General features: G+C 37.9%; 8 protein-coding genes and 1 long non-coding RNA gene across 33 annotated transcripts in view; 5 read left to right on the top strand and 4 right to left on the bottom strand.

The window, feature by feature from the left end:
• Nucleotides 1-30,210, top strand: part of NMT2 (N-myristoyltransferase 2) — a 35,955-nt gene extending 5,745 nt beyond the window's left edge. Inside the window, exons 2-12 of the mRNA XM_064678704.1 lie at nt 2,778-2,913; nt 7,741-7,885; nt 12,720-12,838; nt 12,935-13,026; nt 13,133-13,249; nt 13,937-14,107; nt 15,236-15,344; nt 18,816-18,986; nt 21,347-21,514; nt 25,615-25,752; nt 25,954-30,210. Coding sequence (XP_064534774.1) covers nt 2,778-2,913; nt 7,741-7,885; nt 12,720-12,838; nt 12,935-13,026; nt 13,133-13,249; nt 13,937-14,107; nt 15,236-15,344; nt 18,816-18,986; nt 21,347-21,514; nt 25,615-25,752; nt 25,954-25,974 — 1,387 coding nt within the window. The 3' untranslated portion in view covers nt 25,975-30,210. The remainder of the gene's footprint in view (nt 1-2,777; nt 2,914-7,740; nt 7,886-12,719; nt 12,839-12,934; nt 13,027-13,132; nt 13,250-13,936; nt 14,108-15,235; nt 15,345-18,815; nt 18,987-21,346; nt 21,515-25,614; nt 25,753-25,953) is intronic.
• A 208-nt stretch (nt 30,211-30,418) lies between these two features.
• On the bottom strand, nt 30,419-33,214 carry RPP38 (ribonuclease P/MRP subunit p38). Of its 3 annotated transcripts, none has more exons than XM_064678802.1 (2): nt 32,995-33,214; nt 30,419-31,466 (listed from the first exon to the last, which is right to left on the bottom strand). In XM_064678802.1, exon 2 carries the CDS (start codon nt 31,437-31,439, stop codon nt 30,588-30,590), a length of 852 nt encoding a protein of 283 aa, XP_064534872.1. In that variant the 5' UTR covers nt 31,440-31,466; nt 32,995-33,214; the 3' UTR covers nt 30,419-30,587. The 3 variants fall into 3 exon arrangements, with proteins under 3 accessions (XP_064534872.1, XP_064534861.1, XP_064534880.1); XM_064678791.1 differs by having other exon boundaries at nt 30,419-31,460; nt 32,985-33,075; XM_064678810.1 differs by lacking the exon at nt 32,995-33,214 and adding an exon at nt 32,592-32,859.
• A 1,109-nt stretch (nt 33,215-34,323) lies between these two features.
• On the top strand, nt 34,324-41,523 carry ACBD7 (acyl-CoA binding domain containing 7). Its single transcript, XM_064678819.1, has 4 exons — nt 34,324-34,681; nt 40,881-40,998; nt 41,102-41,164; nt 41,249-41,523. The coding sequence occupies exons 1-4, from the start codon at nt 34,670-34,672 to the stop codon at nt 41,320-41,322; spliced, it is 267 nt and encodes an 88-aa protein (XP_064534889.1). The 5' UTR covers nt 34,324-34,669; the 3' UTR covers nt 41,323-41,523.
• OLAH (oleoyl-ACP hydrolase) lies at nt 39,201-65,843 on the bottom strand. Of its 8 annotated transcripts, none has more exons than XM_064678726.1 (8): nt 65,728-65,843; nt 53,648-53,807; nt 46,852-46,990; nt 45,084-45,222; nt 44,392-44,491; nt 43,222-43,397; nt 42,227-42,312; nt 39,201-42,014 (listed from the first exon to the last, which is right to left on the bottom strand). In XM_064678726.1, the coding sequence occupies exons 1-8, from the start codon at nt 65,742-65,744 to the stop codon at nt 41,881-41,883; spliced, it is 951 nt and encodes a 316-aa protein (XP_064534796.1). In that variant the 5' UTR covers nt 65,745-65,843; the 3' UTR covers nt 39,201-41,880. The 8 variants fall into 8 exon arrangements, 7 of the variants coding, with proteins under 7 accessions (XP_064534796.1, XP_064534786.1, XP_064534838.1 ...); XM_064678716.1 differs by lacking the exon at nt 65,728-65,843 and adding an exon at nt 53,929-54,039; XM_064678768.1 differs by lacking the exons at nt 53,648-53,807; nt 65,728-65,843 and adding exons at nt 48,690-48,884; nt 49,049-49,124.
• On the top strand, nt 56,420-86,437 carry CROT (carnitine O-octanoyltransferase). Of its 7 annotated transcripts, none has more exons than XM_064678661.1 (17): nt 56,420-56,501; nt 66,682-66,805; nt 71,730-71,854; nt 72,788-72,969; nt 73,137-73,261; nt 75,695-75,803; nt 77,743-77,836; nt 77,939-78,064; nt 78,497-78,598; nt 79,208-79,291; nt 79,394-79,501; nt 79,738-79,868; nt 81,152-81,275; nt 83,192-83,270; nt 84,049-84,142; nt 84,318-84,437; nt 85,501-86,437. In XM_064678661.1, the coding sequence occupies exons 1-17, from the start codon at nt 56,499-56,501 to the stop codon at nt 85,619-85,621; spliced, it is 1,851 nt and encodes a 616-aa protein (XP_064534731.1). In that variant the 5' UTR covers nt 56,420-56,498; the 3' UTR covers nt 85,622-86,437. The 7 variants fall into 7 exon arrangements, 6 of the variants coding, with proteins under 6 accessions (XP_064534731.1, XP_064534740.1, XP_064534722.1 ...); XM_064678670.1 differs by lacking the exon at nt 56,420-56,501 and adding an exon at nt 62,027-62,620; XM_064678652.1 differs by lacking the exon at nt 56,420-56,501 and adding an exon at nt 65,772-66,089.
• Nucleotides 86,438-106,513: 20,076 nt separating this feature from the next.
• LOC135425843 (ATP-dependent translocase ABCB1-like) lies at nt 106,514-163,744 on the bottom strand. 6 transcript variants are annotated; one of them, XM_064678544.1, is made up of 32 exons: nt 161,047-161,210; nt 159,196-159,354; nt 155,177-155,308; nt 147,371-147,487; nt 143,731-143,893; nt 142,777-142,886; nt 141,988-142,048; nt 140,532-140,679; nt 139,124-139,190; nt 135,277-135,468; nt 134,440-134,611; nt 133,192-133,316; nt 132,312-132,483; nt 130,666-130,779; nt 129,595-129,705; nt 128,401-128,526; nt 128,007-128,210; nt 127,481-127,651; nt 125,166-125,327; nt 124,141-124,323; nt 123,181-123,327; nt 122,751-122,855; nt 121,510-121,587; nt 120,152-120,235; nt 118,968-119,171; nt 115,920-116,020; nt 114,780-114,920; nt 113,499-113,655; nt 112,534-112,731; nt 110,759-110,965; nt 109,210-109,356; nt 106,514-107,818 (listed from the first exon to the last, which is right to left on the bottom strand). In XM_064678544.1, the coding sequence occupies exons 6-32, from the start codon at nt 142,860-142,862 to the stop codon at nt 107,624-107,626; spliced, it is 3,858 nt and encodes a 1,285-aa protein (XP_064534614.1). In that variant the 5' UTR covers nt 142,863-142,886; nt 143,731-143,893; nt 147,371-147,487; nt 155,177-155,308; nt 159,196-159,354; nt 161,047-161,210; the 3' UTR covers nt 106,514-107,623. The 6 variants fall into 6 exon arrangements, with proteins under 6 accessions (XP_064534614.1, XP_064534621.1, XP_064534632.1 ...); XM_064678551.1 differs by lacking the exons at nt 159,196-159,354; nt 161,047-161,210 and adding an exon at nt 163,533-163,744; XM_064678562.1 differs by lacking the exons at nt 159,196-159,354; nt 161,047-161,210 and adding an exon at nt 158,319-158,359.
• LOC135425969 (uncharacterized) lies at nt 122,427-189,354 on the top strand. The gene is made up of 2 exons (XR_010435809.1): nt 122,427-122,564; nt 189,100-189,354. It is a non-coding gene; the product is annotated as an uncharacterized LOC135425969 (long non-coding RNA).
• Nucleotides 173,261-224,817, bottom strand: ABCB1 (ATP binding cassette subfamily B member 1). 3 transcript variants are annotated; one of them, XM_064678602.1, is made up of 30 exons: nt 224,608-224,817; nt 216,145-216,257; nt 211,000-211,162; nt 210,046-210,155; nt 209,263-209,323; nt 207,804-207,951; nt 206,402-206,468; nt 202,579-202,770; nt 201,738-201,909; nt 200,506-200,630; nt 199,633-199,804; nt 197,937-198,050; nt 196,853-196,963; nt 195,638-195,763; nt 195,244-195,447; nt 194,718-194,888; nt 192,400-192,561; nt 190,667-190,849; nt 189,697-189,843; nt 189,267-189,371; nt 188,027-188,104; nt 186,672-186,755; nt 185,488-185,691; nt 182,428-182,528; nt 181,290-181,430; nt 180,009-180,165; nt 179,038-179,235; nt 177,256-177,462; nt 175,708-175,854; nt 173,261-174,558 (listed from the first exon to the last, which is right to left on the bottom strand). In XM_064678602.1, exons 4-30 carry the CDS (start codon nt 210,129-210,131, stop codon nt 174,364-174,366), a joined length of 3,858 nt encoding a protein of 1,285 aa, XP_064534672.1. In that variant the 5' UTR covers nt 210,132-210,155; nt 211,000-211,162; nt 216,145-216,257; nt 224,608-224,817; the 3' UTR covers nt 173,261-174,363. The 3 variants fall into 3 exon arrangements, with proteins under 3 accessions (XP_064534672.1, XP_064534663.1, XP_064534680.1); XM_064678593.1 differs by lacking the exons at nt 211,000-211,162; nt 216,145-216,257; nt 224,608-224,817 and adding an exon at nt 210,631-210,725; XM_064678610.1 differs by lacking the exons at nt 173,261-174,558; nt 175,708-175,854; nt 177,256-177,462; ... (3 more) ...; nt 216,145-216,257; nt 224,608-224,817 and adding an exon at nt 210,631-210,725 and having other exon boundaries at nt 180,025-180,165.
• Nucleotides 224,818-237,173: 12,356 nt separating this feature from the next.
• RUNDC3B (RUN domain containing 3B) lies at nt 237,174-287,531 on the top strand. 3 transcript variants are annotated; one of them, XM_064678378.1, is made up of 11 exons: nt 237,174-237,471; nt 243,291-243,406; nt 249,851-249,984; nt 253,341-253,426; nt 256,929-257,018; nt 260,309-260,389; nt 261,779-261,947; nt 265,977-266,134; nt 282,617-282,763; nt 283,150-283,265; nt 285,137-287,531. In XM_064678378.1, exons 1-11 carry the CDS (start codon nt 237,368-237,370, stop codon nt 285,280-285,282), a joined length of 1,347 nt encoding a protein of 448 aa, XP_064534448.1. In that variant the 5' UTR covers nt 237,174-237,367; the 3' UTR covers nt 285,283-287,531. The 3 variants fall into 3 exon arrangements, with proteins under 3 accessions (XP_064534448.1, XP_064534466.1, XP_064534457.1); XM_064678396.1 differs by lacking the exon at nt 237,174-237,471 and adding an exon at nt 237,553-237,572; XM_064678387.1 differs by lacking the exon at nt 237,174-237,471 and adding an exon at nt 240,517-240,660.
• The last annotated feature ends 827 nt before the right edge of the window (nt 287,532-288,358 follow it).

Here is a 288,358-nt window from a genome sequence, read left to right as displayed (position 1 = left end):
AAAAGTGCAGTTTGACTGGGGATAATATTAGTAAAGCTTGACAAAACTCATTTTTCTTCATAGCTGCCAACCTTTTTTTTCTAGTACAATTGTTCATTATTTCACCAAACTAAATAAAACATTGACCCTCAGGTAATCCTAGTGAGCAAAATTCCCCTGTGATGTAAGTGGCCCAACTCCTTCTGAAAGACAAGAGAAGTGAGCTGCACTGGTGCAACTCAGGGAGCAGTGCCTGCTGAGAGCGTCTGTTCAACAGTGTTTGCCGAAACTCCTGGTGTTCAACACAAAAGCCCTCGGGAGTCAGCTCAAGGACACAGTAGCATCATTTGTTTCCTATATGTGAGATTTTAGGGGGAAGGATGAAAGTTTGTGGATAGTTCCAGAAAGTAGAAAAATACATCATTAAATGAATCTTAGCGAGGATAAAATCACTTTCCCTCATATTTTTATCTCAGTTTTACCACATAGAGGTGGTGAAGTCCTAGGTCTTATACCTGTGTGGATTTTTAACTGTTTTGTATTTATAAACTCTTGCTAGGCTTCTGGGTCTGTTCTTGTTTAAATTCTGAAGAAAATGTCAGCTTGGTATACAGGCATTTAGATAGATTTAAATTTTATTGTTTTAAACCGAAAGCCAGCAGCGTGCCCACGTGGCCAAGAAAATCAGTGGCATCCTGGCTTGTATCAGACATAGTGTGGCCAGTAGGACTAGGACAGTGGTCGTCCCTCTGTACTGGGTTCAGTTTTGAGCCCTTCACTGGGCTCAAAACTGGTTCTGGAACAGGTGTAGAGAAGGACAGTGAAGCTGGTGAAGGGTCTGGAGCACAAGTCCTGTGAGGATCAGCCGAGGGAGCAGGAGTTGTTCAGCCTGGAGAAGAGGAGGTTTGGGGCATCTTATCGCTCCCTACAGCTACCTGAAAGGAAGTTGTAGGCAGGTGGGGGTCAGTCTCTTCTCTGAGGTAACAAATGACAAGAGAAAATGGCCAAAGTTGCACTGGGGGAGGTTTAGATTGGATAGCAGGAAAAACTTTTTCACTGAAGCGATTGTTGAGCACTGGAACAGGCTCCTCAGGGAGTCACCATCCCTGGGAGTATTTAAAAGATACATAGATGTGGCACTGAGGAACGTGGTTTAGCAGTGGGTAATGGTGGGTTAATGTTGGACTTAATGATCTTAAAGGACTTTTCCAACCTAAGCAATTCTGTGTTCCTCTGAAATTGTTAACAAATCATGTAGGTGATATGGCAGTATCTTCATTCTGCAACAAAAGATTTTCTCCCTGTGTCACTTATGCAAGTCCATCTTTTTTTTTTCTGAAGCCTTCCAGTAAATACTACAAACTCTTTTATCCTGTGTGTTTGGTCTGCTGTACTGTTTTCCATTGAGTAACTCCTTGGTCCTGTCCCAGAGGCTGCTGTATTTACAACTCTCTCTTTCCAGGAGCATAACTTAACCCAGTGTAACTTTGAATGTTAAGGACTTCTTGGGATTGATCTTTAGCTACAGTCTGTTCTAAAGTACAGTAATGATCATGCAAAAACGAGTCTTTGTGTAGTTGTATTGTTTGATTAATTGTAGGCTTTTGGCCTCTCTACTGGAGGGAGGGTGTTTTCTTTCCAGTTTCAGCTCTGACAAAGTAGAGATGCTACAACTGGGCATCATAATCTTGAAAGTGAGCGTGTTCCATGGCCCTTGCAAATGTATGGATCTTAATGTCTTTAGTTATTCTTTTATTTCTGTTTGTTTGTCAGCATGATATCTGGGGGGTTTCCCTCTCCAGGATTAAAATGAACAGTTATTTTTTTCTTTTTCAGTGAAAAACATCCAACCCCCTCAAACTCCAATATCTCTCTTGAGTTCCATTATGTACATGTGGTTTTGCTGAGAGATTAACCTCTTGAAGGGGATTTGGTGTTAACTGACTCATTGCCTCCTTATTTTCGTTCTGTCTGATAGTTGCCAACACATCCCACACTTTGCAAATCTAATCTTGATTCTATATCTTGATTATTTGTCAAATTAGAATCTTAAAGAAAAAAGAACTTGTATTATTAATAGGCAAAGTATGTCAGAATCTACAAGTGCAATGTTTACTTTGTTGTTGGGTTTTTTTAATTAAAGTTTACTGCACTGTGTTTATTGTTTGAAATCACAAATGTTTGATTAGTTTTGTGTTGTTTCTTACTGAGATTTCAGCAAGACTTTCATCGCTACTTATGTTAGGAACATAAGTTTCCTGAAAACAGAATGTTTTCATCTCGTCTGGATTCATGTCAAATTTAGATGTGCCTGATGGTTGAGTATGAAAGGGGAAAAGTTTTGGGCCACTAATGTGCCTGATGGTTGAGTATGAAAGGGGAAAAGTATTGGGCCCACTAATAGTTACTGAATTTCCAAGGAAGTTACTTTCCTCAGTTCCCACACTTTCCTGTGTTCCTCCGAACTCTGTTGACTTCAGTCATTTCATGTTTGTGTTGGGTAATAGCCTGGAGAAGAGCACTGGCAGATATACAGTGTCACGGTTTGACATTAGTATGTCAAAATACCTGGTTGTGCTGGTGTCTGAGTATAAAACAAACTAGACAGCACTTGCAGGAAGTTTTTCATCACTGCTTTCAGTTCCCCCCTTCCTTCCTTTCTCCTACCTTTTCTTCACATTGGAACTGCTGTTAGATTTTTCATATTAAAATGCTGGGTTTTCCATATTTAACTATTTTAAAATTTAGGCTCAGTGGTACTGATTTTTCTCACTGCGCATTCTCTGAATCTCTGGCAGAAGTCCTGGAGGGGATTTGGGAGCGAAGAAGAAGAAAAAGAAGCAGAAGAGAAAAAAGGAGAAACCAAATTCTGGAGGCACCAAATCAGATTCTGCATCTGACTCCCAGGAGATTAAAATTCAACAGCCTTCAAAAGTGAGAGCCTGGTTCTGTTTTAATTTGTGCTTGCTTCCTAATTTAATTTTAATTCGCACATTGCTTGTTCTAAAAGCAAGGTGATAGTTCTGCCTTAACACATCAGAATTGAGCAAATGGTTCCTGTCCTGAGCAGAAACAGAAGCTGGACAAGACCTGGTGTTTGCAGACTGTATGAAGTGAGCTGGAGAGCTGTCATCACCACCATGGTGGTGAGCTGTGAGAAAGGCAGAGGAGGAGATGTTTTGTCTTTCTTTTCCAGCAGTTAGAACTCAGGCTAGTGACAGCCTCATTGCATGCAGTCTTAATCTGCAGTAGTAGTGCTTTTAAATTTCGTGTTTGATGAATAGCCTTTACTTTAGCCACCATGGCTATACTTTAGACCTGGCTTAGTGAAATTTCGGTAACTTGTACGGCACAGTGCTGTCTCAGCAGCAGCAGCAGCAGCAGCAGGAGGAAGGTGGACCTGCTGTGCCAGCCAGAGTCTTATTTGGGCAAGTAAGCAGCATGTCAGTATATATAAAATGTGGTAATCTCAAACATGCAGATACAGGCTGAAGAAACGTTTTGCCATCTGAAAGGCCTCTGCTATAAATAAGAATGCAAAATTATCTGAGAGGATGCACAGTCCTTGTGGACTTTGTGGTAAAATAGCATTGTCTATGTGCTTTTGTCTACCGTGTTCTGAATGAGCAGTGAATGACATGATTTGGTGTCTTTTTAGCATACAGCTTTTATCTCAAGAGAAATCTGAGTTTGAGAACTGAAGTTTGTAAGACTAAAAAAGTTTATGGACCACTGAGCATGTTGAAATAGTTCTATTTGCTTTATCAAGTTAATGTGTAGAGTGTTACACCATAGTACCAGTAGCAATCTTCATCCTGTAAGATTTGTCGGTTACATTGGGGCTACCAGCTAATTTTAGGGGGAAAAAGTTGTGTGGCTCATTAACATCCTGGAAGATTCTTGTGTTGTCTCTAGATCTTCTCTGTGTCCCCCTGATTACTTTGAATAGACACATTTGGCACAGGGGACACTTTAAATATGTATAGATCTTAAGTACTTTCTGATTTCGCTGCATGTTTTGGACAACTATCCTGCTTTAGATTTTTTTGAAAGAATCATAGACTGCTGATCTGGCTCAGTGTGGAAAAGTATATTTTTTTTCTCTGCTACTCAAGTAATATTTAGATTTTGTATTCCTTCTGCTATGTGAAATATAGGGAAAAAAGGCTTGTAGCATTTGCTTGCTCTTGGTTGAAAAGAGCTTTAGAAAATATTTCAGAGAAAAGTGACATTGTACACCTACCTCTAAGAGAATATATACAGGATCATCATGTAATACTCAGTGGGGCTCCTGAACTCATTGAAAATGATTTTGAAAAAAGATTTTGAGGTCATGTGAGTTTGTAAACGGGTGTATCAGTTTGGACATTAGGAAAACAGAACAGTGAGTCTCCTTGGCTTCTCCCTTTCTTATGTGTGATATTAGACATTTTGAGCACTGATGTGAGTGTAACCACAGCAATAAATGCTTGTTGTTAGCACTGTATGTTTACAGTGACTTTGAGGACACTTCACTGCCCATCTCAAAAGATTTTGATCACTCTCTATTTATTACAAGTGCCAGTGATGTGGATTCTCCACACTGACACGAAGGAAGCTTGCCATATCTGCAGTATTATCAATCATTATTTTAGTCACCAGTGGCCTAAACAACATAGTCCTGAAATAACAGGTTGGAAGGGACATATGGAGGTCTTTCAACTGACCTCCTGCTTAGAGCAGATCCAACTAGATGAGGTTGTTCAGGCCTAGATCAGTCAGTTTAGTCTCCAAGGATACTCAACAACCTTTTTTGGAAACCTGTTCCAGTGTTTGACTACACTTTTGGTTGAAAAAAATAGTAATTCCTTGTATCTAAATGGATTTTGCATTTTTGCAACTTGTCTCCATTATTTCTTGTCCTATCATTATGCTCCTCTGAAAAGATTTGGCTCAGCTTTCTTTACATCCTTCCATTAGGCAGTAATAAGATTTCTCTTACTTCCTCAATCTTCTCTTCTTAAGGTTAAACAAACCAAGGTCTCTTGTCTTCTTGTGTGTCATGTGCTTCAGCCCCCCATTAATCTTGGTAGCCCTCAAATGAACACTCTACACTCTGTCAATGTTTTCCTTGTAATGGAGAACATTTCCTTTTAATGGAAACTGTAAGATGAGACCTAAGGGGTGCCAATAAAGGGGAAAACTTGCTGCCCAGTCTTACAGGTACAACTCACTATTCAGCTGTCCTTTCCTGGCCAGCAGATTGCTGGCTCATGTTCAGCCCTTTGCCCACCAGGACCTCCAGGTTCTTTTCTGCAAAGCTGCTACCTAGCCAATCCTCTGCCATTGCATGAGCTTTTTCTATCCCAGATGGAGGACTTTGCATTTGCCTTTGTCAAAATTAATTAAGTTTCTGTTTCCAGCCTGTCAAGAGTAACTTTGAATAGCAGCTCTGTGGTCCAGCATATCAACATTCTTGCCAAGCAGGTATCATCTATGTACTTGCAGAGAAAGCGCTCTTTGTCATGTCATTAGATAGTATTGACCTCTACATCCTCAAAATCCTTCCCCTTGCCTTCTTGAAAATGGGTGTTTCCTTTTTTCCATTTGTAGGAAACCTCCACCACTTGCTATAACCTTTAACTCTTGACACGTGTTAGTTGCACTAACATCAGACAGCTCCCTCAGCACCCTCACGTGCATCTGGCCTGTTTTGGGGGACCTGCACATGATTTGTTTGCTAAATGGTCCCTGACTTTCTCTCCTGCTGTGGTTAATGGAAGTCTCACAGACTGTGCTACAGAGCTTGGGGGACATCAAAGGCCTGAGGTCACATCTTGCCACCAAAACTGAGGCAAAAACGTCATTGTGTACCTCAGCCGTGCTGCACAACAGTGCCGTTTTGTGCTATGAGGAGATATTTGTCCTAAACTGAAATTACACAAAATAGCTCTTTTCTTTGCTAATTCATGTCAAGTTCTGTGTAGGTTTTTCTTGCCTTCCATTAAAGGAAAACAAAAAGGGTTGAAAGTAAACTTCTTAGCCAGGCTGATCCCTGAACGTTTTAAACAAAAAGGGGATTCCTCCTGATGTCCCTAACAGTGTTGTATTTAGTACCAGAACATGAACTTCTTACTTTACTATTATGCTAGTGCAATCTTTCTTAGAACCTAATATTTTAATATTTTTTTAGATTTCCTGTTTTTTTAATGTAGAAAAAACAAATCAATTACAGTGTGTCAACATTATCTGTGATTTCATAAGGTATTAAGAAGATTTCAGAATTTATCTAGTGGCATTAGAAGTATTTGTGTCAGGTCAGTGTATAACAGACAAATTGATTTTTAATTGGGAAAAGTGACTTATGTCTCTGTAGTCTGGATATAGAAATACAGTAGGCTTTTCATGCTGCAGCAGTGTTGTTCTAAACTATGTTAGTATGTTAATTCACAAATACTCAGGTGACAGGTGTTTAAAGCATGCTTACAGGTAAAATTTTGCAATACTTAAACATTATGCATTTTCTTTCATTACTTTAAGTAAATTAAGATTTTATTATAAATAGTAAATGATGGACTGCTTGAGCTCCAGGCACAGACTGCTTTTGTGACAAAGGATACTAGAGGCAGATGTCCACCCAAATGAAGCTTTATTGTCATTATTACATTTAATTTATGGTGGTTTTTCAACACATGAATACTAGAAAGAAATATGGAAATAGTGATCCATTGCTATTCGGTAAAAAAAAATCTGGCTTGAAATCTCTATGCAGAATTGCTTAGAATTTCCCAATGGACTTGAGACTATTCCTTCAAATGCATTGTTGCTCTGCACTGTTGGGAAACTGAGCACAAGCATTCTGTTAGTATACCTCAGAATAGGACTTACCATTTGGCAGATAACAAAACACAACAAGTAAATAGCTTTTAAAAGAGGGGAGAAAATCCCTGTAGATTTAAATGTCTGTTACCATTATTCTTCTGTACTTTCTTATGCAGGTAAAATTCTCATTCCAGTTGCAGTTAGTCAGAGTGATCAAAAGTGAGGATTTAACAGCTTAGTTTACAAACACTTAGTCTTAGGTTTATGCTTTTCAGATAACTTTTCTATAAAGATTTTTCAACTTCTAAGTGGAAAGTTGGTTTATTTTATGTTTGTCAGTTAAAATGGGAGTGATTGGGAGTGTTGGCACACTTGACATTAGTGGCAAGATGGTTAACTCCTACACATATGATGCGGAAAGGTATCTAATAATTGCAAGGTAATAAAGGCAGATGCAATATAACTAGGGTTAAAACGTGGCACTCCAGTGTACTCGGGTACTACTGAGCCATAGTGAATTTAAATATTATTTTATATTGTATGTGTAAACTACAACTTCAAACAGCTCCATGTGTTCCAATGGTATCTTTAGATTTTTATATGTCTAAGCTGACCTGCTTCTTTTTGTTTTATTGTATTTTACTAGAGGGAACAGGGACTATAAGAAGCTCTTACTATTGTGATACTGTATCCTGTCTTGATGCTGCAGTATTTGTGTTAAAAATGTTGAAGTTCCATGGTTAAATGCAAGTGCTACTCAAGACTATTAACTATTTTGTGAAGTTGCTTGCTATTGCCCACCTTTTTTCCACCCTTCTGTCTCCGAAGGTTATATCCAAACTAAGCATGATGAGAATACATGAAAGAATACATAACAGTAAAAAAAATGAACAACTTTTTACAGTGATTCAAAGTAAACATACTCAGTAATCTTCCTCTTCTGTTTGTCTATGTGTGCAGAATCCAGCCATTCCAATGCAGAAGCTTCAAGACATCCAGAGGGCAATGGAGCTGCTCTCTGCATGCCAAGGCCCAGCAAAGAATATTGATGAGGCTACCAAACGTAAATACCAGTTTTGGGATACACAACCTGTACCTAAACTTAGTAAGTTTAATGGGATCTGGGCAAAAGATCTGTCTTATGACCACTGAGGGAATGTGTGTGCCAGCTCTGTGGCATGTTCTCTAAAATGGGTGTTAAGTTGGACTGTGTGTGGTAGAGATCCTTAATCTTTTGTATAGTTTATGTGGAATTCTTGATGTTTTCTAGGAAAGTGCTTGCCTCCCCTCCAGATAATTTACAACAAGATACAGTGTTAATAAATCTCATTCTGATGTTCTCTATAAAAATGGGAAATGCTATTGATATAGCATTTCTTTGTGTATTTTAGGTCTGAACTCTTGAACAATAGAACGTAGAGGTCTTTTCCACTTAAAGGGAAGTAAGAACTCTTTAAGTGGTGACTAAGTGTAAATTTAGATTTTTTTTTAATTTATTTGTTTGTTTATATTCCCTTAAATTCTTTTCAACAGATAGATTTGCTGTCAGAGAAATAATGACTCTCCTGCTGTAGGTTACCCTGTTTTCATACAGCTTTAAGTGGATAATGGCACTTTTCTCGTGTGCAAACTCTTTCACTGCTGTGTGTTCATGTTCTCCACAATGTACACTGCCTCAAGGACGTGCTTTCTCAGAGTCTGTTCTCTGTTCTTGATACCAGGTGAAATGGTGAGGTGACCTCTCCTTGCCTTTACATTTCTAATGAATTTGGAAAGTTACTTTTTATACTGATCTGATCCCTGATAACACAGTTGCTATATCTTAGTCTTTGTTGAAAAAAGATAGTTGCTCTAGTTGCTGACTGTCTTGTTTTTTCTGCATTGCTTTCTGACTCTTCTTTTTCTGCTTTCGTTATCTTCAAATTAAGCAGTTGTAGCTTTTCAGTGCCCACAAAACGTGGGGGCCTCAGAAGTAAAACATTCTCAGCACAGTAGCTGTCATTGTTTGTCCTTCAGGTTTCTCTCCATCGCATTGGAGACTGGTACAGAATAAGCAGAAGTAGGGTAGAGTGTAAAGCATGGTAGCATGCTGCTCTCTCTCTCCGCAGGACAGAATTTCACATTAATCCATGTCTATAGCTTAATCCACAGTGATCTCATTTCTTCACAACTTTGATGTGTAGAGAAGTCCAGAGCAGAGTCCCTGCATACTGTATTTTCCCCTGGATTGAACTGACCTGCCATGGCTTTTTTCCATACAAACTATCCAGATACCTTTGTAAACTGATGGTAGTAATTGTCACCAGCAATCCTGCCAAAGTAGAGAAGACCTTAGCTGAAATAAGTTGATGTGTAAATCAAAAAATACTCTGGCCATAATGAAGCTTTTTGAGGCTAGCTCAGGTGTCTGCACAGTACTTCCAAGAGTTCAGTTCAGGTTAATCAATATATCTTACAGCACTTACATAGAGATGAGAGTCTGCCAATTGCCAGCCTAAAAACGTCAATACATTGGCTTAGAAAATGATTTGTTAGTGTTGTTCAGGAGAAATATGCTTTGTAAAATTTGGTTAGCAAGGTTTTGTCCAACAGTGCCTATGAATTTCTTCTTAATCCCATAGATTTTTTTTTTAAGCTTTTCCTTTATCTGCTGAATGAACAGATGGGGAATTCATCGCTATTTGATGTGCTCTGTGTGTTTAGGTGGAAAAAATAATCTGTCAATTCAAGAAATAGTTGTAGGGATCTTTGCATTAAATTAACTTCGGAATCCTTCTGTCTTAAAGCTGAGATTGTTAGCAATGGGTCCTTTAGTTAGGCCAAGCCTGCCATGTAGTGGCAGTAACATTGGGGCTGTTGGTACTTTTCAGAGTTTGCTTAAAGGTGCTAATAATGGTGACCTTCCGAGCTGGATGGCAAGCCATAACTACTTGTCAGGAATGTGCATCATTTGGGAAAAATTCGTACTACTAAGGAATATTTTGACTCTCAAGAGCCTGATGATTGTTATGATAGGATTGAGTGTTTATGGGTGAGAATCAGGGGGAAGGCCAACAGGGCAGATACCATGATGGGAGTCTGTTATAGAGCTCCTAACCAGGATGAAGAGGCAGATGAAATATTCTGTAAGCAGCTGGGAGAAGTCTCACAATTGCTGGCCCTTGTTCTCATGGGTGACTTCAACTTACCAGGTGTCTTCTAGAAATACAATACAGTGGAGAGGAGACAGTCTAGGAGGTTCCTGGAGTGTGTGGAAGATAACTTTTGACACAGTTGGTGAGTGAGCCAACTAGGGAAGGTGCTCTGCTGGACCTGTTGTTCATGAAAAGACAGGACTTTTGGGTGATGTGATGGTTGGAGGCTGTCTTGGGCACAGTGACTGTGAAATCAGAGAGTTTCCGATTCTTGCAGAAGTAAGGAGGGGGTCAGGAGAACTGCCACGTTGGACTTCTGGAGGGCAGACTTTGTCCTGTTTAGGAGCCTGGTTGGCGGAGTCCCTTGGTAGGCAGTCCTGAAGGGTGAAGATGTCCAGGAAAGCTGGATGTGCTTTAGAAGGAAAACTTAAAGATGCAGGAATAGGCTGTCTCCATGTGTCAAAAGATGAGCTGAAGGGGAGGAAGACGGGCCTGGCTGAATAGAGAACTTTAGCTGGAACTGAAGTTGTGAATCAGTAATTTGGGCCACTTAAAGAATCACCATCAAAGATATCAGCAAAAAGCAGGTTTTAATATAAATTTGTGGAAGTGCAATTTAACAGAAAGTTCAATGGCAACATTCACTCTATTACTTACTACATAGATGAAGCATACATAGGAAAATGGAACTAGAAGCAATTTAGAATGATTTACGTGGAGGCTGGGGATGCAGAAGGGTCAGGGTGCCAAGGATATGGGTGCAAAAAGATAAGGGTGCAAAGGAGTTTAGCAGTACTCTAATCATTGACTAATTTAACATTTATGAAGTGATTCAGTAGGATACTACTATTATAACAGTGACTTAAATTATAGATTCTACATAACAACATTGATACTATACTCAATTCACGCACATTGCATGCAGGCACAGAGATGTAGACGTGTTTAGGTATGCAGAGGTATCTGTTAAAAATTCCCCTGCAGTTCAGTGGCATACTCACATCAAGTCTGTTTCCATTTCTCAGCAGGAAGGGTTGAGCCTCGAGGAGTGGGGGTGTCAGCTTGAGGTGGTGTTGAGGCCTTGACCTCAGCAACAGTTCTTTGGAATATCACAGACTTGGGGTTTACAAGCTCTGAGAGGCTTCCCACTCAGAGGGAGGTGCTGGTGCAGCCCACTGTGGTCCAGGACAGCTTAAAGGGCCTCACTTAGGGCCCCTCTTCATGGGGTTGCAAGGTGACTGGCTTTAGTCATCAGTAAGTTTCCATCCTGGCCATAACCCACATTGGTAACTGCTTTTTTTGGGAAAAAAAAAAAGGTCCAGTAGCAGTGGTACCATTTCACTTTGGCTACAGTTCAGGTAAATAGTGTTCCAAGGCTGTCAGGGGGTGACTGATTATCTGGGGATAAATGATTATCCTTTGTTCCCCACCTTGTTCAGTCGGTGGATGATCCTGATACAGTCAGCGTCGCTCCCACCTTTACTATGCCGGAGCTTCTGTTATGGCCCAACTTTGGTAGTTTGGTCAAGGCTTATCAGGAACTCCTGAGATTGTAGAGCAGGCCCAAGGAGGGATGGGGCGCACGCACCACCAGAGGAATTCAGGAAAGAGAATGATGGTTTATGGCCTTTGGAGGAGGGGCTGACAACTCACGAGGCCTGTAGGGATACTGTGAGGTAATGCAGGGAGAAAATCAGAAGGTCCAAAGCCCTTAGAACATAATCTGGCTACTGCCATATTATGCCACAGTGCTACAAGAAAGATATTGAGTTGCTGGAGTGTGGCCAGAGAAAGGCAACGAAGCTTTTGAAGGGTCTGGAGCACAAGTCTTATGAGGAGCAATTGAGGTTGTTTAGCCTGGAGAAAAAGAGGCTTGGGGGGACCTTATTGCTCTCTACAAGTACCTGAAAGAGATTGTAGCAAGGTGGGGGTCAGCCTCTTCTCCCAGATAACAAGCGATAGAACAGGAAACGGCCTTGGGTTGTGCCAGGGGAGATTTAGATTGGATGTTAGGAAAAATGTCTTTACTGAAGGGGTTGCAGAGCATTGGAAAATGCTCCCCAGGGAAGTGGTAGAGTCACCAGCCTGGAGGTTTTGAAAAGATATGTAGATATGATGGTTTAGTGGCAGGCTTGGCAGTGTAAGGTTAGTGGTTAGATTATGATCTTAAAAGTCTTTTCCAGCCTAAATAATTCTATGGTTTAGCATGTGCTGCTCCACAGAAGAAGAACAGCAGCTGTTAATAGCTGTACACTGAGGGACGGGAGTTGTAAAGTAAGGGAGGAGAAGAAATCATGCCTTCATGTAGGATTTTAGGAACACTTCTCACGTATCAGCAGTATCTTTTAAACGCCCTGGCTTTGCTGTGCCACTGCTCCTGAGTAATCCTGTTGAGATCAGGTCTGTTCAAGTCGGTGGTAAACAAGATCTGAGCTTGTTAGATGTGAGTACAACATGTCTCTCATAATGAGACTGTGGATCTCGTGGCTTGCTAAATGCTGTGCATGTGCTGATAAGTTGTCCTGTGTTATGAAATAGTGGGTATCAGTTGAGGTAGAGTGGTTCTGTGCATATCTATAAATATTCTGACAAGACAGTCATTGGTCTGAATGTGATCTGTGAGAATGAAAAGTAGTGTAAACTAATAATACTAATTTTTTCACCATTTTTTAAAAGCTTCATGTTCCTATCACATAATTATGAGACAATACATGATGTGAATTAAATGCAGTTTAGAAAACTGTCAGGAAAGCTAGCAATATAACAGTTTTTTGGGTTTTTTTTTCCCCCCTCCTCCATCAAAAGATGAAGTTATAACTTCACATGGTGCAATTGAACCAGATAAGGACAATGTCCGCCTAGAGCCATATTCTTTGCCACAAGGTTTTATGTGGGACACATTGGATCTTAGCAATGCCGAAGTTGTAAGTAAAACAATTTTTATATGTATCTAAAATAATTCAAGTTTATTCTCATTGATGCATGGATAAATCTTTGTATTTTTTTGTGTGTGTTTTCAGCTGAAGGAGTTATACACACTGTTAAATGAGAATTACGTAGAAGATGATGATAATATGTTTAGGTTTGATTATTCTCCTGAATTTCTTCTGTGGTGAGTAGCAAGTTCCACATTCTGTTCTGCCTGAAGTGCAAAGAAAGGTGTTTTTATTACATCTTCTTAGGCAGTAATTTGTAATTATTTCTGTCATCAATTCTAGGGCGTTACGTCCTCCAGGCTGGTTACCCCAGTGGCACTGTGGGGTTAGAGTGTCTTCAAACAAAAAACTGGTAGGATTCATAAGTGCCATCCCTGCAAGTATTCGTATATATGACAGGTAAAATGCACCATTAGTTTTGTGTTTGTAAAAGAATAATGCCACAAAACAAATCTTCAACTGGTGTCCATTGCTATAGAAAACTTAAAAAGAGAGAAGGAGGCTCACTGATCATAAAGAGTCAGAAGAATCCTGTGTATGTAGCAGACTTTTTTTTTTTACTCTTCTCACCACTTCCCCTTCTTCCTCCCTTAAAAAAAAAAAACAAACTTGTGAGCTCATTGCATGAAGACTATTAATAAATATATAAGGAATTTTCTTACTGATGAATGATACAGATAATGGCATACAATTTTCTGACCATACTGGAAAGTATTTAAAGGATAGTCAGCTAGTCTTCTTGGACAGGTGTTTGTACACTGACGAACATAAAGCATAATGGTACCATGTAACATGTGCTTGGATGCCCTTCTGCATCCTAAAGTAAGGCAATTGGTTGAGTCTTGATAGAATAGAGCTTCGAAAAGGGACTATAGCAAACACATTAGACATAGCTTGCATATTGCACAATTTGCCATTACAGTCACAGTATCATAGAGTAGTATTTGTTGCAGATCTACTTTGTCACAGGCCAATTTATTCTTACTTCAAATTCTTCTGTCAAAATGTGGGAAACTGTAATTATGCAAATGAAAACATGCACTGTGTAACTTTCTTTAATTTTTCCTCTATTTATTGTCCTTTTAGTGTGAAGAAAATGGTAGAAATCAATTTTCTGTGTGTCCATAAGAAACTGAGATCTAAACGGGTAGCACCTGTACTAATTCGGGAAATAACCAGAAGAGTAAACCTGGAAGGAATTTTTCAAGCTGTTTACACTGCTGGAGTGGTACTTCCCAAACCTGTGGCCACTTGCAGGTAACCTAGGTGATGCTCATAATAACATTGGTTCCTACAGCAGTCATTTTAAAGAAAATTTAATGTAATTGCCTAGAAACAATAAAAGCATAAAATTCAAAGTTGTTAAATGTTGTGGCCTTGACTAACCTGAAGACCTGAATGTTTGTCAGGGTTGGTTTTTTTGATTTCCAACCCCCCCCTTGCCTTGGATCAAACAGCTTCTCAGACTAAAATTTAATTTTGGGTTTGTTAGCATACCTTAAATAGGCTGATCAGTATTTCTGTTGACCTTGTGGTGAAAGCCACGCTAACATTGACAATGTTGTATACCTATGTTTTTTCAAGTGGCCTGTTTCCCTGCTGGGACACTTCCCTGTTGACCTGGTTGCTTGCCAGAGATGGCAGAGCATTTCTGGGAATTGTATGATTTGCTTTTTTGAGATACTTCCATCTTTCCTGGAGAAAGGAGGTCTTGATCGGCATTTGATAAAGATGGGACAACTGCCATGTGGGAAGAGTTACAACCAAGTATAATTTCGTTTGCTTGGAGTGGATTATATTTCTACTAGGAAAGGTTCAGTTCCTGCAGTTTTAGTCCAGCTGTCGAGCATTCTGGAGGACAGAGTAGTTTTTGATTTGAAATTGTTTTGTACCTACCAACAGCAAAGATCTGTAAGTTTCTGTAAGGAAGGATGGGGGGAAAAAAAGCCATGCTGTGTTAGTAACAGAGTAACAGTGATCTGTTGCTCAATGATCTCCTAGGAAGGGGAGATCTTCAACAAAAGGCTTAGACATGAGCAGAGTGTCCTGTCTGCACAAGAAAATAAATGTTATCCATGTAAGTATGATGAGTTTTTCAGAGCTATGATAAGTACTAAAATGTTTAACTCTGTGCTCACTCATTCTGTATCAAAAAGCATTTTCTTAAATTCAAGATACTGTGATAGCAGGCCTGTTTAAAAGCTATTGCTTGGATATAGCTTTTCCTTAATTTTTTTGTTGCTTAAGCTTCTTACAGACATAGTACAGGCTTGCTTAGAAACAAATTTGGAGAGGAAAGGAACAATGCAGTAAAGCAGGGAAATGGATGCCAGTAAAGCTGACACTTAAAATAGTGTTTAAAGTCATTATTAATTTTATTTCCAGGTATTGGCATCGATCACTAAATCCCAGAAAATTGGTGGAGGTGAAATTTTCACATTTGAGTAGAAACATGACTCTACAAAGAACAATGAAGCTCTACAGACTTCCTGATGTAAGCAGTATGACTTCTAGAGAATCCCCACAGTTATTGTGAAGCCTAAAATAACCTTCCATCTGTCTCTGACAGCACAGGCTTTTCTGTGTAAAGGCAGTGTGTGCAGGACATTAAAAAAAATAATCTCTGGTTGATGAAAAAGACATTAAGGGCTATACTAAACAGAGGAGGCTATTGCTGGAAATCTTGATCTCTGTATGGAGAAAACATAAATTTTGACCTAAAATCCTTGAACAAAGGAAAAAAACCCAGAAACCTTGACTTCATAAACATGTGGGATTGAGTTGAAGATGCATAAGACTATTCTCAGTATGTTTAATCTGTTAAGAGATTACTGGTACAGAAAATCAACAGTTCATGTCTTAAAATTCTCAGAGAAGTCCATCAGCAACTTGGCTGAGTACAGTCATATTCTTGATTCCACTCTAATTCACATCCTTTTCTGTTCAGTCAGAGAATGTTGTTCTTTGCAATGAGCAGGCTCAGCAAAAGCCACCTCAGTATGTTGTGTACTGTTTGTTTGCACGGTCTAGTAAAAAACAAGTGTTCTAGCATAGCCAGGTTAGTTAAAAATATTTTTTCTCATGTTTGCAGCTAATAGTTTAGCTTGCAAAAAGCCTTAGGGTGCAATTTCCATGACAGGGCAAGTCAGTATAAGTACTATGTACTATTAAAAAATCTCATTGCTGTCATTAATAGCCTATAGAAGTCAGTCTGAGCTTTATGGTGAAAATAATTTCTTTGCTTGTAAAAGCCACCTTTCAATTCTAAAGGATTGCAGAGTATACTTTACCTGTACCTTATCAGTAGACCTTTTTTTATTAAAACAAACCTATTCTTTTGGTTAAAAATACGCGTTTTTCCTCACTCATAGTACTTTGTAATAATTTATCTAAATTTTGGAGAATTGTGTCTGGTTAGCTTGATGCTGCAGATTCTCCTACTGCTGAAATATTTGAGTGGTACACTGAGCACTCCTTGGAATAAAGCACGTGCCATGGCTTGATCTGTGCTCCTGCTGCTGTCGGAGAGACTCGTTTCCTGCACTGCCTGCGTGCCAACTGTGCTGCACACGCAGCTTCTCCCTTGCGTGCAGGGCAGCAGTTTTCAGAGCTTAAGAATTAATAACCAAATTAATTAGGTTTTAATCTTGGAAAGCTAAATATAGCTTCCATCAAATCTTGAAGACATTTTTAAAAGTCTGAAAAAGTGCAGTATACAATTTCAAATACAGGTTTTGGTGGCAACTCTAGTAACATTTCTCTTGGAAACAATTCAGGAAGCGAATAGTTTAAAGAATAAGTATCTTACTTACAGTACCAAAACTACAGAGAGTCATTAGAAACAGCATTTATACCCTGATCATCTTCCTTTAGCATAAAACCCAGTTTCAACAGAAAAGTGAATTATGGAAAACAAATAATATATTGTATCTCATTACTGTAGGTAAGGCAAACATATACTGTACACAGAAGTGCAAATAGAAAATGGGTGCTTTCAAAATCAGCTTTTAAAACTAAATGATGTAGGAATCCATATACCTCATTTATTTTTAGACTGGATTTGGGAACTTCTCCCATAGAAAATGAAGATTTAATCTTTGTGCTAATATTTTTTCTCTAAGTCTTGTGCTTTGGGTTTATTTGGATGTTGTTTTTTTCCCTGAGAAAGGGTTTAAGTGCTGTTGAGAATCTTTTTTCTGAGTCTCAGGCTGTTATCATAAACAGGACTGTCACACAAATTTGACAATTCAGGCCATGCTATCCTGTCCCTCAGCACCAAACACTGTTTCTTGCATTTTAACCTCTTTTCTTAGCGTCCTTGGAATATCATTGCCACTGGGAGCTCATCTCCCTTTAAGAGAATTAATCATTCCTAATCACTTGAACAGCCTGAATTAAAAAGGTTTTCAGATATAATAAGTACTGTAATTAATAAATACTACCCTCGCTAAAGGCTGTGCACATACCTTTAGATATGAAAAGTAAAAGTTTTTTTTTTTCTAAGTGTTTAATCTCTTGAGAAAGGAGTTTTCTGAAAGAGGTAGATTTTGTCTGTATTTAGAGTAAGGAGAGGAGCATGTTTGTATGTCTTTTCCTGACTGACTGAGATCCTGACACTGGATAGTCACATGAATGTGTGGCCAGTACAGCTTGATATGTGAAGCAGAGAAACAAATTTTAGCCCAGGTCTGTACACTTTCCCTCATTTCTGGGGTTGCAAATGATCATTTACTGGTGGACATTCTGAGCATTGCTGGGAGAAAAAGATGTTTCAGCCCAGCTCTTTTTCCTCCATCCTTTCTGTTAGTCAGGTGTACACCCTTATGGAATAAAGGCATTTTAAAATATAGTGATGTGCTGTTGTGGAGTCAAACCATAGTCCCAGGCTGCTCAGAAAAGCAGGAAGACTAAACACAGTCCAGAGCTGCAGCAAAATGTGCCTTGATTTCTCATCTGGCTGCTGACTCCTGGAGTGCATCAATAATACCTCCCCCAGAATAATGCCTTTTGGCCAAAGCCTAATCAGCTACACTAATTTCAGGCTTCCAGTAATCAAGTCTCTACCTGGCTGCTCTTGCAATTGACTTTGCTATGATTAATGTGATACGTGCCCAAGTATGTAGCTCAGGCAGACGAAGCAGGATAAATGAGCTCTGAAGAGAACAAGTGTTAGCCTCCCTAAAAGGAAATAGTCAGGAAAGCTAACAAAAGCTTGCAAGAAATTTTTAATCACCTTCACTTGTTTAAATTAATTGCATAGTACTAGAAGGCAATTTTTTTCTCTTCTGATGTTTAAAGTAAAAACAACCTGTTTAAGTACTGTAGGTTTTTAATTTCAGGCAGCTGTAAGTTCTGAGAAGCTTTCTTGTTAACAGAATAGCAGTTGTGCCTGTATAGAAACTTGGGTTAGCAAGGGAGTTTGCAAATGCTAAGAATAGGTAGTAGTACACTAAGCAGTCCTTGGGATCTTTTTTGTTAAATAATTTCTAATTAAACTTTATCAGTTGATTTTGATGTATAGTTTGACTGTAAATTTGAATTGCTTGTGTTCTTGTCTTCAGATTAACTTCTGATACACAAGTTACATTGTTTTGTTTCTGTGTCTGGGCCCTAGGCAGTTTAGAAGAAAGTAAGAAATAAACTGACCTAAAAAAAAACAAACACAAACTGCACAAAGTCTAAGCTGTTGGCAATGGTATGTCTTTCTCTGGAGAAATGAAGCTCTTTCAATAATGAAATATAAAGATTGAAGTGCCCCAGACTGTTTCAATAATTAGAAGAGAGGGAATTCTGATTGAAACCCATTTGTAAAATAGCATAATGAATTAGGTGGCTGGGATGAAGTAGACTAATAATGAATGCATTATAGCAAGTGTAGTGACTCTGCAACCTACTTTCAGCCTTTGCTGTGTTTGCAGTTTTCATTTCAACATCTTAACATGTATTTTTCTTTTGTTACAATAAGGCCACAAAGACTTCAGGTTTGAGACCAATGGAACAAAAAGATACTAAAGCAGTACAAGAATTAATCAACACTTACTTGAAACAGTTTAATCTTGCTCCTGTGATGGATGAAGAAGAAGTAGCCCACTGGTTCCTGCCTCGGGATCATATTATTGACACTTACGTGGTGGAGGTAAAATACGCCCTAACGGATATGAATGTATATGTGAATGCCAACTTACAATAGTTCATATCAGCATCAAGTTTTTGAAATGTGGGCAGTGTGAAAAATGTGTGTTATAGGTAGAATTTGATATCATGATTACAGGTTTTGTTCTTTTTATTGCATTCTGTTAACAAAAAAAAGTTTGGTTGTGACAAACTGCAGTGCTCTTATAATAGGATATCTTAAAGAATTCTGAAATATCACTATCTTGGCAAGATTAAACAAAGAACTTTACATACTTTAAGGTCAACTCTTCCACCTGCATTTCTTGATTCTTTTTTTGCAGAGATATGACATGATAATAAGCAGTGATTTTCAAACCTCCTTTTCTAGAAAAAAAGGAAGAATGATGCAGTGACTGGGATAAGGATTTGGTTTGAATTGACTGTCATTCTCTCAGGTGTAAATGTTTCTGCCACACACCAGTAAAAAATTCTTTATTTTTAAACCAAATTTTAAATGCACCTGCTGGGAAAATTATGGTTTTTGATGATCTGCTTCAGTAAAATGTGGGGTTTTTTCAATAAATGTATGTATATATATATGTTTGAATTTCTGTATATATATATAGTATATATCTACATATAATATATATATACACCTACCACCTCCACCTTCCAAACGGTTGGTGCTAATGCTCCTCTCAAAATAAGCAAATGCAGGAAAAGATGAGCATTTGGAATGGGTGCAATAAAGCTAGTGGAGAAAGATATGCTCTTCCCTTTGAGTCCATACAAAATCAGTTATAGACATCATATTTAGATAGTGTATTACTTTGTTTAAAGTAATAATGTTATTTAAAAATGATCAGCAGTAACATCCTTAAACCTACCAGCTCCTCATAGAAGCTGCAGGTTGTGAAGCTCAGTGTTCCCACACTGCAGCCTGAATTTGTGCAGGAGCCTCAGCTGAGTTAGGAAACTTAGTGCTGCTGGAGATGAGTGGTCCTGCTCATCAGTTGTCATTGTCCAAGCTTAGCTTTCTACTTACTTTTTAGTGGGTCTAGTGCTCATTGGGCTTTTCCATTTTCTCATTTATAGTCCCTCCTTCTTTTTCCACACCTTCTCCCTGCCCTCCGCCCTGCTCCCTGGGTTGGCTTTTGGCTTTGTTTGTGACTTGAAACCTGCAGGAGAGCCCAGAAGCACCAGGATCAGCATGAATGTCACACTGGCAGTGCCATTCTAACTGAACAGCAGAGTCTTTAATTGCTTGTTTTACACTATCTCCTGAACTAGTTTTTCACTATAAAAAATGGAAGTTTGTTAATGCTGGAGATTGTAACCTGGAGATGTTAGTGTCAGACTTTTAAATCATCTTTGTAATGTGCAGAGCTAAAACCTTAAAATACTCTGTATAATTTCTGAGTTAACATTTTCATCATCCTTACTGAATTCAGTGAGTGACTTAATAACTTTTCTGTTACTCTCTACTACAGGATCCGTACCTGCTCTAAGACAAATAGCTTTTCTGCATGTGATAGGTTCAACTGTTTTACTTTTTACTGTAGCAGTACAGTTAATTTAAGGATCCATGTGATGTCCTTCAGTGAGCACTAAATAGTGAGCACTAGTCATGCAAAAATAAAGCAAACAAGCAATAAGGAGCATTTGTGTGTCTCCTTTGCCTTATCTTCTTGGAAATACCAGGAGAGAAAATCTGGGTAGTTTTTTTACCCATGTTATAATTATTTCCCATTTCCTGCTAATCTACGCTCTTGGAGATGGTTAAATTTCCTTAGGTGCGTGAAATATTAAGAAGTTTTATGTAGTATATTTTAAATTTCTGTACAAGCACCTTTTTTTGATGACTGTTGGTTTTATTAAAATTTCAATGTAATTTAGCACTGTTATCCAGATAGTTGCTTGTGTTTGGTGATTAATAATCATAAGCTGATTTAAATATGCTTTGTACACCAGCACAGTATATTTTTTCTCTATTTTTAGAAAGATGAGAAAATTATTCCTCAACATTAACATCATCAGATTTTTAAAAATATCCTTAATATTTTGTTAAATATCAGTTGGAAAAACACCTACATACTTTTTTTTGGAAGTGTGCTTTGTTAGCTCTCTCTATAGCAGAGAAACAAACTGAACTGCTTTGACAACTGCTTGTCAAAGTGTTAGTGGTATAATAGACTAGAAAAATCTAAATGTTTGTTTCCTCAAATCTTAGCCAAGATTAGTTGTTATACCATAATACTTACAGTGCATAAACCTTGCTGGATTTATTACTTACCTTGTGTAGAACTGCCATGTTAGCCTAACCAATAACTGAGCTGTTACTTCTTATTAATTAACTTGTTTGGGCTTGGGTTTTTCTTGTAGGGCTCAAATGGTATTTTAACAGACTTCCTGAGCTTCTACACATTACCTTCAACAGTGATGCATCATCCTGTTCATAAAAGCCTCAAAGCTGCCTATTCCTTTTACAATATTCATACAGAGACTCCCCTCTTGGACTTAATGAATGATGCACTCATTATAGCCAAATTGGTAAGTTATGGGTTGTTTGGGTTTTTTTATGCTTCATTCACGAAAGTATTCTTAGGAGTGGTGGCAAGGTAAGAACTGGCAGCAATTTATCCATGCCATTGCATTCAGTTTTACTGTCCACAGCACAGAGTGCAGTTGATGAGACATATACAATATGTATATCAAAGTACAAAGCACAGTGCTTGTTTTTCCTTTTTACTTTGAGTGATGCAAGGGAGTGACAAGTGCATAAAGATCAAGCACTTGCAGTAGCTTGAACTGTATAAACACCCAGGAGTACATCGATGACCATAGTCACTAAGTATCAGAAGAATGGAAAGTATCACTAAAATAATTTCCCTTGGAGATTAATTAATAACTTCTATCAAACACATTTTTAGTTTTTAAATTATTTTTTATTTCTAAAAAATATAAAAGTTTATTTATGTAAGCTTTATCATTTTATTGTGTTACTAATTGCTACCTCTACAGCTTTGTAGGTGGTGTCATGTTGTAGCTTTTACGCATACCTTCATGCATGGAATTACACTGACAGATGGTTTGATTGAATGGAGGGGAAAAGACTATAAATGAAGTTCTTAAGCAGAAGAGAATTTTTAAGAGTTTAGTACTGTCTGATGACAAACTAATGCTCAGCTCTTAGTCATCAGGGTTTCATGGGAGTGCAGTGTCAATACCAATGGTCACGTATTCTGTGGCCCAGACCTGTTTAGCCTGGGCAATTCACAGCACTGCACAGGCTCCATCCAGTCCATGGCATCTGTTCTAGCAACCATTCCCAACATGCTGCAGAGCACAGGCATGTTTTCTGCTTTTCATGCTTGACACTTGCCTCTCCAACTGAAGCTGCCACACTGCTTGTGGTGTCACACCTGCCAGGTGAGTGCTCAACGCAGGTCAGTCTGTGCTCCGAATGACCATGCTCAGAGCCATGGCATGTGGCACAAGGATTTTTTTGTTGGTCCTATAGGAAGCCAGTGATGGTCTGCAAAGGCTGCATCTGTTCAGACTTCAGGCTGCATGATAGCAGCCATGGTCTTCAACTTCTCTGTCTCAGCCATGATCGTTCAGCCCTGCAGCTGAGCTGCCATCTATGACAGGAACTGCTTGCTGAGGCTGTTGACCTATAAGTAGTTCAGTAATTATTTGTCAGGGAAAACTCCTGAATAGTCATGGGGAATACAGAACCCTGTTACTCAGACTCCAGAATGATACAAAGGGAAGTTCAGAAACAGACTTTAAAAGGCAAGTGTAATTTTCAGAAGTGGCTAAAAATATTGGTACCGATTCTTAAAAATCAAGGTGGAAAAAGGGATAATGGTTGGTCTCCATTTGAAGTGTGACACAGAGAGCCAAGTGTCTGGCCATTTAAAGGCCATAGATGGAACAGGTTTGGAGGCAGTTACGTGGTGTAACTGCAAGGATGTATACCTTCCCCTGTGTACATTTCTCTCTGAATGTGACGTGATTCTTTTCTTTTGAGTGGATCATAATATAGCTACAATATATATAAATCCCATTAAATAATGGGATTTACACACCTGTGGATTTCAGAAGTACCTGCTGGGCCTGTCTGCATCATTAGATGCCTAATTACATTTGTAGATCTGGCACTTGAGTTTTACATGGTGAGAGCTGAGGCAAGGAAAGAGAACTGATAAATGCAGTCCTGTTCGCAGCTTTCTGTTTACAAACATACTGAGTCTGGCTGGGATGGAGTTAACTTTCTTCCTAGCAGCCCATATGGTGCTGCTTTTTGTAACTAAAGCAGGGCTGATAACACACCAGTGTTTTGGCTGTTACTGAAAGGTCTTGCTCAGCCTCAAGGCTTTCTTTCTTTCCCCCAGCACGAGTAGGCTGAGGGTGGGCAAGAAGCTGGGACACAGCCAGGAGAGCTGATGCCAGCTGACCAAAGGGATATTGCATACCGTATGATGTTCTGCTCCATAATAAAGGCTGAAGCGAGGGAGGAGGAAGGGGGGATACTCCCAGGGATAGCATTTATCTTCCCTGACAATCATGCATGCTGAGATCTTGCTTTCCAGGAAGGAGCTTGACATCTGCCTGCTGATGGGAAGTAGTGAATGAATTTTTCTTTTTGCTTTGCTTCTGCCTGCACTTTTGCTTTCTCTATCGAACTGTCATTATTTCGATTCACAGGACATCTTGCCTTCCTTCTATCTTCTCCCCATCCTATGGGAGAGAAGCAAGCCACAGGCTGTGAGGGAGTTTGGCTCTTGGCTGGGGACAACACACCACGGTCCCTTCTGCACTTTCACTCCAGATAATAGGGTTTGGAGGTACAAATTTAACTCAGCAAATTGCTTTCAGGGTTTGCGTGCCCGTTTAATGTTTATTTTTATCTTCATAACATACTATATAAAATTAGCTTAGAACTAAGTCTAGTAAAATCTTGGCAGTTACAGGATAAAACACATGACCCTCAAAGTAAAACTCAGAATTTAGAGTTATTCACTTAGGTTCCATGCATTCTGCATGCAGAAAGTGGGATTTTGCATCAGAATAATCCCTCCAAAACCCTATGTATTTTATTGTGGAAGATGATACTCAGTTTCTAGATCTAGAAAAGGAGAGAGCCTAGAAACAAGGAAGAAATTCACTTCTGAGTCTGCTTCAATAGTCTGTGAAGAGCTGTGAAGAAACTACCTTTGAACAGGAACCTTTTTATACCTCATAAGATACTAACCTCAATCTAATCTGCTAATGTTTAGATACTGGACTAAAACTACATCCGTAGAGTTCATAATTTATTTGAATTTTGAGTGCTTAATTGCAGAGTTTAATGTGTCTGTACCTAGAGTGCTTCTCTATTCTCCCCTGCTTCCCTTCCTGCCTTCTGAGATTTCTGTTACTATCTATTACTAACTTGGAATATTCCAAAATCTGCTTTCAGTGCTAAGTGTCAAATCCTCACCACCTTATTTGTCTTGTTTCTATGTGGTTTTTCACAGCACATTTAACTTAGCAAAGCTTCATCTGCACACAGAGTGATCTTTTTGCAAGGTAGTGGGAAACCTTACTAAACTCACTGTCTGTGCTTGTGACTTTATTTTTAATAGTCCTGATGTGGAGCTTAAAATGCTCATTTTCCTCAACCCCCTTTTTTCCTAATATGGGATGCTCATTTAAAAGAAAAAAAAACCACCTGATTTTTATACTGAGTAAAGAATGTTCCTTACCCTATCTTCTTGTACTTAAGTAATTGAGCAGTATTGTTTTGTAACTTACTTTTGTCTTCAAAGTAAGGACCATCATGTCCTGCTGGTGCACTACCTTGGTGCTGTTAAGACTGCAAGATCTTAGTTCAGAACCCCTTGCAGTTAGTTGCACTTAAATGGACTTCTGTATCCACACCCCAAGCAAATTCAGCTATCCATACATGCTGGTTGTCACTTTGATGGCTTAACTGACCTTGGGTTTATGCTGCTTGTTAAGAGTTCACAGTAAGTTAGGATTTGGGTGTGTTTGTATTGCTGCACAAAACTCTTGAGACTGATTTGGCCATGTGGCTCTTCTGAGAGAAAAAATGACTCTCTGAGTGGTGATTTGGGAGATTTATGAAAAGAGGAGTTGGTAGAGGGTGCATGAGTAGAGGAGGGATTATCACCTGGAAGATTTGAGTTCTGAAGACAATGGCATTTCAGAAAAGGACTGAATCACAGAAATATTTTTATTGTTAACAGAATGATAAATTGAAAAACACCATAGGCTGTATTTATGCAGCTTCAGCTGGAATAGGCCATGTGTGTCAAAACACTGTATGTGATTTTAAAAAATGTGTATCTGTAAGGATAAAATTACAGAAAATGCTTTAGGGACTCTTCAGACCTTAGACCCTGAAAGTGGCTATAAAATTTGTACCCTCTTGGAGATAACCTTCAAGAAAAGCTGTGCTTTATACTTCAGTTTTTATTGGGAATAGACTTGTGTGTGTACCTAATTAAAAGACAAGATTTATTTCATTGTCTTCTTTTCCTTTTAATTAGCCTAGTCTCTTGGATACTGTATGCCACTGTGTAAAGTGTCATTTGAAACTTTAAAAAGTAAAATTTTTTTAAAAAATGTTTTGCTGTTGCCAGAAAGGATTTGATGTATTCAATGCACTAGACTTAATGGAAAACAAAACATTCCTGGAAAAACTCAAGTTCGGGATTGGAGATGGAAATTTGCAGTATTATTTGTACAACTGGAGGTGTCCGGGCATGGAATCTGAAAAGGTAAAGGAGAAAAAAGAGTTTCTGAATTCTATTAGATGTAATTGTACATTAATCTACACTGGCCAAAAATGGGCAGAAGTTTTAAAATAACTTTTTTAATTGGCCCTTTTTATGATCCATAATTGAGGTGCAGGAAACTACTGATTTTAAGATTTATTGCTATACTTGAACTAAAATACTATTTTTTTCTTCTTTCTTTAGGTTGGTCTTGTATTACAATGAGGACATTCACATTTCTAGAACTCTGAGGTCATCGTTTTGAGTTAATTTGATCTCCATAACTCTTGGAATGGTATTGTTCAAGAGGAGTAAAAGCACAACGTCGGTGATACTGAAATAGTCCATTAAATCTGAACAATGAAAACATCCACATGTGACCAAATTTATGCATTTTCAGATAGATCAGAAGGCCCATGAAACTCTTCTATTGTCCATGAAAAGAATAAAAAGCACATTCATTTAAGTTTCAAAGCTTAGCTTGCACCTTGATGAGAAGAAGGTATTTTTTTCCACTCTGTAGAAAAGACTGTTTTGTACAAACTGAACTTCAGTGGTGGATTAGGGTACAAAAATATTTGCTATTATGTGGATGAACTGCTGCATTTCTATTTATTAAGTGGTGGTGTATGTTTGTCAGTGTAACCGAATGAAGGATACAACTTCGAGTATCTTTGCTTATTTACTTCACGTGGATGTCATCATTTGGGGGAAAATCAAGAAGTACGATACGTTTGTAGCTCTGTGAAAGTCCTGGATGCTTTTGTAACTGGAGCAGTATGACAATGTACTGGTTTAACTAGTGCATTTGTTTCTCCATAAGCAACGCTGCCAAATCAATAAAAAATACAGATTTGTACTTTGATCTTCAATAGATCAGTGGATTGATTTAACAGTATCGCACTGTTCAGTGCAGGTGTTATCTATGTTGCCGGAATGATAATACATTACTGTACTTAATTTACAGTTGTGGCACAAAACCTTAGTTTTTCCTCAGTAGAATAACATCAGCCTGTGTGTAAAACTAAGAATTTTAGTAGTGCTATCAGGATGTTTATAGTTTGAATGTTTTCAACGCTTCTGCGAAATTGCACATATTCCTTTGTCTACTTTGATTTCCTATGAAGTCTGTAATTCTAATGAAAAGTATCTTGTGTAAATATGTATTCATAAATTGTTCCTGGTAGTGTTTTTATCCTGAATTTGGAACAAGAAGTTTTGCTATATATATGTGGCTGGTAAGCAGAAGAGAAATGCTCTGCCCTCAGTCCTTGGAAGTCTCTGTAACTGCACTTCCTGAAATGTAGGAGGGCTGATCTTTATTGTTGGGTGGAGCTGTTTTAATTCCCTCATGAATGCTCAGCAACGGGAGTGGCTTCTGAAGCACTTTATATGCATTCCAGCGTAGTGTCATAGCTAGATATGACAGCAGTTCTTTCAGCTCATGGATGCTGCAGTAATGGGAGCACTGAGAAAATCTGCATTAAGAAACTGTTCTAGCTGAAAGTGCCAAATTGTGGTAGTGAAGCCTCTGTGCTGTGAGCATCTTTTGAATGTGACTTGAATATCTCATGAAATGCAAATGTCTAACTTTCCTTTTAAACATGCCTGTAATTCTGACAGCAGATTTTGCTGAAAGTTTAATTCTGTACATGAAGATAAATTTGTCTGTTCTTCATAACTGATAGCCCTACCCACCTCCTTGTAGCAGTGGGGTTTTTCTTTCTTCCTGCTCCTTTTCCAATGTGTGAATGGTTTGTGTTTTGGTTTATTTTTCTTGTTGAATTGTGGCGAGAGGATTCTGCCCTAGAAACAGTGATACTTTCCCTTACTGCATTATAGCTCTGTGATTAAAGCATCCGACCTCCTTCAAACAAAGGAAGGGACTGAATGTGGTTTGTCTGACTCCTGGGTGTGCACCAGCTTGGGACCTCATGAATTTAAAAGGACTTCAAAGGAGATCTAATGGTGCAGTTGGGCTTTATGTCTGGCCACTCTGATACCTGTCTGCTAGTAGCAGTTACAACAGATGGTGCAGAGGAAGTTTGGACTCTCTATGTGAGGCCTGAGGAGAATTAAGTGCCTGAAAATATTGATGGTAGTGGTATCTGAGATAACAAGAAGGATTTAATCTCAACTCCATCAAAGACTTAAATTTTTAACTCCCAAAAGGCATGAAGGTGCCCCCCTGGCAGGGCATTCTCACTGGAGCCCTCTGGGATAAGGAGGAAGTTCAGCAAGGGGCTCAGTGTGGGCTGCTTAGGTTCTAAGGGCAGAGCCTTGTCAATCCTTGCTCGGGGCTGCCTAATGTGAGGTGGGACAGCAGAGCACAGCTCTGTCCTCATGTATAAGGTACTTCCTTGCTAAGAAACAGTCACAACCCAGCTCTTCCTAATCTGGATGGGTGGTGTTGAATGCCAGGTGGAAGATACACTCATGTTCTCTGCCTTCCTTCCCCTCAAAAAAATGCACATGGAAGAAATGTTAGGCAGGTGTTTTCTCATCTCTTCTCTGAAATCGGAAGGCAAATCCTCCCAAGTACTGTTGTTTGTAAAATTGAGGCCATGATGTGACCAATTATGCCCTGGTAGAAGACAGACTTGAACCTGGGTTTCCTGCAGCCTGGCTTTCTGCCCAAATCTACAGGTTAGGGCACATGAAGAAAGGAGTGTGGCCACTCTTTTGCTCTGTTCTGGTAAAACAGTGCCATTTGCTTCTGAATCCAAGGGGTAAACTTCTGTCTCATTTTCCAGCTCACTTTCCATGTTAACTGAGGGTAGGGAGGGCAGTTATGCTCCTGTAGAAGCTGTGCAGCACTATAACTGGGAGCAAATTTATCGGTCAGAGCATGAGGGAAGTGGGCAGCTGAGCCTGAGTGCTGGGGCAGTTCCTGGAGAGTTCTGTTCATGAACCTGTGTGTTACCTAACAGCTGTGCAATCCAGCATGGTCTCTTCTGTCCCTGTTGAGTGCTCTTCACCTCGAAGAAGTACTGCTTTGCTGAAGTATCACAGCGTCAAGAGGACATGAATCTTGAAGGTGTCCCAGCCCACACGCACACAGTAAGACAGTTACTCGGGAGGTGAAAATTGTGGCAACTCACTTTCACTTTCTAAGCAGGTATTTAACAATAGATGAATATCTGTGTGAGTGTCACTGTCAGCAGCTCAATAAGAGAGGCTCTTCTGTTGTTTCCAAACTTGAACCTGTGCATTACGCTTGCTATAAAGATAAGACTCCTCAAAACCCAATAGGTGTTTGTACAAAAATTGGCAAATGTAAGGCTTGCTCCACCACCTTTCCCACCCGCCTTTTTAAATATCTTTTGATGTTGAAGAAAGAACATCATTTCTTTCCCAAAGTAACTTCCTATCTTCAGAGGGGACACAAATCCCTGAAGACAGATCCCTGCAGGCAGGCAGCAAAGTGCTTGAAAGATGATTGCTGTGCTTATGTTCTTTACCAAAGCTAATCCTTGTGCTCTGTGTAAATGCTAAGACTTCTATGTTATGGTTAGCCAGCCTGGGAATGAAATACACTAGTCCTAGCATGCCTTCAAAGTTTTATTCATCCAGAAAACCAGAACAAAGGACATGTATGAAGGACTACGAAGCAAGGGAAAAAACCCTTGCCTCTTCTTGCCACCCTCAGACAAGGAAAAAATTTTAGCATTGAATGTTTTGTTTAAACTTCAAGGAGCATCATGACTACAGAATCATTGCTATTGTCTGCCTTTGTAGTTGGTATCATGGACTTAAGCAATTTCTAAATAAATCCAAGAGACAGATGAGCTATCGGATGGCACTGGAAGTTTGGATCAACAGATCTCTGAAAACTATGTGTAAATTCCACCTTTAAGGAACTACAAAGTAACTCAGTTATTTTAAGCTTTCTTTTACAAGTAAATTCCTAGGCTGTTGATTGTCTGAATTGCAGCAATATTCCCCTTCCTTACTATAATACAACTGTCTCATTAGGAAACTGTTCATAGTCCCCAGTAAAACTAAAGGAAAATCAAAAGTTACGTGGTATGTTTTCAGTCTTGTAGCACTTATAGCTCTCATCTACTTTATATACAACAGTATATGGCTTATCTCAATTTCCTGGGAAATAATTTTAGACTTCCTTTAGAAATCTAATTGAGTTTAGATTTACATTTTCTTACAGGAATTGTGTTAATAATGGAAGTATTTTTTTTCATACTGCAGCAGTAGTAATTTGGTTGTGTTTTGTATTTGAAAATAAAGCTTTTCCTCCAGCATACCCTACACCAGGTATCAGGTGAAACCCAAGTCTGCATACATTTGTGACCAAAACAAGTTTATTGTTCAGCAGAAAAAACTATAATAGAGTTCAAAAGGGAAGTCTGCCTGTGCTGTTACAGCTGTTTACTTGAAACCAGCTTTAAAAGACTTATACTGGCATGGACCTTTGTTTAAATAAACTTTCACTTTTGGTATTGATTTGTTTGAGTAATTATACTTAAATCTGTTTTGCTTAAAGCATGCTCATCTGTGTAAAGATACAAAGTTGATTTAATGCTTTGCATTAATTCCAGAGATGTATTAATTATCTCTTAAAATTACTTTGCTATGTTCATTGCCAACTTTAACTCTCTGATCTCCAACTACAAATGAAATACTTACCTCCAGGTACAGACTGACACTTAAGTCTGAGCAATATTCTTTATTAAAGCAGAAAGTACCTCAACCGAATGGAACATAAAATTCACCTTGTATTGAAAAGCTTTACACTGTAAAGCCTAAAAAGATTGTTCAGTTAGGACTGTGCTCCATTCTGCATGTAAAAAATCAGTTTAATAGAACCAAACTACAATCAGTTATGCTGAAAAAGCTTTTTTCTTTTTGCGAGGTGGTTTCTTTATCTTATTGGGATTTGGGACAAGTTTCTTGATTTTCAAAGGCTGCAAAATTACATTTGAAAGATCAGGCTGATTGCTTTCTGTACGCTTCCGCTTCTGGCTTGTGAGCTCATCCCCCAGTGCCTCTGCAAGCTCATCGGGTTCCTCATTTTCTGAAGAATCTGTATCTGCACAAGCCACAGATTCTTCAGTTCTGTACTGAAACCACGGCACTTCCAGTGCTGGTATCTTTGGAATTATTGCTTCTATTGTTTCAGTAAATTTATCAGACTGCTTTTTGAAGCCTAGTGCTAAAATGGATGTTAAGCCAAGAAGTGGCGCGACTGTTTCACTGAGCCGGGGCACTTGGCCTGCGGGTGTGGCTCGACTTGCGCTCAGCTCAATGAGATGCGATGTGATCATGGCAGGCTTTGCAGACTTGCACACCAGCAAGAGAAGCAGTTCATTTCTTTCCAATGCTTTTGTAACTTCATTAACTCCAATAGCAAGCTGTCTTCTGATACTTATGTCAGTCCACCCTGGTTTTTGTTGATGGCTTTCTGTTTCCTCCTCTTTAGGGAGTTCGTTGGTGCTAGCATCGCACTTTCTTTCCATTTGTTTTTTTGTAAGGGAACGTTTTTTCCTTCTTGGACTCTCAATCTTTTTAAGTCCAACATGTTTAATCCTTTCTTCTAAGGTCTGTAGTATAAAATGCATATCTTTTCCATCTATAGTTTTCCACTGAAAAACAAAGGGGTTATCTAGACATGTTTTTACAGTGATTTTCTTTGCTTTACGAAGTGTTGCCGTCCCTTGCTGAATTACAGACATCCTGAGGTTCTTCTGTGTTTTGTCACCCTAGGGAAGAAAGAAACATTAGTCGACGTACTGTACTGTTTGCTGAGAACATCACTACCACAAGCCTCTTTTGGGAATGCAGAAAAGAAATGTCAAATATCCTATGTCAAAGTGATATTGGCAACTATCACCTTCTTCACAGTGCTCAGTGCTAATCCTTCCCACAACTTCCAGAAGGCAGATGCTGTGTTGCTTTTTTTTGTTTATAAATAATAAAAAAACTAGACTGGACAGCAAGGCAACAGCAGTGATGAAACCCTTCAGAAGCTGAACAAAAGCAGCTGGAGGTATTACAGATGTAAAAAAAACACAAAAAACCCACAATCAAACAACCCCACCCCAGAGTCATGGGTTGAAAGACCACGACATTTTTGCTGTTGCACAGCTGCATTGTCCCCCATGCATGTGAGAAAAAAAAAAAGCTGAATCACAACATGACACAAGCTCCAAGTCCCTAAATTTATTTAAGATTTTTAGAAATTTGTCTTTTCAGTCTTTACTCCATGCCTTTGTGTTTTTCTGCATTTGGAAGGCATGATAGAGATCTGCCTCAGACTCTTATTAATTTATGCTGTGAACCCTATGAAATGCCCTGGGCCACCCCAGCAAAGGCCCATCCAGCCCTGCTGTGTCTCCAGCAGCAGGAACAACAGAAACTGTTAGGGAAGGACAGGCTGCCATTCTCCTCAGCTCCCAAACACACAGAATGGTTGCATCTGGGATGTAAGAAGATCTGACAGCTTACCCTATTAGTCCTTTATGGAGCCATCATTCATGCAGTTATCTAATGCCTTTTGCTAATCATCATAGTGGCAACAACCAAAAAGTGGAAACAACTAAAGAATGGAAACGACCACTAGAAACCTAAAATGCGACCGAGTTAGAAAGGGAAGCTTATGGCAACTTAAAAAAATTAGCTCTAGGTTATATCTTCTAAAAGCTTTTAATTGGGGATGCTCCAATGACTTTTTACAGGGGATATCAAGCAAAGTAAGCAACAGTCTCGTGTATGAGAAAGAAGCAAGACATGAGGGATTTCCCAGCTGAAAGATTACAGTTTTCTTTCCAAAATGGGTACTGCTGAGGAAAACAAGCGTGCAGGGATAAGATAAAAACTACAAACACCGGGCTTCTCCTCCTCGCGCCGCTCTCACGACCTCCTCGCTTCCTGCGGAAGGGAGAACAGGAGAAGCGCCGCCCACGTTCACCTCCGCCAGGAACCCCCTCCAGCCCCTTCCGCTCCGCGGGCGCCGCCTGCTCCCTACAGAGAGAAGCGCGGGTCAGAGCACGGCCCGGTAGGACGCGCTGCAGGCGGCGGCGAGTCCCTGGGGCGGGGGCTCCCGCCGCCCCCTCGGCCCCGCCGCCGGGACCGAGCACCCGCTCCCCGGGCCGCCGCCCGCCCGCCGAGCGCCTGCGGGCCGGGCCGGGCCCCGCGCAAACGCTGCGGCCGCGGGAAGGTGCGTCCGCTGCCCGCCCGCGGGGCCCGGCCCGCAATGCCCCGCGCCCGCCCGCGCGGAGCCCGCCCTACCTCGGCCGCTCCGCCCGGGCCCGCTCCGCGCACACCCCGCCACCGCCGCCGCCGCAGCTCGGCCCCGCTCCGCCCGTGTCCCCGCCCCCGCGCCGCCTCCTCCCGCCCCGGGGCCTCAGCCGGAGCGAGCTGAGGAGGAGCAGCGCGGCAGCCGCAGAGAGGGGGGGCGCTCGAGCGGCCGAAAAATGCCCCGCGGGAGGCGGGTGCAGCGCGGAGGCGCCGGGTCCCGGTCCCGGCGGGGGCGGCTGAGCGGGCGGGCAACGGAGACCGCTGGATAGCACCGCATCTAACGGTGCCGGTGCCCGGGCTGCGGTCGGTGCCACATGGAGAAACAGCGCGTTGCGTTGGTGGAAGGCAGCACTGAATCGCTGGTGCCGGGAACCTGCGCCTGGCGGGTCTCACCCCAGGTTTAGCGCTGGCGCTCCCGCGTTTTGAACGCTCCCGATAATGGGCGCATAGGCGATAGCAGATTTGCTATCATATGTGAGCTGGCGGCATCGTGGCCAAGTCACCGGGTACTTCGTAGGGACTTCACAGCAACCTCGCTGCAGTGCAATAATGCAACATACTGCGCACGTACATTACATTCTGTAACTAAGATGACAGGTAAGGACTGGTTACGTTCAATGTTTCTCACAGTCTGCCCCGAGCCATTAACAAATCTTGACACACACATTCAGTTTCTACATTCACCTTACTGCACGGTCTGGTTACACGCAGCCTCTGGGCCTGAAAGAGCAGAGCTTCCCCAGCAGGAATAAGGGCTTCGGCGCTTCAGAGTTGTTTTCAAATTTATTTAAAATCTTGTATTTACTGAAATTTACGTGTTTTTTTCTCTTGTTAAATCCTGGCTTAATTTAACGTGGACTTGCTCTGAGAGAAAACACTCATTTTCACGGTTTTATGGAAGTTAGTGGGTTAAAAACACGCAGAAACACAGTATTGTGATCAAACTATGCTCAGGGAATGATGAACATAAATGTAAAGAGGTGTGAATATAAATAATTTATTAATGGATGGGATAAGCAGGGATGGAATTTTTTTTCCTTCAGTGGTTACAGTGGTAGGCTAGTTTATCAATTAATATTCTTTTTATTCTGTATTTAGTAGAACAAATTAAAACCCAGCGTTCACAAGGTACCTTCTGTGTGTAGCTGCTTGTGTGAGGTATCTATCCCCGGGATGACCTGCAGGTTTTCCAGAGTTGCAGCTGGACAATGCGAGGTTCCAGGCCGGGCTGGGCGTGGGCACGGGCAGGGGCTGCACCAGAGGGACCAGCAGCAATAACCGGGCTGGCTGCCGTTCAAGTCACTCAAGAAATTTCTTCTTCAAACAAATGGCTTGAGAATCCTGCTGTATCGCTGCTCTCCAAGCCTGGTGACCTAATCCTCAGTGGTATGGAAACGAGCTCAGGCTTTCTGAGGAAACGACTGTGGGCTTAGTGCTCACTGCCCCCACCGCCCCTTCCCTGGGGTTCGCAGCCGCTCAGCTGTGCCGGCAGGGCCCGGGAGGCGCATTGGGAGCGAGCCCGTGTCGTGCCTCAGCCGGGAGCTGAGGTCACTGGGACCATCCCAGCGCCACCGCGCCCGCGCCGCGGGAGCCCTCAGGCAGAGGCGCCGCGTCCCCGCCGCGGAAGGAACGAGGCCGCTCCCTGGGCATCCATCCTCGCAGCATCATGACTCTCCAGGTAAGCAGTTCTGCATCTGGTGACACAGAGACGCGAGGAGAGGAGAGGCAAGGGATGCACTGTCTATCTGTGCAATGCCGTGTCGGAGACTGCGGTATTTCTGCAGCATAAGGATTAGTACTGCAAAATCGAGGTTACCTTGCAGCGAGGGAAATTTGCCTAAACCCTTGGAGTTAAATAATGCATTACTTTCCTACAAGTGGAAGTGGAGGGTGAGAAACATGCTGGTTATTTTGTACAATTCATAGGTCATATAATTTTTAGGAGCCTTACCTGTTTAGAGAATGCGTGAATTATTTTTCTTGGCGTCTGCATTTGAGTTTGCCAGGACTGAGTTAGGCATTGAAAGGCAGGTAAATACTTATGTTTTTAGGATCTAGCTAGTTACTTAGAGCTCTAAAATGAGGAGGGAAACTTCTAACACTGAGGCAGTGGTATATGTGCATTTGGGAAGCATGAATAATTTTTAAGTGAGTTATGTGTATTTTTTTTAGATTGTGTGCATCTTTGTTACATTTTGATGGGCTTGTGTTGTTGTAGGAAAGCTTCTACTTCCTACCTTCTGGCTAGAGAGAGCTTCCTTCTTTCTTCTCTCTGAGTAGGGCTTTAAATAGTTCTTGGGGAAATTATCTTCATTGCTGGCGTTTAGCCTCCTACATTTTCGAGAAACTATGAATACTTCCCTTGTCTTACCCATGCCGTGATGGATTAGGCTGTTTTTCTTTGTTAGGCTTTCCTATTATCCCTTTCACTTTAAGATTTGCAAGCCCTTTTATCCCGGTCTCATAATAATGTCTCTCTCAGATTGGTTAGTTTGCAAAGAGTGGACAACACAATGCTCTGACCTAGATGCAGGGAGTGCATTGCCAGTAGCTCAGCAATTTTCTTCTGAGCTGCAATTATGTTGAATAGAACAGAGGTTTCATTGTGGTGTGTTACAGCTAAGAAGAAGAAAACTATTTCTTCAGTGGGTCAGAACTGCCAAATCCCAAACATAACACCACCTTTGTTTAATTAACGATTACCAAAATTATATTTGTTTTATTCTGCCTTGAGTTTACTCTATAAAATGAATTTATTATCCTTACGATTAAGCAATGAGCCATAAATCACAGTTAGAAAGAGCTGAGTGCAGTATGATACGCTGTTCCATTGTGGTATGCAGTTACACTTTCACATAAAAATCAATGGTTGAAATACTGCAATGTCTTTACGTATTCTGTATGAGACATAGAGGTTTTCTGTCCACATTGGTTTGGTTGACAGCCAGCATCCATATTGATAAAAATTTATTGAATCAAGCTATATGGGAATGAGGACAACAATAATGTTTCATTAGGGAGGCTTAAAATATTTATAAGTTTTGCAGACTGTTAAAATATTCTGCATGAAGAATGAAGAATGTTTTTTCCTTTGCAAAAAGGGAGTATGTGATAATAATCTGATAATTTGTGCATTTATCCCTAGTACATGTGTGTATGTTTTTCTGTAGATATTTTTATGCTTTTAATTTGAGGAGTGAAAGGGAATTTCATTGGCACATGATTAAAAGGAAATTATATTTTTATAGGCTGCTCATAAGCATGTTGTGTATGCAGGCAAATTCTAAGCAACAGTCTGTGCACAACAATTGGTTAGAGGGGGATGAAAAAAGAAATGTTTAGTATTTATATTTCATTTCTGCATTTTTCTTGCTCTGCAAGATATGCGTTTGCATATTTTTAAACAGTATCTTGTCATACTTGCCTATTGATGCATATAGAATAAACCTATGTGAAGATAAGGTTATTAACTTGATGGGTTCCTTAATTTATTTTTTTTTTATCTTTTGTCTTGTATAATCTAACAGTGCTTCTGGTTCATTCTTACTCTGAAGTTGTGGTTTAACTCCAGCTAGCAAATAAGGACCATGCAGCCACTTGCTACCCTTTCCCCCACCATGGGATGGGGAGGAGAATCAGGGGGAAAAAAAAAGTAGGAACTCGTGGGTTGAGATAAGAATAGTTCAGCAATTAAAGCTAATTTATATATAACATATAAAATTCGTTAATAGTAATAAGAGAGAGAGCATGCACAATAAAACCCAAGAGAAACAAGGGATGCACAACACAATTGCTCACCACCCGCTGATCAGTGCCAAGCCCATCTCTGAGCTGCAGTCAGCCCCTCCTGGCCAATGCCCCCAGTTTATATACTGGCCATGATGTTCTGTGGTTTGGAATATCCCTTTGGCCAGTTTGGGTCAGCTGTCCTGACTCTGCTCCTCCCCAGCTTCTTGTGCCCCTCCTCACTGTCAGAGCATGAGACACTGAAAGTCCTCGGCTCAGTGTAAGCACTGCCCAGCAACAACCAAAACATCAGTGTGTTATCAGCACTATTCTCGTACCAAATCCAAAACACAGCACTGTACCAGCTACTAGGAAGAAAAATGAACTCTATCCCAGCCAAAGCCAGGATGGAAGTTTGGATCAGAAAACAATTCAAGACATGTGGAAGATTTCCACTGACTTGAATGGTCCTTGTATGTCAATGTTGCCAGAGGCTCCCGTGCAGTAGTAACTTATTTAAACTTTAAATAACGTGTGGCAACCCAGTTATGTTTTATTACTGATACCACTTCTTAATCTTACAGTTAAAGACCATGAATGCTGCTTTTGTTTGCATGTGTCTGGATAATATTAAGAGATGTCTGCGATGAGGAGTCAGTGATAGGTACAGCCAAGAATGTCACATTACTGGTATTTGACTTAAGATGAAATATTCAATCTGAAGTGTGGTGAGTCGTCACATTTATTGTCATACTGTTGTTAGTGCATAGAAGGACGTATTTTTCTGTAATTAGACTACAGTCTTGCTACCTGAGTACAGAACTCCTTCATATCCTAATGCTGCAGTGTCTGAAACACTGTGCAGCAGCGTGGCATGACCGGAGTGACTCAGGGGGAGGCTGGGATGTAAATTCAGAGCATGTGAGTTCCTCTGCAGTATGTGCCTATGTCCTTGCTTCTGCCCTGAGATAAACACAAAGTGGAACAGGCTTATTTCCATGGAGGGATAAGCCACCTGTTTGTCACGGAACATAGTGAAATAAAGAGTCATACGAGCAATCTCACAGGTATGGAGTTCAGACTCCTATTCTGTTTATAGAGATGTCCCATCCCTGCTCCCAGGCTGAAGGCACCCACACTGTGCCTAAGGCACAGGGCAGGGCACTTTTGCCCCAAACCCCAAATTCTCTCCCTGTGTTGTTGTGACTTGCTGGCCTCAAACATGTGGGGTCACATTTCTGATTTTGCTTTTGAGAGGAAGGAAAGTGTAACTTACTTTCTATGGCCCTTGTCAATTTTTGGTGAAAAATTAAAAATGAGCTTAACATCTGAGCTTGCTGAAGTATTTCAGGTAGTTGTAGGAATTCCAGGTACAGTTACTCTGCAGAAGGAGAACAAGAGACAATACAGCATAAGATGAAAAATAAAGATTGCAAGGCTTTCATGAAAGCAAATATTAATATTACAAAAAAAAAAAAAGCTGAGAAGCGAATGCTGTAAGGTCATTTCAACATTATTGATTCAGCTTTTATATGTAGTCTAGGGCACACGATTTTTGTTTATCTAAATTATATATAACATATGTACAAAACATAAAAACGTATCCTGAGCCTTTTGGTAATTGTCTTGCAGTGCTCCCAAATACTCAGTTGGTTAAAAAAAAAAAATCCAGTGTTTACTTCTTGAAAGAAATCAGCCACAAAAAGTTGGACTTAAAGCTTCATGTTTTTCAGTGATTCTGTGGTATAGTTGCATTCTAGTAATATTGAGAATTATTTTTATTAAAACAGGAACAAACTGCATAACTAGTTACATGTTTTCAGTCTACAAAATTTTAGATTTAAGAATATAATTTGGAAGTAATTTGGTGTAGAATTTATTCCAGAAGCTCTGCCAAATAGTATACTGTATAGAATGACCAAGTTTCAGAGTTTTCAACAGACAAATTGCACTTGGAATCTTGCTAATTCTCAGAAGGATTGTTGCATTCAAAATAGAACAGCAGCATTTCTTAAAACAGTCTTTATCAGTTCTAACACACCAGCTGTTCTCTGTATTCCTGCCTCCACTACTGGGCATTTGGTTCTGGGAGGCCTTGGTGGGAATCTCCCAGAGGCTCCTGCTTGTCAGTTATGCAAACACTGGTTCTCACTGAGTTGGAAGATTATTTGTTAAAAAGCATCCTCATTGCTGCAGGATTTTTGTCCTTTCCTTCCACCGCATTTTTAAGGGTGCTACAAACTGACAGCTAGAGATATGTATTATCATCATGAACCCTTCCCGTGTAATGTTCTGTGAATTCATAGCTGCAGTTTAAAGAAGATTCAAGATTTATTTTTAATTGCTGTTTTGCAGGGAGCATTCCTTTGCTAGAACACCTTTTTAATCATACATCATGATTTTTCAAAAACATCCCTTTTAAATGTACCTCTCTGCCTGCTGCTCCTTGTCATAACTCTGGTGTTAGGAGACTTAGGAGACTTGTGCTTTCCCTTGGTGGGTTTCAAATGGCAGTTGAAAATTTTGCAAAAAAATTAGAAATTCCTCAGAAGTTTGTGTCTGGGGAACCTCACTAGCCAAACTAAATTTCCATACCAAAATTTAAAAAAAAAATAAGTGAATTCCATCTCAGGAGACAGAGGTGACTCATTTAGTAGGAGAGTGGCCAGTTTTCTGTGCAGGAAGCTGCAGTGCACTCAGCTACCTGCCCTTACCCTATTTTACCTGCTACTCCTGCCTTAATGCAGCCACCAGCTGATGTCTCCTTACATCAATGAATACATAGTTTCATGATTCCATGAAGGGGCCTTTCCGTGAAGAAAGATCCATGAGCATCACTCTCTAATTAAATTATTTCCAATTTTTTATTCTTAGATTTAAAACCAGAAATAGCCTTTCTCTTGTACTTTTTCTCTGTTTAAATAAAGAATGCTATAGTGAGTCCAGCTCTCATTCATACTTGCTTATTTCTATCACCTGGTCCACGCAGCAGTCGGTTGCCAAGGAGAAAGGCATCAGTTAAGGAGACAAACGTGCATTAGGTTTTCTTATTTAAAAAAAAAAAAAAAAGTCTTTCCTATAACTAAGGGAAAAGGTGGTCTAAAGAAGCACAGTACAGACTTCTGAGGTAATGCTAGGATCTCAGTGATTTAAACAGAGCCACAGCATACATGCTGAAACCAATGTTGAATATGTTGCTGATTTTAAGACCCAAGTTTTAAGATTTTTTTTTACATTTTATATATATGTGTGTGTGTGTGTGTGTGTGTGTGTGTGTGCCATAGCACATCTTGCAGGATATAGTGTGCTTCTGCAAATGCAGATCCAACTTAAAAGCTAAACTAATTATTGAAACCAGCATATAGCATATGAAAGTACCTATACCTTTTTGTGTTGGAGTAGTGCAGTGACCTGATGGGTCAGTGGTCACTGTATGAAATCTATCTCTCTGAAATGTCCTGAGCATGAGACAGAATGCCAAAGTCTAGCCCAAGACTTACTATATGGCCTCAAGTTGATGTGAATGTGTGATGCATGATGATGAAAGGAGTACATTTACAGTGCACTCTTGTGCTCCACTGTGTTTGAGAGCTGGGTGTGGAAGGTGGTCCTGGCAGTAGCACTGCTCATCCCCATGAGGTGTCTCTGTGCCAGCTGTTGATCACCTACTCTGCTGTCAGCAGAGCTGTGGAAATGAAGGGTGAAGTGGGCAGTGCCCCTCAGAGGGTTTTCAAGCTCCACCACTCGAATCAACACTATGGAAGCAGAGATTACTGCTGGGGTGTAAAGTTCAATGAACACCTTCATACCCACAGTGTGACTGTGAAAGACACGCACTACATAAAATGTGGAGGCTGCCTGCATGAATATATCTGTAGCTATTCTGACACTACACAGTCTGTAATGGTTCCAAGTGTTTAGATGTAAAACTATTTATATTAGAAGTACAGACCCTATCAGCTATGTAATCCTAGTTCCTCTTCTAATGATGTACAGTTTCATTAAGCTTCTTTCATGGATAAACACCTCGACTTACCACTAAACCCAAGCGAGTGATTGAGAATATGTAATGATACTACTGTGTGCCCTGTGCCTCATGTTTTAAGCACGCCCCTTGAGAGGAAAGCCAACACTTTCTGTTCTTTCATCAGGCTGACTTTGATGGTGCTGCAGAAGATGTAAAAAAATTAAAAACAAGACCAACTGATGAAGAACTGAAGGAACTATATGGATTCTACAAACAGGCTACCGTTGGAGATATTAATATTGGTATTCCTACATATGCTTCACATTTACTCCCATACCTTGATGAAATCAAGCTGATGTTATGTAAATTGGCATGATAATCAAATGTATGCATTTATTTTGGCAGAATGTCCAGGAATGCTAGATTTGAAAGGCAAAGCCAAATGGGAGGCATGGAACCTGAAAAAAGGTGTTTAACCAATTAAATTTACATCATGTAGTCATGTTTAGAGGACAAATGAGGAAAGATAATGATTCCTACTTTCCTTTACAGGTTTATCAAAGGAGGATGCCATGAATGCCTATATCTCTAAAGCAAAAGCAATGGTAGAAAAATATGGGATCTAGAATATTCAAGTAATTCCCACTAATAATTAACTCTTCAGTAGCTAATGAACTAACTCTGTTGAGAACACTGCAATACTAACTCCTTACTGTGTAGTCTGACTAATATCTTTTAAGCATAAGCTGACTGTAAAGGGTATTTATATACATACTCTATTTTTAGATTGTATCTTATTCTAAATAAATTTGAACCTAATAAATTAAGCTTTCTGTAAGAATTGTGGATTTTTGTGGGTATTAAATTATATTTAGCATTTTTACAGAAGCAGGCAAACAGAAGCTCTAGAAGTAAAATAACATAGCTGTCGTTTTTTTCAAATGAGGTTATGGAATGAAGTGAAGAGTTTGTGCACATGCAAGATGAGAAGAGGGAAAAGATGAAACCTGTTTTTTTAAGACAAAGCCAATGTTTATTTTCAGAAAAACCCAGGAAACTCCCCCTTTTAAAGGATTACAGAGGACGAACAGAACAACTCAGGCATAACTGCATGCAGAAATAATGACTTATGAAGTGCTGTGGACTAATATTACACCTTCTGCTATTAAAATTGAGGGAAATAGTCATAGACCAGCATTTTCTATGCATCTTGTTATGTGTTTTGTCAAGAAAATTTCATTAGAGGGTTCTAGCAGATAAAAGTGACCTCCAGGAAGCTCATAAAAGGATGTATCTCCACTTGTTAGTTCTTGCCAACCTGAAAAAGATATGTCAGAAAAATGTCAACGATTGTGACAATTGTACATAACTATTTCAAAATTATTATTTAACAATTATTTTAAATCTTATATCAACATTGAGACTGCTCTGTTGGTTTGTTTCATTTAAGAAGGAGATAAAAGACTCTAGAAGATGCAGTTCAACAGGAAAATGTGTAAGTATAAGAGGAAAACCATTTAAGAAAAGTACCTTGTAAATCATATGGTTTATCATCACCCCCATTAAAGCAGGTAATATCACAAGAGAAGGGGATATCCATTTCTGCCTTCTCAAAACTGTGAACATAAAAAGTAGTCCTAAAACATTCAATATGATACCCATATTTGGAATTTGCTTCCACATACAAAATAACTTTTTCATTCTCGTCCAAAATCTAACAAACTTCAGGAATTAGATTATGCAGAACATCAGAAGAAATTACCACATCTGGAAGGTTCTTAGCTCCTTGCCCTACTGCAATTAGGTCTAAAATTGTAAAGAAAGAATGACCTGATAGTTAGGGGAGAGAAAGAGCTTCAGCCTGCAATAAAAATTCTCACCTACCATAAACAATCATGTTACCTGCTTATATTCAAGTTCTAATGTTTCAGGGCCTTTCAGTGTCAGGTTCCTAAGACCAAAATGGGTCCCACATCCAAGAGTATCGTTGTCTTTGCCAAGGTGAGAAACCTTAACAACTCAGCCACGTTGGCTGTTGTGTAACATCCAGTGGGGACAGCAGTTAGGACAGAAGAAGCTGGTTGCTCTCAAGGTGCCAAGAACACAGGGACTCTTTGCTTCTGGTTAGATTAGGGGATCTTGGATCAGCAGGCTGAATGCAGTGATCCTGAAGCATGATCAGCTGAGATTAGTAGCCTCAGAAAACAATAAAAGATGAGAGAATATTCCCTTTTAGTGGCTGTTAACTGTGGATCCTCAGTATAACTGTAATTCTACCATGACACGTTCACTACTGCAGTAACAGTTTGCTGCTGCAGTGATTGATACAGTAAGCAGTGTTTTCATCTAGGGCTTAAATACTAGAAAACAAATAGAAAAACACACAAAGGAGAGAACTGTTTACTGTTTCATAATCTTTTTATAACAGAAATGAGAACAAAATATGAAGAAAGAAAAAAACCTGACATGATCAGACAGAAGTAAAAATGTAAAATACAAATGTAATACAAAATTGTAAAACTTACGAAAATGTCTGTAACACTCTAAAGTCTTCTTTAAAAGTAAGCAGCAGATTTTTCCTGACGTCTTCGTTATGCAGAAGCGCAGAAGGAGTTCCTCCTACAGTTTGTAGATATTCAATAACGTCTTCATCTTTTGCATCAGATACAGAAATGCTTTTGAATGGAAGAATTGCTTCAGACTGTCAGTACCAGATAAAACAAATGAGGTGTTGTATATAATATACTTTAACTTATCTTTTCATTAAAAATCATTTTAGTAAAAAGTACAATAATTCTTCATCTCCAAAATACAATGGCTGATTAATTTAACATCCAAAGAGAACACTTCTTGAAAAGGGTTAGTAAATTATGACTGAGCCAAGTATCTTCCAGGTCTGAAACTTCCACAGACAAATAACCATTAATTCAATTTTGTTCAAGTTTGACTCTTACTATTGAAATGCACCTAATAAAATAATCTGTTTAAGAGAAAGAAAAGCCTAGCAGTGGACATAAACCTGACTAATGTAGGACTGAAGAGACCAACTGACTATGGAAATTTGCAGGAATAACAATTGCTTCCATGAATCACTAGCTCATACTAAGGATTGCTAAGAAGCCCCAGAAAGAGAAGAACGGAAATAGCAAATGCTGACTAAGGACAGGAGGACTGGGAAAAAGCCACTTCACTGCTGTTTTCCTGAGAAAGACTAGCAGAAACAGCAGAACCTGAGAAGAAACTGATTCAAAATCCAACAAAGAATGAGGGAAAGAAATAAATGGACAAATGTACTGAAGGCTGATGCAGGCGGTTTATGAAAGACTAGGTTAAGACAGTTATTTCACATGTTACAGAGAAGAGAGAGCCACTTAGTATTTTGGTTTGATTACTTTTTTAATTTTAAGCCAAAGGCCATAGTAAATAACACAGTATTCAAAAAAGGTATCATTAGCTCAAGGAGATTGTTCTCCTGAGGCTAAGGTCAGCTAGCAGCAGTGAATATCGTGTAGTGCAAAGTTCTGCATCCACCTCATATTTAATTTCCTCTAAGAAAAAACTTTTCTCCATAGATTCTGAAGCAATGCTCATTTTGTATTAAAAGTAATTCTCATGCCATACTGTCAAAAGTTATTTTTACTCTTGATAGCTAATGTACTGTTTTGTTTCATATTGTTAATGATTCTGCAACTTACATTTGGGGCATGTGCCCCTGACACGAAAAGATGGACCGGCTCTAGTCCATACTTTTCTTTCAAATGTAGTGCCACTGCAAAACTCAGGTAAGCTCCAAAACTGTAGTGAAAAGAGAAATTAAAGCAAAGTAAGCAAAAACATACATAGAACCTGGAAAATTTAAACATAGTTCGAATTTCAGTGCTAACTGGATATCTTGAACAGTTACTGAAGCCATATATGACATATAAATTATAATGATATTCATTAATTGACATGAAGTGTATTCCTACACAGTCTAGTTTTACAAATCAAACCTTTTCTTAATCTTTCTTTTAGTAGTCTCCTTAATTTGCAATAAGAACAGTTATTTTGAATATTTTGGACTAAGCAATCTTCAAAATCTGTGTTTCACGAATGGTTCACCCCCTGCATTCATATAGATCAAGAACTGACACAAATATTAAAAATAAATGCCATAATAAATTATAATTTATCAGAAACACAGTATATTCAGATGTTGTGCCTGAAGCAATAAATAAATAACCAGTCTTTTAGAGCAACAGCATGTTTTAGGATGACTTGACAAAAGATCTTTGCACAAGCGTATTTTCCTAAAATTTTTGCATATAAAAACAAGTAACTGTCTACTCAATGAGTTCAGAGATAGAAGCTCCTTCACCAAGGTATCTAAAAATGTATATATTTTTACCTGTGACCAAAAAAAGCAAATGGTTTTTCTTGAAGGTCTTTTAACAAAACACTTGTAACTTCATTAACCATGCTTGTCATGTCTTTTGCAAAAGGCTCATTAAGACGAGTTTCTCTTCCAGGATACCTTACACAGAACACTGCAGAAGAGGTGGAGAAAGTGAGAGAAAAGGATTATAGTTATTTCAAACAGATAGAGTAAAATAATTTTAATTCAGTTTTTTAATTATTATGCAGAATATACAGATTATTTAAATTAATCCTTCTTACAGTTGATACCATGTATTTGTTATTGCTACTACTCTGTTTTAATCATATGAGAGATTAGGTTTCCATTCCTTCCTTTACTCACAAATTGATCTGATTTATTCTCCAGTTGATCTGATTGTTAAGTGCCTTGGCTCAGAATCCACAAGGTCTTGATTACAGCTGAGGTTTGAAAGCAACTTTATTACTATTAGCTTAATAACAACCACAAATTCACTCATTTCAATAATAGTAAGTTAAGGGGTGTGTGAAATACACCCTTCCAAGGGCAGCATTATAAAGTTTAACTATATTAGCATTGCACAATCCCTGTTTTCTTCTTTGTTGGCTCTTGAGCATTACACATAGTAAAATGTGTAATCATAGTACAAATTGATTGACATTTATATTTACTTATATTTATCTGGAAGGACATTTTACATACTTTTATTATATTCCTTTCAAAATTGGGGATTTTCCTCTCGCTGTTTAGTGAAAGTAAGGAATCAATAGATCAGAAAAAAATGTCGATTTTCTGAACTCTCCTTGATATAATGCATACTGCTGAACTCATGTGGAAGTAATGGGTCAGACACAAAGTATTTTAGAATAGACAGAATAAACCACTACCTAATATGATACTAGCAGTACAGAAATGTCTGCATCTTCTGTACTTTCTTTCTGCAGAAACCATCTCTGAGAAACCATGCTACACCCTGATTTTATTAATCTGTGTCTGCAGTTGCTCCTAGGCTGTTTTCTTAGTAACTTTGTTGGAAGTAATTCCAGCGGAAAAAACCTCTTTTATTTCTTTCTTTCTTTTTTTTTTTTTTTCCATTTCAAGGAAAATTTAAAAATTTAATGTGACTTGTGCAACTGCTTACCAGAAAGCATATGAGCATTTAGAGGACTGGTACAACTGCAATGGCAATGCTCGTAAATATAAAATTATTTTTTCTTTGTGGAAGGTCTGTAAAATGGCCTTTGTTCCTCTTCAAATAGTTCAAGCAATGGATCTTTTTTAGCGCTGATACAGCTTGAGAGCAATGAGAAATACTTTGTAGTTTAACTTAATGTCATTTCACTGTTATAAATTCATAGTTTGAACTTCAGTTTGGAAACAAGAAGTGCAAACAATGGATAACAGATTCTCCGTGCAGCCTCTCAACATTAAAAATGGTTCTCGTATCTTCACCGTTACCCTGGCATATTAGCAGTATGCAGTGTATTGTGTTTGTGAATCATACCAATAGTTTCTGAAGCAGTCAACCATACTATAGTCTTGTGGAACTTAGCTCTGAGGATATATAACCTTTAAACCTAGTCAAATATAATTTCATGCAAGGTGGTACAGAAAATGCACCCTGATGGAAATGCTAGTTCCTAATGAATGCTAGTTCCATCCTTTCCAGAGAAGACCCATTGGATAAAGATTCCAGTTATCTCAAGAATATTATATTCCATTCAGAAAATTGGGTTACTGTGTATTTCAGACTTGTGCTTTAACTACAAAAATGACAAACCTTCAATTGAGTTGCTTAACTGTTTGCCCCACTGAGCAAGAAGAGAAGTTCCACCTCCAGCCCACGGAAAGCAAATCAGCCTACAGAGAGCATTTTGCCTTTTGTGCACACAAACCATCAGTTTCTCCATTCCTAAAAACTAAAACAAACAAGGAAATAACATTTCATTCTAGAACAAGACTCTTCAGGTATAGGAAAATTAGATTGAATTAAATCTAAATTGAAACAACGGCCTGCAATATTTTCTGTCATCAGAACTGCTTGTGTTACAACAATTTGTTAGATATGAGGTAATCTTCCTGCAACAGTGTAAACCAGTTCTGCTTTTACAAACGATGGTGGAATAGTATTGAGCAATACCCTTGGTTAATTTTTTCTCAGTCACTAACCACAACAAACATTACAAGCAGCAAAACAGATTGATACGATATTTCAGGATGACCATTTAAAAAAATAGGCTTTTAGAATATACACAAAAATATAAGGTCTATATAAAGACCTATAAAATATAAGGACCACCTAGTTCAATATTCTCTCTACCACAGTGGTAAAATAGATGTCTAGGGAACAGCAGGATGTAGTTTCTTTATATACAGGAAACATCTATGAATGTTTCCCGTGTTCTGGTGTTGGATCAAGGGTTGGACTTGATGATCTCAGAGGTCTTTTCCAACCTGATTGATTCTATGATTCTATAAATACTCTTTCATGTATTTTTCCAGTTTCCCCTTAAATTCCTGTGAACATCTACAACATCCTCTTGCAATGAGTTGCACAGCTCTACTATCTGATGCATAAAGAGTGATGTCCTTTTTTGTTTTTAATCTGACTTCTACAAATTCATTTGATGGACACAGGGTAGAATAGTAAAGAGAGTGAATAGTGCATCCCTCAGGGTTTGCCACTGAGCAGTTTTAAGGTTTTCTGTCATACCATCTCTGCCCTCCATCAGCTCTTCTTCCTGAATGAAAAGACCTGGCTTGCTTAGGTATTCCTCATATGGCACTAATGACCATCATCACTGCCCATCTCTGGACTACTAGTTTTGTTATTTTCTTTTAAGATGGTAGAGTGACCAGAGCCACATTCAGCTTTATCACAGCAGCTTTAGTATTTTCATTTAGTGACTCATAAAAGTAACAGCTGAAGCAAGATTTATAAGTACTCCTTCCTTCTTCCCAAGAAGGAAGAATAGCATTGAAGATGCCAAGTTCATTGTCTCTAACATCAGATACTGTCTTTACTGTCTGAAGAAAAAAGCAATTCTCAACCATTTCTATACTTCTTTCCCAATTTTCATGTTCTGTTGAAAGAACCTGGGAACAGCATGTGCGACAGAAATACCTGGTGGAGATAAATTCATTAGAAATATACTGATAAATAATTTTTATAAAATGTAACCATTAGGATAAACTCCCATGTTCTTCTTAAAAAGATTGAAAAAAATAGTAATTAGGGGATAACAAGTAGCAAAATTCCATTTCTGGAATGCTGCAAATCATTAAGGGTGTTATCTCTTGCCTTGAAGGCAGCTTAGTATGTGCAAAGGCTGATTCACCATAAAATACACATGTGCCTACACGGTCTTTTTTCTCTCTACAGAAAGTTTCAGAAATGCAACCAGATCAGAATAAGCAGCAATTCAGACCTTAAAACTACATAACATAAGCAAGGCAGAAGAAAATGGATGCAAATGTTGCTGTGGCAGTTGCTTGATTTCCATGTGTTTAAACTGAAAAGTTTGTCAACATTTGTTGAGAATCTCTTCAAAGAAACAATAAGAGGAGCAAGCAAAAGAAAAAAAAGTGTATCAAAAATCACGGGACAGACAATGTGACCTTAAAAGTAGCTGAAGGATAGTGGAACCAGTGCTGCAGAAGACATAATTCCTCTGAAGGATTCATTGAGCTTCAGTACAGTTAGTTCCATTTACACAGTCACTTCTTCCACAAAAAGGCACAAAACCTCAAACATTTCTGAAGCCATTGTTTTAACTTGACAGTCAAATAGCAAAAGAAGAATCTCTTCTCAAACTATTCCAAAGGCAATATAAAAATGTCAAGCATGATAAAGAAGCACAGTTAGTCAAAGTCCTTAGATTATTAAAAGATACATCCCCAGTCACTGAGAAACTTTCCCACTTTATACTCATACAGATTTACCCCATCACCATCCAGCTTATTTTAGATACAAATACCTGAACAGTTGGGAAGACCACCAGTGCCAGGAAATGACAGCCCGAGGGTGGATCCCCTTCTCTGCCGTGCACAGCAAGAAGCTGCACAACCATCTGCTTTTAAGTCTTTTCGAGATTCCAGGGGAGGAGCTTGCACCCAAAAAGGGCAGGACCGAGGCACACAGCATGCCGGAAGGCAGAAACATCACGTGTTAGATGTGACACACACAATTTGGCAGAAAAATAAGGAAGGCACACCTCATTAATCCCAGTGATTTAAAACACACAGGTTGGCATGCCCGTGACAGAAGTTGTAGCACTTTCAATACATGGAGGCCCACAACCTCGCTGACAGAAAAGCCTGCCTTTTTTAAGAACTGTATCCAGAAGTACAGCACTCACACCTCGGCTGCAGAGTTTTATAGGGTTCTGAAAATGCTCATGTAGGAGACCATCACCTGCAATGTTTTAACATTGCATTTGGTTATTAGGCCAGTTGCAATTTCTGCAAGCTGAAAGACATAGCATTTCATGAACTACACACTGTGGTTACATATCCTGATTTCATGTGAGCTACCACGTTATGCTCCTGGTGACCAGATGCTATCAGTAACCTAAAAACATTTTGTAACTGCATTTGTAATACTAAGAAGATTGGCTTCCTCCCCACCTTTTTCTTTTTAATGTTACTCTACCAAGAGTATCAGTGACAATAAAATAAAAATATTCACAAACAGTGATAAAAACTAAGGAACCTGAGTGCCAAAATGGGTTCTGATGCTTAACTTGGACATGTAGGCTGGACTACTTTGTGGCTTCACACTATTCTTAAACATTTCTCTTCATCATATCTAGGAAACTGAAAAATCTACGGCGTTAAGAGAAAAGCCTACCTTTTGACCAGCCAGTCAGTAAGCCCTGCTCCTTTCCCAAACAAGGGCTGCAGTCTTCTACTCATTTCTGATTTCTGCTTTCCTGGAGAACCTTTCCTGCAACCCTTGTGGCTGCAGGCTCTGCAGTGAGGTCTGGTCTCATGCTTTGCAGCTGCCACTTCTAAAAGGCTAAAGTACAAACTCACAGTACTTTTACATTGTAACTCACAGGTTTTATAGTATATTCTGCGTTGCAAGGGACCCACATGGATCAAGTCCAACTCTTTAAGTGAATGGCCCATATGGGGATCAAACCCACAACCTTGGTGTTGTTAGCACCGTGCTCTAACCAACTGAGCTATGGAGTGCCATGAGGGACACCTATGCTTTGAAGGTGCACGATTTAAAGCATCTTATATTGGCTAGTCCTGACCTGTGCTGCTGTGCTCAATACTGCTTCTCCATATGATATATCTAGTAGCAGAGGTATTTGATTATAAGTTACAATTTGTAATAAAGCACCTAATACACTTTATTTACTCCTACCTCAAATTGTGCTAACAAAATAATCTGACACTCAATGTTAATGTTACAAAAGCCAGCTGTTATAGACATCAGGCTCACTAATAATATTCCTAAAAGTAATAACACACTACTGGAAACAATTATTTCCTAACTAAGGCTGAAAATAAAAGAGGTTAAGAATAAGATTTTGAAAGTATAGCATTAATCAAATAGCAGGCTATTTCCTTAAAAATAATGAAATGAAGAATTGTATGTGTTACTTGGTTTTGTTTGCCTTCTAATTCTTTGTGTCAAAGGACTAGAAAATTTATTGGGTTTCATATAAAAAATGAAATTTTTTACAAATTAAGTAGTTCCAGGAGATGCCACTTTCATCCAAATTATGCTTGGCCTTTCCAAGGCTGAAGGTAAAAAAGGGCTTCACAGAACTGATCTGTCAACTCAGCACTAGTATACAGAGTAGAGTAGACTAGACTGTTTCAGTTGGAAGGGACTTAAAATGGTCACCTCATCCAACTGCCTGACCAATTCAGAGCTGACCAAGTTAAAGCACGTTATTAGGGATTGTCCCAAACCCTCTTAAACACTGACAGGCTGGGGGCATCAACCATCCTTCTAGGAAGCCTGTACAATCTAAACCTCCCCTGGCACAGCTTTGAACCATTCCCAAACGTCCTGTCACTGGATACCAGAGACCAGAGCTCAGCACCTCCCTCTCTGCTTCCCCTCCTCAGGAAGCTGTAGAAAGTAATGAGGCCTCTTAGCCTCCTTTTCTCCAAAGTAGACAAGCCCAAAGTCCTCAGCCGCTCCTCAGAGGACATTCCTTCCAGCACTTTCACCAGCTTTGTTGCCTTCGGTGGTGTTGTGTTTGATGCACAAACCCCAGGATGCAGTCTGCTTTCCTGGCTGCCTGGGCACACTGCTGACTCACAGTGAGCCTGCTGGCACCCCCAGATTGCTTTCTGCAGGGGTGATCTCCAACCACTCCTTTCTTAATTTAGACTTGTGCCTGGCATTACTACGCCATGCTAGGTGCAGAATCCATCAATGTGACTTGTTAAATTTCATCCTGGTAATCATAGCTCAATGCTTCAATCTATCTAGATTCCTCTACAAGGCCTCTTTTACCTCTAGGGCGTCAACAGCACCTATCATCAGCAAACCTGCTAGTGGTACATTCCACTCCTGCATCCCGATCATTGATAAATATATTGAACAGTGTAGGGGCGGGCCAAAGGTGGCACAGAGGATGTGCCAGGTACAGAGCCCAAGGAGCATGCCCCAGAGTTAGTAAACTGGTTGGTTAAGAAAGTCACATGATCTGTAAGGATAAAAGGGCGCGCGAGTTCGAATAAAATCTCTTTGTCTCACCACCGCACGAGGAGCATCACTTATTCCTTGTTATACAAGGGTCACATGCTACATATGGCGCCCGAACAGGGACATGAACCCTGGACCCTCAGAATTGAACTCTGCGGAACAGCCCTGGTGATCGCCTGCAGCCATTCAGTACAGCCCTTTGAGCTCTGCCCTTCAGCCGGTTCTTCAGCCAGGGCACTGTGAACCCATGTCAAAAGCCTTACTATAATCCAGAAAAGATACGTCCATGGCCTTCCCTTAATCCACTAGGTGAACGATCTGCCTGATGATTGCATTATTCTTTAAATGCTTTCAGGAGTACGCAGTATAATGTTCTCCATAATTTTTTTAAGAACTGATGTTAGACTAACAGGTCTGTAGTTCCCTGGGCCTTCTCTCAGGCCCTTTTTATGGAAATAACATCAGCTGGGTTCCAGTCAAACTCCCCAGACTCTCAAGACTTTTGGCAGACCAAGAGGGGTCTTGCTATAACATCCATTAGCTCCTTCAGTACTCCAGGATGAATCTTTTCAGACTCTATGGAATTCATGGTTAGAAGGCCATGGTTAGTAAGCTGATACATCTGGTCCCCTACAATTTCAGTGTCCACAAATGGAAAGTCACTGATTCCATACTCACAGAACTCATGCTCCTCTAACTCAGGCAGCCCAAGGTCTATCAGTATTCTTAAATACCAAGGAAAAAAGGCATTGAATGCCTCTGCTTTTTCTTCATCCCTATTAATCAGATGACAATCTTCAACAAGCATTAGTCCAACGTTTTCTTTAGACCTCCTCTTGTAATCAACGTACTTGAAAAAGCTTTTCTGGTTATCTGAACTGGCCATTTTCAACTCTAAGTGAGTTTTGGCCTTTTGTGTCTTCTCCCTGCTTACACAGATCACAGTCCTATACTGTTCCTGCAAAGCCTGACCCCACTTTCAGGATCACACAATTTCTTTTTCCTTTTTTCTTTTTCTTTTTCCTGTGTTTCCAAAATGTGGTTCTTAAAGACTGACCATTACTTGTGGGCTCCTAAGCCCTGAAAACAAGATTTCCAGGGTATTCCCATGGACTGTTTCCACTAGCATTGCCATCCTCAGATGATGCCATGCCAACCTTCAGCTTCCCTGCTGTAATCCCGTTGTTATTTCCTTCCCCCCATCAATTCTACTTTAAAGCTCTCTTGATCCATCCCCCCAGCTTATGCCCAAAGACACATTTCCCCATCAGGACAGGTGGATCCCAACAGGCCCCAGCATACCTTGCCTCTTGAATGTTCTTCCATGGTTTAAAACCCAAAGTTATGGTGAAGGCCGTAGTCCTGGAGTCAGGTATTGATATTCTGGGCTCACCTGTTTCTTCCAAAGTCTCCTTCCATTACTGGGAGGACTGAGGAAAACATTACCTGTGCTCTGGAATTTTTTAGCATTCTTTCCAGGGCTCTTTTTATCATGACACCATTTGTATGCATGTGAAAGAGCAGGAATAAATAATAGTATGAAGGTTGTATTAGGCTGTTCAGTTTTGCGGTGATATCCCTAATTTGGGCCCCAGGGAAGCAGCAAACTTCTCTGAAAAGAGGGCTTGGTCTGCAAATGAGTGCTTCCATTCCATACAGAGGGAGTCACCAGTGCCCATAACTCACCATTGTTTCTTCCTGACGCACGTCTTAATGCAAGTTTTGTTGCAAGAGGTTAATCTCTCTGACCTTGGCAAGACTTTGTACAAGGGCCTTGTACCTGTTCTGTCAGGGTATCTTAGAGGGCAACTTGAAGGGTAAGGAGGGGTTTCTTTTAACACTCTGTCCTGTAACATTGTTCCACCCCTCCTTCCTTCTGGTACAAAGCAGATCCAGAACCTACCTCCGTAGTGGCCATGCCGACTTGGCTTCCACGTGTCACAGATGGCAGACTATGGCTCCACTGATCAATCTCCCTCTCAGACTCTTGAATGCTCCTCAGAAGTTCCTCATTTAAAGCTTTCTTAGCTGTTGTTTTATGGCAATTTTCAGTCTCTTTTGGACTACAATAGAAATACAAATGGATGTAATGGTAAGTCAGGAAAGTATAACTCTTTCAGAAATCATAAAGAAAGAGTGCAAGAGTAGATTTTTATCCAGTAGTTATTAATGCCGAAAACTCACCACAGTAATTCTTGTTTAAGAACAGAAACATTGCTTGGGGAGTTGCAATTCGCCAGTAGTGATTTAATGAGACTCATTTTGAGCACATATAGATCCCTGAAGTAAAATAACAAAGAAGCATGTGTTTCTCAGTTGCACACCTAGGATTTAAAGAACCATGTTGTGTATGTTGCTTAATAAAAGTTGACATCTATTACTGACAGTTGTGAAATACATTGGATTATATGTACTGTGAGCAATGTAATTTGTTTTCTCCTCAGTGATTATTTATTGTCTTTCATTATTTATTATTTTAACAAATCTGCACAACTTTAGCACCTTTACTGCAACTATACTTCATTTTCTAGTCAATCAACTTCAAAGGATAAAAGTAAGGATGCACTTAGATCTTTCTCTTAAAAATTACCATTAGCTGCTTATATGAAGAGACATGAAATTAAGCAGTTCTCAGGCCATCCAAAGGAAAGCAGGAGTAACCCTCATCTCTATGAAAGTCTTGAGACAGAGACAGTCAAATGAATCCCAACTTATTATTACTTTTAAGTATGACCTCAGAGGATTATACACAAGCAATAGAAGCCATGCAGATGAAATATGGAGGGAACAGTGGATTTTGCAGAAGAGAAGACTCAATTTAGAGATGCATTAATAGGATCTCCTGGAGATATTTGGAAACATGAGTGACACTCGAGTATTGAAGAGATCTCACTTGGAATTCTGCCTATAGTGTTAAGTTTCTTCAAGAAAGGTGAGTTCAAACCAGATCTGATACAAGGTGTGGCTAGAAAAGAGAACTTATGAAAGAGAATACATTACCTTTTACAAATACACTGGAAGATGAGGCTGAGGGAAGCGAGGACATTCCAAAAAATGGTTATTGTTCATGTTCTAGCCATGGCTAGAAATAGGATTTTTAACCATTGTACCCATCAGACTCTGGAACAGCTCCAGAAAAGCTGCCTGCTTTAAGGTAGACATTCAGGTTATTACAGTGGTTCTAGAACATGTATATGTCATGGCTTGGTGAATACTTCCAGCGTCATGCACCTATTAGTTTGATGCAGGACTGAGTCTGTATGTGTGTGAAGAAAGCCAGCTAGTTGCAATGCTGCAAAATAGTCTTGCTAATAGAGAATTCATTTAATTTAACAAATACAGAGGCCTTTGTATTATTGTATGCAATACACAGAACATGCACTGAGGTCAGTCTGCTAAGGTCTGCTGACCAAGAAAGAAAATAAAATTCAAAGGTAGTCAGAGAAAACAGGAAGCCTGGAGGGACTAGAATACAGTAGAAAATCTGACTTTCAGTCTTGCAAAGAGAAATAAAGTGTGAAAGTTACATAAAAATAGTCAGTTTATATACAGGCCTGGCCATAGGAAATAACAGAAAACAGAGTGGAAATCTCTGTTGCTGTCTCAGTAGAATGTGCTGACCTACTATGTGCATCATAGTAACTGACAGAACTGCTTCAATGGTACAACCAAAAAAATTGCTTCTTAGAAAGAACAAAACTCTACCAAGCCCAATTTGCCCCTGTTCCTGCCATGTGGTCAATTGCAGACACAGAAATGCACCATGGCAGGATCCCAGCTTCCTAGAGGAGAACTGCCTAGTCTTTCTCCTTGCAGCAAACTCTATAACCAGGGGAATGTCTGAGTTCAAAAAGTCAGATTTTATAAGAATCAAAATGCTAACAATGAACCTTCAAATAAATTTGGGCAGGAAACAGACTCTCTCATACTCTCAGCTGCTCAGCCCACATTGCAGTCTTTAAACTTCTACCTAAGGGGGCTCAGATGCTCCCTGTCTAGGCACTCTGCAGAAGTCACCAGTGTTAGCAATGCAAACTGCTGGTCAATCACAACTTCCCATAGGAACAGGGTCAGGCATATAAAATGATAAAAACCAAAAAACTCCATATACTATTGGCTCAGATACATCACACAGCTTAAAACCCAAATTTTACTCTCTAATTTTGGAGACTCATTTACAGCTTTAGGACAAAGCTCACTCTACAGAGATTCTTTCAGTCAGAAAAGACACCTAAAACACTCAAGGCAGGGATGCAAATTTCAGTACCTAGAACAAGAGCACGTGACATGGTCAGTTGTACAAACACTCCCTCTTTCTCTCTCTGTCTGTCTGTAAAACAGTCACATAAGCTGTCAACACTCAGTTAGCCACTGAAAGTGAATAACAGTACTAATTCGATGAGAACGTGTGTGTCATTCAGAGTTTGACCCACTCTATCTGCCACATAAATTAGGGCAAAAAAATGGGTTTATCCCATTTACTTCCACCACCATGCACAAAAGTATGTCCTGGAAAAAAGGGGAGGATGACCATAAGCAACTCAACAGTGCATTGTATCTTTGCATGCTCTAAACCAGACAAGGCTTGTTTTCCTTTCCTTCACAGGTGTAGATGTTGTCCCTGTCAGCAACTCTTGATGCCAAACTGACAAGAATCTGGAGAACTTGCAGAACTGCTACTCTGGAGAAACAGCAGCTTCAGCAGGAAATCCCTCCATCTCCCACCAGTGCTGCTCTTGGCTCCCGGACTGCAAATGGTGGGTGACCAGTCAAAATTAAAAGAGCGGGAGGGAAAGTGAAAGGACACAGCAGTTTACAAAAGAGAGAGTTTTGCTTTCCTAAAAGTAATGGTAAGTGAGGTAGTATCAGGACTTACAAGAATAAAATATGCAAACATTAGGAAACCTAGTAGGGTACAGAGAGAACCTGCTTAGATAGAAAGGCATAAAGGCCACAGATAATGGGAATCTGCTCCTTTCATATCCTGTGCATAGAAGGTACATGTAGCACAGAGAACGCTGACACTACACTTTTACCACAGCAATCCAGATCTTGCAGTGGGATGATAACATGCACACTCCACTTCCACTCTACAAGAAATAAGGACATGACTAAAATAGGCATGAGGTTTATAGATATCAAGGTTTAGCCTCATAATGCAGTGGTACAGGAAGTATTCAGTGGACTTGGCCATTTCAAGTTGATTACCCACTGACAAGCAGTAGCTGCAAGGCTTCACAGGGCCACTCCCACTCTTTTAAACACAAATATTTTTGTGAGATGATAGTGCAATCCTCATGCCTTCTCACAACTAACTCTATCACTTTCAATCTGAAAGTTCTGCATTCATTACTGGCTATCCAGTATCCTATGGGTGATATTGCCCCATCAGCTGGAACTCAATTCCTGTGTCCACACCTATTGGCTCCCCACAGAAGAGGAAATTCAGAAGCAAGGACTCCAGGAAAACCATTCCAAGTGTTTTTTAATCTCACACAAGCAGAAATATGCTAATAAGGAATGGAAACAAATAAAAGAATCCTGTCAAAAATCAGTAACGGGGCCAGATTTCTTAGTCATAGCATGACCTACAGGAGTATTTGATGACAACAGGAGTAAAACCATATTCCAAATCGATTATTGCCTTTGCTGCAAAGAAAGCTGTTGTGGGGAAGGCAAGTATGGGGTGCGGAGAAATTCTGCAGTTCAGACAGAACTTAGACAAAAACGTAATTTAGATGCAGATTTGTTATCAGCTTTGTCTAATCTTGCTGATAATGAAGGAGATAATCTCTCCCTTCCCAGCTTCTCAGAGCATAGCATTCTTACCCCCATGTTTTTATTAGCACTAGCAACTACATATCTCTGTAGTAAGAGCACATTGTTTATCAAGCTGAAAACTAATACTTATCCTGTAGTTTGGTTTTCACCAACATCAGTCAGCTGACCCTATACAGTCTCACCATCCTCCTGCTAAAAAGGAAAGGAGCCTTTTAAGACCTTTTTGCAAGCTTTGACCCGCTTAATCCAGATGGACAGGTGCATGCTGATATTACATATACAGCCCCAAGGTTTGGATGTAAAAGACATTACTGTGCCAACCTAATGGAGTAATTTGCCCTTAAGAATTATTTTACAACTCCTCCTGAAACAAAGAACCTGTCTTACTGGCTTAAAGATACATTCATCGGATCTAATCTTCATTCAGGAAAAAAAAAAAAGGCTGTACAGAAGAAAGAATTACTACATGAATAAACTTCTTGGGAACTAGGTGAACTACCATCAGACCGTCGTGATGCAATCATCATCACCTTGTATAAGAAGAAAGGAGATAAATCAGACTGTTCGAATTACAGAGGTATTACTCTGCTCTCCATTGATAGCAAAATCCTGGCAAGAATACTTTTAAACAGACTAATACCCGCCATAGCAGAAGAACTTCTACCTGAAAGCCATTGTGGTTTCAGAGCCAACAGGAGTACCACAGACATGGTATTTGTTCTCAGACAAGTGCAAGAGAAGTGTAGGGAACAGAACAAAGGTCTCTACGTAACCTTTGTTGACCTCACCAAGGCTTTTGATACTGTGAACAGAAAAGGTCTGTGGCAGATTTTGGAACATTTAGGATGTCCCCCCAAGTTCCTTAAAATAATCATCTCACTTCATGAGGATCAGCGCAGCCAGGTCAGATATGGCAATGCACTTTCTGAGCCCTTTGTAATAATCAGTGGTGTGAAACAAGGCTGCGTTCTGGCACCAACCCTATTCACAATCTTTTTCAGCATGATGCTCCAAAGGGCCACGGCAGACCTCAATGATCAGGATGGTATCTACATTTGATACTGTACTGATGGAAGCCTTTTCAACCTAAGGTGACTGAAGGCCCACACTAAGACCTTAAATCATCTTGTCCAGGAGCTGCTTTACACTGATGATGCTGCCCTCATCACCCACACAGAAGCAGCTCTGCAGCGTTTAACATCCTGCTTTGCAGACACTGCTCAGCTTTTTGGGCTGGAAGTCAGTTTTCTATCAACCTGCACCTTGGGACGTCTTCCATCATCCCCATATCACCATTGGCCAATCAGAGCTCAAATCAGTCCAGCAATTTAATTACCTAGGATGGTAAGATTGACGGAGAGATAGACAACAGGTTAGCAAAGGCATATAGAGCTTTTGGAAAACTCCATAAGAGTTTGGCGGAATAAACAACTGAAGAAAAGTACAAAGATCAGTGTTTACAGAGCCATAGTGCTGTCTACTCTTTTATATGGGTCTGAATCATGGGTCATCTACCGCCACTACCTGCGACTCTTAGAATGCTTCCATCAATGCTGCCTCCATACAATCCTAAACATGCACTGGTCAGATTAATATGTCTGTTCTAGAACAAGCAGCAGCCACAAGTATTGAGGCCATGTTGCTGAGAACACAGCTGTGTTGGGCAGGACATGTCTCCAGGATGAAGGACCACCGCCTCCCTAAGATCCTGCTCTATGGTGAACTTGCCACCGGCTGCCGCAAGAGAGGGGCCCCGAAGAGGAGATACAAGGACTCCCTGAAACAACATCTCAGCCTTGGCCATATTGATCAACATAACTGGTCTACTCTGGCCTCCAATCGGGAGGTCTGGAGACACACCATCTATAACGCTGCTGCTTCCTTTGAGAACACACGCAGGATCACTCTCGAGGAGAAAAGACAACGCAGAAAGAACCATGTCCTGTCGATACCACCTAAGGAGTCTTTCTGCTGTGCCTTTTCCATCTGGACTTGTCTATCTCGTATTGGCCTTTTTAGCCACCAGTGCGCTTGTAGCAAGTGTGGATAGAGTCCTTCCCAAATCTTCATTCGTGAAGCCTAGCCATGATGAATCTTCTTTGGAGTACATTCAGCTGAATCTGGATTTATTTGAAATAACATATCTGGTTAGGAAAATGTCTATTTTTATTTCTCTCATTTTTTACAAGGTAACAGTTTAAAAAAAATGGATTATTTCTAAATTGTCTTTATATTTTCCTCTACTTCCACCTATTGGCCTTACACCTAAGATCTACCTCTGACCCTATTACAGTGAGGACAGGATACATAAGAATTCTTCTGCATAAACAAGCTTTTATTTTATTAACTATAAATTTTAAGTTAGATGTGTGATCTGATGAATTAATGGCTGACAAATTTGCTTTAGAGTGTTCACAGTCAAAAAGAATGTTTCTTTCTAGAACTATTGGCAAAGAAGTGGTTCAGTGTGAGAAAAAAAATTGCCAACCTGTATTTTAAGAAAGTATTTCCTGGTTTTTATTCTCTTTACATTTAAAATATAATGAAAATAAAATTCTAGTTCTATAAAGAGCTGTATAAAAGATTAAGAACTACCAGTTAAATCACAGAGTAATTTAGGTTGAAAGGGACCTCTAAAGATCATATAGTCCAAGACCTGTCTCGTTAGGTGTTGAGTATCTCCAAGGATGGAGACTCCATAACCTCCCTAGGTAACTATGTTCCACTGTTCAATCACACTCATAGTGGGGATATTTTTCTTTCTAATTCCTTGTTGTGACTTGTATCTGCAAGTCGTTTGTCTTTTTGCTGAGTACATCCAAGAAGAGTCTGGCTCTGTCCATCCTCTGCATACCGTTTCATTAGGTAGGTGAAGACATCCTCATTTAGCACTCCCCTCTTAAGACAAAACCCTTTATCTCAGACTCTCCTTGTGCACCACCCACCCCAGTCATAATTGCAGGGAACCCTGCCGCACTTACTTCAGTATCTCAACATCCTTCTAATACGGCGGAATTAAACATGGACACAGATGTGGCATACCAAAGAAATTTCTGATTATTTTTCAAACATGCTTTGGAGACATGGGCTTTCAGGGCATGATGAGCTTTTACATTAGCTTTATTCATTGCCATGGCATCACTTTATAGTAGGTGGACAAGTACTAATTGAGAAGTAAAATTGAAAACACAAGCGACAACAAAACTACTTTTGCACTGACCAGATGCTAAGACAAATGGACCAATAGCCCCATCCTGCAGGGAACATAAAGCCAAAGGTAAAGAAACACTAAGTGCTTGCAGCACAGGGATGTTTTGATATTTTCCTAAGGAAAATATATTGTATAGCATACAGTCTAGAAATCTGTAGAATGAGTCTTTGTGAATGGCAAGAGAGTGGTATTTGCCAGTGGGGCAGTCCAGGACCAGAGAAGCTTCTCAGTATCTATGCACTTGTAAATCCTACATCCTAGACCCATCCCATTCAGGCATACATTGTCTGCAGACTCTGGAAGCCAGGCAAAAAGCAATCATATCCCCAGATGGCAAGTAGAACCAAGTCTACTTACAGAATTTAGATTTAAGGTATTTGTTCACCTCCCACCAAAAACTGCATAAGTGGAATAGTGAGCTGAGAGTCAAATGATCCACTTCACTGGTAGGTACAGAGTCTGCTGTCAAAGCCACTGGATTGCCTACAGCTAGGCAGGCATCTGAGAAGCCTTAACAAGTCAGGGCATCGACAACTTGGTATCTGCAATCCTGCAATAACAGAGCTGGCAGACTGTAGGACAGTTAGGCAATGTCATTCTCTACCGATTTTATCTTCACAAGAGGAATGCAGTTTGTGCAGCTGAGGGATACCAGTATATCTCAGTGTCCTAAACATTGTGAATTTCTGTTGAAATTTTTTTTAAGCACTGGAAATGTTTTATTTCTGCAGCTTTATCAGTACCTTGCACATTACTATATCATACATGTTTTGTTACATTCATTACTCACACAATCATTAAAAAAAGTTAAAAAATATGTATTTTCGGGGTATATACTTAGGCTTTCTGGAAAATTACAGGTTCATGAAAAGAAGTGTCCGGTTAGAGAGAAAACACATCTGTTACATACATCATAATATTTATTACAGGTTTTTAAGGATTATGTACTTATATCCCTAGAAATTTTTCTACTCAGCGAGAAGCAATGGTGTGATTTCCCACTTATAAGACAGCAAAATTAATAAACCACAGGAAAAAATTCTGTGGGAAACCATATCTCAGTAGCCCCTGAGTTCAAGAAAATACTGGTCTTTGCTTTTTGAAAAATAAAGACAAAGGCAATCTTTTGTCATTATATCTAGACAATATAAATTAATGGAAAAAGTAAAAGTAAGGAGCATACTCAACTTTTTTCTCCACTGGTCATATTTTTCCCAGCAACATATAACTCATGGCTACATTTTTAGCAGATTATATTCCAAATAGGTGAATGTCATTGCTAACATCTAAAAGCTGCTGCTGGAAAAAAAAAGTCATTACCAAATGAAATTCTGTCCTCCAGAAAGCTGTCTACTCATCCTTTATTTAAGCTTGAAAAAAACGTGGAAAATTATTACAGAGAAACTTACTTGTGGGAGACTTGCAGCTGATATGCTCACACCATCAATAATACAAAACTGTTGAAATAAATGATTAAAATAAAACACAACACGCATTCCCCATTTTACTAACCGGACCTTCCAGGATGTTGAAACTGCAAACATACAGACTATGTAGATGCTTCAAAAGTGAGTTTGACAATATAATCCCCTCCTTTCCTACTGTCTCTGCTGTCAGCCTGGTTCTGCTATGGCACAATTGCATAACCTTTGCTCAGATTTTTTAGGAAATCATTAAATTGAGAGAAAGCTCTATGAAGAAGTCCACAGAGTCGAGCCATGAAATATAAGATAAAATTGGAGATAAAGGATGCTGAGATTGGGCCAGGCAAGAAGCTCAAGAGGAAGAACATCAATGTGGAAAGATGATTAACATCTCAAGGGAAAAAATTAGGTGGAAGACAATCTGGATGAGGGGATCGAATGCACCCTCAGTAATTTCACAGTTGAGTGGGACTGTCAATCTGCTGGAGGGTGGGATCTGGACAGGCTGGATCAATGGGTCGAGGCCAATGGTGTGAAGTTCAATACGGCAAAGTGCTGAGTCCCACCCTTGGGTCACAACAACCCCATGCACCGCTACAGGCTTTGGGAAGAGTGGCTGGAAAGCTGCCCAATGGAAAAGGACCTGGGGTTGCTCATCAACAGCCAGCTGAATACGAGCCAGCAGTGTGCCCAAGTGTCCAAAAGGGCCAATGGCAACCTGGCTTGTATCAGACATAGTGTGGCCAGCAGGACTAGGGAAGGGATCATAGCTCTGTTCTCAGTACTTGTGAGGCCACAACTCAAATACTGGGTTCAGTTTTGGGCCCCTCACTAGAGGAAAGATATTGAGGTGCTGGAGTGAGTCCAGAGAAAGGCAATGAAGCTGGTGAAGGATCTGGAACATAAGTCCTATGAGGAGCATCTGATGGTACTGAGGTTGTTTAGCTTGGAAAAAAGAAGGCTCGGGAGGGACCTTATCACTTTCTACAACTACCTGAAAGGAGGTTGTAGCAAGGTGGGGGTCAGTCTCTTCTCCCAAGTAACAAGCAATAGGACAAGAGGACATTGCCTCAAGTTGCACAAGGGAGGTTCAGGTTGGACATTAGGAAAAATTTCTTCACTGAAAGGGTGGTTAAGCATTGGAAGAGGCTCCCAGGGAAGTGGTGGAGTCACCATCCCTGGAAGTCTTCAAAAAATGAGCAGATGTGGCACTTTATGATACAGTCTAGTGGGCATAGTGGTATTCGGTCAAAGGCTGGACTTGATTATCTTGGAGGTCTTTTCCAATTTTAATGATTCTATGACTCCGTGATCAAGCATGTGCCACAGGGAGCAGTGAAAGCTTACTCTTTTCCATCCAACTAGCAAAGACTCCATAGGTGGTTAACATACTAATACTCCTTTAGTAGGGCATTAATCTTGACTATCTGTTGTGTGTATTAACCACAAAGTAACTCCTTTACATATAACTGCACATAGCAAGAGATGACAGAACAAAGTGGCCCAGAAAAGGAGAGTGAGGTAGGTGTGCTGGTTTTGGCTGGGGTAGAGTTAATTTTCTTCACAGTGGCGAGTATAGGGCTGTGGTTTGGATTTGTGCTGACCACCAGGCTGATAATATAGAAATGCTTTTGTTATTGCTAAGCAGAAAAGCCAAGGCCTTTTCTGCTTTTTGTACTGCCACACTGGTAAGGAAGCTGAGAGTGCGTGGGAAGCTGGGAGGAGGCACAGCCAGGACAGGTGACACCACTTGATCAAAGGGATATTTCATACCATATGACATCATGCTCAGTACCTAAAGTGGGAGGGAAGAAGATGGAAGGGGGGGGCATTTTGAGTGATGGCATTTGTTTTCCCAAGTAAATGTTATGGGTGACAGAGCCCTGCTTTCCTGGGGATGGCTGAACACCTGCCTGCCCATGGGAAGCAGTGAATTAATTCCTTGTTTTGCTTTGCTTGTGTGTGCAGCTTTTGCTTTCCTTATTAAACTGTCTTTATCTCATCTGATTCTCTCCCTGATCCCACTGGTGGGAAATTGAATGAGCAGCTGTGTGGTGCTTGGCTGCTGGCTAGGGTTAAGCCACAACAGTAGGCAATGGGAAGTCATTTTGGCAGCAAAGGTATGTAGTAACAGAAGCAAACTGAAGGTGCCACTGCTGCAGATGGAAAGAGGAAAGAAGTCAAGCAACAAAGCCTTGTGCACATTAGCTCTGAGTGACAATAATGACTTTTGTTCTAAGCATGGCAGGTTATGTCACAGAAAATATTTAATTTATGAATCTAGGCTGAGCCATAGCTTTTCAGCACAAACCACCCATGTACACATGCAAGTGTCAGAGACCCCTTCAGTGAGCCCAAGAGCAGTACTGGGCAGGCGTCTCTGAAAGCAGACGCCTCATTAACCATGGGAAGTAGGACTTTGTGGGCCTCACATGTCTTTCCCAGCATAAGTGGTGCTTCACCATGTGGTGAAATATTTGCTCCATGATGTGACAACTGCTCCAAATGCCACCCACTCTCACTGCTGGTGGTTTCTGCTTAATCCTGCTCCCATGAAGCTGCAAGTCACACCCCACAAGCCTCTCTCCCACACACCATTTTAAAAGGTGGCACAGAAACCCATCAGTCTAGCCCAGACCTGCTCCACAGAAACACCCTTGCAGATTCCTGAGCTACTGCCCACCCACAAAGCAGTTGGGCCACCTACCCTGGGCAAGGAGCCCCCCAGGGCCAGCCAGAGCTTGCAGCTGGGCTTAGTCCAGCTAAGGATGCCACTGGACTTCAGAGCAGAGCCCATGAGGGACAGCAGCTGGGAAGAGCCCATGCACTCAGCACAGCCCCAGCTGTGCTTTCCCCACGTCACAGAATCAGAATATCCTGAGTTGGAAGGGACCCACAAGGATCATTGAAGTCCAACTCTTGGCCCTACACAAGACCATCCCAAGAATCATACCATGTGCCTGAGGGCATTGTCTAAGTGCTTCTTGAACTCTGTCAGGCTTGGTGCTGTGACCACTTCCCTGGGGAACCTGTTCCAGTGCCCAACCACCCTCTGGGTGAAGAACCTCTTTCTAAGATCCAACCTAAACCTCCCCTGACACAATTTCAGGCCATTCCCTCAGGTCCTGTGACTGGTCAACACACAGAAGAGATCAGTGCCTGCTCCTCCTCTTCGCCTCACAAGGGAGTTGTAACTGCAATGAGGTCTCCCCTCAGTCTCCTCTTCTCCAGGCTGAACAAACCAAGTGACCTCAGCTGCTCCTCATACAGCTTCCCCTCAAGGTCCTTCACCATCTTCATTGCCCTCCTTTGGACACTCTCTAACAGCTTAATATCTTTTTGATATTGTCGTGCCCAAAACTGCACACACAGTATTCAAGGTGAGGCCGCACCAGTGCAGAGCAGAGCAGGACAATCCCCTCCCTTGACCGGCTGGTGATGCTTTACCTGATGCCCTCAGGACACGGCTGACCCTCCTGGCTGCCAGGGCACTGCTGACTCACGTTCAACTTGCCATCGACCAGGATCCCCAGGTCTCCAGCCTCTCGTTCCCCAGTCTATACTCACAACCAGGGTTTCCTCATCCCAGGGGCAGAATCCGGCACTTGCCCATGTTAAGCTTCACACGGTTGCTGACTGCCCAACCCTCCGATTTGTCGAGGTCTCTCTGCAGGGCCTCCCTTCCTTCGAGGAAGTCAACAGCTCCTGCCAACTTAAAATTGTTCTTTTATTCACACCCCACCCCAGGGCCCCCGGAGCGCAGGAGGCGGTCGGGCCGCTCTCTGCTCCCACCCCTGCGCCCGCCCCGCCCCACGCGGCTTCCGGACGCGCTGGGAAGTGGGGCAGAGGCGAGGGCGGCGGCGAGAGCGGCGGGCTGGGCTGGGCTGGGCGGGCCGGGCTGGCAGCGAGCCGGGCGTGTCCGGGCCGGGGTGAGTGGTGGCCTCAGCGGGCCTCTTTCCTCGGAGGTGTGCGGCCGCGGGGCAGAGGGGTGGGCTCGGCTCGGATCTCTCCTTACTCCCGCCCCGTCCGCCCGGGGCTCTCCGGGGCAGCTCCCGGGATCGGGCCCTGAGCTGCTGTAAGCGGCACAGCGGTGCCGCGAGCCCCGCGCCCTGCTCGGCCCGCCCCGGGGAGCGCGGGGTCGGGGGGCACGGCCGGGGGCCTCGGGGAGGGTCTGCGGGGGCGGCGAGCTGGGGCCGCCAGCCGGGCCGGGAGAGCGATTCCACCTTCCCCAGTTCTCCTCCGGTCTCGGGCGGGTGTCCCAGGGCTGACTGGCTTCTCCTCGGGAAAGAAAGCGACAGTCCTCGAGCTGGTTAATCGCGACATGCTGAGCATCAATAGCCGCCTGGGCATCGTTTCCCCCCGTTATGTGTGTGCCTCTCGTGGCTGCAAGCCAACAAGAAGTCCTCAGTCCAGGCTTTGTCGAGGGGTGTTTCCTGATATGTCTTTTATCGTCTAAATGGCGGGAGGCCGGAGCGGGAGAGATTTGTCATCGAGCTTTGATTCTGTTTGGTTTTGCCGCAGATCTGCATCATGGAAAAGCAAGTGCTTGAATCTACAGAGGAGCGGACGTTTCAGTACCAAGATTCTCTCCCATCCTTGCCAGTACCTCCTCTTGATGAATCTTTAAGTAAATACCTCGATGCAGGTAATGATTTAGTGTGGTAATGGTAGCGTGGCATGTGCTGTTTTAACCAGGCTGATCTGAAGATGTTTGCGAAGTGATTGTAGAGACAGCTTGTATCAGCTGGTGTAATTGGGGTGTGGGATACACACAAGCTGAGAGTGCCAAAGGTCTTTTTCAGGTTCAAACCTTAATTGTCCAGAGCAACCTGAGTAAAAGTTTTCATTTTATTCCTAATTACCTTTCTTCAAGGGAATTGGGCATGTGGGAAGGTTAACTTTTTGGTTTGAGGGTGGATTTTTTGATTGTTTTTTCCAGCCGTATCAGCTGGTCTAATAAAAGATATTTCTCCATCAACAAATTTTGTTTTGCATAACTGCTCATTTATGACTGTGTTTGGCCAGGATCTTTGTAAAAAAACAGTTGTTTCAAACTTTTCATACTTAACATCAGTGAGAAAGGACATTTACTAAGTCTGCAGTAGTAGGAAAAGGCAGTGGTGAGCATTTATTTGATAATTTAATTTGAATAATTTCTTCCTTGAAATGTTGACTAGTCTAATGACGATCACATAAAAGTTTTGAAAAATATGTGAATGCACTTGTGTCTAGCTTTGTTTACAAAACAGAGATGACTAGTTGGTTCTTTATTATCAGGTCTTCATATATTTGGATTGACAAAGATACATTATCTTGATACAGTATCTTGAGATTACCTTCTTATGTTTCTTCAATAATTTTCAGAATTCTGAGACATTGAGTTTTTTTCTGGAACATTTGCTTTGTGTCTTTACCATCTTACATGTATTGAAGGAATACTAACAGCGTAAGACTTGGAGTTCTCTCCTTAGCAGGAACAGACTACACTAAAACTTCCCTTTCCCAAAATAGAAATCCTGATGTTGACTCTGAGTTCCCATTTATTCTGAGTGTAGTGGAAGTGACCCACTTCTTTAATGTTCATTACATCATTGCTTTTCAATGCAGAATGTTGAAATGGTGGTTTTAGAGCAAAAGAACTGCGTATGTATTCATGTCTGAAAAATACATTTTAATTTTGTTGTAGTACAGTTGTAGTGAAGTTGTGCTGTAATAGTAGTGAACCTGCAATAACAAAATTCCTGTTTAGTTTTGTTAGCCGAGCTGGCTCTCCAAGTTAATATACAACTCTCTCATAGAGTGATAAAGTCTTGACAGTGATTTGTTTGCTCTTGTTTTCTGATTATGATCTGTGTTTTCATAAATAACTTATCACATGTCCTTTTATTTTCATGCTGAAGTTAGTTGCTACTTACTATTGCTTGTACATAAATCATGCTATAACTTGAATCATTGTTGCTCTCCTTTAGGCTCACTGGCAGTAGGAGAAAAGTTAATCCAGTATTTGCTGTTCTGCCACAGTCTTCCCTTGTAGAAATCACTTAAAACCAATGTGTGCAGTGCACAGTTCTAGACACTAGCTGTGTGGTTCTCATCGCTTAAGCTTGTTATTTGTTTTAGTCTTTGAAGGTGAGCGAAGGAACGGAGGTGCTTCTGAAGAACAATTCAAAACCTCCAAATGACTTTTGACAGAGGCTCTAAATCATTCCAGGGAAACTGTCTTTCGTTGGAGGAGGACTCCAGGCACTTGTCTTTTTAAAGTCAGTCAACTGGAAAAGCTGTCTCAAAATATGCCTTATTTAAGGCTTTACAAGTAGCTACCTCTTCTTTAATGAGTTAACCTTGTTTTGAAAGTAAGCCTTGAGAAGAGAGGGTGGCCATAGCCACGTTATTTAGCTTTCCAGTTCACCTCAGAGGTCAAGATTCATAAACTTGGACTCAACATGAGAGTATGAAAACCCAAAGTTCCAGCTTTCCAGAGGTTCCTTAACTATGCAACTGAAGGTGTCTTTCATGGGATACTTCTTGTTCATGGACAGAGCGGATGTCCTGTTCAGAAAGGAAGACAAGATCTGTGGGCTGGAGAAAGTGGCAAGAGAAGTTTGACTGAACTCTAGTGAGAAAGGGACTGAGTTCTGTTCCTTCCTAATAGTGCTGCTTCTGCATCTCATTAAATAGTTTTTCAAAGGAAAGAGGCCCTGTAGTCATAGAGGGGGAAGAGTTCATCTGGACTAGATTCCTGTTCAGAGCTTTTCCAACTACAGCAGGTTGCTCTGGACTTGCAAGATGGAAATTCCACAGCCCCTGTTATGTAACCTGCTCTGGTGTTTGATCACCCTCACTATTCAGAGGAGGAGGGAGACACAAAAAAACAAAACAGAAACTTCACATTTTCCTTGTCAGAAATTTCCCATATTCCAACTGTATTCCGTTTTCTGTTATCCTATTTCTCTGCATCTCTGAGAGGAGCTATGCTTTATCTTCACTATGCCTTTATGTTCAGTTGAAGAGTGCTGCAAGGTCTTCCCTTTGCATTCTCTTCATAAGCTGAACAAACTCAGTTCTCAGACCCATCTCATTGTGTTCCAATCTAAGGATTCTATGAATAGAGACCAGAACCTAGTGATTTTGCTTTTTTTTTTTCATTTTCTACGTGCATATTACTCTGTAATGACTTTATAACTTGAATAACAGAGGATAATCACTCTCGAATTGTATGTGTTAATAAGGTTACTTGCTGTGAAACCTGAGTGTTGGACTTCCCTCAGTCTGGGAAGGCTTTCAACTTCAGGTTTCCTGGGTGACAACTATAATCTGCTATATGGTATAGGTGAATGGCTCTCTCACTTATTATTTCTTTCTTCATCTGTCTTCACAACTGGTGGTGTGCAATTCAAGCTGCCTCTCGGTGAGGTCTAGATGTGTTAAGTCTGCGTGAGTGTTCCCAGCTGATCATCTGTGGTGAAGGTGTAAGGGGAATGCTGGTACCTTTCCAATCAGGATGGTCTTACAGTGGAACTTAAAGAGGTCCCAGTGCAATTTAAACACAATCACTGTATGCTAATATTTGACAATGGATGTTCTGTCTTGCTGCCTAGGGTTGCAATCCCTGGCAAATAATCATGGATACTATTTCTGATCATATGAAGGACAAGAAGGTGGCTGGGAGTGGGCATCACTGGTTTGTAAAGAGGAAATTGTGCTTGACCAACTTGATAGCTTTTTATGATGAGGTGACTGTCTCGCTGGATGAAGGAAGAAGAGTGGATATTATTTATATTGATCTTAGCAAGGCTTTTGGCACATCAAAAGCTTTTTTAAAAAATTCCTCATAGATGAACTAATAAAACATGAACTGGGTAGTGGACAGTCAGTTGGGCTGAAAACTGTCTCAGCTGCTGGGCTCAAAGGTTTGTGATCAGCAGCGCATATTCCAGTGTAGGCCAGTCTCTGATGATGTACCCCAGGGGTCCAGTAATTTTTAATATGTTCATTAATGACCCGTGTTAATTAGTGTCCCGTGCATGACGGGACAGAGTGCACTCTGCATTTGGAGAAGATACAAAGCTGGAAGGAGTGGCTGATATGATGGTTGTACTGCCATTCAAGGGACCTTGACAGGTTGGAGGAACAGGCTGACAGGAGCCTCATGACATTCAACAAACAGGGAAATGCCAAGTCATTCACCCAAGGGGGAATAACTTGACACACCAGCACAAACTGGAACCGAGTGCATGGAAAGCAGCTTTGCAGAAAAGCCCCTGGGATCCTGGTAGGCCTAAAGATGAACATGAGCCAGCATGTGGCCTTGCAGCAAGGCATACCAGTAGTCTTCAGGGCTCTATTAGGAAGAACATTGCCAGCAGGTACAGAGAAGTGATCCTTTCCCTCTGTTTGGTGCTGGGGAGGACACATCTGGAGTTCTATGTCCATTTCTGGATTCCCCAGTACAAGCAAGATATGGGTGTACTAAAAGGAGCCCAGAGAGGGGCCATGAGGGTGATTAAGGTCTTGGATTATCTGACATATAAGAAGAGACTGAGAAAGCTCAGATTGTTCAGATCTTTGTAATATATGTGATTACTTATGGAGGAGTAAAGAAAGTGGAACCAAACATCATAGTAAGAGATGATGGGCACAAACTGAAATACAAAAGATTCCTTTTAAACATAAGAAAACTCTTTTTATTGCAAGAGTGGTCAAGCAGTGGAACAGGTTGCTACTAGGGCAGTTGTAGAGTCTCTGTCCTTGGAGATATTTGAACCCAGCACAGCCATGAGCAACCTGCTGTAGCTCTGAGATGAAGTGTTTGACTAGATGAACAGAAGATACTTTATACACCAGGTGAGTATAAGAAAAAAATGAGGTGTGCCTGTATGGAAGCTGACATCAGCAGTGCCTGTTACTGATTTCACGGTAAAAAGGCTTTAAAGGGGGTTTAGATTAAAATAATGACTAGTTTTGCAGATGTTTATGGAGAACTTTGGCCTATGTGGCACACGATCTGAGAGAAATCCAAAAGGATTTAAAAATAAAAAAACTGGCTAGCAGTAACTGCATTTGATATCATTCAAAGGTGGGCATAACCCAGGGACAGTGAATGAGAATTAAGTTGCAAGGGCAAGTTGCTTTGTAGGCCATGGACTTGAAAATAAAGGCAAGCAGCTTATAGTTGGTGCAGTAGGGTGGCAGACATATGTGACATAATGTGTTAATTTACAAAATTCCTACAAATTTAATTACTTGGTGAGTTCTGTCACAGATGATGAGGTTGCAGAATTCTGTAGTATTTCCAGCTTATAAATATATTTGATTTAGTTATCTGTTAGGTATTTCAGGTTTTCAGCAATTGCTTTCATGTGCTAGCTTCTGTATTTATTTAAAAGTATATATTTATGTTTTATTAGAACACATTGATTTATTTAAATATTTTTAAAAGGTGTTCTCTCTTCAAGTACTTGTTTTAGAAAAATAAATTTTCATCCACTCCCTTGCCTGTGGATATCTGAATCTTGGAGTAAATCTCAGGATACAGTTGTCTTTAAAATAAAACTGTTTTCTTTTTGCAGTGAAGCCATTTCTAAATCAAGAGGAATATCAAAGAACTGAGGATATAGTTAAAAAATTTGAAAATGGCATTGGGAAAGAGTTGCATCAGAAATTACTGGAAAGAGCTAAAATGAGAAGGAATTGGGTATGTGTTTAGATATATAAGAAATCTTAATTCAACTTATGGAAAGTTGGTTATTCAGGATATAATTCAAAGAGTCATTTCACTTTTTTAAATCTTAGGATCTTCCTTGTATCTGCCACTTGGCCTGTGGACATGAAAGCATTTATTTTCACGTGTGACTTGGGTTTTTTCAAAGCTGAGTAGCTAAGAGAGCTCACCAGCTGAAATTATAGTTACTTACCAGCTTTTGAATGCTTTGTCTATCAATCTCTCCTTCTATGACATCTGTCCCTGCTCTCTCCACCTTAGCAAAAAAAAGAAAAGGCAAACAAAAAACAAAAGAGAAGCCCAACAAAACAAAAGCCTGGAATCTAGAGTTTGGTCTCTCTCTTTCACTTCCCAGAAGGAGGCTATGTGGTAGCATTTTAAAGTTGTGTTTCAACAGAGAAAGGAATATGAGGAAGGTCACTACCAAGTGGAACTCATGAGAACTTTGTAAATCTTAACATGACACATTCCAGGGTGGGGATTTTCAGATGATGACAAAAGCTATACATTATAAACTCTGTCTCAGATCCCCTCTCAACACAAGTCTACTTTCCTTCCATTCTCCATGGAGTAATCTCTCTGATATTTGCAGCAGCCACAGCTGACATCTGCAAGACTTTAAGATGATGAATATCAGGGAAGAAATGTTCATGATAATTTACAGTTTAATATTCTTAAACAGTATTGAATTTTATTTCAAGCTTGAAAATAGAAGAGCTAAATGTGTCGTTACCTTCAGCAGTTAGTTTTGAACCACTGTCCTGCCTTGTGTTATATAGGAACTACTATTCAAAGTACTAAAAAAAAAAAAAGGAAAAAGTGCAGGCCATTGAACACTTAGGTGATTATTAAAGAATTAATGACTAATAATTAATTAGTTCTGATGCTAAACATTTTTCATTTCAGCTGGAGGACTGGTGGCTGAATGTGGCTTATCTTGATCTTCGCATCTCAACACAAATACACTGTAATATGGGAGGCCCTGGTCCCTATATTGAGCACTGCTGGCCACCAAAAGAGGGCACTCAGATAGAAAGAGCATGTGTAAATATATGGCACACCCTGAAATACTGGGATCTGTTACGAGCGTAAGACTTCACGAAAAAATAATTAATCCTAAATATTAATTAGTTCAAATATATGTTTATGTTCATTGATATGCATTCTTTGGAGTAAAAGAAAGGTTTGTCTAACCTTCATTTAGTTCCATCATTATAATTTCTCATATTTAATTTTGGTGTATTTGTTACTACAGAGAGAAGGTGACCATAGAGAGATCTGGGAATACAGTTCTGGACATGAACCAATTTCGAATGCTCTTCTGCACTTGCAAAATTCCTGGGGTTACCAGAGACTCGATCGGCACTTATTTTAAAACTGGTAAACAAATGAAAATTGGGGGTTAATACAAGCAAATGATTTTTATTAATGGGCCAATGGAGTGCTCACTTGAACCATAAAATAACTTGCTTCCTCAAGCACTAGGTCAGATACTAGTTGTTGAGTGCTTATATAAGAAAGCAAAGAAGACATCTCACCTCCAAGTGCCCTTTTCGGTCCAATATTTAGTCCTTACTAAATAAAGAGTAAAAAAAAGCTCTACTTCAAATTGTATGTTACCAGTCTGATACCTATAATAAGTGTGCCAGCATTAAGAACTGAAAAAAGACAAATTCTGTGTGTTATAACTGTGTGTGGATTCCATGTATTATATGGACAGAATTTCAACATCATTAATAATTGCATGTTTTTGCACATTTGAGAAGATATTTCTCAAGTGTATTCCCATATATTCTGTTGGGATATTTTTTATCATTGTGCTCTTTCTTGGCTTGGTCAGCTGCTTCTACTATCAGTCTTGAAAGTACTTCATAGAGCTCCATAAAGGCATTCTCTTAAACTCCTGACAGTTTTCTAGGGTTCAGGATCAAGAACAGCCCTTCCACACACATTCTGATGCATCCAGGGTTGTTTAGCAGTGTCACTCTAGATATCATGGACTCAGGAATTCAAGAAGAAGGTATTGCCTTGCTCCATAGAAAATATCCAAGTAAATCTCCATACCACATGAGATGATGGGAAAATGCAAAGTTGAAGTCAGTTTTCAAGGGTTTTTTTTTTGTTTTTCTTTTTTTTTTTAGCATTACAGTTGAAGAGTCAATTCAAGTACTAAAACTTAGAAGAAACATTCAAATGGTGGGAAGTCAGTGTTCTGTTATGATCACACTTAATAAACAAAGGTGGAGAGGCAATTTATGTAATTCCTCTCCCTATTCTGCCTTAAAATATTGCAAAGAACATCATTAAACAACAATTTGCTTATGTAATTTTTCATGTCATACACAGCAAGTGATATCCATTTCCATGTAGATTGTCTGCCTCCAGGTGAAATATTTGGTCCAGTTAGTTGTCTTGTTTCTCTGTGATTCATGGAGAAATACGAATACCTTCAGTGAAGGATTTGGGCCATTAAAATACACAAGTATGTAAGATAGGTACTGTCTAAGGTAGAAGGAATTGCCATCTGGAAAGGGGTCTGTTTTTCTCCATTGGCCATAGGGGGAACTGACATGGTCTAAACACTTGAAGTAGTATTTAGATTGCAGAGTAGAGCACCTAAAATTTGTCAGGTAATGTCACCTTGGAGCTAAAAACTGTACTAAGAGCCGAGGGAGCTGTTTGGTTCAGCCTGCAGCAGACATCTCCATGAGAACAGGTGAGGAGCTCATTAAATGTTGTTGAGTGTATTGGGTAGATCTCGACCACTGTGTGACACTGTAGTGACGTATCAGACACATAATTCTAGGTATGGTAACTTCCAAACTTAATTCTGCCCTTTCCTGTAGACAGCTAAGGTTAGGAGAATGCTACCTAAAGTAATTGAATTGGATGTCATCTCTTCTGATTTTTGCTATGTTACAAATTAATTTCATGATCTATAAAGATGAGGTCTAAATGAAATGACAGATTCCTCACTCTAGAATGTCTTTAACCAGGTATATGTTAAATTGTGTTATTTGATTTAGAAAGTAGGACCGTAAAGGTAGATATAACAGCCATATAGATAAGGTTAGGATTTCTTTGGATGCTCATTCAGTTCCATACTTGTGGGTAAAGTATACATTTCTTCTTTTTCCCAGAGAAGAGTACTTGGCTAGTTTGAGGAAAAATACAACAATGTTTCTTGGAATTTTAGCACCTAGGTCGTGTCTTCAGCTTTAGTCTAATTTCCGGGTAGATGGGTTTGGTAGGGCAATGCTGGATAAATATACCTGGCCTGGAGCAGGCCAGTACCATCTGTGTTTATGTATAGTGGCCACATTGGTGTGTCAGTGCTCCCTTCTTACAGATATGCCTGTGCTGGTCAGGTGTGATTGACATGGCAGTGCATCACGAGGTGCATAACCAAAACTAGCAGCAGACTTGTTCAACAAACAACACTCATTCAAGCGAGAAATATTGCTAGATCAGCTTTTCAGCAGGGAACACTCATTTCAGCAGAGGAGGTTCCTGCAAGATAGCCAAATAAATGACACTTACTACTAGGTAATGGCAATGACTTGAAGTAGTTTATAACAATGAAAGTTATGTATGACTTCTGTTGTTTTTTAAAATGTCATCAAATTTGCAGTAAGATCAGGCAGTTGGACTTAAAAAGTTACTCTTTTTTTAATCTTTCCTGTTTTTAACTGTATGAAGTCTGCCACATTTTGAACAAAAAAGGGTTTGTAGGACTTGCTGAGTTTTTCCTGTATCTGTCACTCACTTTATCCCCAAGGTTGGATTTTTATTTATTCTTATTTTTCATTTCAGAGGCTGAAGGTGAATGCCCATCTCACTTAATAGTTCTGTGTCGAGGTCGAGTGTTTGCATTTGATGCTATGCATGAAGGCAGTATGGTGACTCCTCCAGAGATATTCAGGTTTTCAAAATACCTTGTCTTAAATGAGCTGTCCTATTTAGGCTACGTACTAAGGAGGCTTTCTTTTTTCTATGTCCAGAGAATTAGGTTTGAGAGAGGCTGCAGCTTCTCCTCTAGCTGAAGGTTCAGATTTGACTAAATTCTTGTTTATTGAATGGCAACTTCTTTCTGTAGAACATAATTATTATGTACTGCTGTACTACACCCATACAGCATCATACAAAAGGCTGAAAGAAGATACTTTAGTAGAAAATATCCGTTATATATGAAGCTTCTTTACATGGAAATATTAGGATTATAAGTATCATCATTCCTTTCAGGAATGATCCGTATAGATAATTGTCTCATTGCTACTTAATCATTATCAAAGATGAAACACCACTGTCATGTTGATTTAAAACTAATACACTTGTGGTCAATTTTCTCAAGAGTAGAGAGGCTGGAATTTCTGTTGGTGAGAGCAGCAGAGTCCAAACCTGTAGCATGCACTGATTGGCTTCCCGCAGCTACAGGGCAGTACAGCAGCATTTCACTTGCTGTTCTTTTCTTTGCCCCAGGCCTGTGACAACCAGCCATGTTTGTGGCTCTTCATGTTCCTGAGCTGCTGCAAAGGAACAGAGAGAAAGAATTTGGTTCTTCAAATACTAAATTTCAACAGTAGTGTAACAGGCAACGTTTAAAGCTTTTCTGTGCTGTATCTCCTATGTCCCGGTAGCATGTTCAGGTGCTGGCTTTTGAATTGTCAGTGCAGTTGTGGCCACAAAGTTTCCCACTCTGTTGGTCTAACTCTGATGTCACATGCAGAAGTAGTTTCATCATAAGTCTCTTGTGATCAATTTGGAATCTATATACATGTACTTACTAAGAAAGGGTTGTTAATCTTATCTAGGAATAACTTACTGCATTTGTCAAAGTGCTGCTTATAGAGCACAACAGAAGGCTTGTAATTAAAACTGGCAAAAAATGTACAGCCAAATTCCTCAGGCAAGACAAAAATCAGTTAAACTAAAAATCACTTTTTAAAAAAGTCTGGTACTTTAATATGTAATATTTTAATGTACATATTTCTGGTTTTTGTAGCTGTACCTGTTAAGCAAGTAACAAATAAATGAACACCTGGAATACAGACAAAACCCCCAGTAGCATTAGCTACTGTCTATAGGAAGACCAGGTTGGGTTGGGTTTGGTTTGGTTTGGTGGGGGGGTTTTTTGGGTTTTCTTTTATAACCTCATAATGGGTGTCTTACATTTTTGATAACTATGTAACTAATGATCAGTAGTGAAGTTTAATGGGCAAGAGTGCCAGAACAAAGCAGAAGCCAGGATTGAGTGTCTGTAATTTGTGGAGTTTCTTTAACACTAGAACAGCATGTGAAAAACTGAATTTGCAAACTTAAAATTACCTCTCTGCTAATAGTTCTTCTAAAGGAAAATGCAAGGAAAAGGTAGGAGGAGAATTACTCTCATGTAATTCAGACTCTACATTTAGGATATACTAAAGCTAGTGTTCTGCTTTAAATTTCAGGGTTTATCTTGAGTGGAATGTTTGTCCTGTACTGATTCATTGCTATAAATCTGCAAAGCCTGCAGTATTTCAGATGTCTGCACTCCACAAAGTCTGATCTACACCGTTGAAGTCTTAAGTCTAGTTTTAAATGAAGTGCATAATAATGCTTTAGAATCATGATTGTTTATATATAAGTTTGTACTGGGCTCGTAGCTGCAGTTTGAATTAACCATTAGTGTCTAAAAACAGAGCAGTTCTTCAGTTGTCCTTAGAGTTTGAGGGAAATGATTCATGCTTCCTGAAAATTCACATTGGCTCGTGAACGTGGAACCAAAACTCCAGCTTTGCAAAAAAAAGAGAGGAAAAAACGGTGACTTTTGTTTTCTCTCTGTCTGTTCTTTGTTAACTTCAGTTTTTGAAATCTTCTTACAGGCAACTTACATATATTCAGAAAAGATGCCATAGTGAGCCAGATGGACCGGGACTGGCAGCCCTAACAAGCAATGAAAGGACAAAATGGGCAGAGGTAGGAATACTTCAATAGTTGGTTCCTGAGGTATCAGGAAAAAGCCTTGTGGTCACTGGAAATACATTATTTGACTTAGCTTTGTCTTTTTATGCTTTCTAGTTACGGGAATATTTGATTGATCTTGATCCAAAGAACTTAACTCTTCTGGAAAAAATTCAGAAAAGTTTGTTTGTGGTCTGCCTTGATGATTCTAGTCCCCATGCAACTCCTGAGGACTACACTGAGGTAGATAAGGATTTTTGATAATTTATAACTGGTCATCTTCTCATAAAAATTTCTTCTGCATATATACAGTAGATTTTTGCTCTTTTATAACAGAAAATGAAGCAGATAAATATGCAAATAGTACTTCTTTTTGAGCCATAGGAAAACTTAATAGTTTGAATTCTTAGGACATTCTTAGGGGGAATGGCTGAAATCTACCTTCATAAGCTTTTAACCGTCTGTCCTTCAGGGTTTTCAGAAACATAGTCATCAACTTTTGATCACACTTCTAATTAAAACTTGGGCTTATAATCATATTTCACTTGAACTGGATGAAAATGTCTTATCTGTCAGGGAGATCTCACCCTCTTAATGTTGACTAAGTTTAGCTGACAGAGGTTGGCAGTGAACTCAGTGTTTTTTAAAACTCGCAGCATGTAACCTTTGCTTTAGCTTACAAGGCTGGGACTAACAGGTGATCCGACTGTACGCTGGGGAGATAAATCCTACAATAGCATATTCTTTTCCAATGGAACCTGCAGCGCGTTCTGTGATGTAAGTTGAAATTTTTTCCATCTTATAAACCCTTTGAGTATTTGTTTACTGAATTTCCCCTTTTAGAGTATTATTTTAAATGCTTAATGTGTTCCTCTCTAGTATAGCCTTGTTTACCAGGCACCTTGTCTGACGACTTTCTAAAAGCAGTCTCAGTGTTTGATATTATACCATACTTGAATTACGAGCATGAGATCTGAAATAATTTCTTAGAGTATTTAATGAGGGAGTTCCAAAATAAAAAAAAACACAGTGCACAAGAAGGCTTAAAATTAACTCTTCGTATGATGCATCTATTTGAACAGCTGTGTTTTTTAAACTCCTGGTTTTTCGGACTCATTATTGCATGACCAGAAGGGCTTACATCTTGCCTGAAATCTGCCTTTCCGCAGCAGCAGTACATTGTGCCTCCCTGTCCAGCTGCAGAGCAGTCAAAACAGTGGGTGGACTTAAAGCAGTTTTCTGTTTATTGTAGAACTAGGAAAACAAGTGCAACCCTGTGCAGTAAAGCTGTTGATCTGAAGGTAAAAGAGTGGGGTAGGTAAAACCACAATTTGATCATCTTGCAGTCATGCAAATAATGTGATATCTTGTCTTCTCTGATTTTAGCATTCTCCTTTTGATGCCATGGCTTTAATTACCATGTTAGCTTATGCCGAAAAGAAGATTATTGAAAATGAGGGAAAATGGAAGGTATCTATCCTTTATAAACTTTCAAGTTTATAGTTAACATGTATTTTCTTATGGATAATATATTCTGTTTTCCCTTTTTTCTCTCTGTCTTCATCTTCCCAGGGATCAGATAATGTGAGGGATATTCCATGGCCAGAGGAACTTGTATTCACAGTGGATCCAAAAATTATAAATGAAATTGGACGTACTAAAGAACTGTACTACAAGCAGGTGGAATTTCTTGATGCTTCTATTAGCTGGTTTTTTTCATTCTATTTACATGTTTTTAGTTGGTCTTTCTCCATGCTGGAGAAGAGGAATAAATACGTTATTGATGAATTGATGAATCGGGGAACTTAACAGGTGGTTAAATTTGTTGCATTGTTGGTTTATGCGACTGTCTTTTGAAGTGGATCAAGTTGTGATATTTCTTGACTTCTGTGGTTTTTTTTCCTTTGGTATGACAGGTATCTGACTTGCAACTGGTGTCTTATGCCTTCACATCCTTTGGCAAAGCATTGCTTAGGAAGAAGAAACTTCATCCTGATACATTTGTGCAGCTTGCCCTTCAGCTTGCTTATTACAAATGCCACGGACGGTAAGAAAACATCAGATTAGGAATAAAAAACCTAGTTTCTTGAGTAAAGAGGTGCAGTGGCTCTGCAATGTTAGTGTGTAATTTGCTATGGTGATGTAAGAATGAAGAACTAAGGGTTTTTTGAAGTAACAGTTGCATAAGACCATACTTGCTTCAGAATTTTGCCCTTGTGACCATAGGGATAACGTGTGTACATATTGTGGAATGGATGGCAGAACACAGTCCACAAAAAGGTGAATTTTAGCTGTACAGGGGAAATATTTGGGCAAACACCAAATGCTTAATGGGTCAGGATTCTTTATCTGTAAAAGCTTTATCTGTAGCAAGTGACAGCCATCAGTAAAATGTTTAGTCTTCCAAGCCTGTAAAAGGCCTCACAAACCTCAGTGTCTCACTGTCTTTAGCAGCATTGGATGTTAAGCTTTGAGCAGAATCATAGAGATAGAGAGCCTCCAAATGCCTGCCTCTACATTTTTGGATGTGGCATTTTATTTTGTATTATTGATCAGAGGCATCATTCTTCCTGGTATTGGTGTTCCCGAATTTCTGTTTACTAACTAGCACCTATTATGGCTTGTACAAGTCATTACTGACCTGGCGAGTATTGCGTGCTTCAGAAGGAAAGTTTCATCATAGGAGTGTGATGCTTAGTCACTGGTGATGTGATCACATTGTAACAAAGGCTGGTAGATCTCTGTTTACTGAACATTAGGATAAATTGTCTGACTGAAATAGCCTGTTTGGTCTGTTGTAAACACACAAGTATGTTTCACGGAAGTTGTATTTTAAATGGTAGACTGTCACAAACCTCGACATGCTCCAGGTAAAAGCTGGATGGCTGTCAGTATGCAGCAGATAAGGTTTTGAGCCTTTTCCCTCTAAATACATTGAGACACATGGCTTATTTTAAATGTGTCACTTAATTTTTGAGGGTTTGGGTGATGTAGGTGGTTTCTTCAATGGAAATATATGGTGAAACAGAAGTTTGGGTAATTTCAGCCTGTTTTTGCTAGAGCCTGGTAGATCTGTAGTCTGCAGAAAACACAGTCTTTTCAAGGTATGATTGTAGTACTGGCACTTTTTTCAGTCATCTGTCTCATAAGAGTGCATAGAGTTCCTTTGTGGCTCTTTTTTGGACGCATAACTTAAAGAAAATTAGTGGGTTTCTGGTACTTGTAACTGAGCTAAATGTGTAAGATCTTTGGCAGGACTTTTTGAGTCCTTGAGAGAGCGAATAGTTTTGTTAAGGTAATGAGATACTCTTCCCTAATTTTTGTTCTTAGTCCGGGCTGCTGTTACGAAACTGCCATGACCAGGCGTTTCTATCATGGCCGCACAGAGACCATAAGACCGTGTACTATGGAAGCAGTGGAATGGTGCAAGTCCATGCTGGATCCTTCTGACAGTGTAAATACTGAAATCCTGCTTTAATCATCATGTATTTAGAAGGCCTGTCATTTGAACTGCTTAAAACTTGCTCTTGTGTTGTCTCATTGATGGGAGTTGGCATCTTTCCAGTGAGACAGATTTCAAATGTTGAGTTGCTTAAACTCTAGTTCTGAGGTGTGCTGTCATGTATGAGCTTGTTTGTTTTTCTATCCTATTTGACTTTTGGTTTCAAGAATGTAACTGTCTTGAGTTATGTTTACACTGATATTTTTTCACACCTCAAAAAGTTACTGGGTTGGATCTGAAGTATTCTGCTGTGGTTATGTTTTTTTAATTTCCAAGTGAAATCAGGAAATGTTTATCTAATATTTCCATCAGAGAGCAAAATTGAAATCTGTTTGTGTCCTAGTGGCAACAGGAATGTATTCCAGTGTCTCTGAATAGCTGAACCAGAGACCTTTTCTTTTCCCAGCAACTGCTTGGCTGGCAAAGCATGACATGCATTTCTTTCCCAGTGAGAGCTGTACTAAAGCTCTTTTTGTTCTCCTCCCTGCACATTTCTCAGAGCCTGAGAAATTAAGCAAGGAGAAGATTTTTGAGACAAAGGTCTATGTGTCTTTAGAAAATTCAAAGGGTGTATATTATTAATGCATCTGAAAAACATACAGGAATATGGCTGTCAGAAAGTATGTGTGATTGATAATTCTAGCCTTCAAGAGAACTTTTTCCTGGTCTTCACTGGCTTCTTTTGGCATGTGCTGCAGCTTTAAAACTCAGTTTTCTTTCCAAATCTGCTTTCCTGTTATTTCCCTGCTCTTCATTTACCTTCTAACCATTTATCAGGCTTCCAACACTAATGGTAGCCTTTTTCTCTTTGTAATATTAAATAGCATCTCCAAATATCACCCTGTTGTTTTTTTTAATGCTGAACTCCTGGGGCTTAAAAACTGTGTTCAGTAGTATTGAAATTAACATGCTTAAAAGTCTACCTTTAGGTACATTTTAGTACCTTAAAGTTACATACTTTGGAAAAAACACTTTTATCTCAAATTTTCTTTTGCTCCTTGTGAGCTTAGTAGCTTGATTTTTATTCAAATTGAGTGGCTGCTGCTCTTATTTCACATTCTGTGTTGCAACCTCTTGTGTAATGAATAAAAGGACAGAGAGTGCTTAAGTAGTTAAAGAACTAGCAAGATCTAAGATCTTGAGTGTCCAGAACTGTTTCTCCTTTATAAAAAATATGCTATTTATATTCTCTCTGATTCTAACACATAAGTTTCAATATAAAACTGAAAAAAAATAACGTTAGGCAGAACTGACAATTAGCAGAGAAAATTTGGGAATGCAGTTGGCATCTGTATATATTAGTCAGAGTCTTGTTTTGTTTTCTACTTTTGTGTTTTTCATTTTTTTCTTTCCTTTTTTTGTCATGAAAAGTAATAGAATACAATATTTCTGTTGGAAGGGGCCTACAATAATCATTTAGTCCAACTGCTTTGTCTGATTCAAGGCATGATGATCATGTAAGTGCAACCACACCTGGTAAAAGCTAGTGTCCTTCTGACTAAAGGGCATTATAGAAAATTTTGGAGTTTGATTACTCTAGTTCACAGTGGTTACTTTTCATTATTTCAGATTTTTGGGAAAGGAGCATGAGGTTTAGAATATTGTTCAGTGCACAGGTGATCTGAGTAACAGAACAGAGATACAGGAAGCAAATGAGCACATTCTTCTGAAAAAGGAATTTGGATTTAGGAGAAGGAGTTTGAGAGAGCTTCTAATGTACCTTTAAAGTTCCTCCATTTTCTTCTATCTAAAATTGTTAGAAACTGTGAAAGGGAAAACTTGCTGATCTGTGATTCCTAATGTGTTACTCATTTGCATTTTTTTTCTTTTTTCTTAATTTTTGTTCTCTCTCCCCCTACTTTACACAGACTTATCAACGACTACAGCTGATGCATAAGGCATTTGCAAAGCACAATAAAATGAGGAAAGAATGTGAGAATGGAAGAGGTACTCTGGCATCAAAACTTTTTTTTGGTTTTTTTCCTTGTGGTGAAAAGGGAATATATGTATGCTAATACATTTTCTCTGTCTTATTTTCCACCTGAATAAAAACTATCCCTTAACATTTTACACTTTAATTTTGAGGAGAAGAACTAAAATCTAGTCCTCGGGCCTTTCCTTGTACCCCAAAGATATGTTCACTTTGAAAGTTTTTCTACCTAGCTAAACATTATTTTGGAATACCTTCCAGTCAAATATATGCCTGTCTGGAAAATGAAAAATGTGCTCTTCTAAGGCAGAGGAGAGATTTGGGTGAGGTTCTAACCCATCTGTGATAGTGCAGTACATTATTTTATGAATGAGTATCTGGGAAATAATCACCTGGTGAACTTCATACTCTCTCCATTCTACATGGTGTGTTCTCTAGGCAGTTCTGGCCCTGAAAGCCTTTTTGCCTTGTTCACATAATTGCTAGTGGGCCACTTTCACTCCTTGTCTCAAGTGGGAGTTTTCTTGTGTTTTGTTTTCCACAGGAACTGTGCTGGGTTTCTATTACTTAGATAATTTGCTTTTGTGCTCAGTGCTGCAAGCTGAAAGTGATGACGGTCTCTTAGATCAAACATGTGGGAAATGTTTTTGGATGCTACAATACTACTTTGTTAGCAGACTGTGTTGTTTATCTGTCCTTCAGCTGTTACTTGAGCTCCTAGCTATGCAGACCAGAAGAAGCGGAAAAACAGGAAACGCTGCTGTTAATGATTTTGTATTTGCATTTATTTGACAGGCTTTGATCGTCATCTTCTGGGTCTCCTGCTCATAGCACAGGAGCAAGGACTGCCAGTGCCAGAACTGTATGGGGATAAGGCCTTCACAGCTAGGTAATTCATATTCTTGTCCTGTGGGGAGTTGTATCCCTTGATACCAAGGCCTTTGTTGCATGGGCCTTATATGTGCTGATTTCTTAATCTCTAGGATAAAATAACTATTCTATTAAACTCACTTTGTTTTAAATTACCTTTAAAAGTGCTGCTTTTGTTTTGTGTTGTTTTACAGTGGAGGAGGTGGGAATTTTGTCCTTTCAACTAGTCTGACTGGCTACACTAGGTTTAGTGGATCTGCACTCCCTATGGTACAACATGGCTATGGCTTTTTTTATTCAATCAGAGATGACAGGTAAGGTTATAATTTCATTTTAGGTATGGCTCTGCCTTTACCACAGAGGGAGAGGTGGCTAACAATTAGAATGAGAAAAGGAAAAGACAGAAGAAATATGGCTGAACGTGTCAGGAGAGGTTGAGAAGTGAGGTACATGAAATAGAGACACTGATGTTCTGGGAAAGCATATGTGTGAGGCAGGATGAATGGTTGAGGTGAAGTGAGCACCAAGATACTGACAATGAACAGAAGTAAAGGGTGGGGAAGGTGAAAGAAGGGAGTAACAAAAAAAGTTAACTTACTTTAAAATAGGCTGTCATTTTAGAGATAATTTGTAACATGGAGAGGTGTTTTTCGAAAAGTTTTTTAACTGAGCTAGAGCAGATAAAAGTACAGATGAGCACACTGCCCATCGTTCATGGAGTGACACACACAACTCAAACCAGACCTTTTGTGAGTAACAATAAGAGGCTAAAACATTTGGTTTCACTTCTGAAGTCATGAGATTTGAAAAGATTCAACTTTGGCTTATTGGTCTTACAGACAAAAATTACTGCTTTTGTATGAAATCTAAAAATACTTCAACTAGAATGTGTAGAGATAAGTTGCTGGTTTATGACTTAGGTGTAATTCAAATGACTTCTTCCTAAAGCTAAATATAGATTGCATGCACATTTGAATCAGTTTGAGTATACAAACCATTTATACTTTGATCTATGGCTCTCTTAAAATAATTGGAACTAGATAAAGATTTACTTTTCATTAGGTAAATAGAAAAAAAAGTACTTAAAACCTTAAACTAGTTGCAGAAGAAGAATTATAATTTACAGCATTTTCAAATATAAGCAGAAAAGTAGTGTCACTGCATATGTAGTAATGGGTATTTAAATCAAAGTACCTGGTTTCAAGATCTGTCAGCATTATTGCTTACTAAAGGCACTAGTGATCTGAGTCTTTTATTAATGTTGAGACAGTATGTTCATGTGACAATTTTTACTTCAGAATTTGTGTTCCTTTGTGTGACTTCATCCTAGACCATGACAATTAAGTGTGGTAACCTCATTGTTTTCTATATTGATAGGATCGTTGCAACCTGTTCTTCTTGGAAATCATGTCCAGAGACTGATGCAGAAGTGCTGTGTAGAACTATGTTCCAGTGTTTTCATGACATGCTACAGTTAACAGTTACAGCTCAACTGTAAGCTTGATAATGATGTAAAAGGCTTTACAAGGTCACGAGTTATAGGTAGTAATTAAAAATGAAATGCTACTCAAGAGTACTGTTGCATTCAAGACATTTAATGATCTATGTGAAGTCTACGTACTTTTATGTGATTTACTGTGGTAACAGTACCCCTTGAAGAGTAATGTAGCCATTTGCAGCAGCAATGCAAGCAGTAGTACCTTATCTGTGTAGAACTATGCAATATTAAAATATGCCTCAACAATGCAAATGTACTTCGAGACAAGATGTTGGAGTGGAGAACTGATGGGAGACTTGTATTTATGATCTCAGTAGTAGCATGTAGAAATGTAGAATAGTTTGTAGTCTACTGATACTGTTTATGCCAGTGGAGCACTTAACTGTGTACTTAAAAGTAACCACACTACCCTCTTAGGTGATTATGCTTCCTGTTCACAGTGGTTTGTGAAACAGAAGGGCTGCCTCTATTAGGTTATATGGTATAAGTTATCTTTCATTTTTGCTATCAGGATTATACCAAATAAATCTTGTATCCATTAATGGGGATGTTCCCACTACATTTGTAGTATGAGAACACTACAATCTGAAGTATTTTGAAAAAGAATTAGTCAATAAAGACAGAAAGCAGCATGGGTTTCAAATTTCTTAGTTTTCATCTTGAAGTGAACTGTGAATATCTGCTGCTTTACACTAATAGTACACAATAAAAATAAGCACTGAATTGTTTGATATGGTTCTCAGGATTTTAATACTTGATTCCTCTGAGCAGCTTTGTATTTTCCTATCATAGAAATAAAATTCTTCTAAAAATCAACTTTGTATTAATTGATTTATGGCTGGACTGTTTATGTGTAGCAACACTGTGTGAGAGAGATGATCTTGGGAACAGGTGAACTTGAAATTAGGATTCCAAAGTACCCATTGTTTTTTCTCTAGCTTGTAGAGTTTGAGAGAGATCTTATTATTTGTTTTACAGAAACAGCTTCATTCTTAACTAACATGGAGCCAGTTTCTGTGCCCTCTGAAAGCACTGTTGCATATTTATTGTCCACAGTAGCGAGAACAGTTTCCCTTTTTATTTCCTCCCTCAAAGCCTGATACTCCTCTACAAGCCACAGTGTTACACTGTATCTTGTTACCTCAAAAAAACGGTGTCCTCATTTCAGCCTTTGTCTTCCCTGCCTTTACTGGGCTACTTGTATGTTCTCTCTCAGTTAAATCTGACAACCATTCATTGTTTAATGTTTTATTTGAGATCTTCCAAAACTCATGCAGAAAAAGAATCCATTCCTGTTCAGCAGTGCTTATAATAACTCACCCTCTTTCTTGGACATAAATGACTTTCTGAAATCTCTCAATTAGTGAAGCCTGTGTCTTCATGATGCTGTGACTTCTGTGAGATAGATTAGGATTTTGGATCAAGCCAGGCCTGCTGATTTTTATTCTCTATTTTAATAAGTTCTGTTGACAGTTTACCTTTTACCCCTCAGCTGCGTTAGTAAACCTGGTTGCAACTGCAATAAGGACAGTTTGCTTTGAACAGAGACTTCAGGGGAAAACAGATAATTTAGAACATTACCTTAGAACAATATTTAAAATGTCAAGAACATTAGCTTGAAGGGAAAGATAATCTATATTTTTTATGTCAAAGCTGAGTTTAGAATGGAAGATTTTATTGTGCACTGACAGAGATAATTTGTCACTCAGTTTATTGGTGTTAATTTATGTTCATTTTTAAAAAGAATGTTTCAATATATATATTTTTAAGAAGCATTCTTAAACCTCTGTCATGCTTGCAAACTTTGTCCATACCTAAGCTCATTTTTTCCCCCTGAGTCAAAGTAACAACAATTCAAATATTTTCTATTTGAAAATAGAAAAATTTTCCAAATTTGCTTCCAAAGCAATCTGTGTCTAGGAGCAGATATTAATCAGCAGAAAAAATTATATGGATATTTCTAGACATGATTAATAACTGCCATAGAAGTATGTCTACATACTGTTGAAAGCATAGCTGCAACATTTTTAGATATGCTGCTGTTCGATATGTCCAATTAGAATGAATTATAACAGTGAAGTAGAGGCAGCATACATTCCAGCACAGGCCAGCAATGAGAGTTTATTTTCCATTGATCTTGTGCAACCTGTCATGAGGATAATGTCAGCAGCTGTCATCACTGCAGGAGCACAGTCAGGATAAACTGAACAAGCCCACATCACCTGCAAATACATTTGGAACTGCATGTGTCCACATTTTCAAAAGCAGCTAGTGATTTTGAGCTCACCCATAAAGAAATTATCTTTCACAGGGTATGTTCTCAGCGTTTTTTTGAAAATCGGGAGTTTTTCAAAACTCCTAAAGGAGAAATTCCAAACTCCTGGCCATTTAAAACTCCTGAAGGAGAAACTTGGAACCACTAGCCATTCCTAAAAATGAATCGTGTGCTTATGGATTGTACCAGGAGCTACTTGACTCATTAGATAAGTGTATGACAAATTTTGCTGCTCATAAGGAAGGCATGAAATACATTTACTCTCTTTTAGCTATGTCATTTTTTCACTGCCTTTTAATGAGAGTAGTTTATTTTTACTTATGGTGTATGAAGATGGCATTTCTCCATAGGTAGTTCTCCAGGAAGAACCTCTCTTCTAAAAAAGTAGATTTCTACCTAGAGTTAAAATAGATGCTTGATGCTTGTTTTCCTTCAGGTTTGCTTGATATGTTGTGAGTGAAACATTTTGCTGAATTGCATATGTTTTAAATTTTGCCAGAAACTGGGGATCTGCAAAAAATTGTTTTGGTTAATATAGTCTGCCAAAACCAGATATTCAGGTCATCGTCTAACAGTCATGTAACTCATCTTACAAATGGTCTCCAAGGAAGTTGGCATGAGATGATAATCAGCAATGTGACTATGAGATAACTTTGTGCATTAGAATGCACTCAAAAAGGTTACTTGTTTGGCAAAACTTTACGAATAATTAGTGACAGTATTACGATTTTTTTCTTGGTTACCCTATCATGTAAAGAACATGTTTCTTTTTTTTCAACACATATATTCTTTTAAAAATAAATCTCTTCTAACTTCTTATTTAGGCTTGTGAATCATCAGCTTTTACTGTAAATGTAGAAAACAGCTTGGAAGCAAATGTGACTTACCCTCCAACTCAAGAAGCCTTGAAGCGCTAAATTCAAGAGCTAACCTCCAAAAACTTAACTATACCCATACATTTAGCAGATCCTTCTCTCTACGTAACGAGTAGAATAAATGCTTAGACAATCTACAAACACAAAACACAACAGATTAAGTAACATCATAGAATCATGAAGGTTGGAAAGACCTCTAAGATCGAGTCCAACCATTTAATCCAGCATTTAATCCAAGCCCACCGCTAAACCATGTCTGCCAGTGCCACATCTACATGTTTTGTGAACACTTTCAGGGATGGTGACTCAACCACTGCCCTGGGCAGCCTGTTCCAATGCTCAATAGCCCTCTCAGTGAAGAAATCTTTCCTAATATTTAATCTAGTGGCCTCCTAGGACAAAGTGACTGCATCAGGTTACACAGATGTCATTTATCTGGGCTTTGGTAAAGCCTTTGACACAATCCCCCACAACATCCTTCTCTCTAAACTGGAGAGAGGTGGATTTAATGAGTGGACTGTTACATAGATAAGAAATTGGTTGGCTGGTTGCATCTAGAGGGTAGTGGTCAAGAGCTCAGAGTCCTGATGGAAATAAGTGACAATTGGTGTCCCTCAGGGGTCCATATTTGGACAAGTGTTATTTAATATTTTCATTAATGACACAGACGAAGGGACCAAGTGCAATTTGCAGATGACACCAAGCCAAGTGGTAGGGCTGACACACCTGAGGGATGGGATGCCATCCAGAGGGACCTGGACAAGCTCAGGAAGTGGGCTTATGGGAATCTCATAAGGTTTATTAAGACCAAGTGCAAGGTGCTCCACCTGGGTTGGGGCAACCCCTGTGCATGTTTGGAAACCTCTTTGATCCCAGACTTACGGATATATCAGATTATCATCCCAGTGGCTGAGATAAACCACTGTCTGTAGTGAGTGAATAACAAGGGAGTGATGTGTCTAGTCTCACATTGCTCTGCTTTCTACTACTTCAGGGAACACGTGCATGCCTACGGCTGGGTCAAGTGAGAGTAAAATTTAATAGAAACTCAGGGAAGGATTGAATTTACACTGTGGTTTGAAAATAAGACACTGAACACCAATATTTCCCTAAAATACCTGATGAATTAAAAAAGATACTTGGTAGGATATCAACTGATAAGGGTAGGAGTGGCAACAAAAGAGAGAAAAAAATACCCGAATTAGTTCTAGCTGTGCTAAAATACAAACTGGTAATGCTGTCAAGCCTTCAGGGCAGGTATCAGTGCAGGCTGTTCCTCCCAGGTAGAGTTTACCAGTTTTCACTGATACCTTTCACACACTGTAGCTGAGTAGGGATGCTGAGCAGCTCACCACTGCACCAGCTCCAGGAAGCAGTAAGGGTAATTCTCAATTGATGTTGATAAGGCTGATTAGAAGCCTTGCTGTCCGACTCATTGCTTAGCAACTAGAGACTGCTGTGCTTGGATCTCAGGCTGATTACTTTTAAAAATGATATAATTTGTTGCTGAATCTACTTCAGAGCCCTGCTCCTAGACCTGATCCCTACTGTGGCTGTCTTTGGCACTGTGCTAGCTGCAGAGGAGCAAGCACGAGTTTAGTGAGTGCAGTTAGTCAAATATCCAGGTCCTAGTAATTGTGTGTGGATCCTAGTCCATACATGGAGTTAGCTGTCCATGGAGACTGATCTGAATTTCAGATTCAGTCTCTTAGAGCACAGCCTGCTTTCTCTGGTCCTCAGTCCAAAGGTGCTTTGATTTTATTAAAAAAGCTAAACAAACACTGCCATTACCTTTGAGCTCTCCTACACTTGATCTATAGTTACATCAATAACAAGGCTGTAAAGCCATTTAAAATATCTACCTGGGCCTGTAATGAAGATTTAGTATAGTCAGCTTCTAAACTGAGCTTAAGAAATCGATGTGTCATCTTATGGATATGATTGTAGCGTATCTGCTTAAATAAACACAATTTATGGGATATTACAAAACAAACATTTCTAAAGCACCATGGAACTAAATATAATGCTTTTACCTGTCTCATAGGTGCTTTAAATACTATGGATGGAAGCCTCATTGGAAGGATTTTTTCAGTTTTGACTAATGTGAAATCTTGTTTGAGGAAAAAAGAAAAAGCTTTTTTAGCACCTAATCACATTTTCTGTCTTTTTCAGATAAATAAAGTAACTATCTGCATACAATATTAAAAATATTATTATCAAGTAAAAAATATTCTAGCTGTAATTGAGGTAATCCAAGCTTTTAAAACCTAAATTTAGCACCTATAAGGTAGAAGAAAGAACAAGACGTTTTTTAAGAAACAAGTGTATATCCTGTAGCAGTCTTCAGGCCCCACCAGTGTTTCAATTACAAGAATTTTTTTTTATCCAACCTCAATCAGAAACTAGTTAGTTCAGAGTAACAGGCTTGGTGCTATCACAAATCATAGAATCATAGAATGTGCTGAGTTGGAAGGGACCCACAAGGATCATCGAGTCCAACCCTTAGCCCTGCACAGGACCATCCCCAAGAGTCACACCAGGTGCCTGAGAGTATTGTCCAAATGCTTCTTGAACTCTGTCAGGCTTGGTGCTGTGACCACTTCCCTGGGGAACCTGTTCCAGTGCCCAACCACCCTCTGGGTGAAGAACCGCTTTCTAAGATCCAACCTAAACCTCCCCTGACACAATTTCAGGCCATGCCCTCAGGACCTGTCACTGGTCACCACAGAGAAGAAAGAGATCAGTGTCTGTCCCTCCTCTTCCCCTCACAAGGAAGTTGTAACAGCAGTGAGGTCTCCCCTCAGTCTCCTCTTCTCCAGGCTGAACAGAACAAGTGACCTCAGCTGCTCCTCATACGGCTTCCCCTCAAGGCCCTTCACCATCTTTGTTGCCCTCCTTTGAACACACTTTAATAGCTTAATACCTTTCTTATATTGCAGTGACCAAAACTGCACACAATATTCAAGGTGAGGTCACACAAGTGCAGAGCAGAGTGGGACAATCCCCTCCTTCACCCAGCTGGGTTTACCTGATGCCCCCAGGACACGGCTGGCCCTCCTGGCACTGCTGACTCATATTCAACTTGCCATTGACCACGACCCCCAGACCCCTTTCAGTGGCACTGCTTTCCAACATTTCATTCCCTAGTTTATACAAACAACCAGGGTTGCCTCATCTCAGAGGCAGAATCCGGCACTTTCCCTTGTTGAACTTCCTATGGTTGGTGATTGCCCAGTCCTCTAATCTGTCGAGGTCTCTCTGCAGGGCCTCCCTGCCTTCAAGGGAGTCAACAGCTCCTCTGAGTTTTGTGTCATCTGCAAACTTGCTTAGTATTCCTTCCAGTGCTGCATCCAAGTCATTTATGAAGATGTTGTAAGACCCTGTATTTGTTTCAGGCACTGTACAAATACCAGGGATTTCCCGCTCTCTAAGAGCTTACAGTCAAAAAACTGTAGTGCTGCTGGTTATTTTCTAGAGGAAGCCTCTGAACCTGCACAGATATTCACTGACTACAGCACAACTCAGTGTGCACAAAGACATATTGTTGAATCTCTCACTCCTGGGCCAGGGCCATGCAAGGTCAGACTACGCAGGAATGGGATCAAGGGCAGAGGCACAGAGAAAATTCTAAACCTCTTCCTGTATTTTGTGCCTATCTGATAGTGCAAGTTCTTCATAGTTTTTCTTGTGTACTGCTTAAGACTTAGCTGCTGAGAACTGCACAGTTGAGATATAGTGCCTCAAATACCATGAAAAATTGCAGTAACAAAAACTTACTTGTAGAAAAAACACAGCATTCAAAGGTGAGGCCGCCCCAGCGCAGAGCAGAGCGGGACAATCCCCTCCCTCGACCGGCTGGCAATGCTTTGCCTGATGCCCCCCAGGACACGGTTGGCCCTCCTGGCTGCCAGGGCACTGCTGACTCATATTCAACTTGCCATCAACCAGGACCCCCAGATCCCTTCCAGCAGCACTGCTTTCCAGCATCTCATTCCCCACTCTATACACACAACCAGGGTTGCCCTGTCCCAGGTGCAGAATCCAGTACTTCTTTGGAAGGTAACACCTCATGTATGAGTATAAAAAATTTAAGACAGGCTATTTCGATGTCTTTCATGTCATATGCTATGACTTGACTGGTTGTAAAAAATGCTCCAGTAAATGCAGATGTTGCTCTGTTTTCATTTTTTCTTTTTCCTTATTTTGTGGCATAAGTGTGAAAAACATGAGTAAACAAGACTGAGAACCTCATCCTAAAACAGTTAAAACATGAATCTGAGGTTCAGCTTCCAGGGCTGTATTTGTTACTAAACTGATTCAGGTTCCTGCAGCAGGTAGATAAGATGATTAACTTCTACCATTCATGCAAATAACATGGCCCTGTGTTTTTTCTTGGTATGGCATGTAAGTGACATACGGCATATGGATACATAAGGCCACAAAGGCATATATACACTATCACATTCAGGTTTTCTGTCTTCTGCACTGTCAAAACCTTAATAATATCCCACACTGTATAAATGTTATTACCTTTTCAACAAAGTATTGTGTGCTGACTGAAAATGTTACAAAATTCTCACCAGTATATATAAAATATCACTCTCTTGAGAAGGCAACTTCTTTTTCTTACACCATAAATTAAGGTTTACAGAAATTCTGTCTATAATGAAGAATCTACTCAGAAGTGTTTTCTCACATAGCTTTCATCTTATTGCTTTTGCATTGCCTTGTGTCATTTTATATCTTCTGAAAGGCTATGGCTGAGCCTATGTGGGCAAGACAGAGCAAGGCTCATCTTCAGGTTCACACACCTTTTGGGGGAACAAGAGAAGGCTCTTGGGTGGTCACTGCTCCTGCTGACATAGTGCCTGCTCTAAAGGGGTAAGGTCGAAGCAGATTCAGGGAGTTCAAGGGAGAACCTCTCCTCAATCAGCATGTGTGAGCTGATCTGGCTGAGGATGTGCAATTTGCATCACTGCTCTGTGGGACGCTGAGCAGACATTTTGCATTCTCCATAGCAAGGAGCTCTGCCCGATCCTCAATTTTGCAGCGCATATTTAAAAATAAATATAATTTTATTGGTTCATCATAAAGGTCATTGGGAAACAATCATAAAAAGTAAAGCATACAATTGCTTCTTTGTTTTATACCCATCCCTATAATGTCTGCAATGATGACTGAAAATATGGATTGTAAGGCCCTATCAATAATCATATAAAAATATCCAATAACAAACTACAGCCATTCAGTTTCATCCAATTTCATAATTTTGAAAAATTAAACTGGAAGCACAATTTTATTCTAAAATAAAAGGATTGCATCAAGATACATTCAATACATTAATAAAGGGAAATGAGGGACGTGTATATTCTTTATAATGTGCTCCTTATCCCATATTCCATGTTGGAAAACCTCAATGTACCTGATCTTTAAAAACCATACTAATTAACTGCAGAAATTCTTACTATTACTCAGTACCCAGTATAAATACCATAAAAGAAGAAGGACAAGACCAATGAATGCTATATAAACATCCCATTACTTCCAATAATAACAGTTTCTGCCTTTCCCTGAAAGGATTAGTCACAAATCCCACTTACCCTTCATGGGACTATCCAGAAAAAGAAGTTGAGACTTTAGACCACCTTTTGCATTTGATGATATTGAATGTTAAAAGAACAATTCATTACTTGTTGCTGAATATGATCTCTTCCAAGTTTAAGTCCTTAGAGAGCTTGATAATTATATCTTAAGTTTCAGGAATCTATTTGCTAACACAGACATTTTAGACAATAGATATCAAAACATTAGACAAAAATAGTTATTATTCTCTACTAATGGTGTGTTATTTGAGTTGTATGACTAATTACATGGTTTTAGTTTTGTTCTATAATTAAATGAATTAACTTGCTATTAGGCTATTGCCACATGCAAGTAATTTTGTTTCATAATATTACTCAAACTATTTTAAATATTGCAACAAACAATTAATTTTAGCTTCAGAGGAAAAGGTGTTTCCACAGAACTCTTGTGGGATGTTATCAATGTATGAGTCCTTAACCAGACATATAGGATGCCTTCCCACAATTTATTTAAAAGTTACTCCCTCTCAAGTGAGACTGTGTTCCTTTCTTATCCCATTCTTTTCTTATCCCGTTCCTTTCTTATCCCATTAGATATGGAAAGCACATGCAGGTAAGAATATAGAGACGCTCACAAGCTCAACAGATTTTATATTAAGTTCATGGCGATGTATTCTGAACCTTTTTTTGCTTTTCTAAATAGACTGTGGGTTTTGTCCAGTCAGTGTTGATTCCTTCTGTGCTTCCCCTGGAACAGATGATGTATTTACCCTCTTCCTGTGACCAATCCCCAATTCCTGATACCTGAAGAGAAACGCAGTATGATGCTAAAAGTTGTTTACAGCCATCCAGAGGGACCTTGACTGGCTTGAGAAGCGAGCCCATGCAAACCTCATGAAACTCAACAAGGCCAAATTCAAGGTCCTGCACCTGCACTGAGGTAATCCAGCACAAATAAGGGCTGAGCAGAGAATGGATTGAGAGCAGCCTTTCAGAGAAGGACGTGGGAGTATTGGTTGATAAGAAACTTAACATGATCCAGCAATGTGTGCTTGCAGCCCAGAAAGCCAACCGTGACAAGAAGCGTGTCCAGCAGATTGAGGGAGGTGATTTTCCCCCTCTACTCCATTCTCCTGAGACCCCACCTGGAGTACTGCATCCAGCTCTGGGGCCCCAGAGAAGGATGCAGACCTGTTGGAGGGAGTCCAGAGGAGAACCATGAAGATGATCAGAGGGCTGGAGCACCTCTCCTATGAAGACAGACTGAGAGAGTTGGGGCTGTTAAGCCTGGAGAAGAGAAGGCTCCAGGAAGACCTTATTGCAGCCTTCCAGTACCTAAAGGGGGTACAAGAAAGATGGGGAGGGAATTAACTAAGTTAACTGAAGAGACCTACCAGAAAGTGTCTTTAAAATCAAAAATTAAATAAAAGAACCTTAAAGTAAAGGAGAATCAGAAAGCCAATGAGAGGGACTTTCAATGTGTGGAGGGAGCCAAGAAAATCAGGTGTAAAACTTCCAGCTGTTTCAAAGTTAAGACCTGAGAGAAACTGCTTGAGAAATTCAGGAGAGAGTGTGAGAGATAATAAAAATATTCAAGGTAAACCGTGTCTGAATGACAGAACTTCAGGAGTCTGACTCACTGAGAGGCTGTTGATTTGCAAAAGTACTTGCATAAAAGAGTTTGAGTTTTCACAATGAGGGTGGGAGGCAATGGAGCAGATGACTTGAGGGTGTGGAGTCTCCATCTTTGGAGGTATTCCAAACCCAACAGGACACAGCCTCAAGCACCCTGCACTGACCTCAGAGTTCATCCTGCATTCAGTGGGGGTTGGACTAGATGGTCACCTGCAATCTGAGTGATTTTATAGTCCTGTGATCTGGAAAAGTGGTCTGAAAAGCAGTGAGCTCCAGAACATTTTTGCCACAATGTTTATACCTTCTAATTAGACTTCATTTTAATTTCCTACTTTTAAAGAAAGTTTTTTTGTTCAGAATTGCTGTAATTCACAACTTTGAATTAAACTTGAACATTAAACTTGAACATTTTACTTGATATGAATTTTTATTAAGCTGAAGTTTAGCACTCTTTGGGGAAGCTTTTTCCTACTGAAATTTTTTCACAGAGAAAACACTGCAAAGCTGGAAGTACCTTTTGGATCAATTCATTCCAGTTAGACTAATAGTACACAGTACGGTAGACTGAAAACTTCACTATGTCTGAAATTATATTAAAAATTTAAAATCACATCAAAAAGTAGAAGAAAATCAAGTTAAGGTCCTTCATTATAAAAAGCAGAATGCCCCATTCACACAAACAGTATACAGAGGTTCATCAGAGGTTGGTAAACCCTGTAGGGAAAAGTGGTCTAATCTACACTGGATGTAAACCTTCTATGGAGGAACACGCTCAGCACAGCTGGGAAAAGAAAAATTAGGCAAGAGGAGGATAAACAAATGCTTGGCACACAACAGCTTAGCTTTGTCTTGCTTAACATCAGCAATCAGGGATAGTCTAGTCTGAGCAAGTCTTTCTGGCATGGTCTGCCAGAAGTGTCAACAGGAAGATTCATCTCACCATATGACATATTTAAAAGCTATGTGGGGGAGGTGAGAAGCTAATAACTTGTTTAAACTAGCTGTATATGTTTTATATTGCAGCACTTAGTTGGGAATCCCACCAAATATGTCTCAATAAGCAGCTCTCTGTCCTGCTGTCTCTGGGATTCACTTGATGGGTCATGGGTTGGGAGAAAGGTCCCTGTGTGTGATAACTAGCATAGTTATTCTATTCTATTCTATTCTATTCTATTCTATTCTATTCTATTCTATTCTATTCTATTCTATTCACAGAGTACTGTGAATTATCTGGAGTTAGAACTAGTGGACAGGTAGTCTAGCTCTTCTTGAAATTAGTGGCAATTGGGTGTCCAAGTAAATATTAGGGACTAAAAGATCTTTGACGATGAGAAGGTAGATTAGATACTTCTTCTGGGATAGAATAGCACCTGCCAGAAAAATGTCTTCTGTAGATATTGTCCATAAAGAAACTGTGATCTTTGCTGCAAATGTTTTTGCAATGGTGGGAATTTGTCTTCATCCAGAGCATAAGTATAGAGGCATAGTAAGAGAAAGAAACAGGGGTGGGGAAAAAAAACAACACTGAATATGATTGATTCAGACTGAGGAATAGGTGAAACTGTTTGGTAAGTGGTTTGTAAACTTGCTTAGAGTGGACAACAAGGAATACAGGATTAGCTACTATTTTCAGTTGTCTGTGTGGTTTATAAATTATGTCTAGACAGCAGTCAACATGCAACAGCTGCTCTTGAAGACACCCTCGAGTTGTTTTTTCATTACTTTGCTGGGTGATAATAAGAGCATAGCACACAGGCTTGGGAATATTTAGCTTTTAGCACAGGCTGAGCTCTCCAGTGCTCCGAAGACTAAAGCTTGTTTGGAGAAGTCTGGTACTGTTCAGTCCTAGCCCATAAGATCATTAACTGAATTCCATGAGCACTTACAAAAGCACTTCAACACTGATCAATACTGACCTTGTCCAGTGCTGCCTTCACAACTGAGTCACTGTCACTATCCAAAGCCAATGTTACCTCATCAATCACAAGAATTTTAGGATTGTGAAATGTATAAAAGTTGGAAACCATCAAAGAAGGCCAAGGCATATGATGCATATTCCAAAAAAGAAAGCAATACCCATAGAAATGTTGGTTGAAATAGCCTGTTTGATAGAAATGTGTTTGACATTTTCTTGATTTTTCAGTATCTGAAAGGAAAAAAATCCAAACACAAAAAAAAATCAGAACATACTGGAAATTACCTTTTCTTTCATTGTGTATATGCATAAATTTCCCGTGAAAAATATTGAAGATGTACAAAATATTTTTGTACACAATAGTCCAAGCCCAAGAAAGATCTTGCTAAGAGTAGAAGAAAATATAATGACTACCTTTCATCTTGTGATATACTGAGCAATTTTATGTTAATGTAATTACAGATGAACATACACAGAAAAGGACTGCAACAATGGTTTTTCATTTCCTGGGTCTTAGAAATTAAAAAGCATCGTGATGGTAATTGCACCAGGGATGGCTTTGAAACTCTAGTTCAGCCTCAACTTTCAGTAAAAAAAAAAAAAACACAGAAGTGCATGGTGCCAAAAGCAAGGTGGTCAAAATAAATTAGGGTATTTTAATTACCGCATCTGACCTAAAATGGAAAACGGTAAGGAAGGAATGTGCTTTTCATGGTGATCATGAACTCTTTATTCCAGAGTATTGAATAAACTGGCAAACATAACACTGGTTCAGTAACAAAGAGGTTTAGTGATTATTTCAAATTGTGGCTAGAGCCACAGGACTGAAGAGTTATTACGGAAACAGCAATCTGAGAAATTGCAAACTTTTATCTTGACAAAAACAGCACGGGAAGCTTACAAACAAATCCTGAAGAAAACAATAAAATCTGAAATAAATGGTGGTAAATTTAATCATGAAAAAACATTATCATGAAAAATTATATCATGAGCTATGAAAGTGAAGAATAAACCCAATTACTTTTCTTTAGTACTGTTTTTTCTAGAGAGGATAGACCCAGCAAAGTTAATCCACTGGGACTTCATTAATGACAAGTAATGCCAATTTATCCTAAAGCCACGAGATAAATTATTAAACACTAGTTGTGAAGTAATAAAAGAACAGTAAGGTAAAAAACAGTTTGAAGGAAGACAGCAGTGTTCAGCAGGGAGATGTACCCAAGGGAGTTGACAACATTAATTCTTCAGTCAGTCTGGGGATTTATTGTTTTTACTTATATTACTGACTTGGGCATGCAAACAATACTCATGATAATGAAATTTTCTAGATACGAAACTGAGAGGATCAGTACAGAGAACTAGTGAGAGGACTAGGGCAAAGGAATACAGGATATCTTACTGAATTAGATATGTAATACTGGGCAGTAGTAGTAAGAGAAGCAGATGAACTATAATTATGTGAAATACAATATAACAAAATTAAAGAAAAATACGACCAGTGAAATGGCAAACTTATACTGTGTGAGAAAACTAAAATAACTTGTTAGGCCTAGCAAAATGTCCTCTGAGAGAGAGTATGATTTATTTCTATAAAAAAAATTATCACAGTATTCAAATGACTGTTTGATATGTGAATTCTCTAACATGGATTTTTAAGATAAAAGATGTAATGACTTACTCTATATAATGGTAAATGGATAAAAACTATATTCAGATGCCTAAAATATGTAACCTCAATCTGTTGGCTGGCATCCAAGTAAGTGGACGTAAGTTATTTATCATTTTGTCAGTTATTTATCATTTCTGAAACTGAAGTCAGCAAGCGAAAACACTTGAAGACATTGAAATGATTCCCCCTGAATCAGGTGTAATATTTCTTACTGTGTGAACCTTAATGTTTGCAATATGCTTTGAGAATTTACAGAATCACAGAATATGCTGAGTTGGAAGGGACCCACAAGGATCATTGAGTCCAACCCTTAGCCCTGCAAAGGACCATCCCCAAGAGTCACACCAGGTGCCTGAGAGTATCGTCCAAACTCTTCTTGAACTCTGTCAGGCTTGGTGCTGTGACCACTTCCCTGGGGAACCTGTTCCAGTGCCCAACCACTCTCTGGGTGAAGAACCGCTTTCTAAGATCCAACTGAAACCTCCCCTGACACAACTTCAGGCCATTCCCTCAGGACCTGTCACTGGTCACCACACAGAAGAAATCAGTGTCTGTCCCTCCTCTTCGCCTCACAAGGGAGTTGTAACTGCAATGAGGTCTCCCCTCAGTCTCCTCCAGGCTGAACAGACAAAATGCCCTCAGCCACTCCTCACATGGCTTCCCCTCAAGGTCTTTCACTGTCTTCGTTGCCCTCCTTTGGACACTCTCTAGCAGCTTACTGTCTTTCTTATATTGTCGTGCCTAAACCTGCACACAATATTCAAGGTGAGGCCGCACCAGTATTTAGAAACAAAAGGTGTGGATAAAAACAATAGTTGAAAAATTTTTGTTCATGTAGTGTGATCCAGAAGTTCCTTTTAGTGGCATGAATACTGTGATGCTTTGGTTTTGGACACGATATGGGAATCTTGAGGCAAAAAATTCTGAAAATGATTTGCCCTGTCCACAAGAAGGAGACAGGTAGGAAGTTATGGACACGTGTACTGCAGCTGCTCTCCTGATATTTCAGAGTGATAGCACAAGAATCCTACCATGACCAGTGCTCAACTGCATGAGCAGCAACACAACAAAAACTCCTAAACCTGGATGTGGAGGAGCAGCCAGAGAAGGCTGTGTTAGTGCTCCATGAGGCTTCTCAGAAATGTCAACTCTGTTTTCTTGTCTCAAACACAAAACTATTTACTAACTGAACTGATGTACATTTCCACTCAGCTGGGAGCTGAAGTTTTAAATTGTGTAGTTCTATTAATTTTTTTTTCTTGGATAAGAGCATATTCTCAGAACAATTTTTCTTTGTGATACCTGTGATTATACTCAAGAAAACAATCTCATCCTAGAAAAAGACTTTTCCTCAGTGTAAAGCGATAAACCATCTCTGTGTCCTCATTGCAGCCAGTTTAACCAACTAGAGAATTAAATTATTTTTAAAGTATTATTTTAATTTAGGTAATATGAAAGTGTGTTTTATATCTGTGACTGTGGTATATTAAATTGAATGAAACATTGAATTTCCTGTCCATAATGGCAAAATCAAGAAATTATGTAATGCTCTTATCTTTTATTAACAGGAAATACTATATTCACCTAGTATAAAATACTGATACTGGTGGTAAGATGCCTGTTGTCTCACAGGTAAAGAGTTTCACTTTAACATCATTGTAGCACTTTAATACCCTATTTTGTAAATTTCTATATCTGGTTAAAATTTATGGGGCAATGTAGAATGATAGTGGTGTTGAATTTAACATCTCTTAAAGGAGTAACTCACTTAGAAAAATAGCACTCAAACTCTGTATCTGGAATCAAATTACCCAAAATAAATGAAAACCTCGTTGCTCTTTTAATATTATGAAATATTTTTAATACATGGGAAGATTCTTCTACTTTAACAGATTTTGTGACAAATATGATTAAATAGGGAAGAAATAAATGAAAGGTCTTTGATTCAAATGCAAAGATAGACATTATCTACCATCATTTGTTGCCTCCAGTAGGACTGCTTGACATAGCACAAGCTGGGATGAGCAGTTGTTATCTACTGCCTTGGTCTAGGTCTGAAGAACTCTGACTTCAGAAGACATGGTAGCGATGCTGTCAGGTGTGACTGTATCATGCTGATCCCTTAGGCAGGAAAGAGAGTGGGTATCTTGGACAGTAACCAGCAGCTCATAAGAGTATTGCTCTTTGGATTAGACAGGGTACTGCATATACTGAATTGAACAAGATATACATGAAGGAGTAAAAAAAAAAAAAAAAGACAAAGCAGATCAATGAAGCCATTTTCTGAACAGATGAGGCCATCATGTGGCAAATTACAGACACGGCCACAGAAAGAAAAATTTTTGATTTACAGTACTGGGTAATAAAGAAGAAAATACACAACCTTCACCACGAACTCGAAGGAAACTGGTGTTAAAACTCAGACACAGAAATTCCTCTTAGCTTTTAATTTTTTTCATGAGCAATTCTCGAGAAATTTTAAAGGATATTTTGAAATTTTTTCAGTGCAAGATTCTTAGATGGAAATCGCATTTATTTTTTCTGTCATTAAAGTCTCATAGGCAATAATAGGAAAACGAGAGTCAGAAGGAATAATCATGTCTTCAGAGAAAAGATTTCAAATGTCTCAAAATAACAGCCAAGTGAGAAATGAAGTTTCTGATTATTTATCAAGCTCCTCAGGAAATTGCAGGAAAGAAAATTATGAACATCTGCAAAACTAGACTGTTGTATGTTTCCTTGAATGTACCCTTAACAAGCTGAACAGGGAAATATTAGCATCCTGAACTGTAATTCTCAACTCTAGCATGCATGAAGAGTAATGTCTGAGTTGTTTCTGATTTAGTAGATATGTCAATAACTCTCATCTTTAATAACTCACCTTCTTTTACATTGAAGAATAGACAGATGTGTGGAGATAAATCTTCTGTAGAAAATATCAAGAAAACTTACTTAAGATTAGGAATTCCCTTTATGAATGGAGAAGCATGTCATAATTCCATAGTGCTGCCTTCTACCCATCCCTTGGAATGTGTGTATATATTTTGTTTGGTTGGTTTTTTGTTGCACAACATAGAAATTTTGTATTGTTTTCCAATTCTATGAAATATGTACATATCAAGGAATGACTGAAGAGTTTGTACAACAAGAAGGCACATTGATTAATCCAAAATGAAATCAGTACAAAATGTGATACATGTAAAAGTGGAGGCAAGAAGAAATTAACCTTGGGGGAAGACTAGAGTACCTAGAAAGAAAAAACTGTGATGCCAGCATTAACTGAACAGCTCATTGGAGCCTCAATGGTAAAGAGAGAAGACAGTATTAGTCATCTCACACCTATAGTAGCTCCATTCTTTCTAAGTTCTGCCCTGACTTCTTTTATATATTGCTGTAAATAAAGCTGACCTCATTAAGGACACTTTAAAAGCAAGTGGGAACCAAGAGCTACTGTGTTACCTAGATATACATTCCTTCTTCCTCAACATGTCTTCATTTTTAACATCTTACATAGCATGAACTGAATTTTTTTCTTAGATTAATCAAATTATTCTTGGACCTATTTTTTCATCAGTAATTTGAGAACCAAAACAGAATTAACATAGGAATAAAATTATACCTGATTGTTAAATGATATAAGAACCGTGCTATTCCCTCTTGAAACAATTGCTTGCAGTATTCAAAAAATTTCTTAACATATATGTCTCCTTTACTTAGCAAATGAATTATACCATTTCTATCCATAAACACTTCAATCAAATCCAGTAAGACAAGATAATATACACATATATAGAGAGATGCAGTATTTATCTTTCAAGTTATCTGAAATATCAATGACTTTAAATGTTGGGGCATTTTAAATTAGTCCCATACAATTTCTAGTATGTCTGTAAAAAATGTCTCTGTCTTGGTGAATATAAGGCTGCAGGCAGCGTTTATGGATCTACTTTTATAAAACATTATGTAGTGCAGGATCTAAGATGCTTTTTTTAGTAGAGCAGTCATTTACAAGGTGTGACTCATTTCTCTACACAAAGGCATTAACAATATAAGTATTTATGATAATCATGCTTATATCCTCTTATGAAGAGACACAATACAAGGTTGTTGCTAATCTGACCTACTAGTGACAGCAATTCTAGAATGGGATGAACTATGCCCTGGCCAGACCTTTGTTAACCCTGCAGAAGACAGACTTGCTTAGAGAAATGACTTAGGTGTGAATGCTCACTTTGACTTACATGCAGTCCTGTCCTAGATCTCTACAACAACGGCGTTATGATGCTGATCTCCCTAGTTAACAGAGTACAGCTAGAATGAAATGTATGCAGGAATAAGCACACAAAAGGAATGTACTCACCCTTCAAAAACAAAGATTGCTAAAGATTGCTGTCCTTGTGTGTTCTGCACCTTTCCTTCCTCTCTACTTCAGATATCTCTCCAGTCTGTGAAATTCACAGCAAAGGATTTGAAGTTGCTGCTGGTCCTGTTTCTTACTTTCTGCTTTCATTTTCCTGCATTAAAGTAATTAGAATAAAAGATACAGTCCTCTCTTAGAAATACAGAATGAATGAATGACTACACTACGTTGTTCTAGACGATTTGTCTAGAAGACCGGGTGCTCGACAATAACAGTTATTTAGATTGTCTATAGATACATTTACAATGTGGCTTTTTCTGCACAAGAATTGCTAGTTGAGTGTTTTCACCCTGTATTCATAGGCACTCTGCCATGTTTTGAGGGAGAGGAGTAGGAGGAAGTGTTACAAATGTACAAATAAACGATACACCTTGACAAAGAGATTAACTTGATTCTATTTGTACTATGAACGATCACAAGGATTACTCTTTAACAAATGCTTCAATGAGATCTTTAGCGTCTTACAGAAATTAATGCTACCAGGAAGATTGTTTTCACAGACCAGTATAGCAGCAAGAAAGAGACAACAGGTTCAAAAGATTTACTTGAAAGAAAGAAGATTGATGGGAAGTCCGTGTCAGGGGGAAGACTGTTGAACTTCTCCCAACATGTGGGATAGTTCAAGAAGAACTTTGAGGGAATGCCTGAAGAAGAGACCAGCAGAGATCCAGAACTGATGTACAGTCTTCCTTTGCAGATAGTACATGGCACTGGTGAGAAATACTGCTTCAGACACTCTTGAGGTGAGGGAGAATGATGGAGTATATTTATGTTCTCGCACTATGTCAGAAATTATAGAAGGGTTTACTAGTAAGGTACTTGTTTTATATGGAACAGCAAATTGTCCCTGTAGGGGTAAGTATGCTGGAGAACACTGGGCAATAGCAACACCCTGATAAGAATCTGTGGTAAGAAAGACTTCCTAGACCTAAACACTTTTTCTTCTGAGAACTCTATTTTGATCAGTCATTTCAGCAGGAGGGCTGTCAGACTGTTGGATTTAAGTCCTTCTTAATTCCTGTCTCTCCATGGTCAGTGGCATACGTTTGCAAAGTGGTTAGGATTGCCAAGGTGGTGTCAATGCTGACATCTCTCTAAAGACTTGTTCCAAAGGTAACGGGTCAAGAGGCACAAGAAATGTGTGGAAAAGCTGCTAGAGTACCTTCCCTCAAAACAGTAAGTTCTGCTTGAAACTGCTGCAGGCCCTCAAAAGAAGAACAGGCCAGAGGAGAAAAGGCCTATTACTTCAGAATAACAACACATACCTATCATCAAGAGTTTAGGGTACTTATGGTCAGAGAGAAGAGCTGACTATGCCAACAAGGAGGGCTTAGAGCTCAGACAAGTATCTTATGACATTAAGGGGAACCCAAATATCTCAGAGCCTAGCTGAAAAGGCTGAGCTTTGGAGTAAGGCCTCTTATGCCCTTTGGAAAGATGTGGTAGAATAATGGTCCTTAAAGTAGAATTGTCCTAGTTCAGTCAACCCTTCCTTTGGGTAAAGCATTGCAATTAGAAGGTGCATGAATAGAATGTGGTGAAGAATGCAATTTTGGAGGTGTTCTTCTCTGTCCTTTGGCTTTGTGACTGTAAATTACATGATGAGTTATCTAGTGGTAGCTCAGTTGCAGTAATATGGCTGTTGTAGTCTTCTGAAAGAGTATTCTGAAAAGAAAGTAATTGTGAGCAGAGAGTTTCTGAAGCATTTATAGTGGATTTGTAATTATTATGAAAACTTTTGCATAGATCTCGACAACGGGAAAATACTTCTTTAGAAATGTAGAAGAAAAGGATAGGGAAAAATAAATTGTTTTAGAAAGTTTCTATATTTGATGTGAATTTCTGAAATATATTTTAAACTATATGGCCAGGATTTAAAAAACTGATTTGCAGATGTCTGTGGTAAAATATTTACAGTGCAATCTTGATTTTCATAAAGAGTTAGATTTGTCTGGTAAATCAAGAGTCTTCAAAATGACACAAGTTGGGGAAAGAATCTAATAATTACTAATCCAATCATTAGAAATTGTTCCATCAAAAATTAAAAATCCTAGTTTAAAAACAAAATACTAACATCCAGAATTTAGTGGAAAAAAAGTCAGTCTATGTATGTTCTCACTTGAATCTTCAGAGTATAATGTTAAAGAGTATCTATTCAATTCTTGCAATTGCAAGTATAACTTCTTTATATTATTATGCAGAATAATAGCCTTACTCATGGACAAGAATCTTATTGTATCAAGTAATGTATAAATAGGAAACAAACAAATTTGCTAGTCAAATTGGTTTTCCATCTAAGATAGAAACAAAAGAAAATAGGTATGTGATTCCAATGAGACTGCATCAATCAACATTCTGAAGAGTGTTATTAGTACATTGATGAGCCTAGTTAAGGTGTGTATAAATGTCTAGATCTGTGTGTACAAATATCTAGAGATATGTAAGACAGACCATATGTATAAATCTCAGGGAATCAGAAGTTGCTAGGATGGAATTGTGGAAGATTGATTAATCAGGCCAGTTTTAAACTTAAAACCAAAACTTTACTGAATAAATATGCATTAACAATATACATTGCTTCATGCTTAGTTATTAAGGATTACAAATCAATATTACTACATAGTCAAAGCAGCTAGTGCTTAACAGTCATCCTAAATAAGCAAATAATATCCAATGTCACAGAGCTGATGTCAAGGATTTAGCACCAATAATTACAGTCCTTGGGAGTCTCAGTCATGGTGATCAGGTTCAAGAGCTCTTCAGCAAAGCATGCTAACAATGAAAAAGATGCCTTCCTTCCCCCTCCTCCACGTCCAAATCCAGGATTTTCACCTTTTATAAAATATTGCAGTCTTCAGAATTCTTAGACTTTGACCTCTGACCCCTAGGACTTCGGGACACTTGCAGATAGTTCTTTCCCAGGCTGCAGCAGGTGCTTTGTCTTGCCCATCAGTTATGGGATTTTTTCTGATCTGCTGTTTCTTTCCTGCGTTATGTCTTTTTCCATCTCTTAAGATTGCAACTCTTTGGGGATCAGTAACCAACCACCACTGAGGTACTTGCAGTTTTGAGACCCTTGTTTTCAGACTTTGCCCATGTTTTCAAGACATTTACTGTCATCCCATGCTTAAACTCCACAAGAGACATCTGGAATCAAATTTCAGCTGACCAGCAAGTTCTCATAACAGGTTGGTAACAAGCCCAATAGGCCCAGACTGACTTGTGTCTTATACAGGCACAGTGAGGATAAGGCTTGAGGTTTCTTTCTGACAATAGCAAAGCTACTTTTACTGAGCATGAAAATGTTTCCAAGTTGCTTACAGACAAGCCTGTTTAATGTGACTTTTGACAGAGTTCAAAGCAAGCTAATATTAATTACATTTGGCTTAGCATGCTTCTACTTTCATGAGGACAATAGGCCATTGTTTTGGCCACATAATAAAGCTGTTTGAATAATGAAAGCTAATACAGAGAAACTGGTACATATTTTCTTAGTTTTGTATGATTTATCAAAGGAAGGAAGAAAACCAAAAGTATCAAGACTGACTGCTGATATTGAAATAATTCCAGTGGCAGAAGTAGCTCCAGTGGGAATTCAGAGATAAGTACTGCCTTTATTCTACATGTTGCATTACACACTTTGAACATTGACCAGAGAATAGTAGATGCCTTTTTCAGCCAGAAGCTGCTGATGGGTGCCTTGCTCTACGACCTTGCCGTTCTGTATGACAGCAATCTTGTCAGCATTTTGGACGGTGGAGAGCCGGTGAGCTATCACGATGCAGGTACGGCCTTCTCTGGCTTTATCCAGCGCTTCCTGAACAATCTGCACAGTGAACAAACCAAAAGGTGAACTATTCTGACAGCTGCGAAGTAAACTGCAATATGAGAGTGAGGGAAAGGGAATATCTTGCTCAAGCTTCCTGATTTAGAATTAGCCTGTGTTGGCAAAGAGTCAAAACTGTTATAGTAGGTGTGATTGTCAAGAGGATTAGATGGAACCAGGCTCATTACTGAGGTGCATGGCAGGAGAATAAGAGAAAGTGGTCATAAATTGTAACAGGAGATGTTCTGACTGGATATAAAAAAAAGTGTTCACTGCAAGGACAATTAAGCATTGGAACAGGGACAAAAGAATGTCTGCTGAATCTCCTTAGAGATTTTCAAAGACTCTTCCAGACACAGCATTAAGCAATTTAAGTTTGAATTCAGTATTGGCCCTTGTGTGAAGAAGATGTTTAATTGGGGACCTCCACAGGTCTCTTTCATGACAGATTAATTATACATGGGAGTCAAGTCAGTATTCTTGGGTCAACTGCTATCAGACTAGTTCTCCTGATTTTGCAGGGAGTCTCGTGAATCATCTTTTTCTTAGAGCTAGCAGTGGCAGAAAAATACTAAAAAGAATCTCTGCTTTCTTTTATTTATTCCTTATGTTTATTAATGAGGAATAAAAAGAGAGATGAAATTTCAATTATGTGCCTAACTGGCACATAATTAAGAAAACAGTGAATCATGGCATTATTTAATGGCATTTTCCCTTCAAACCTCATTTTTATGCCGACAGTTGATAACAACTTGGTCCAAAGGTTTTAACTTTTCAGACTATAATATCTGATATAACATTTGCCCCATTAATAGTAAGTTTTTTGTGGACTCTGTGTTGATTTTTTACAGCTAGATTGTATTTCTGTTGTACCAAGATTGCAGCTTTGGGCTTAAAAAAGAAGTAAGTGTTCTAAAAATTTTCACATAACATATTGTGTTAACCATGAACATGCAGCAAGGACTGGAGAGCATTAGGAGAAGAAGAAAACTTATGAAACAAGATTTGTCAGGTTTACAAAAAAAAAAAGTTCTCTGCCAGCATCCTCAGTCTTTTTGGCTTTGCAGTTTGTGTGTCCTGATTCAAGTTTGACAGCACTTTTTCAGTTGAAGCCTGAAGAATCCTAGGCTGAGGAATGCATTCTTCATTGCAATTTCAGTCTGTCTGCTGCCATACAGATGCAAAAATTACTTTTTTTGGGGTTTTTTTTGCAAGAAGGAGTAAGACTTTTATATTTGTCTATTATTAGCATAAATGTGTAGTTTGCATAAGACACCATATTTCCAGCTTTTGGCTTCAGTCTGGGAGAATAAAAACAATAATCATGATGTAAGAAAAAAAAAGGGAGGGTGGAATTTAGATTCCAGACTCCTGGCTTAAACTTAAGTTACCTTTTCACTTTCTGTGTCTAAGGCAGAAGTAGCTTCATCCAGCAGCAGAATTTGGGGCCGACGCACAAGAGCTCGGGCAATAGCGATACGTTGTTTCTGACCACCAGAAAGCTGCGTTCCCTTGTCTCCTACACGGGTATTGTATTTCTGGAAATAATAGATTAAGTTCAGGCTATGAATGCAAATCAATTCTGAAGTATACTGAAGCATATCAGCCCTGACACCAGCCACCCATAAACTGCATATTCCATGCCAGTAGCTCTCTGAAAACAACTGGCCAGAACTGCCAGCTGACACAGATCTATAGATCTTTCACCAGGAGACTTCTTTGTAACATCAAGTATTTCCTAAATTCCAAGCAATAGCACTCCCTAGGGTTGGATGGCAATGTTATTCTCAATCAGGAGACAGAGCACCAAAGATCAGTGGAAGTCCCTGACAATACTGAGGATCAAACCCTGACTTAAGACACTCCAAGCTAGTGTCCAAATAAATTAGTTATTCTAACCAACTTTTATTCATCCTGAAAAAAAAAGCAATGTGTAAGATGTATGAGATTCAGGCCAAATTATATATCTATATATGGGCAAAGACATTTTTAGACTTTATCTATATCTGTCTGGACAGTTATGCTTCTTATTGAGTTAGGAAAGTTAAGGCAGACCAGCAGATCTTGATAAGTCATTAGAAAGTAAACATGGTCTGCAAAAATCATGGGCCTCGGCTTTTGTATTTTTTTAAGCCGTTTATCAGCCTGAAATCAGTCTGAATGTGTACAACATGCAACTAAGCTGGCAACCTCCCAACTTCAGAAAGTTTTGAAAGCAAGTTGGCACAGGTTAGAAACTGATTTGTCAAACACACAGAAGAAAAATCCATACAAAACTAAATAATAAAAAACATTTTCTATCTTAGGAAGTTCCCAAGTCACAAATTACGCAAAGTAAGATGAGAATTCAGGGGAAATGGGATTAAATGTTTAGCCTTTCTGAATACTTATTTGTAAATATGTCTTGGTGGTCACTGCCTGGGACAAGATTATGTGCATGGCAGACCTTTTGTCTGACCAAGATGCTCATTCTTACATTATTGTGTGGTGGTCAGATATATATATGTGAAAAACTGTATTTTCGGACCACAGGAATACTAGAAATTTAAATTCTGACTAGATAAACTAGAAGAAATGTATACCCTTGTCAGTCTAGCAGAGTCTTTTACATGTGCTTGAGATGGACAAGAGCTTAAAAAGAAAGGTTCCATTTACTTAAAAACCTCCACCCCTCACTTCCAGTTCTCAATTAGTTACAGTTGTGTCCTTTCTTCCCAAAGATCTTGAATGTTCAGCTCTCTACCCGACACTGGAATCTCCCACAAAAACAATAATTATGGTGAACACAATTAAGAAAGGAAAAATGTTTCAAAAATTGTTTCAGATCTTTTTTCATCTCAGGGAATTATTGTACCCCGGGTATTTACAAGCAGACACAATTATTCCCTGCCACTTTAGGTCACTTCCAGTTCCAAGTGGGAGAGAAAAGGAATAACTTACATCTGGCAGAGAGTCAATGAAGGTATGAATATTGGCTTCTTTTGCTGCATTAACAATTTCCTCAAATGGCACCTGACGACTGTTATCTCCATACGCGATGTTTTCAGCGATAGTGCAATCAAACAGGATTGGCTCTTGTGAGACGATACCAATCTGGGCTCTCAGCCACTTGATATTTAGTGCCTTGGCACCTTTGCCATCAAAAAGCTGAGAAAGCAAACATTTTAAATTTTAGTCACATGGCTATATATGTATTTGAGACTTACTGTAAATTCATACACAGAAGTTGTGCAATTGCAGCTCTTTCCTTAGAGAGATCAATTGAAAGCTCACATAATCCCTTGCCCTGCTTCTGCCCTATATCCCAACATTTTCTGAGGGCTATTTTATAAAAGTATTGCCTTAGTCCCTATCTTTTTGTTTCAAGGTTTAATTAGGATTTTGAAGACAATGGAAGATAGGGTATGCTGAGGCAATTTCAAAGAACCTTGGGTAATGTTCTTTCATTTTTTATTCAGCAGGAAAAATAAGCTTGAAAGGAGAAATGGTTTTTGACTATATAGGTATTTACCATCTTTTTTCCTCAAAATTCCAATGGATTTGTGGCCTGCTAAGATCTGCTTCCTGTCCCTTATCTGATGTGAAAAATCATTGGAGAAACTAGAGAATACAGTTATTAGGCATTTTTGGATCTACCATACCAAACATCATGACTTTTAGGCATGGTTACTCTCCTTATCAGACCAGCATGATTGCTCACTTTTGTGTACAGCTGCTCAGACAGTTACTGCTTTTAAAAATACACCCCTCTCACCTGAATTCACAGGGCAACTCAGCCTCTGAATTAGCCCACCGCTTTTGTGGTTTCTATGCCAGAGGTCTGTGCTTTCATGAAACTGTATTTGGTTATTCATGAATACAAGGTCAAAAAAATTGGTAAGGAAGACAGATTTGGTTAAACATACTTTTGGAGTACTTGTGCTGCTACTTTCTACAAATCATTTTGCTACACTGGACATGTTTGGGCATTTCAACTCTCAAAAAAATCTTGTCCATTGCATCTAGGTCTCATTTAAGTATTGCTTCCCCTCTGCAGAGACAAGTTCTGAAATCCTTCTTATTCTCATCTCATCCAGCCCAAAATGTGTGCCCTGTTTTTCAAACACAGTCTCTGAATACATTTACATCAAAGAGCAATGGCAATAAACAATACTGTTATGTGAAAAAAAAATATGTAAAGTTGCTGAATAAGTAATGTAGGAAACTTTACATGTATTTTAGACCAAAATTACTGAAAGTATTTACAGTCTACCACTTGGTATGTGGACACACTCTGAAAGATGTTTCTGACAAGTAAAAATTACCATAAAAATTATTTTTGGCAATGTTCTCTGGTTTTGGTTTTTCTGAAAGAACATAGACAGCAAATTCTGTTACTACACTCTACAGAAGTAGATATGTATATGTATGTTTCACAAATTTTAAAGTGTTCATAATATAAAAAACTCAGGAAATTTGCTCTGAATTCAAAACCACCATTAGGCCATGGGTCAGGCATATTTTTACCACACAGATCTTGTTTCATTAATTCCATATAACGTGGGAAACTGGGACTCATTCAATTAAGGAGCCCTAATGAGCCAGTGCTGATTTTTAACATTAAAAATACTTGAAAAAGAAAACTAGAAATATCTAGTATACTTTATCACATCACATAAAACCAGTAAGCACACCCTCACTTAAATCTATTGACATGTTCTTGAAAAAATACTTACCATTTCTCCATCAAGTGGGTCATAAAATCTCTCGAGCAGCTGAACCACAGTACTCTTTCCACAGCCACTGCTACCAACAAGAGCCAGAGTTTGTCCCTTTTCTACTTTTAGATTCAAACCCTGGAGGATTTTGACCTCTGGTCGGTTTGGATAGTTAAATGCCACATCTTTGATGGTTATGTTTCCCTCAAATGTTTCCTGGAATTAAAAGAGCATCACTGTTACATGTGAAGGAACAAGATTCAGGATGGGAGCTGTTCCAGGCGTGGAGAAAGACATACAGCAATTGACAGGACTTTAGTATATGGACTTTACTGTTATTATGTGGTTTCATTGTATCCACACTACACAGTGCAGAGCCTGGGCATACCCGGGCTTGCCACGAGTTTGCCTGCTCCCTGCTTTCCCGCTCCCCTCTCTGATAGGCTGCAGAAGCTGCAGAGAGGAGACAGTTACCATTCGCCCTCTCCTTCCCCGGTTCCTCCCATGGTCCTCCTCCTTTGCCTGTGTCCCTACCCCGTTTGTCTGTCTCATGCTCCACCCCGTGTTCTAGCCCTTTCCCCCCTGAACCCATAAAACCTCAGGACACCTCAATAAAGTCTTCCATTTGCAGCTCTGCCTTGTCTCCGGACCCGTCCGTGCTGTGTCACGGCCCCGTCCCCCCTCGGACCGTGGCAGTTACATCTTTAAGACAATTTCACAGATGATTCTAATAGAATTGCAGAAGTATTTACTCCCCTCCCTGAAATCAATAGGGGTTTTCAAAACAAATGACCTTTTGCCATTATGAGCAAAAGCTGGACTCACAATAGAGGACTTGGTCCATGTTGTGTTCAGATAAAGTGTCAAGAATGCGTTGGGAAAAAGATGTAATCAGGAGAGGAAAAATCAGTTTGAGGGAAGTGAGAAGAGTGCTGTTCATATTACTGACAGAAAATATCACCCGTTACACATGGCTTACTTACGGGCTTCTCTCCTTCCTCACTGTAACTATCTATTGAGGGCACTCTTTCAAACAGCTGAAACAGGTGGGCTGCTGATATCTTGGCTTTAGCATAGTCTGGAGCAAAAGAGCTGGTTTCTCCTAAGGCCATTGCACCAAATACAACAGCTGAAAACACTCTACAAAAGAAATCAGGAAAAAAAATAATCAATAGACAATGGAGAAAAGGACAATGGAAATGGGGCTGCAGCCAACTTTTTCTTTCACTCAGAGAAAAAAGAGGGCTAAATTTAGAAAGAGTAAAGTAGTAACCAACTATTATTGGTTCAATTACTCATTTAGCTCCAGAAATTCCTTTTTCACCCTCTTTCAATGATGTGAAATAAACATGTCTGCATTCTAAATTCAGTATTTGCATTACTTATTATCACTAATTTCTTTAGTTATTGATACTGATTAAGTATATTACATCTCAGCTGAGGCTATAAGGAAAGGGTCAATGGATGGCAGAATTGTTACTCTAATCCTGCTATTGCTATGGTTTCCTCTCTATGGTTCCATGATTTTTGGGAGTCAGTGATCAATTTTTAAGGCATCAACAAAAATAAGAAATCAAGCCTGTAACAAGGTGACAATAAAGATTTAATTTTCTATCACAGCTCTGATGGAAAAAATAGCATGATTTACAGTACTGAAAAGGGTTGAAAACTATGCTATTATTGCTTTGTGGTGATTTTTATGTAATTTTATGAAATTTTATGTAATTTTACAGGCTACATTAGAATAGTTTAAGAACCTGCTGTCTTCAGCTATTAATTACTGCCACACAACTGAGAAGTGGTATTTCACATATGAGATCTATGAGACCTCTTTTAAAGTAAAGTAAAATAGATTCATTTATTTTAAATTTTGTCTTTTCAGAGCTCATAAAGTCATCTGTTTTATTCTGCATTTAAACGGCCTAGAAGAGCTCACACAATTTTAGGTCAAACAATCCCTTTCAAGTCTGACTGAGCCACTGCAAGTCCACTCACTCAGCTGACTAGAGACATTCAGCTAGCAGATGGGATGCAGGCACTTTCCAACATCTTCCAGTCAAAATGAGCTGTGTTTACCACAATTAGGTTGCCAACAAAAAATTGGTATGATTGACCTTCTTGGGTATTGAGGTCACTGATATCTATACTGGTAGAACCTCAGTCTTTTAGAACTTGTTTACACAGCCCTGTATTGAGTTATTGTCTCTTAAATAATAAAGGATTTTTCTGGATAGACAGAAAAATATTGCAAATGTGATACTTACAAAAACACGCTTTTATACTCCATGTGTCCATTTGCCACTAGATAGGCACCAAACCGGAAACAGGCAGCATAGGTAAAGAACATCATTGCTTGTGTAAAGGCAAAAGTAAAGCCAAATATATGTGCCTTCTTCACAGAATTTCTGTAAGAAAGAATGCACATTTTCATCAAAGTGTGCAATCATACTTAAGTTCTAATATGCAAATACCAACTGACTTCAGTTGATACTGTTATGAATGGAAAGTGTACATACACTGAAACATTAACTAAAAAACATATCTCTGTCTCTTCCAGACAAACTGACCCATAGAGCAATAACTTCCTTTTTATACTAGAACAACAGTAAGATGGAAGTCTCGGAGCAATCCCATCAGTGTCAACCCTGAGAATGGTTAGGCACTGTTCTGAAAGTTGTGAGATGTGAACTCAAAACCCAGCAGCCTGAGGAAAAAGCTAAGCAATATCTTTTATGTCCTGCACTGTGCTCTAATCACTCAATTATTATGGTTGATGTGTTAGTGGCATCCTCACAAGTCTCTTGTTATATCTGTGTACAGATGCTGTCATTTCCTTTACTTTTCTCATGAATATCTGAAAATGAAACATTCCCTTCTAGAACAAATAAAACTTTCTTTGACAGAATCTTTTTAGTTTTTCACTTTAAAACTTTTAAATTTTTTTTTAGTCCAGGCAGATTTATATTACTTTTTTTCAGCTACAAACCAATAAGCAATTACTCAAATATTTTCAGTCCCTCTAATACTTTAAACAATGGCAGAAGGTAATATTCAATTTACATTAAAAAGCTTCTAATTAAATATCAAAAACACTTCAGGTGGAAATTCAGATTAGATCACTTCCAAAGCTCACTTAAAACTAACATTTTTCCAAACCAAGTGACATTGTAATAGAAAATACCAATATTATAAAGAAAATTAATTAAATCAAGTTTAAAAAAAGGTCAGCTGGTGGTGGTTGTGTTTGTTAATAAAAAAATATGCAAAATATTTACATTAATTTTGAGGTAATTAAATTATACATTAAATCATACACACTATCAAAAAAAAATCTATTTTTGTTGAAGTAAATATGTGCAATTTATTACAGATTTTTTTTTTTAGCTTAGTTATTTTTATTATACCTGTATGGTACAATCAAATATTCTCCATACATCAACTCAAATTTTCTTTCTCGGGTCAAGCTAACAACAGTTCTAATATTTTCTATTGCTTCTGTGGCAATCTGCAATAGAAACATAAATGTTTTAATCAAAAATTAAGATAAATTTCTTATCCTAAACTAATAAAACAATTCTGTTGGAATGTAATTTTATATTTTTTATATTGGTTATTAAAATCATGGATGTTTGATATCAAAAATAATCATTTTACATTTTTCTTTCTATGACAATGAGATTTTCTTACGATGCTCAGAATTTTCTGATAAGACCTCTTTAATGTCCTACAAATAAATGGTGAGAAAGCATTAGGCAGCAATGACAAGTATGGAGAAGCTATTCAACAAGAAAAATGGAGTATGAGCATTCAAATTCCAGTCCACTGAGTTTGGGCTACAATCAAAATGTCCAGGTTGCTTACGTGCCTTAGAGCCTAACTTAGATCTCAGCAGTAAATGTTTGATCTGAACAATAATACATTCTTTAATCTTGCAGATATGTAGACTCGAGTCATTTGTATGCACAAGGGTACCTAGCAACATTTGAAGCCAATAAATGTGTGTCTATTATGGGAGTAACAGATTCAAAGCTTTTACATAATCTGTTAAGACTATGGAGGTGCCCACAAAGTCTTCCTCAGTGACCACACAGTGAGGCTAGGAACCTGTATGGTCTATTTAGTCCATATTAATGTAGAATGGATGATGCTTAGAAGTGACCAACAGATGACACCTGGAATAACCACATCTCTTCAGACACTGGAACAATGCTGCATCCCTCTATTCACCTCTGGATGAAACATCAGGCTTGAGTGCACAACCTACATAGCCTCCCATGAAATATGTGCTAGACTGAGTATTCCAGTTGTCCTGAAATCCTGTTGCTCTGGGAGGGCACATGTACTGTATTGTAGTTGACAGTCCCACAGGGATGGATATTTTCAATTTCCTAATGCATCTCAAATGTTATTAAACAGCTATATCTAAGCTCTATTCAGCTGCCAATCAGTCTCATTTCTAAGGATGGGTATTAAGCAGGACAGCTCATTTATGAGCATAGATACAGTACAAATGCAAAGTAATGTCTTTTTTTACCTCAGAACTGTACATACAGCAGGAAAGGAATATGGGCAATACCAACAATTTAGCTAGACTTTTGCAGACATTGTATAAAAAATCATTGTCCTGCTGTATTCAGCACTGGTGAGGCTGCACTTTGAGTACTCAGTTCAGTTTTGGGCCCCTGACTTCAAGAAGGACATTGAAGTGCTGGACCATATCCAGAGAAAGGCAACAAAGATGATGAAGACCTTGAGGGCTTTAACATATTTTGCTGAAATATACATTTAATGCATCATGGTTTGAGTCTAATAAAGACCATAAAGTAAGGTTTTCAGTAACTTAAGTCCTTTGCAGAATGCAAATTTCCAGGTAAAACACCATTGTTTCTCCAAAAAATCCTGATTTTTTAAAAAAATGAAAATTTAATAAAATTCCGGTAGTCCAGTCCTTGCTTAGGTGGTCTTGAGAGGGGAAACTCATACATTTCTATGAAAAGTAAATATTTTTTTAAGTTTTGTAAAAATGTCATAAATATTTGTAACACCTGTGGTAATTCTTCGCAATCTGCGGCATTAAAAAAGTCTTTAGTGCCTATTCCAAGAATTGTCAATTTTTTTCTGCCATATCTTACAACAAAACTACATGAAATAAATATTCAGCCATTAGAGAGGGGGAACAGAAGAAATGTAGTCAGTGGGAAGGAAAGGAATTGCATTCTTTGGCTTGTATGAAAAAGCCCGTGGAAAGATCATTCTGCACAATTTCCTGTGGCCTTGGAGGGACAAAAATGTTTTTCAGCAACTTTATCTACAGACATGATGGAAGGAAGGAAATAAACCTCATTTAGTCAACAGGAGTTACTGGGAGGGTCAGTGGATACCTATTCAACATAACCAGAAAGCAATTCATCTGTCTATGCACGGTGTGCCTACTTAGTCTGCTTCTCCAAAATCATTGATTGGAGTGGGAAGGACTCTAATCTAATTGCCTACATGCAGGTGACTTGTGCCCTTGGAGATGGTCTAGGATACTCAAAACATTTGGGTAAGGCATGGCAGATACAACATAGAGCACAGAGTAGACCCAGACCCTTCTGAAATGGCAACTGGAGGCCACCCAACTCTATGGCACCTCAAGTAACTACAAGACGACATTACACTGCTAGAACACATGCAGACACATATATTTAAATACCAAATCTGAATATTAGTACTATTCCTTATGTGCATGGTCTTAGATAAATGATTTTCCTCTCAGTTTAAGTAGGACATAGGAAGAGATTTTAGAAAAGTTTTGCCTTGAAGAAAGCAATTATCTGGGAAGTGATGAAATAGTTGTTCTGTCCCAAAAGAATTTTTGGAATGAAGTGACATTAAATGCCTTCATTTAATTTGTTAAAGAGTCTAGCCTTCTTACTTTTCAGTTCTCATCTTTCTCTTCCACTCAAACAAGAAAGGAAGGAATGGCAAACAGACTCAGAAACCAGTTGGTATATACATATTATCCCTTGAAACACCAATAAGACGAAGGAGGGGGGAAAAAAAAGAGCAATGTAATAAACATAAGACAGATGACATGCCAAAAAGGGATGACAGGGAAAAAAAAAAACAAACGAAAAAGAATGTCAAAATGAAGAGTGTTGCAAAATAAAGGAAAACAAAGATGATCAGAATAGGAATGAGAAAGGAATGTGCCTGAATAGCATTTAGCACATTCAGGGATTTATCAGCTATAAATATATATATTGGTTAATAACATAATTCTTCAATTATTATTGAAGAGGTGTGATGCTCTGTAGGTCTACTAGTGTAACTACATGGAGTTTAGGCTGTCTCTGGAAGTTATATATTATGAATTGTTCTGTATTTGGAAGTAATACATCCAGTAACAATACTTTGGTAAACATGACTGTATATATTATACAGAAATAGATAAATTTCTCTAAACCCACCTTTCCTGCAGCTTCCAGCTCTTTTTTGTCTTTCTTAGCATGCCCAGCCAACATCCTCACTTCAAGGATTCCTGCCACTGCAATGATTGGCACAACAGCTAAAAGTAGCAGGGTCAACTGCCAGCCATATATTAATGATATAATAATTCCAGTCCCCAGGTTGGCTATGTTTTGGGCAATTAATGCTAGTCTGACACCAGTTGCCTGGAAGAAGAAAAAAGGCATTTCTTACTAAAGTAACTGTGATTTAAATAAGAAAAGCATTTTCACCCACAATATTCCTGATTCTCAAGGCACTATTTAAAAAATCTTAACTCAGCTTTTTCAAAATAGGAGTTTCTTAAATGCTTTTGTATAAAAATACCTAGATCACATTTATTTCTTCTTTTCCCATGTGCTGATTACTTAAATGTACACCACAATTTCTAAATTCTGCTCTTCAAGCTGAACAAACTTTAACCTCCATACATATTCACATGTACATCTTCACATTAAAATCAGTCCTATTTTGTAGATCATACACTTACTTTATAAGTCATCACACAAAGCCCAATGAAAAAGAAAATTAAATGTTTAACTTCTCCAATAGAAATAAAGCCAAAGATACTTCAGAATTCTTCAGTTCAGAAAAAAAACCACCTCGTAACTTCTTGGAGAAGTAAAAATTTACTTAAGCATATACTAATAATTCCATTCAGTGTACTTTGGCTTGGTATTACAGACCCCTGAAAATCCACAATTTATTTTTAAAGAAACTCCAAAAAGTAACAGAGGAAAAAAAGCCTATTGCTTGCATATTTTTTTTTTTTAATTAAGGAATCTATGTCATCAGAAAAGTAGCAGGAGGTCCTAAGCAGAACAAATTTAGATGCACGTCTTTAGGTGAATAAGACCTCTTTAAACAGATTTCTTAGATAAGAGATTCCCAATAGATTTGTTTAATAATGAAGATCACAATACAGCACAATAGTAAACTTTAGAAAAGGTTTACTTGGAAATTTTTTTGTAAACATATATTATCATTACTGTTATAATGCATTCTCTGTGCATTCTCTACCAACTATTGTATTATAGTAAATTTTAGTTGTCAAAGTTGAGACTATTATCAACCAGTCACACCCAAGCTGCAACTTTGCTATATGCTAAACCAAATATGAAAAATACCAAACCAAAATTTTACTTACTCCTTTCACTTGTGAGGCATCATTAGCAAGTCTTGTAGTTAGTGCTCCAGTGCTATTTTTTGGATTATCAAACCAGCCCATATCCTACAATAAGAAACATTATTTTTAAGAGCCATGTTTGGACATTTCATGTAAACTGCAAAGTAAATCCAGGGTCTGCCTGATAGAACTGGGTTCAGTGTCAGAAGACTGTGTATGTGGCCTCAGCTCTGCATGTTTAATTATGTTTAATTCCTTCATTAATTGTTGGGGTCAGGTACACGTTTATAATTTATTCACCATGTGACCCAGTATCTGATTTAAAATTTCATGTGTAGTATGCATTGAATTAAGTCCTGGTAAAGTATTACTGGCATTCTGACCTCAAGGCTCAATTGAAAGATTGCTTTTTCATTAGATTTGGAGTATGGCTGACCTATAAGTCATAGTTTTGCAGACTACAAGAGTTTTCTGTCGCATTGCAAATAGTCATATTGACATGAATCAAATTCTGTGTCTACATGTAGCTTTATGAGCAAGAATAAAACCCCATAACTATTCTATTGCATATTTCAAAGTCTAAAATACTGATCCTGAAATCATGCAAAATTAAGGCTGTCTTAGATACCTACATGAATTACTTTAAAACATTATGAAATATTTATATTTTAATTCTCTGAAAGTGGCTTTAGATTTCAATATGCAATCTTATTATTGTGTTAACAAACAAAAATTATGGATTTGGGGGCTCCTTGACAGAGACTTCCAATTTATAAACAAAACCATGTCTATACATATCCCAGTTTAAATCAGACATTATGAAATAAGAGTTACAATGTAAGCTGTGTTGCATTTCTTTACAGGAGAAAGGGCACCAAGAAAACAAAGCAGGTAAACGAACAGGCAATGGGATACTGCTGGTGCACATCAACCTGTGGAGCTGTAGTAGCTTGGCTGTAAATCTTAGTCCTTGCAAGGAGCACTTAAAAAGCTCTTGTATTGACTTAAGACCCTTCTTCTAAGGATACTTTGCTTAACCACATGTAACTAACCAAATTGATTTAAAAACTGATTTAAACAATTATCTCTGTAGACAAGTCCTAATATGGTAGAGTGATACAGTTATTTGTACAAATACAATCAACAATTATACCAATTATATAATTCTATCAATTATTATTATTATTATACCAACACAATTAATTATTTTGTTATTATTATAATTATTTAATTATTACATTTTTAATTATTAAGTGATAAATGGTAATTTAATTGTTAATTATTAAATTACCATTATTACATTATTATAAAAATAATTGCATTTAATTACAATGAATTGTTTTTAAAACCCCGAAGTTCAAAATATTTATTATCTTTACCTGTCTAAGCATTGCTTTAAATGCCATGAATCGAAGCCTCATTGTAAGAATTTCTCCAGATTTGCCAAATGTGAAACCCTATTTGAGAAAAGATACAATGCTTAGCATACTATTACAGTGTTTGTGTTTATTCAATAAATATTTTAGATACATCGTCTCTACAACATTGAAGCACAAAATCTTGCAGTCCTGTTTGCACAAAGCAAATACAAAACCACGTTTAATATGCATAAATTCTAGCAGGCTCACAGTACAGACATTCAAATATTCTTTCTGAAAATAATATAGGCAGCATAGCAATATTTCACCACCATGCTTCAAGGAAAATCAACCCTTTGACTTCATTTGTATGAGCTGACCTATGTCAGATTTAAAGAAGTAGCATTTAGGCCATTCATTTTAAGTCAACAATAGTAGGGCAATCTGGATTCACTGAAGTCAAATGCATTACTCGTATTTAAAACATTGTCTGAACATTTATAAACTGAGCAAACTTATCACAGCCATATACAACTCAGTCTTCTGTACTCAAGGCCTTCTTGCAAGACAATCCCATAAATATATCAGAAGGTTTTTGCAAGGCTGTTTATACTGCTGTCCCAAGCGCACCTTCTTATTTCACTGTGTAGGTTCATTTAACAGATAAAACTATACAAACATATTCAGACATTATAAACCAGACTATACATGAAATTATGATTACTTTTTTTTTAAATTTTTTATGTGGCACTGCTGTAGCAGTTAAAACCACTAGTATTTCGGCAGAAGGAGCTGAATATCAGCACAATAAGTGTTGCCTGATGAATTGGGCCTGGGAATCTTTTGGAGACTCCCATAAGGTAAGGCTTGAACAGGAAAAGGCTTAGGGAGCTAAAAAATTGGAGAACTAAGGCAAGAGATTGGTAGATTTTCAATCACTAACAGATTCAAGCAGGAAGGCTTGAAGGTGAGAAGGGAGTGGTAATGGCTGGAGGGGTTGGTTCTTAGGTGAGATGTGTTTGGCTGGTAATTAAGAGGGCAAGTTCTGAAGTTCAGAGGTCTGAATAGGTTGGAAGGTCTCTAACACATGAGAAGCTCTAGGTCAAAAAGGTTTCAGCACAAGACTCATCTAGAACCATAAATACAGGTTCTGGTTTGAGTTGGAGACGTGTATTATGAAGATGCAAATTTTTAGTATATTTCAGAACTGATTTCTAAAAGATGATGAACAATTATAATAAAGTAAAAATAATAAAACATACCTGAAAAGAGAAAGTAAAAAAGTAAAGTATCCCAAGTACTAAAAACAGCAGTGAATATAAGTTGCTCTGTTCTCTTAAAATGTCCTTGTCCGTTTCTGAAAAAACCTATAAGAACAATATTTAAAACAACATTTTTTAAAATCAACTAACAATCTAAAATACTCCCATTTTCTCAATAACTAAGTTTGGTAGCCATTTGCGTTCATATAAAATTTGAGCATATGTTACATATGATTACAAGTATAGCAAGCAAAATTCAGGTGATAGCAAGATTTTTAGGATTTTGTAAATTTCATATAATTTTTCAGATATTTGCAATGGTGCTTCATCCACTCTTCAACTTCATTATGCAGTGATTGCTTTAAATCTAATTCTATTAGAAACAAATTTTGTGTGAATATAGTTTTTGGCATATTTTACTCCAACTTACCCCTATAATTTCAGAAAATATGATCGCAAATCCAGGTTGTAAAGCTCCATTGATAAGTGCACATAAGGTTCCAGTTACAAAGTATGGCCATTCAGTTTTGTTCAACTTCATAACTTTCAAAAATGAAGCTGGAGGTAATTGTTCCTCCTAAAAAATGGAAATTCTGTTAGGACAAGCATGAACGTATTTGGAGAAATAGGGAGAAAAAGAGAGATTAATAATCAATTTCCTCCTCTCAGAATCTACTCAGAGGAAGTAAAAATGTATACTTTTTAATAACGTGGATAAACGTACAAAAAGCTGATTGTACATTTCTTTTTATTATTCTAATACAAGGAAGAAAGAGCTGTTACACTACATCTACAGCTCTTGTCATTGTACATTAGTTTATTTATATAATTTTTGTTGGTGAATATTCTTGGTATTGGTCAATGATGACTGAACTATTAATTCTGGGCATATTGCTGTGTGTAATCCATGACTAGATTAATTGAAGTAATTGTTTACTAAGCATTTATAACAGCAAAGTAATCACTGTAAATATGAATGCAATCATATTTGGGGGGGGGGTTTGCAATTTTTATTGTAAGAGTTGTATGTTGGGCCAAATGCTCTGTTGCTGACCCAGAAATGAATGTTTAACCCGTATAGACTATGTCAGTATATTATGCAAATATACATATTTCTTTTAAACTTAATTGATTTTCAATAATAAACCCATCAACCTTGTTATAGACTTTTAAAGTCCCATTTTATTTGTATTATCATTCATGTTGAGAATAAAACAACAAGCTATGAATATTAACAGTTGAAGGCTATTTAGAATTTAAAAATTCTCATGGTTTTTTCACCCCTATCAAATGCCTCCTTCTTCCTGTATCTTTCTTGACCAGGAGAATGAATTAAACATACATCTTTCAAAGGAATCAAATTGACTAACATCTCTGCAAAGATACTTACAGGTGAACTTTTTTTCTCATCAGGACCATCATCTTGCTCTCCTGGCTTTTTCATGCTTCTCCGAGTTGATCGTCTTCTCAATCCTCTTGATAGGGATTCTTCAGATTCTGGTTCAGATTCACGTTTTTGGACACTTAGTGCATTCTCATCTTTTTCTGATGAGGGAACTTCAGCTTCTATTGCCTAAAAGTGGGAAGAATGTGATGCTAAGATTAATTATGCATATATTACTTTCAAAATTATAAGGTAATCAAAGTAAAAGTAACTTTGTTTCAGTTGAAAGAGATATGGGGGAAACAACATATAATGCTTTAAAGGAGATATGAAAATCTGTATTATATTTTAGTAGATCTCTGAGGAGGCAGTTTCAGTTTCTTTATTGGACATGGTGGTTATGCAGTAAAACAAAGTGAAGCTCTGCTATAATCTAATGGTCACATGGGATATTGGGATGTAAATATCAAAGTATTTTGGTCTTCACTTAATAATGAATACATTTCTGATATTTATTATAATATCTAATCTCTTTTTTCTGTGTACATAATTTCAAAACATATTTTCACACTTGGCATAGCTGGATTATTTTTCTTTTTCCTCTATTCCTCCACATTTTTTTCTTTAGAAAGAAATTCAATATGAAGGAATATAAACAAACAGCTTAAAATATGCCTGCTCTATTCCTTGAGTATCAGCCACTCTATTTTACCTTTTATCATAGACTAAGAACAAGAAATGGAATAGCAACCTACTGTAGTCTGCTCTACTTTATCTGCATAAAAGGAAAATATAAAATAATCTTTCAGGTTTAAATACTTAGAGGATTAAAAATGTACTATCCTGGGTTTAATAGGTATTGTATCAAGACTAGTGGTCTCCTCTCTCAAATTACTGTTCTCCTGTCAAAGTACTTTTTTTTTTGGCTGCTAACAAATTCTGCAGAATTCCTCATACTTCTGATAGCATACAATGACTGTGGGTGAGGAAAACAAAAACCAAAATGAGGCAACAGCTAGCAAGAAAAGTACCTGCATGTTAACAAGTTTGTAGTAGATTCCCTTCCTCTCAAGCAGTTTAACGTGATTTCCTTGCTCTGCGACAACTCCACCTTCAAACACAGCTATATGATCTGCATTTCGGACTGTTGACAGCCGATGAGCCACTACAACCGTGGTGCGTCCTTCCCTTGCCTACAAATAGCAAAGTTTAATATGAGTGCTTCTAAGTAAATTCAAAAAGTGTTCCTCTGCATACTAGAGTTGAATAAGACCTAAAGGAAACACTAAAAGAGTTCACAGAAAATATAACTTGCCAGAATAATTTAAAAGCATATTTCAATGAGTACCTTAAAGCAGAAATATAATCTTTACCCTGAAAATGAAGCAGAGGCAATCTTTCACCGCGGCACATGTACATCCTACATTATTGATCACAAATATCTAAACAAAATTCTCAATATTTAAAATTTTAGAATGTTACAAACCTTAAAATTTTTAAAATGCTAGAAGGTTTTATACTTAAGCCCATAGTTCTCAATTTAAACCTTAAAATTCATGGAAAATTTATACACAGAAGCATTAGAGAATACTTCACACTCATATTTTAAAAAATTCAGAGTTTTAAGCTCTAAGCCATTGTTAACTCAAGTAGCTACAATGAAAATAAAACCTCCTACTATTTCATGTAAAATTAGTTCAACTATCTACCTATCTTTGGATATTTATAAACATATTACACCTAATGCTTCAAATGTCAGAGCTTGCCATTTTAATCATGAGGCTGTATGAAAGTGATAAAGCAAATTTTAGCTTAACTAATCAAAGTAATGATCCCAAGCAGTGGAATTTTGTTGGAAAACAGATGGAGTTCATCCTCAGTGACATCTCTCAGGAATCCATACTGGCACCCATACTATTTAATATCTTCCTCATTGGCATAGATAAATGGGATTGAGTGCACACAGTAAATTTACAAATGACATCAAGCTGAGAGGTGCACCTTATTCACGTGAGGGAGGGGATAGCATGCAGGTCTCCAGCAAGCTTGAGGAGTGAAGCCACGTGAACCCCATGAAGTTCAACAAGGCCAGGTGAAAGGCCCTGCACCTGGGTCAAGGCAATCCTCAACATCAATACAGATGGATTGAGAGCAGCTCTGCAGAGAAAGGCTTTGGAATAGTAGTGGATGAAAAACTGGACACGAGCTGACAATGTGTGCTTGCAGTCCAGAAAGCCAACTGTAACTTGGGCTGCATCTAAAGAGGCGTGGCCAGCAGATTGAGGGAGGAGATTCTCCCTCTTTACTCTCCTCTGTTGAGATCCCACCTGGAGTACTGCGAGTTCTGAGGAAGACCACAAAAACTACGAGAGAGCTAACAGACCTCTCCTATGCAGACAGGCTAAGAGAGCTGGGGTTCAACCTGGAGAAAAGAAGGCTCCCGGGAGACCTCATTGAAGCCTTTCAGCACCTAAAGGGTGACCACCATTATGACCACCAGGTGAGAGATTTTTACCAAGGCCTGTAGTAACAGGACAAAGGACAATGATTTTAAACTGAAAGAGAGTAGAATTAGATCAGATATAAGGAAAAAAATTTTTACGATGAGGGTGGTGAGACAGTGGAACAGGTTGCCCAGCGTCGTGGATGCCCCACCACTGGAAGTGTTCAAGACCAGCTTGGATGGGGCTCTGAGCAACCTGATCTAGTGGCCGTGTCCTTGTTCCATGTGGAGACTAGATAATCTTTAAAGATCCTTTCCAACCCAAACCACTCTATGATTCTATGAGTCCCTAGGTCTTCTGCAAAGGTTCACAAGGATACAAATTTGTAAGGTAAATATAATATTGAGACTCCTGAGTTGCACGATGGATGAGCTGTCCATTATCAAGACAGTTCTACACTAAGAACAAAAGAAGCACCTAGAAGAATTCATGTTAACTGAAGCAAGTGTTTCCTTGGAGTATTTCAAGCCAAGTCACTGCTACAAACAATTATGACATGCTGGTAATGCTTATTTTTTCTGTTAGGCTTCATAAGTTAATTAAGCAGGTGACTGACAACAATACGCATGTCAGTAAGACAGATAATAACAGAGGATGGTATTTACACCAAGAAAATGTTGATTTAAGCTTAATAATGCAGAAAATATGATTCCATCTTCTTGCTTGAAATAAGATTCCTCTCTGTAGTACTTGCAGGATCTCAAAAATTCTCCTTACAAAGAACATTTGCCAAATCAAAGTTTACCTTTCTTGTTTGATGCTTCTCTATTTTCAACAAAAGTCAGGGAAAAAAGTAAATATTAGGCTCCTGCTTACCTGCTTCATTTTAAAACACTACTGACCTTGTCCAGTGCTGCCTGCACAACTGATTCACTCTCAGTATCCAAAGCTGATGTTGCCTCATCAAGCAGAAGAATTTTAGGATTGCGAACCAGAGCTCGGGCAATTGCTATTCTTTGTTTCTGGCCTCCACTCAGCTGTGCCCCTCTTTCTCCAACCACGGTTTCAAACTTCTACAAGACAACCACACGCATTCAAAACACTCAGTGGTACAGTACTGCCAGCAAAGACAGGCAGTGTAAATAAAAGAATCACCCCTTCCTTTACAGGAATAAACGCGTACTTGGATAAACCCGCCTAATCATTTGTGTTCCTGGAATTCTAATAGTTCTTCAAATACCTGCCAAATCATGACCTGAAGATATAAAATTAACATTTTTCTCAAAAGTTACGAGAATCTCTGCATAGCTTTGCATATTCACAGCTCCAAGGATAGCTTCCTCTCTTAACAAGCGTTCCTCCTAAGGAACTATTTGGCACAGGAGGGTTTAGAAGAAATTGGTTCAGCAGGAGAACTGGTCTGCTTACATTGGGCAGCTTCATGATGAAGTCATAAGCATTGGCTTCCTTGGTAGCTTTTTCAATCTCTTCCATGGTGACGTCCTCACGGCCATAACGAATATTTTCTGCAATAGTGGTAGCAAAGAGCACGGGCTCCTGATTCACCACACCGATAATCTCCCGCAGATATCTTACATTCAAGGTCTTAATATCCTGCCCATCAATGGTAACCTAATCATAAGGAAGCAGACAAAAATTGTTTACTGAGCGTTTTGACCAAGGAACCTCTCTTTCCATGCTGGCACATGCCTTTTTAGGCAAGACTTCACCATAGCATTGGAACAAGGTGAGTGAGGCCAGAACTAGGCTTTCAACAAGTGTGACATACAGAGCAGTCAGCTCACTTGAGGTAGTATCCTACCGTGCCTTCCTTGGGATCATAAAATCTCTGGATGAGCTGAACAGTTGTACTTTTCCCACAGCCACTGCTGCCAACCAGGGCCACTGTCTGGCCAGAACTAATCTTGAGATTCAAGCCCTTCAGTATCTGTGCATATAGGAAAGGGAATCAAAAACATAACAGTATGTAGAAATATCAGTGTAAATTTGATGAAAATATAAAGACTACAATAAAATACCCTTTGTATTTGTAGCAGAATCTGGTACAAAATAAAATTTGTAAACGTGGGTTTAAATTTTGGATAACATGATTTCAGCTTAATTTCCTTACATTTACATCACGATTGGTCCAATATCAAGGTGTTATACAACACACTTCACAATTACCTCTCTCATGAACCAGTTCATATGACAAAATAATAATAACATTACTACCAAAACTAAAATATAGTATAGAAATGCAATATGATGTGATATTCCTGTATTCTGTTGCCTCACATTCTTTCTAATGCACCATGCAAACTACAGGGAAGCTATGTAAAAGTCATCATTAAAAGCTCTGTGTCTTTTCTTCCTGCCTATCAAAAGTAAGAAAGATTGTTTTATCATGGCCAGTGATTTTCCTTCAAGGTAAGGAAGGAAATAATTACATAGTGCAAAGACACTGCCCATGAAAACATTTTCAGAAATCATTGAAATGTCTTCCATCTCCATTGAATCAAACTATGGATTTATGACAGTGCTTCAAAAAGCAAACTTATTCTCTGGCTAGACAGACAAATACAGATTCTGATCTCTATTCCATGTATAGCAAGTCCTTGCTGGATCTGCTTTCTCACACACAGTCACCAGAGAGCTGCATTGCAAGTACTCTGAAACCCACGATCTCATTATTATTACAATACACAAACAGTTGGGTTAGGGTGTAAGTTTAGGTTCTGACAGAAATACATATTTATGGTTTTTTGCATAGCCACGCTTACTATAGCTTCAGACAGAAAGTTACTCAGAAAACTTAACATGTTTGGCTAAGGTGTAAATATATCTAGCTAAAATCACTGTGATGGCAAGGTAGTTTTATATACATTAGAGAATCAACTTGGAATTGTTATATTTTCAATATAACATAATTTATGTCACTTCTTAATGATTTTTTTTTTCCCAACAAATCATCTATATGTTTAACTCTAATATATATAAAGTGTCATTTACATACCTCAACATCTGGTCTGGATGGATAATTGAAGTAAACATTTTCGAATTCCAAGTTTCCTTTAATGTAGTCCGGTTTGTAACCCGCCTCTGAGTAACTGTCAATTTGAGGTTCCTGTGTGAAATAAAATACAACACCCCCCCCCATTTTTTTTCATAAAGAAGTCCTGGAGTGCACCATTACTCTTCAGAGACATTAAATGTGGGTTTTAAGTAATTTAGTTGAGATTTCTGAAAGAAATATATTGCATGATGTTTTGCTCCCTCGTTGCTGCATCGATGATAGGTTTATGCAAGAATACTTTTATAATTTTTCCATTAAGCTTTTGTGTGAATTTAGCAAATGTCCTTAAGACTGTACCCACAGCTAGCCATAATCTGAGATTCATTTCACTGCCTGATGATTAACCTGAGTACATCATCTCTAACGAGCTGTTCATTTATAGCTTTGGCCTTTCTGCTGAAACAATTTGTCTGAGAAACAATTGATCTGCTGATCATTACTCAGAAGCAGATTTCTTAATTATCAGTGAGTTTGTTTCCATCTAGAGTGGGTCTAGAACTTGAAGTATACCTTAACAATAATCCAAAACATGCAATTGCATTTCATAGAGCTTCATTAGCCAGCAAAATCACAGCTTCTCTGATTTTAGAATCTCTTGGCAGTTGAGGTACATATCCAGTTTACCAGGTTGTGTTTTATTGATTTGCTGGCACTCACACTACCATTGGTGTCACTGATACCATGAAAACTATGCTCATATACCTACACTGTCTATAATCATGTGATTACAGCACCACAGACATGTCCTTCATGATAAAAACATTAGAGGATACCCTTTGAAACCAAGTGATTCAGAGACCTTTGAAGCAAGGACTGATAATTCTAAAAGACAAAGAGGAACTGACTAATAATTACACATTCTGTCTGGTTTTATCTATTTATTTCTGCTTATTTTACACAGTTATTTAATCTGATTGATTTCATTTCCATAAATAGTGCCTGTCTTTAAAAAGAAAGGTCTCTTATCTTCAAAAGAAGTTTTGAAATGATAAGAAGGGCAAGGATACTCACATTGTCTATTATATTAAAGATCACATAGGCAGCTCCTCTTGCACTAGCAAATGCCTCTATGCTTGGAGCAGTCTGTCCAATACTGAAAGCTCCAATCAATACAGAGAAAAAGACCTGAAAGAAATATTTACAGTGACATATATTCGTTCTTATTAACCAGAGGATTACATTTATTTATTTACTTTAAATATTTTTGCGTCAGGAGGCTCCATGCCTGTTAACAGAAGTTTAAGGAATCTAGAATTACAGAAAAACTGAAAACAGAGAATAACGTTAAGAAAAGGGCTTTTTAAGAGTCAGCTGAGAACTGAGCTCATGCACAATGTTAATGCTGCAAACATATTGAGAAGAAGTGAAAAGGTGATTGAGACTTGTAAAATCTATGCCAAAAAATGTAGACTTTCACTTGATGTCTCGGAATTGTATTGTATTAATTCATTCTTAGGCCAAAGACATTCCAAAGACTGGAAAGTATATTACATATCTTCCAGGGACACAAAGACAGATATGCAAAGCACTATCACTCTGCTTTCAAAGTTACAGTGAAATAGAGGGCTACAAATCCAGCTTCTCCATCACAAAGTAATAAAGGATCCCTCTGCTTCAATGAGAGGGAGTGCAAGCAAACAAGAAAGAGAAAAAGAACAAATAAACTGTTTTCTCAGAGTAGCATAGTTTATTGCTTTCAGCTAGTATTAAAAAAAAAGAAGGCAATTAAATGATGCTGCTCAGAGCTTGTAACAGCCACAGTAAGTCAGAGCAAAGTCTATGACACCCATTGTCTTGAATAGGAGCTATTCACAAATTTAACACATGATAAGGCCACACCCTCCCATCCCTGTTGTAAAACCACCATTCAATGAACTACAACATAGACAACTGAAATTGCAAAGACTTTGAACAGAATAAATTACACACAAGTTCATGAACCTCATTGAGTGTTCTATATGCCAACCTCCATAAAAGTTTCCAAAAAGCCAAAACCATATCAGAGACATTTTTCATGAACTTCAGTGATTCATAAACAAAACAAAACAGATAGTTTAAAAAATAAATAAATATATGCATATGGTCACCTGTCTGGGCTTTTATTATGGTTAACAAAGTTATTCTTCTTACCATATTTATTTGATATCTCATAGAAAATTAGAATGGTTGCCACGTCAAGAGAAGAATTTAAGTTATGACTTATGAATAATGGGTTTTTTACATATTCCCTAGTCACAAATATATTTTTATCCCCCTCAATTTCTAAAAATACTGAGAAGTGATTCCAAGCTCTCATAGTGCAAAACATAAAAAAAATTATCTATTTAGACCACACAACAGTTAAAAAAAAGTATTTGTTTCTGCATGCTGAAAATATATTCAGACCCATAAATCTGAAAGCAAATAGCAACTAGGAAGGGTATTGTACTTCAGGTTTGGACTGAATTGTTTCTATATCAGTCTGATCTTATGAAAGTCAGAAAATACGTAAGAACAGTGGAAACATGTAGACTTCTGTGGTGAGAATCTTTTTGTTCAGAAGGGATTCTACTTTGCCAGTTTTGGCCCATAACTCTCATTAAAATCAAATAAGTTCTCATTATATAATGTAACATGCTTTTCTCACTATTATTGAGAATTTACTCCTTAATACTTACCGTCAAAACTTGGCCAATAGTGTAATCATCAGTTAAGACCAAAGTAGTTCCATACCAAAAGGCCAGTGCATAGGATGCATATACCAGTAAGTAAGCAGCACCCATAGAAATATTAGCTATAATCGCCTTTCTTATTCCAATCCTTTTAGCATCTTCTAAATTTTTATGGTATCTGGAAGAAAGAAAGAAGTTCAAAATAGACTTACACTTGTAGCATGGCACACGGCACTAAAAACTGTGTGGATGAGTTAGGACAAGAATGCTCACAAAGTACATCAGGATATATAAAATACCTAACCCAAAGACTGTACAAAGGTAATCCTGGAACAGGGTAACCTAAGGTGTAACTCCTAAAAAGGCCAACATCAGTCAACCTGGTATGTAGAAATAAAAGGGCATTGCAGGTCAGGGATTGGCATTCAAGTTCTTTAAATAAACCAAAGGTCAGTGAATTTTGATAGTGAACCACTTAAGAGAAAAGGTTAAAACATATCACAAGAATTATGTTTTACAGTAGTGGAAATAGAGATATTGTTTGTTAGCACATTCACAGCTACTGAGTAATCAGAGTACCAAGGATATTGTTATCTCTTCTCCTGAGAGGGATCTTTTCTTTGTCTAAAGCTCTCGCTGTGTGATGTGTGAAGTAGTTTGTATACCCTCTAAAGCAGAGACAACAAATCAACTTATTTTGACTTTTCTAAAAAAATAACTAATTGTCTTTCAACGTAGTGAACCTTGTAATAGTCTCTAACAGACAATCTTCCATTACCTAAAAATGCAGAAAACAAGACTTTCAACAACAAAGATACTAGAAAACTTCAAACTATCTGAAACAAGGACTTTAAAATCCACTGATGAAAGCAAATATTGCTCTTACCTTTTAATTTCTTTTTCCTGTCCTCCAAAAGCTATTACAGTACGGATTGCTGCCAGAACTTCCTCTGCAACAGCACCTGCTTTTGCATATGCTGCTTGTTCTTTGTCAGTGAAAGCAGAGAGAACCTAATACAAGATCAAATATTTTGACATAGGAAAAATAGAATGAGCTTGAGCACTTCATAATGACTTTTATCATAGCTACTTTATTCCAATAGGAAGCCTTTTGATTATATTATGTATGAGTGCAGAATGTCCAATATCCAAATTTTAAGTATATTGTGAATTCAATCAAATAATTAAATGTTACCCTTTGTAAACAGCTAAGGGCTGGATTTTCCACTCTGCTTTCACCCAGTGCAGGATATTAGATGACTACTCATAGTGAGCTGGTGTGGTTCTCCCCAGGCAGATCTTCTCAGCTCATTCTCATCTCTGACTACGTTAGCCAGAGGGCCCTATAACTTACATTAGTTGGCCACAGTCTGTGAAGACTCAGCCAGTAGACATGCATGGCACATGCTTCTCTAACCTTTTCTGCACTATACTCACTCAAGATAGAGAAAGCTTTCATGATCTTTAAAATGTAGGGAAAATAAAATAATATAAAAATGGGAAGACTTTCAAACTACAAATGTAAGTCATTCTAATCCCATGGTAATTTGGTCCTTCTCTCATCTAAGTCTGCCTAAAATTTCTTGCCAAAGTTGTTAGCAGCTCTGAAAGAAACTCTGTGTCTGAGACCAAGTTTTTTTCTAATTTATTCCCTTATTTTTCAGGAGGTGCAATTACTCCTTTCAACAGAAGAAGTACGTATGTGGATGTGGTTAAACAGTTACAAATGCAGATTCTACTTCTCTGTATGGAAATGTGCTATATGGGCAGAAACAGCTTCAAATCAAATAAGGCTGCCCAATCTATAAGAATGATATTATTGAAACTACATAGAATCATCCAATCATAGAATGATTTGGTTTGGAAGGGACCTTAAAGATCACCCAGTTCCAACTGCTCTGCCATGGGCAGGGACACCTTCCACTAGACCAGGTTGCTCAAAGCCCTGTCCAACCTGGCCTTGAGCATGAGGGTGCTGATGCACAGTTCATCTAAGAGTTTATATACTTCAGTGTTATCCAAAGCTATAATTGGACTAAACAACAAGTTCTAACACTAAGAATTTCAGATATGTAGATTTATTTCATTATCTCTCATTAATATAAAACCTGACATTGAATGTATGTTAACCTACCTTTGCCCAGATGGCTGCTGAAAGTCCCAGGACAGGACTAACTGCTAGTATTACAAGGGTTAATTTCCATCCTCTTATGAGACCAACAATAAATCCTGTTACAAATGCCGTTACTTGTTGAACGAGAAGTCCAACCTTGTGACCTATTCCTTCATTAATCTTGGAGACATCACTGAAAAACAAATTAGATCCAGAAAGGAAGAAAAATGTAGAAAGGAAAACAAATGTTTTCGGTTTTGTTACATGATCATCTGTGTGGAGGACAATCTTTACTATTTAATTGTTTCCACATAATAGTTTTCTTCAAGGTAAAGCACTATATAGTGTGGTCAAGGAAAATTTCCTATTTCTTGTGAAACTGTAATGCTATAAACCTGGTTTTGTCTGAAAAGGTTGAAGTTACCTCTACAGTGTAAAACTACTCTCACTCTCTTAATTCCAGATTTTTGATCAGTTTGGCACTTGTGGTCTATTTGGGAATAAAAGATAGGGAAAGAGAAAGGAAAATCTTGTTATACAGTTAAAGCTGTTCACACTGTTGGGGTCAGCTGGCACCTTATTCAGTCCTCAGTGTGCACAGAAACAAACTATATTTTCTCTCCCAAGGGATAATCGCATAGGCTGGGCCTTAGTCATCCTCAGAGTTCAAGGAAACTCAGCAAAAAGCTTTTCTGACATCTTTGTGACAGTCCAGCATCAGAAATATTAGAAATTCAGTCTCTGAGACTCTCCATGAGAAAACTTGAAAACTTAATTTCACAATGAAAATAAAAAAAATTGTAATTCCTACGTGCTTAATAAGGCAAAACAACATTGGGAAAGGTATAGTGTACTTACTCTAGAAGACGAGTGTTAAGTTCTCCCACATCATTTACATCAAACCATCCAATTTCCTGTCTCATAATTGCATGAAAAAATTCTTCTCTAATTTTTTTTATTTGCCGACCCGCTATTAGTGTCCAGAATGAAGTGTGTAAATAAGCAGCAAGAAGAACACCAGCTGCTATTCCACAATAGTAGTATGCATATCTGAAAGAAAAAAAAAGGGCAAAAAAAGCAAGACTCTCTTAAATTGATTTTAATTACCTCACCAGTCTGAATTTAGCATGATGCTTACTTCTTCTGTTTCAGACCTCTGTAAAACTTGATAAGTTTTCTATGAATAGTAGTTAATGTCAGGGGGGTTTTTTGCAATATCCAAACCAAAGATATAGTTAGACAGGAATTACCTTTCTTTTTTCTGTTTTTTTTTTTTGTCAATTTAACATGCATTTTCTCATAAGATTATTTTAGAACTGTATTTCAGATGCAATATCATTTTCATTTACACGTATTGCTTCCAAAAACTCCCTAGCATTTTTAACAAACATGGACAGACCTAATCATATATACCTATATTATATGCACATTTACATCATACAGTGTGCCTGTCTATACAAATAAAAATATGCATGGATGCTGGAAATGTTTCCTGATTGGAGAATACAGCATTAGTATATGTACATCTATTGCAAGCAAATGCCATTGGATCGAAAATTCTTTTGCTCTCTATTTTGTGCATAGCTGATACTTTAATTTTAAATAAATTCAGCCCTGTGCAGGGTGTCAAATCTAAACCAAGAGTGTGTGAACCACTATATTTCTCAAACTGGAACACAACTTGAGTCACAACTTTAAACCATTCAAAAAGAATTAAATCAATTTTGATTTGATACACAATTGACATCAGAATCAGTTGTAGGTGAACTTAAACCAGAATTAAACAGAAAAATATATCTGAACTGATTCCATTTGTAAAGCATGACCAAAATCAAGGGTTAAATATTCAGGGTGTATATATCTGTAATTATAAGAATACTGCATCTATATAAAAGCAAATAATGAGCAAAGAGCTATAAAACTCTTATGACTTTCACTCACGTGTACTAAGTTATGCACACTGATTCTGTAGAACTGTAACATGCTCCTTGGCGGGAGCAAATTGCAGGAATCAGTGTGCAAATGCTCTGCTCAAAAAAGGAGAGAATGGCTTGACAGATCAAAATTTTCAAATTTTATTCCAGTCTTTCTTGCAGCTATGATACCTTGCAGTTTAGTTAGGGACTTCGGAACCATACTCATTATGAAATGCGTTTAATCGAAACAGTTTAATAAAAGCAGGTTAATGCTTAACAGAATGCTGGTTAGTTGAATATTGACTTTGATCACATTCAGCTTCATTAAAACTCTACAAACTTAAAAAAACCTTCCCAAACTAACCCCAAGAGCACTACATCTAAATTCAGCAGTAATTACTTTAGACAATTACTTTATGATGTTATATGACTTCAAAGAATTGATTTATGCTTGGACTTTGTTTCATGACAAATTGTCTCAAAAGGGATTCATATCTTTGCCAGACTCCATGCTGATAAAACATATTCTGTAAATTCACTGATGAAACTAATCAGAGAGTAAATGCTTATTGCATTGTAAAGTAATAGTTATTTTTCTTTTGAGAAATAGAAGGGGTTTGGGCAAGCTGTTGTTTGAGTAACAAACACAACCAAGTCCACGTGTATATTTCAGTATTTAAACACACCTCTGTGAGATCTTTTTCCTTGTAAACAGGTTTTATTATTATTTGACCCGCTGGCAGGCATTCTTAGAGAAACAAGGAGTGGGTACAACCAGCTGCTTCTTCAAACCAGTGAAATCACTAACTCAAGGCTCTATTTAGAAACTTTGGAAAAGAAAACCTGTTCCTGTGCTGCTAAGAAGTAATACATTCCTCATTAAACTATTTGTTTCTAAAGAGAAACTTGTGCTGCTTTTCATTCATACTTGTACTTTCAGAGTTAATGACTAAAAGATAAGGTGGCATGCCTGATGTTTGTGGTTGTTTGACCCTGGCTGGAAGACAGGTGCCCAACCCAACATGCTCCATCCCTTCCTCAGCTGGACAGGGAAGAGAAAAATACAATTAAAAGCTCATGGGTGGTGATAAGGACAGGGAGAGATCACTCAGCAAATAAATAATGGGCAAAACAAGTTCTATCATTTCACAGGTAGTAAGAACAATTATTTTTCAAGTTCTTTTAGAGTAAACATAAGACAGACTTTAAAAATATTGTGCAAGTAGGCATCAGGTATTTACTAAACACAGAACAGTTAGTGTAACTTCAACCATGCACAAATTATTTAGTTCTGCAATTCTGCCTTCAAATTTGCTTTCAAATCACTGGGCAAAAGGATATCCCACTGAAGGTGTGTATGCATTGCTTGCATTTGTGTCAGAGACTGTCAGAAATGTTGAGGGAGCAAGAAACTGTGTGGCCACACTCTCCTATAAAGCATAAAAGCCAATTCCCTGTCAGTTCATTCTCATTACATAAAAGTTCGTCATTTCTAAGTAACGGCCTTTTCCTAATTTGCTTATTTATTTTAGGGTAAAGAACTGTTTTTTTCTGGTGTAAATCGATTTCCTTTTTTATTTACAAAATTAACTACTGAATCTAAATGATGTTACTTTACAGTCCACTGCTACCAGAAATGATAATGTACTTTGGTATAAAACAGCAAGAGTTACTACAGCAAATGTCTTATGTCTTCCTTCTCTTCAGAAAAGACAATTGCCTTGAAGACCACATCAGATATTTTTCAATACCTAATGAGGAACAGAGTTCAACCTGAGAAAAACACCTGAAGTGGTACAAGAAATTGCACATCAACTGTAGACATCCTGCATAAACCAAGTGTATGGACAGTGGTTAATAAAGCCCCCTAACAAAGCACATCTATTAGCAGCTTATGTTTCTGCTTATTTGATCTTTTCTTAATGGAGCTCTGTTAGCAGAAGCATCTGCTGAATATTGTCTTCTGCTATTGCCTGCTCTAGAATGCTAGATTTAAGGTTGCATATAATCTAAATCTGTATTTTCTGCAGATAATTTCACAGAATCACAGAATTGTTTAGGTTGGAAGAGACCTTTAAGATTCTTGAATCCAACTGTTAACCCAGCAATGTTTCCTTCAGTGCCACATCCACAAATCCTCTAAATACCTCCAGGGATGGTGACTCAACCACTTCCCTAGGCAGCCTCTTCCAATGCTTGACAAACCTTCCCACGAAGATATCCAATCTCCCCTGGCACAACTTGAGGCCATTTCCTTTTGTCCTCTTGCTTGTTATTTGGGAGAAGAGACAGAGCTTTACCTCCCTACAACCTCCTTTCAGATATTTGTAGAAAGCCATTTAGTTGCACTTGATGCTTGGGCAGCAAAGCAGATACTATCTGACAATTTAAATTCTGCTTTTGCAAGTGAATCACCACAGCTCAAGGAATTGATGGATGATAATCAACATAATTTTTTAGCATAACAATTACTCTTTATGAATTCAGAGGAAGAGAAGTAAAAAAGAAGGCAATGCAGATGTCATTGGAACATGGAACACCCCTGAAATGGGGGCAGAATGGGTGAGAGCAAGAGACGACAGGGAAATGTTGGGGAATGGCTGAGGATGTTCAAGAATCTTCCCAGTGCCTCAAATAATCTCATGTGCCAATCTTTAGGTACATATATTATTCAATCAATCATTGGTTTTGTGTTGTTTAAAGTGAGCAAAATATTCTTGGGAGAAGAATGGCTTGAATAGAAATGTGTGCCTACACTAAAAAAAGAGGAAATACCAATTTCTAATTACCTTGTCATATCTTCTTCCAGCTTCTCGAGCATGTCTGCAGTGAAATTCATTTGAGAAGAATTCAGTCCTTAGAAAGAAGAGTAAATACTTTTAATAGAGCAAGCTTTAACAAATTACTTTTCCTGCATACTGTTCAGCATATTCGGAGTTGTTACATCTTGTTTTGAATCGAGTTGATTTGAATGAAAGGAGAAAATTTTAACAAAAATTAATGAACTTTGCTAATATAGGATTAGTCATAACTCCATTGATTAGAAAACCATCTCAGTGTAACTTGAGATTAAAAAGTCTTCCTGAGCACACATAGAATCATAGATTGGGTTGGCTTAGAAGGAATCCAACCCCAGGCAGAGCTCCATGCACTCCAGCTGGTCATTGACATAGAGGGTGACGCCCCCTTCTCATCTTCCCAAATGTTCTTCCAGAAGAGCCTGTATCCTCTCATTCCAACATTCAAGTCATAGGTAGGTCCCCTCTCCAGGCTCCAGGCATCTCTTGCAGGCACTGGCATCACACTGGTAGGAGTGGGATGGACTGAGGTTCCTCTCCCTTGGCAGCTTAAGTTTAAAGACTGGGCAAGCCTATGGCCAAAGATGCTCTTCTCCTTCTCTGACAGATGGACCCCACCCAGCCCCCAGGAGATGGGATTTCTCAATGCGAGTCCCATGGTCGGAAGTAGCTGAATCCCTGGGCTGTGGCACCAGTCCAGTAACCATTTTTGGATTGACCAGATTTGATTAGCCCTTTCAAACCCTTTCTCTTTGACTGGGAGGACTGATGAAAAAAACTACCCACACACTAGAGTCCCTTACTGATGCTGTGAGTTCAGAGGATGACATAATCTGATCTATGTGTTGACACCAAAGTGACAGGATCACTCCTTCCTCTCGTATCTATCAGTGCATGCCTGCCCTCCTTTGTGTTTGATTTCACAGTTCTGATTCAGCAAATGAGGCTGGTCAACAGATGGATCCCAGAGAAAATTAGTACTTTTATTTTTGGTAGTGAATCTCCGATTAATCTACCTACTGGTCTGATTCACCTCATAAACTATAGTTGTCAGATTTGACGCAAGGGAATCAACAGGAGCCCATGCTGAAGAGATGGAAAACCAACCACTTTCTGTTCATTACAAGCACAGTTAAACATGATTTATCGAATGTGCACTGTAGCAGGTAATTTGAAAAAAAAAGTCAAAAATAAAATCTACTAACGTAGAAACTAAAAAATACAATAAAAATCCCCCAAAATATAGTGTATGTCTGTTACAATGAACATGACTTACTAATTCGTGTGATAGTATAGCACAGGGGTTTCTGACATCAGTATGTCCTGTCAAGATGCCTGAATCTCCCCATCTCTTTTTAAATACAAGCCATTGTTCTCAGCACAGCAGATATATTCTTACCTGTAAAATTTAAGTCTCCAGAAGCAACAAAGCTGTCAGTCATATCACCAAAAATTATCATCGAAATAGGGAGAGCGCTTCCATGGGCTGCTGCCAGAACAGTGCCCAGTATCATTAACATTTTATCTGACCAAGTGGAGTATCGAAACTGTGAGTGAGAAATGAATTCAAACTGTTGTATTAGAATGTTAACACAATGCTGTGTCTACAAAGTCAAGAAAGTAAAGACAAAACTATCAATTGTACACCTGCTGTCACAAAACTACAACTTTATCGGATTAGAAATTCAGTTTACAAAACAATTTAAATGTACAGGAATAAGTCCTTTCACTATAAGCACTTTTATGCTATAAACTCTCAAAACTAGAGAGGTGTACTATTTTAATGTATTAATATCTGCACCTGGGTAAGAAAGGCCATAGGTAAACAAGGCACAAGAAATTTGCCCTTTTTAAGTTCACCATATAAAGTTCAAATTATAAGAAATGTTAATGGCATTGTGATAATTAAGGCAATAATCTCTTTTACTTTAAATTCATTATTATGCAGTCAGAAAAACTGTTCCTAATGTACTACAGACATTATAAAAATGTACTGAAATCCTAAATCCTCCTGCCATTGAACTTAATAAAGTTTGAGTTCATCTGTTACAAAACCATTGGCTTTATTCTGTACTGTAAAATACTAAGATTACTGACTTAAATTATTGTCCTATGATGTAATTGTACAAGTGCAAGCTGATATAGCAAAGTAAAGAAATTGGGCATTGTCTGGCATCATGGACTATAGTTTTATGTCTGTTATTTGCAATATCATTGCTGTGTATCATGTATACAAAACCTACAAAAAAAGAAAATATTTCAGTATTACTAAAAGAGGACCTATGACTGATTTTGATTAAATATTAAAATTTTTTTTTGAAATATACAGAAAAAATTTGTAATTTAAAGTACTTTTTAGCACTCAATTCTTAATTTTAAGTTTCGTCAATGCCACAGAGTTACTTTTTACTGCTGATTCAGATGACTGAATAATGATTGATAGGCCTAATCAGTATGATTAGTACCTGACTCCGGTAATTTAGAGGACAAGACCACACATAATTGCAGACACATGGATGCCCTTTTTATTGTGTCAGAAGAAATGACTGAACATGGAAATCCCTATCTTTCACAAACAAAAATCTAGTATGAGTGTGTTTAGCATGATCACTTATAAGGGAAGACTCCTAAGAATCATTAACAGTAATAAGACAGCTTCTTTAATGTAACTGTATCCACAAAGAGAACTGCTTGATTTCTATGCTATAGCCAGTATTCTGCAGTCTCACAGTATTTGGTACAGACAGTATCATAGATGCAGTGCACTAACATAATTGCAATCATATTTGTTTAGCCTTTAGAAATGTGCCTGCTTGAATATATAGGTACACATATACAGAGAGAATAAATCTTACCAGAGCAAACGGGCTGACCACCTTAGGTTTTTCCCCTTTCTTCTGCTTCTTCTTTTTCTTTCTAAGAAAAGATGTGATGATTTTAATGAGTTTAAAAATGGATGACATTTTACAGAAATACTAATGCAACATATTAAAGCAGTTCAATTAAAATACAATTATGAAAAAAATTTACAGCAAAAAAATTGTGTGTAAAATGAATACGATTTATTGAGCATTCCTGAGAATACCTTAAATCTCCAGGTTTCAGCTCCTGACTGCTGTAAATTTAAGTCAAGTTCTCCCCAGTTCACCTGTTTCAGTGGTTCCACTACCTGGTCAGGGAAGTTGTGAACTGAAGCACTATATAATTTCAAAATGGGAAAGGGGAAGATAACTTACAAAATCAAATTTTTCCACATGGTGGGTGAGGAACACATAAAATGTTCAAGGTATGTAAAATATTAATTCCCTGCCATATGAAAGATATTAAGATAATCTCTAGCAAATAGCATAAATGTATCCCAGATGTCCACTCCAACAGAATTTCTGTCATATTTCAGATTTATTTTTTCAATAAACTCCAGTCAAAACTGTGGACATTTACTCCTTACGAGAAAAAGATAAAAGGTCCTTCTGCACCAAATGAACATGTCAATCAATGCTACTCTCAGTTTGATACCAAGCTTTCTGTTATTAGGCTTTTCTGAAAAATAAAGTAAAATAAAATAAATAAATGAAATTAAATATAAAATAAGGTAATCTTACAAGCTTCAATACAGAATGTTCACAATGTTTAAGAATACTTACTGTTTGTCTTCAGATTCATGACCCTGGTTGGCAATATCATGAATATTTCCATCTGCAGTATAGTTCTTTTCATCTTCAGAATGCATTTTAAATTTATTGAAAATAGCTCCCTGTAAAATAATATTTGTCTGAGAAATATACAATCTTAAGCAAAAGTTTTAATTTTTTTTTAGTAATCTCAAAAACATAAATTTTTTTGAGTAATCTCAACAACGATTTGTTTGAAAGAAAAATATAGATACTTATTGAAATCAGTAAAGTTATTAATATCATACATTGCAAGTGAATCCTCATAATGAACAAGTATAAGCATGTTGAGAACAGCCCAGAAGTTTGGTGTTTCCTGACAAACATTTTGGATTTGTATTCATTTGATAACAGTACCTTGTTCGTTTAATTTCATTTGAATGATACAAGTATAATATTTTCTGCAATTCAGCAAAGATATACAAAATAAAGGAGAAAGTAAATGTTTATTTAAAATAACTAATTTTTATCCAGTTAATGGGATTTTTCCCAATTTTAGACATCAGTGAATTTATAAAATATCTCTGATTTAAAAGAAGTCCCAAACTACTGACATACCGGGAAGGTTGTTCTGAGTTTGTGTCCAGTCCTCTGAAAAACTACTCAAACATGAGCAGATTTAAGATGGTTCAGGACACACTGCATGATTGGACTTTGCTCTTGTTACGTAAGACAGAGATAACAAATAGATTTCTCTCATTTTTTTCCCACTCCAATTGCCTTCCCTGTATTGGCGAGTAAAATGTATGCACTTTGGACTGTACCTCCCTTTTCCTAAAGGGAATAATACTACTCCTTAAACACACACTTATTTCACTGTCACCTGGGAAAACAACCCTGAATACTCTATTCTTCCATCAAAAAAAGTTCCCTGGATCTACTGTTGGCTTAACTGTGCCCCTTAAATTCAGAGGAATTCCTCTTTACCTTATCAGAGGTGTTGCTGAATGCTCCAAGCAGCTGTTACACTTAAGGATGAATCCATTCTTGAATACACAGTGAGAAAGAAACCAAATAACACCAAAGGATTGTTTTACTCTTTTGCTTCTTTTCCAGTCTTCTAAGTCTAATCCAGGAAAACACGACCCATCTAGCATGAAAGAAAATGGGATTTTACTGTAGTGCATATAATTTCTCATTTGAGTAACTGCAGAACAGCAAGATGAGTGTCAGACTCAGTTTAAAAATGGTTTGGAAATAGCTCTGGTCAGCAGAAATCTTCTCAATTAGCATCTTTTTGATTTTTGAATGTATGTTCAGATTCTAGACTGTTTGAAATGGACAACTTATTAGTAGTCCACTTGGACTATTATTAATGGACATTGTGGAATGTAATGGCTTTATCAGTATCTGTAGGCATTACTTTGATGAAAATAATAAATATTTAAAACATTTAAAATAAATGAATTTCACTTCTTAACCTTATTTCAGTATATGTATTGAACTAGACATTTTTCAACACTTTTACAGAAGTAAAATTTGTGAAAAGTTAAATAAAAATACTTGTCCTAGAAGATAAGTAGATTTATATTAATTTCTCTGTAGGTGTCCTATCACTTTACTTATACAAAACTTACTTAATCTGATAATTATGCAGAAGAAATGATTTTTGTTCCTTTTTTTCATGTATGCCTGTAATCTCAAAATTTTGGTAAAACAGTATTTTTATAATGTTTTGAAATACAAATAGTCTTATCAGATTGAGAAATGGTTTAGAAAGAGTAGTTTAGCTTTATCAGTCAAGCAAAATACAAAGGAGTAGTAAGTGTAAGTATTATCTGTTTATGAAAAGTCATTCTGAAATATGTGTATGGAGGTCTATCCACAGCAGTTAATAGGTTTTAACCTGGGTGCCTAAATACTTTCCTACACTTGATCCTAACAAACTGGTCCAATTATTTCAGGGGAAATTGAATAAAGTAAAATGAGAAATTTTAAAGAAAATTAATTGATTAAAAATGAAATATTATATGCAGGACTTTCACAACTATTTCACATTAAAGGGAGAATGGTCAAAACTAAAAGATCTTTCACAACATTTTGTTATCACATTGGAATGTCTTGATGCTATGGCAGTGCAGTCATGATAAGAAAGGGAAATAGAAATATAGCAGAAGAGCAATTTAATTTTTGCCAGAATTTCTATTGCCTGCATACAGTAAAGCAAAGAATATGAAAGACACCTGGTTTTATCACACTATGAGGTGAAGCAACTAAACTGATACTAAAAAGGTGGGAAAATTGGGAACTTATTTTACAGTATTTTACATCTACTTAGTAGGATACAAAATTTTGTGATTTCTCTATAGCTTGTATACTTTGACTGTTCACTCAGCTTCACAATTGCACAGAATTTGAAATCAGAGAAGATCACTAAATCCTTCTTATCTCTTATATCTTGCAGTTGGCCATAAATCATTCAGATACATCCACGTTAAAATTGATAATTTGGGTTTGACTATATAATTTCTGTCTGAAGAGATTAAATTTGCATCATAAAACAACAACAGAAGAATCTGAGGCATCACCACTACACATTACATGCACTTGAGTATAAAAAAAACACGTAGGTTAATAAAGCAGGTGATTCACAACCAAAGATGTACAGAAACATCCAGGAACAATGTAGGTGGCAGTCAATCTCTTCTGAGGAGAAATGCTGTCTCATCCAAAGTCTGGCGACCTGTTTTGCCCTAAATACATTAGCAGGATTCATAATCCCAATGTTTGAAAAATGCTGTCTTCCCTCAGATCAGTTATTTGGTTAAATCAACAGCTTACCCTCAGCTTTAACCAAGCCTTGATGTCATCAAGGCAGATTTTTTAGTTCTGCCTCTCTGAAGAGCTGAGGCATGAAATCTTCTATAGACACTGTCTGTATCGAGTGGACACGAACCTGATGCTAAGTAAATATGTCTTGAAAGCAGAGCGTCCTGATCATTCAAAAGTCCAGAAGAAAGAAAACCTTTCTCTTTTCTCCTTCTACTTACTAGTCACAAAATTTCACACAGAAGATAGATTTAAACAGAGATGACCAGTCTATGATCTTTGAGCTATTTAAGGCTCATAAACAATTCAAAATTCCTTCCCAAAGCAGTTTGTTATTCAGTGATTAGAAGAAGCAGAGATCTGGTGAAATGGGAGTTGCTGGACAATTCAAATCCCTTCTACAAGCAAATAAAAAATGGCTGATAATGTTTATGCACCGGGATTGTCCAAAACTCCAATACACGTCCATCTCAGCCCTATCCAACAGTCGACCAGTGGGATTCTATGAAGCAAATGACAACTGCAGTTCAAAGAGCTACCTCTATTGAGTTATGTGGTAAATGTCTCAGGGGATTTCAGGCAGTTGACAGTTCTGCCAAGTGATTCAATGCGTCAGGAAAGTTGACCTTGTCTAAAGTAAAGGCTATACGTGAGGAATCGGTGGACATTTTACTTGTCTCAGACTAAGCATGAGGACAAATCAAGTTGTTGTAAGCATCAAGCTTCTATTTGTGTTTAAAAAGAAAGTTTACTCTGAAAAGCAAGTTCTAAAATTACAAAACTACACTTCTGTTGTCTGGTAATTTGATTTGAAGTTAATTATTTATTCTCTTAAGGAGGACTGCCATAAACTAATGTCACTAGCTTCCTATTACTAATGTGTCAGTTTTCAGCTTCACAAACTCAGTCTCATTTCTGAAAGCTTCAAAGTTTTTTGGCTTATACTTAAACAACAGAAAATCCACACAGATCTACACCTCCTTTTGAGCAATATTTTCTGAATATGGGAAACAACTTTCTTGGTGTTTATTTATCACCAGAGTTATTCAATACGACTCAATCATGCATTAATGTGTGAGGATATAATATTTTTCATAATCATTACTTGCAGTATAGTTGCATTTAAATTATATTCTTCCTACAGTTATAACAGAAGAATGCATTTAAAGAAATATAGTATGAAACATTTGGGATTTAAAAACACTCAGGACTTTATATCACAAATGAAAAATTGCAGGAAAAATATAAAATTACTTCTTGTGCAGGTGGAAAACATTTTTTCCAATTCAAGCTGAATAAAACATATATTATTACAGACACCATCAATTTTTTTCCTGTTAACTTTTCTAAGCAATGATATGCCTCATAATATTGTAACAGTACAAGTACTCCTTCCCTCATCGAGTCTCTTCGATTGGACAGAGACCTCTTGCTGTGCACAAAGAGTCCTTTGTAAGCTGAATACACACAACTTAAAAGTATTCAGCAGTTACTGATTAGTTATCATACACAACCATTTGTTGATAACTTGAATTAATGAAATATTAAACTGACCCTTGGTATGCTCAGTGCTCTGAATAAGAAACAGGAAAAGTCTTTGCTGACCAAGAAGTCCCCAGTGAGGTGGGGTAGAGCTGGTTTCTACTGCCTCTGGAACAGATTCTCATTGTGACTTAATTGCTGTCTTCCAAATTGCTGTTTTTCCCTTTTCATGATGATTTTTCCTCTTGAATCCTTAAACTGTTTCTTAATTCCATCTTAAGACTGTTACCTCTGTCTGCCATTTTACCTTTCTTACCTTGCAGAAGTCCCCTTTATCAATTTCTTTGTAGTTCTTGCTCAGAATTTAGCGATTTCCTCATGAGTCTGAGAGATGGTGACACAATTGTGTCTTGGATCACAGACAGTTGAAGTCCTGAGGAAGAAGGAAAGGAGTTTACAAACTCAAGTCACTATATATGAAATATATAACAGCATCAACATTGTACCTGTACAGAAATTGAATCTATTAATATTGACTTATTTCCTTGTACAATACTATTTAAAGTCACATTTTATGAATACTCGCATTCTATTCCATACAATTTGTGAAATGTCTAGATTACACAGGAAATTATGAGAGTTAAAAACCTGTCGTTCCGCTTCTGCCTAGCAATATGGAATTCCAATTTTTTGTTTATTTCGCTATTCTACAATTAAAGCTCATTATATGTGGATGACATATAATGTCAAAACGCCGTCCTGGCCATCCTCCTTCCTCCAGATCAGATCAATTGTTACATATGCCGTTCTTGACGGGTGTTTAAGTTCTGTCTCTCCACTGGTAGTTTCTAAAAACAACGATGGAGACATTTAGACTATCTGAAAGACTAGGAAGTTTTTCTGATGTCTAACATGAATTGTCCTTGACACAGGTTAGACCTGTTACTCCTTTCCTATTCACAGCTTTCAAAATTTAATGTTGCTTTCACAAATGTTGTCTCTCTTCTCTAGATAAAAACCAAAAAAGCCCCAAACAAACAAACAAACAAACGAAACTCCACCAAAAACCCTAATCTGAAACCAAACACAAAACCTAGTTCCTACAACCTTCTAGACAGAGTTGGTGCCATTGATCTTTGCCATTACTATCCTCTGGACCCAAAATGTTTCACAGGTTCCTTTTTTTTTTTTTTGTGGAAAGTAGCTTCAATCTGTTGTTTATTTAAAAAATAGGGAAATATTTTAAGTTTCTGTAAGTAATTTGACTTTCTTGTCCTGTAGCAATATGGAAGTATACCTACATATTTTATTTAATCTATATATTGAATTTTGTTACACTAGTGAAATGACTAAAAATAATCATTCAGTTAATCTCATACGTCATCGATTATGGCACTATGACCATGTTCTGCATGTTAGTCTTTAATCAGAGTCAAACTGCTCTGTTCCTTTTTGATGTTTACCATAAAACAAATAATTGTACACTCTAAGGCAATTTTGTTTCTACAGGCAATTGTATACAGTCAAGACGTGTTCACAAGCTCCAAACCTTTTAAACAGCCATAACCATAGACAGTGGGGGTAATGCTTCTTCATATCGATCACTTCTGCTTCCAGAAACATGCTGTCACATGCCAAAGCTCTGTCTGCCTCACATATCACAACACCACTGCACCTCTGACAACAATCCAGGGAGATTCAACAGGAAGATTCCAGTTACGATATCAAGTTGTACTGCATGTGATCATTTTGCAAGAAACAGCTCTAAAGAGATTGGAGGAAATAAATCTCTCATCATGCAGGACTTCAGCAACCAGACCATCAGATTTCACTATGTTGTGGCCAGCTGCATTATGGCTACAGTTACTGAGGTTACTGAGAAGGCAATCACCTGTAGTCATTCTATTTATTGACTCAGACTAGATGCTCTGATGTCTCATTATCTATCTGCAGCTTCTCTTAACCCCCAGTTTCCCTCTTTCCATCAGGAGTCTTTAATCTTAATTTCCACAAATTTATTTCCTAAAGTCGTACCCAATGGTTAATCCAAGCTCCTTCTCTCTCCTAACACTTCCAGGTACAAGATCCCGGTTTGCTTGCAGTTCTAAGCTATGTCTAGTCCAGGGACTGTCAACAGCTGAAGCTGGTGACAGAGAGAATGGAAAAACTCACTTCAGTTGTGACAAGCTGGTACATCATAAGATCACTAAACTATATTTTGATTCCAACAAGGTTCATTGATTACAACAAGGTTTATCGGGATAAGACCTCCAGATATTATCCATGTCAAGGCAAAAACAACTTTCTCCCATATATTTCCCACTGAAACTTGAGTTTATTAGACTTTGGCCTTGCAAATCCAAATTTCACCTTTTTTTCTTATTTGTTTCTTACTCATTTCTAAGCATAAGCTTTGTGTAAAAGTGACATAACATACTAAACAGCAACGTGATCAGTATAAGTGCTAATTGTAGACAAATATAAGTAATATGGGTAATATTAGTAAATAGAGACCTTCCTGCCCAAGGAACAGCAGAAAGAACCAATACAAAATATTTAACTAATCAGCAAACCACAGGGGTCTTGCTCAATGTTCCGCCCTTTCCCTGTGTAGACTGTGAAATCACAACATGATTTCTTGTCTACTTCTCAGACAGAATGGGAGATGAAGGCTGTAGGTCAGAGCCAGAAGGACTGGGGGTGGCTCCACAAAAAGTCAATATTCATGGAGACCCTTGAACGACAAGGTTTCAGAGAGTGCTCCAGTATCACCCAATGATAATTGAAAGAACAAAGTGAAGGCTTGTATTGCGACTTCCTCACTTTTGCACTCTAGACTTCTCCTTTCTGACTCAACTCTGAGTCAGCACCTCTGCACAGTTTACAATCTGCTTGCACGCAATGACACGTGACCCTGCATAATAACTCTAGACTTCTCCTTTCTGACTCAACCCTGAGTCAGCAGCTCTGCACAGTTTACAATCTGCTTGCACGCAATGACACGTGACCCTGCATAATAACTCTAGACTTCTCCTTTCTGACTCAACCCTGAGTCACAACCTCTGCACAGTTTACAATCTGCTTGCACGCAATGACACGTGACCCTGCATAAGGGTTGTGGCAGTAAATGTAATTCCTTGATTTCCTTTTATAGTCAGCAATAAATAATGAATGATTAACAGCTCACCCTGACTGAATGAAGTGTTCAGAGCAGTCCTGTTTTCCATGTCACCTTTCACTGAAAGCAAATGATTTTGTTCATATGGAAAATGTTCAAGGTAGCAACTCCCAGCAGCTCACCTGAGCACCTAGTCAAACTGAGATACCAACTACTGTAAGAAAATGCCTATATTTCTTGTATTCTGTGTCTGCACCTGGCACACGAGGAATGCTGTTCCAGTAGAAATTAGAGAACTAAGGCAAATATCCTAAGGATCCAGAGACACCTCCTGTGGGCAAGGTATGCTTATTAAATGCTACAGGGATTCCTTGATGGGAGCATCCTCAGCTGTTCCTTGTATAGTCAGTACTGTGAAGCAGAACTGAATTTAGAAAATGTCTTGAACTACCTCTGGTGAGTGTCTATCGGACTTGGGGCATGCAAACAAAGCCTTCTATCTAAGCAATAGAGGAAATAACCTGGCAGTGATTCCATGTCATGGGCCATTTGAAGAAGACATTATAGCATTTTCCATGGTATCTGAGGACAGATACCTAAAGAAGACAGATGATTTCTGCAGTAATCACGCAAGGGTGGCAAAAGTTGATGAAAGTATCCATTTAGTTGGAAGTTATAAGCAGGTGTGGTTAGAATCAGGCCAAGTCCTATAACCAAACTGATTCCATGGTATGGTGCACATGAGGAAGGAGAACGTATCTGCCTAGGTTATTTATGGAACATCTTGGCAATATTTCAGAATGATGCTTATGTCACAAAGATTACTCTATGTGACAGGACCAGAAGAATTTCTCACACACTAATTGGATAATCTAATGTGTACAAGAAATTGTGTGTTTACAAGAACAAAAGTTATTGAAATACAGTTCTTCATTTTGTTCCAAATATGTATGTGACAAAACCCTTTTTGGAATACTAGTGGATTGTTTCACAGAAGAGAATTACCACCTACTTTCCTAATAGATTTCCACGTATATTCGTATTTCAAGTAAACTGAACTATTTAAGCATGGTAGATCTCTCAGGGAAAGCATGTGTACATGCTTCCCTAAGTCCTAAAAATGAAGGTAAGTCTATATCATCATGAGTGCATGTATGGTCTTTTCATACTGGGGGTTAGATTGGGTTAGCACACTTTATTTGTTACAGAGTTCACCTTGTTCCATTAAATGTGTCACCAGCACTGACATTCCCTCTTTTTCACAAAAGGGTGAAGTCAGGCAGGCAGAATAATGCTTAACTCAAGATTTCGTAGTAAGATGTTCCCCACAAACACTGAAACCCCAAGAATAGCTAGAAGTTATTATCCTCTTTCTTTTGATGTTCCACCACGACGGTAGTGATCAAAACATCTTGTTTGCTACCACAATATTCACAGCAGTGGCTATTCTAATAATGGTAAGCTTAGTAAACTGATCTCCTCACAACAGATCCCATGGACACAGATGATTGTCATGCCATATTAGATGACTCATACATACATTAGTGTTAAACCATAATAGGAAATAGAGGAAAAGAATAATGACACTGCTCACCTATGAAACCCCCCTTTTTCTTCACATATATTTATACAAATATGTAGAAAAAGAGAGGGGTGAACAACAGAAAAGGAGAAATATATATGTATATCTTCTATATCAGCAAAATATGAGTAGAAATAATGGCAAATGTTTCCAAAACGCTCTGTTGTGCATCAATTTTGATCTAGCTGATAATAAAAACAGTCAGGTTTTTGTCTCTTTTTTGATCTGGGTGTCTAATACTAGTGTGATGGCATTTAAAAGTAGATCCTCAGTTTCTGATTGCTACATTTACCTCATGATTTTTGCAGTGAACCATGTACTAACTTGAAGACAGACCCTGAAAGCTATACTGTACAGATTAATTTCTGCAGACTCAAAAAGCCCCTTTACTTCAATAGCACTCAGCCAGGACACAACTGCCAACTACGCATAGCGAATATGTTAACATTTTTCTATTCAGGATAAAACTGGGATATATGGGAAACTCAGACCACAACTGCAATGAAAATTCATGCTAATGGGACAGCAAAATGGGCTTTTATGATCCAGTTATGCAGTTACAACCAAAACAGTGTCAAGAAAAGAACTCACAGCACTGGCTGCTCCTGCTTGGTTGCATTGCTCCTAAAACGGGAGATTATTATAACAATAGCGACTGACCTGACTGTGGAGCAAGTAAGAGGACATGCTTAAAACTATAGGTCACTAAATTCAGAAACTCATAAAATGGGACTTTTGGGCCTAAAGGATTAGCTTTCCTTAACTAGTAAAAATTACACAACCTCAAAATGGAGTATGATTATCAGTTACACGGCAAGAAGAATCTCCTGTAAGAAATTTAATAGGTAGATGTCTCAGAACAGTTATCTAAGCAATGAAAGGAGATTTGGCTAGCAGGAAATCCATCTAGAACACTATGAGATTGTAAAGTCATACAAAACCTGGGAAAACTGTTGGGATTGGCATCTGAGAATGTATCTGATTAAAGAGAACCACAGTGACTTTCAAGTAACGGTGGTACAAGAGTTAAGTCAGCAAGAGTAACTCAGGGGCCTGTGAATCAAGCAGAAATACAATGAGAAGAGCTGCAAATTCAGCTTCAACAAGTATGGACAAGGACAATGGATAAGGTAATGAAGGTAAGAAGGAATGGAAGGACATCTCAGTCCTGTGGATCTGACAAAAGGTCTGCACATATTGTAATTTTCAGAAATATGGTTATAAAAGACCCAAAGCCTCCATTTCAAAATAAAAATCAAAGGGAACAGAAAAGGGAAAATAGTCCTTGCTGTGAGTATAGCTCTTTGTGTAAAAAGGGGTAAATGGTAACTGCAAAATGGTAACTGCAAAAGATCCTTGGAGAAAATGATAAAAACTTCCTTTAGGGGACACCAATGGGACTGCAGGAAAGCAACATAGTAAAATCTGAGGAAAAGAGGCAAAGATATGAGAAAATGGGATAGAATACATAAATTCTTCACTGGCTCATTTTGTTAAGGAAATGAAAAATCATGAGAAGGAATGAAAACAACAGAAAATAACAGATCCCTTTCGGTGAAGCCCTCTGGCATCACCTCTTCCTCTCAATAACAAAGACTAGGAATGCTCTGCTGTTTAGTTGTCCCTGGTCTAGTGGTGAAATTACAATACAATCAATGCAAATGGCCAATAACAATATTAGTACTAGATGGTCAAGAAAAGAACATTAACTACCACTAGTGCCATGATGTTAATTGATACTATGAAGTCAATAACCCCTCTTCAATGAATATTTGTTCCATCTGGAACTCAAGAAAATGGACGAATGCATGAAAGGATGTTCAAGTACCCGTATTAAGATCTCTGCCTGCAGTTAAATAGCTGCCAAGTTCAGGAGTTCCTTCTGAGTATAGTAGTGGGAGGACCCCTCATATAAACACCAGGGAATTATTGGCATAGTCTTGCTGAAACAAAATGGATTAGATTCAGATTTTGCTACGGATGTTTGTGGAATTGGGCCTGACCAGTGGGAGGTGAGGGTGGAGTGATTCCTGCAAGTCATTGATGCTTTGTTATTAAGAATCCGGAGGAAGTAAAAACAGTGGATATTTGGGTAACAGAATTTCCTCAAGTTTTGTGTGTCTGTAAGCTAAAATGTAAAAAAATAGAAGTTGTGATTGGAAAGTCCAGATCCTCCTTCCCAAAAAACAATATCAACACTTGGATACCCAGAAACAGAGGAAGGACTCCAATCCACCAACAAGTTTATTGGAAAGCAAGTTCTTAGTACAGAGACTTATCCTTTTAACATCCTGTTCGTCCAGTGTTAAAAGCAAAGGAAAAATCCTAAAAGTGGGATTTTAACACTTACGTAAGGTAGCCACCTCTCAGGCTGTTTGTAGTGGAAACACACATGAAATTCATGTAGCACTAAGCAGAATATTTCACTGATTTTTTTGCTATTGATTTAGCCAATGCTTTCTTTACAATTCCACTAAGATAGCAAAGCTAGTAACAACAAACATTTAGCTGTGAGAGAAAGCAATATTGTTTTATACATGTACCTCAAGACTTTCAGATCAAATGTATCACATGTGGATGAAATTACCATCAAAATGTGTTATGTCATACCATACATGAATGATGAGTTGGTACATGTTAAAAATGAATTGAAAGTTCGGGAACATATTCAGGAAGTAATCATCATTACTTTCAACACAGGCTTTAAAGCTGAATAATGACAAGATTCAGCTGGTACAATCTGAAATGAAGTATTCAGTAATAGTTTTAGGTCAGGAAGAAATTGGATCAGCAATGAGTAGAACCGACTACGAGAGTCCATGCAAGTAATAGTTGTATGAGATTCAGTTTTGGAATTGCTTACATTTTCATAAGAATTACAATTGCAGAAATCAGTACACCACTAATCAAATTAGCAAAGAAATTTCACCGACAAGAATGGAAAGAAAAAAAGAAGCAAAAATGCACTACTTCAAACACTGGCCTTTAGATGCTCAGACTATTGTAAACAGTTTCATGTTCAGCTGGCCACTAGTGATCTATGCTGTGCTAAGAACACAGAAATAAGATGAAAGTTACAGCCTTTGCTTTGAGAGTCTTAAGACCTGTGGGAAAGAACTCTATTACATACTAAAAAACAGGTTAAGCATTGGCATAGGCAATTAGCTTCAGGAATACATCACTAGAGACTGTTTTGCAGTAATACATGTCACACATGCTTCACTAAAGTATATATCACATGTACTCCACTGAAGTTCATGATTTCATAATCAGTGGAAAAGTACAAACTGGATATGTATCAAACCCTAGGCTAGCTGGACAATGGCTTTTATAAAATAAAAGCTTTATGTAGAATATAAAAAGATTTATCACTAGCTCTGTATGGCTTTTAACCACCGGAACAGAACATAAATGCACTTTACCTGTTTATGTGTCTCTCACTGGATAAAAGCTCTGCTATCCACTTCGTGCCACAGGTTATTCAGTGTGGTTCACAAATGGCTCCAGTTCTTTTCAAAAGTGTGGAAAATCCTCTATTAGATATGCTGCAACTCCTGGGAAAAATAAAAAGAGCCGTCTGCCTTCACTCTGTGCAAGTAGCAGAGCCACAGGCTCTGCTAATGAGGTTAAAAGAGGAACCCAAAGGAAATGATCTAGCTTTGTACATAGTTTCAGACCGGATGCATCAAGCTTTAACTATTTGGCTACCAAAGTAGAATAAAAATTACCTTCAAACACAAAATGGAGATCTGGTAGCCTATCAATCATGGAAAGGAAATCCTGTACATAGGTTAAAAAAAGAAGAGAGGAAAAAAAAAATGCAGGTCATGTAAAAGCATATCAAAAGGAACATAAAGAGGCAGCAGTATTGGGATAGTCAAGCACATACCCTTGTCAAGATTGTGGTGGCCCCAGTAGACTTAACATTTGAAGAAACACACAGTTTGAAAACAAACCAAAGAAAACGATACAAAGCAAGGTAACAAAGACTGAGCTATTTGCCACATGAAAATGAGGACATTGAGGGGCGATTACTATAGAAGCTAGTAGAGAGGTGAAGCTTGCACGCAATGACACGTGACCCTGCATAAGGGTCGTGAGAGTAAATGTAATTCCTTGATTTCCTTTTTTAGTCAGCAATAAATAATGAATGATTAACAGCTCACCCTGACTGAATGAAGTGTTCAGAGCAGTCCTGTTTTCCATGTCACCTTTCACTGAAAGCAAATGATTTTGTTCATATGGAAAACGTTCAAGGTAGCAACTCTCAGCAGCTCATCTGAGCACCTAGTCAAACTGAGATACCAACTACTGTAAGAAAATGCCTATATTTCTTGTATTCTGTGTCTGCACCTGGCACACTAGGAATGCTGTTCCAGTAGAAATTAGAGAACTAAGGCAAATATCCTAAGGATCCAGAGACACCTCCTGTGGGCAAGGTATGCTTATTAAATGCTACCGGGATTCCTTGATGGGAGCATCCTCAGCTGTTCCTTGTATAGTCCATACTGTGAAGCAGAACTGAATTTAGGAAATGAACTGTTTTAAACTACCTCTGGTGAGTGTCTATTGGGCTTGGGGCATGCAAACAAAGCCTTCTATCTAAGCAATAGAAGAAATAACCTGGCAGTGATTCCATGTCATGGGCCATTATGAATTATCTTTCATGTATTTTTCCAGTTTCCCCTTAAATTCCTGTGAACAGGTGGCATCTACAACATCCTCTTGCAATGAGCTGCACAGCTCTACTATCTGATGCATAAAGAGTGATGTCCTTTTTTTGTTTTTAATCTGACTTCTACAAATTCATTTGATGGACACAGGGTAGAATAGTAAAGAGAGTGAATAGTGCATCCCTCAGGGTTTGCCACTGAGCAGTTTTAAGGTTTTCTGTCATACCGTCTCTGCCCTCCATCAGCTCTTCTTCCTGAATGAAAAGACCTGGCTTGCTTAGGTGTTCCTCATATGGCACTGATGACCATCATCACTGCCCGTCTCTGGACTACTAGTTTTGTTATTTTCTTTTAAGATGGTGGAGTGACCAGAGCCACATTCAGCTTTATCACTATTGGTATACCAGTGGAGAGGCATGGACAGACTGCTCACAGACCAGTTTGGATGGCAAAATATCGGCTTTATTAGAAGGAAGACACCTTATATACTGCTTATGACACCCAGACGTGTGATTCTTCTTCACACAACATTGGATATATAAGGAAAACATACCTTGTTGTCCACTGCTAATTGGATCACAACAGGTGTCCATAGGAGATGAGAAAACTTGTTCACCTGCCAAAAACTCCTCCTTGACCTTGGCAAAAAGCCTCCTTTGTTCTAGCTTCAACGCCTGTAGCCACATTTTAGCTACGCAGTTCTTTTACTGTCCACACCCAGACATGCCAAGACAAGGCTCACAGAAATGCAATAGAAATTGTTCACATAAAATCTCTATACTCCAACATATCACAGCAGCTTTAGTATTTTCATTTAGTGACTCATAAAAGTAACAGCTGAAGCAAGATTTATAAGTACTCCTTCCTTCTTCCCAAGAAGGAAGAATAGCATTGAAGATGCCAAGTTCATTGTCTCTAACATCAGATACTGTCTTTACTGTCTGAAGAAAAAAGCAATTCTCAACCATTTCTATACTTCTTTCCCAATTTTCATGTTCTGTTGAAAGAACCTGGGAACAGCATGTGCGACAGAAATACCTCGTGGAGATAAATTCGTTAGAAATATACTAATAAATAATTTTTATAAAATGTAACCATTAGGATAAACTCCCATGTTCTTCTTAAAAAGATTGAAAAAAATAGTAATTAGGGGATACCAAGCAGCAAAATTCCATTTCTGAAATGCTGCAAATCATTAAGGGTGTTATCTCTTGCCTTGAAGGCAGCTTAGTATGTGCAAAGGCTGATTCACCATAAAATACACATGTGCCTACACGATCTTTTTTCTCTCTACAAAAAGTTTCAGAAATGCAACCAGATCAGAATAAGCAGCAATTCAGACCTTAAAACTACATAACATAAGCAAGGCAGAAGAAAACTGATACAAATGTTGCTGTGGCAGTTGCTTGATTTCCACGTGTTTAAACTGAAAAGTTTGTCAACATTTGTTAAGAATCTCTTCAAAGAAACAATAAGAGGAGCAAGCAAAAGAAAAAAAAGTGTATCAAAAATCACGGGACAGACAATGTGAGCTTAAAAGTAGCTGAAGGAAAGTGGAACCAGTGCTGCAGAAGACATAATTCCTCTGAAGGATTCATTGAGCTTCAGTACAGTTAGTTCCATTTACACAGTCACTTCTTCCACAAAAAGGCACAAAACCTCAAACATTTCTGAAGCCATTGTTTTAACTTGACAGTCAAATAGCAAAAGAAGAATCTCTTCTCAAACTATTCCAAAGGCAATATAAAAATGTCAAGCATGATAAAGAAGCACAGTTAGTCAAAGTCCTTAGATTATTAAAAGATACATCCCCAGTCACTGAGAAACTTTCTCACTTTATACTCATACAGATTTACCCCATCACCATCCAGCTTATTTTAGATACAAATACCTGAACAGTTGGGAAGACCACCAGTGCCAGGAAATGACAGCCTGAGGGTGGATCCCCTTCTCTGTCGTGCACAGCAAGAAGCTGCACAACCATCTGCTTTTAAGTCTTTTCGAGATTCCAGGGGAGGAGCTTGCACCCAAAAAGGGCAGGACCGAGGCACACAGCATCCCAGAAGGCAGATAGAAACATCATGTGTTAGATGTGACACACAGAATTTGGCAGAAAAATAAGGACGGTACACCTCATTAATCCCAGTGATTTAAAACACACAGGTTGGCATGCCCATGACAGAAGTTGTAGCACAACCTCGCTGACAGAAAAGCCTGCCTTTTTTAAGAACTGTATCCAGAAGTACAGCACTCACACCTCGGCTGCAGAGTTTTATAGGGTTTTGAAAATGCTCATGTAGGAGACCATCACCTGATTTGATTAAAACACTGCATTTGGTTATTAGGCCAGTTGCAATTTCTGCAAGCTGAAAGACATAGCATTTCATGAACTACACACTGTGGTTACGTATCCTGATTTCATGTGAGCTACCACGTTATGCTCCTGGTGACCAGATGCTATCAGTAACCTAAAAACATCAGTGTATTTTGTAACTGCATTTGTAATACTAAGAAGATTGGCTTCCCCCCCCCTTTTTCTTTTTAATGTTACTCTACCAAGAGTATCAGTGACAATAATAATAAAATAAAAATATTCTCAAACAGTGATAAAAACTAAGGAACCTGAGTGCCAAAATGGGTTCTGATGCTTAACTTGGACATGTAGGCTGGACTACTTTGTGGCTTTCACACTATTCTTAATTCTTATACATTTCTCTTCATCATATCTAGGAAACTGAAAAATCTACGGCGTTAAGAGAAAAGCCTACCTTTTGACCAGCCAGTCATTAAGCAATGCTCCTTTCCCAAACAAGGGCTGCAGTCTTCTACTCATTTCTGATTTCTGCTTTCCTGGAGAACCTTAAATCAACCCTTGTGGCTGCAGGCTCTGCAGTGAGGTCTGGTCCCATGCTCTGCAGCTGCCACTTCTAAAAGGCAAAAGTACAAACTCACAGTACTTTTACATTGCAAGGGACCCACATGGATCAAGTCCAACTCTTTAAGTGAATGGCCCATATGGGGATCAAACCCACAACCTTGGTGTTGTTAGCACCATGCTCTAACCAACTGAGCTATGGAGTGCAATGAGGGACACCTATGCTTTGAAGGTGCACGATTTAAAGCATCTTATATTGGCTAGTCCTGACCTGTGCTGCTGTGCTCAATACTGCTTCTCCATATGATATATCTAGTAGCAGAGGTATTTGATTATAAGGTATAATTTGTAATAAAGCACCTAAGACACTTTATTTACTCCTACCTCAAATTGTGCCAACAAAATAATCTGACACTCAATGTTAATGTTACAAAAGCCAGCTGTTATAAACATCAGGCTCACTAATAATATTCCTAGAAGTAATAAAACACTACTGGAAACAATTATTTCCTAACTAAGGCTGAAAATAAAAGAGGTTAAGAATAAGATTTTGAAAGTATAGCATTAATTAAATAGCAGACTATTTCCTTAAAAATAATGATGGTACTGAGGTTGTTTAGCTTGGAAAAAAGAAGGCTCAGAAGGGACCTTATCACTTTGTTCAACTACCTGAAAGGAGGTTGTAGCAAGGTGGGTGTGGCAGAAAGGGTTAACACTGTATAAGAGGAATGTCACAAGGAACCATGGGAGATGTAGTCTCTACAGCAAGCCCCCTGGAGAGAGAACTCAACGGAGCATGCTCACTGAAGGACTGGCTAAGAACTGGGGGAAATATGTGATGTCACGGGAGGTATATAAGAGCTTGTTAGCGCGCGAATAATCAATTTGGCAGCTGCACATGCATCTGCTTGGTCTGTGCGCTATAATGGTTGCACGTAACGGGACTTAAACAGACATCAGAAACTAGAAGCACTAGCTTTGGGATATCTGCCATAGCATCCTCCTGATAGCAATCAAAGGAAAAAGGGAAGAGGTCTTCAAAACATGTCGCGCATCACTCATCTCTGGAAAAATAGGACAAAAAGGAACTGAAAAGGAAAAAAAGAAGAAAACTAAGCTTCAGCAAAAAGAGGTGAGTATCAGGAGGGCAGGGAGGTTTTCCCAGAGGGAGATTTTTCAAAAAAAAAATGGAAGAAAAGCTGAACCGTTATTAATATATATTACCATAATTATACTGGCATTTCTACCGGTCAAAACTTTTATGTGACTGCTTGGCAAAAACACGGTGTTCAACTTTATGAGAGAGAGACAGAGACTTTAACGCAATTAAGAACTTGGCCACGTGGAAAGATCTAATGAACATCTTGAAAATTCACAGCAGAAAACCAACTCGACCCGCAGCTGCAAACCCCACTCCTCCTGTCGCCCCTGCAGCCCCACCTTGGGTTTCCCCAGAGACGTTATGCGAGAGAAAGGTGTATGGGAGGTTCCTCGCAGCAGAGAGGGGAAGGGAGGCGAGGGGGAGACCACGAACAAACTGGAGCAGCGTTTTTCTCCCGCTGCCAGCAAGGGGAAGAGGGTAGCGCGCGGCCACCGCTCCCCGCGGGAAAGCTTTGCCCGACGCCACGTGGCGCGGGGATAGCAGACACCACGCCGCTTTCTCGCCGGCACGCAGTTTGCGAAGAGCCGAACGGCACCGCGCCGGCTACAAAGCGCCGGCGCGCAGCCAAAATGAAGCTTTTACCTTTCCACTGCCGCGGATTGCGCAATCAGCACGTGGCCGCCACGCGGCAGCGACACGGGCACCGCCGTGGAGTTGCAGCCGTGTGAAGACCGCGTGGTTGCACGGGCAAGGCCATTTTGCCCCGGCCGCGTGGCCGGGGAGAGCTCATCTCTTCCAGTCCCGCGGCCGTTTTCTTGTGTTTTCTTGTGTTTTCTGCTGGGGACCGGGTGTGTCGGCCCGGCGGCTGCTGCCATGGAGATCGGGGCGGCAGCTCCCGCGGGAGTGGAAGGGGGGGGGGGATCCGCCCCCTCCCCGCGCCCGAGGCGGAGCGGTAGCAGCAGAACTGTGCAGGGGCTTTCCCGGCGGGGCAGGCACACGGCCCTGCCGCGTTGCTGCCGTGGGACAGGGGCTGCTCCCGAGCACCCTGTGGTGCGGAGCCAAGGTCCCTGGGCGCAGCTCTGCGCAGCCCGCGTACCACCCGGGGGGCCACCCCCCCCCGGCTGGGCTCTGCGGGCCGCTCGGCGCCGGCCCCGCTCACGCCCCCGCCTGCGGCAGAGCGGCCGCAGGGACACAGCCAAGCGAGCGCCGCCCGGGGCTGGGGCGGCGGCGGCAGCAGTAGTTGCAGCGGGGGCAGAGGCCAGCCGGGGACACCCCCCTTCTCCCCCCCACTCAGCCCGGCGGGGCATGGCAGCCTGGGCCGGCAGCCGCTGGTAACGGCAACAACTTCAGCAAGAACGGAGGCAGGAGCCGCCCCCCCCGCCGTGAGAGCGGCTCAGCGCCTGAAACAGACCAGCACGGACGAACGGGAGCGGGGCGCGGGCCCGGGCCGGCAACAACAGCCCAGCGCCTGAGCCTCTACTCAAAGCTAACAACTTATACAACATTTCCAACAACAGAACTAAACAGAAGCTTTTTCAACAGGGCCGGCACACAGCCGCGCCGCACCTCTGCCCCACGTCAGCTAGAGTTCCCAGGATCACAGACCCAGTGCACCCCAAGCCCTGCAAAACAAGCGAGTAGCCAACAACTCACCAGTACAGTCCACACAGCTAGCAATACAAAGGTAATGCTGTGAGACACAGCAGATGTACAGCTATCAACTACTATATTTAGCTCTTTAAGTCATGAAAAAGCAACTTTACTAATTAGCAAGTTTTCTACTACTTTAAAAAGTTCTTTTGTGTTGCTGGGAGAATAGTGGAGACGCTGAGGGAGAGAAACTTACTTTATTGTTTAAAATCCTTAAAAGTGCCTTTTGACTTTATCCCCACAAAACCAAAACACTAGAAGCATACCTGAGCAACCAGTAACACAGAACATAGCAAGTATGAATGCCAACAGCCTGCTCCAAGGACGGAGCTTCAACTTACAGAACATCAGGACCAAAACATCCACCCTGCCTGCCAGGATAACTGCTCCTGAACCACCAGTGCAGAACTCAACTGTGAAAGCTTCCACAGCCCCACAGAATCTCAGCACCATCATTTAGACCATCCACTGACTGCTGACCAGTAGAGAACTGACCAAACCGGCCAGCAGCCTGCCAAGGCTGGCCAAAATGTCCAGCCAAGAAACAACAAGCATGAAAGCATCCATAAACACCACTGCAACCTTGCAAAAACAGACCAGCATCTATGAGAGACAGCTTCCTTCAATGGACCTTTCTATAACACAATTTTATCCATTTTACAAATAGCCATTTTTTGCCCCATATCTCAACAAACTATTATCAAGAAACCACACAACACATTAAGAAAAATATTTAAAAAAAGGGGAAGGAGGGATTATAGCTCTTCTCTGTGTATGTAAATTTACATTAACTCTTTTTCAAAACAGGAACAATCACAAAGAAAAATAATTGATAAAACATAACCAGAAGAAACACACAAGCAGTAACCACTACAAAACGAAAACTGTGATTTAGAGACACAATAAAAGGTTTAAGTGTGTACGTGTGAGGAGAGAATGAGAAGGTGGCCACCTAAATATGAATGAGAAAGTTGTGTAGAGGTGTGTATGCGTGTGAACTCAAATACACTTTATGGCAAAAATACTGTAAACGCTCATTCAACAACGCTACCTCAACCACAGCAAATACAATCAAACACATCCATAACCTAACACATTTCCCCTTAAAAGTTATGTTTTTACCCAGTAACACCCTCAGATAAAAAGTCTTACATATTGTGGCAGTTTGAGCCACATTAGAAAATCTAAAATCCAATTTCCAGGCCTCCCCTACCCCTCTCCATGATTTATCCCAACGCCAAAGAGAGAACTTTCAGGCCAGAGGCTTCTGTAGGGGAAAGGGGAAGTATATACATTTGTTTACACAAATAAATATACTGTACAAACTAAAAGCAGCTATATATATATTATTACACTTCTATCAGTCCCTTCAAAGCTTTTCCTTTTAACTTTAGTCCAGGAAAGGCTTTTTCAGGCTGGAAAGTAACTAGTCTCTCCCTCATGGGAGTGTTTGGGGCCCTTGAACACTCCCTACCAACCTTCAGCTGTTTGCTGCAGTTTTTCCTTCTTCACGAAGTCCACGAAGATAGCTTTGAGTCTGTCCTGTCATACCTCGCTTCGTAGGCTGCTGTAGTGTAGTCAGTTTATCAACATATACGTCCTGGAATTTCATTCCTCCTCCAGGTTTTTGGCTGTCCTGTGTTTAAATCACTGTGAAGGACATCTTCCAGGCCTCTCTCCAGTCCGTTTCTAATTTCGCCTGGGGTTTTCTCTTCCCCTGGCACCGAGCTGTATTTAGCCTGTCCACTTTGGCTCTGCTCCAATGCTGAGCCTTAAAATCCACCCCTCCACCAGCCTCAATGCAGTGGGGGGGGAAAAAGCCCCCTAGCCTTGGCCATAGGCAGCTCAGTCCAGTTATACACTGTCCCAAGTGCCCCACAGCCCAGCTGCAGGGGCGGGGAAGAGGGCCTGGCCTCCTCGCAAGGGACCTGTCTCTCCCTCTTACCTCAGGTACTGTGAATCTCTTCCTTCACAGCACACACTCACTTCAATGCTGCCTCTAACCCTGACATAGGCAGGGCTGTGGGCCACAGGGCTCCCTTCCCCCCCCCGGAGGGGGGGAAGAAGGAGCCCAGCCACCCCCTGGCCTTCTGCACCTACACGCAGCAGACACCAACAGAAACTGCCAGCAGTTTCTGGTGGCTGTGTATGTATAATTTTTAGCAGAAGCGAACGAGTGGTGACTGGCTCTCCAGGGAACACTGCCCTGGCACCCAATCACCTCTGAGCCCCCGCCTGCTGGGGGGGGCCAATCTCAAACCATGACACATATCTATAAACCCTTTCAAATAATTGAAAGTTGTACAGTTAATAAAGTTGTGAATATTATATGGTTAAGAAGGTTGCACAAGCTAACCATCTTAATAAGGGCCTTAGCACATTAGGCCCTGGTTTTTATAGATGGTTAAGATAAGTTTGTTTATGTTAAAAATCTTTAAGAAAAAAGTTTGAAAAATTGTTTTGTAAGTTGTTAATTATAATAAGGAAATGGAATAATTATAAGGAAATATGGCAGAAAGGGTTAACACTCTATAAGAGGAATGTCACAAGGAACCATGGGAGATGTAGTCTCTACAGCAAGCCCCCTGGAGAGAGAACTCAACGGAGCATGCTCACTGAAGGACTGGCTAAGAACTGGGGGAAATATGTGATGTCACGGGAGGTATATAAGAGCTTGTTAGTGCACGAATAATCGATTTGGCAGCCACAGTTACATCTGCTTCATCTGTGCCCATACTGTGCTATAGGTGGGGATCAGTCTCTTCTGCCAAGTAACAAGCAATAGGACAAGGGGAAATGGCCTCAAGTTGCACAAGGGAGGTTCAGGTTGGACATCAGGAAAAATTTGTCCACTGAAAGAGTGGTTAAGCATTGGAAGAGGTTCCCAGGGAAGTGGTGGACTCACCGTCTCTGGAAGACTTCAAAAAATGAGTAGATGTGGCACTTTATGATACAGTCTAGTGGGCATGGTGGTATTTGGTCAAAGGTTGGACTTGATTATCTTGGCGGTCTTTTCCAGTTTTAATGATTCTATGACTCCGTGATCAAGCATGTGCCACAGGGAGCAGTGAAAGCTTACCCTTTTCCATCTGACTAGCGAAGACTCCATAGGTGGTTAACATACTAATACTCCTTTAGTAGGGCATTAATCTTGACTATCTGTTGTGTGTATTAACCACAAAGTAACTCCTTTACATATAACTGCACATAGCAAGAGATGACAGAATGAAGTGGCCCAGAAAAGGAGAGTGAGATAGGTGTGCTGGTTTTGGCTGGGGTAGAGTTAATTTTCTTCACAGTGGCGAGTATAGGGCTGTGGTTTGGATTTGTGCTGACCACCAGGCTGATAATATATAGAGATGCTGAGCAGGGATTCCACAGAGCCAAGGCCTTTTCTGCTTTTTGTACTGCCACACTGGTAAGTTGGGAGGAGGCACGGCCAGGACAGGTGATGCCACTTGATCAAAGGGATATTTCATACCATATGACATCATGCTCAGTACCTAAAGTGGGAGGGAAGAAGATGGAAGGGGGGAGGGCACTTTGAGTGGTGGCATTTGTTTTCCCAAGTAAATGTTATGGGTGACAGAGCCCTGCTTTCCTGGGGATGGCTGAACACCTGCCTGCCCATGGGAAGCAGTGAATTAATTCCTTGTTTTGCTTTGCTTGTGTGTGCAGCTTTTGCTTTCCTTATTAAACTGTCTTTATCTCAGCCCATAAATTTTCTAACTTTTAGTCATCTGATTCTCTCCCTGATGCTACTGGTGGGAAATTGAATGAGCAGCTGTGTGGTGCTTGGCTGCTGGCTAGGGTTAAGCCACAACAGTAGGCAATGGGAAGTCATTTTGGCAGCAAAGGTATGTAGTAACAGAGAAGCAAACTGAAGGTGCCACTGCTGCAGATGGAAAGAGGAAAGAAGTCAAGCAACAAAGTCTTGTGCACATTAGCTCTGAGTGACAATGATGACTTTTGTTCTAAGCATGGCAGGTTATGTCACAGAAAATATTTAATTTATGGATCTAGGCTGAGCCATAGCTTTTCAGCACAAACCACCCATGTACACATGCAAGTGTCAGAGACCCCTTCAGTGAGCCCAAGACCTGGGCAGGCATCTCTGAAAGTAGAGACCTCATTAACCATGGGAAGTAGGACTGTGTGGGCCTCACATGTCTTTCCCAGCATAAGTGGTGCTTCGCCATGTGGTGAAATATTTGCTCCATGATGTGACAACTGCTCCAAATGCCACCCACTCTCACTGCTGGTGATTTCTGCTTAATCCTGCTCCCATGAAGCTGCATCCTACTCCCTAGAAGCCTCTCTCCCACACACCATTTTAAAAGGTGGCACAGAAACCCATCAGTCTAGCCCAGACCTGCTCCACAGAAACACCCTTGCAGATTCCTGAGCTACTGCCCACCCACAAAGCAGTTGGGCCACCTACCCTGGGCGAGGAGCCCCCCAGGGCCAGCCAGGTCTTGCAGCTGGGCTTAGTCCAGCTAAGGATGCCACTGGACTTCAGAGCAGAGCCCATGAGGGACAGCAGCTGGGAAGAGCCCATGCACTCAGCACAGCCCCAGCTGTGCTTTCCACACATGTCACGAATCATAGAATATCCTGAGTTGGAAGGGACCCACAAGGATCATTGAAGTCCAACTCTTGGCCCTACACAAGACCATCCCAAGAATCATACCATGTGCCTGAGGGCATTGTGTAAGTGCTTCTTGAACTCTGTCAGGCTCAGTGATGTGACCACTTCCCTGGGGAACCTGTTCCAGTGCCAAACCACCCTCTAGGTGAAGAACCTCTTTCTAAGATCCAACCTAAACCTCCCTAGACACAACTTCAGGCCATTCCCTCAGGACCTGTCACTGGTCACCACACAGAAGAGATCAGTGCCTGCCCCTCCTCTTCCTCTCACAAGGGAGTTGTAACTGCAATGAGGTCTCCCCTCAGTCTCCTCCAGGCTGAACAGTCCAAATGCCCTCAGCCACTCCTCACATGGCTTCCCCTCAAGGTCTTTCACTGTCTTCGTTGCCCTCCTTTGGACACTCTCTAACAGCTTAATGTCTTTCTTATATTGTCGTGCCTAAAACTGCACACAATATTCAAGGTGAGGCCACACCAGTATTTAGAAACAAAAGGTGTGGATAAAAACAATAGTTGAAAATTTTTGTTCATGTAGTGTGATACAGAAGTTCCTTTTAGTGGCATGAATACTGTGATGCTTTGGTTTTGGACATGATATGGGAATCGAGGCAAAAAATTCTGAAAATGGTTTGCCCTGTCCACAAGAAGGAGACAGGTAGGAAGTTATGGGCATGTGGACTGCAGCTGCTCTCCTGATATTTGAGAGTGATAGTACAAGAATCCTACTTGATTCAGTTGACCAGTGCTCAACTGCATGAGTAGCAACACAACAAAAACTCCTAAACCTGGATGTGAAGGAGCAGCCAGAGAAGGCTGTGTTAGTGCTCCATGAGGCTTCTCAGAAATGTCAACTCTGTTTTCTTGTCTCAAACACAAAACTATTTACTAACTGAACTGACGTACATTTCCACTCAGCTGGGAGCTGAAGTTTTAAATTGTGTAGTTCTATTAATTTTTTTTTCTTGGATAAGAGCATATTCTCAGAACAATTTTTCTTTGTGATACCTGTGATTATACTCAAGAAAGCAATCTCATCCTAGAAAAAGACTTTTCCTCAGTGTAAAGCGATAAACCATCTCTGTGTCCTCATTGCAGCCAGTTTAACCAACTAGAGAATTAAATTATTTAAAAGTATTATTTTAATTTAGGTAATATGAAAGTGTGTTGTACATCTGTGACTGTGGTATACTAAATTGAATGAAACATTGAATTTCCTGTCCATAATGGCAAAATTGAGAAATTATGTAATGCTCTTATCTTCTGTGAACAGGAAATACTATATTCACCTAGTATAAAATACTGATATTGGTGGTAAGATGCCTGTTGTCTCACAGGTAAAGAGTTTCACTTTAACATCATTGTAGCACTTTAATACCCTATTTTGTAAATTTCTATATCTGGTTAAAATTTATGGGGCAATGTAGAATGATAGTAGTGTTGAATTTAACATCTCTTAAAGGAGTAACTCACTTAGAAAAATAGCACTCAAACTCTGTATCTGGAATCAAATTACCCAGAATAAATGAAAACCTCGTTGCTCTTTTAATATTATGAAATATTTTTAATACATGGGAAGATTCTTCTACTTTAACAGATTTTGTGACAAATATGATTAAATAGGGAAGAAATAAATGAAAGGTCTTTGATTCAAATGCAAAGATAGACATTATCTACCATCATTTGTTGCCTCCAGTAGGACTGCTTGACATAGCACAAGCTGGGATGAGCAGTTGTTATCTACTGCCTTGGTCTAGGTCTGAAGAACTCTGACTTCAGAAGACATGGTAGCGATGCTGTCAGGTTTACTGTATCATGCTGATCCCTTAGGCAGGAAAGAGAGTGGGTATCTTGGACAGTAACCAGCAGCTCATAAGAGTATTGCTCTTTGGATTAGACAGGGTACTGCATATACTGAATTGAACAAGATATACATGAAGGAGTAAAAAAAAAAAAAAAAGACAAAGCAGATCAATGAAGCCATTTTCTGAACAGATGAGGCCATCATGTGGCAAATTACAGACATGGCCACGGAAAGAAAAATTTTTGATTTACAGTACTGGGTAATAAAGAAGAAAATACACAACTTTCATCATGAACTCAAAGGAAACTGGTGTTAAAACTCAGACACAGAAATTCCTCTTAGCTTTTAATTTTTTTCATGAGCAATTCTCGAGAAATTTTAAAGGATATTTTGAAATTTTTTCAGTGCAAGATTCTTAGATGGAAATCGCATTTATTTTTTCTGTCATTAAAGTCTCACAGGCAATAATAGGAAAACGAGAGTCAGAAGGAATAATCATGTCTTCAGAGAAAAGATTTCAAATGTCTCAAAATAACAGCCAAGTGAGAAATGAAGTTTCTGATTATTTATCAAGCTCCTCAGGAAATTGCAGGAAAGAAAATTATGAACATCTGCAAAACTAGACTGTTGTATGCTTCCTTGACTGTACCCTTAACAAGCTGAACAGGGAGATATTAGCATCCTGAACTGTAAATCTCAACTTTAACATGCATGAAGAGTAATGTCTGAGTTGTTTCTGATTTAGTAGATATGTAAATAACTCTCATCTTTAATAACTCACCTTCTTTTACATTGAAGAATAGACAGATGTGTGGAGATAAATCTTCTGTAGATCTACTCAAAAGAAAATATCAAGAAAACTTAATTTTGTTGCACAACATAGAAATTTTGTATTGTTTTCCAATTCTATGAAATATGTACGTATCAAGGAATGACTGAAGAGTTTGTACAACAAGAAGGCACATTGATTAATCCAAAATGAAATCAGTACAAAATGTGATATATGTAAAAGTGGAGGCAAGAAGAAATTAACCTTGGGGGAAGACAAGAGTGCCTAGAAAGAAAAAACTGTGATGCCAGCATTAACTGAACAGCTCATTGGAGCCTCAATGGTAAAGAGAGAAGACAGTATTAGTCATCTCACACCTATAGTAGCTCCATTCTTTCTAAGTTCTGCCCTGACTTCTTTTATATATTGCTGTAAATAAAGCTGACCTCATTAAGGACACTTTAAAAGCAAGTGGGAAACAAGAGCTACTGTGTTACCTAGATATACATTCCTTCTTCCTCAACATGTCTTCATTTTTAACATCTTACATAGCATGAACTTATTTTTTCTCTTAGATTAATCAAATTATTCTTGGACCTATTTTTTCACCAGTAATTTGAGAACCAAATCAGAATTAACATAGGAATAAAATTATACCTGATTGTTGTAATGATATAAGAACCATGCTATTCTCTCTTAAAACAATTGCTTGCAGTACTCAAAAAATTTCTTAACATATATGTCTCCTTTACTTAGCAAATGAATTATACCATTTCTACCCATAGACACTTCAATCAAATCCAGTAAGACAAGATAATATACATATATAGAGAGAGATGCAGTATTTATCTTTCAAGTTATCTGAAATATCAATGACTTTAAATGTTGGGGCATTTTAAATTAGTCCCATACAATTTCTAGTATGTCTGTAAAAAATGTCTCTGTCTTGGTGAATATAAGGCTGCAGGCAGCGTTTATGGATCTACTTTTATGAAACATTATGTAGTGCAGGATCTAAGATGCTTTTTTTAGTAGAGCAGTCATTTACAAGGTGTGACTCATTTCTCTACACAAAGGCATTAACGATACAAGTATTTATGATAATCATGCTTATATCCTCTTATGAAGAGACACAATACAAGGTTGTTGCTAATCTGACCTGCTAGTGACAGCAATTCTAGAATGGGATGAACTATGCCCTGGCCAGACCTTTGTTAACCCTGCAGAAGACAGACTTGCTTAGAGAAATGACTTAGGTGTGAATGCTCACTTTGACTTACATGCAGTCCTGTCCTAGATCTCTACAACAACGGCGTTCTGATGCTGATCTCCCTAGTTAACAGAGTACAGCTAGAATGAAATGTATGCAGGAATAAGCACACAAAGACAAAAGGAAATGTACTCACCCTTCAAAAACAAAGATTGCTAAAGATTGCTGTCCTTGTGTGTTCTGCACCTTTCCTTCCTCTCTACTTCAGATATCTCTCCAGTCCGTGAAATTCACAGCAAAGGATTTGAAGTTGCTGCTGGTCCTGTTTCTTACTTTCTGCTTTCATTTTACTGTATTAAAGTAATTAGAATAAAAGATACCGTCCTCTCTTAGAAATACAGAATGAATGAATGACTAAACTACGTTGTTCTAGACGATTTGTCTAGAAGACTGGGTGCTCGACAATAACAGTTATTTAGATTGTCTATAGATACATTTACAATGTGGCTTTTTCTGCACAAGAATTGCTAGTTGAGTGTTTTCACCCTGTATTCATAGGCACTCTGCCATGTTTTGAGGGAGAGGAGTAGGAGGAAGTGTTATAAATGTACAAATAAACTATACTAATCTCTTGACAAAGAGATTAACTTGATTCTATTTGTACTGTGAACGATCACAAGGATTACTCTTTAACAAATGCTTCAATGAGATCTTTAGCGTCTTACAGAAATTAATGCTACCAGGAAGATTGTTTTCACAGACCAGTATAGCAGCAAGAAAGAGACAACAGGTTCAAAAGATTTACTTGAAAGAAAGAAGATTGATGGGAAGTCCGTGTCAGGGGGAAGACTGTTGAACTTCTCCCAACATGTGGGATAGTTCAAGAAGAACTTTGAGGGAATGCCTGAAGAAGAGACCAGCAGAGATCCAGAACTGATGTACAGTCTTCCTTTGCAGATAGTACATGGCACTGGTGAGAAATACTGCTTCAGACACTCTTGAGGTGAGGGAGGATGATGGAGTATATTTATGTTCTCGCACTATGTCAGAAATTATAGAAGGGTTTACTAGTAAGGTACTTGTTTTATATGGAACAGCAAATTGTCCCTGTAGGGGTAAGTATGCTGGAGAACACTGGGCAATAGCAACACCCTGATAAGAATCTGTGGTAAGAAAGACTTCCTAGACCTAAACTCTCTTTTTCTTCTGAGAACTCTTATTTTGATCAGTCATTTCAGCAGGACGGTTGTCAGACTGTTGGACTTAAGTCCTTCTTGATTCCTGTCTCTCCGTGGTCAGTGGCATACACTTGCAAAGTGGTTAGGATTGCCAAGGTGGTGTCAATGCTGACATCTCTCTAAAGACTTGTTCCAAAGGTAACGGGTCAAGAGGCACAAGAAATGTGTGGAAAAGCTGCTAGAGTACCTTCCCTCAAAACAGTAAGTTCTGCTTGAAACTGCTGCAGGCCCTCAAAAGAAGAACAGGCCAGAGGAAAAAAGGCCTATTACTTCAGAATAACAACACATACCTATCATCAAGAGTTTAGGGTACTTATGGTCAGAGAGAAGAGCTGACTATGCCAACAAGGAGGGCTTAGAGCTCAGACAAGTATCTTATGACATTAAGGGGAACCCAGATATCTCAGAGCCTAACTGAAAAGGCTGAGCTTTGGAGTAAGGCCTCTTATGCCCTTTGGAAAGATGTGGTAGAATAATGTAGAATTGTCCTAGTTCAGTCAACCCTTCCTTTGGGTAAAGCATTGCAATTAGAAGGTGCATGAATAGAATGTGGTGAAGAATGCAATTTTGGAGGTGTTCTTCTCTGTCCTTTGGCTTTGTGACTGTAAATTACATGACGAGTTACCTAGTGGTAGCTCAGTTGCAGTAATATGGCTGTTGTAGTCTTCTGAAAGAAAATTCTGAAAAGAAAGTAATTGTGAGCAGAGAGTTTCTGAAGCATTTATAGTGGATTTGTAATTATTATGAAAACTTTTGCATAGATCTCGACAACGGGAAAATACTTCTTTAGAAATGTAGAAGAAAAGGATAGGGAAAAATAAATTGTTTTAGAAAGTTTCTATATTTGATGTGAATTTCTGAAATATATTTTAAACTATATGGCCAGGATTTAAAAAACTGATTTGCAGATGTCTGTGGTAAAATATTTACAGTGCTATCCTGATTTTCATAAAGAGTTAGATTTGTCTGGTAAATCAAGAGTCTTCAAAATGACACAAGTTGGGGAAAGAATCTAATAATTACTAATCCAATCATTAGAAACTGTTCCATCACAATTTAAAAATCCTAGTTTAAAAACAAAATACTAACATCCAGAATTTAGTGAAAAAAAAGTCAGTCTACGTATGTTCGCACTTGAATCTTCAGACTATAATGTTAAAGAGTATCTATTCAATTCTTGCAATTGCAAGTATAACTTCTTTATATTATTATGCAGAATAATAGCCTTACTCATGGACAAGAATCTTATTGTATCAAGTAAGGATACAAATAAATAGGAAACAAACAAATTTGCTAGTCAAATTGGTTTTGCATCTAAGATAGAAACAAAAGAAAATAGGTATGTGATTCCAATGAGACTGTATCAATCAACATTCTGAAGAGTGTTATTAGTACATTGATGAGCCTAGTTAAGGTGTGTATAAATGTCTAGATCTGTGTGTATAAATATCTAGAGATACATAAGACAGACCATATGTATAAATCTCAGGGAATCAGAAGTTGCTAGGATGGAATTGTGGAAGATTGATTAATCAGGCCAGTTTTAAAATTAAAACTTTACTGAATAAATATGCATTAACAATATACATCGCTTCATGCTTAGTTATTAAGAATTACAAATCAATATTACTACATATTCAAAGCAGCTAGTGCTTAACAGTCATCCTAAATAAGCAAATAATATACAATGTCACAGAGCTGATGTCAAGGATTTAGCACCAATAATTACAGTCCTTGGGAGTCTCAGTCACGGTGATCAGGTTCAAGAGCTCTTCAGCGAAGCATGCTAACAATGAAAAAGATGCCTTCCCTCCCCCTCCTCCAAGTCCAAATCCAGGATTTTCACCTTTTATAAAATATTGCAGTCTTCAGAATTCTTAGACTTTGACCTCTGACCCCTAGGACTTCAGGACACTTGCAGATAGTTCTTTCCCTGGCTGCAGCAGGTGCTTTGTCTTGCCCATCAGTTATGGGATTTTTTCTGATCTGCTGTTTCTTTCCTGTGTTATGTCTTTTTCCATCTCTTAAGATTGCAACTCTTTGGGGATCAGTAACCAACCACCACTGAGGTACTTGCAGTTTGAGACCCTTGTTTTCAGACTTTGCCCATGTTTTCAAGACACTTACTGTCATCCCATGCTTAAACTCCACAAGAGACATCTGGAATCAAATTTCAGCTGACCAGCAAGTTCTCATAACAGGTTGGTAACAAGCCCAATAGGCCCAGACTGACTTGTGTCTTATACAGGCACAGTGAGGATAAGGCTTGAGGTTTCTTTCTGACAATAGCAAAGCTACTTTTACTGAGCATGAAAATGTTTCCAAGTTGCTTACAGACAAGCCTGTTTAATGTGACTTTTGACAGAGTTCAAAGCAAGCTAATATTAATTACATTTGGCTTAGCATGCTTCTACTTTCATGAGGACAATAGGCCATTGTTTTGGCCACATAATAAAGCTGTTTGAATAATGAAAGCTAATACAGAGAAACTGGTACGTATTTACTTAGTTTTGTATGATTTATCAAAGGAAGGAAGAAAACCAAAAGTATCAAAACTGACTGCTGATACCGAAATAATTCCAGTGGCAGAAGTAGCTCCAGTGGGAATTCAGAGATAAGTACTGCCTTTATTCTACATGTTGCATTACACACTTTGAACATTGACCAGAGAATAGTAGATGCCTTTTTCAGCCAGAAGCTGCTGATGGGTGCCTTGCTCTACGACCTTGCCATTCTGTATGACAGCAATCTTGTCAGCATTTTGGACGGTGGAGAGCCGGTGAGCTATCACGATGCAGGTACGGCCTTCTCTGGCTTTATCCAGCGCTTCCTGAACAATCTGCACAATGAACAAACCAAAAGGTGAACTATTCTGACAGCTGCGAAGTAAACTGCAATATGAGAGCAAGGGAAAAGGAACAAGGACAAAAGAATGTCTACTGAATCTCCTTAGAGATTTTCAATGACTCTTCCAGACACAGCATTAAGCAGTCTAAGTTTGAATTCAGTATTGGCCCTTGTGTGAAGAAGATGTTTAATTGGTCTCTTTCATGACAGATTAATTATACATGGGAGTCAAGTCAGTATTCTTGGGTCAACTGCTATCAGACTAGTTCTCCTGATTTTGCAGGGAGTCTATGGTGAGAGCTAGCAGTGGCAGAAAAATACTAAAAAGAATCTCTGCTTTCTTTTATTTATTCCTTATGTTTATTAATGAGGAATAAAAAGAGAGATGAAATTTCAATTATGTGCCTAACTGGCACATAATTAAGAAAACAATGAATCATGGGATTATTTAATGGCATTTTCCCTTCAAACCTCATTTTTATGCCTACAATTGATAACAACTTGGTCCAAAGGTTTTAACTTTTCAGACTATAATATCTGATATAACATTTGCCTCATTAATAGTAAGTTTTTTTGTGGACTCTGTGTTGATTTTTTACAGCTAGATTGTATTTCTGTTGTACCAAGATTGCAGTTTTGGGCTTAAAAAAGAAGTAAGTGTTCTAAAAATTTTCACATAACATCTTGTGTTAACCATGAACATGCAGCAAGGACTGGAGAGCATTAGGAGAAGAAGAAAACTTATGAAACAAGATTTGTCAGGTTTACAGAAAAAAAATAGTTCTCTGTCAGCATCCTCAGTCTTTTTGGCTTTGCAGTTTGTGTGTCCTGATTCAAGTTTGACAGCACTTTTTCAGTTGAAGCCTGAAGAATCCTAGGCTGAGGAATGCATTCTTCATTGCAATTTCAGTCTGTCTGCTGCCATACAGATGCAAAAATTACTTTTTTGGGGGTTTTTTTGCAAGAAGGAGTAAGACTTTTATATTTGTCTATTATTAGCATAAACGTGTAGTTTGTATAAGACACCATATTTCCAGCTTTTGGCTTCAGTCTGGGAGAGTAAAAACAATAATCATGATGTAAGAAAAAAAAAGAGGGGGTGGAATTTAGATTCCAGACTCCTGGCTTAAACTTAAGTTACCTTTTCACTTTCTGTGTCTAAGGCAGAAGTAGCTTCATCCAGCAGCAGAATTTGGGGCCGACGCACAAGAGCTCGGGCAATAGCGATACGTTGTTTCTGACCACCAGAAAGCTGCGTTCCCTTGTCTCCTACACGGGTATTGTATTTCTGGAAATAATAGATTAAGTTCAGGCTATGAATGCAAATCAATTCTGAAGTATACTGAAGCATATCAACCCTGACACCAGCCACCCATAAACTGCATATTCCATGCCAGTAGCTCTCTGAAAACAACTGGCCAGAACTGCCAGCTGACACAGATCTATAGATCTTTCACCAGGAGACTTCTTTGTAACATCAAGTATTTCCTAAATTCCAAGCAATAGCACTCCCTAGGGTTGGATGGCAATGTTATTCTCAATCAGGAGACAGAGCACCAAAGATCAGTGGAAGTCCCTGACAATACTGAGGATCAAACCCTGACTTAAGACACTCCAAGCTAGTGTCCAAATAAATTAGTTATTCTAACCAACTTTTATTCATCCTAAAAAAAAAGCAATGTGTAAGATGTATGAGATTCAGGCCAAATTATATATCTATATATGGGCACAGACATTTTTAGACTTTATCTATATCTGTCTGGACAGTTATGCTTCTTATTGAGTTAGGAAAGTTAAGGCAGACCAGCAGATCTTGATAAGTCATTAGAAAGTAAACATGGTCTGCAAAAATCATGGGCCTCGGCTTTTGTATTTTTTTAAGCCGTTTATCAGCCTGAAATCAGTCTGAATGTGTACAACATGCAACTAAGCTGGCAACCTCCCAACTTCAGAAAGTTTTGAAAGCAAGTTGGCACAGGTTAGAAACTGATTTGTCAAACACACAGAAGAAAAATCCATACAAAACTAAATAATAAAAAACATTTTCTATCTCAGGAAGTTCCCAAGTCACAAATTACGCAAAGTAAGATGAGAATTCAGGGGAAATGGGATTAAATGTTTAGCCTTTCTGAATACTTATTTGTAAATATGTCTTGGTGGTCACTGCTTGGGATAAGATTATGTGCATGGCAGACCTTTTGTCTGACCAAGATGCTCATTCTTACATTATTGTGTGGTGGTCAGATATATATATGTGAAAAACTGTATTTTCGGACCACAGGAATGCTAGAAATTTAAATTCTGACTAGATAAACTAGAAGAAATGTATACCCTTGTCAGTCTAGCAGAGTCTTTTACATGTGCTTGAGATGGACAAGAGCTTAAAAAGAAAGGTTCCATTTACTTAAAAACCCCCACCACTCACTTCCAGCTCTCAATTAGTTACAGTTGTGTCCTTTCTTCCCAAAGATCTTGAATGTTCAGCTCTCTACCCGACACTGGAATCTCCCACAAAAACAATAATTATGGTGAACACAATTAAGAAAGGAAAAATGTTTCAAAAATTGTTTCAGATCTTTTTTCATCTCAGGGAATTATTGTACCCCGGGTATTTACAAGCAGACACAACTTTTCCCTGCCACTTTAGGTCACTTCCAGTTCCAAGTGGGAGAAAAAAGGAATAACTTACATCTGGCAGAGAGTCAACGAAGGTATGAATATTGGCTTCTTTTGCTGCATTAACAATTTCCTCAAATGGCACCTGACGACTGTTATCTCCATACGCGATGTTTTCAGCGATAGTGCAATCAAACAGGATTGGCTCTTGTGAGACGATACCAATCTGGGCTCTCAGCCACTTGATATTTAGTGCCTTGGCACCTTTGCCATCAAAAAGCTGAGAAAGCAAACATTTTAAATTTTAGTCACATGGCTATATATGTATTTGAGACTTACTGTAAATTCATACACAGAAGTTGTGCAATTGCAGCTCTTTCCTTAGAGAGATCAATTGAAAGCTCACATAATCCCTTGCCCTGCTTCTGCCCTATATCCCAACATTTTCTGAGGGCTATTTTATAAAAGTGTTGCCTCAGTCCCTATCTTTTTGTTTCAAGGTTTAATTAGGATTTTGAAGACAATGGAAGATAGGGTATGCTGAGGCAATTTCAAAGAACCTTGGGTAATGTTCTTTCACTTTTTTCTTCAGCAGGAAAAATAAGCTTGAAAGGAGAAATGGCTTTTGACTATATAGGTATTTACCATCTTTTTTCCTTAGAATTCCAATGGATTTGCGGGCTGCTAAGATCTGCTTCCTCTCCCTTATCTGATGTGAAAAATCATTAGAGAAAGTAGAGAATACAGTTATTATGCATTTTTGGATCTACCATACCAAACATCATGACTTTTAGGCATGGTTACTCTCCTTATCAGACCAGCACGATTGCTCACTTTTGTGTACAGCTGCTCGGACAGTTACTGCTTTTAAAAATACACCCCTCTCACCTGAATTCACAGGGCAACTCAGCCTCTGAATTAGCCCACCACTTTTGTGGTTTCTATGCCAGAGGTCTGTGCTTTTCCTTTCATGAAACTGTATTTGGTTATTCATGAATACAAGGTCAAAAAAATTGGTAAGGAAGACAGATTTGGTTAAACATACTTTTGGAGTACTTGTGCTGCTACTTTCTACAAATCATTTTGCTACACTGGACATGTTTGGGCATTTCAACTCTCAAAAAAATCTTGTCCATTGCATCTAGGTCTCATTTAAGTATTGCTTCCCCTCTGCAGAGACAAGTTCTGAAATCCTTCTTATTCTCATCGCATCCAACCCAAAATGTGTGCCCTGTTTTTCAAACACAGTCTCTGAATACATTTACATCAAAGAGCAATGGCAATAAACAATACTGTTATGTGAAAAAAAAATATGTAAAGTTGCTGAATAAGTAATGTAGGAAACTTTACATGTATTTTAGACCAAAATTACTGAAAGTATTTACAGTCTATTACTTGGTATCTGGACACACTTCGAAAGATGTTTCTGACAAGTAAAAATTACCATAAAAATTATTTTTGGCAATGTTCTCTGGTTTTGGTTTTTCTGAAAGAACATAGACAGCAAATTCTGTTACTACACTCTACAGAAGTAGATATGTATATGTATGTTTCACAAATTTTAAAGTGTTCATAATATAAAAAACTCAGGAAATTTGCTCTGAATTCAAAACCACCATTAGGCCATGGGTCAGGCATATTTTTACCACACAGATCTTGTTTCATTAATTCCATATAATGTGGGAAACTGGGACTCATTCAATTAAGGAGCCCTAATGAGCCAGTGCTGATTTTTAACATTAAAAATACTTGAAAAAGAAAACTAGAAATATCTATTATACTTTATCACATCACATAAAAACAGTAAGCACACCCTCACTTAAATCTATTGACATGTTCTTGAAAAAATACTTACCATTTCTCCATCAAGTGGGTCATAAAATCTCTCGAGCAGCTGAACCACAGTACTCTTTCCACAGCCACTGCTACCAACAAGAGCCAGAGTTTGTCCCTTTTCTACTTTTAGATTCAAACCCTGGAGGATTTTGACCTCTGGTCGGTTTGGATAGTTAAATACCACATCTTTGATGGTTATGTTTCCCTCAAATGTTTCCTGGAATTAAAAGAGCATCACTGTTACATGTGAAGGAACAAGATTCAGGATGGGAGCCGTTCCAGGTGTGGAGAAAGACATACAGCAATTGACAGGACTTTAGTATATGGACTTTACTGTTATTATCATTGTATCCACACTACACAGTGCAGAGCCTGGGCATACCCGGGCTTGCCACGAGTTTGCCTGCTCCCTGCTTTCCCGCTCCCCTCTCTGATAGGCTGCAGAAGCTGCAGAGAGGAGACAGTTACCATTCGCCCTCTCCTTCCCTGGTTCCTCCCACGTTCCTCCCCCTTTGCCTGTGTCCCTACCCCGATTTGTTCCCCCGTTTGTCTGTCTCATGCTCCACCCCGTGTTCTAGCCCTTTCCCCGCCTGAACCCATGAAACCTCAGGGCACCTCAATAAAGTCTTCCATTTGCAGCTCTGCCTTGTCTCCGGACCCGTCCGTGCTGTGTCACGGCCCTGTCCCCCCTCGGACCGTGGCAGTTACATCTTTAAGACAATTTCACAGATGATTCTAATAGAATTGCAGAAGTATTTACTCCCCTCCCCGACATCAGTAGGGGTTTTCAAAACAAATGACCTTTTGCCATTATGAGCAAAAGCTGGACTCACAATAGAGAACTTGGTCCATGTTGTGTTCAGATAAAGTGTCAAGAATGCATTGGGAAAAAGATGTAATCAGGAGAGGAAAAATCAGTTTGAGGGAAGTGAGAAGAGTGCTGTTCATATTACCACAGAAAATATCACCCGTTACACATGGCTTACTTACGGGCTTCTCTCCTTCCTCACTGTAACTATCTATTGAGGGCACTCTTTCAAACAGCTGAAACAGGTGGGCTGCTGATATCTTGGCTTTAGCATAGTCTGGAGCAAAAGAGCTGGTTTGTCCTAAGGCCATTGCACCAAATACAACAGCTGAAAACACTCTACAAAAGAAATCAGGAAAAAAAATAATCAATAGACAATGAGAAAAGGACAATGGAAATGGGGCTGCAGCCAACTTTTTCTTTCACTCAGAGAAAAAAGAGGGCTAAATTTAGAAAGAGTAAAGTAGTAACCAACTATTATTGGTTCAATTACTCATTTAGCTCCAGAAATTCCTTTTTCACCCTCTTTCAATGATGTGAAATAAACATGTCTGCATTCTAAATTCAGTGTTTGCATTATTTATTAGCACTAATTTCTTTAGTTATTAATACTGATTAAGTATATTACATCTCAGCTGAGGCTATAAGGAAAGGGGTCAATGGATGGCAAAACTGTTACTCTAATCCTGTTATTGCTATGGTTTCCTCTCTATGGTTCCATGATTTTTGGGAGTTAGTGATCAATTTTTAAGGCATCAACGAAAATAAGAAATCAAGCCTGTAACAAAGTGACAATAAAGATTTAATTTTCTATTGCAGCTCTGATGGAAAAAATAGCATGATTTACAGTACTGAAAAGGGTTGAAAACTATGCTATTATTGCTTTGTGGTGATTTTTATGTAATTTTATGAAATTTTTTGTAATTTTACAGGCTACATTAGAATAGTTTAAGAACCTGCTGTCTTCAGCTATTAATTACTGCCACACAACTGAGAAGTGGTATTTGACATATGAGATCTATGAGACCTCTTTTAAAGCAAAGTAAAATAGATTCATTTATTTTAAATTTTGTCTTTTCAGAGCTCATAAAGTCATCTGTTTTATTCTGCATTTAAACAGCCTAGAAGAGCTCACACAATTTTAGGTCAAACAATCCCTTTCAAGTCTGACTGAGCCACTGCAAGTCCACTCACTCATCTGACTAGAGACATTCAGCTAGCAGATGGGATGCAGGCACTTTCCAACATCTTCCAGTCAAAATGAGCTGTGTTTACCACAATTAGGTTGCCAACAAAAAATTGGTGTGACTGACCTTTTTGGGTATTGAGGTCACTGATATCTATACTGGTAGAACCTCAGTCTTTTAGAACTTGTTTACACAGCCCTTTATTGAGTTATTGTCTCTTAAATAATAAAGGATTTTTCTGGATAGACAGAAAAATATTGCAAATGTGATACTTACAAAAACACGCTTTTATACTCCATGTGTCCATTTGCCACTAGATAGGCACCAAACCGGAAACAGGCAGCATAGGTAAAGAACATCATTGCTTGTGAAAGGGCAAAAGAAAAGCCAAATATATGTGCCTTCTTCACAGAATTTCTGTAAGAAAGAATGCACATTTTCATCAAAGTGTGCAATCATACTTAAGTTCTTATATGCAAATACCAACTGACTTCAGTTGATACTGTTATGAATGGAAAGTGTACATACACTGAAACATTAACTAAAAAACATATCTCTGTCTCTTCCAGACAAACTGACCCATAGAGTAATAACTTCTTTTTTATACTAGAACAACAGTAAGATGGAAGTCTCGGAGCAATCCCATCAGTGTCAACCCTGAGAATGGTTAGACACTTCTGAAAGTTGTGAGATGTGAACTCAAAACCCAGCAGCCTGAGGAAAAAGCTAAGCAATATCTTTTATGTCCTGCACTGTGCTCTAATCACTCAATTATTATGGTTGATGTGTTAGTGGCATCCTCACAAGTCTCTTGTTATATCTGTGTACAGATGCTGTCATTTCCTTTACTTTTCTCATGAATATCTGAAAATGAAACATTCCCTTCTAGAACAAATAAAACTTTCCTTGACAGAATCTTTTTAGTTTTTCACTTTAAAACTTTTAAATTTTTATTTAGCCCAGGTAGATTTATATTACTTTTTTTTCAGCTACAAACCAATAAGCAATTACTCAAATATTTTCAGTACCTCTAATACTTTAAAAAATGGCAGAAGGTAATATTCAATTTACATTAAAAAGCTTCTAATTAAATATCAAAAACACTTCATGTGGAAATTCAGATTAGATCACTTCCAAAGCTCACTTAAAACTAACATTTTTCCAAACCAAGTGACATTGTAATAGAAAATACCAATATTATAAAGAAAATTAATTAAATCAAGTTTAAAAAAAAGTCAGCTGGTGGTGGTTGTGTTTGTTAATAAAAAATATGCAAAATATTTACATTAATTTTGAGGTAATTAAATTATACATTAAATCATACACACTATCAAAAAAAAATCTATTTTTGTTGAAGTAAATATGTGCAATTTATTACAGATTTTTTTTTTTAGCTTAGTTATTTTTATTATACCTGTATGGTACAAGCAAATGTTCTCCATACATCAACTCAAATTTTCTTTCTCGGGTCAAGCTAACAACAGTTCTAATATTTTCTATTGCTTCTGTGGCAATCTGCAATAGAAACATAAATGTTTTAATCAAAAATTAAGATAAATTTCTTATCCTAAACTAATAAAGCAATTCTGTTGGAATGTAATTTTATATTTTTTATACTGGTTATTAAAATCATGGACCTTTGATATCGAAAATAATCATTTTACATTTTTCTTTTTATGACAATGAGATTTTCTTACGACGCTCCAAAATTTTCTGATAAGACCTCTTTAATGTCCTACAAATAAATGGTGAGAAACCATTAGGCAGCAATGACAAGTATGGAGAAGCTATTCAACAAGAAAAATGGGGTATGAGCATTCAAATTCCAGTCCACTGAGTCTGGGCTACAATCAAAATGTCCAGGTTGCTTACGTGCCTTAGAGCCTAACTTAGATCTCAGCAGTAAATGTTTGATCTGAACAATAATACATTCTTTAATCTTGCAGATATGTAGACTCGAGTCATTTGTATGCACAAGGGTACCTAGCAACATTTGAAGCCAATAAATGTGTGTCTATTATGGGAGTAACAGATTCAAAGCTTTTACATAGTCTGTTAAGACTATGGAGGTGCCCACAAAGTCTTCCTCAGTGACCACACAGTGAGGCTAGGAACCTGTATGGTCTATTTAGTCCATATTAATGTAGAATGGATGATGCTTAGAAGTGACCAACAGATGACACCTGGAATAACCACATCTCTTCAGACACTGGAACAATGCTGCATCCCTCTATTCACCTCTGGATGAAACACTGGTTTTGAGTGCACAACCTACATAGCCTCCCATGAAATATGTGTTAGACTGAGTATTCCAGTTGTCCTGAAATCCTGTTGCTCTGGGAGGGCACATGTACTGTATTATAGTTGACAGTCCCACAGGGATGGATATTTTCAATTTCCTAATGCATCTCAAATGTTATTAAACAGCTATATCTAAGCTCTATTCAGCTGCCAATCAGTCTCATTTCTAAGGATGGGTATTAAGCAGGACAGCTCATTTATGAGCATAGATACAGTACAAATGCAAAGTAATGTCTTTTTTTAACTCAGAACTGTACATAGAGCAGGAAAGGAATATGGGCAATACCAACAACAATTTAGCTAGACTTTTGCAGACATTGTATAAAAAATCATTGTCCTGCTGTACTCAGCACTGGTGAGGCTGCACTTTGAGTACTCAGTTCAGTTTTGGGCCCCTGACTTCAAGAAGGACATTGAAGTGCTGGACCATGTCCAGAGAAAGGCAACAAAGATGATGAAGACCTTCAGGGCTTTAACATATTTTGCTGAAATATACATTTAATGCATCATGGTTTGAGTCTAATAAAGACCATAAAGTAAGGTTTTCAGTAACTTAAGTTTGGCAGTCCTTTGCAGAATGCAAATTTCCAGGTAAAACACCATTGTTTCTCAAAAAAATCCTGATTTTTTTAAAAAAATGAAAATTTAATAAAATTCCAGTAGTCCAGTCCTTGCTTAGGTGGTCTTGAGAGAGGAAACTCATACATTTCTATGAAAAGTAAATATTTTTTTAAGTTTTGTAAAAATGTCATAAAAATTTGTAACACCTGTGGTAATTCTTTGCAATCTGCGGCATTAAAAAAGTCTTTAGTGCCTATTCCAAGAATTGTCAATTTTTTTCTGCCATATCTTACAATAAAACTACATGAAATAAATATTCAGCCATTAGAGAGGGGAAACAGAAGAAATGTAGTCAGTGGGAAGGAAAGGAATTGCATTCTTTGGCTTGTATGAAAAAGCCCGTGGAAAGATCATTCTGCACAATTTCCTGTGGCCTTGGAGGGACAAAAATGTTTTTCAGCAACTTTATCTACAGACATGATGGAAGGAAGGAAATAAACCTCATTTAGTCAACAGGAGTTACTGGGAGGGTCAGTGGATACCTATTCAACATAACCAGAAAGCAATTCATCTGTCTATGCACGGTGTGCCTACTTAGTCTGCTTCTCCAAAATCATTGATTGGAGTGGGAAGGACTCTAATCTAGTTGCCTACATGCAGGTGACTTGTGCCCTTGGAGATGGTCTAGGATACTCAAAACATTTGGGTAAGGCATGGCAGATACAACATAGAGCACAGAGTAGACCCAGACCCTTCTGAAATGGCAACTGGAGGCCACCCAACTCTATGGCACCTCAAGTAACTACAAGATGACATTACACTGCTAGAACACATGCAGACACATATATTTAAACACCAAATCTGAATATTAGTACTATTCCTTATGTGCATGGTCTTAGATAAATGATTTTCCTCTCAGTTTAAAAACAGTAGGACATAGGAAGAAATTTTAGAAAAGTTTTACCTTGAAGAAAGCAATTATCTGGGAAGTGATGAAATAGTTGTTCTGTCCCAAAAGAATTTTTGGAATGAAGTGACATTAAATGCCTTCATTTAATTTGTTAAACAAGAGTCTAGCCTTCTTACTTTTCAGTTCTCATCTTTCTCTTCCACTCAGGAAAGAAAGGAATGGCAAACAGACTCAGAAACCAGTGGGTATATGCATATTATCCCTGCAAACACCAATAAGATGAAGGAGGGGAAAAAAAAAGAGCAATATAATAAACATAAGACAGATGACATGCCAAAAAGGGATGACAGGGAAAAAAAACAAATGAAAGAGAATGTCAAAATGAAGAGTGTTGCAAAATAAAGGAAAACAAAGATGATCAGAACAGGAATGAGAAAGGAATGTGCCTGAATAGCGTTTAGCACATTCAGGGATTTATCAGCTATAAATATATATATTGGTTAATAACATAATTCTTCAATTATTATTGAAGAGGTGTGATGCTCTGTAGGTCTACTAGTGTAACTACATGGAGTTTAGCTATCTCTGGAAGTTATATATTATGAATTGTTCTGTATTTGGAAGTAATACATCCAGTAACAATACTTTGGTAAACATGACTGTATATATTATACAGAAATAGATAAATTTCTCTAAACCCACCTTTCCTGCAGCTTCCAGCTCTTTTTTGTCTTTCTTAGCATGCCCAGCTAACATCTTCATTTCAATCATTCCTGCCACTGCAATGATGGGCACAACAGCTAAAAGCAGCAGGGTCAGCTGCCAGCCATATATTAATGATATAATAATTCCAGTCCCCAGGTTGGCTATGTTTTGGGCAATTAATGCTAGTCTGACACCAGTTGCCTGGAAGAAGAAAAAAGGCATTTCTTACTAAAGTAACTGTGATTTAAATAAGAAAAGCATTTTCACCCACAATATTCCTGATTCTCAAGGCACTATTTAAAAAGTCTTAACTCAGCTTTTTCAAAATAGGAGTTTCTTAAATGTTTTTGTATAAAAATACCTAGATCACATTTATTTCTTCTTTTACCATGTGCTGATTACTTAAATGTACACCACAATTTCTAAATTCTGCTCTTCGAGCTGAACAAACTTTAACCTCCATACATATTCACATGTACATCTTCACATTAAAATCAGTCCTATTTTGTAGATCATACACTTACTTTATAAGTCATCACACAAAGCCCAATGAAAAAGAAAATTAAATGTTTAACTTCTCCAATAGAAATAAAGCCAAAGATACTTCAGAATTCTTCATTTCAGAAAAAAAACCACCTCGTAACTTCTTGGAGAAGTAAAAATTTACTTAAGCATATACTAATAATTCCATTCAGTGTACTTTGGCTTGGTATTACAGACCCCTGAAAATCCACAATTTATTTTTAAAGAAACTCCAAAAAGTAACAGAGGAAAAAAAGCCTATTGCTTGCATATTTTTTTTTTTTAATTAAGGAATCTATGTCATCAGAAAAGTAGCAGGAGGTCCTAAGCAGAACAAATTTAGATGCACGTCTTTAGGTGAATAAGACCTCTTTAAACAGATTTCTTAGATAAGAGATTCCCAATAGATTTGTTTAATAATGAAGATCACAATACAGCACAATAGTAAACTTTAGAAAAGGTTTACTTGGAAATTTTTTTGTAAACATATATTATCATTACTGTTATAATACATTCTCTGTGCATTCTCTACCAACTATTGTATTACAGTAAATTTTAGTTGTCAAAGTTGAGACTGTTATCAACCAGTCACACCCAAGCTGCAACTTTGCTATATGCTAAAGCAAATATGAAAAATACCAAACCAAAATTTTACTTACTCCTTTCACTTGTGAGGCATCATTAGCAAGTCTTGTAGTTAGTGCTCCAGTGCTATTTTTTGGATTATCAAACCAGCCCATATCCTACAATAAGAAACATTATTTTTAAGAGCAGTGTTTGGACATTTCATGTAAACTGCAAAGTAAATCCAGGGTCTGCCTGATAGAACTGGGTTCAGTGTCAGAAGACTGTGTATATGGCCGTGCCTCAGCTCTGCATGTTTAATTATGTTTAATTCCTTCATTAATTGTTGGGGTCAGGTACACAGTTTATAATTTATTCACCGTGTGACCCAGTATCTGATTTAAAATTTCATGTGTAGTATGCATTGAATTAAGTCCTGGTAAAGTATTACTGGCATTCTGACCTCAAGGCTCAATTGAAAGATTGCTTTTTCATTAGATTTGGAGTATGGCTGACCTATAAGTCATAGTTTTGCAGACTACAAGAGTTTTCTGTCGCATTGCAAATAGTCATATTGACATGAATCAAATTCTGTGTCTACATGTAGCTTTATGAGCAAGAATAAAACCCCATAACTATTCTATTGCATATTTCAAAGTCTAAAATACTGATCCTGAAATCATGCAAAATTAAGGCTGTCTTAGATACCTACATGAATTACTTTAAAATATTATGAAATATTTATATTTTAATTCTCTGAAAGTGGCTTTAGATTTCAATATACAACCTTATTATTGTGTTAACAAACAAAAATTATGGATTTGGGGGCTCCTTGACAGAGACTTCCAATTTATAAACAAAACCATGTCTATACATATCCCAGTTTAAATCAGACATTATGAAATAAGAGTTACAATGTAAGCTGTGTTGCATTTCTTTACAGGAGAAAGGGCACCAAGAAAACAAAGCAGGTAAACGAACAGACAGTGGGGTACTGCTGGTGCACATCAACTTGTGGAGCTGTAGTAGCTTGGCTGTAAATCTTAGTCCTTGCAAGGAGCACTTAAAAAGCTCTTGTATTGACTTAAGACCCTTCTTTTAAGGATATTTTGCTTAACCACATGTAACTAACCAAATTGATTTAAAAACTGATTTAAACAATTATCTCTGTAGACAAGTCCTAATATGGTAGAATGATGTATTATACAGTTATTTTATACAAATACAGTCAACAATTATACCAATTATATAATTCTACCAATTATTATTATACCAATACAATTAATTATTTTGTTACATTTAATGATTACATTTCAATTATTAAATTGAAAATTTTAATTTAATAGTTAATTATTAAATTACCATTATTACATTATTATAAAAATAATTGCATTTAATTACAATGAATTGTTTTTAAAACCCCGAAGTTCAAAATATTTATTATCTTTACCTGTCTAAGCATTGCTTTAAATGCCATGAATCGAAGCCTCATTGTAAGAATTTCTCCAGATTTGCCAAATGTGAAACCCTATTTGAGAAAAGATACAATGCTTAGCATACTATTACAGTGTGTTTATTCAATAAGTATTTTAGATACATCGTCTCTACAACATTGAAGCACAAAATATTGCAGTCCTGTTTGCGCAAAGCAAATAAAAACCCACGTTTAATATGCATAAATTCTAGCAGGCTCACAGTACAGACATTCAAATATTCTTTCTGAAAATAATACAGGCAGCATAGCAATATTTCACCACCATGCTTCAAGGAAAATCAACCCTTTGACTTCATTTGTATGAGTTGACCTATGTCAGATTTAAAGAAGTAGCATTTAGGCCATTCATTTTAAGTCAACAATAGTAGGGCAACCTGGACTCACTGAAGTCAAACGCATCACTCGTATTTAAAACATTGTCTGAACATTTATAAACTGAGCAAACCTATCATAGCCATATACAACTCAGTCTTCTGTACTCAAGGCCTTCTTGCAAGACAATCCCATAAATAAATCAGAAGGTTTTTGCAAGACTGTTTATACTGCTGTCCCAAGCGCACCTTCTTATTTCACTGTGTAGGTTCATTTAACAGATAAAACTATACAAACATATTCAGACATTATAAACCAGACTATACATGAAATTATGATTACTTTTATTTTTTTAAATTTTTTATGTGGCACTGCTGTAGCAGGTAAAACCACTAGTATTTCAGCAGAAGGAGCTGAATATCAGGACAATAAGTGTTGCCTGATGAATTGGGCCTGGGAATCTTTTGGAGACTCCCGTAAGGTAAGGCTTGAACAGGAAAAGGCTTAGGGAGCTAAAAAATTGGAGAACTAAGGCAAGAGATTGGTAGATTTTCAATCACAAACAGATTCAAGCAGGAAGGCTTGAGGGTGAGAAGGGAGTGGTAATGGCTGGAGGGGTTGGTTCTTAGGTGAGATGTGTTTGGCTGGTGATTAAGAGGGCAAGTTCTGAAGTTCAGAGGTCTGAATAGGTTGGAAGGTCTCTAACACATGAGAAGCTCTAGGTCAAAAAGGTTTCAGCACAAGACTCATCTAGAACCATAACTACAGGTTCTGGTTTGAGTTGGAGACGTGTATTATGAAGATGCAAATTTTTAGTATATTTCAGAACTGATTTGTAAAAGATGATGAACAATTATAATAAAGTAAAAATAATAAAACATACCTGAAAAAAGAAAGTAAAAAAGGAAATTATCCCAAGTACTAAAAACAGCAGTGAATATAAGTTGCTCTGTTCTCTTAAAATGTCCTTGTCCGTTTCTGAAAAAACCTATAAAAACAATATTTAAAACAACATTTTTTAAAATCAACTAACAATCTAAAATACTCCCATTTTCTCAATAACTAAGTTTGGTGGTCATTGGCATTCGTATAAAATTTGAGCATATGTTACATATGATTACAAGTATAGCAAGCAAAATTCAGGTTATAGCAAGATTTTTAGGATTTTGTAAATTTCATATAATTTTTCAGATATTTGCAATAGTGCTTCATCCATTCCTCAACTTCATTATGCAGTGATTGCTTTAAATCTAATTTTATTAGAAACAAATTTTGTGTGAATATAGTTTTTGGTATATTTTACTCCAACTTACCCCTATAATTTCAGAAAATATGATCGCAAATCCAGGTTGTAAAGCTCCATTGATAACTGCACATAAGATTCCAGCTACAAAGTATGGCCATTCAGTTTTGTTCAACTTCATAATTTTCATAAATGAAGCTGGAGGTAATTCTTCCTCCTAAAAAATGGAAATTCTGTTAGGACAGGCATGAACGTATTTGGAGAAATAGGGAGAAAAAGAGAGATTAATAGTCAATTTCCTCCTCTCAGAATCTACTCAGAGGAAGTAAAAATGTATACCTTTTAATAACATGGATAAACGTACAAAACTGCAAAAAGCTGATTGTAACATTTCTTTTTATTATTCTAATACAAGGAAGAAAGAGCTGTTACACTACATCTACGGCTCTTGTCATTGTATATTAGTTTATTTATGTGATTTTTGTTGGTGAATACTCTTGGTATTGGTCAATGGTGACTGAACTATTAATTCTGGGCATATTGCTGTGTGTAATCCATGACTAGATTAATTGAAGTAATTGTTTACTAAGCATTTATAACAGCAAAGTAATCACTGTAAATATGAACGCAATCATATTTGAGGGGTTTTTTTTGCAAGTTTTGTTGTAAGAGTTGTATGTTGGGCCAAATGCTCTGTTGCTGACCCAGAAATGAATGTTTAACCCGTATAGACTATGTCAGTATATTATGCAAATATACATATTTCTTTTAAACTTAATTGATTTTCAATAATAAACCCATCAACCTTGTTATAGACTTTTAAAGTTCCATTTTATTTGTATTATCATTCATGTTGAGAATAAAACAACAAGCTATGAATATTAACAGTTGAAGGCTATTTAGAATTTAAAAATTCTCATGGTTTTTTCACCCCTATCAAATGCCTCCTTCTTCCTGTAACTTTCTTGAGCAGGAGAATGAATTTAACATACATCTTTCAAAGGAATCAAATTGACTAACATCTCTGCAAAGATACTTACAGGTGAACTTTTTTTCTCATCAGGACCATCATCTTGCTCTCCTGGCTTTTTCATGCTTCTCCGAGTTGATCGTCTTCTCAATCCTCTTGATAGGGATTCTTCAGATTCTGGTTCAGATTCACGTTTTTGGACACTTAGTGCATTCTCATCTTTTTCTGATGAGGGAACTTCAGCTTCTATTGCCTAAAAGTGGGAAGAATGTGATGCTAAGATTAATTATGCATATATTACTTTCAAAATTATAAGGTAATCAAACTAAAAGTAACTTTGTTTCAGTTGAAAGAGATATGGGGGAAACAACATATAATGCTTTAAAGGAGATATGAAAATCTATATTATATTTTAGTAGATCTCTGTCTTCAGAGCTTTATTCATATGGGTATCGCACCTCTCAAGAAAATACTTATTACTAAGGGGACAGCAGGGGAGTGAAAGTGGCTGCTCTTTCTTTTTATGAATTAACTACTAACAGAATTTTACATTGAGGGTAAACCATTTGCACTCATCTTGGGTTCTCAGGGTATACACTGTTTATTCATGAAGAGATAAAAAATGAACCCTCTTTACAACAGAACACTCTTCGCAATTCTTGACTTTAAATGGAGTATGAAAGTTCAGGATGAAACAGGTCAAAAAGAGAGTTTGACTGAAAAATTTTAGCAGTCTGGAAAAGAGCCTTACTTTTGGTGATAGTTTTGCCAGTCTCTTTGACAGAATAAATAAAGCTTTACCCACGCCTAAGGTTTTATTAGTAGCTGGAGTCAAAGTTGCCTTCAACATATGTTTATTTTTTTCCAGAAAGTTCTTATTTCTTCCTGCTTTTTGAACTACTAATAAAAATAACTTTTTTCTTGCTTTCCATTTTTTGTTTATTTTCTTTTTTTTTGGTTTTCAATTTTCTTTCCATTTTATATTTCCTCATTTTTCCCATAATCACATCTGCTTGGATACAAAGTTACTTTTCATCTAAGGTAACCAAATGCATTCTTATATTTTATGAAGAAATATTTTAATTGGTCTGGTTTACTCTTTTCCATCTGACATATTGAGGAGGCAGTTTCAGTTTCTTTATTGGACATGGTGGTTATGCAGTAAAACAAAGTGAAGCTCTGCTATAACCTAATGGTCACATGGGACATTGGGATGTAAATATCAAAGTATTTTGGTCTTTACTTAATAATTAATACATTTCTGATATTTATTATAATTTCTAAACCCGTTTTTTTTCTGTCTACGTAACTTCAAAACATATTAGCAACAAAACAACACTTAGCATAGCTGGATTATTTTTCTTTTTCCTCTATTCCTCCACATTTTTTTCTTTAGAAAGAAATTCAGTATGAAGGAATATAAACAAACAGCTTAAAATATGCCTGCTCTATTCCTTGAGTATCAGCTACTCTATTTTACCTTATATCATAGATTAAGAACAAGAAATGGAATAGCAACCTCCTGTAGTCATCTGCTCTACATTATCTGCATAAAAGGAAATTATAAAATAATCTTTCAGGTTTAAATACCTAGAGGATTAAAAATGTACTATCCTGGGTTTAAATAGGTATTGTATCAAGACTAGTGGTCTCCTTTCTCAAATTACTGTTCTCCTGTCAAAGCACTTTTTTTTTTGGCTGCTAACAAATTCTGCAGAATTCCTCATACTTCTGATAGCATACAATGACTGTGGGTGAGGAAAACAAAAACCAAAATGAGGCAACAGCTAGCAAGAAAAGTACCTGCATGTTAACAAGTTTGTAGTAGATTCCCTTCCTCTCAAGCAGTTTAACGTGATTTCCTTGCTCTGCGACAACTCCACCTTCAAACACAGCTATATGATCTGCATTTCGGACTGTTGACAGCCGATGAGCCACTACAACTGTGGTGCGTCCTTCCCTTGCCTAGAAATAGCAAAGTTTAATATGAGTGTTTCTAAGTAAATTCAAAAAGTGTTCCTCTGCATACTAGAGTTGAATAAGACCTAAAGTAAACACTGAAAGAGTTCACAGAAAATATAACTTGCCAGAAAGATTTCAAAGCATATTTCAAAGAGCACCTTAAAGCAGAAATATAATCTTTACCCTGAAAATGAAGCGGAGACAATCTTTCACCGCGGCACATGTACATCCTACATTATTGATCACAAATATCTAAACAAAATTCTCAATATTTAAAATTTTAGAATGTTACAAACCTTAAAATTTTAAAAATGCTAGAAGGTTTTATATTTAAGCCCACAGTTCTCAATTTAAACCTTAAAATTCATGGAAAATAATTTATACACAGAAGCATTAGAGAATACTTCACACTCATATTTTAAAAAATTCAGTGTTTTAAGCTCTAAGCCATTGTTAACTCAAGTAGCTACAATGAAAATAAAACCTCCTACTATTTCATGTAAAATTAGTTCAACTATCTACCTGTCTCTGGATATTTAGAAACATATTACGCCTAATGTTTCAAATGTCAGAGCTTGCCATTTTAATTATGAGGCTGTGTGAAAGTGATCAAGCAAATTTTAGCTTAACTAATCAAAGTAATGATCCCAAGCAGTGGAATTTTGTTGGAAAACAGATGGAGTTCATCCTCAGTGACATCACTCAGGAGTCCATACTGGCACCCATACTATTTAATATCTTCCTCATTGGCATAGATAAATGGGATTGAGTGCACACTCAGTAAATTTACAAATGACATCAAGCTGAGAGGTGCACCTTATTCACGTGAGGGAGGGGATAGCATGCAGGTCTCCAGCAAGCTTGAGGAGTGAAGCCACGTGAACCCCATGAAGTTCAACAAGGCCAGGAGAAAGGCCCTGCACCTGGGTCAAGGCAATCCTCAACATCAATACAGATGGATTGAGAGCAGCTCTGCAGAGAAAGGCTTTGGAATAGTAGTGGATGAAAAACTGGACACGAGCTGACAATGTGTGCTTGCAGTCCAGAAAGCCAACTGTAACTTGGGTTACATCTAAAGAGGCGTGGCCAGCAGACTGAGGGAGGAGATTCTCCCTCTTTACTCTCCTCTGTTGAGATCCCACCTGGAATACTGCGAGTTCTGAGGAAGACCACAAAAACTACGAGAGAGCTAACAGACCTCTCCTATGCAGACAGGCTAAGAGAGCTGGGGTTCAGCCTGGAGAAAAGAAGGCTCCCGGGAGACCTCATTGAAGCCTTTCAGTACCTAAAGGGTGACCACCATTATGACCACCAGGTGAGAGATTTTTACCAAGGCCTGTAGTAACAGGACAAAGGACAATGGTTTTAAACTGAAAGAGGGTAGATGTAGATTTAGATCAGATATAAGGAAAAAATTTTTACGATGAGGGTGGTGAGACACTGGAACAGGTTGCCAAGCGTCGTGGATGCCCCACCACTGGAAGTGTTCAAGACCAGCTTGGATGGGGCTCTGAGCAACCTGATCTAGTGGCCGTGTCCTTGTTCCATGTGGAGACTAGATAATCTTTAAAGATCCTTTCCAACCCAAACCACTCTGATTCTATAAGTCCCTAGGTCTTCTGCAAAGGTTCACAAGGATAGAAATTTGTAAGGTAAATATAGAGACTCCTGAGTTGCATGATGGATGAGCTGTCCATTATCAAGACAGTTCTACACTAAGAACAAAAGAAGCACCTAGAAGAATTCATGTTAACTGAAGCAAGTGTTTCCTTGGAGTATTTCAAGCCAAGTCACTGCTACAAACAATTATGACATGCTGGTAATGCTTATTTTTTCTGTTAGGCTTCATGAGTTAATTAAGCAGGTGACTGACAACAATACGCATGTCAGTAAGACAGATAATAACAGAGGATGGTATTTACACCAAGAAAATGTTGATTTAAGCTTAATAATGCAGAAAATATGATTCCATCTTCTTGCTTGAAATAAGATTCCTCTCTGTAATACTTGCAGGATCTCAAAAATTCTCCTTACAAAGAACATTTGCCAAATCAAAGTTTACCTTTCTTGTTTGATGCATCTCTATTTTCAACAAAAGTCAGGGAAAAAAGTAAATATTAGGCTCCTGCTTACCTGCTTCATTTTAAAACACTACTGACCTTGTCCAGTGCTGCCTGCACAACTGATTCACTCTCAGTATCCAAAGCTGATGTTGCCTCATCAAGCAGAAGAATTTTAGGATTGCGAACCAGAGCTCGGGCAATTGCTATTCTTTGTTTCTGGCCTCCACTCAGCTGTGCCCCTCTTTCTCCAACCACGGTTTCAAACTTCTACAAGACAACCACACGCATTCAAAACACTCAGTGGTACAGTACTGCCAGCAAAGACAGGCAGTGTAAAGAAAAGAATCACCCCTTCCTTTACAGGAATAAATGCGTACTTGGATAAACCCGCCTAATCATTTGTGTTCCTGGAATTCTAATAGTTCTTCAAATACCTGCCAAATCATGACCTGAAGATATAAATTTAACATTTTTCTCAAAAGTTACGAGAACCTCTGCATAGCTTTGCATATTCACAGCTCCAAGGATAGCTTCTTCTCTTAACAAGCGTTCCTCCTAAGGAACTATTTGGCACAGGAGGGTTTAGAAGAAATTGTTTCAGCAGGAGAACTGGTCTGCTTACATTGGGCAGCTTCATGATGAAGTCATAAGCATTGGCTTCCTTGGTAGCTTTTTCAATCTCTTCCATGGTGACGTCCTCACGGCCATAACGAATATTTTCTGCAATAGTGGTAGCAAAGAGCACGGGCTCCTGATTCACCACACCGATAATCTCCCGCAGATATCTTACATTCAAGGTCTTAATATCCTGCCCATCAATGGTAACCTAATCATAAGGAAGCAGACAAAAATTGTTTACTGAGCGTTTTGACCAAGGAACCTCTCTTTCCATGCTGGCACATGCCTTTTTAGGCAAGACTTCACCATAGCATTGGAACAAGGTGAGTGAGGCCAGAACTAGGCTTTCAACAAGTGTGACATACAGAGCAGTCAGCTCACTTGAGGTAGTATCCTACCGTGCCTTCCTTGGGATCATAAAATCTCTGGATGAGCTGAACAGTTGTACTTTTCCCACAGCCACTGCTGCCAACCAGGGCCACTGTCTGGCCAGAACTAATCTTGAGATTCAAGCCCTTCAGTATCTGTGCATATAGGAAAAGTAATCAAAAACATAACAGTATGTAGAAATAACAGTGTAAATTTGATGAAAATATAAAGACTACAATAAAATACCCTTTGTATTTGTAGCAGAATCTGGTACAAAATAAAATTTGTAAACGTGGGTTTAAATTTTGGATAACATGATTTCAGCTTAATTTCCTTACATTTACATCACAATTGGTCCAATATCAAGGTGTTATACAACACACTTCACAATTACCTCTCTCATGAACCAGTTCATATGACAAAATACACTATGACAAAATAACATTACTACCAAAACTAAAATATAGTATAGAAATGCAACATGATGTGATATTCCTGTATTCTGTTGCCTCACATTCTTTCTAATGCACCATGCAAACTACAGGGAAGCTATGTAAAAGTCATTGTTAAAAGCTCTGTGTCTTTTCTTCCTGCCTATCAAAAGTAAGAAAGATTGTTTTATCATGGCCAGTGATTTTCCTTCAAGGTAAGGAAGGAAATAATTACATAGTGCAAAGACACTGCCCATGAAAACATTTTCAGAAATCATTGAAATGTCTTCCATCTCCACTGAATCAAACTATGGATTTATGACAGTGCTTCAAAAAGCAAACTTATTCTCTGGCTAGACAGACAAATACAGATTCTGATCTCTATTCCATGTATAGCAAGTCCTTGCTGGATCTGCTTTCTCACACACAGTCATCAGAGAGCTGCTCTGCAAGTACTCTGAAACCCACGATCTCATTATTATTACAATACACAAACAGTTGGGTTAGTTTACACACTAAACAGTGTAAGTTTAGGTTCTGATAGAAATACATATTTATGGTTTTTTGCATAGCCACGCTTACTATAGCTTCAGACAGAAAGTTACTCAGAAAACTTAACATGTTTGGCTAAGGTGTAACTATATCTAGCTAAAATCACTGTGATGGCAAGGTAGTTTTATATACATTATAGAATCAACTTGGAATTGTTATATTTTCAATATAACATAATTTATGTCACTTCTTAATGATTTTTTTTCCCAACAAATCATCTATATGTTTAGCTCTAATATATATAAAGTGTCATTTACATACCTCAACATCTGGTCTGGATGGATAATTGAAGTAAACATTTTCGAATTCCAAGTTTCCTTTAATGTAGTCCGGTTTGTAACCTGCCTCTGAGTAACTGTCAATTTGAGGTTCCTGTGTGAAATAAAATACAACACACACCCCCATTTTTTTTCATAAAGAAGTCCTGGAGTGCACCATTACTCTTCAGAGACATTAAATGTGGGTTTTAAGTAATTTAGTTGAGATTTCTGAAAGAAATATATTGCATGATGTTTTGCTCCCTCATTGCTGCATTGATGATAGGTTTATGCAAGAATACTTTTGTAATTTTTCCATTAAGCTTTTGTGTGAATTTAGCAAATGTCCTTAAGACTGTACCCACAGCTAGCCATAATCTGAGATTCATTTCACTGCCTGATGATTAACCTGAGTACATCATCTCTAACGAGCTGTTCATTTATAGCTTTGGCCTTTCTGCTGAAACAATTTGTCTGAGAAACAATTGATCTGCTGATCATTACTCAGAAGCAGATTTCTTAATTATCAATGCGTTTGTTTCCATCCAGAGTGGGTCTAGAACTTGAAGTATACCTTAACAATAATCCAAAACATTCAATTGCATTTCATAGAGCTTCATTAGCCAGCAAAATCACAGCTTCTCTGATTTTAGAATCTCTTGGCAGTTGAGGTACATATCCAGTTTACCAGGTTGTGTTTTATTGATTTGCTGGCACTCACACTACCATTGGTGTCACTGATACCATGAAAACTATGCTCATATACCTACACTGTCTATAATCATGTGATTACAGCACCACAGACATGTCCTTCATGATAAAAACATTAGAGGATACCCTTTGAAACCAAGTGATTCAGAGATGCAGTACTTTTACCTTTGAAGCAAGGACTGATAATTCTAAAAGACAAAGAGGAACTGACTAATAATTACATATTCTGTCTGGTTTTATCTATATATTTCTGCTTATTTTACACAGTTATTTAATCTGATTGATTTCATTTCCATAAATAGTGCCTGTCTTTAAAAAGAAAGGTCTCTTATCTTCAAAAGAAGTTTTGAAATGATAAGAAGGGCAAGGATACTCACATTGTCTATTATATTAAAGATCACATAGGCAGCTCCTCTTGCACTAGCAAATGCCTCTATGCTTGGAGCAGTCTGTCCAATACTGAAAGCTCCAATCAATACAGAGAAAAAGACCTGAAAGAAATATTTACAGTGACATATATTCGTTCTTATTAACCAGAGGATTACATTTATTTATTTACTTTAAATATCTTTGCGTCAGGAGGCTCCATGCCTGTTAACAGAAGTTTAAGGAATCTAGAATTACAGAAAAACTGAAAACAGAGAATCACGTTAAGAAAAGGGCTTTTTAAGAGTCAGCTGAGAACTGAGCTCATGCACAATGTTAATGCTGCAAACATATTGAGAAGAAATGAAAAGGTGATTGAGACTTGTAAAATCTATGCCAAAAAATGTAGACTTTCACTTGATGTCTCAGAATTGTATTGTATTAATTCATTCTTAGGCCAAAGACACTCCAAGGACTGGAAAGTATATTACATATCTTCCAGGGACACAAAGACAGATATGCAAAGCACTATCACTCTGCTTTCAAAGTTACAGTGAAATAGAGGGCTACAAATCCAGCTTCTCCATCACAAAGTAATAAAGGATCCCTCTGCTTCAATGAGAGGGAGTGTAAGCAAACAAGAAAGAGAAAAAGAACAAATAAACTGTTTTCTCAGAGTAGCATAGTTTATTGCTTTCAGCTAGTATTAAAAAAAAAGAAGGCAATTAAATGATGCTGCTCAGAGCTCGTAACAGCCACAGTAAGTCAGAGCAAAGTCCATGACACCCATTGTCTTGAATAGGGGCTACTCACAAATTTAACACATGATAAGGCCACACCCTCCCATCCCTGTTATAAAACCACCATTCAATGAACTGCAACATAGACAACTGAAATTGCAAAGACTTTGAACAGAATAAATTACACACAAGTTCATGAACCTCATTGAGTGTTCTATATGCCAACCTGCATAAAAGGTTCCAAAAAGCCAAAAACATATCAGAGACATTTTTCATGAACTTCAGTGATTCATAAACAAAACAAAACACATAGTTTAAAAAATAAATAAATATATGCATATGGTCACCTGTCTGGGCTTTTATTATGGTTAACAAAGTTATTCTTCTTACCGTATTTATTTGATATCTCATAGAAAATTAGAATGGTTGCCACATCAAGAGAAGAATTTAAGTTACGACTTATGAATAATGGGTTTTTTACATATTCCCTAGTCACAAGTATATTTTTATCCCCCTCAATTTCTAAAAATACTGAGAAGTGATTCCAAGCTCTCATAGTGCAAAACATAAAAAAAAAATCTATTTAGACCACACAACAGTTAAAAAAAAGTATTTGTTTCTGCATGCTGAAAATATATTCAGACCCATAAATCTGAAAGCAAATAGCAACTAGGAAGGGTATTGTACTTCAGCTTTGGATTGAATTGTTTCTATATCAGTCTGATATTATGAAAGTCAGAAAATATGTAAGAACAGTGGAAAATAATATATGTTTTATTTTAGATTCATATAGATTTTGAGATGCTGTGGAAACATGTAGACTTCTGTGGTGAGAATCTTTTTGTTCAGAAGGGATTCTACTTTGCCAGTTTTGGCCCATAACTCTCATTAAAATCAAATAAGTTCTCATTACATAATTTAATGTGCTTTTCTCACTATTATTGAGAATTTACTCCTTAATACTTACTGTCAGAACTTTGCCAATAGTGTAATCATCATTTAAGACCAAAGTAGTTCCATACCAAAAGGCCAGTGCATAGGATGCATATATCAGTAAGAAAGCAGCACCCATAGAAATATTTGCTGTAATCGCCTTTCTTATTCCAATCCTTTTAGCATCTTCTAAATTTTTATGGTATCTGGAAGAAAGAAGTTCAAAATAGACTTACACTTGTACCACGGCACACGGCACCAAAAACTGTGTGGATGAGTTAGGACAAGAATGCTCACAAAGTACATCAGGATATATAAAATACCTAACCCAAAGACTGTACAAAGGTAATCCTGGAACAGGGTAACCTAAGGTAACTCCTAAAAAGGCCAACATCAGTCAACCTGGTATGTAGAAATAAAAGGGCATTGCAGGTCAGGGATTGGCATTCAAGTTCCTTAAATAAACCGAAGGTCAGTGAATTTTGATAGTGAACCACTTAAGATAAAAGGTTAAAACATATCACAAGAATTATGTTTTACAGTAGTGGAAATAGAGATATTGTTTGTTAGCACATTCACAGCTACTGAGTTATCAGAGTACGAAGGATATTGTTATCTCTTCTCATGAGAGGGACCTTTTTTTGTCTAAAGCTCTCGCTGTGTGATGTGTGAAGTAGTTTGTATACCCTCTAAAGCAGAGACAACAAATCAACTTATTTTGACTTTTCTAAAAAAATAACTAATTGTCTTTCAACGTAGTGAACCTTGTAATAGTCTCTAACAGACAATCTTCCGTTACCTAAAAGCACAGAAAGCAAGACTTTCAACAACAAAGATACTAGAAAACTTCAAACTATCTGAAACAAGGACTTTAAAATCCACTGATGAAAGCAAATATTGCTCTTACCTTTTAATTTCTTTTTCCTGTCCTCCAAAAGCTATTACAGTACGGATTGCTGCCAGAACTTCCTCTGCAACAGCACCTGCTTTTGCATATGCCGCTTGTTCTTTGTCAGTGAAAGCAGAGAGAACCTAATACAAGATCAATTATTTTGACATAGAAAAAATAGAATGAGCTTGAGCACTTCATAATGACTTTTATCATAGTTACTTTCTTCCAATAAGAAGCCTTTTGATTATATTATGTGTGAGTCCAGATTTTAAGTATATTGTGAATTCAATCAAATAATTAAATGTTACCCTTTGTAAACAGCTAAGGGCTGGATTTTCCACTCTGCTTTCACCCGGTGCAGGAGATTAGATGACTACTCATAGTGAGCTGGTGTGGTTCTCCCCAGGCAAATCTTCTCAGCTCATTCTCATCTCTGGCTACATTAGCCAGAGGGCCCTATAACTTACATTAGTTGGCCACAGTCTGTGAAGACTCAGCCAGTAGACATGCATGGCACATGCTTCTCTAACCTTTTCTGCACTATACTCACTCAAGATAGAGAAAGCTTTCATGATCTTTAAAATGTAGGGAAAATAAAATACTATAAAAATGGGAAGACTTTCAAACTACAAATGTAAGTCATTCTAATCCCATGGTAATTTGGTCCTTCTCTCATCTAAGTCTGCCTAAAATTTCTTGCCAAAGTTTTTAACAACTCTGAAAGAAACTCTGTGTCTGAGACCAAGTTTTTTTCTAATTTATTCCATTATTTTTCAGGAGGTGCAATTACTCCTTTCAACAGAAGAAGTACGTATGTGGATATGGTTAAACAGTTACAAATGCGGATTCTACTTCTCTGTATGGGATTGTGCTATATGGGCAGAAACAGCTTCAAATCAAATAAGGCTGCCCAATCTATAAGAATGATATTATTGAAACTACATAGAATCATCCAAGCATAGAATGATTTGGTTTGGAAGGGACCTTAAAGATCACCCAGTTCCAACTGCTCTGCCATGGGCAGGGACACCTTCCACTAGACCAGGTTGCTCAAAGCCCTATCCAACCTGGCCTTGAGCATGAGGGTACTGATACACAGTTCATCTAAGAGTTTATGTACTTCAGTGTTATCCAAAGCTATAATTGGGCTAAACAACAAGTTCTAACACTAAGAATTTCAGATATGTAGATTTATTTCATTATCTCTCATTAATATAAAACCTGACATTGAATGTATGTTAACCTACCTTTGCCCAGATGGCTGCTGAAAGTCCCAGGACAGGACTAACTGCTAGTATTACAAGGGTTAATTTCCATCCTCTTATGAGACCAACAATAAATCCTGTTACAAATGCCGTTAGTTGTTGAACAAGAAGTCCAACCTTGTCACCTATTCCTTCATTAATCTTGGAGACATCACTGAAAAACAAATTAGATCCAGAAAGGAAGAAAAATGTAGAAAGGAAAACAAACATTTTCAGTTTTGTTACATGATCATCTGTGTGGAGGACAATCTTTACTATTTAATTGTTTCCACATAATAGTTTTCTTCAAGGTAAAGCACTATATAATGTGGTCAAGGAAAATTTCCTATTTCTTGTGAAACTGTAATGCTATAAACCTGGTTTTGTCTGAAAAGGTTGAAATTCCCTCTACAGTGTAAAACTACTCTCACTCTCTTAATTCCAGTTTTTTGATCAATTTGGCACTTGTGGTCTACTTGGGAATAAAAGATAGGGAAAGAGAAAGGAAAATCTTGTTATACAGTTCAAGCTGTTCACACTGCTGGGATCAGCTGGCACCTTATTCAGTCCTCAGTGTGCACAGAAACAAACTATATTTTCTCTCCCAAGGAATAATCGCATAGGCTGGGCCTTAGTCATCCTCAGAGTTCAAGGAAACTCAGCAAAAAGCTTTTCTGACATCTTTGTGACAGTCCAGCATCAGAAATATTAGAAATTCAGTTTCTGAGACTCTCCATGAGAAAACTTGAAAACTTAATTTCACAATGAAAATAAAAACAAAAATTTGTAACTCCAACGTGCTTAATAAGGCAAAACAACATTGGGAAAGGTATAGTGTACTTACTCTAGAAGACGAGTGTTAAGTTCTCCCACATCATTTACATCAAACCATCCAATTTCCTGTCTCATAATTGCATGAAAAAATTTTTCTCTAATTTTTTTTATTTGCCGACCCGCTGTTAGTGTCCAGAATGAAGTTTGTAAATAAGCAGCAAGAAGAACACCAACTGCTATTCCACAATAGTAGTATGCATATCTGAAAGAAAAAAAAAAAGGCAAAAAAAGCAAGACTCTCTTAAATTGATTTTAATTACCTCACCAGTCTGAATTTAGCATGATGCTTACTTCTTCTGTTTCAGACCTCTGTAAAACTTGATAAGTTTTCTATGAATAGTAGTTAATGTCAGGGGGGTTTTTTGCAATAACCAAAACAAAGATATAGTTAGACGGGAATTACCTTTCTTTATTTTTCTTTTTTGTCAATTTAACATGCATTTTCTCATAAGATTATTTTAGAACTGTATTTCAGATGCAATATCATTTTCACTTACATGTATTGCTTCCAAAAACTCCCTAGCATTTTTAGCACACATGGACAGACTTAATCATATATACCTATATTATATGCACATTTACATCATACAGTGTGCCTCTCTATACAAATAAAAATATGCATGGATGCTGGAAATGTTTCCTGATTGGAGAATACAGCATTACTATATGTACATCTATTGCAAGCAAATGCCATTGGATCGAAAATTCTTTTGCTCACTATTTTGTGCATAGCTGATACTTTAATTTTAAATTAATTCAGCCCTGTGCAGGGTGTCAAATCTAAACCAAGAGTGTGTGAACCACTATATTTCTCAAACTGGAACACAACTTGAGTCACAACTTTAAACCATTCAAAAAGAATTAAATCAATTTTGATTTGATACACAACTGACATCAGAATCAGTTATAGGTGAACTTAAACCAGAATTAAACCAGAAAAATATATCTGAACTGATTCCATTTGTAAAGCATGACCAAAATCAAGGGTTAAATATTCAGGGTGTATATATCTGTAATTATAAGAATACTGCATCTATATAAAAGCAAATAATGAGCAAAGAGCTATAAAACTCTTATGACTTTCACTCACGTGTACTAAGTTATGCACACTGATTCTGTAGAACTGTAACATGCTCCTTGGCGGGAGCAAATTGCAGGAATCAGTGTGCAAATGCTCTGCTCAAAAAAGGAGAGAATGGCTTGACAGATCAAAATTTTCAAATTTTAATCCAGTCTTTCTTGCAGCTATGATACCTTGCAGTTTAGTTAGGGACTTCGGAACCATACTCATTATGAAATGCGTTTAATCAAAACAGCTTAATAAAAGCAGGTTAATGCTTAACGGAATGCTGGTTAGTTGAATATTGACTTTGATCACATTCAGCTTCATTAAAACTCTACAAACTTAAAAAAACCTTCCCAAACTAACCCCAAGAGCACTACATCTAAATTCAGCAGTAATTACTTTAGACAATTACTTTATGATGTTATATGACTTCAAAAAATTGATTTATGCTTGGACTTTGTTTCATGACAAATTGTCTCAAAAGGGATTCATATCTTTGCCAGACTCCATGCTGATGAAACATATTCTGTAAATTCACTGATGAAACTAATCAGAGTAAATGTTTATGGCATTGTAAAGTAATAGTTATTTTTCTTTTGAGAAATAGTAGGGGTTTGGGCAAGCTGTTGTTTGAGTAACAAACACAACCAAGTGCACGTGTATATTTCAGTATTTGAACACACCTATTTGAGAACTTTGTCCTTGTAAATGGGTTTTATTATTATTTGACCTGCTGGCAGGCATTCTTAGAGAAACAAGGAGTGGGTACAACCAGCTGCTTCTTCAAACCAGTGAAATCACTATCTCAAGGCTCTATTTAGAAACTTTGGAAAAGAAAACCTGTTCCTGTGCTGCTAAGAAGTAATACATTCCTCATTAAACAATTTGTTTCTAAAGAGAAACTTGTGCTGCTTTTTATTCATACTTGTACTTTCAGAGTTAATGACTAAAAGATAAGGTGGCATGCCTGATGTTTGTGGTTGTTTGACCCTGGCTGGAAGACAGGTGCCCAACCCAACATGCTCCATCCCTTCCTCAGCTGGACAGGGAAGAGAAAAATACAATTAAAAGCTCATGGGTGGTGATAAGGACAGGGAGAGATCACTCAGCAAATAAATAATGGGCAAAACAAGTTCTATCATTTCACAGGTAGTAAGAACAATTATTTTTCAAGTTCTTTTAGAGTAAACATAAGACAGACTTTAAAAATATTGTGCAAGTAGGCATCAGGTATTAACTAAACACAGAACTGTTAGTGTAACTTCAACCATGCACAAATTATTTAGTTCTGCAATTCTGCCTTCAAATTTGCTTTCAAATCACTGGGCAAAAGGATATCCCACTGAAAGTGTGTATGCATTGCTTGCATTTGTGTCAGAGACTGACAGAAATGTTGAGGGAGCAAGAAACTGTGTGGCCACACTCTCCTATAAAGCATAAAAGCCAATTCTCTGTCAGTTCATTCTCATTACATACAAGTTCGTCATTTCTAAGTAGCGGCCTTTTCCTAGTTTGCTCATTTATTTTAGGGTAAAGAACTTTTTTTTTCTAGTATAAATAGATTCATTTTTTTTAATTACAAAATTAACTACTAAATCTAAATGACCTGTAACTTTACAGTCCACTGCTACCAGAAATGATAATGTACTTTGGTATAAAACAGCAAGAGTTACTACAGCAAATGTCATGTCTTCCTTCTCTTCAGAAAAGACAATTGCCTTGAAGACCACATCAGATATTTTTCAATACCTAATGAGGAACAGAGTTCAACCTGAGGAAAAAACCTACATGAACTGTAGACATCCTGCATAAACCAAGTGTATGGACAATGGTTAATAAAGCCCCCTAACAAAGCACATCTATTAGCAGCTTATGTTTCTGCTTATTTGATCTTTTCTTTATGGAGCTCTGTTAGCAGAAGCATTTGCTGAATATTGTCTTCTGCTATTGCCTGCTCTAGAATGCTAGATTTAAGGCTGCATATAATCTAAATCTGTATTTTCTGCAGATAATTTCACAGAATCATAGAATTGTTTAGGTTGGAAGAGACCTTGCAGATTCTTGAATCCAACTGTTAACTCAGCACCATGTCCCTCAGTGCCACATCCACAAATCCTCAAAATACCTCTAGGGATGACGATTCCACCACTTCCCTAGGCAGCCTCTTCCAATGCTTGACAAACCTTCCCACGAAGACATCCAATCTCCCCTGCCACAACTTGAGGCCATTTCCTTTTGTCCTCTTGCTTGTTGTTTGGGAGAAGAGACAGACCTTTACCTCGCTACAACCTCCTTTCAGGTATTTGTAGAGAGCCATTTAGTTGCACTTGATGCTTTGGCAGCAAAGCAGATACTATCTGACAATTTAAATTCTGCTTTTGCAAGTGAATCACCACAGCTCAAGGAATCGATGGACGATAATCAACATAATTTTTTAGCATAACAATTACTCTTTATGAATTCAGAGGAAGACAAGTAAAAAAGAAGGCAATGCAGATGTCATTGGAACACGGAGCACCCCTGAAATGGGGGCAGAATGGGTGAGAGCAAGAGACGACAGGGAAATTTTGGGGAATGGCTGGGGATGTTCAAGAATCTTCCCAGTGCCTCAAATAATCTCATGTGCCAATCTTTAGGTACATATATTATTCAATCAATCATTGTTTTTCTGTTGTTTAAAGTGTGCAAAATATTCTTGGGAGAAGAATGGCTTGAATAGAAATGTGTACCTACACTAAAAAAAGAGGAAATACCAATTTCTAATTACCTTGTCATATCTTCTTCCAGCTTCTCGAGCATGTCTGCAGTGAAATTCATTTGAGAAGAATTCAGTCCTTAGAAAGAAGAGTAAATACTTTTAATAGAGCAAGCTTTAACAAATTACTTTTCCTGCATACTGTTCAGCATATTCGGAGTTGTTACATCTTGTTTTGAATCGAGTTGATTTGAATGAAAGGAGAAAATTTTAACAAAAATTAATGAACTTTGCTAATATAGGATTAGTCATAACTCCATTGACTAGAAAACCATCTCAGCGTAACTTGAGATTAAAAGGTCTTCCTGAGCATACATAGAATCATAGATTGGGTTGGCTTAGAAGGAATACAACCCCAGGCAGAGCTCCATGCACTCCAGCTGGTCACTGACATAGAGGGTGACGCCCCCTTCTCATCTTCCCAAATGTTCTTCCAGAAGAGCCTGTATCCTCTCATTCCAACATTCAAGTCATAGGTAGGTCCCCTCTCCAGGCTCCAGGCATCTCTTGCAGGCACTGGCATCACACTGGTAGGAGTGGGATGGACTGAGGTTCCTCTCCCTTGGCAGCTTAAGTTTAAAGACTGGGCAAGCCTATGGCCAAAGATGCTCTTCTCCTTCTCTGACAGATGGACCCCACCCAGCCCCCAGGAGATGGGATTTCTCAATGCGAGTCCCATGGTCGGAAGTAGCTGAATCCCTGGGCTGTAGCACCAGTCCAGTAACCATTTTTGGATTGACCAGATTTGATTAGCCCTTTCAAACCCTTTCTCTTTGACTGGGAGGACTGATGAAAAAAACTACCCACACACTAGAGTCCCTTACTGATGCTGTGAGTTCAGAGGATGACATAATCTGATCTATGTGTTGACACCAAAGTGACAGGATCACTCCTTCCTCTCGTATCTAGCAGTGCATGCCTGCCCTCCTTTGTGTTTGATTTCACAGTTCTGATTCAGCAAATGAGGCTGGTCAACAGATGGATCCCAGAGAAAATTAGTACTTTTATTTTTGGTAGTGAATCTCTGATTAATCTACCTACTGGTCTGATTCACCTCATAAACTATAGTTGTCAGATTTGACACAAGGGAATCAACAAGAGCCCATGCTGAAGAGATGGAAAACCAGTCACTTTCTGTTTATTACAAGCACAGTTAAACATGATTTATGTGCACTGTAGTAGGTAACTTGAAAAAAAAGTCAAAAATAAAATCTACTAACGCAGAAACTAAAAAATACAATAAAAATCCCCCAAAATATAGTGTATGTCTATTACAGTGAACATGACTTACTAATTCATGTGATAGTATAGCACAGGGGTTTCTGACATCAATATGTCCTGTCAAGATGCCTGAATCTCCCCATCTCTTTTTAAATACAAGTCATTTTTCTCAGCACAGCAGATATATTCTTACCTGTAAAATTTAAGTCTCCAGAAGCAACAAAGCTGTCAGTCATATCACCAAAAATTATCATCGCAATAGGGAGAGCGCTTCCATGGGCTGCTGCCAGAATAGTGCCCAGTATCATTAACATTTTATCTGACCAAGTGGAGTATCGAAACTGTGAGTGAGAAATGAATTCAAACTGTTGTATTAGAATGCTAACACAATGCTATGTCTACAAAGTCAAGAAAGTAAAGACAAAACTATCAATTGTACACCTGCTGTCACAAAACTACAACTTTATCTGATTAGAAATTCAGTTTACAAAACAATTTAAATGTACAGGAATAAATCCCTTCACTATAAGCACTTTTATGCTATAAACTCTCAAACCTAGAGAGGTGTACTATTTTAATGTATTAATATCTGCACCTGGGTAAGAAAGGCCATAGGTAAACAAGGCACAAGAAATTTGCCCTTTTTAAGTTCACCATATAAAGTTCAAATTATAAGAAATGTTAATGGCATTGTGATAATTAAGGCAATAATCTCTTTTACTTTAAATTCATTATTATGCAGTCAGAAAAACTGTTCCTAATGTACTACAGACATTATAAAAATGGACTGAAATCCTAAATCCTCCTGCCATTGAACTTAATAAAGTTTGCGTTCATCTGTTACAAAACCATTGGCTTTATTCTGTACTGTAAAATACTAAGATTACTGACTTAAATTATTGTCCTATGATGTAATTGTACAAGTGCAAGCTGATATAGCAAAGTAAAGAAACTGGGCATTGTCCAGCATCATGGACTGTAGTTTTATGTCTGTTATTTACAATATCATTGCTGTGTATCATGTATACAAAACCTACAAAAAAAGAAAATATTTTAGTATTACTAAAAGAGGACATACGATTGATTTTGATTAAATATTAAAATAATTCTTTTTTAAATATACAGAAAAAATCTGGAATTTTAAGTACTTTTTAGTACTCAATTCTTAATTTTAAGTTTTGTCAAATGCCACAGAGTTACTTTTTACTGCTGTTTCAGATGACTGAATAATGATTAATGGGCCTAATCAGTATGATTAGTACCTGACTCTGGTAATTTAGACAACAAGACCACACATAATTGCAGACACATGGATGCCCTTTTTATTGTGTCAGAAGAAATGACTGAACATGGAAATCCCTATCTTTCACAAACAAAAATCTAGTATGAGTGTGTTTAGCATGATCACTTATAAGGGAAGACTCCTAAGAATCATTAACAGTAATAAGACAGCTTCTTTAATGTAACTGCATCCACAAAGAGAACTGCTTGATTTCTATGCTATAGCCAGTATTCTGCAGTCTCACAGTATTTGGTACAGACAGTATCATAGATGCAGTGCACTAACATAATTGCAATCATTTTTGTTTAGCCTTTAGAAATGTGCCTGCATGAATATGTAGGTACACATATACAGAGAGAATAAATCTTACCAGAGCAAACGGGCTGACCACCTTAGGTTTTTCCCCTTTCTTCTGCTTCTTCTTTTTCTTTCTAAGAAAAGGTGTGATGATTTTAATGAGTTTAAAAATGGATGACATTTTACAGAAATACTAATGCAACATATTAAAGCAGTTCAATTAAAATACAATTATGAAAAAAATTTACAGCAAAAAAATTGTGCGCAAAATGAATATGATTTATTGAGCATTCCTGAGAATACCTTAAATCTCCAGGTTTCAGCTCCTGACTGCTGTAAATTTAAGTCAAGTTCTCCCCAGTTCACCTGTTTCAGTGGTTCCACTACCTGGTCAGGGAAGTTGTGAACTGAAGCACTATATAATTTCAAAATGGGAAAGGGGAAGATAACTTACAAAATCAAATTTTTCCACATGGTGGGTGGGGAATACATAAAATGTTCAAGGTATGTAAAATATTGATTCCCTGCCATATGAAAGATATTAAGATAATCTCTAGCAAATAGCATAAATGTATCCAAGATGTCCACTCCAACAGAATTTCTGTCATATTTCAGATTTATTTTTTCAATAAACTCCAGTCAAAACTGTGGACATTTAGTCCTTATGAGAAAAAGATAAAAGGTCCTTCTGCACCAAATGAACATGTCAATCAATGCTACTCTCAGTTTGATACCAAGCTTTCTGTTATTAGGCTTTTCTGAAAAATAAAGTAAAATAAAATAAATAAATGAAATTAAAATAAGGCAATCTTACAAGCTTCAATACAGAATGTTCACAATGTTTAAGAATACTTACTGTTTGTCTTCAGATTCATGACCCTGGTTGGCAACATCATGAATATTTCCATCTGCAGTATAGTTCTTTTCATCTTCAGAATGCATTTTTAATTTATTGAAAATAGCTCCCTGTAAAATAATATTTGTCTGAGAAATATACAATCTTAAGCAAACGTTCTAAATTTTTTTTAGTAATCTCAAAAACATAAATTTTTTTGAGTAATCTCAACAACGATTTGTTTGAAAGAAAAATATAGATACTTATTGAAATCAGTAAAGTTATTAATATCATACATTGCAAGTGAATCCTCATAATGAACAAGTATAAGCATGTTGAGAACAGCCCAGAAGTTTGGTGTTTCCTGACAAACATTTTGGATTTGTATTCATTTGATAACAGTACCTTGTTCATTTAATTTCATTTGAATGATACAAGCATAATATTTTCTGCAATTCAGCAAAGATATACAAAATAAAGGAGAAAGTAAATGTTTATTTAAAATAACTAATTTTTATCCAGTTAATGGGATTTTTCCCAATTTTAGACATCAGTGAATTTATAAAATATCTCTGATTTAAAAGAAGTCCCAAACTACTGACATACCGGGAAGGTTGTTCTGAGTTTGTGTCCAGTCCTCTGAAAAACTACTCAAACATGAGCAGAATTAAGATGGTTCAGGACACACTGCATGATTGGACTTTGCTCTTGTTACGTAAGACAGAGATAACAAATAGATTTCTCTCATTTTTTTCCCACTCCAATTGCCTTTCCTATATTGGCAAGTAAAATGTATGCACTTTGGACTCTACCTCCCTTTTCCTAAAGGGAATAATACTACTCCTTAAACACACACTTATTTCACTGTCACCTGGGAAAACAACCCTGAATACTCTATTCTTCCATCAAAAAAAGTTCCCTGGATCTACTGTTGGCTTAACTATGCCCCTTAAATTCAGAGGAATTCCTCTTTACCTTATCAGAGGTGTTGCTGAATGCTCCAAGTAATTGTTACACTTAAGGATGAATCCATTCTTGAATACAAAGTGAGAAGGAAACCAAATAACACCAAAGGATTGTTTTACTCTTTTGCTTCTTTTCCAGTCTTCTAAGTCTAATCCAGGAAAACACGACCCATCTAGCATGAAAGAAAATGGGATTTTACTGGAGTGCATATAATTTCTCATTTGAGTAACTGCAGAACAGCAAGATGAGTGTCAGACTCAGTTTAAAAATGGTTTGGAAATAGCTCTGGTCAGCAGAAATCTTCTCAATTAGCATCTTTTTGATTTTTGAATGTATGTTCAGATTCTAGACTGTTTGAAATGGACCACTTATTAATGGACATTGTGGAATGTAATGGCTTTATCAGTATCTGTAGGCATTACTTTGATGAAAATAATACATATTTAAAACATTTAAAATAAATGAATTTCACTTCTTAACCTTATTTCAGTATATGTATTGAACTAGACATTTTTCAACACTTTTACAGAAGTAAAATTTGTGAAAAGTTAAATAAAAATACTTGTCCTAGAAGACAAGTAGATTTATATTAATTTCTCTGTAGGTGTCGTATCACTTTACTTACACAAAACTTACTTAATCTGATAATTACATGGAAGAAATGATTTTTGTTCCTTTTTTTCATGTATGCCTGTAATCTCAAAATTTTGGTAAATAGTATTCTTATAATGTTTTGGATTACAAATATTCTTATCAGATTGAGGAATGGTTTAGAAAGGGTAATTTAGCATTATCAGTCAAGCAAAATATAAAGGATTAGTAAGTGTAAGTATTATCTGTTTATGAAAAGTCGTTCTGAAATATGTGTATGGAGGTCTATCCACAGCAGTTAATAGGTTTTAACCTGGGTGCCTAAATACTTTCCTACACTTGATCCTAACGAACTGGTCCAGTTATTTCAGGGGAAACTGAATAAAGTCAAATGAGAAATTTTAAAGAAAATTAATTGATTAAAAAAATGAAATATTATATGCAGGACTTTCACAACTATTTCACATTAAAGGGAGAATGGTCAAAACTAAAAGATCTTTCACAACATTTTGTTATCACATTGGAGTGTCTTGATGCTATGGCAGTGCAGTCATGACAAGAAAGGGAAATAGAAATATAGCAGAAGAGCAATTTAATTTTTGCCAGAATTTCTATTGCCTGCATACAGTAAAGCAAAGAATATGAAAGACATCTGGTTTTATCACACTATGAGCTGAAGCAACTAAACTGATACTAAAAAGGTGGGAAAATTGGGAACTTATTTTACAGTATTTTACATCTACTTAGTAGGATACAAAATTTTGTGATTTCTCTATAGCTTGTATACTTTGACTGTTCACTCAGCTTCACAATTGCACAGAATTTGAAATCAGAGAAGATCACTAAATCCTTCTTCTCATCTCTTATATCTTGCAGTTGGCTATAAATCATTCAGATACGTCCACGTTAAAATTGATAATTTGGGTTTGACTATATAATTTCAGTCTGAAGAGATTAAATTTGCATCATAAAACAACAACAGAAGAATCTGAGGCATCACCACTACACATTACCTGCACTTGAGTATAAAAAAACATGTAGGTGAATAAAGCAGGTGATCCACAACCAAAGATGTACAGAAATATCCAGGAACAATGTAGGTGGCAGTCAATCTATTCTGAGGAGAAATGCTGTCTCATCCAAAATCTGGAGACCAGTTTTGCCCTAAATACATTAGCAGGATTCATAATCCCAATGTTTGAAAAATGCTGTCTTCCCTCAGACCAGTTATTTGGTTCAATCAACAGCTTACCCTCAGCTTTAACCAAGTCTTGATGCCATTAAGGCAGATTTTTTAGTTCTGTAGACTGAAGAGCTGAGGCATGAAATCTCCTATAGACACTGTCTGTATCGAGTGGACACGAACTTGATGCTAAGTAAATATGTCTTGAAAGCAGAGCATCCTGATCATTCAGAAGTCCAGAAGAAAGAAAACCTTTCTTTTTTCTCCTTCGACTTACTAGTCACAAAATTTCACACAGAAGATAGATTTAAACAGAGATGACCAATCTATGATCTTTGAGCTATTTAAGGCTCATAAACAATTCAAAATTCCTTCCCAAAGCAGTTTGTTATTCAATGATTAGAAGAAGCAGAGATCTGGTGAAATGGGAACTGTTGGACAATTCAAATCCCTTCTACAAGCAAATAAAAAATGGCTGTTAATGTTTATGCACCTGGATTGTCCAAATCTCCAATACACGTCCATCTCAGCCCTATCCAACAGTGGACCAGTGGGATTCTATGAAGCAAATGACAACTGCAGCTTAAAGAGCTACCTCTATTGAGTTATGTGGTAAATGTCTCAGGGGATTTCAGGCAGTTGACAGTTCTGCCAAGTGACTCAATGAGTCAGGAAAGTTGACCTTGTCTAAAGTAAAGGCTATACTTAAGGAAAATATCTAGTACTTTAAAAATTGCAATAGGTCACAAGTTTTTTGCACCTATTGGCTAACTGTTTCTTGCTGCATTTCCCTTCACGGATATTGTTATTTGAAGACAGAACAATACCTCTTGGATATTATTTCTATGAGGACCTGCATCGTCAGATATATTTTCTATTTGAAAATACTTATACATATTCAGAAGGTTTACTCAACCCTCTCTTTATTAAGATAGTAGCCAATTTCCCTTTGGCTGACATAGTTTTACTGTTCTTGCATTATATTCACTCAACTTTTTAGAATTTTGAGCGTAAGAACTTCTTGTACGTTTGAAGGATGACCATCAATCCTTTGAAATAGTCAGTCAACACTGTAATGCTAAACTGAGGTACAATTAATTTCCTTCTGCTACTTGATATAAATGCATGGTTTGAATAATCTCTCTTGGGCACTCTAGTACAATGAGAGATTGTACAGGTACAATAAACTATGACAAACCTTAAATCCTTCTCTAAGTCATTGCTCTTACAGACCACTCACCAGTCTTTTCAGTATAGCTTCGTTATTCACAATAGTGTTTAAATTGTATTTTGCATGATTATAACCTAATTTTTGGATTGCAGTTAAGTTAGGTAACACAGATCATCCTGTACTGTAACTCTCTATTAATTATTCCATACTGTTTCCAAGTATTTAATTATCTAAATTTACTTATCCAATCCTCTCCCGTATGTCAAAATGTCTCAACATTTGATGAACAAACTTCTGGAGCAGCAGAAAAGGCATTTCAAAAATAGGGCTGTCATGTTTTGTGGTGAAGTTTCAACTGCTTATGCTTCCAGAAAATAACTTGTGTTGAGAGGATCTCATCCCACAAATCACACATTGGTTCCACGTATTTTTTTTATCTGATGCAGGCCCGCAAAGGGGATGGCTAACTGGGACATGATATCAGAATAAACAACCAACACAGAAACTGTAATCTGACTTTGATAGCAGAGACAAAACATAGTGAAATTATGTAATGATGCCTTCAAAATTTTTAAACAAAATCAAGAAAAACTAACCTTTTTTATACTTACAATAAGAATAGCAAACAAGAGTAGAAACTGAAGCAAATACTTCAAAGTCTGAATATAATGTAACCAGAGAAAAATCCCACAAGTTACTTTTTTCTTTTATTTACTTTAAAGATGGAGAGTTGGATTTTTCCAACAAGATCCAGGTAGACAAAATTGTGGACTGGGTCCCAGGAATTCTGCAATGATTCCTCAAATGACATTCAATCCTAACATAGATTAGAATAACTGTGAAGAAGCTCTGATTTATAGTGCTCGGAGAACTCCTGTTCCATTTTAGCAACCTCTTTCCTGTTAATCAGTGTTGGAAAAGAATAGTACGTTGTACAGGAATTTTGCCAACTTGGCTACCATTCTGTCAACAAGACTTGTCATTTGTGACAAAAATAATCATACTGTCAGAAAATGAGAATTGCGTGTTCCTTGAACTATGTTGTATGCTCAGCCATGAGAGAATGCCTATGGGAATCGGTGGACATTTTACTTGTCTCAGACTAAGCATGAGGACAAATCAAGTTGTAAGCATCAAGCTTCTATTTGTGTTTAAAAAGAAAGTTTACTCTGAAAAGCAAGTTCTAAAATTACAAAACTACACTTCTGTTGTCTGGTAATTTGATTTGAAGTTAATTATTTATTCTCTTAAGGAGGACTGCCATATGTCACTAGCTTCCTATTACTAATGTGTCAGTTTTCAGCTTCACAAACTCAGTCTCATTTCTGAAAGCTTCAAAGTTTTTTGGTTTATACTTAAACAACAGAAAATCCACACAGATCTACACCTCCTTTTGAGCAATATTTTCTGCATATGGGAAACAACTTTCTTGGTGTTTATTTATCACCAGAGTTATTCAATATGACTCAATCATGCATTAATGTGTGAGGATATAATATTTTTCATAATCATTACTTGCAGTATAGTTGCATTTGAAATTATATTCTTCCTACAGTTATAACAGAAGAACGCATTTAAAGAAATATAGTATGGAACATTTGGGATTTAAAAACGCTCAGGACTTTATATCACAAATGAAAAATTGCAGGAAAAATATAAAATTACTTCTTGTGCAGGTGGAAAACATTTTTTCCAATTGAAGCTGAATAAAACATATATTATTACAGACACCATCAATTTTTTTCCTGTTAACTTTTCTAAGCAATGATATGTCTTGTAATATTGTAACAGTACAAGTACTCCTTCCCTCACCGAGTCTCTTTGATTGGACAGACACCTTTTGCTGTGCACAAAGAGTCCTTTGTAAGCTGAATACACACAACTTAAAAGTATTCAGCAGTTACTGATTAGTTACCATACACAACCATTTGTTGATAACTTGAATTAATGAAATATTAAACTGACCCTTGATATGCTCAGTGCTCTGAATAAGAAACAGGAAAGTCTTTGCTGGCCAAGAAGTCCCCAGTGAGGTGGGGTAGAGCTGGTTTCTACTGCCTCTGGAATGGATTCTCATTGTGACTTAATTGCTATCTTCCAAATTGCTGCTTTTCCCTGCTCATGATGATGTTTTCCTCTTGAATCCTTAAACTGTTTCTTAATTCCATTTTAAGACTCTTACCTCTGTTTGCCATTTTACCTTTCTTACCTTGCAGAAGTCCCCTTTATCAATTTCTCTGTAGTTCTTGCTCAGAATTTAGCAATTTCCTCACAAGTCTGAGATGGTGACACAACTGTCTTGGATCACAGACAGCTGAAGTCCTGAGGAAGAAGGAAAGGAGTTTACAAACTCAAGTCACTATATATGAAATATATAACAGCATCAACATTGTACCTGTACAGAAATTGAATCTATTAATATTGACTTATTTCCTTGTACAATACTATTTAAAGTCACATTTTATGAATACTCGCATTCTATTCCATACAATTTGTGAAATGTCTAGATTACACAGGAAATTATGAGAGTTAAGAACCTGTCGTTCAGCTTCTGCCTAGTAATACTGATTTCCAATTTTTTGTTTATTTCGCTATTCTACAATTAAAGCTCATTATATGTGGATGACATATAATGTCAAAATGCCATCCTGGCCATCCTCCTTCCTCCAGATCAGATCAATTGTTACATATGCCGTTCTTGACGGGTGTTTAAGTTCTGTCTCTCCATTGGTAGTTTCCAAAAACAACGATGGAGACGTTTAGACTATCTGAAACACTAGGAAGTTTTTCTGATGTCTAACATGAATTGTCCTTGACACAGGTTAGACCTGTTACTCCTTTCCTATTCACAGCTTTCAAAATTTAATGTTGTTTTCACAAATGTTGTCTCTCTTCTCTAGACAAAAAACAAAAAAGCCCCAAACAAACAAACAAACAAACAAAACCCCACCAAAAACCCAAATCTAAAACCAAACACAAAACCTAGTTCCTACAACCTTCTAGATAGAGTTGGTGCCATTGATCTTTGCCATTACTATCCTCTGGACCCAAACCTTTTCACAGGTTCTTTTTTTTTTTTTTTGTGGAAAGTAGCCTTAATCTGTTGTTTATTTAAAAAATAGGGAAATATTTTAAGTTTCTGTAAGTAATTTGACTTTCTTGTCCTGTAGCAATGTGGAAGTATACTTACATATTTTATTTAATCTATATATTGAATTTTGTTACACTAGTGAAATGACTAAAAATAATCATTCAGTTAATCTCATACGTCATCGATTATGGCACTATGACCATGTTCTGCATGTTAGTCTTTAATCAGAGTCAAACTGCTCTGTTCCTTTTTGATGTTTACCATAAAACAAATAATTGTACACTCTAAGGCAATTTTGTTTCTACAGGCAATTGTATACAGTCAAGACATGTTCACAAGCTCCAAACCTTTTAAACAGCCATAACCATAGACAGTGGGGGTAATGCTTCTTCATATCGGTCACTTCTGCTTCCAGAAACATGCTGTCACATGCCAAAGCTCTGTCTGCCTCACATATCACAACACCAGTGCATCTCTGACAACAATCCAGGGAGATTCAACAGGAAGATTCCAGTTATGATATCAAGTTGTACTGCATGTGATCATTTTGCAAGAAACAGTTCTAAAGAGATTGGAGGAAATAAATCTCTCATCATGCAGGACTTCAGCAACCAGACCATCAGATTTCACTATGTTGTGGCGAGCTGCATTATGGGTGCAGTTACTGAGGTTACTGAGAAGGCAATCACCTGTAGTCATTCTATTTATTGACTCAGACTAGATGCTCTGATGTCTCATTATCTATCTGCAGCTTCTCTTAACCCCCAGTTTCCCTCTTTCCATCAGGAGTCCTTAATCTTAATTTCCACAAATTTATTTCCTAAAGTCGTACCCAATGGTTAATCCAAGCTCCTTCTCTCTCCTAACACTTCCAGGTACAAGATCCCGGTTTGCTTGCAGTTCTAAGCTATGTCTAGTCCAGGGACTGTCAACAGCTGAAGCTGGTGACAGAGAGAATGGAAAAACTCACTTCAGTTGTGACAAGCTGGTACATCATAAGATCACTAAACTATATTTTGATTCCAACAAGGTTCATTGATTCCAACAAGGTTTATCGGGATAAGACCTCCAGATATTATCCATGTCAAGGCAAAAACAACCTTCTCCCATATATTTCCCATTGAAACTTGAATTTATTAGACTTTGGCCTTGCAAATCCAAATTTCACCTTTTTTTCTTATTTGTTTCTTACTCATTTCTGAGCATAAGCTTTGTGTAAAAGTGACATAACATAATAAACAGCAATGTGATCAGTGTAAGTGCTAATCATAGACAAATATGAGTAATCATAGAATCATAGAATCATAGAATAGGTTGGGTTGGAAAAGACCTCCAAGATCATCAAGTCCAACCCCTGATCCAACTCCAATTACTATATCATGGCACTAAGGGCCACGCCCAATGTCTTTTTAAAAACCTCCAGGGATGGTGAATCTACCACCTCTCTGGGTAGGCCGTTCCAATGCCTGATAACCCTCTCTGTAAAGAATTTCTTCCTAACATCTAACCTAAACCTCCTCTGGCAGAGCTTGAGCCCATGTCCCCTTGTCCTATTGTTGGTTGCCCGGGAGAAGAGACCAACCCCCGCCTGGCTATAACCTCCCTTCAGGTAGTTGTAGAGAGTGATGAGGTCGCCTCTAAGCCTTCTCTTCTCCAGGCTAAACAACCCCAGCTCCCTCAGCCTCTCTTCATAGGACTTGTGCTCCAGTCCCTTCACCAGCCTCGTTGCTCTTCTCTGGACCCGCTCCAGCACCTCAATACCCTTCCTGAACTGAGGGGCCCAGAGCTGAACACAATACTCAAGGTGTGGCCTCACCAATGCAGAGTACAGGGGAAGGATCACTTCCCTGCTCCTGGTGGCCACACTGTTCCTGCTGCAGCCCAGATGCCATTGGCCTTCTTGGCCACCTGGGCACAATATGTATTCTTGGCCACCTGGGCACACTGCTGGCTCATGTTCAGCCTCCTGTCGATCAGCACCCCCAAGTCCCTTTCCGCCTGGCTGCTTTCCAGCCACTCTGTCCCCAGCCTGTAGCGCTGCAGGGGGTTGTTGTGGCCAAAGTGCAGGACCCGGCACTTTATGAGTACTCACTATATGAGTAATATTAGTAAACAGAGACCTTCCTGCCCAAGAAACAGCAGAAAGAACCAATACAAAATATTTAACTATTCAGCAAACTACAGTGGTCTTGCTCAATGTTCCTCCCTTTCCCTGTGTAGACTGTGAAATCACAACATGATTTCTTGTCTACTTCTCAGACAGAATGGGAGATGAAGGCTGTAGGTCAGAGCCAGAAGGACTGGGGGTGGCTCCACAAAAAGTCAATATTCATGGAGACCCTTGAACGGCAAGGTTTCAGAGAGTGCTCCAGTATCACCCAATGATAATTGAAAGAACAAAGTGAAGGCTTGTATTGCGACTTCCTCACCTTTGCACTCTAGACTTCTCCTTTCTGACTCAACCCTGAGTCACAACCTCTGCACAGTTTACAATCTGCTTGCATGCAATGACACGTGACCCTGCATAAGGGTCGTGGCAGTAAATGTAATTCCTCGATTTCCTTTTTTAGTCAGCAATAAATAATGAATGATTAACAGCTCACCCTGACTGAATGAAGTGTTCAGAGCAGTCCTGTTTTCCATGTCACCTTTCACTGAAAGCAAATGATTTTGTTCATATGGAAAATGTTCAAGGTAGCAACTCTCAGCAGCTCATCTGAGCACCTAGTCAAACTGAGATACCAACTACTGTAAGAAAATGCCTGTATTTCTTGTATTCTGTGTCTGCACCTGGCACACTAGGAATGCTGTTCCAGTAGAAATTAGAGAACTAAGGCAAATATCCTAAGGATCCAGAGACACCTCCTGTGGGCAAGGTATGCTTATTAAATGCTACAGGGATTCCTTGATGGGAGCATCCTCAGCTGTTCCTTGTATAGTCAGTACTGTGAAGCAGAACTGAATTTAGAAAATGTTTTGAACTACCTCTGGTGAGTGTCTATCGGGCTTGGGGCATGCAAACAAAGCCTTCTATCTAAGCAATAGAGGAAATGACCTGGCAGTGATTCCATGTCATGGGCCATTTGAAGAAGACATTATAGCATTTTCCATGGTATCTGAGGACAGATATTTTGCTAAGTTTTCCCACATCCTAAAGAAGACAGATGATTTCTGCAGTAACCATGCAAGGGTGGCAAAAGTTGATGAAAGTGTCCATTTAGTTGGAAGTTATAAGCAGGTGTGGTTAGAATCAGGCCAAGTCCTATAACCAAACTGATTCCATGGTATGGTGCACATGAGGAAGGAGAACATATCTGCCTAGGTTATTTATGGAACATCTTGGCAATATTTCAGAATGATGCTTATGTCACAAAGATTACTCTATGTGACATGACCAGAAGAATTTCTCACACACTAATTGGATTATCTAATGTGTACAAGAAATTGTGTGTTTACAAGAACAAAAGTTATTGAAATACAGTTCTTCATTTTGTTCCAAATATGTATGTGACAAAACCCCTTTTGGAATACTGGTGGATTGTTTCACAGAATAGAATTACCACCTACTTTCCTAATTGATTTCCACGTATATTCGTATTTCAAGTAAACTGAACTATTTAAGCATGGTAGATCTCTCAGGGAAAGCATGTGTACATGCTTCCCTAAGTCCTATAAATGAAGGTAAGTCTATATCATCATGAGTGCATGTATGGTCTTTTCATACTGGGGGTTAGATTGGGATAGCACACTTTATTTGTTACAGAGTTGACCTTGTTCCAGTAAATCTGTCACCAGCACTGACATTTCCTCTTTTTCACAAAAGGGTGAAGTCAGGCAGGCAGAATAATGCTTAACTCAAGATTTCATAGTAAGATGTTCCCCACAAACACTGAAACCCCAAGAATAGCTAGAAGTTATTATCCTCTTCCTTTTGATGTTCCACCACGACGGTAGTGATCAAAACATCTTGTTTGCTACCACAATACTCATAGCAGTGGCTATTCTAATAATGGTAAGCTTAGTAAACTGATCTCCTCACAACAGATCCCATGGACACAGATGATTGTCATGCCATATCAGATGACTCATACATACATTAGTGTTGAACAATGACAGGAAATAGAGGAAAAGAATAATGAGACTGCTCACCTATGAAAACCCCCTTTTTCTTCACATATATTTATACAAATATGTAGAAAAAGAGAGGGGTGAACAACAGAAAAGGAGAAATATATATGTATATCTTCTATATCAGCAAAATATGAGTAGAAATAATGGCAAATGTTTCCAAAACACTCTGTTGTGCATCAATTTTGATCTAGCTGATAATAAAAACAGTCAGGTTTTTGTCTCTTTTTTGATCTGGGTGTCTAATACTGGTGTGATGGCATTTAAAAGTAGATCCTCAGTTTCTGATTGCTACCTTTACCTTATGGTTTTTGCAGTGAACCATGTACTAACTTGAAGACAGACCCTGAAAGCTATACTGTACAGATTAATTTCTGCAGACTCAAAAAGCCCCTTTACTTCAATAGCACTCAGCCAGGACACAACTGCCAACTATGCATAGCGAATATGTTAACATTTTTCTATTCAGGATAAAACTGGGATATATGGGAAACTCAGACCACAACTGCAATGAAAATTCATGCTAATGGGACAGCAAAATGGGCTTTTATGATCCAGTTATGCAGTTACAACCAAAACAGTGTCAAGAAAAGAACTCACAGCACTGGCTGCTCCTGCTTGGTCGCATTGCTCCTAAAACGGGAGATTGTTTTAACAATAGCAACTGACCTGAGTGTGGAGCAAGTAAGAGGACATGCTTAAAACTGTAGGCCACTAAATTCAGAAACTCGTAAAATGGGAATTTTGGGCCTAAAGGATTAGCTTTCCTTAACTAGTAAAAATTACACAACCTCAAAATGGAGTATGATTATCAGTTATACCGCAAGAAGAATCTCCTGTAAGAAATTTAATAGGTAGATGTCTCAGAACAGTTATCTAAGCAATGAAAGGAGATTTGGCTAGCAGGAAATCCATCTAGAACACTATGAGATTGTAAAGTCATACAAAACCTGGGAAAACTGTTGGGATTGGCATCTGAGAATGTATTTGATTAAATAGAACCACAGTGACTTTCAAGTAACAGTGGTACCAGAGTTAAGTCAGCAAGAGTAACTCAGGGGCCTGTGAATCAAGCAGAAATACAATGAGAAGAGCTGCAAATTCAGCTTCAACAAGTATGGACAAGGACAATGGATAAGGTAATGAAGGTAAGAAGGAATACAAGGAAATCTCAGTCCTGTGGATCTGACAAAAGGTCTGCACATATTGTAATTTTCAGAAATATGGTTGTAAAAGACCCAAAGCCTCCATTTCAAAATAAAAATCAAAGGGAACAGAAAAGGGAAAATAGTCCTTGCTGTGAGTATAGCTCTTTGTGTAAATAGAGGTAAATGGTAACTGCAAAATGGTAACTGCAAAAGATCCTTGGAGAAAATGATAAAAACTTCCTTTAGGAGACACCAATGGGACTGCAGGAAAGCAACATGGTAAAATCTGAGGAAAAGAGGCAAAGATATGAGAAAATGGGACAGAATACATAAATTCTTCACTGGCTCATTTTGTTAAGGAAATGAAAAATCATGAGAAGGAATGAAAACAACAGAAAATAACAGATCCCTTTCGGTGAAGCCCTCTGGCATCACCTCTTCCTCTCAATAACAAAGACTAGAACACTCTGCTGTCTAGTTGTCCCTGGTCTAGTGGTGAAATTACAATATAATCAATGCAAATGGCCAATAACAATATTAGTACTAGATGGTCAAGAAAAGAACATTAACTACCACTAGTGCCATGATGTTAATACTATAATACTATGATGTTAATACTATAAAGTCAATAACCACTCTTCAGTGAATATTTGTTCTATCTGGAACTCAAGAAAATGGAAAAATGATAAAATTTGTATTATATGCATGAAAGGATGTTCAAGTACCTGTATTAAGATCTCTGCCTGCAGTTAAATAGCTGCCAAGTTCAGGAGTTCCTTCTGAGTATAGTAGTGGGAGGACCCCTCATATAAACACCAGGGAATTATTGGCATAGTCTTGCTGAAACAAAATGGATTAGATTCAGATTTTGCTACGGATGTTTGTGGAATTGGGCCTGACCAGTGGGAGGTGAGGGTGGAGTGATTCCTGCAAGTCATTGATGCTTTGTTATTAAGAATCCGGAGGAAGTAAAAACAGTGGATATTTGGGTAACAGAATTTCCTCAAGTTTTGTGTGTCTGTAAGCTAAAATGTAAAAAAAAAGAAGTTGTGATTGGAAGGTCCAGATCCTCCTTCCCAAAAAACAATATCAACACCTGGATACCCAGAAACAGAGGAAGGACTCCAATCCACCAAGAAGTTTATTGGAAAGTAAGTTCTTAGTACAGAGACTTATCCTTTTAACATCCTATTTGTCCAGTGTTAAAAGCAAAGGAAAAATCCTAAAAGTGGGATTTTAACACTTACGTAAGGTAGCCACCTTTCAGGTTGTTTCTAGTGGAAACGTGCCTGAAATTCATGTAGCACTAAGCAGAATATTTCACTGATTTTTTTGCTATTGATTTAGCCAATGCTTTCTTTACAATTCCACTAAGATAGCAAAGCTGGTAACAACAAACATTTAGCTGTGAGAGAAAGCAATATTGTTTTATACATGTACCTCAAGACTTTCAGATCAAATGTATCACATGTGGATGAAATTACCATCAAAATGTGTTATGTCATACCATACATGAATGATGAGTTGGTACATGTTAAAAATGAATTGAAAGTTCGGGAACATATTCAGGAAGTAATCATCATTACTTTCAACACAGGCTTTAAAGCTGAATCATGACAAGATTCAGCTGGTACAATCTGAAATGAAATATTCAGTAATAGTTTTAGGTCAGGAAGGAATGGGATCAGCAATGAGTAGAACTGACTACGAGAGTCCATGCAAGTAATAGTTGTATGAGATTCAATTTTGGAATTGCTTACATTTTCGTGAGAATTACATTTGCAGAAATCAGTACACCACTAATCAAATTAGCAAAGAAATTTCACCAACAAGAATGGAAAGAAAAAAAGAAGCAAAAATGCACTACTTCAAACACTGGCCTTTAGATGCTCAGACTATTGTAAACAGTTTCATGTTCAGCTGGCCACTAATGATCTACGCTGTGCTAAGAACACAGAAATAAGATGAAAGTTACAGCCTTTGCTTTGAGAGTCTTAAGACCTGTCGGAAAGAACTTTACATACTAAAAAACAGGTTAAGCATTGGCATAGGCAATTAGCTTCAGGAATACATCACTAGAGGCTGTTTTGCAGTAATACATGTCACACATGCTTCACTTAAGTATATATCACATGTACTCCACTGAAGTTCATAATGTGGAAAAGTACAAACTGGATATGTATCAAATCCTAGGCTAGCTGGACAATGGCTTTTATAAAAAAAAGCTTTATGTAGAATATAAAAAGATTTATCACTAGCTCTGTATGGCTTTTAACCACTGGAACAGAACATAAATGCACTTTACCTGTTTATGTGTCTCTCACTGGATAAAAGCTCTGCTATCCACTTCGTGCCACAGGTTATTCAGTGTGGTTCATAAATGGCTCCAGTTCTTTTCAAAAGTGTGGAAAATCCTCTATTAGATATGCTGCAACTCCTGGGAAAAATAAAAAGAGCCGTCTGCCTTCACTCTGTGCAAGCAGCAGAGCCACAGGCTCTGCTAATGAGGTTAAAAGAGGAACCCGAAGGAAATGATCTAGCTTTGTACATAGTTTCAGACCGGATGCATCAAGCTTTAACTATTTGGCTACCAAAGTAGAATAAAAATTACCTTCATACACAAAATGGAGATCTGGTAGCCTATCAATCATGGAAAAGAAATCCGGTACGTAGGTTAAAAAAAGAAGAGAGGAAAAAAAAATGCAGGTCATGTAAAAGCATATCAAAAGGAACATAAAGAGGCAGCAGCATTGGGATAGTCAAGCACATACCCTTGTCAAGATTGTGGTGGCCCCAGTAGACTTAACATTTGAAGAAACACACAGTTTGAAAACAAACCAAAGAAAACGATACAAAGCAAGGTATCAAAGACTGAGCTATTTGCCACATGAAAATGAGGACATTGAGGGGCGATTACTATAGAAGCTAGTAGAGAGGTGAAGCATAGAGAGTGTACTGTGGCCAGGTAACAAACACTTGTAGATAAGGAGCACTCTGTACACTTCCAGTAGATTTGTTTCAATAGGTGCATGAGCAAGATCATTTACGGGGTGTTTGAATGCAAAAGGGAGTATTAGAAGGTAGGTAGTTGGCCAAACGTGAAAACAGATGGGTATATAATAGCTTAGTTTGTGCTGTGGTGAATACCCTCACTAAGAGAAAATTAAAACATCAGAATTCATGAACCGTAGGTGTCATGGTTTAATCCCAGATGGCAAGTAAGTACCACAGCCATTTGCTCGCTCACTCTCTGCCCAGTGGGGTGGGAAGGAGAACTGGAAAAAAGTAAAAATTCATGGCTTAATGGAAGAAGAGTTTTGTAATTGAAACAAAGTAAAATATAATAATAATAATAATAATAATAATAATAATATAGATTGGGGGGGACATAAAACCCAAGAGAAACAAGTAATGTGCAATACAATTGCTCACCACTCGCTGACAGATGCTCAGCTAGTCCCTGAGCTCCAATCAGCCCTTCCCAGCCAACTCCTCCCAGTTTATATACTGGGCATGACATCCTGTAGTATGAAATATTCCCTCGGTCAGCTTGGGTCACCTATCCTGACTGTGCTCCCCCTGCCCTCAGCTTCTTGTGCAGCTACTCACTGGCAGAGCATGAGACACTGAAAAGTCCTTGACTTAAGGGAAGCACTACTTAGCAACAACCAAAACATCAGTGTGTTATCTCATACGGAATTCAAAACACAGTACTGGACTCAGAAAAAAGCAAACTCTTTCCCAGCAAAAACCAGGACAACAGGCTATCATACAAACAGACTATGCTAGATTTAGCGTAGTCCCATCTTATTCCCACCTACCACACAAAGTAGTGGAGTAAGTATGGTTTCCTAATTCTAGAGCCACTGAAAAAGTGGGTTGAGTTTGTTCCAGTAAAGAAAGCTACAGCCAAGTGTACCACAGTGCATATTTTATTATATATATACCACAATGTAATATACCACATTGTATATTTCAGATGGGATTTAAACCAATAGATTGATTTGAAACAAGGAATATTTATTCCGAGGCAAATAATCAGGGAATTATGTGGGAGCGTGCGAAGAAAAGAAAGGCTCCACATTGCTTGAAACTTGCAGTTCAAGGTAAATTGAATGACCTGATGGGACTACAAAAATAGCAGTAAGCCAAATGGTGAAAAATTACAGAAAAGTTTGGGATATCACATCACCTTGTCATTGTAATGGCCTGTGAGCCACAACAGCTTCTCACAAGCTCATGTGATTTTGAGCTATGCCTGGAAGTAAAATGATTGCCTAATGTTTTAACTGAAGAATGTATACAGACCCTATCTAAACACATGGAAAGTGTTTAATGACGCTATGGCAACTCAGATGGGAAGGAATGCTCAATGCACGAATACGCAAACAAGAATAAACCAGTACTCTGACATATGACAAGGAGGAAGGAGAGTAATGTTCCATGTTTTCCACGCAAATTTACAGTCTAAACTATAAATAGGATGGACCAGATCCAATTATAAACAAAGCAGGACCTTATGTATATGAAGAAAAACTCATGAATGGAAAAATGTCTAAATAGTTCCAGTTTCAATTTTAATTATGGAAAGGTAAATAAGTCAACAAAAAGCAAGAATGTTATGTTACAGACGTTGTTATTACAATTTAAGAGTCAGTAAGGGAAGTCACAGCAGAACTATTGCTAGCAGAAAGGCTTTTAAAAGAAGCAGCATAAATTAATTATTAGGCTTTGTCTGAGTGAAGTTTTCATGTATTTATTAATAATTATGTTAGGTTCAAATTTGTGAATATTTGCTTGCATAAAAAGGAAGTAGTAAGCATCCTGCTTTTTGCTGATAATAGATCCTACCTCCAGTAGCAATGGAAAACTCTTTCGTACCACAGCTCACAAAAATGTAAGACACATGTCTCCACTGCTTTAAAATTGTGGGAAACAAATATGAGGGCTAAACAACAGCATCTATGTTCCATGGTGCCAAAAATAATTTTATAATTTTAACAGAAGTCTCTGATTTTAAGGGAATGTACTCTGGGGGCTTGAAGCACATACAATTTTAACTTGGGTATTTTATTTCTACCTACTTGGCTAAAAATCAAAAGAACGTACAGCAATTGTGATGGAACTTGGACAACCATACCAACTGATATGAGCAGAGAACGGCAGAGATGGTTAAACAAAGTGTTAAAATCAGAAGCGAAGTAGAAAGCGAAACAAACAACAAAAAAGAGAGGTCAAACATTTAGTTCATGGAGTTTTGCTGTTCATGTGGTTAACCAAAGTTTCCAGAGAAAATTTACCATTTTGGGTATACAAATACAAATACTACTTTGTAGCAACAAAGTAATAGAGTGCATATTGCTGTGAAGAAAGTTTTACTTTGACTTTTCTAAGACTGAACAGATATACTGCTTTTATTAAAAGGTTATTTGTAACATTGACTCAGAAATGGATTCCATGTGATTGAGTCCAACATACCAAGAGGGTTGGATATAATTTTAAGGGAGTAGAAGTTGTAACTGGAATTTTAGATACCACTTCTCTAAAAGCTTTGAGTAGTAAGTGATCAAAACTGGGGCATATTATATTCAACATACAAACCCCATGAAATAAAAATATGTATAAATAAATATTTGAATGTTATTTACACAAGATATTTTTATTAAATGAGATTGTACAATGTCATATGGGAATCAAAAAGTGGGTAGAAATAGTAAAAATATTAGTTTTACAGAAAGAAAAGTACTGGAACTCAAAAGTGCTACTAACATTGTTAAACTACCAATAAGAGTAGATTCTGCAAGCAGTAATCACCAGCACACAAGTTATAGGACAGTCAGAGTGTAGGATGGCCAAAGTTTCAACCACTGAAATGAGATAGAGATGTGATTTTAGAAGAAATGAAGGCCAAGATGCTATACAGAAGAAGGCATAGAGATGATTGTAAAACAGCACATGCACAACCCACATTGCTATTGCCTGAAGATATGTATCAGTCACTGCACAGGAGCTGAGGGGCACTACTCATGGTGTATTAACAGATTCAGAAATGTGATCATAGTCACTGAGTCCTGTCACAGAAGAATGCTGTCCAGAGAAGCCCCCACTATGGGAACAGAGTATTGCTCCTATCATAGCAGTAGCTACTTGTGTGTGGACCTAAATAGCTAATGATTCTAGGACCTATGACACCAGATACAGATACATGTTATTGTTTCTCTGTATTTATTTCAATATAAATCACCAGAAAACTGTGCTCTGTGTAGAGAAACAGGTATGCAAGATTTCTCAGCTGTATAATTTAGGATAGACATTTGTAATGTTCGCCTATACCAACAGAATTATAATATCCAGAACATCACCAACCTGGGGCTAATTTGAAATCTTTATGACAAAAACATTAAGGAATCATGGAAAAGAGAGCAAACAGCTAACAAAATTTAATTAATAGACAGCAAGCAGTGAGAAGACATAGTACTTTGGAGACTCAACAGCCACTTAGACCAGGAAAGGATGAAGAAACATTGAATCTACCATGGTATTTTCAGAGGACAATCACTGTTATAAGAATTACGTGTTCTTTTAACCATAAATCATTACCTGTATATTAAGTAGTTGTCTTTTTGTTACAGGTTGCAATATACTTTGTAATGTGTGACAGAAGACCTGGGGCTATCTGGAGCTACACAACTGCAAAAGAACTGTATTTTGCAAGAAAATCATAAGACGAGACTGGAACAGGGTGACACTCCACCTTCCTGCTCTGAGGCAGTACTTAGCCTTGAGCCAGCAGAGCTTGAGACTGTGGGTTTGGAATCACAGAATCACAGTATGGTTCAAGTGGGAAGGGACCACTGGAGGTCATCTAGTCCAACCTCTCTGTTCAAGCAGTGTCCCCTAGAGCACGTTACTCAGGAGTGGGTCCAGATGGTTTCTGAATATCTCCAGGGAAGGAGACTCCACAATCTCTGGGAAATCTGTTTAAATGCTCAGTCAGTCTCACAATAAAGAAGTTCTTCATGTTCAGGTGGAACTTGTGCATTAGTTTCTGCCCATTGCCTCTTGTTGCTTGGCACCACTGGGAAGAGCCTGGCTCCATCCTCTTGACACCTTCCCTTCAGATACTTATAGACATCGGTGAGGTCCCCTCTTAGTTTTCTCTTCTAAGGCTGAACAGGCCCAGCTCCCTCAGCCTTTCCTCATAAGAGAGATGTTCCTGTCCCTTAATAATTTTCATAGCCTGCTGCTGGACCTCTACCAGGAGCTTTGTGTCTCTTTTGCCCTGAGGAGCCCAGAACTGCATACTGCACTACAGATGTGGCTCCACTAGGGCTGAGTAGAGGAGCAGGATCACCTCTGTTGACCTGCTGGCAGTGCTCTTCCTAATGCACCCTGGAACACCATTGGCCTTCTGGCTCACAAGGGCACACTGCTGGCTCATGGACAGCTTGTTGCCCACCAGGACCCCCAGGTTCTTTTCTGCAGAGCTGTTTTCCAGCAGGTCAGCCCCCAGTCTGTCCTGGTACATGGGGGTTATTCTTCTCCGGGTGCAAGACCCTGCATTTGCCTTTGTGAAATTTCAAAATGTTCTGCTCTGCCAATCCCTCCAGCCTGTCAGGATCTTCTGAAGGGCTGCAGAGCACTTGGAGGGATGGGTCCTCCCAGTTATGTATCATCAGCAAACTCACTGAGGAGGCATCTACCTCTTCATCCCTGCAACTGTGCCACTGATCACAACCCTTTGAGGTTGCCATTCAGTCAGTTCTCAATCCAGCTCACTGTACACTCATCCAGGCCATTCTTCCTGAGTTTGCAAGGCACAGGGAACTGAGTTTCCATCCCATCACTGACAAGAGGCTTACCAAGGCAGAAGACTTCTATGAGTAAGAGCATATTAAGCATGATATAATCAGTATTTGCTTGCCTTGAATCCAGACATAAATACACTAAAGCAGCAAACCCGGCAATAACGAACTAGCATTTCGTAACACAACTAATCACATGAATATATTATATATGGAACCAAAAAGAGACAGACACTTGGGGTATATTTTCACAAAAGGGATATAGAAAAACATCATCAAGTAATAAAATCTAGAAAATAAGGACTAAGGATACAGAATAAGCAGGAAAGAAGTCTGGCAAAATCAGAACATGTTCTAGTCCTATAAAAAAGAAAGAAGTTAAACTATTGGTAGCAGAAAATATCCTCTGCTTGTTTTGATTGGGAAGGGGTGAAGAACAGTAAAACATCAAGGATGAGCAATGAAGAACGGGGAGAAAAACCATCCACTTTAGTTCTATCCTTACTGAAGAGCTCTCAAATCTGACCACCCCAACATCAGAAATTCAGGCTCTTGAGAATCACCACAACAATTACCAAAGCAGACACATAGTTGCAAAAAGGAGTCTACTGTCCTGGATGTGTAGGAAGATAACACATCAAGGTTTGAATTGCACACCTGTGAAAAACAAAGGACCTTAACTTATATTTTTACATTCTATTATCTGATCAAACAAGGCCACCAAGTGGCAATGTAAATATTTTAAGTCACAAAAGAAAAATGTAATAACTTCTAATAACATAACTTTCAAATATGCAAAAAGACTAATGAAGAGAGATGAACATGGATTATATTTTATGTGCCATGACATAGAGCAGTAATCTCATTTATGGTTCACAAGCATAGGTTTCAAAAACTGTCTTCCAGTGCTCAAGTCACGATGCCTTCAAATATTGTTTTCCTATTCATTTCAGGCAAGCAACCTCAAACTGACTTGCAACAAGTTTTAAAACTCACAGATTGAAATTTACACCCTTCCAGTCCTAAATCACAAACATGCTTCATATTTCAGTGGCTTTTTTTTTGGCCAGTTCTACTATGATGATGTCATTTGTAAAATTCAGCTTTTGTTCTTATCTGCCTTCTGTTCATGCCTGTCACTCAAGTGTGCTCTAAAGAGGCATATGGTACTGTGCTTTCCTCAACTGCTTTCACTCCTTCCACAGAATTAAGTATCAGCAGGATGGCAAAAAAGAAGGTGGGTGGAATTCCATCTTCTAAAACACCCTCAAACATTTCTTTTAAAGGCTCCTTTACAGATTTTTTAAGACATAAGGATAAGCAATAATGCCAAAGTGCAAGATACAAATAATCAGACTAATTTACCCAATCTGATAATTCATGTAGGAAACAGGATTTGCAAAAATACAACCAGAATTTCAAATGATACCTACCATGTTTCAGTACAAAGATATTGATAAATCAATTATACATAGACATACAGATATGCCAATAAAAAAAAGCACAACGAAGCAAAAAAAAAAAAAGCCCAAATAATTTCAAACCACAAACTTTTAAAACAGCAAGCATGTATGCCTCTTACATATACACAGAGCTAAGCAACTGACTGAAATTCATGAGATGGGCTCCAAATTACCTGAAAGTGCAATAGTGAAATATATTACATTTCATACTATATGTGCAATACTCAATTTCTGTTTTGCTCCTAACTGAGGGAGTTTTATGTGATATCTTCATATCAAGTTCATTTTCTCCTACTCTAAATCACAATACAGAGTTAACTGCTTGTGGATTAACCCTGGCCAGCAGCTAAGGCCCACACAGCCACTCATTTACTTTTGCCCGGTGGCATAGGAGAGAGAATTGCAAGGTCAAAAGCAAGAAAAATTGTGGGCTGAGTTAAAGACAGTTTAAAAAGTGAAGCAAAGCAGTGCATGTAAGCAAAGCAGAATAGGGAATTCATTCACTTATTCCCATCAATAGTCAGATTTTTAGCCATTTCCAGGAAAGTGAGGCTTCATCATTCATAACAGTTACTTGGGAAGAGAAATGCTGTAACCTCAAATGTCCCCGTTTCTTCCTTCTCTGACTGAGTTTTTACCACTGGACACAATGCCATATGGTATGGGATATCCATTGGGTCAGTTGGAGTCAGGTGTGTGGGCTGTGTTCTGTGGAGGTCAATAAAGCTAAGTTGATCCCAGGGAGGCAAGAAACTGGAATCCTCTATTCGTACAAAAATGGTATTTTTATGGGTCTGGGGTACTACACATTCACGGTGGGGTTGGTATATTCATCGGAGGGTCGGCTTATTACAACTGGGGGCTTTACAGAGATGAGGTAAAAGGCGAAAACCCAGGTTTACAAATTTTGGGGTCTTAACACTTACATCATAGGGGAAAACCCATTTTATCTTAGGGGAATTACATGGGGGGAATAGGTATTCAAGTTTACAGAATGTACAGGATTCAGGTAACACAAAGGGAGAGGTAGAACACAATAGGTCTTCTGCAGATGTTTGATAATATTAGGATATGGTCTCTCTGGCTTGGACAGGGCACTCTACACTGGTGACGTCCCATGTGCTTCTTAAACTGAGGTTTTTTCCCCAGCTCTCGTAGCCCAAAGCCTTTTGCTGAGACCGCTCAAATTCCTTTCTGCAGATATATGAATTCGGGATCCAACAGTGTTCCCTCACAGTTTCTTGTGCAGCCACAACCTCCTCACTAGCTGGGAAGTGCAAGAAGCAGAGATAGCTTTGACTCTATGTAAACACTGTTCAGCACCAGCTAAAATATTGGTGTGTTACCAGCACTGTTTTGGTTAAGTAATTCAAAATGCAGCACCACACTTGATGCTATAAAGAAAATTAACTGTCCCTGCCAGACTCAGTACACAACCTGTGGAGTAAGTTTCAAGTGGAACTAAACCTTGCAAATATTTAATTTGTTCAGAAGTGAGGTTTTAAAGTTGCAAACTGTACTAAGAATGCAATAAACTCACTAAGAATGCAATAAAAGGTTTGACTTTTAGATTTTATTTTCCAATGTGCTTATATCTTCAGAAAATAATTCAAGCAAATGAATTTCGTCAAATTTGATAGGGGAGCACTTTTTAGATCAACAATATCCTTACTGGAGTTTTTGCACTTCTGTTTAAAAATCATCTTATTATTGACTGAAAGCCAGTAAGTCTGGAGAAGCACTTCTGAGTCTTTAGTTCTTTGAGATGCAGCAAATTTCATACAGGCATTGCTATCTGTAGATCCAAATGTATTTTGTTCATTTAATATTCCTCATTGCCACTATACCAGTCAAAGCTGCTCTATTTATTCACATAGTGAGACTTCAAATTCCTACTCCAGCAATACTGTTTCTGACTATTGTAAGTAATGCATTCCAGTTTCACAAGGTTGACATATAACAGGAGTTAGTTCCCAGTAGGTTTGGTTTTGTGGGAGTTTTTTGTATACTTTTTTAGAATTCACTCATTACCCATGCCCATGCTTTCTTTATGGACTTTCTTTAGTGAAGCCACGTACTCTGGCAAACACAGCTATTAGTATCTTATTAATGCTTTAGAGCTAAAATCATTGTTATAGGTAACTGGTGGAAGTCTGTGCATCAACTCACACAAACATTGTGTTGTCAATGACATGGTACATTCATATTATGCATTCTGTATTTAGAAACTTGAGAGCCTAAAGTACTTTTCCTTATGAAATTAATTATAGGAATAATTCTAGAATGCAACTATCAAATGTGAATCAAAATAGTTGTGCTGATTTTGACTGGGGTAGAGTTAATTTACTTCACAGTAGCTAGTATGGGGCTGTGTTTTGGATTTGTGCTAAAAACAGTGTTGATAACCAGAGATCTTTTAGTTATTGCTGAGCAGTGCTTGCATGGAGTCGAGATCTTTTCTGCTTCTCACAATGGCCAGCCAACGAGTGGGCTTGGGGTGCACAAGAAGTTGGAAAGAGACACAACTGAGACAGTTGACCCCAAGTGACTGAAGGCATGTCCCAAACAATGCGGTATCATGCCCAACATGTAAAACTGGGGGAAAAAGAAGGAGGGCATGTTTGGAGTGGTGGTGTTTGTCTTTCCAAGTCCATTACGTGAGGGAGTCCTGCTTTCCTGCTGAACGCCTGCCTGCCCATGGGAAGTGGTGAACGAACTCCTTGTTTTGCCTAGTTTGCATGTGCAACTTTTGTTTTACTTATTAAAATGTCTATCACAACCCATGAGTTTTCTCACTTTTACTCTTCCAATTTTCTTTTCCACCTGACTGGGGAAGAGTAAGCAAGTGGCTGTCCGAGAATTAGTTGCCAGCTGGGGTCAAACCACAGCAACAGTTTAGGCAGGAAGTGACCAACAGGAGTAATTTTTCTACCTGCTCACAGCAGGATCAACTTTGAAGTTAGGACATTCTGATTCTTCATTCGTTAAGTTTTGAGCATCTCCAGGACAAACATCATTCAGCTGCTCTAAGCAATTCATTCCAGTGCTTTAATATCTTTGCTGTAAATTTTTCACATCTATCCCTTGTTGCTGCATATGACAATTGCCCCTTGTCTGTTTGCTATGCACTCCTCAGAAGAGCCTGTTTCCTCTATTCTCCCATTAGCTAGTTGAAGGCAATGAGATTTTCCCTGAGTCTATTTTCTTACAAAGAGGCATTAAAAACTCAGGAGTTAATATAGTAAATTTCCTGACAAATTTATCGAGCTTTCCAAGGCAGCTGATGATATTCAAATTATTATTATTTCTTTTGAAGTCTTCTGGAATCTTTTTACATCTTTTTCTTGGATAAAGCAGTAGAAGAAGATAAATTATATTTGAAAGAAAGCAATGATTTTTTAAAAAAATCCATTTACTTGAGGACTAAAACCTATCAATATTGAAACCTAAAGCTTGACCCAACAGATAAGCCTGATTTAATCTTAAATCTCTTTCAAGTAAAAAAATAAAAAGTTGCAGTTTCTGAGAAAAAGGCAGAGGAGAAGAACAGAGAGGATACTTTTGGTTTTGATATATGCAGAATGGTTTTCCTGTTGTTTGTTGGGTTTTTTTGTTAGGGTTTTCTTCGGTAAAGTATTAGTAATTATCCAGTATGTTTATCATCAGTACAAGAACAACAGACCTTGCAGCTGAAACTGCTCATCTGCAGAGATTAAATCTACTTCAGCCTCAGCTTGAACTTAATTGAAAGATCATTCAAGCTGCACGGATCTCTTAACAGAAGCTACAGATACAATGGGCCTTAAAAAAGACTCTGAGAAGCAGAAAGAAACCTGAAGGCAGGCTCTTCGCTTCTGAGAAGCAACAAGTAATGCATTTTCCCTTGATAGTCTGAAAGAAAAAGCAAAAAAACAACAGCTAGTTTCAATCTTGTACTAGTAGAGCCATTTAATAAAAAAAAAAAGTGTTACTCTCAATTTCAATGTAGGAAGAATTTCCTCCTTCAGGTTTATCTGTGCCCCCATTTCTTTTATGATGTTTCTGGACAGGGGAGGAAGAGAGGCAAGGAATAGAATGATGAACTACCTTATAGTGAATTTGAATAATATGCTTGGGAAAATATCCACCCAAGCAAAGATGAAGCTTTACCTTAGGGAAGGTAGAACAGTTTACTTACCATTTGATATCCAGGTCAATGAACATAAAGATTAGTTCAAACTTATTCAGCTCCATATCAAGTGGGGCGAGAATATAGCATATCAAGTAATATATGATGAACTTGGAAGGTTTGCTGTTGACACTTGAATCTATTTAGCAAATATCTTCTGATGAAAAAAAGTTTATATGTTACTACATTTGAAAAAAATGGTCATCCATGTGCTAATCTACTTTTGAAAGTTCCTATGTCAACACAACTTCTCATCATGTAAAGAAACTGGCAGTCAGTAACTGGACACAGTTCTCGTTTGACAGGATCTCTTAGAAATAGAAAATCTACAGGTGATATCCTCAAAAAAAACATAATTCAGGGGGGATTTGCATATCAATAAATAGATTTTTTTCATATTTTTATATTATATATATTAATAGGAATTGATAGGTTGGAATTTAATAGACCTTGTAGGAATATCATGTGGATAACACAGTAAAATAAAGAGTTGTGACAAAATTTATTTCCCCATTCATTCTTGTTGCAAATAAATGAAGTTATTTTCTTAAGCAGAAACAGAATTCTTCCCATAAAAGAAGCACACCAAATCAATCCATACAGCTTCACATCTCCACAGCTATCCTGCCAAATCTACTCCTTCACAGCCACAAAATGCAATTAGGTTACTGCTAGATTTTCTTCAGAAATGTATCATCCTGTCTTCCAGTGACTGGAACTTCATGCCATTCTGCGTCTCATGTAGAACTTGACACAAAGGCAAAGCCAGAGCTCTTCCAAGCATGCTCAGAAGTCATACCTTTGTTCAGAGGTTTACTTTGGTGTCAGAGTGCATTCCCATTTCATGCCCATATTCCTACAACTATGGCCTCTAAAGCTTACATATCCCATTAGGCATCGTCAGGCATTGGAATGGACTGTCCAGGGAGATGGTGGAGTCACTATCCCTGCAGTGTTCAAAAAGCTCTAAGTGCTACAGTCTAATTGACAAGGTGGCGTTTGGTCAAAGGTTGGACTCGATGGAGGTCTTTTCAAACCTTAATGATTCTGCACTTCTATGATTCTAATTAATGACTGACAGCACTTTTAACTTCGCAAGCTGCAACTGGGGAAGTTCACACATCTTAGACGGCCGCCCGCTAGAAGGAGGAAAAACTGATAACCATTAAAGAAAGACCACGATTTCACGGACGTTTAGAGGGCTGCAGGGCTCGCTGAGGGCCCTGAAGGACGAGCGCCCCCCCCGCCCTCCCGCCGCCTCAGGTGCGGCGCCCCCGCCCGCTCCCGCTCTCCGCTGCAGCGCCCCCCGGCGGCGGCGGCGGCGCGCCCCCCCCGCGCGCTGATTGGCTGGCGGTGCCGGCGCTCTGCGGCGCTGTGGCGGCCCGGCTGCCGGCGCGGGGGGGCCGAGCCGCCCCCGCCGCGGGGACCCCGCGCAGCCCGCCCGGCCCGCCGCCTGCCGCGGGCGCTCCGGGACCGGCCAGCGGGAGGAGGAGCGGGGGAAGCACGGGGGTCTCCTCCTCGGCTTCCGCGTGCGGCGGCGGCGGCGGGCGCAGCATCCTCGAGAGCGAGAGGCTGGGAACAAAGGCTCCGCGCCAGCCCCGGCGGCTCCACCTGCCCTGCCCAGCGGAGATGGCGTCCCTCGGCTTAGGGGGGCTCAACGTCTCCGCCCGCAGGAAAAGCGTCCCGTCCCGCAACGCCGCGGTGGAGAGGCGGAACTTGATCACGGTGTGCAGGTGAGCCCCGGCCTGGCCCGCCCGAGGGCATCGTCCTTTCCCTTCTCGCTCCCGCCGCTGCCCGGCGGCCCATCCCGCCCCCTGCCCCCCACCTCGCACAGGTGGGTCGGGGGCGGGAGCGCGGGCGGCCTCCCCGCCGCAGCCCGGTCGGGGGGAGGCAGGCCAGGGGTAGGGCAGTCTCCTCCATCCATCCATCCATCCATTCATCTGTCCATCCATCCGTCCATCCATCCATCCATCCATCCTGACTCAGCTCCTGCGGGAGGGTGTCCCGACGGCGGCGAGGGGCAGGGGCTCACCGGCCGACGCCGCTGCTTCGGGGCGTCAAATGGGGTTTTTTTGGTGGGAGGGGGTCGCATGGAGCGGGGGACTGAGAGGTTGTTTTTGGGCACCATGCTTGAGTTCTCGGGCGCAAGGCGTGTGCGGGAGCAGGGCAGGGCAGGCTGAGCCCTGGGCAGCGCCGATCGGACGCTGCCCGTCCTCGGGCAGAGCTGGAGCAGCGGCCGCTTCCCTTCGATGGCCGCGATCCGGCCGCTTGTGGGGTTCAGACTTCATACGATGTCTCGGACGTGAAGGCGTTCGAGCCCTGTGGAAGCGGCCGAGCGTGTGCTCCTGCGAGCGGGCCGGTGCCGCAGGAGCATCCCGGGGAGGCTGCGCTCCGGGATATTTTTATCTCCGAAATCTAGATCAGGAGATCTGCAGTACGGACTAGAGCTACTGTATTCAAACATTATTTTTTTTTTTAGCATCTTGGTGCTGAGCTTATGCAAGCTTAGTGGCACGGCGTTCCGTGGAAGCGTTTCCACTGCTGTCACTGTGGAATTCATGCAGCGTTTTCCAGGTGTGCGGCACTGACCCGTTACGTCATGGCAAACTTTTAAATGCGGGCATGTGCTGGTAGCAACGACTCGTTTGTTTCAATTGCTTAATTTTGAAGTTATCAAACTAATTTGCATATTATCTGGGAAAGGTCTTCAGCAGATCCATGGGGGTTACGATATAGTTTTACTTCTCACAAATCTTAATAAAGTTCCAGGACAACTAGTAAATAATTTTATACCATCACCACTTAACGCTGCAGCAGTATTTAAAAATATTTTTCCTTTTTTCTTTTATTGCATATTGATAATAGGTTTTACAGCTGACTCCATCATTCATATACTGCAAGGAATTTGCTTCAATATCCCTTCAAGTCATAGTATCTGCATTTCAGAGTAGCATTGTACTATTCTGTCTTTTCCCAGGCTTTTGTGCTTACTTCTGTTCCTACCTGTGAAAAAGATATGCAACAAAAACAAAGAAAAAGAAGATTTTTCTCAGACTTGCTGAAGCAGATCAAATAAAAGAATAAAAGTTTTCAGTTTCAGTATGATTACAGAGATGCAGATATTGCCAATCTGTGTGTTCAGGAAAACATCAGTATTATTAAGTAATGACACAATCGTACAGGATATAAACAGTTCTTTTAAAAAGAATATATTGTATTCTACAGAACTTGCTGTTTTTTTCTGCCTTCCATTTGAGGCAGTGCTCTTCTGTATTCTGTACCGTTACATTTTAGTTTTTGTTTTATCATTGTCCTGCAGTTGAAATGATGGTGTAATGTATTTAAAGATGCTTAGAAAGCAGAAGGAATTCAGTCAAACATTAATAAAACAGGGAGCTACTGCAGAAACTACTTGAAATTGGTGTATTTTAATTATTTTCAGTGAAACAATTCAATTTTGCTATATCTTCCCAAAACCTGAAGTTCTTAGTTTGTGAATACACATCAAAATTTGGAAAGCATGTTGAGGAAAAAGGATTTTGCATTATTATGATATGTGTACATTTGTTTATATTTTTATTCTTCTGCCAGTGTAAGACTAAATATTTAAAAGATTTCTGTGCTTTGCTGTAGTTCTATACTATTATTCTATACTAATAGTTTGTATTCTTCAAAATGGCATTTTAATGACATTTCCCAAACTGCAAGCTAAATAAATTTAACAGAATCCATTCATTTGAAAACTTAAAAGGAGGAGCAGAATTTGACAATGAAAAGTGACAAATTCATACATCAGTCTAATTTTCTGCTTTTTTGCTTTTTGATTAGAGGCTTGTGGCTGTTTTGGAAATAAGCCTATACACATGAGATATATCCACAAAAGATTTGGCTTTGGTTTGGAGTTATACAAGAAATTTGGGAGACCTTCTTGTGTATCTTGCACCCTACCCCAAAAAGACTAAGTCTTACTTATTTAAGAATGTTTCCAGCTTACATAATTCAGAAGGTCTTATTAAGGTTGGAGAATGCTACTGTTTCTACATCTTTTTTTTGGCTCAAGCAAGAGTAGATTCGTGACAGAGAAGAACATGTAAGAATCCAAAAACATTAGGGTTAATGAAGGTCATTTAGAAACACTGATATTGGAATCTCTCCAATGGCAGTTACTATATTTAGAAAAAATTCAAACCCAACAAAACCTTATTGTTGCAGTTACGCAGTGGAAAATGATTGGAAAAAGACTCTTTTTTAAAGAGTCTTGAAGCAACAGGTATCAGAGCTATATTACTGCTCTGCTCCTATAGTCCACCAAAAAGTTAATTTTAGAAAATTTTTAGTTTGTTTTCAAGCCACTTTACTTTCTCATGCTCCTTTGTTGCGGTTTCTCTGTTAACCTCTGACGTGTAGGTGGACTATTGCACTGGGAAGGTTTAGACTGGATATTAGGAAAGATTTCATCTCTAAAAGGGTGGTCAGGCATTGAAACGGAATGCCCAGGGAAGTGGTGGAATCGCCATCCCTGGAAGTGTTCCAAAAAGATGTGTATGTGGCACCTGGGGACATGGTTTAGTGGTGGACTTGGATTGGATTAACAGTTGGACTCAATGATCTTAGATTCTATGAAGCTGGGAGCAACAAAGGGAACCAAGGAAACAGCTCTAGCTCTACCTATATGGACATTTTTTTCTTCATAGCTCTTGTGTACTTTAGACCTGACCTTTTGTTTCTTGACTTTCAGTCACCATGTGGTTCCATGTAACTGTGCAAGAGCGTGGATTTTCTTGTCTGGGGGGCCATACAGTGGAAACAACACATGAGGCATCATTGATGACTGAGGAAAATGCTTACCCAATGCTTACACTGTAACCTTTTTCAAAGGCAAAACTTCTACATACCTTAAATCCTTTTTTCCAATCTGCATGGTAAGCATGGCAAAGTGTGAATATCTAACATGCAAAATGTGCTTACGACTTTTAACTTGCACTTAGAGATATGTTTGCCTCCTTGTAGTATTTGGAGAAAAAAAGACAACTCAGAAGTATCTGCCTAAGAGGTTTTTTTTTTAAATCTCAAGAAAATATTTCTGGTGAATCACATTTTGCCTTGTTGTGTCCTTATCTTCCTGGTCTATGGAAGTAATGGGTACATACTTGCACTCCCTGTCAGTCCACCTAACTTGACATAGCTATAAAGGTTGCTTAGGTTTATGGTGAAAAGTGTAGAGTAGAGAGATGAAAATTAACATTTCCATGGAGTACATGGTGGCAGTAATATGAGCACTTAAAAAAACCATTATTGATGATGAACTCTTAGACTGTCTTTTATAATCGGACCCAAGGTATGTAGAAATTGTTGTATCCTTAAAAACTAGATCTTTTTTCTTCAGTTGAATTGCAGAATGCTTTAAAATTGAAAATATAAAATAAATTTCTTATCTCTGATTTTTAGAAGTGTATGTGAAATTGCTCTTAAGTGTTTCTTCTTGAATATATCTCCATTTCTGAATAGGTATTCGATACAGTATTAATCAGTGAACTATTAAGTAGGTCGTTGAATACAGGAAAAATAGGCATAGCTATATATTGTACTCTACTTTGTTTTGCAGTTTGTTGTTGATCCTTTCTCTGAGTTTTAAGATAATATTCCTGTATATAGTGCAGTACATCACACTGCTAACTCACTGTCTATCTTGTGTATTTATCCCTGAGTGAATGATATGCTGCACTTTCTCTTTTTCAGACCTCCATGGTGTAAGAGGAGTTGTCTTCTTACAGTTAATATTGACTTAGTCATGGCATTGCTATATGCATTTATTTTTCAAAATTAAGAAGGTGTTTTTTGTAGATAATTTCATGGCTCTGGTATAGCTTTGAGGAAGCAATAATTTTTGCCATTAGAGTAGTCAATAGCGATTAACTGGTGGGCATGCATGTCTCTCACTTACTCAAAATTGGTTAAAAATGTGGAGGAGTTCGAAACTGAGTCATAACTTGGCACTGCAGGAGAAGCTTCCTCCCCCACCCTAATTCACTCCTAATTCCTGTCCTGCCAAAAACATTACAACAATAGAAGCTTGCGGGAAAGGTAAAATAGGGAGTCTTTATTCAGAAGTTTTCTGAGTATAACAAATTGAGTGGAAACTCTTGAGATAAATGTCAATTCAGTTTGAGCATATTAGTTTCGTTTAGTAAGTGAGCATCAGAAGGCTGTGCTGACTCCACTAAGGAGGCAGATAAGTTACTTTTATAGTACAGAGCATCTGAAACTAGTACGGTTGGTTTAAGGAGTTTCAGTCCTGGCCATGCCTATGTAGTGTGCTGCTTCTGCAGCTGTGCCATAGAACTGTTTGAGATGCAGTAGTGTGTACTTATTATGAATATATCCATATTTAAGAGTCACTTCACCCCTCCTTTCCAGTACTGAAAATCTGGAACAGTTCATAGTGAGCTCCAGAAAAAGTAGAACTGGCAGAACTGAGGAAGCCAATATGCTCAGGTATGGGATCTGGGATGAGCAGGCAGAGTGAGAACATCCTAAGCTGGTATTGTTGAGGTTTGGGTCTTGTGAAAACTATCTCCTCAGGCTCTGGTATGGCTCTATTAATACAAAAAGGTTGCTGCAAACCCCTCCACAATAAATGCTCCAAAATAAGTGTTATTTTCAAATTTGAGAACATATGAAATCTGCCTTGAAACTGAAAACTAAAGAACAAGGAGCAGAAAAGAAAATAAAAATGGATTATAATTAAAATTGTGAAGATAAAAGAAAATAATTTTTTGTCATGTTTTTTGAGGTTTAAACTATCTTCTGAATAAGAATAAAACTGTGGAAATGCAGTTGTAACTAAACACAGTGAACAGCCTAATTGATTAGTTACATTTTGTTGTGTTTTTACAGTGGCTTGATTCAGCCTTTCCTATTTCAAATGTTAGATCATTTAAATTGATAGCTTTTCTAGCATAATAATGTAGTAATATATGGTGCTGAATACCCCCATTCACAGGGAAATCAGCCTACGTTAATGCACAGAGTTAACAGTGCATAAAAATTCATTGTTTTATAATATGTCTGGATTATTTTTGCATTAGGATGAAATTACAGTGTTCTCTTAATACAATAAAGTTTATACTTCTGATTCTTGGGCATAAATTTAGGGAATAAAAGGAGCATTGACGAAATGTCAAGCAAAAAATTAGTATGTTTAGGATTACAAAGAGAAACTGATGTTGGAAGCTTCCGAGTGCTCGTTTTTCTACAACTTCATTAAAATAGTTTAGGGAAGAGGAAAATAATTAGCTCATTTTTATATGGAATGGATGGAGATTTTTGTTTTCTTTCGGGTTTTAAGGCTTTATGCCTAAGACCAACAAGGATGATTGTATTTCCAGGCTATTTCTCAACATGTTTTGTGTTCCTGTTGCTCTGACTGAACTTGAAATCATCAAGGTGGTTTCTGGTTCTTTGCTCTTTTGGTTTAAACAAACTACTGCCCTGCTATAGAGGACCAGTAGCTATTCATATAATTTATGATAGTCCTGTACTTTTGCTCTAGGTTTTCAGTCAAGACTCTGATTGACCGTTCCTGTTTTGAGACCATTGATGATACTTCCCCTGAATTTAATAATTTTGCAGCCATTCTGGAACAGATTCTAAGTCATCGACTGAAAGGTATGTTAATAAACTTCCTTACTGGTGATGATTTTGCCATGATAATTTGTTTATAATAAACCAGAGTACATCTACAAACTCCTTGATGCTGAATGAAAGCGTTGGCTTTCTTTGTGTGTCTTGTCCCATTGCTCTTACCTTCCTGATTTTTTACGTTACTGTGGAAAAGTGAAAGCAACTGTTTTTGTGAAACATATTTCCAATGATCTTATTGGAAGCCTTCTGGGCTGGTAATTAAGCAAGTGAATGTTGCCATGGTGCTGAGCTCTGTCTGCTTTTCTGCTTTATGATAAGGCTGTGTCCTAAGAGTCTGAAAGACAATTGTAGTGTTATCAGCTTTAATAGAAGCTATAGACAGCAAAGCGCTGCTCCCTTTTCTTTTTCCCTTCCTTGCTTTTGTTGCCTTCTTTTCCAGAGACTGTCTTTAGGTCCTTTAATTCCTGTCCCCCCACTCCTTTAGTGAACATGTTTTTTGCTGCTGGAATCTAATGGATTAAATTGATAATTATATGATTAAATTTAGAAAGGTCAGTTGTTGATTTTCTTCTTGTATCGAGTCAGATGTTCTAATTGAAGAAAATGTCTGTTTGCATTTTCCAATTGTTCTAGAGGAAGCTGCTTTGCTCGAGGAACAGAGTGTGCCTTAGCAGTAACAGTCACTAGAAGATGACTTTGGAAGCTTCTCCTTATTTTCAGTTCTGTGTACAGTTTCTGAAATATTTGAGGATTATGAAGGACATCATAATCATCTAAATATAGATATGTAATATGACAATCTACTCCTTTTCATACTTTTTAATATTCATAACTAAGCTTTGTGAACAATATTGTGTGTAGGCTGACATTTGAGTAGCACAATTACTACCTGCTGTGGTTCTGTCAGAGGAGAAAAAAAAGTCACACAGTGGGGTGGAAACATAGGGTTTGTCACACTGTGACAAAGATTATTGGAGTGATTATGGGTACTTAGCAGCTTGACACTGCAGGGAAATTGCTCTCTTTTCTCCTTCTCCCCCAGCTTCAGTGATGTTAGAGCAAAAAACATTATACATTTTATTTTTTTCCACCAACCTTCTTTTGCTTCTCAATCTGTTACTCAGGACAAGGAGTACAGAGAAGCCTTGACAAGTTGGCAAATGGGTTACGGGCAAATGGAATTTGGATTTCTCTATTTCTTACTTTAAATAATTTTTTACTTGCAAACAGCTAAATTTTTTTTAGCTGTTTCAGTCTTCCCCTTGTAATTACTAGTATGGTTTTCTAAGTTTTCAGAGTTAAATAAAAATACATAAAAAGGCAGTAAATTGTGCATAGTGTTGCAAACGAGGAATATTTTGGTAATAAGCTAGTTGACTGTGAGTCGTTTTTAAATAATAAAACAGAAGTTGAGATAATAAATGTACATTGAAAATTCAAACTTTAAGAGGGTACATGTTATACAATACAGGGCTTGAAAGAAATTGTATTTTATTAATGGAAATGACTGATATATTCTGAATGCATACTTTTTGTCAGTAGGAACACACTAATGGGGACTGGCTATTGCAGTAGGTTGCGTAAAGTGTTTTTAAACTGGCAAAACATACTTGATCTGTTTGTTTATGGTGAGATAAATGGCTTCATTGTATCAAACTTGTCAGGATAATCCCATAGCAACATAGTTAAATGGATGATCCAGAGTTGAGAATGTAGGGTGTATAAAACTTTACTTTCTTAAGGCCATGGAAAACAACAGTTCTTAATCTTTACTTCCTTTGAAAGTACTGGGTGAGGAAGGAAGAATATAAAAAAAGTGTTTACTTTGCATTATTAAGTACTAAGTTTACTTTTCTAATAAAACTTTTGCTGGTAACTTTTTCTTACATTAAATTTAATATGTTTTTAAGGAGCAAAGCATAGTCTTGATGGAATATAGTGACTGTTTCTGCTTATTGATTTCATATTTAATTAGGATCCAGACAAAAAAAAAAATAAAATAGAAGGAAGAAGGGTAGGTGTTTTAAAGGGAAAAGAGTTCAGCTACAGGGATTAGGATTTTATGCCTTTTTTAAAACCATTGCAATCAAGAATTCTGAAATAGTAGTTCTCCAAGCTTCATCTTCCTTGGTGTTCTGCTAAAAATGCCTGTTGTAGCAACACAAGAACCATTTAAAAATGGATTTTTAATAGGTAACTGATCTGTTGTTGTCAGCTCCCAATAGCAAAAGGGTTATGAAATAGCATTCTTAGTGGTTTTGTTGATTTGCTTTTTCCATTCAGTATCACTGAAGAATTAAGTTTTGAAAGTTTCTTTCCAAGTCATCCAGTCCTACCTCTTGCTCAAAGCAGGGCTGTCTCAGATTGCTCATGACATTTTCCAGTTGTGTTGAAAATCTTTATGACACTTCTTAAACTCAGTGCAGTTTGCTACAGATTTTTATTTTTTTCCCCCCCTCTTACTTTGTGCTTACCTTTCCCTAATACTGGCCGTGGTCTTCAATGGACCCTGTAGTGAGCCAGACAGAAAGTCAAACATGCAGAAAACTAATCCCCATGGATGCACTTTTTTAGCTCAGCTGCTCATTTTCTTAACAGTGTTTTAGATGTGGGTGTTTGCTTAGTAACAAAATGAGATTGTCGAAACTACCTCAGCTCATACAACAAAAGTCTGTGAATGCTGCTTGAACAGGTATCTGTTCATGTGATACAGAAGACTTGGCACATATGGCACCAAAATAGTTCCCAAAAAGGTAACATAACATGCTATGACACTACCTTACAGTTACACGTACACCACTGACCATAAGTGGCAGTCAGGAAGAGGCCACTGTTGTCAGTGAAAGCAATCTGGCTCACAAGCTATTTTGAATTGCCCTAAGGAAGAGAGAGAGTTTGAGCAATCTGTATTAACTGTCTTTTCAGGCATTGCAAGCTACTGCCTTATGATCTAGAAATTGGAGATGGTATATATATCATATATATATATCTATATATATCTATATATCTCCCAGTACTGTATGTGCAGTATACCTGGTGCTCCCTAGGAGTGCTGGATTGACTGAGAATGTGGAGTAGATCAAAGATTGTAATAAGGAGGATATAAAGTATGTGTCCTTCTTGTCATTAAAGTAAACTGTGTGGCATGCTTGCTGGCAAAGTAAGATACTACTGGACAGGACAGTTGAAGATCTTGAGAAGGTAGGAGAGGAGGAGTAACTGAAAAAAAATGATTGACTAATTACTCTTTTATTCCTTCTCAGGAATAAGAATTTTCATGGGTTTGTAATACAGCAGAGACTAAGCGTTTTTCTGGGAGGGTGCAGAGACAATTTATTTGAAGGTCCCAGGACCAAATAAGACCTATAGTCCTGAAAGGAATTTTACAGATGTGTATATATGTGTGTTTGATAATCTTAAAGCAAGGTGAGTAGTTTCAAGAGCTGTTTTCTTCCCAGATACTTGTTTGGAATTTGTTCTTTCTTAACCGTTCTGTACCATGGAGATTAAGCTGTATCTTGTAATTGACTGCATGGTTTCTTGTTTTCACTGCTGGCCACAAATTTTTCTGGTACGTTTCCTGTAAGCGTCCTTTTTTGTAAGGTCAGCTAAGGAAATATAGTTAGTGAAGAAATGGTAGGGGCATCAGAAGTGTTCAGCAATAGTACTTGAGATTTGATCTCAGATCTCAGGCATTTCCTAGCTCAATTAAAACCTGATGTCATTTTGAAGTGATGTATATTTTGTCTTTACTCTTGCCTTTTTCTATCACTTCAAATTAGTGTTAACTGAGTTTGTACTGAAAAATATGAATACCTATTGTAGATTTTTATGGCCATCTCAAACATATTTTTGAAAGCTAATGTCATGTATTTGTTGACTTACGATGTTTTCAATGTAATATCCTTCACAGCACAAATTATTTATATCCAAACTGCTAGCTAGTATGCATGCTTAGAAATAGTTTTGGTGTATAAATTCTGTCACTGACAATGTATCTAGTGCATCTTGTTTGTGACTTCTGTAATTTTTGCATATCATGGTTACTGTGAGCTTGTCATCTGTACACTTACTTGCATTTATCACCATGACGACACAAGACAGGATGCTGTATTGTGCTATTTTGACACTTTCACAACTTTGTGTGCCTTTTTGCTGTACGTTTAGAAGGCATTATAAACACCTCAAAAGCTTCTGCTAGAGTTGCCCATGGAAGCTGCTTGTCTCTATCCAACCTATGTTATTCCTAATTTTAATGATTGTGGAGTTTGTTTTCTCGCTTTTCTTTTTTCTTGCAGAAAAACTACAATGAGCAGTAAACTTTTAGGGTGATCAGTGGTGCTTGAGTGGAAAGATAAATGTAATAATTCTCTTTTTTTCCTCATTCTATAAAATGTTCTAGTTTCATGTGTCATCAACAGTTTGGTGGTAGTAATTGTAAATAGCTGTACTAGTGATGTTACTGGTAAATGTTCAGGTTTTGCTCTTCATATTAGGGGAATTATTAAATAATTAATTTTTGAAGGAGTAAAAGACTTTTCTTATATCTGCGTTGCACAATTTATCCCTTCCCATATGAGTTTAGTTTACCTATTTATTTTAGAAGGAAAAAAAAGTACTTACTACTACCTGCTAGTTCAGAGTCTCTTTCAGCAATTAATATTAATATAATTTTTATTAATAAAAATTCCCTGAATTCTAATAAACAGAGGTTACAAAGGGAAAGGGTACAAAGTAGATCTTCAGAAGACAGTTTGTGCTTGCAGGTCTAGGTCACAAGTGAGGAAGCAGGGTTCTTTGAGTTTTGCATTAATGTATTGTATGCTTGCCTTTATTAGTTGGCACTGGAATTGGTGATACAAAGTCATCTTCACACTTTAGCTGCATTTAATTTTGCAAGTATAATCCCCAGGCAGAAATGTTTCTGATACAGTGAAGTGTAAGAAAAATACCTGTAGCTTTTCATATTGTTGAAATGCCTCTGAATTTTTGTTGCTGTCCCTTACACTTGGCATTTTAACGAAAACAGTAAGTTTATAAAAACACTTATCTTTTGGAAATTCTTTTATTTTAGTCCTTGGAGCTGAAAAAAACTACAGTAACTGAAGCACCTTGGAATTTTATTTTTTCTTTGGCATACTGAGTAATATATGTTAATTTGTCCTGCTTGCTTTTTTTTTAATAAGTCTTTTATCAAACTTTGAATTTAATAAAAATGTCTGTGTGGTGAAGTAAGCAAATGGGCCACAACATCAAGTTACATGCACCCTCTAGGCGAAAAAAAGCCTGCCACTTGAATTCCTTCAGATCACAGGGGACAGATCTTTGACACTACTTTGGCTATGCCTGGAGATAAGTCAAGTCATGTTAAATAAAAAATCCTTGTCAACGTGTTTTGGCATTTTATTTTCAGTAAGTATGATTTACTGTATCAGTTTAATATACTCTTTCTTGAAATTTGAGCTTTCTAACAGGAAAAGAATTAGAAGTCTTTCTGATACATTAATACAGCTTCTGAAGTATAACTCAAGACTTCAAATAAAATTAGCTTAAAAATAAGATCTCATTTTATATGCAGAAAAGGTTTTGCACATAGTAATGATGGCAGTCACCAGAGGGCAATGTTCACCTTACTTGTTACATACCTGTTTGCAGGTATGTACTAAGTGTGAACATTGTGCTGTTCAGTCTGAAAAACAGGGCTGAACTGTTGTGGCTGTGATGAAATTTATTCTGTGTGGAGAGGTCGCATGTAGTATGTATTTTCCCTTTCATTTTCTAACTGCAATACATTGCAAGCTGGAAGAAATATGAAGGATTTTGGTTAAAGTTTCAGAACAGAGAATGATTTGCTCCATTCATTTTGGTCAGCTTCCCAAGAAGTGTACTTATAATAAATTGTGACTGCAAAAATTTTTTGATTATGCATCAGTTTCTCCTCCAGTGAAAGCACATTTTGTAAACTTCCAGTCTGCTTCTAAAATAAAGATACCACTGCCACAGCTGACTAACATTCTATATTTTTATTTAGTAATTTTTTTGAAGAACAAAACTCTCCCTACTTGACTGTATTAATGAAATGTGTGTACTACCTAAAACAAATAACAGAAATACTTTTTGCATCATATTTTTAAATCACAACAGTCTGTGCTCTATTGTGATTTAAGAGATCTGTGAAGAACTCTTGCGTATTGTTGTAGCATACTAACAAGGAGAAAACCAATAAGGTACACATAGGTAAACAGATGCCCCAAACTTCTCTTTGTGCATCGCTTTCAAACAAGGGTGAGCTGCATAATGCAAATGTTTTTACACCTGTGAGCTCGTTTTCAGCAGGAGTTTATGGACTTGCTTGTATAAAATTCTGTCAGTACAGGCAACATTTAGGGGAGTATTTTATTATATTTATCTCCAATAAGCAGAAAGGGAGGTTCATAAGTTTTTAAGTATCTTTTATTTTGATTTAAGGTCAGATCACCTGGTTTGGCTATGAAAGTCCTCGTAGTTTCTGGGACTACATTCGCGTAGCTTGCCGAAAAGTCTCGCACAATTGCATCTGCAGTATCGAGAACATGGAGAATGTCAGTTCTTCTAGAGCTAAGGTAGGGAAGAGAAAGGTCAAACTGACTGTTTTATTACATTGTTCTGTATGAAATACAACTGATATTTCTGTACCTGGAATAAAACCATATTACTAAGCTTACCCCACAAAATTTTTTGTTGTTTGAAATTTATTTTTTTGGTACCTAGTAAATACTTACTTTTTAAAAACCCACTTTTAAATCTGAATGAGTTTACTTTAAAATTTATGTTATTCAGTAGAAAAAATTCTGAAATTGTCTATTCAGTGAGCATATTGTGTTATAAAATGATTGTGTTCATTGACTTGTCTTCATTGTTTTTGGCCTTACATAATTTTTTGAAAATGCAGTACGTTGAGGGAAATTAAAATCCTGCAGGCCTGCCAACAACTATTATTTTAAAATTGTAGAAATGCGATGACTTTATTTCTTTCCCCTCCTGATAGTTTTGTGTATAATTTATGCATAAGTAGAAAAGGTGTGATCAGCTTTTGAGTTTGTTTGTGTGATTGTACAGGAATCCTGTCTAAATAATAGATTTATTTGCTAATAAAGATCTATTCTTTTAAAGGATCTACATAAAAATAACATCGCAATTTGCTGAGGTACAATGGAAATCATAAGGAAGTAACAATTTAATGTGTTTATAGCCATATGAACTGAATAAGAATAAGCTTTAAACTGACCTATTGTTAAATCTTAATAGTGAGAGACAGTGTAGACCAACATCCTAAATAAATACTGTTGGACAGAGATTACAAGTTTTTTCTGCTAGATTGGAATGCTCTTCAATAGCTTTTACTTCTGTGTAAAGTAGCCTTGATTGATAACTGAGAACCTTTTGACTTGAAAGTAGCATAAAAGAATGCAACAATTAATGTTCTTAATTCTTTTTATTCCTAAATGAACTGAAATCAGTTGCTTGAATAAGTATCCAAACTGTGTATTACAGCTATTTTAAAAAGCCCATAGTTCCAGATTTTTATTGTACTTTGAATTATTCACAGTTGGTGTCATTGGTGAGGTGGAAATACTTCGCTTGTTATATTGAAAAACTTTTGTAGGTTTTTTTTTAGGGGCATGACTGTCATTAGTACAGTTTAAATTACAGGTATTATGCAACCAGTTTTCTTCAACAAAAGTTGCTTAGATCAAGCAACACCATGAATCTAGAAAATCTTTGAGGACTCTGATGATCCATAGATTGCAGAACAGTTTATTTGCTGTTTCTGCTGTTAGTCCTTTCTTTCTTTGAATAGACTGAGTTTTAAATTTTATATAGTAAATGTATCTGTAATTTGTGTGAAAGCTTTGAAACACCTAAGATTCTATGGCAAAAGATTATTAACTGGCTTTCCTATCCAGAATACTGCCTCTCTTCCTAGCCCTCAATGGACTGGAGCAGTAGACTGATAATTTGTCATGAAGCTTTTTTCCTTGCTTATGTTGAGATCTGGAAGTTCAGATAATTTGGAGAACTTATTTCCAAATTCTTTCTAGAAAAACACATGTTCTAGAATATGATGATTGTATTGCTTATATTCAAGATTTATTTTAAAGGTGTTTCTGAAGTCTAAGATTTTCATAGACGTGAATGTTTAAATTCAGTAGGTAATAATATGCAAAGCTATTTTCTGAAATGTTCTTATAAATAAATTAAAATTTTCTCTTACTCTGTGGAAAACTTCTTGCCAAATAGTAGACTGAGAAGAAAATTTGTGCAGTGAGTGTGGAGAACAGTGTTGAATTTTTTAAGGGAGTGTTTTGGATGTCTGTATCTGAAAAGGCTGAGAGCATGTCAACACAAATACCAATCATATGCATCAGTTTGACTGTGGTCCAAATAAGTGTAGTGTTCAGCCTGGAAACTGTCAGCAAGGGTTTGCCAGAGCTAGTTTGCCCTGCTTTCATTGGAGGTGCATAGGTTTTAGGCCTTAGCTAAGCAGCATCATCAGAATTTTACTGTTTCAGTCATGTTCTAAGTAACTGCAACATAAAGGCAGCTATCTGGTTAAGCATGCTTTTAATATTAGTGCACTCTGTGTTAATTTTTTTGCTGTGCTGTTGGTATTTATGAAAGCAATTTTTTTGTGTTGCTATTTAGCATTTCATAGAGTCACAGAACAGTTTGGGTTGGAAGGGACTTTGAGGACCGTGTGGTTCCAATCCCCTAGCCATGGGCAGGGACACCTTCAACTAGACCAAGTTGCTCAAGGTCCTGTCCAGCCAGGCCTTGAACACTTCCAGGGATGGAGCATCTACAACTTCTCTGGGCAACCTGTTCCAGTGCCTCACCACCCTCACAGTAAAAAATTTCTTCCTAATATCTAATCTACACCTACTCTCTGTTAGTTTGAAGCCACTCCCCCTTGTCCTGTCACTACATGCTCTCTTAAATAGTCTCTCTCCCTCTTTCTTGTAGGCTCCCTTCAGGTACTGTAAGGCTGCCATTAGGTTACCCTGAAGTAGGATTATAATCTACTACAGGTTATTTTGGTAGAATGTCTCTAGTGATATTCAGCTAGATGTCAATAACCACCAAATATATTAAACTTAAAGACATCTTCCTACTCATATAACTGCTCGTAAGTTTATATAAGTTACAAGAAGTATTTCTGGTGTTCTCAAATGGACAATCATAACTGTGGCAGCTATTTGAAATATCTCTGTCTTGTAAACTACAATCCTGTGTACTAGACCAGTAAACACAGCACAACATACTTTCCTAACAGCTATTTTTTGCTGTTGTTTATAGAACTGATTGAATGAAGTTTTGGTTTTGGACTACAAGATTTAGGCCTCTTAGATTTAATTTTGTGTCTGTATTTTATATGCACCTTCTATAATGATGTCCTTACTGAGGGGAAAAAATATTACATAATAGAAGTGTGTCACTGAGTTATACTTTTTTTTTTTTAATATAAATCCCACAAATATTTGAATGAACACAGAGAATTAGTTCTTACTTAAATCACTTGGAAGGTAGCTTACTGCTGCTTTACAATGGAACCAACTGGATGCTTCCAATACCATTGACTTTAAAATTAAAAGCTTTCTTCCCTGATCTGCTTCCTCTTAAACATGAGGTTTTCAAAAGGCCAGAGTATATGATTAAAGAAAAATTCCTTTTTTTTTTTTTTGCCACCTTCAAATTTTGGATAACTTTATTTCACAATAATGTTTATTTGTGTCCTTGTAAGAATGCATTTTCTGTTTTCATTATTGCTATACTGAAGTACATCGTAGCAACCTTTTCTGTTTAGTGGTAATTTTGTTAATCAGTTCATTACTCAGGTAAACCAAATGTATTAATTTTCAGATGTAAAATTGTTTCCTTCTAAAATGCTTAAATATTTCATATCTGTTTTGTCTTGCAGGGTCGAGCCTGGATCAGAGTAGCACTTATGGAAAAACATTTGTCTGAATACATTTCCACAGCTCTTAGAGACTTCAAAACAACCAGGTCTATAAAACTTACTTTTTTAGTATTTTAGTAAATGTTAAGTGAGTGGCTTAGGTTTGGAAGCGAAGGTTTCTCCTTATTTATGTAGTAAAGGATATCATTAATAAAAGAGCTGTAACCTAGTAAAAGGTGTCTAGAGTTGGTATCAATTTGATTTTAGCATGAGTAAAACTGCAAAATTGAAAATCACTTTGTGATTTTAAAAATGTGGAAATAAGTCTGGAATTCTCAAAAGGTCAAAAGAGGAGAAAACCTCTGCAAAGAGGCAACTGAATCTGAAATTGTAGCATGTTAAGGATAGATGTAATATTCCTTTCAAGATTAGTTATGGTTGATGGAAAGACCTTGAGACTCAATGAAAAGTAACTTTTATAGGCACCTTTTCTGAAGAAAAAAGGAAGAGAATTCCAGGAAGCTTTTGAGAAATATAGAGTAACAGAATTAGTTATCAGGCACAACTAGGATCTTGGAATAGATTTTTGTTATAACTTCTAATGTAAAAACAGTTATGGATGAGAATATACTTTGTGATAGAAAACACTTTGGCAGTTTTGGACTGGTTTTAGATAATGTGATTATTAGATGATGTTTTATCTTGTAATGAGTGTGTCTTGTAGATTTATGAAGAAGTAATCTAAATATGAGTCAATCTATAACATGTTGTACTTTTTGTTGAACGCTAAAAGTTTTAGACATACTGAATGGACTATTAAAACAATAGGAATTTTCTCTGTAAAGATTTCTGTTCATTTAGAGTATTTGTATTTTAAGCCTGTTTGTCCAGAGATCTCCATATATTTTGCAGCTATTAAGGTGACTTTGAAATGCAACTAGGTAAATATCCCATTTCACTGAAGTTTCAGAACCTGTTGTCTTATTTTACCCAGATTTGCTGGCATTTACAGTAGACAAGAACCTCATAAAATAAAGATTTCTGGAAAATATTTACTCATGTTTCCTCAAACTGAAAAGTCATTTATGTTTTTGAGGGGAAGATGAGGAGGAAGAGTAGGGTCACAAATTATGTATTGTCCCTGTTTTGGTAATATGCTTTGTTAGTGGCTAACAATGGTCTTATTTGATTAGCAGTTTCAAATTCATTTATTTGAGCATGTTAATGTTTAATATATTTAAATGTTCTTTCAGTGGTATAGCTTTTGGAAACAACCTCTCTTGCATTCCAAACATAGTAAGTGCAAAGTTTCTTTTGAAGTAATATTTTAAATACATCTAATGGAAATAAAAGTTACATTGTCAGATCTTGGTTGTGTGGATTTCAAATCCACTAGAAATAACGAACATACTCTCTTTTCCCATGTGGGATTTCAGATACCTAATAAGTAACCTGATTTTTTTTTTGGTGATGCTTTGCACCATTTATTTAGCATTTTAAATTATGTATTTTGCTGTATGTATATTTAATAGTTATTTATATAAACTACACATTTTTTATGTTACACGTATGTGTATGTAGAATACGAAATTCATCTATCGTACTGATAGCTCTTTTTAAACCTCACTGTTGTGTTTAGGTGGCTGAAGTTAGGGCTAGTCCTTTAATGAAACAGCACATTATTAGTGCTGGATCTACATATTATGCTTGGAAGAAGGTTTTAATAAGCATGGGCACACAAATATTTTACTAACAAATTGGTCAGCACAGACTTAAGTTGTAGTGGACTGTTGTGTTGTGACATGTCAACTACATAGCACTGAAAGAAGATTTGTGGGTTTTCCAAAGCAACTGTGGTTTTGGCTGGGTTACTGTAGCTGGCTTAAGAAACACTACCACTGCCAGGCCAACCTCACCACTGAAAGTATGCTCTCTGATTTTTTCCTAAGCACTGTTTTACAAAATAAGCTGAGCACAGTACAGATTGGTACCTGGCAGTGATTTTACAAATGCCAGTGAATTGGCTTGTAATCAGCTTGTACTGGGAGCATTGCTGTTCGTTCACAGATAAGAGTCACTGTGCTGAATCAGACTGTGAAGTCCATCTAGCTCAGCGCTCTGGCTCACCAGTTTTGCCTCCTGGTGTCCCTCTTGAAGTCAGAGAGTAGGAAACTGAGTTTGTACATCCTAGCCTCAGTGTCAGTACTATAATCTCTGTTTTCTCAGAGGAAGTCTTACAGATTTCTTGCTTCAACTGAGAACATCCAAGGTCTTGGGCAACTCCAAATGGATGTCTCTTATGAAAATACAGAAGTGGGACTTCTGACAGTATGCATTATAACACAGATCAATATTTGGAGCTGTGCCCCAAAACATTTCTTTCCTGGATGTTCACCATGCAGCCAACTTGAGCTCTCGCTGAACCATCCAGGTACTTTCATGCAGTTCTTAAAACAGATTGAGCCTTTGGTAGGGCAGTGTTGCTGGTATTTGTCTGGAAGATAGGTTGTATTCAGTTCTCTGGCACCTTCTTGCACTCATATGTTGCTAGAATGTATAGATGAACTGTGCACCTCAGCTCCTAGTAAGTGACCTTTCAACCTTGCTGTTGGTACTAAATAGCTCTTGGTTTCTCTGTTTCCACAATTAATGCTCAGGTGAATTCTAGTGACCTTTCTGCCCCTGGTACTGCCAAGACTCCTTTAACACAGAAATTAAAGTTGTGTGCTTTGTTATATATATAAAGTTATATACTTTGCTAAACAGACCAAATGCCTTTTTTACAAGGCCATGCATGGCATTGGTGGGTCCTATTTGCTTGCCCTGTGCATGGAATGTTTCTGTCTGGAAGTAGCTTCTGTGGTAGCTGGGAGGAGAAGATGAGAATAAGCAGGAGAGAATGGGGAGGTGGTGAGAGAATACATATTTCAGCCTTCACAAGTCCTCATACGCCTGAGTGTGCGAATTATATTTTGGGATCAAGGCATGCAGTTTGAAAGCTTTGGTCAAGAGGTGTTTTACAATAAAAAATGATATTAAGAAAACACTCCTTCAAGTAATGAAAACTAAATCTCAAAATAGCTGGATCCAGCATGCATCTTCCCATCATGCAGTATTTTAAGAGAATGTAAACTACGTGGAAAATAGCTGATTTGTGAAAATATTTTTTAAAAAATAATCAACTACTAGGAATAAAAAGTGAACTTTAAAAGAGGCTGCAAGTACAATTGTGAGAGACAACTTTTTCCGTGAGATGGAATCATTATTTTTTTTATGTATATGACACAAATTCTTCCTTTTAGCGATGAAGTATAAGATACATTCATAATTTTCTTTGCATTCTGTCCATCCTGTTCTACCGTTAGGACTAATACTGAAAATTCTTCTTACTTCTGTCTAAATTTTTATGTGCTATAAGATTGTGGTGGTTTGTGCTCTGCAGTCTATTGGTTTGCTTTATTTGAAATGAAATATGTATGCCTTTGGGGTTCACATAAGTTGTTTTTATTTAAACTGGATTTCTTCAGTTTTCTGTTAACTATGAAAAATATTACCATTATTATTTGAGAGAAAATGGTATTAGCTGAACTAATTTCTTTTTTATTGAAGGAGATTTTACGAGGATGGAGCAATTGTTCTCGGTGAAGAAGCAAATATGCTTGCTGGTATGCTGTTGGGACTCAATGCAATTGATTTCAGGTATTATACTTGCATGCTTCATAACTAAATGCTCAGAGAAAGTATTTATAAAACAATGTATTATGGAAAGCATTCTTAGATTCCCTTGGTAGTTTGCAAGACAAAACTTAGGTTACGGGGAAGAAGGGAGAAGGGGACAGAGAGATATCTTAAATGGCTCTTCTAGATAAGAAAAAAGTTATGCTGTCTTTTGTATAACTGCATGGTTACATGGTTGTTCTTTCAGGTATCAAAACCCTAGAAGCAATCAGAAGTATAACTGCAGAAGATATTTCAAACCTATTAAATGAAGCTTACAGGCAATTGAATCTTTTAAAGTTATTTTTAAACTGTAAGGAAAACTGTGTGATTAAGTGCTTGGTTATGCCTTGGTACTCAAGGACAGCATTATAACCCCATATGTAGAAGGTAATCTTTGACTTTAGCACTTTTAGATTTTAAAAGCTTAACCTACAAATGACCATTTACTATCAATTTTTGTTATAATTAACTGCAGCTGAACAGCTTACATTAATTTTCCTTTGCAATCTCTATCCAGACTTTCGTGGGCTTTTCTATATGATTAATTCTGTGTTCTGGGGTAACAAAGATGCAAGCACACCCTAGATAATAAAAATATATATGTTTATGGTATAGTGTACATATATATACTATAAAACCCCTCAGTAACATATAAAAATATAGTGCCTATAAAAAGACCAAACCTGGCTGGTGCAAGACCCTGTTAATATGCCTGGTTGGGCCCACTTAGCCTAAGGCAGAGCCGGTGGCAAAGTGTTTCATAACAGAGCGTAGGGAAAAGGCAAGTGATAATGTTATTCTCCATTCTTTTGTCTGTACACTGTTAATAGTTACCCTGCAGCAGCATTAATGCTTGTCACAAACCAGTTTAGGAGATAAACTGGCAGAAAACAGCACATAGCCTCAGTGGGTGCACTGAGTGATTAACTGTTGCCAAAAGGCCTTTGGAGATTTACTCCTGCTTATGTACCCTTATGCCAGTTTTGAGGCTTGTTAGACCCTTCTTAAATTGTTAAAGAGTAAAAAAACATACCCAGTAAGAAGACAGGATAGTTCTTTTGTTGTTAGTAGTTTGGTTCACAGAAGCATCTTGTTAGTGGCAGAGATGATGGGAGCGTAAGGCTTAGAGAAGAAAAGGAACAAAAAGCATTGAGTAATGTTTTCCTTTTCCAGTGCCACTGAACATTTAGTTCAGCTGCCTGTGGAACTGCAACGGGATGCCAAAAGGGGAAAAAAAAAGTAACCTAAAAATTCAGGTCCTGATGGCTGCTGAACCTGGTTCATAATGGAGTCAAATCCCAGTAGTGCTGTAAGGGAATGTAGTTGGGGTTTAGAAAAAAAAAAAAAGATAAAATGGGGAAGGAGAGATTGAAACCACAGGATAGCTTCTTTTCCCAGCATTTTGTCATTAGATTGGCTTAACTGCATCCTCAACACATGTTCTGGAGGAACAAAAGTGTGCTGGAGGATGATAAGGGTGCTAGTCTTCTGTTCAGCAAATTCAAATCTTACCAGATTTTATTAGTTTAATCTTTACATTATGTGAAATTAAACTGCTCTTGTATTATCCCTATACTTGAAAGGACTATAGCTATACAGGAATAACATTGCAAGATTAGGTCTGCAGTATGTAAATCCTTCCATAAATAATCATCAGTTGTCTGTGTTTGTCTCGCGTAAGCCTCAGTGATACATAGTAGGGTATGAGTGCTTTGTTGTATGACTGCATTTGTTCTTCCTTTGTCCTCTGATTTCTAATATAAACATATTTATAGGTATCTGTTTAATAGTATTCAGAGTAATGATTGGCTCTTTTTGGAGACATTTAAGCTTTGGTCAATGCAGTTTTTAAGAGTCTAGGAATTTTCTGGTCAAAATGGGAGCATAGTACTACAGGAGTGTTTGTATTGCCTCGCATATCACATGGTCACAGAATTACAGAATGGGTAAGGTTGGAAGGGACCACAGTGGGTCATCTGGTCCAACCTCCCTACTCAAGCAGGGTCGTCACAAAGCACATTGAACAGGATTGTGTCCAGACTGTTCTTGAATATCTCCTGTGAGGGAGACTCCACTACCTCTCTGGACAATCTGTTCCAGTGCTCAGTCACCTGCACAGTAAAGTTCTTCCTCATATTCAGGTGAAACTTCCTGTGCATTAGTTTCTGCCTGTTGTCTGATGTCCTATTGCTTGGCACCACTGAGAGGAACCTTCATAGTATTGTGTTTGAAGAGCTGAGAAGCCATAGCCATTCTTTCAATGTTATATTTGAGATTTTTTTTGTCAGTTCAAGCAGTCTCTGCTACATGTTGATTAGCTTATCTATGTGAAACTGTAAAAAAGACTTTGGGGTGGAGATGGGGGAACTTGGGTGAGAACATTATCTAATTTTTTTCTCCTCACAGCAATGTGGAATTAGGTTTCTACTTAAAGTAATTGTGATTTTGCAGGGGTGCTTTTCTTATTTTCTTTGTTTTTCATTTCTTTGGGAAAAAAATAGCCCTTAAGATGTACTTTCCAAATACCACTTAAGTGATTGTGTTGTCAAAAATGGCACTTTGTAATTCATTTAGCAAAAGCTATGTCTTATTAGAATCTGTTTATTGATAACAGAGATAGGAGGAATGACGAATACGAGCCTTGTTGGAAGCATGATTAATTTTGTCACTTCTGTGTTAATTAGACATGGTTGAAATACAATAATTTGTATCCAGTACAAAAAAAGAATACAGTGTAAATGAGGGCTTTATAAAGTTACAGCCATTTAAGAACATTTTCTAAAAGTTAGTTTCATTTATGTTCCTCATCTTCCTGCAGCCCAGCACCTGCGTCTGAAAGGAGAAAGACTCTGAAATATTTTTGAGAACAGATTTTTTGACTTAATGGGATGGTTGCATAAGCGCTCTGCAAACACTTTAAATTAAGTCAAATTCTGCAGGTTCCAAGTTCATCCATAGTTCTTCTGTTGCTTTGGTTAACTTCCTTGTTATTCTCTTGCCATCTATCTGTATTTTTCAGAATAAAAACAAATATTTAAAAACTATGGTTTATAGTACTTGCCCTGATCTGTTCCCTGATTATGTGTATTTTCTGGACTTATTTAATATTAAACAATCTAGCTCACCTGAGTAAGATTTCAGTGTTAAATGCTCTAAGCTTTTCTTATTACCAAAAAATTAAGAAAAATCAAATTTCACATTGGTAAGATTCAGCTGTCACTGTTGTATAATTTTCTTGTTATAAACTTATTGTTTCTCTTTTTTATCAGTTTTTGTCTGAAGGGTGAGGGACTGGATGGCAGCTTTCCTGCTGTCATAGATTATACACCGTACTTGAAGTTCACCCAAAGGTACTTTTTAGCTTTACTCTGCTTTTTTTAATTTTATTTCGTTGACAAAAATGTGCTTTATGCTGGGCGTCTTACTTTTTATTTCACATTCAAAATAATATTCATCTCTAAATACAGATCTATACCTTTATCTTTAAGACTGGAGGAGTTGTTACATGACTCATCAACGTGAGTCATGTTAACTTTGTTTCCTTAGCTTAGAATCAGAGTTCAGCAGGAAGCAAATGCTTTATCTCCTTTGATGATCACCAGACCAAGTTGTCCTTTCTCTTGGGCCTTTTCTATGTAGCCATAAACTAAAAAGTAGTTATTTTGTGTATAAAAATTATATATGCCCTGCTAAATGTAAGATATGACATGAGTAGTATGAGCTGTTAGCACATAATAGAGAGTCATGAGCAGTTGCATATATAATCTGACTTTCTGGCTACATTTTCCTCCTCTGACCAACCTAATGATTAATAATAAAAAGAATTCTGACTATCTAATAAATCAGGTAACAATCTGACATAACCAAAAAACATGGAAATAAATAAAATGTGTTCTATTATTAGGTTTACCAAAATGAAGGAAGGAGTTGATAGTAGTAGTCTTGGAAATGTACAACTGAACATGAAACATCCCAGTTATTTTCCCAAAGCTCTTACTAGCTTACATGGTAGTGACAAATTGCGTGGTTCAGTTAAAGCAGAATTTGTATCACAGCAGGATCATGAGGTTGGAGAAATCACTACTTAAAAAAACCGAGTAAATGCTGGTAATGTAGTGGGAAGCATAGTTGTAAGGGAAGATTTTAAATGGGTGTGGAGATAAATCAGAATTCTAGTCTTTGAGACAGAGGTCTACATTCTCTGCCACACATTGATTCTGGATGATATGAAGATATTTAAACAATGAGTCTGCTTTCTATGTTGGGAGATATGTTCTCTGCGGTAACAGACACATGATCTTTGCTATAACCATAAAGATATATTCTCATTTGAATTTATCATGATTTACCATAATGACAACCACTTTTTTGATTTCCTGCTTTTTTTTTTTAGAAAAAAAATTATTTTCAGATCCTCCTGTTTGTTCTGAATTTGTGAAGAAAAGATTAAGTCATCACTTCCTTAGATAGCATATTGTAATGCATTTGTCCTTTGTATTCAGGAGAGTAGCCCACATATGGTTGTCTAACTTGACTAAGTTCACAAACAAATTTTTGCTACGCAAATAAAAGCTTGAAATATGAGTTGTGTTTAGTGATCCATCCTATCCCAACATTTTTATTCTTTTTGGTTTACAGAGCTTTAGATATTTTTAAGAAATGTGATGCTTTAATTTCAATCAGAATTTGCCTTTTTACAAGCATGCCTTTTGACATGGCTCATAAATGTGGTCCTTCAGTTCTGACAGCATCAGCAGTGATGAAGAAGAGCTAAGAACGCTGGGCAGTAGTGGCAGTGAAGGCAGTACTCCAGAGAACATTGGCCCTCCTTTCATCACAGACGAAAACAGTTGGTACAACAAATGCAAAAGGGTAGAACAGAAGTACCGGCTTGCGTTGGAACAGAAGGTAAAAGATTAGTTTCGTGGGGGAGCTGTGAAGCCAAAGCTCATCACCAGCCAACTGGTGACATATCCAGTTAAATAAAGTCAGGAAAATATATTAAATATATTAAGTGGTAAGTGGTTTTAGAGTTTATGACCCTCAGAGTATCTAAGCATCTCTGCTCAGTGATTTGAGGGAAAAGAGGTCTGGGGAGATGTGGAAGAGAATAATAATAATTCAGAGATCAGATTTCACAATCTAATGTAGAAGCTTTGTCTCCTTTTTCCAGTCTTGGAGTTACATCCAATGTATTTCTGACACTGTTAGGTTGTGAGCTTGAAGTGAACATGATTGTCCACATGATTTTTCTCTTCCTTAGATGCTACAGAATTTTACTGATGTAAGTAGTCTGTCAGTAGAAGACTTTTATGATGACAGTGGTGTTAAACTTAAGTCTTAGAGTAAATAGAAATGATCAGCAAAGTAATCCGTCTAGTAGGAAAAGTAAAATTGCCTTCTCAGTGATACTATGATGGTTTTTTAGAAAATATATGGTTTTAAGACTTGCTTGAAGGTAGAATGGGAAAGGAAAAGAAAAAAGTGTGTTTGTATTTGATTTTGATTTAGATGGCATATTGAATGTTACTATAGAAACCAAAGGTAAGTTTTCCATGTGATACTCAAATTTTTGAGCATTATTATTATTTTAATGAATCACATTATTCCTTGTAACATTCTCTTAATGGACTGCCAGCTTCTCTAGTTGTCTAATGTAAGGGTGAATTTAAATCAGTTTTAGGATAAATCTTTGAAAATTTTGGTGCATTTAAAACAATTTTTAAAATGATAGCTACTATGACAGCTGTTGACACTTTCCTAATTGTCCTCCTTTAGAATGCCTACTTGAAATTGCAGCAGCAAAGTAACTTTTTTATTCCCACAGACAGAAAAAATTCCATTATTTAATTTTCATTTGGGATGTGCCTGCCAAGTTTTTATATAATTCTCTTCAACTATACAACATCTGTTCTATTATAAATTGAACAAATGACTATTAAGAGGTTAGATGGACTATGGAATGGAGCTCCTTTCCTGGTGTTTCTCTCCCTTCCCTTTTTGGGACTTTTTTCATGGCAATAAGTTGAATCAACAACTGAGTAGCACACAGTGCAATAGGTACCAGTTAATTAGAGACAGTGTTTTTATTCAAGCAAAGTGGCTTTCTGACAATCTGTGTGTTGGAAAACTGGATGTTTGTGACAAGAAGACCAAGTTGAAAATATCTTTAGTAGCTGATGAAGTGGGTCTGATGGATCCTTCTTTTGTTATACTATCATTCACTTTGCCCAAACAATTATAAATTCCATTTGTGCCTCCCAAGGAAGTTTTTGTACTGCAGTCATTAACAGCAAAGGTGAATGATGTTTACCAGGGCCACCATATGACACTAAGATAAAGGTCTCTGTCTTTGAAATCATTTAAATGGTAGGATAGGGTCAGGTACTATTTTAGCAAGGTAAATCCTAGCATTGATTTATTGGATCAACAGCACTGTGCTGGTTTAGACCAAGAATCTTTGGTTATCCTACTATCCTGTCTTGGGTACTTGGCCGAAATAGATGTGGAGGAAAGAATAAACACAAAGCACATGTATGTGCACCAATTTTCCTCTTATACATTCTTGTCCAATGTATATCAGCTGAGGAACTTCCTGAAACTGGTAAGGTTTGTCTGTGCAGTAACCTATGATGGATCTCTGTTCCAAATACTTGTCAAATATCACCTTCATCCCATGCAAATTTTTAGCATCTGAACAATTTTTTTTACAAAGCATTCTGTGAATCTACCATCTGTTGTGTGAAAAAACACCTCCTTTTCTGTCTTTTGAATCTGGCTTCTATAGGCTTGATTTCGTGGTACTTACCTCTTGGTTTGTTTTTTTTTTAATTAGGAAGAATCACTTCCTCTCTGCCCTCTCTAGCCCACTCTGGAAATATGATGAGTTTGTCTTTTCCAAGTTGTCTCTTGTCCAGATCAATGAGTCATACCTTACACATTTGTTACTTATGTGGAAGTTATCCCTTCCCTATTTTGGAATGGTTTAAACTGTTCACTTTTGTGTAGTACACTCCTAAATTCTTTGTGTACTGTTTATACTGGAGTTTTATGTGCTTTTACTAGTGGGATGGTGCATCTCTGTGCCATTATAGATAAGAGTATTTACTGCTCATAGTATTCTATTTCTGACACTGATGCTTCATGTCTAAAATGTTTTTGTAAAATGATTTGATTTTTTTTCTGAGAGACCAGAAATTTGTGTATGTCCCAACACACCATTTAGTACTTTCAAGTACTTTGTCTTAGAGCTCCAAAGAATACCTTAGCAGTCAAGATGACAGTAACATTTGATGAGGCAGAACTAGGCATACTAAAAAGCTCTCAAGATTCCTTGGAACTTGTACTGAAACTAAAAAAATTCCTATCAAATATAAATATATCCAGTGGATAGAACTGTGTGTAATTATAGAATCACAGAATACTTGTGGTCAGATGGCACCTCTGGAGATTGTCTAGTCCAACTCTCTTGCTCAGAAAAAGGTAGACCAGAGCAGGTTGCTTAAGGCCTTATTCAGTCAGACCGTGAATATCTCAAGGATGCAGACTCCTCAGCCTGTCTGGACAACCCATTCCAGTGTTCATTTCAGACCAAGAAAAAAAGAAGAGGAAAAAAAAGGTTTTCCTATATTTAAATAGTTTCCTGTATTCCTGCATTTCAGTTTCCTGTATTACAGTTTTTGCCCATTGCTTCTTTTCACTGGCTACCACTGAGAAGAGTCTGTTTCTCCCCTTAAATAGTGATGATAAATAATAATGAATTTCCCATTAAATACTGATGCACGTTGATATGATTAATTTTTCTTACCCTCTTCCCTTCTCCTCAGCCCTGACCTGCTCCTTCTTTCTCCTCTCATATGAGAGATGCTCCAAACCCTTAACAGTCTTTGTGGTGATGAATTACATTAGTAGCATCTTGATACCAGCTAATGTGAAGTCTCTTTTCTTATTCAACAGGATTTGAGAACAGACACACCCATTCCATGTCTATGAAAACTGCCCTTTTTTTAATACTTATTTTTAAATGCGGGCACCTATGAGAGAGTTGCGCAGTTTTCCACAGGTTTCAAGGAATATGCACAATTTTATGTAGTTGTGACGTAGTGTATCTAGTTTTAACTGAGAATTTATGAGAAGTTACTCACATCTGACATGCTGAAACTGTGCTTGAAGAAGGAAATGGCATAGCTGCTTAGTATTGTAACCAGATGTGTAACATCCTTTGTGACCAGCATGCCATCACAGCTGCCATTAAATACTCACATAGTGGATTTTTTTAGGTGACTAAGTAGTGTGATTAGGATTGTCCCATTTCTTTATAGTATCAGCTGGAAAAACAATGGCGTACGTGCACATTCCAGCTGTACATGTCCAATGTTACTAAAAGAAGTGACCTTCACTGGTTTTCTTACCTTATGCTTTACTGTAGATTAGTATTTATTTCAATAACCTCCTTTGTCTTTTCAGTGTGTGATGAGGTATTGCAGTTTTCAAAGACACTTTAAAATAAGGTGTATTTTATTCCTAATAATTCTGGATCCCTTTCATTAACTATATAGATCCATGTAGTTTCTACTCTTGTGCTTCTTGTGCGATATCTAGCATCCTGCATCTGTTAAGTTGTAGAATTCTGGTCTTTTTCTTGTGTTAGTGACTGTTCTATGTTGCTTTTGAAAAATGAATTAGTGTTTCATGCTGGTGACACTCCTGTCTCGTTTTTTCATATACCTCTGCAAAAGTATGTGATTTTTTTTTGTTGCCTATTAAGAAATATCAAACTAATCTTAAGTCAATTTACCAGTCTGTTTAAAAATAATTAATAAACCCTACAACAAAACCAAAGTAAAACAATATATATCATAAACCAGAAAATGTGAACATATGTAAGGAAGTTTTTTTGATAGTTCTTTAAAGTTTTCTAACCACTTACATTTCCAGGGTTATCTTGAAGAATTGGTACGACTCAGAGAAAACCAACTATCTGAATCTGTCTCACAGAATAAACTGCTGTTACAAAGAATTGAAGATATGGATCTAGCCCATAAAATGGAGAAGGAGCAGCTGGAATATATCATTGTGGAGCTGCAAGACCAGTTGTAAGTTAGTATAATGAAGAAACATTGTTAGAGCAGTATTATTTAAATTATTTAGCTTATTTAACTAAACAATAAAAGGGCTTCTGGTCCTGTGGAAATGAGACAAACTTCTTAAAGAAATTGATGTATTTTAGCTTTTTATTTTTTTTTAACCGAAAAGTCTTTTATTTGAAATGACTCCCTGAAAACTTCAGTGATATAAGACAGAATAATTCTGTCTTATTAAATATTTAATTAATTAAATATTTAATTTTTTTTTAGATCTGAAATAGCTTACAGTAAACTTGCTTAAATTTTTAACACGTTTTTTTGAATCGTTCTTTATATTTTATTACTTCCAGCTTTAAGGCTGCCCCTAAAAAATATTGAAAGCAGCTTCCTTTTGAACACTATTTTTTAAATGTTAGGCAAGAGGGGATAAAAGAAAAACACTTATTTTCACTGTTCAGATTCTAATTTATTTGTGTGTGGCTCAGACACAGTAGAAGTTCATCTGGCAGTCCTAAAAATATTCAAACTGGTAAAACAGTTTGCTGGTCACCTTTTCTTTAATGCAAGGCAAAATGCTAAATCAACATTTGTGGCTACTAATATAATAAATATTTGAATATCTTATGATTCTTACACAATTTATCCTCTCAGCTCTGCCTGTTGGCTGTTAGGGAGGTACTCTGCTTTTGCAGAGACACTCCCACACTGGATGAAGCTCTGAGCAACCTGGTCTAGTGGAAGGTGTCCGTTCCCATGGCAGGGAGCTTCGAGCAGGATGACCTTTAAGGTCCCTTCCAACCCAGAGCATTCCATGATTCTACATTTGAAGACCCAGATAGACAGGTCTCACTGTCTGGTGATAAGTTGCCATGAGACTGCTATGGTGTGCACCTGCAGCAATTGAATGTTCTGTTCTGTTCATAAGAAATACAAGATAAGTTATTTTACCTTATATCTGGAGTAATTTTTAAGTGTCTGAGCCCTAAAGTAACATGGTAGTCATCTGTGATTTTTGAAACAGTCCAGGATAAAGAGAATATAAAGACACACCATCCAGAAGGGTCTTTTCTATGCAGTAAAAAGTATTTAGCTTGTAAACAAAGATGATTTTTTTTCTTCTGCTCTTTCTTGTGATAGATCATTTTATTGGCAGTGCTTGAAATGCATTTTATGAAAATCTAAAGGAATACAGAATTTGCATTTTATTTATGCCAGTTTCAGAGTTGAAGAAGAAAAAAGATGTTTTTCCAAGTTTCTTCCCCCCCCCCCCCCCCCCGATTGCCTATAAGTTTTTGAGAGATACCTGTTCTTAAGTTGTTTTCTGAACTTACTGATATGCCTTATGATTCATGTTATGCTGCTTTGGCATCCTTGGTTATTTGGGGGAGGTGTGAGCTCATTTAAACCAACTCTGGTACTGGAAATTTTGAATGTTCATACCTGCTGTTAATTTTTAGCTGAGATGTACGCAATCAGACTGTTCTAAAGATCTCAGTCTTTAGAGTTTGATTTTGTTTGCTGGCTTTCTTATGTAAAGGCTCAAACTGTGGAATAGTTTCTATTGTATCTTGACAGTGTGTTTTTGTATAGCTGTTTATGAGACTCTGCAGTCAGGAGTCTGAGCTACACTAGGTATTTGGAGAGGTATAATTTTGCATTTTTATTGCTGTTAGTGTAGTGTGCCTGTCAGATGAGGGAAGGGAAAGTATTCCTAGCAGGTTTCTAATGGTCAACACCATAATTAACGTATTTTAATCATATTTATAATTAGTAATTTTCCTTTTTGGTTTTTGTTTTGGTTTGGTTTGTTTGTTTTTTATTCTGACCAAGGGTGATGTGGCAGCAGAATGTGTTGTATCACTAATGTATCTGTAATGAGGCATGAGTTTCAGCCAGTTGCTTTTTATGGTCCAGCCATTTTAGAATGATGTTAATGTAATTCCACATCTTAGTGTTTTGCTCTCCTACCATTAGTAGCATTTTGAAGCAGTGAATGTATGCTGTAATCTGTTTGAATTCTTTATAAGCAGGTAAGAGCAAGTTTGGGACTGTAATTCTGCCCAAGGCATTACTGCATTACTGTTTGTAAAACACTTTGAGATCTGATTTAGGATCATTTGCTGTATAATTGAAACTATTATAAATAAACATTCTATATTTTCTTTTTAATGATGCTTTTCTATTCCACTGGCTGTTGTTTCTGAGGTAACAAGTTCTATGGCTTCAGACTTCTGTTGCATAAGAATTTGTCAATGTTTCCAAAAGGCTATTTCGCAGGCATGCAAGTCAAAATGTTTTACGTGTATTCTCAGTGGGTTTGGGCAGAATCTGAGTCTCTCTCTATTTCTGCCTCACCCAGAAAAAAAAAAAGTGTGAGGTAAGGAATAGAGATCTGACTCTTTTGACAATATAGGTTATTATTGTTGCTGACTTGGAAACCAGATAAGACAGAATCAACAGACGAACACCAGATAAACAAGGCCTTCTGGTTAAAAGTTTCCTCCAGAGACATTTTTCCACATGCATGTTTAATAAGGCAGTTTGCTGTAAAGCGTGAAATAAATATGAGGATAGGAGATTGGAGAAACTTGGAAGTTAATTTTCTTTTACAGCTGCTATGCTTAGTGTTCTACAGTTTTCTGTATTCTTAACTTTGTCTCACACACTTGAGTATCCAACCTACAATGAAGACCACAATTTTCAGTTTAGTTAAGAGCTATTTTACAGAGCTCATGAATACCTATATCTGGAAAATAGAGAAGCTAAAAATTTATCAGATTAATTATTCACAAAAGAGTAACTTTTTTTTTGTCTTTCAGCTTAATTGGATTTCTTAGTAATATGCCCATCCATCTGTGGATTGGAGCTCTCTCTTTGTAAATCAAGTTAGAAAAGTGAATCTGCAATGGACAACCTGATCATCAGTACAACACATTTAAACTAATGCAGAGCTGATCAATGAGGAGGTTCAGGCCGGACGTTAGGAAACATTTCTGTACTGGGAGGGAGGTTAAACACTGGAACAGGCTTCCTAGAGAGGTGAACGATGCCCCCAGCCTGTCAATGTTCAAGAGGCCTTTGGACTATGCTATTAATAATATGCTTTAACTTTTAATCAGCCTTGAAGTGATCAGAGAGTTGGGCTAGATCATCATTTTAAGTCTCTTCCTACAGGAACTGTTCTGTTCTATTCTCAGAACAGCTTGGTCTTTTACCACCCTTTCAGCATCTGCAGATGAAGTGATTGCCTAGTGACAGGTGTGAGTTATAGTAATGATGAGGCACTTATGGCCTTCATCTGCTTTCTTCAGAAGGCATCACTGGGATGTGTTTTTGTCTAGGACTTATTGTAGCTGAACGTTATAGAACAGTGCTTTTGGCTCCACTCTTCTTTAAAAATAGTGTATTTTTACGGTGAGAGTTAGGCAGTTCTTAAGGCCTTAAAGTGCTTAAAATTAATAGCTCACAGGAGGACAGCCAAGAGAAGCGTGTGATCCATAGCATGTCTAGCTGAAGAAAAAATTCTGTAACATTCAAAATGTGATGGGAAAAGGATCCCAAATAATCAAGGAATTGTATTCCGGAATATTCAGACTCACAGAGGCAGATGTTCCTTCCTCCTCTGTGATCCTGCAAAGAAATGTTGAATGTCTCTTGAAGCAGAGAGACATTTGATTGCACACCCCATCAGTAAAAAAATTCGAAGCACCCCCGCAATGTAGGTATATTTATTTATGAATTATATAAATGTACTACTTCGCTAATACATTATTTAAATTTTTAAACATACACAAAAATAGAAATTTAAAAGTATGAGATAAAGATTAAATAAAAACTAGTTTGTATTTTTAAAAATCTATTAACAGTACACAAAGTATTTTCTTCCCATACCCCAAAGGGTTGTCTTTCGCACCTCACTTTGGAGGCCACTGCATTGAAGGACTAGTTAGCTCAGTTAAAGATGTGACTGGGCAAAATCTGGGACCATTTGCCCACAACATCCTTGTATTAAAACTCTTGAGCTCATCTTAAAGAGGCTTTTTCCCCCCCTTTGGTTGATTCTTAGTCTTACTTTTGACTAACACATTATGTTAAGACAAACTCTGCTGATATTTGTTACTTTAAAGTTCAGATTCTGCATCTGAAATTGATATTCATATATGTTAACTATTGATGATTACAAGAGAGATTCCATCAATTTCCAGAATAATGACTCATCTCCTGCATGGTGACTCACTGATGTTATAAAAGCTGATCACTTTAGCATAGACTATCTTTTTAAAAAAAGTGACAGGAAAAGGGAAGGCATTGTATACAAAATGAGAAAACCATCAACTTAAAATGCTTTAATTTTTTTTTTCCTGCTGGGATATTTGTTAAAATATATCTTAAAAAAGGTATTTGTATGTTAAAATAGTGATTTCCATAATGTTTATCAACGTAGGTTTCCTCCTAGATGACTTCTTAGGGTTTGTTTTCAGGCTGGTGTGCCTGATGTAAGATAGTACAGCCCTTTGTACCAGCTGCTGTTTTTCCTTTTTTTTTTTTTGATTTATCACTTGTGGAAAATCCATTTCTTAGATTCTGTGATTATGCTACATTTTATATCACTCTGTTTTTTAACCCCCTTTACTGTTTCTTCCACCCCCTTTACTGTTTCTTCCTATATCCCTATCTTGTTCTGGTGTTTCGTGGAGGGGCATGTGGAGGGAAGAAAAATCAGGAAAACTGTTCTAAGTTTGGAATTCTGTCACTGGTTATGGCACAGATATGCAGCAAATTTAATTGTAGGGGTGCTCATGTCGTATATTGAACTAAGCCTTTAAGGAGAACTAAGAATTTTTTTAATGTGTTAGCAAATCTTAAAGATAGGTTTATTTAGTTTGTCTTGGTGTTACTTCAGAATTAGTCTTTTCAAGGTCCAAACTGTGCTTGTAATCCATTCTTAATACCTTAAAATAGCTTAATATTTTAATATTAATAATTCTTAATAGTTTAATATCCAGCAATACTGCAGTTTCTATCTGGATAATGTAGATGTCTTTGTGGAGGCAGGAAATGACAGTGTACTTGCAATCCTGAGAGACTGGTCTTTTTCAGTAACACTTTAATTACAATAAGTGTTCTGTGTATGCTTTCACCCCTGAGAAGTACACAGCCTGTCACTTACACTGTGCTCTTTTCCAGGCATTGACTGTTTGAGTACTCTGTCCTCACACCTCTTTTCCCCTTTGTTAACACTGCAGGGAGCTCAGGGTAATGGCATCTTGCCTTTCAGAAAGGTCCATCAGCTGATTCTCAGCAGCACCTGGATGGAGCACAACAGTTCTGTGAGACATCTGACATGCAGAGTAAATTCATACGTTTAAGTTCAGGCAAAATGACCTTTTCGGTTTCAGACAGACTATGTCCTCCCAGATCTGTTATGGAGTACATAAAGGAAGATTTACTATATTCTTTGTAGCAAAGATGATTTCTTTTCAATGATTGGTCATGCCCCATTTCATTAAAAAACCTGCTTATGAAAATTCCATCTGTGCTTTTCCTTGCTTTGTCAGGGTTCTATTTGTAAATGCTCTAGAGCTTGTAGAGTGCTGTCACAACTACTCTCTCTGAGAGCAGGCAGGGGAGGTTCACAGATGAAGGTGCAAAGCTGTAGAGGATGTAGGCAATAGCTCTGCTGTCAGGGACAAAACAGAGGAAGGCTTCTTCAAGGGAATGGAAGCAGAAGGGTCTGAGTGAAGGCTTTGAAATTTAGCCTATTTTGTGTCTCCTTGTGGGTAAAACTTAAATATCAGTTGCCTGGCTTTGTAATCCTAGCTCAAAAACTAAATCATCTGCAGAAATGGGAAAGCTGGATCGATTTTTTAGCACTCTTACCTTCATTTCACATGGTCCTCTTTAAAGACTTACTGGGTTTTTTTAAGCAACTGAATTCCTCAACTGCTTAAGTACAGTAAATCCAATTTGTTGTAGCTACTTTATTTTCTCACTGAAAGGAAGTTGGAGATTAAATTTTAATCTTTGATCTTCTTGGCAAATTTCTTTCCTAGAATATGAAAACTGAGAATGCTAATCCTTCTTTCCTTTTAAAGCTTTCATGGATCCTGCTATCAAAGGCTAATTCATATGAGCCATGCTCTTATTTGTAATGCTTCCTGTCTGTCCTCTGTCTCCCTCAAGTTGGCAGCAGCAGTTAGAAATCCTTAGTATTTCAGTCTGTTTTCAGGTCCTTCTTTTTTCAATCTGTTTTTTTTTTCACAGCATAGAAAAAATACTACATATTCTGACAGATGTTAAAACTTTTGTTTAGGCAGTGTTTGCGATTTTGATTTTGTGTAATTTTTTCTTTTGAAATTTGCTGCAATATTGTAATCCTGTTCTGTTTTACAAAGGTGTAGTACACAGAAAGATGGGAAGTTCTGTTTTCAGTGAGGTGGAAATCCAAGAAGACATGGGTGTTTCCTTTTTGCTTGAAAATATAACTAGGAAAGTTCAGCTGGGCGTAGTACATGGACAGACAGACTCCTGCAATTCAGAGTGGAGCATACAGGGCAAGGCACAGAACACTGCAGAATTAAACAAATTTGCAATCAAGCCTCCAACATGACAAAGGATATGCTATTCTTAGAACCCACTTGGGTTTACTGCGTAGCAGGAAGCCAAAAGTTTCTGGGTTGATAGCAGCCTGAAGGAAAGGACTTACTCTGCAAGATGCAGCAGATAAGGAAGAGTTTAATTTTTACTATTTTAGTATCGCTTTCAGAACTTTTGAAAGGGAGGTTTAAAATGTCTATATTAAAATAAACCTTAAAATGTTAAAAAAGCTTAAAGCTTTTGAAGCTGTTGGTGTCTTCAAGGATAAGATATGTTGGTATATTTATATCAAAATGTTGTCTTACTCCAAAGGGAAAAATACTCATTTTTGTGAGGAGTCTCTCTTCTGCCTCTCTCCACCCCAGCCCCCTTGATGAGTTAGAGACCCATAGGAACTTTTCTTTCATCATTTTGCGTGCTTAACAACATTAGCAGGGCAATGTGTCCCCTTCTATGAGTCTCTACTGTGTAATACTAAAATCTTCTTTTACAGTGGCATCCTTTCTTTTTTCTCCATAGCTACACTTCTGTGGATAAAGGCATTGCATTGAAGTAGCAAGCAAGAAGGCTTTAAATAAGTTACTTGGACATTAGCACTTCACGCATTCAAAATTCCAGAATATTTATCCAATGTAGAATGATAAGGTTGGGAGCAGGGGAAAACAAGGCCTTTCAAAATAATAATAATGACAAGTATTGAACCTCTGAGGCCCTCAATGCAATGCAGTTGCAAACGATGTGCATTCCCAGTAGGAAAGTGTATTGTGTGGATCATGGAGTTTCTTCCTCTGTTAATATACCTGAACTTACATGAAGTGAACTGTGGCAGAAAAGAATACTTGCTTTGGCATAGTAATACAACAGACAATTGATGTCTTCCTCTTTTAATTCCACAAAGAGAATTATGTCTGGAACAGGTGAAGGTTTTGATTGCATAAAAGGGTTTAAATAACTTGATATTGCAAAGGGAGGGGATAGAAAACATCATCTGAAATATACGGTAAGTCCATCATGGTGCATAATCGTTGACTGCTGGAGTATGATCATAGAGACTGAATTTAATCTCTTTGTGCTTTACCCATTTATATAAATAAACTTGCCATTACCATTTGCTTCTGAGAGTCATAGGTTTTTGTGCTTCGTTTCTTAACACTCAAACTCATTTACTGTAGATTTGCTTCAATATTCCAGAAGATATTGATGAGAAAAACAAGCATTTCATAGTGCTTATACATAAAGGAGATAAGTTGAACAAGGGTTATTTTTACATTCTTCTAATATTCTAATATTCTTCTTAATGCAAGTTACATGAAGTTCAATACCAAACTAAATGGGCTTTAAATGACAAATAGTAAAAATATAATCAGTTTTTGATGGAGTGGAAGAACAGTGCCAAGTTAAAATGGTGAGGAGAGTGTAGTTCTGTATTTGCAGGCATAATTCTTTGTCATTAATATATTGAAGGAGTCTCTCTGAGATTATCCAGATGAAAGAAACTGATATTTAAATTATCCTAAATTTCAGTTTTATTTTACTAGATTTATTTGTTTGAATAAATCATATTGGGAATTAACTTTCATCCAGTCAAAAAAAAATATAGCAAATCCATTTTATACTTTTAAAACAAAATTAAAGTTACTCTAAAATACAACTAGTTTGACCAAAGTAAAGGTGAGTTACAGTTCAGTGTATGTGCACACGCAGTGGCAGAAATGCTTAAGTTTTAAAAAAATTATGGATATTTGTAAATTTAGGTTACAACTTGTCTTTCTAGTTTTAAGGCTAAAACTTTGTGTCTTGTGTTTTTTCAATATTATACTAAAATAAAACACAGTCTGAAGGAGTTTTGGAAAGGCTTAGAATAGAAAAAGAGAAATGTCTGAAGTTATAACCAAGCAAATACAATGTAGTGTGTTACCTGATTATTGAGCAGGAGCTGCCTTCCTGTTTGGATAGCAAGTGGTTGAGATATAGGCTGGTGCCTTTTCTGTTTGTCATTGAGATGTTCTTATGCAATCATGTAACATCATAATTTTTCAGAATGTCCTTATCCAAATTATACCTCAAATTATTGTCTGTATTCTGAAACAAAGACTCCACTGTAATTAGGCTAGAAGTAAAGAGTCAAGCTGCTGGTATTTCTACCAATATAAACTTATACAAGTTATCTAAAGGTCAAAAAGATTGAAGGCTGTATAAAATTGATAACTAATTTTTATTACTGGAGGCTATATTTCAAGATCTCTGAGACAATAAAGGAGGACTAAAAAATGCTGAAGAATCTTTGAGGGTTTCTATTCACGACTTGTGCCATTGCTGTGACTCACTAAGATCTGTTGGTCAGTTAGAAAGAGTAAGAAAACGTGTTGCGGTAGGACATTCCTGGTTTTTTTCACTGCAGCAGCTGCCTTTAAAAAGTCTGCTGGGATCTAACTGCTCTGGCGTCTAATTTGGGGAATGCTGTGTATGTGCACAAGGCACAAACCTGAGAGAGGTGATATGTTGCAGCATCAAAATCTACTGGTAAGTAACCCGTTTTCATACCTGCTGATCTAATTTCTCAAAGTCCAATGATATACCAGTCCAGACAGCTCACTGTCGTGCTACAGTACTGACAGTTTTGGAGTTCCCTTTTGTTTTAGAGTTGCTCTTACAGATTTTGATTATATTCATGTATGCTATCAATTTGAGTTTGCATTCCATATTTCCTGTCCTAAATAAAGGTTTTTAAAGTTTGTTCTTTCTTACTCAAATGTTTTTATTTTTTTTTAAGCTTTTATTTTTACTTTTACTTTTCACTACTCAGGAAGTTCTTGAACTGGAGCACTCATCTGATATAATTCCCTTTCTTAGGGAATTAGTCTGTTTGGTTTATTTCCTGTCTTCATCTGCTGGTAGGAGGGCAAATTGCCAACTGGACTGGCATTTTCTGGATTTGGAGAAATTAAACTTGCAGGTAAGAAATTACTAGTTTTTCATAGGCATAATTGGAAACAGAACTGACTTTTGGTTTATTAAACAAACAGAAAAATCTGTGTAAATGGGTCTTGTGGAACAGGCTTCCAATGGTGTGAATCTGGATTTGACCCAGGGGAAGTTAGAAATCCAATCTAGCTGAAATGAGACCAGAAATTCTATGTGGTTACCCAGATAAGGCTTTTCTATATTAGCTTGGACTAAACTCGAGATTAAATTTTATTTACTTATTTATTTTTTAATTCCCAGGTAATATAGTTACAGTATAGTGACTGACCAAAGATAATCAACGTTTTATGCCATGCAGGTTGTCTTTTGTCCCCATCCCTCACTGAAATGTAAGTCAGGTCACACTTTCAAAATGCAGAAATCTTAGATGTGTTAATTCAAAGGAGTAATTTCTTAATCTTTTGAGAGGCTACGTGCCTCTCAGAACAATGCTAGTGCAAAGAGAACTGTTTGTGGGGTTACCTTGGGAATTAAATTAAAAAAACAAACAAAAAACCAAACCAAACCAACAACAACAACAAAAACCCACAAAAACTCAAACAAAAAAAACCACAAAAGCTTCTTCAAAAAACTTTTTAAAATAGATAATTTTGATGATCCATTTTCAGAGTGACTCCTTACTTGATTGTACCAATACTGAAAAGGCAGCAGGGATGGAAATGAGCAGTAATTTGTCAGTAGCATTTTATGTGTGTACCTTACAAAAATATTACCTGCACATGTTTAAGAAATATTTTCAAAAAATAAATCTTTATGTAAACAGCTCAGAATAATAGAAGTTGAGGAAATCTGCAAGTAAATATTGTGGAGAGTACCTGACAAAGAAAGGGTCAGTGAACACTAGAGGAGAAGGATGTTTATTGAAAGACCTCACTAATCTCACATTTCCCAGCTTCTTAAACACATTATTAAATAACTGAAAGTCAAAAACATGCAGAGACTTTTTTGGGAATAGCTGTGTAAACCTGATGAATGCTCTGGCTGCTTCTGTTATTCTTGAATAAAAGTAGTAAATTTACAGGCCTGGAGGGAGCATATCTATCTGCAGACACTTAGTTCCAACTTGGGAGTATGTTAGTATTGATTAGTTATGACTCATAAGTATTCTCAGGAATTCATTAGCAGGATGTTTTTACTTTTCTTTGTTTTTGAAGTGGAGCTTAATTTAAATAGTGGTTTCTGATTTAGAGAACAAAAAATACAAATGTAAGCCAAATATTTGTTAGTTTTTAATCATGTATTCTAGTATTAAGATGATGTTCTCATCTTTTTTGCTAATTGTTTTGCTGAACAAATTATTACTTGCAGTAGTATTTTGAGTTTTTATGAAGTTTTTCTTTTTTTCAGACATTAAAAAAACCCCACCACAATTCAAATGTCGTAACTTAAATAGGGTATCCAGGGCTAACATGGCAAGACTGTGTATATTATACTTCTCTTATATATATGCATTATGGAAAAATCTATGCTGTGAAGTAATGCAAAGGATATTTGGTCATTTTAAAAGCAATGTCCTAGTCTCAGCTGGGATAGAGTTAATTTTCTTCCTAGTGCTGTGTTTTGTATTCAGTATGAGAGTAATCTTGATAAGAGACTGATGTTTTGGATGTCACTGAGTATTTTTTCTCTGCCTGCTATCTCTTCACTGTTTCTTGATTTTTTTAGTGTTTTTCAGAACTTGAAACACTGTATGAAATTATATTACAGAAGTGTTTATTGGGGTAAGGACTGCTTGAGGCACAACTGTTTTCTTTCTGCAGATTATAAAACAAGCACTTTTTGTCAGTGTGATTATAAAGAGATGGAAATTACTGTAAGCAGGGAAGATATCAGTTAGTTGGATGAGGGAGGGGAAGTTCACAGGCTCTCAAACATTCAAGAATTTTTTCATGCCTAGATTAGGGAATGTACTATGAATCGGGTTAACACCTCTGCTTTCATAATAAATTCTTACATATTCTTCCTACTCTGCACAAAATTTTTCTGCACTCCCCAGTCTCACCATGTTAGTTCAGGATGTCCTGTTCAGCCACATCTCACTGCCTTTCTTTCATTCAAAAAAAAATCATACAATCTCTTATTAAGATCCACTGTGTTCTCCGTGTAGCAACTGTCTTCCTGAGATATACTACTTTTAGCCTTGTTTTTTTCCAGTCTGAAGAAAAAGAGTTAACAGCTTGTTGTATATGCTTGTTTTTACTCAAACTTGATCGTATTTCCTTATTTTTTAACTTTTCTCTTTAGTAAATCCTTTTGTTTCTCTTACTTCTCCTCTTCTCTTTTTGGAATGTCCTTGCTTTTACTCTTGTATTAAATGGATTAACTTATTATCTACAAACCTTATCTTGCATCATCTTCAAATCCTCACAGCTACAAACCCAAGAGAACAATATTTTATTGAACTGTATTTAATAATAGAACTACATACTTGTGATCTTCACTGTTATTCTTTTGATGTATTATGGATTTTGTTCCATGTAAGTTATAAGTTGAACAGTAATATACTTGGTAAAATCTAGGGTTTGAGTCTTGGTCTATAGGTGTTCAGGTCATTCTGAATTTGAGTTGGTGTTTCTTGCCAGTGGCTCATTCTTAGAAACAGAAGTGGTAGAAAAAAATCTGTGTGAACATAGGCCATTCCAGTTCAGTATGTGTTACTACAGACCAGCATTTTATACAGAAGTTTATACATTACATTACATTAATTTTATGTGACCTTTCAGTAACACTTGAAATATTTCCCAGTTAAGGCCCAAAGAGTTCAGCAGTTCCTCTTTTTTGTTTCTTTTTAAAAAAAAAAAAACCAGAAAACACTGATTTTGCATTTTATTCTCAAATATTTTTTGAAACTTGTAAATTCCACAAATATCTATTTGCCATTTGTACCTCTACACCATTTCTTCACTTCTTATTTTTGCTCTGTCATGACTTTAATTTTCTTCTGAAAGCTTTTATATGCCAGACTTTTTTTGCTATACAAGCAGATAAATAAGTTTCAATAGTAATATTGTTTGTATATTTCAATAGTAATATTGCCTGACAGTAAACATCTAGAGGAAAGCTCAGAGTCTTCATTACACTCCTGGTGATGAGGAAAAGTCCTGCTTCAAATCCTGTAGCATCTCTGCCCTGATCTGGCCAGCACTGGTTACAGTGTTTGTGTTCTAGGGAACAGGAGTGCTACTGTGGAAATTGTCTGCCTTGAATAAAATAAATTGTTGTCCTTTGAGAGCTCTTAACATCTAGAAACTGCTTCTCTTGTCTGAACAGGAGCAGGACAGCACTCGATAATCTTATGCAGCATTTTTTCACATTGTATATTCTGAAATTTGTATGCTTTTTTCATTAAAACTTGTTCATATTTCCTTCCTTTTTAACTCCTTTCTACAGTAAATGCTTTTGTATCCATTTCTTTTGCTCTTCCTGTTTTTGAATATTTGTAGCAGGATAATTTTTGCCTTATGGTGATTGTTTGAGGATTATGTATGCTGTGTAGACATGGCACTTAAGGACATGGTTTAGTGGTGGACTTGGCAGTGTTAGGTTTAGGGTTGGACTCAGTGATCTTAAAGGTCTTTTCCAACCTAAATGGTTCTATGATTCTGTGCAGTTTAACACTTTGACTCTTCAAGTCTGGTTAAACAAAGGCAGTACCAGTTTTTGCATATTATCGAGAGAATTGCTGTTTGCAGACAGTGCCTTTATAATGACTCTGCTGCAGCAGAATCTCGTGATACTTGAAAAATGGCTGCAAAAGAGCAAAAAGCTAAATAATCTCAAAAGCTGAAAAAATAGGTGGTAACTAATAACACCTGCTGTGAATATTTAATCTAACTTTCTAATGTCTATACTACTATTTTAAATATCAGATGGGACTGATTTTATGTATTCAAATCTATTTTTACATAATTTTAAAAATTCAAAATTACAGTTTTAGGAGGAGAATAGTTAGTTATGTATCCTACTTGATGCCTGGTTTTCTTCCTGGACATGGTGGAGTGGTTTAAGAAGTGACCTACTGGAGCTATCTTTTAATCTTGTTATGCTAAAATCCCTGGAGCAGTTTGGTGGGTCTTCAGAATTTCTTTGTTCAAGATGCAAAAAGGGTGAAATTTCAGGTTACTGTAGGATAACGATTTGTGGGGAAAGCCTCAATATAGAAACCCACATAGAATGCAAAAATTCCACTATTAGCAACTTGCCTGTAAAAGTGTGTTGTGTGGTGATAACATACAGGAGTTGTCCAAATGGGAATTTACGTGTATGTGTTATATGTGTGTGAATTTGCATTTAGGCATTGTGGGCATAGTGACTCATATAAACTGTATGCTGTTATGAAGCTTCTATGAAAGCATGCAAGCTGTCCTTCTGAATAAGGTACCTGGCAAGCCTCATGAGAATTTGCTTGCTCTCTGTTTCAGTTTCCTTAAATCAACAAACCTGTAACAGACTTGTTTAATGCTCAATGTCCCCATGGAATTAGGGTTATTAAATGGAGAAGGGAATACCATACAAGATATTTGAAATTATTGAGAGCTTTGGGTTAGCAAAGTGTTTATTCCTGTAGACCCCTTAGAGAGAGGAGGGTGAGGAGGGAGACCTCTGGGTAGAAAAGTTGATTGTTTACTTCTATGAATGCTGGGGGAATTAGTCATCTTGTGAAAAGTTTCTTGAAACTATGGTGCTTTACCCCCTTCTCGTGCAATATTACTGTGCATCTGTCTCCACTCTCAAACTCAGCTGCTAAAAATTCTTTACTGAGCTCACTATTGTCTTTGTTTTGTGAGAAATTTTGGCTCTTTGGGCAGTGTTAAGTGCCCTTATTGAGGTTCCTGTCTAAACAGTTCAGAAAGCACCAGAATAACAACTGCGTGGTAAAAATAGACCTGTTGACAATGTTATTTGAGAATTCACATAAATGTGCGTGTGCCATGAATAGTTATTTAATTTGCTGTGCAGTTTGGCATTTCAGATAAGAACATGGCATTTGGCTTTGAACTTTTGAGTACATTGGGTACAGAGATTAGCTTTTTGCTTCAGGCCAGAGATAGTCAAACTTGTTGTAGAGCAGCATTTTACTATTGTCTAGTATTTTGTGGATTGGAGAATTTATGGGTTAACAAGCACTATTACTTTTGTTTCTAGTAATTCTACAGCAGTATAAGGGTAGGCTGGACGTTGCCTTTTACTATTGAAGAAGGGCTGATCCTGTCTTGGAGCCTGAGGAACTATGTACTTTCCTTATTTCTATATGACTTTTGGCAGGTGATTTCTGATTTCTAATGTTGGCATTTTAGCTTTCTCATTTTCAGAATTGTAGAAAATTGATTTACTTTATAGGAATATGAGGCAAAACTAATTTGAACATGTAAGGTATTCAGTTTATACTTTTTCTGTCAGTTATAGACATAAGTTACTAGAATCTGTAGGGTGGTAGAAAACAGAATAACTATGTATTATATTTTGCCTGGAAGTATATAATGGAATTAACATATCTGGATTTCAGTTGATTCATTCAAAAGTATTGAAAGGGACAGTGGGAGGTGTTCGAACTACAAAAAAAATCGAGGGGGCGCGGGACAACATCACTTCCTCATAGTGGGTTTGCAAAATAGTTGGGCTGTAATTACCATTATGCTGGCAGAAAGAATCATTTGCCTGCGGTTGCTTTTTCTTTGTTGCTTTTGCAGAAGGATTCTAATTTCAACTTTTTTTTCTGTGCATAAATACATCTCAATAGTTTCTAAATTGCTTCCCCTAAGAAAAATGAACAGTTTAAGGTGCTTTATGAAAATTGCAGTCTGTTGGTCCCTCAAAGTAGAACATCTGTCCGATTGCTAGCTCAGTTTTCCCCAGGGCTCAGCTTTGGGGCCAGTCCTGTTTAACATCTTTATTGATGATGTGAACATGGGGATTGAGTGCACCCTCAGTAAATTTGCAGATGACACTAAGTTGCGTGGGAGTGTAGATCTGCTTGAGGGTAGGAAGGTTCTGCAGTGGCATCTAGGCAGACTCAATCCGTGGGCTAGGGGCAACTGCATGAGGTTCAACAAGACCAAGTGCTGGGTCCTGCACTTGGGTCACAACAACCCTGTGCAGCACTACAGGCTCAGGGAGGAATGGCTTGAGAGCTGTTCAGCAGACAGGGACTTTGGGGTGTTGGTCCACAGCTGGCTCAATATGAGCCAGCAGTGTGCCCAGGTGGCCAAGAAGGCAAATGGTATCCTGGCCTGTATCAGGAATACTGTGGCCAGTAGGACTAGAGAAGTGATCGTGCTGTAGACGGCACTGGTGAGGCCGCACCTCAAGTACTGCGTTCAGTTTTGGGCCCCTCACTTTTAAAAAGGACGTTGAGGTGCTGAAGTGTGCCCAGAGAAAGGCAACAAGGTTTGTGAAGGGTCTAGAAAATATGTCTTATAAGGAACAGCTGAGGAAGCTGGGTTTGTTTAGTCTTGAGAAGAGGAGGCTCAGGGGGCACTTCGTGGCTCTCTACAAACTGAAAGGAGGTTGTAGCGAGCTGGGGGCTGGTCTCTGCTGCCATGCCTGCAGTGAGAGGACAAAAGGAAATGGCCCTAACCTGAGACAAGGATGATTCAGATTAGATAGTAGAAAAAACTTTTTCACTGTTAGCATGGTCAGGCATAGGAATAGGTTGCCTGGGGAGGTGGTGGAGTCACCACCCCTGGAATGTTCAAGAGGCGAAGTGTCTGGATGTCGTGCTGGGTAATGTGGTTTAAGGGTTACACTGGTAGTGCTGGGTGTATGGTTAGACTGGATGATCTTGAGGTCTCTTCCAACCACGATAATTCTATGCTCAACTTTGTCAGGACTATTTGTCCTGGGTTTTTTTTCTGTACCTTAAGGAATTGCCTTTAATAGACTGGCGTTTACTGTTTTTTGTATTCACAGAACTGTGCTAAAGAATAATGACTTGAGATCAAGACAAGAATTAACTACTCACCTCACCAATCAGTGGCCTTCCCCAGGAGCTCTGGATGTCAATGCTGTTGCCTTGGACACTCTACTTTATAGAAAGCACAATCAACAATGGGATGAGTAAGTTTAATGTTTATTTTGATTCCCCTCTAGAGGAACAGAGAAACTGAAAATTATGTATTTCCCTCAGCACACTCTGAATCATATCCTGTCAGAGTTACCTGTTACAATGTACAACAATCAGCTGGTAAATAAAATCAATTTCTCTTGCTTACCATAAAAATTTCCTTCCTTTGGATTAATTTAAAAAAAGAAAGAGAGAAAAAGGAACTATTGCTTTAGGAAAAAACTAAAGCAATCATTTGATTTAGGAAACAAACAAATGAAAAAGTGTTTTAAGAGAAGAAAGATTAACTGCCTAGGTTTTTCTAGAAAATGTTTTAAGAGTTGAAGATATCTAGTTATATCTTTAAATATGTTGCTATTACATATTGATTGCTTTGCAGGAAAAGTTTTCAAAGTCTGGACCAGCTTTCAGCAGATGTTAGTCTTTCTCAATCTTCTCTGGATCCAGGTCACTCACAGGATGGGAAGCAGGATGGAATGAACATGTTAAATGAAGGTACAGAGCCAGTCTAGTGGCTTCCTTTAATTTTGTTCTTCATAGCTCTGAACTTCAGTGAGATGAGTTTTCAGTGTGAAGAAAATATACATTGAAAAGCATATTTTTCATTGTTATGCAAAGTGTTTCAGAGTCCGTGGGGAAACCCCCAAGGACTCTGCTTCAAATAATTTTGGATTTATGAAGATACCCACCCCACTCCCCCAATAAGTATAAGACTTTGTGCTGTGTTTAAAGCTAAGCTTCAAGTATGTTGCATATCTTCTTTTGCCATCACAGAACCAGTCAGCTCTGTTACAAGGAGGATCTTCTGACATCTTTCTGCTGTAATAAACGCTTTCATTTTGGTTCTTAAAAGAAAGATTAAAGGCAACTGGATTTGCAATTACCACTGTCATTCTTATATCTTGCATTTAACATTTATCTGTGAAGATGCAGCCTGACAGTGTTTCTATTAAAATAGAGAGAGGAACGTGATATGAACTGTGTATATAAGTGTAATATACATACACATTTCCTTTCAAAACCTGTATGTTTATCAAAGCTTAGCTGCTCCATCTTGTGGGCAATTGTAAAAGCAGAAAATGATGGAAGACTTATGAAATAGTAGTATTTTGGGCATAGAACATAAATTAATATAAAAAATCCTTTTTGTATCTCATCAAAGCTTTAAATGGACTTGATAATACAGAGCCTTAGTATTACATAACTGTTAAAGTTTCTTGGGTTTAAAATATCAAGGATGAAAAATGTAGAATTTTTTTAAAAACACTGTAAGCAGTCTTAAAATCTAATTCAAGTTTGCTTAGAGAAAGTGAAACAGAATAAACATGGCTCTTATAAAGAGTTCTTGTGCAGATCTACTTTCAACTGGTTTTTTGCACTGTTAATCACTTGAAGCTATGCTTTGTCTTCTGAAAATTAAAGTGCGGCAAAACCAGTGGTAATAACAGTTTAGGTTTTGATTTCAACACCGTCTTTAAAGGTAGCATACCATCTCGTTTCTAAATCAGTGACATTCATTAGCACTGAAGTTTTAATGTAGTTTTTAAGACACAGTGATCCTGCTGTGGTATCTTTGGTCTAACTCTCAATATGGCAGTTTTAACTAAATGATTGCAAGTTAAATTTTCACACTACTTTGTAATTCTTTGTAATGTAATTTATTAGCAGAGTTAGCACAAAGTAAGTAGAACAGGTATTCTGAGAAGACATAAAATAAACAGAGAAATTGTCCAGTGCAGTTTCATATGGGTATGTTTCATGTTAGCTGTCAGCTGTATTTGGATGACAGGGCAGATCTTAGCACTGCTACTCCTGCACTGTGTGGCGTTTTCCAGGGGTTGGAGCCTAATGCATTTCAAATTACCAAGGTTTAAAAAACAAAACATGCTTGTTTTGATAGAAATAGATCCTGATCCAGTTAATTCTACTCCTTTCTGTGGGATTTAAAGTTAGATCTTTGGTGCTGACATTGTATTAGTAATGTCACTTCCATTTATACACAATGGACTTTATATACAATTGCCTTCCATTTATATACAGTGGACAATTTATATACAATGAACTGGTGCTGGAATTAGTAACTTCAGTTCACTGTGTAGTCAGTGGAGCCTTTGGATCTGCCTCTGCAGGAGACTGACTACAGCCCAGCCTGTAGTGCACAGGTAGGGATCTCTGTACCACCTGGACAGGGAAGGTGTGGCATAAATTACGTGTCTTCCCAATGGCATTTATGAAGCATGCCTGTGCTGAAGCAGTAGTATGTAACTCATAATAGTGTAGATGAAACTGCCTTTTCTGTTATTTCTTTTTTATCTGTTATCTTGTGCTGTAAAAATTATTAGCTTAATTCTTGTTTTTCTTAACAGGGAAGGAAGACACTCCATCTTTGCTTGGTCTTTGTGGTTCTCTTACATCAGTAGCAAGCTACAAGTCTCTCACAAGTCTGAAATCAAGTGAATACCTTGCAAGTCCCACAACAGAGATGACAAGTCCAGGCTTAACACCATCTTGAGATACACATAAGAAGGAAGAGCTTTGTGTTGTATGCATTTGTTTTATGTTCCATAAAATGACTTGCAATGAAGACTGCTAGTTCTGAGTTAAAAAATAAGCTGCTTTATTTTTTCTTTTCCTGGTTACCTGTGTAATGTACAGATTCTGTCCATTTTCATTCACCTTTTTTTCCCCCAGAGGACTTTTCAGATTTTCTATTTTAATCTGGATTTATTTAAAGCTCTTTGTCAAGTACAGAATGTATAATCCGATGCTTATGAATGATTTTTAAAATGAAAGTTGGAAAACAGTCCCCTACTAAATTGCCGTCAGCTTTGTTTCTCCTTGCACTGGCCTGGCCCTGCTCTAGCCACTGTACTTTTCTGCAGTGCTTTAAGTATCTATCGACTCTTGCAGAATAGACAGGGAATCCTTAATGCCAGTCTTTATAGGCAAATAAATATTTAACTAAAATTCCAGCTTTTCATCTGTGTATGTTGTGTAGGACCTCAAATAGCATATTTAACCTATCAACAGCTTTTCTCAAGTTGACTCAGTGTTAGGTTTTGCATTCCTGTTAGTATCATGGCAGTGAAGAATCACACTGAAACACTCTTGCAAACTCTTGAAGTTGCATGTGAATAACAAATGTAACTTGATCATATAAATCAAGCATACTTAGCAATTTTCAAATGGTGAGGAAACTCACTAAATGCTTTTGAGTGACCTGAATTACAGATAATCTTACATTATATGAGAAATTTCTTGCTGGAAAGATAGAGACTAAGGATAGTGGGGTTAGCACCTTGGGAAGTTTGAATTCTGTGTTTATTGGCAAGATCCCAAGGAGAGTGAAAAAGGGGAAACAAAAACAAAGTAATGGCTGTATTTCCATGTTAAAGACTTTTCTCATCCCTGTAGGAGTGCAATAGGTATTTTTCTTGGTAAGATAATACAGCAGAACTTCTCAAGTCAGTTTTCTCAAATTACTTGCCATTGATTTAAATTATTGATAGGAAAAAAAAGAAAAAGGAGACATTTTTTAAATGTAACTAACTTTCCAAATCACCCTACAGTTTCAAAGTTTGCAACTAAATTTTTGAATTGCAAACTATATTCTTAATTCTTTGTAAGATACGGTCTTATCTATGAATTTTGCTAATCAAGGTAATGCTTAACACTATGATTAGTAACTTTTTAAACAAAAGTTAAATGCATGTAAGTATGTTGTATTTATAAGTGCTAGGGAAAATGCTTTTTTGTGCCAAAGAAGTTTCATAAATTGTTTACATGAGTAGCTGCAATACAGGACAGATTTTTAATTATTGCTTACTCTTAGGTGTTTACGGTATGTCACTACATTCTGTAGAGTTTTAGTTGATTTGCCTCTTGTGATGGTATCTTGGCATTACTACTAAAAACTGGTCATCATAGGATGGGCTTGAAAGAAACAGGATTCATTCTTACCTTTACTGAAACTACAGGGAATGTAGCCTTTGTAAGTATAGGCTATGCATCTCTGGAATTTATGGCACTGTTGGATTTAGCTGGAGGAGGTTCAAAATACATATCCTCAACTCTCTAGTCCATGCTGCTAGAGGTCACTGCATCCATGGCAGGGTACACAACTACTGATGCTGTTTTAATGCAGAATTTTGGAGCATTTTAGCAAAATCTACCAGATTTTTTCTTTAAAGCCCTCGTGTGCCCACCCAGTTAATTTCTCTGTAATAAACTGACAGTTAAATCCTGTCATACACTGTCAGAATGCCCACTAACTACTTCATGTAACTTTTTTTTGTTATCACATTAAGCACCTGTTCTTTCATGGCAGTTGAGTACCATTATTAAATATAAATTTGTAAACTAGAGATGCATTTTTACTATAAATAAAATGAGGGAATCCGGATTCCACAAGTTAACATTCTACATCAGGGTACAGTGATTTAATGGGTCTTGTTTGCTGTTAAACACTTCTCACATTACATCAGTATTTTGGAGGGGGCTATAATCATGATCTTCAGTCATGTTCACTGATGGCTCTTTTCTTGGAGCTACTAGTGTGAAATTCATGTGTCATTCAACTGAAGTCTTTTATGTGGTCAGACACCACTGAGTTTCTGGGTTTTGTGCATGGGAAATCAGTTATGTGTGTCTTTCTCAGTTCTAAACATTAATCATTTAAAAAAAATTAAAATGCCAAAACTGTATGTTGCCTTGACGTTCCATAAATGTTGCATGTAAATTAAACATTTTGTATCATCACAAGTTACAAATTTTTGTCTTTGTTTTAATCACGCAAGATAAAATAAGACCATTCAGTAAATTGAGCTTATAGCAAATTCTTTTCTTGCCAAATGGGGAAAGTCTGGTTTTGTTACTGGAAGTCATTCAGTGTCATCCAAAATCTGTTGTTATTCTTTTCTCTTAGGCCTTATTTTGTCAATTGATGTTCAAAAGTCACAGTGGGAGAACAGTGTTTAGTGTCTCCTCTGGCAGCACCTCTTGCCTGCACCATATGCTGTAACATGATACCTAACATCTTTACAACTGCATCATTTTTCAGCATGTGGTGAATTTTCACCAAGACAGAACACATGCTGGGGTACCTTCTTCATAGTAGGATAGGACTGAAGTCCATTTCTTGGGTAAAGCACACCTGAATGTCAGTGTCTTAATGACCTGAATACTGAGTTGCTTTTGCATCAGCACATTTTTTTGTTAAAATACACAAAAAAGTAAAATTCAACCCCTTCATTGAAAATGCTTGGAAAAAGGGAGGTAGAGTGAAGGTAGTTAAAAAATAATTTAAAAAAAATCATACAGAGGAAGCTCTGATTCAGTAACTGAAGTACCTACGGGCAAGTGAGGAGCTGCAGCTGCTCATAGCACGAGTGTGCAGCACACTGTGGCAGACAGTGGCTGCATCGACAGCAGCAAACTAAATATGCTCTTCCCTTCAGAGAGATGCATGGCTGAGTCAAAGAGGCGTGGAAACACCTGTCTGTGCCAGCACACCTGGCCTTCCAAGACAGGTGATCCCATAAAAACTGTGTATGGCTTGGCCCTGCCCAGGAGTGTTGTGGCAGTGACAG

This window comes from Pseudopipra pipra, chromosome 1, assembly GCF_036250125.1.
Source record: "Pseudopipra pipra isolate bDixPip1 chromosome 1, bDixPip1.hap1, whole genome shotgun sequence".
Lineage (NCBI taxonomy): Eukaryota > Metazoa > Chordata > Aves > Passeriformes > Pipridae > Pseudopipra > Pseudopipra pipra.
Note: the sequence above shows the minus strand (reverse complement) of the source record. Positions and strands in the feature narration are given on the sequence as shown.

Coding starts and splice junctions, on each gene's coding strand:
- RPP38 (XM_064678802.1), bottom strand. CDS start 31,439: ATGTCTGTAATTCAGCAAGGGACGGCAACACTTCGTAAAGCAAAGAAA.
- ACBD7 (XM_064678819.1), top strand. Junction 40,999..41,101: donor CGTTGGAGATATTAATATTG/GTATTCCTACAT, acceptor TTATTTTGGCAG/AATGTCCAGGAATGCTAGAT. Junction 41,165..41,248: donor GGCATGGAACCTGAAAAAAG/GTGTTTAACCAA, acceptor TTTCCTTTACAG/GTTTATCAAAGGAGGATGCC.
- OLAH (XM_064678716.1), bottom strand. CDS start 54,005: ATGAGTCTCATTAAATCACTACTGGCGAATTGCAACTCCCCAAGCAAT. Junction 43,398..44,391: donor CAGGGGCACATGCCCCAAAT/GTAAGTTGCAGA, acceptor TGGTACTGACAG/TCTGAAGCAATTCTTCCATT. Junction 42,015..42,226: donor TAAACCATATGATTTACAAG/GTACTTTTCTTA, acceptor TATCTTTTTCAG/GTTGGCAAGAACTAACAAGT.
- CROT (XM_064678652.1), top strand. CDS start 65,772: ATGTTAAGCTTCACACGGTTGCTGACTGCCCAACCCTCCGATTTGTCG. Junction 66,806..71,729: donor AAGTAAATACCTCGATGCAG/GTAATGATTTAG, acceptor TTCTTTTTGCAG/TGAAGCCATTTCTAAATCAA. Junction 78,599..79,207: donor CCTGCAGCGCGTTCTGTGAT/GTAAGTTGAAAT, acceptor CTCTGATTTTAG/CATTCTCCTTTTGATGCCAT.
- LOC135425843 (XM_064678551.1), bottom strand. CDS start 142,862: ATGCATTCTGAAGATGAAAAGAACTATACTGCAGATGGAAATATTCAT. Junction 129,706..130,665: donor TCTTTAATATAATAGACAAT/GTGAGTATCCTT, acceptor TATTTCACACAG/GAACCTCAAATTGACAGTTA. Junction 128,527..129,594: donor CATCCAGACCAGATGTTGAG/GTATGTAAATGA, acceptor CTATATGCACAG/ATACTGAAGGGCTTGAATCT.
- ABCB1 (XM_064678602.1), bottom strand. CDS start 210,131: ATGCATTCTGAAGATGAAAAGAACTATACTGCAGATGGAAATATTCAT. Junction 194,889..195,243: donor TCATCATGAAGCTGCCCAAT/GTAAGCAGACCA, acceptor GTTGTCTTGTAG/AAGTTTGAAACCGTGGTTGG. Junction 177,463..179,037: donor ACCCACTTGATGGAGAAATG/GTAAGTATTTTT, acceptor TTGCTTTCTCAG/CTTTTTGATGGCAAAGGTGC.
- RUNDC3B (XM_064678378.1), top strand. CDS start 237,368: ATGGCGTCCCTCGGCTTAGGGGGGCTCAACGTCTCCGCCCGCAGGAAA. Junction 237,472..243,290: donor AACTTGATCACGGTGTGCAG/GTGAGCCCCGGC, acceptor CTTTTGCTCTAG/GTTTTCAGTCAAGACTCTGA. Junction 243,407..249,850: donor TCTAAGTCATCGACTGAAAG/GTATGTTAATAA, acceptor TTTTGATTTAAG/GTCAGATCACCTGGTTTGGC.